Source organism: Staurois parvus, unplaced genomic scaffold (genome assembly GCF_062004578.1).
Source record: "Staurois parvus isolate SC_StPar_1 unplaced genomic scaffold, SC_StPar_1.0 ptg000727l, whole genome shotgun sequence".
NCBI classification, from domain to species: Eukaryota; Metazoa; Chordata; class Amphibia; order Anura; family Ranidae; genus Staurois; species Staurois parvus.
The window spans coordinates 72,888-361,245 of NW_028318523.1; the positions used below are offsets into that span (position 1 = coordinate 72,888).

General features: G+C 44.2%; 2 protein-coding genes and 1 long non-coding RNA gene across 4 annotated transcripts; all 3 read left to right on the top strand.

The window, feature by feature from the left end:
• The first annotated feature begins 18,077 nt into the window (after positions 1-18,077).
• On the top strand, positions 18,078-135,379 carry LOC149445314 (uncharacterized). The gene is made up of 26 exons (XM_089653900.1): positions 18,078-18,156; positions 20,166-20,287; positions 21,266-21,366; positions 30,741-30,796; positions 31,210-33,282; positions 36,105-36,227; positions 53,924-54,057; positions 60,444-60,611; positions 62,166-62,345; positions 64,597-65,203; positions 84,076-84,186; positions 84,353-84,561; positions 84,649-84,724; positions 87,903-88,190; positions 93,340-93,585; positions 93,734-93,886; positions 98,882-99,057; positions 99,941-100,133; positions 101,429-101,548; positions 104,832-104,948; positions 114,376-114,396; positions 117,196-117,308; positions 119,808-119,991; positions 123,249-123,374; positions 125,860-126,019; positions 134,966-135,379. Exons 1-26 carry the CDS (start codon positions 18,078-18,080, stop codon positions 135,069-135,071), a joined length of 6,042 nt encoding a protein of 2,013 aa, XP_089510026.1. The 3' UTR covers positions 135,072-135,379.
• Positions 50,132-51,686, top strand: LOC149445315 (uncharacterized). The gene has a single exon (XM_089653937.1). The coding sequence runs from the start codon at positions 50,355-50,357 to the stop codon at positions 51,684-51,686; it is 1,332 nt and encodes a 443-aa protein (XP_089510063.1). The 5' UTR covers positions 50,132-50,354.
• A 104,906-nt stretch (positions 135,380-240,285) lies between the features above and the next one.
• Positions 240,286-257,114, top strand: LOC149445316 (uncharacterized). 2 transcript variants are annotated; one of them, XR_016306414.1, is made up of 5 exons: positions 240,286-240,532; positions 245,590-245,731; positions 250,960-251,072; positions 253,559-253,825; positions 256,867-257,114. It is a non-coding gene; the product is annotated as an uncharacterized LOC149445316 (long non-coding RNA). The 2 variants fall into 2 exon arrangements; XR_016306413.1 differs by lacking the exon at positions 253,559-253,825.
• The last annotated feature ends 31,244 nt before the right edge of the window (positions 257,115-288,358 follow it).

The following is a 288,358-nucleotide window of genomic DNA, read 5'->3' on the forward strand; positions in this document are numbered from 1 at the left end:
CGTCCTCCTCTCACCATCTACTTCCTCCCTGTAAAGTTTCTGGGCTTCTCAATATATAACGCTGCCACCCCGATGCCAGCTCTTCTGGGAAATGTAGTCTGGTCACTCCTTGTCTGAGTGCAGAAGTCCAGCTGCCAGCATACAAGTCCAACAAGGCTTAACTTCAATGGAGTCTGGATGACTGAACTGCAGAACACTGCCATCTTGTGTTTAATTAACATCCTGCAATCGGTATTAGTGGCAGTGTGTTACATTAATATAGAAAGAGATCGGAGAATTGGCAAATAGGAGGGAGAATGATGTTTGCAGTGGCTAACAAAAGCAATCAGGAAAGGTCTTTGTAGGTCACTAGATTGGCTGATCCTGTGTATTGTTATATATAAGGGTGTGTTGCTGAAAAAACTAGTACATGTTGGTGAAAGATACTTCTGTTTACCTGACATCATTGCTGTTGTACTGATACTATTATTAAACTGGAAAATCTTTATTTATAAATTCTTTAATCCCTTGATTTATTTATGGATACACTTTTGCTATACACCCTGAATGGCGGCCCAGGTCACTGAATTGCAATCCATTTTCTGTCCTCTTAGGACCTCTAGTGGCTGAGTTTGATTATTACAATACAGTGCACATGTAAACTCAAACATACAGTAGATTTATTCACTGACATAATACTCCACAAGCAATGTCATGCTATCATTTTCCTTAATCGCTAGCCCTCCGGAGGATTTACGCCCCTTCCTGACCAGGATATTTTTTGTGATACGGCACTGCGTTACTTTAACTGACAATTAAACGGTCATGCAATGCTGCACTTACAAATAAATTATATTTATGTCCTTTTTTTCCCTCAAATAGAGCTTTCTTCTGGTGGGATTTGTTCACCTCTGCGTTTTTAATTTTTTGTGCTATAAACAAAAAAAGACTGACAATTTTGAAAAAAATAAAAACAACATTTTTGACTTTTTGCTTTGAAACATATCCAGTAAAAATTTAAAAAAAAATCTAATTTCTTCATAAATTTATGCCAAACTGTGTTCTGCGACATTTGCGACAACTGTGTTCTGCGTCTTTGCCAGAAAAAAATCACAATACATTGTAAATTAATTGGTTTACATGAAAGTTATAGCATCTAGAAATGGCGGTGTAGATACTGGAATTTTTTTTTTAATACTAGTAATGGCGGCGATCAGCGACTTATAGTGGGACTGCGGCGGGCATTCTGACACTGGGTGGGAACAGACTAACTGCCACTGACATCACCAGTGACACTAATACAGTGATCAGTGCTAATGAAAAGCACAGATGCTGTACTAATGGCACTGGGCAGGAAGGGGTTAACATCTGGAGCGATCAAAGGGTTAACTGTGTGCTGTGCTGTGTTTTACAACATGCGCTGTGTGTGTTTTACTAGGGAAACATGCCGGAAATGCAAATCACGTATATACACGTGATTTTGCGCAACACTGCCGCCATGTAGCAATATTTCTGCTATAGGGCAGCTGGCAACTGGTTAATTAAGGTGCAATTGTTCGTTTTTGTTGACAAACGCAGACAACATACGGAGGTTTATCATACATGATTACATGTGCGTGAAAGTTATATACAGCTACAACATATTACAAGAGAGAAATGGGTGGGTGGTAGTGCGCAGCCCTACTTCCCATCTCCAATAGAGAGGCAGGAGCCCCTTGGATATAAATTGTTGGTCTATAAAATAACTGGTGGAGGAACAGTTGTGGCTGTTCTGGTTCAATACCATTTGGTTTGGCTGAAACATTTAGCTATGCTTTAATATAACCAATTTATTCTCACGAACAGCAAAAAAGATAAAAATATTACAACACACTATATTGACTATTTCAGTGAGTGTAACTAAATAGCTACAAAGCAGAAAGCAGCTCTCGCTTACAGATACTCATAACATGTGCATAATCAAAATACATAACCATACAGTGCCGTGCTTCCTTTAAATGCCCCCAAAATACATGTGGATACAAACAAATACAGGCGTACCTCGGTTTATGAATTTAATGTGTTCTCCGGGATGTTTCATATTGCAAAAAATTTGTAAACCAAAACGCATTTTCCCATAGGAACGCATTGAAAACCAATGAATCTGTTCTAGAGGTCAGAAAAAAGTTATAAAATTCGCTATCACTATAGGTCAGTGCCGTTTTTTAAATGTAATTATCGGCTTTTTTTTTCCTTCACTATAGCTCAGAGAATCAGCTGTCACTTCCCCCCAGCTAAAAGAAACAAAGTTTCCTTTTAGTTTTTTTCCCGAGTTAAAAGAAACAATGTTTCCTTTTAGTTAGTTTCTTGAGGTAAAATAAACAAAGTTTCCTTTAGCTTTGGGGAAAATGACAGCTAATTCTGTGAGCTATAGTGAAGAAAAAAAAGCAGGCAATTGCATTTAAAAATTGGCACCGACATACACTTCGCATTGTGAAAAAAATTCATAAAAATTCGTAAACCGAGGCATTAGAAAATCCTTGAAAATCCTTTTGGGAATTGGGAATAAGGACTTATGTTTGAAATATTATATATATATATACACATATATATATACAGTATATATTTTTGCACAGACATTTATTTATTTGTGATTATTTTTTATTTATTTAATTTTTGCGCTGTTTTTTGTGTTATTCATTAGTTTCAATGGATTTTCATTCACAAACCGAAAATGATGTTAACTGAGGCGTTTGATCCTAATTGCAAAGTCTCTTAAAAGTGCAGCTTCAAAAAAACTGCATAGAACTATGTCTTCTTCAACTTAATCCACCACCACAAACACCAGACGTGCCCTCACATAAAGGTACTATAAGTAAAAAAACACGTGTCCCTTGAAGTGGACATATAATGGCGGGTATATCTTGTACAGTATATAGAATCTTCCCCCAGTGGTAACCGGTCCCTTTAATCCTTCCTCCTCCACTCAGCATACATACTGTATGTCAGAAAAAAACTAGTAAAACACAATAGTGCTTTATCCTTTAAACACGTTGCTTTATTAAAAACATAAAAATGGCCACTCACATTGTGTAGGTACTCAATCGTACCTGATACCATGCGCATATGGATCCAAAATTACACTTCGTAAGCATATACAACCACATAAAAGAAAAATATATTTGAAATTTATTTTAAAAATATTCTTCAAAGATATATTGACATATGTTTTAAATACTACAATTTTGGCCATGTATATATTGCATGTTGAAATGTGTTATTTATATATTACAAAATATAAAAAAAATATTTTAAAAAATATATATTTTTAAAATATATTCTTCAGATTTTGTTTAACATATAAAACAATAATTTTTAGATATATTTGTAAATGCATTTCAAAAATGTAGATTAAATGCACTTTTAAAGACATACAGTATATTTGAAAATGTACTTTTAAAAATATTTTTCATATATTTTCTAATACAAACACATTTCAACATACAGTATATATATATATATATATATATATATATATATATATATATATGTGTGTGTATTTATTGAAATATATTTTGAAATATATTGAATACAGCCAAAATTGTAGTATTTCAAATATATGTCAATATATTTGGGAAGAATATTTTTAAAATAGATTTAAAATAGATTTTTCTTACATGTGGGCAGGTAGCCTCCACTTCCCTGACGTGTGGTATCGGTGTATCGGCTGACCGCGAGTGTGGTGACGTCCTCAAGCCCCTCCGTCATCAAGGGGGAAGTGTCTAGTTTGTTTGTTTCTGCTTCAGATTAATTTGGAAGGTTCTTTTTCTTGTCTCTGTGAGGACGGCACTGGATTTACACTTTCCATGGTGGACTTTTTATGGGACTTTTTGTTTATCTTATATTATTTTGTATATGAGATTGCACGGTTTTATATTATTCATCACTTGTTTACTCTAAGTGCTGCACTTATATTTATATATAATACACATACCACCTACCTGCTTGCAGCGTTCTGCGGCATATTAACTGACTCCAGTTGTGATCTACAGAGGGTGTCAATGTGAAACTTAACAACTGCAGTGGATCGCACGGTAAAGTAGAAACTTGCATTCCAGTTGCTGTCCATTTTTTAAAGTTGTGTGTGCACTACTTTTGGTGCGGTCTATTGGTGTGGTCTTATGATTTCAATGAATGGGTCAGAATCTCACTTCATCCGGATCGCATGTGAATCGCACAGGAACACACAGAGTGTTCCTTTTTGATTCATCATGAACTAGCCCTTAAAGTGGAACTAAACCTAACTTAAAACTACAAACAGGCAGCTCTTTATTGCAGGAAAGGCATGCTATGCTATGCTATGTCCAGGGGCAGACTGACAACTCATGGGGCCTCCAGGCAATAGGGTATCATGGGGCCCCTGTGTCCTTGCCCAAAAAAGCCTATGAAAAAGGTACCAGGGGCATCTCATGGGGCCCCCTACTGACCCTGGGCCCTCGGGCAGTGCCGGAGTTTCCAAATGGTCAGTCTGCCCCTGGCTATGTCTCTTTTGCAATAACACACTTACCTGCCTGCTCACAGTCTTCTATTGAATGTACACTGAGCTGTGCATGAAGCACACCTGCATTGGGATGCAATGGTGTGCCATTCAAATGGCGCCATCAGTTATGCATGCGATTTAAAAATCAAGACACTACACTAATGCTCCGTACACACGATAAGAAAATCATATGAAAAATTTCTCGGAACCACTGATCGAACGATTTTCTCTTCGTTAATAAGCAGGATGTTTTAACCGATAACGATATTGTGAACGAAACAATCTGGCTGAACAACGGTGAAAAATTATGTAGTTTTGCATACGAACTACCGATTTTCTATGCAGTGGTATGACAGTCATACGAAAAAAATCTATCAAGCGCTATCACACATGAGCGGATACAGAAGATGACCCGGATGTTTATGTCCAAGGAATCTTCGTAAACACGATTGAAAAATCCAAATGTTACAAGTAGATTGTCCTAATGAGATCATGAAACCAGAATTCTGCAGATTATATTTTATGTATCACTATTTATGTATATAGGTCATGTAATAAACGATATTATACTCATTGCTGGTAATCGTTGTGTATATCGCTCGTTCTGGCCGGAAGGGCGTGGCTACAAGGTCACACGCACACCGCATCACTTCCACTTGTACGGAAGACGTCAACACTACGTATTGCCCAACGAACGATTTTTTTTTGTGGGCCATGATTTCGACCAATGAACGAACGCCTCTCGGTCGATTTTGTAATCGTGTATTCCCACCTTAAGCCTCCCTATGCCATGGGCGCCTACACACTGGGCATTTAGCAGCAACCTGTGTGTATGCGGTCAAAGACGGTGACCTTGGATGCAAATCATCTGTGTCCAGGTTTGGTCAGACGCATTGATCACATGTAAGCACTTGTGTGAGCGGTGCTATTTGATCAGAACCCACATGGGTCATTGATATGTGCCCAATAAACACCTGTGTCCCTCATCCTCCAAACCTCACTCAGACCTTTAGGCTAGGTTCACACCTATGCAGTTTGCATTTGATCTGTTTCTGCAGTGCTTTTTGCGGTACCTTTTGCGTTTTTGCACTTGCGTTTTTGATACATTTTTTATTCCTTTTTTTTTCCCTGTTGCTAGGAAGATTAAGACGCAAAACGCATCAAAAACACATAAAAAATGCAGCAAAAACACACTACATGCTTTTCAGCTGCATTTTCATTGAAGTCTATACAACCAAAAACTCAACTTTTTATGTTTAAAAAGACCCTGACCCTTTCCAAAAAACACACTGAGTGAAAACGCAGAGATATGAACGTGTCCCATAGGAATTCATGTTAAATGAACTGTAGTGCGTTTCTGCAAAACGCTGCGGAAAATGCTTAGGTGTGAACCGAGGGTTAGACTGCATACTCTTACATGATTTTACTAGGTTTTATACATACAATTTATTACCCCAGAGGGAAGGCGCTGTGCTGTCATATGTAGATCTGCTTTGAGCTCCAGCCACAAATGACAGGCATGGTCACAACCCATGAGATGGTAATGCGGTGAAGAATGCTTCCCAGATTGAATCCACAATATGTGCAGTGAGTGCATAGTGGGTCCCCTCCCCCCGCGAGGCCCGTGTGTACTGCATACACTGCACACATTAGGGAGATGTCAGTAGTCCCTCAAGCCTAATGTTCCTCCAGATGTTGCTAGGGGTTCCTTAACCACTTCCATACTGGACACTTTTACCCCCTTCTTGTCCAGGGCAATTTTCAGCTTTCAGCGCTATCACACTTTGAATGACAATTGCGCGGTCATGCAACACTGTACCCATATGAATTTTTTACCATTTTTTTGAGACAGATAAAGCTTTATTTTGGTGGTATTTATTCACTGCTGGGATTTTTATTTTTTTGGCATGTACAGTCATGGCCGAAATTGTTGGCACCCTTGATATTTCTCCAGGAAATCATGTATTTCTCACGAAACGTATTGCATTAACACATGTTTTGCTATACACATGTTTATTCCCTTTGTGTGTATTGGGACAAAACAAAAAAAGGGAGGAAAGAAAGCAAATTCGACATAATGTCACACAAACCTCCAAAAATGGGCTGGACAAAAGTATTGGCACCCTTTCACAACTGCGGATAAATAAGAATGTTACAAGCATGTGATGCTCCTGTAAACTCACCTGGGGCAAGTAACAGGTGTGGGCAATATAGAAATCACACCTGAAAGCAGATAAAAAGGAGAGACGTTCACTTAACCTTTGCATTGTGTGTCTGTCTGTGCCACACTAAGCATGGACAACAGAAAGAGGAGACGAGAACTGTCTGAGGACCTGAGAACCAAAATTGTGGCAAAATATCAACAATCTCAAGGTTACAAGTCCATCTCCAGAGAACTAGATTTGCCTTTGTCCACAGTGCGCAACATTATCAAGAAGTTTGCAACCCATGGCACTGTAGCTAATCTCCCTGGTCGTGGACGGATGAGGAAAATTGATGAAAGATTGCAACGCAGAATAGTCCGGATGGTGGATAAGCAGCCCCAAACATGTTCCAAAGACATTCAAGCTGTCCTGCAGGCTCAGGGAGCATCAGTGTCAGCGCGAACTATCCGTCGACATTTAAATGAAATGAAACGCTATGGCAGGAGACCCAGGAGGACCCCACTGCTGACACAGAGACATAAAAAAGCAAGACTACAGTTTGCCAAAATGTACTTGAGTAAGCCAAAAGCCTTCTGGGAAAACGTCTTGTGGACAGATGAGACCAAGATAGAGCTTTTCGGTAAAGCACATCATTCTACTGTTTACCGAAAACGGAATGAGGCCTACAAAGAACAAAACACAGTACCTACGGTAAAATATGGTGGAGGTTCAATGATGTTTTGGGGTTGTTTTGCTGCCTCTGGCACTGGGTGCCTTGACTGTGTGCAAGGCATCATGAAATCTGAGGATTACCAAAGGATTTTGGGTCGCACTGTAGGGCCCAGTGTCAGAAAGCTGGGTTTGCGTCCAAGATCCTGGGTCTTCCAGCAGGACAATGACCCCAAACATACGTCAAAAAGCACTCAGAAATGGATGGCAAAGAAGCGCTGGAGAGTTCTGAAGTGGCCAGCAATGAGCCCAGATCTAAATCCCATTGAACACCTGTGGAGAGATCTTAAAATTGCTGTTGGGAAAAGGTGTCCTTCCAATAAGAGAGACCTGGAGCTGTTTGCAAAGGAAGAGTGGTCCAAAATTCCGGGTGAGAGGTGTCAGAAGCTTATTGATGGTTATAGGAAGCGACTGATTTCAGTTATGTTTTCCAAAGGGTGTGCAACCAAATATTAAGTTAAGGGTGCCAATACTTTTGTCCAGCCCATTTTTGGGGTTTTGTGTGACATTATGTCATATTTGCTTTTCTGCCTCTGTTTTATATTTGTTCCAATACATACAAAGGGAATAAACATGTGTATAGCAAAACATGTGTTAATGCAATACCTTTTTTGTGTGAAATACTTGATTTTCAGGAAAAATATCAAGGGTGCCAACAATTTCGGCCATGACTGTAAATGAAAAATTCCAAAAATTTTGAAAAAAAAGTGTTTTTCTTATAAAATTTTGCAAATAAATAATCTTTCTTCATAAATCTTGACCAAAATGTATTCCGTTATATTTTTAGTAAAAAAAAAATAAGCCAAATTAGTTTATAAGCAAAAATTATAATTTTTAAGCATTTTTTTTACATTTTTATTTTATTTTTTTATATTATTATTGGTTTTTTTTTACATACTGTCACCCTAGTAGTACAGTGTCACCATGGTGTCAGTGTCACTGTACTACTTGTGGGGGGTGATGAAGATTTTTTTTTTTTTTACTTTTTACAGTGATTGCTTTTACACCCATATAGGATGTAAAAGCAATAATTTCTCTTTCTCTCTGTCTGCATTCTTGCAGCCATTGAGAAATACTGAGTGAGCTGTGATTGGTCACACCTTGTCACATGGTACAAGGCTGTTGTGAATAGCCTTGTACCATATGACCTCTGTGATCATTCACAGATTTCACACGTAGTAAGCAATGATGTCACAAGTGACATCTTGCTTACTACTTTGCATGTGATCACTGATTGGCCAATCAGTGATTACATGATCGGGACCTCGTACAGAGGTCCCGTCCGACGATTGGTGTTTGACTGTGTCCGGAGGACACAGCGGGCACTGGATCGCGGTGCTGCGCGCTCCCTTGGAGAAAAGGCAGGTGCCGTTTATGAACGGCAACCCGCCCCTGGAGTGCCACCGCTCTGCCGTTTATAAACAGCAGGCGGACGGCAAGTGGTTAAGCAGTGAGCAGTGGCAAACTGATCTCCTGCTTCCACTGACCACCAGGGCTAAGGGGGGATTTTCCACTGACTACCGATGTGCAGGGACCCTTCTACATTGATCACTAATGTTAGGGGACTCTACAATTTTCACTATCTGCATTGTTTTCTGTTCATTTAATTTCAAAATTATTACTGAAAATATTTCTGTCCTATACAGAAAGTGGGTGTTAAACATAATTTACCATGGGTGTAAAATACTCCAGGTATGTTACATTCTTTATTTTTTTATTTAAACCTTTCTACCGCATACTGATCATGCAACTGTTCCATGGACTGTAGAGATAATCATTTTAAAGCTATCTCCATAGTAAAAAGGCTGATCTATTCAGACCCATTGTGGTCTATTGATAAAAATTTTGCTTTGCGAATGTCTTAACATGCGTGCAAGAGTGTAGGCGGGTGTAGTTTGGCCTCCCTTCATAGGTGTCACTGTCTGGGCAGCCACCATGCAGAGAGAGACGAGGGCAAGGGAACCCCATGTTCCTCTGAGGCCTACATAGGTGTCATCAGGAGAGCCGATTGGATGTTGCTACCCTGGCTGACCTCTGCAGGCCTCATGGATAGCATGGTACCCCTTTGGTTAGCACACAAAATTGGGATGTGGTTAGGACAGGGGCAGAGGCCCTGCTAGCTTGGGACAGGTTGTCTGGTGTAGGAAGAGGTTCCAGTGGAGGAGGAACAGAGTAGGGACAGTCGCTTGTGTTTCAGGCAGTAGCCCTTCCTCATCCAGGTGCCTCATTGCCTGTCTGCCTTCCAGCGGCCTCCTCTGTTAGATGCTTTTGGGTATCAACAGTGTGCATGGATATCCTCTGCACAGTTCCTTGTAAGTGCTGACGGGCCCGTGCGGGCATGTATGCAGATCCTGTACCACTTTCTCAGTATCCTCACGTTAATATACTCTTCTGTATTGACTGGCCTCCATGTGAGTTCTCTTCTCTTCGGGTATCAAGTGGTGCACCCCACGAGACTAACAAATACCACCTGTAATGTTTGGATTATACGTGTGATAGTTTCTTTCCCCCTTGATTCTGGTAAGGATTTTAAGAGCAAACCCCCCACAAAAAAACAAGACAAAAAAGTGTCAGTTCCCTCTGCATACTAGACCCATTTCCAAGCATGCAGAGCCCTAAAGGCCGCATGCCCTCAACATGGGGTGCGGTGTATTGAAAAGGGAAGATACCCTGGCAAAGCAATTTGTCCCCAAGTTGATGAGGAAAATGGTCTCTTCCCCTCAACCCTGGTGGTTGTGGTTGTCTGCGGGCAGGGGCTTATCGGAATATGGAATCCCCCTTTTAAGATAAGAGGACCCCCAGACACCAACCCCCCAAATGTACATAGTACTCCTATTCAATCTACAAAAAGAAGCAATAGTAAATAAATACACACAATTTTTGACAAGTCTTGCAATTAAAAATCATATTGTCCAGTGATGCAAATCCATGTAAATTACGATCTTGTTTGGTGAGTCAACTGGTGTAATTGACATGGATCTGCATTGCTGGACAATGCCCCCTGATGATGTCATGACACTTCTGGTATCTCACACATGCTCAATTGCATTCAGTAGCAATGGCGGCCATGTTTACTGTTCTCTGTAATGGGAGCATAGAGGATTTGACAGAGGAAGGACGTGGCCAGGCATTTAAATGGAGCCAGGGTTATTCTCAGCTCAAGGGAGAGGCTGCTAGTTTCTCTCTGCTATCTCTTCTACACTTCGGTTTCACCATTCTGAGAAATAGCAGTTGGATTTTGTGGATGTTCCAGTCTGGTGGGTGTTACTATGAAATACACTAGTTATTCCTTCATATTATGTTTCTGAGCCTGCTTACATTCTCTTATTCACCCATATAGCCTTTTGTTTTCTGTGGATCAAACAGCCCAGACCAAAGTTTTGAAACACACCACTAAGTAAGGGATTGCAACTTTGGTAAGTATAAATGAAAAAGCATTCTAACAGCTCGTTATATTTTTTTTATATAGCCCTGTCCATGAAGAGTCATGCACTAAGCCACACAAGAACATCATTCCACACCAGGGACATCATAATTCTTCATCAACATTACATAGGTCTCGAAATGGAGGATGAAGATCTTCTAGAGGCTCACCTTTGCTGTATTCAACATACTTATGGTCAGCCAAAGGGTCTAGTTTGGCCTAGGTAACCAAGATTGTGCCTGACTAAATGATCTGTGAACCCTGTTTTTAGAGGTATCTGAAGATAAGCAACATAAAAAAGGTAGTAATAAGCCTGGTGCAACAAATGATTTAAGACAAGGATTTGACCAAAATTTATACCGTGTCAATGACTCTCAAATGATATGTAAACTCACTTGTCTAAAATTAAAATTTACTTACATTCCGCTTAACTTCCATCTATACCAAATGCCACTCTTCAAGCCCTTGAAATAGATATTACTCCAGACAATGTGGCCAAGGTGATTAACACCACAACAACCACCACAATCAAAAGTCCAGGACCTGAAGGTTTTATGCTTCTCCATTATCCCATAATTTTGTAAATACGTAAACTTCTTAAGCTTAGGCTGCCAAATGCACCCCAAATCCTGACTAGTGCATATAGCTGTACGACACAAAGAGGGCAAGGACCTTGCCAACTGTAAAAGCTATTGGCCAATATTGCTTCTGAACATAGACGCTATATTATGTACAAATATTTTGCCCTCAAGGATCCATCCTATGCCTCCCTCATATACATCTACGACATAGACACTAAACTAAATGCAATCATTTTGCTCTCAAAGATCTGTCCTATACTTCCCACATATACGTCTACAGACCAAGAAGTTTTATGAAGGGGGGGGGGGGGGCAGGTGAATCAGCCTTAGGAATCTAGAAGAAAAGAATTAGGGGGCTGGATGGCAAAATTGTGCTAACAGTTGGAGGGGCTTAATACTCAAGCCTATTATAGTGTCCATGGTAACATGTGTCACATTCTTTGTACCAGATCTCTCCAGCACCAGTACAGCTCCCCCACTACAGATTCCCCCCTAACAGTACAGCTCCTCACAGTAGATATCTCCCCCCTACCAGTACAGCTTCCCCCCATACAGCTCTCCGCCCCATACAGATTTCCTTCCCTGCCCATTACTACAGCTCCCCCAGTACAGATTCCCCCACTCATCTCTTACCTATTGAGCAATTTTATAAGCAACAACGGTCTCTCCATCATCACCTGTTGTAATATTCAAGAACTCCAGTATGCATTCCACCAACTCCTCTGATTCTGAGTTTTTTTCAACACCTGTTGTTGGAGCTTCTAATGATCCTGGTGATGATACCTTCTAACTCAGGGGCAGCCTCAGCACCTCAAAACCTGAATTCTGGAATTGGGGGTATGGAGGTTGAGAACCACAGGCTGGAAAGTGTAGGGTGTTCTTCTTAAGTTGTGGAAATGCTGAATGAGGTCAGTAAGAAATCCACAAACCAGCCAAATTACAGAGTTTGCGAAAAATTGGTGCAGTTTGTGTTGCAGAAATCGATAGATCCAGAATATCCTGGATTATCTACAATCTAGTCTAGCTTTAGGCGTGAGCCGTAATACATTTAAAGTCCAAGTTTCAGCACTTCAGCCCTCATGAGCGTCAGATGGGATTTACATCCTTTAAAAGAGAGATTTTGCAAATTTGTAATTATGATTTGGTCTCCTATTAAAATCTTAAAGCCACAGTGGTATCTCTCTAGTTTAAAACATTCTGGCTTTTACTCCCATGGAGCAGTGCTTCCTGGAAGATATCACCCATAGGAAGGCCTTCTTGATAGCCACCATGTAATCTCGCAAAATGCCAGAAGTTCAAGACTTTGGGTGCATGGCGGCAAATTTAAGGGTTCTACCCAGACAAGGTGGTATTGCAACCGATCCATGGGCTTGTAGCCAAGGTGCTCTCTGCATTTCATTTCAATCAAGAATATATTCTCCCCCCTTTTCAGCAATTCTTCTTGAGCTGGTTGTCGCTAAATCTCTGAGGCATTATATTTCTTTGACTTCATCTTTTAGAAAGGGTGACAGACTTTTTGTTATTCTTCAAGCAGTGACAGCCCATGGTACCAGAAGTGTTTCAACATTCTGGGCAGCTGCACCATAGTTGTTGAGATGGTATGCAAGGTGAGCAGCTCATTTTTCTTTTTGACATTCATGGTTCACTACGGTGTAGATTCAGGCCCCATTCACACCATACATGCAGAAAAACCGATGTAAATTGACGTACAGATTTAACTTGCAGAGACATCAGTTTACATCAGTTTTAATGCATGCTTCAGTGAGTTTTATACACGTTGCAGGTTCCTGCACATGATACCAGTGTTGTGATGTGAACAGGGTGCATAGAGAACAATTGATTTTGTTGTACCCTTGCAGGATGCGTGCAGAAAAACTGACGTCTCTGCATCATGGTCAGATTACCATGTAAAGATTTTGGGAAGCAAACTCTGGAATCCTCTGTACACTGATTTCATAAACGTATTTGTCTTGGAAGCATTACTCTCCCATGTAGTGAGTTATTAACCATTTGTTAGCTCCGTGGAGCAGAGCCCTCCTAACCCTCTTGTATTGAACTGTATTGTTGCTGCATTGTCTCCCTTTATATTGTAAAGTGCTGAGCAAACTGTTGGCGCTATATAAATCCTATATAATAATAATAATTTGTATGCTGCCATGAAGGCATCAGGAAACTGGAAAATTGTATACTTACAATTTAATGATGAGTTATAATTGATCCTGTGGTTTGGATGGGCGTGTTTCACCAATCATTTTTATGCTGCATAGATAGGCATCAGGAAAGGAAGTTTACAGAAAGGTGTGTATACAGTTTTGTGGCATACCACATTAACCTCCCTGGCGGTATTTCCGAGTGTAGCTCGGGGTAAAATGTCAGTGCCAAAAGCGGTAACCCCGAGCTACACTCGGGCTTACCATGCGGCGCTGCATAGGGAGTCCCTGCAGCACTTACCTTGTCCTTCGGTCCCGCGATGTGTCCCCTGCAGCGTCCCCGGCCATCTCCTCTGGCTGATGCCGGCATCCGGCTTCTGTGTTCCGGTCCCTGTGACGTCGGGACGTACGGGCGCCGCCGGCAGCGGGAAATTTGAAAATTTAAAAAAAATGTCATTTTTTTCAAAACGATTTTACATAGTAAAACATTGCTGTTTCAACCCATTTCACATACATTTTGTCCCGAGTGCTTTGTCCTGTCCCCTGTCTGTTCTTGACTGTTCTTTCTGCCTGGAAACTTAGAAAAGTCCATGGCGTCCAAAAAGCGTCCCTTTAGGTCAAAAGCGGTTTTAGATCAGCTAGAGAACAGCGATAGTAAATCAGAACCACTTGCAGAATTGAGTGACAATGATTCGTGGAGAAATTTGTCATCAGACATTGAAAACAATTTTGCGACTTTGCTCAGCGATGTGCGAACTTGGCGCTATATTTCAAACTTCAGTGTTTTTGGTTTGATTATATTATTGAATTAAATGTATTATTATTTTTATGATTATTTATTAAATTATAATTTATGATTTTGTGTTTCAAATTTTATCCTACCCGGGATGTTTACTAGACTCTTGTTCGGACAGATTTCAGTGAGTTATTCCTAAATATTACAGCCTACAATAAAAAAACTACATATTTCCATGCAAAATAATGGTACCGCTTTCAGCACCAAAAATCTGAAATAATCATACCGCTAGGGAGGTTAAAAAGGAGCTTCAGCTAGGCTTCCAGAAAAAAAATTAAAAAATTAAAAATATATATATACTTTGTAAATACTTTATATTATGCACTTGGTTGGTTGCTCATTGTTGCCACTGATATGGTAAAAATATACTGAAAACATCCTTTAGGCAAGTTATCTAGGTAATACTATCCAAAGAATTTCATACATGCAATGCACAGTGTACGTACTATATATATTCTATTACATTTCAAGTTCTCTGTTTGGAATACATATGTTGGGGGTGTAGATACCTACACAAATGTAGTAATGTAATTGTGATAATATGGTGTGATAATTTAATTCATCACTATGAACTATAAATAGAAATGCCTAATAAAAATATTCAGGAGTTTACTAAATTATAACGCTTAAACCTCAGCTGGAATATCTGTGTTAGATTGTATTAACGTTTGTTAATGAGAGCGCTGAACTAATTTGATAACTAATTTATTAAGTACAAGTGCTGTGATATGGTATATATATATTTAGCACTATCTGGTGAGGAGTGAATTGTCTTTGCTTTGGTTCACAAGCGATCGGCATATCCAGAGGCGTAGCTTGAAGCTTGTGGGCCTAGATGCAAAAGTTGACTTTGTACCCCCCCACCTACCACCTGCAGCTTCCACTGCGCACCAAGATACTCCAAGTGGCTAAAGAGTTATTTCAGATCTTTATTTACATAATGAGAGGGGGATTAAAAAGATTTTGGAGAAACTATTGACATTTTGCCATACATCTCCAATTCTTTGAAATACCGTGGACCAGGAGCATGCAACCTTAGACAGGTGGAGATCTACCTGAACAACATAAGAGATCGAAAATCACCGGGGTTCAGTGCTCTTTTATTTTTTTTAAGACATTAACTAGCAAGACCTAACTAAATAGTAAGGAAAACGTAGAAAAATATAATGTCACTGTAAAAATATAAACTTAGCCTACCTAAGGTGTCCGTTTATGAACCAGCAGTAATAGATCGCTGCTCAGTTCTCCGGCATTCTCGGAGAACACAGTTCTCCTGTGAATGCCGTTTATGAAGCATATGTAGATCAGTTCTCCAAACGAAGGGAGAACGGTCTACAAATGCTGGAAAACGGCTGATTTTACTATAATCTCGCGAGATTACAGTAAAAGATCAGTTTACTAAACAGAGGTAAATTATCTCTGCTTAGTTTGCGGTCCCTCCGATTCTCCAGCTCTGGGCTGGAGAATCTGGAGGGAGAACACAGATCTCCAGTGAAGGGCTGACATGATCTCCTGAGTGTTATAAACTGTGAATAACCAGAGAATAGCCGCGATCCTCTGAATCTCAGCTATTCTCTGTGTCATAAACGGACACCTTAGTCAGTAGAGCAATGGACAATCTCAGTCAGAAGATCAGCGGATGACGTTATTATGGTTGTGGACTTTGATAGTAGAGAAGTGGATGGTGTCAGTAGAGAAGTGGATGGTGTCAGTAGGGCAGTGGATGGTGTCAGTAGGGTAGTGGATGGTGTCAGTAGAGCAGTAAATGCTGTCAGTAGGGCAGTGGTTGGTGTCAGTAGCGCAGTGGATGGTGTCAGTAGCTTTTTATTTTTATTTAATTTTTAATTTTTTTTTACCATTTTATTTTTTTACATTTGTATTTTTTATTTTTATTTATTTTATTTTTTTTACAGTTTTTTTAGCACCCTGTTTAGGGGCTTTGGTGAGATATCAAGGGTCTAAACAGATCTCTGAGGTCTCACTTTTGAGACAGAGAAAGGAGATTGAGGACACAGTCCTCAGCTGCACAGATGAATAAGTAGGAAGCACTCTGAGGCTTCCTGTTCATTCACAAACTGAAGCATAGTTAACAGTTTACTATGATCAGTTGTGAATGGACATAGGAGTGATCAATATTGATCACTCACTGTATTCATTCAGGAAAAGAAGAGGCTGGTATATATGACATATTTACCAGCCCCTTCCCCCACTCTCCATCCTGAAATAATTCTCCGCAGGAGCTGGCTGAGGTGGGGAGGCAGCAGAATTAAGTGTAACCTGGACAGGAGGGGCGGTGGCATATACAGGAACAGATCCAATAGCCGCTGAATGCCAGGGAGAGAGAGAGAGGAGGAGAAGCTGGCTTTCAGCTGTTGCTGGAGGAAGATAAAGGGCTTTGGTTGTTCTATATGCTGCCCCTTCTTTCTGGGTGTAAAACCAAATGTGTAAAAAAGGCTTCCTGCAGCATGGGTGAGGTCACCATTGCAACCCCTGACAATACACTAGTGTTGGGGTCCCTTCATGTCAAACTGGGGTCCCCCTGCTGCCAGCACACTACAAGTCCCAGCATGTCCAGGACTCACTCCCCCCCATGCTGGCTCCTGTCACTCCCCCACACATGGGACATCCCTGGTACAGAGGAGGTCCCATCCCCCCTTAATGTATGGAAGTCACCCTGCCCTGTGTCCTGGACTGTAGATTGCTCTCAGTCCCTTCACTTCCCTTTCTCATAGTCTCACTTCATCCATCTCCGGCTGGAGAGCATGTACCCCCAGCTGGACTCCTGCCATGACTGATTGTAGAGGGAAGTGGGGGGGGGGCAACAAAAGCAAAGGGAGTTAAGGACAAATCAGCAGGGATCAGCAGGGACAGTGACATGGGGCTGGGAGACAACGGGAATGAGATAGTCCACTTGCTACTGTGCACTGTGTGGTTATCATTCCCCTCAGCATGTAATCCGCCTCCTCCGCTCAGCTGCCTTGTCCCACCTGGCACCTGCGTGTAGGGAAGAGGCATGATCTGTCCCGTTACATACCAGCTTGTCAGGTGACCTCACCATCCACACACAGACACGCTGTGCTCTATGGTGACAAAGAGACCTGTGAAAGGAAGGCTGCACGGGGCCCCGTGGAGCATGGGCAGGGTCGCATTTGTGACCCCCTCGACCCCTGATGCTACCCCTAGGAGCTTACCAATAATTCTTACCAACAACTGCATTCATTTTCTTTTTAGACTCATGTTGCTTTTAGTTTCACCTGGTGGTCCAGAAAGTAAGCTGGTTGTTTTTCGATTTCCTTTAACAGATCAAGGTTTCCTGCAGCAGTAGCAGTTAGAGAGTTGAGAAAAACTATATACCACTGACAGGGGTGCTTACAATGATCAGCTTTTATTAATTTTTGAAAAAACCTTTGTACTGCAAGGAAAAAAACTGCTGTAACTGCTCATAAAATGTTAGCTGGAGTTCAGCTTTAATTTGCATACCTTCCAACTGTCCCTGCTTTCCGTACAGTGTCCCTGATTTAGAACAAAGTCCCTCTGTCCCTCTTTCCTCCTCATTTGTCCCTCATTTTGGTCTGATCTATATAGTTGTCTATAAAATGCACTATTTATCTTTCAAAAGTGCTAAACCTTTCATTCAATTTCTAAATTGCTGCATTTGTAAACTTCAAAAGCAAATATAAAGGCATAGTAGTAGTAGAAAAAACACTTGTAGGTTTTACTAATCTTTTCTAAGTATAATTCTCCTTTAAGGGGGCATGGCGGGGGGGGCAGTGTCCTATTCCTACAGACATTTGCTAATAGGTGTCCCTCGTTCCCATCTCAGAAAGTTGAGAGGTATGAATTTGTTAGTTACATCCAAAATCTGCTAGTATGTCTAACATTACCATCTCCCATGACCTACAATGTTGCTGTCCAAAAGTGTCTGTATTGCTACTCCTTCCAGAGTGGAGCCACCATAAGACAGGAAATGTGTAACTGGCTGGATCACCAGGTCAAGTAAAGGCAAAAAGTCTAAAAATTAAAAGGAATGCAGCCACCACAAGGGACTGGTAACCAGCAATATACAATCTTCCTATTTTGAAGTCTAATGATGCTTTAAGGTGACCAGTGGCTAAGTAAGATGCTCAGGGGCAGGAAAGGAGTCCAGGGCCAGATAATGTGCCCAGGGGCCAAGGTAAGGAGCCTGAGGGCTAGATAAAGTGCCCTATCAAAATAGGGCATAGTGAACAGGGCACTGCCATGAGGGGCATTTATTCATGGGTAGAACCCAAGGAAAGATGGCATTGCTATAGCAATGAATGGGATTTCTACACATGTACAAAAGACGTGAGGTACCAACTAGAGTTTGCAGTTGCAGCTATGTAGCTCCTTGTTGGCCGTACAGCATGGATTTGGCAGGAACATGGACAGGTGATTGTAAGATTTGGGGGTTACTTGAAAAGGTCAATTAATGTCAATTAAAGGATATCTTTACAAGGTAGAGCTCCAGTTAGGACAAAAATCTAGAGCATAGTTACAAAGTTAGCATCTGCGCATTTTCTTTAACTAGTTGCCGACCGCAGATAGCCGAATGACGGCTGCACTGCGGCCGGCCAGTTCTGGGTGGACGTCATATGCCGTCCTCCCAGAACGCGCACTCCAGCGCGCCCCCGCTGGCGCGCACCCGGCGATCTCTGTGATCGCTGTGTCCTACGGACACAGCTGATCACGTGATGTGGTAAAAGGCCAATCACAGCGGCCTTTTACCACGTGATCAGCCCTGTCCAATGACACACTGATCACCGGGAAATGCAAATACCGGTTCTCGGCTGCACTTTCCTCACGCTGTCAGATCGTGAGGAAAGTACTGCCGAAAACCGGCAGTTGTCAGAGCGGGGATCGGCACTGATCATCATGATGATCGGTGCCCAGTGGTGCGACACACAAATTCTGCCCACCTGTGCCCAGCAATGCACCCACCTGTGCCCAGCAGTGCACTCACCTGTGCCACCCAGCAGTGTCACCACCTCTGCCCAGAAGTGCCACCTACCTGTGCCCACCCACCTGTGCCTACCAGTGCCACCCACCTCTGCCCATCAGTGCAGCCCAGCAGTGCTGCCAGTCAGTGCCACCAGTCAGTGCCCAGCAGTTGTGCCAGTCAGTGCCCAGCAGTGATGTCAGTCAGTGCCACCTATCAGTGCTGTCTATCAGTACCCATTATCAGTGTCACCTATCAGTGCCACCTATCCGTGACACCTCATTAGTGCTGCCTATCAGTGCCGCCTATCAGCGCCACCTCATTAGTGCTGCCTATCAGTGCCCTTCAGTGCCGCCTATCAGTGCCCATCAGTGCTGTCTCATCAACGCACATCAGTGAAGGAGAAAAATTACCTGTTTAAAAAATGTTATAATAGAAACAAAGAAACTTTTTTTTTTTTTCAAATTTTTTTGCACTTTTTTTGCTTATAGCACAAAAAGTAAAGTGCCCAGCAGCGATTAAATAACATCAAAAGAAAGCGCTATTTGTGAGAAAACAATGATAAAAATTTCATATGGGTACAGTGTTGCATGACCGCGCAATTGTCAATCATAGTGCGACAGCGCTGAAAGCTGAAAATTGGCCTGGTAAATAAGGGGGTATAAGTGCCCGGTAAGCAAGTGGTTAAAGTGAATCTACAGGTACCGGTTTGTATGAATGTTTATACACATATTTAGCTTCACTTGGTGTTAAAGGTTTATCAATCCTGTAGTTTTCAATTGCAAATAGCAGAACACCAACAAACAACTTAAAATGTATATAGCTCCATTTCTGCTAAATGGCTAGAACATAAAAAAGGGGTTCATTTTCTCCTGTTTTGTTTCAGATATTACTAAGAAGGATGTTGGAGGATTAGAGAAAGACCAAAAGTACCCTGGTGATGAAAAGTCAGTGTCTGAATGCAAGGATGTCAGCGAAGAAGATAAGCAAGCAGAGGACAAAGACAAAGTTAGAAATTCCAATGCTGAAGGAGAATTCTGTAGCAGAGGACTTGGAGACAGAAGTGGAACCAGACATGGAAGCAGATGTTGTCACACATGTACAACATCCAAGCACACACAAATCTGAAAGTGCATTGGAGCATCCTCTGAACAGTAACCTGATAATACCTAATGAGAAGAGAATAGTGGATTATCCCAGATTTGATTGGGTTAGTTGAATCCTGTTTGAAATCTTCGGAAACCAATCTTGGCAAACAACCTAACTTTAAGTAGTTTGGCTGTTATACCTGATTTTTCATCAAGTGGTAATAGGCCTGAATTGATTGCAACAGATCTAAAAGCTACAGAAAAGTTCACTTTAAAAAAATAAAACGATAGCCCTCAACTTCCTACAGACTGGCCAATTGAAAACAGTGTAACTACTTCTCCTCTAGAGCAAATTTTGTATTTTTTTCATACATTTTAAAATCTATATTTTTGGCTTGTAAATTAGCTAAAATTCCCAAATATTACATACTTTATGAAAGCAGTGGCCCTGAAGAATAAAAAGATTGTAGTTGAAATTTTTTATGTTGTACAATATTTTGGCAACTGTTTATCAAATCTATATTTTTAGGAAAACATACACTAAAATGACTTTTAGAGCATACAGACACTGTAAAAAAATTAGATTGTGCCAAGTAAATAGATACAAAAAAACAACTTACTTCAATATTATCAAAAGGCTTAAAATGCCTTTACAGCTCCCCGGTTTAGAGGTAACTGTAATAATCTAAATTTTTCTCTGTAACTCGGCAATACCAAACATATCTTGTACAATTGTTGTTTACATGTGCATCTCTTACGTATGCAGTTGTTTTTGTTTTTTTTTTTTAACATTTAACTTTATTGCTATTGCAAGGGGCTAACAAGCCCCCTATGTGACAGCACTGGTCAGGTGACAAGTACTCTTTATGGAGATATCACACTTTGCTGTTTCATTTAGGTATTGTCAGCAGTGAATCAGAACTGGTCAGAGCTGAGTCTTGGGAAGGGGTTTGAATTGGTTTTGTATGTCAGCACCCATGATTCAAGTTATTTAGTTACGTAACTGAGATGAAACTCTCATGACTTAGATATTTCGAACTCCGGGTACACAAATAATGTTGATATTGATTGTGTTCTACAAGTCCATCTCTTTTTTCTCTCTCCCAGGTCTTTGTGGGAGTGTGATTACAGTCATTATGTTATGTGAATATATAAACACAATGGGATGTAGGAGACATACTGGCCGTGGGGTGTTGGATAGTATGACATAGACACAAAAGACGGAGTCTCAAATTTAGGGACAGTACATGCTGTATAAGGTAACAAAAAAACTAAAAGTTGACAAGGTAGATTGCTTTCCTTGGAAGAAGACATGAACCCTTTACCACCCTTCCATCCTGCAGCTGTGATCCAGGTCTCTTTACAGTACACAACAAATGACTATGGGAAGATGAGTGGGCTTATGTAGTGCTGGATGGTGTAAGTCCTGATTACTCGAAGGTACAAATCTGGAAATGTCATGAAAAAGTGATGCAACTTCTTTATCCTTCTGAATTATATGGGTAAGTTTATTAATTCTATGCATTATTTATTATACAATTATTATACAATGTGGAAATCCCCTTTCATTCTCTGCATGCACGTGGCTTTGATGAGGGCTCCCTAATGGAAAATTGGCTTTGATGAGGGATACTAAATGTGAAATTGGCTTCGATAAGGGCTCCCTAATGGGAAATCGGCTTGGATGAGGGCTCCCTCATGGGAAATCAGCTTCAATGAGAGCTCTCTCATGGGAAATCGACTTTGATGAGGGCTTCCTAATGGGAAATCGGCTTCGATTAAGGCTACCTCATGGGAAAGCTGCTTTGATGAGGGCTCCCTAATGGGAAATAGGCTTTGATGAGGGTTCCCTAATGGGAAATCGGTTCTGATGAGGGCGTCTTGGTGGGATATCGGTACTTGTGGCTTCTTCTGTCCAAATTTCAAACACTGAAGAGCTCTAAATAGGGGTTAGAAACCATTGGTATTGGACTGCATCTGGGCATTGGAGATAATTGATTCCCAATGGTGATACATATACTGTTTTTAACCAAACCATGATAAAATTAATCAAAATACTCGTCTGTAACATGTTATATTATCTCATTAATAAAGACCTACATGCCTACAATTTTAAAGTTGAAGTGGAAGGCAGGCAAATTGAAGCCGAAGCAATAAATAATTACCGATATATCGCTTGCTTGGGGCCTCTTAGGTTTTTGTGGTCTGTTGATGTGAGTTACTACAAGCGTGTTAATGTGCATTTTATTGCAGATTAATTTACACTGTCTTAAGGCAGGCCATTCATCTTGAATGTCAATGGATGATAAATCAAAGCTGCAGATTTTTTTGTGGTATTTGTGGAATTGTGGTACACATTAGCTTAGGTCTACTGGCAAATGTACTTGTATGTCTGGGATCCATTCTAAATTAATGGCAGTCCCATACACCTCAAAAAGTGCCATATGTTATGTTATCACAATGCATATGTCGGATGGGGCCCTAACACTTTGCTTTTAGTGTCTCATCAGCACACTGCAGTTGTGAATGTTTTAAGATTCATAATGCAGTTTTGGTCTGCTTTGATCTGTGAGGAATTTGAACTTTGACCAGGTAAATTAAATGAAAGCAGTTATTATATTCCATTTGATTACACACAGCTTAGCAATGAAAGTGTCCAATGAAAGATTTACCCAGGAATGTCTTTGCTATTCTCTTTATTTACAAAACACATTCTAAATCATTATTTGTTGATGCCCACCCTTTCAAAAAAGATCCACCACTTTCTGGATTGATACTTATTTTTATGTTTGAATAATAACCAGGTGGATTAAATAAAAACAATTATACTATTTTTTAAAAAATTGTTTAATTAGACAACTTGGCAATCAAAGGGTCTAGTGAAAGATGTACCCAAGATTCACCATGTGTTTATTCAAATTTTTATGCTTGAGTGATGACCAGGTGGATTAAATAAAATCAATTATTATATTTATTTGTTTTACTTATTCAGTTACATAATTTGGCAGTAAAAAGGTCCAAAGAAAGATTTACCAAAGATTCACCCTGTGTTTTCCATTCTCCTTATTTACAAACCATCCTTCTATTCCTTTTGATTGAACTGTATTGTAATTGTACTATCCCCCTTATATTGTAAAGCGCTGCGCAAACTTTTGGCACTATATAAATCCTGTACAATAATAATATAATTTACAAATCATAACCCTACATCATTATCTGTTGACACGGCCACCCTTTCGAAAAAGATTCATCACTTTCCGGATTAATTCTTATTTTTATGTTTGAATGATGACCAGATAGATTAAATAACGGCAATTATTATATTTATTCTGTTTAATTCTTGAATTACACCATTTATCAATGAAAGGGTCCAGTAAAAGATTTACCCAGGATTCACTATGTGTTTTCCATTCTCCTTATTTCCAAAATGTAATCTACAGCTTAATTTGTTGTCACATTCACCTTTTTAAAAAAGATTCACCACTTTCTAGATTTATTCTTATTTTTATGTTTGAATAATGACCAGGTGGATAAAAAAAAAAGAAAGATTTACCCAAGATTCACCATGTGTGTGCCATTCTTATTTACAAAACACATTGTACACCAGCCCTTCGCAATCAGGGTTCTGTGGAACCTTGAGGTTCCTCCAAAATTTGCTAGGAGTCTCATGTGCAATGAGCAATTTCTGCCTCTCAGATATGTAACTGCTCACACCAGTGATCTTTTTAGCTATTTCTACGGGGGGACATTCTCCCAACTGATAATCAATGTAATTCCTCTGACCATCACAAGAATGTACCATGAGCTGCTGATATAGTCATTTTTGGCAGGGGTTCCCAGAGACCTGAAGGTTGTTTTTCAGGGTTCCTCCAAGTGAAAATGGCCGAGAAAGGCTGCTCTACATTATTTCAATCGAAAACCACCTCCAAAAATATAACTAAAACTCCCCCACAACACAAACAACACCCTCCCCTGACAGTGTACTAAATAATACAGTCAGGTCCATAAATATTGGGACATGGACACAATTCTAACATTTTTGGCTCTATACACCACCACAATAGATTTGAAATGAAACGAACAAGATGTGCTTTAACTGCAGACTGTCAGCTTTAATTTGAGGGTATTTACATCCAAATCAGGTGAACAGTGTAGGAAATACAACAGTTTGCATATGTGCCTCCCACTTGCTAAGGGATCAAAAGTAATGGGACAGAAAAATAATCATAAATCAAACTTTCACTTTTTAATACTTGGTTGCAAATCCTTTGCAGTCAATTACAGCCTGAAGTCTGGAACGCATAGACATCACCAGACGCTGGGTTTCATCCCTGGTGATGCTCTGACAGGCCTCTACTGCAACTGTCTTCAGTTCCTGCTTGTTCTTGGTGCATTTTCCCTTCAGTTTTGTCTTCAGCAAGTGAAATGCATGCTCAATCGGATTCAGGTCAGGTGATTGACTTGGCCATTGCATAACATTCCACTTCTTTCCCTTAAAAAACTCTTTGGTTGCTTTTGCAGTCTGCTTTGGGTCATTGTCCATCTGCACTGTGAAGCGGCGTCCAATGAGTTGTGAAGCATTTGGCTGAATATGAGCAGATAATATTGCCCGAAACACTTCAGAATTCATCCTGCTGCTTTTGTCAGCAGTCACATCATCAATAAATACAAGAGAACCAGTTCCATTGGCAGCCATACATGCCCACGCCATGACACTACCACCACCATGCTTCACTGATGAGGTGGTATGCTTAGGATCATGAGCAGTTCCTTTCCTTCTCCATACTCTTCTCTTCCCATCACTCTGGTACAAGTTGATCTTGGTCTCATCTGTCCATAGGATGTTGTTCCAGAACTGTGAAGGCTTTTTTAGATGTCGTTTGGCAAACTCTAATCTGGCCTTCCTGTTTTTGAGGCTCACCAATGGTTTACATCTTGTGGTGAACCCTCTGTATTCACTCTGGTGAAGTCTTCTCTTGATTGTTGACTTTGACACACATACACCTACCTCCTGGAGAGTGTTCTTGATCTGGCCAACTGTTGTGAAGGGTGTTTTCTTCACCAAGGAAAGAATTCTTCGGTCATCCACCACAGTTGTTTTCCATGGTCTTCCGGGTCTTTTGGTGTTGCTGAGCTCACCGGTGCGTTCCTTCTTTTTAAAAATGTTCCAAACAGTTGTTTTGGCCACACCTAATGTTTTTGCTATCTCTCTGATGGGTTTGTTTTGTTTTGTTTTTTCAGCCTAATGATGGCTTGCTTCACTGATAGTGACAGCTCTTTGGATCTTATCTTGAGAGTTGACAGCAACAGATTCCAAATGCAAATAGCACACTTGAAATGAACTCTGGACCTTTTATCTGCTCATTGTAATTGGGATAATGAGGGAATAACACACACCTGGCCATGGAACAGCTGAGAAGCCAATTGTCCCATTACTTTTGGTCCCTTAACAAGTGGGAGGCACATATGCAAACTGTTGTAATTCCTACACCGTTCACCTGATTTGGATGTAAATACCCTCAAATTAAAGCTGATGGTCTGCAGTTAAAGCACATCTTGTTTGTTTCATTTCAAATCCATTGTGGTGGTGTATAGAGCCAAAAATGTTAGAATTGTGTTGATATCCCAATATTTATGGACCTGACTGTATATGTGAAAGTGTTATCAAAACAAAATTAAACAACAACAGTGAAGTCCATCAATTAGTCCATCAACTATTACCCCTAACTTCCCTAATTCCTCACAGTGAGAGATAATTCAAGCTGTAGAATATAATCAAATCAATTCTTCCGACACATCAGCCCTTTCATAAAAATTCACCACTTTCCAGATTTATTCTTGTTGCTAATATATGTTAAATTTCAATACTTCAATTACATTTGCTATAAAGATTTGCCTATTATAAGTCATCCATAACAATTTCCTTTTCTATGGAGCCCTGTACTGCTCTTTTTTCTAAATCCACTTTTGCTGCAGACTTTTTTATTTCCCATATGGAAGGAAAATATATTTGAAATATATTTTAAAAATATTCTTCCCAAATATATTGCCATATATTTGAAATGCTACAATTTTGGGCATATTCAATATATTTCAGTATATATACTGCATGTTGAAATGCATTTTTATTACAAAATATATGAAAAATATTTTTAAAAATACATTTCAAATATATTGTATGTCTTTAAAAATACAAATCTACATTTTTGTAATGTATTTACAAATATATGTAAAAATATACAGTCATGGCCGAAATTGTTGGCACCCTTGATATTTCTCCAGGAAATCATGTATTTCTCACGAAACGTATTGCATTAACACATGTTTTGCTATACACATGTTTATTCCCTTTGTGTGTATTGGGACAAAACAAAAAAAGGGAGGAAAGAAAGCAAATTCGACATAATGTCACACAAACCTCCAAAAATGGGCTGGACAAAAGTATTGGCACCCTTTCACAACTGCGGATAAATAAGAATGTTACAAGCATGTGATGCTCCTGTAAACTCACCTGGGGCAAGTAACAGGTGTGGGCAATATAGAAATCACACCTGAAAGCAGATAAAAAGGAGAGACGTTCACTTAACCTTTGCATTGTGTGTCTGTCTGTGCCACACTAAGCATGGACAACAGAAAGAGGAGACGAGAACTGTCTGAGGACCTGAGAACCAAAATTGTGGCAAAATATCAACAATCTCAAGGTTACAAGTCCATCTCCAGAGAACTAGATTTGCCTTTGTCCACAGTGCGCAACATTATCAAGAAGTTTGCAACCCATGGCACTGTAGCTAATCTCCCTGGTCGTGGACGGATGAGGAAAATTGATGAAAGATTGCAACGCAGAATAGTCCGGATGGTGGATAAGCAGCCCCAAACATGTTCCAAAGACATTCAAGCTGTCCTGCAGGCTCAGGGAGCATCAGTGTCAGCGCGAACTATCCGTCGACATTTAAATGAAATGAAACGCTATGGCAGGAGACCCAGGAGGACCCCACTGCTGACACAGAGACATAAAAAAGCAAGACTACAGTTTGCCAAAATGTACTTGAGTAAGCCAAAAGCCTTCTGGGAAAACGTCTTGTGGACAGATGAGACCAAGATAGAGCTTTTCGGTAAAGCACATCATTCTACTGTTTACCGAAAACGGAATGAGGCCTACAAAGAACAAAACACAGTACCTACGGTAAAATATGGTGGAGGTTCAATGATGTTTTGGGGTTGTTTTGCTGCCTCTGGCACTGGGTGCCTTGACTGTGTGCAAGGCATCATGAAATCTGAGGATTACCAAAGGATTTTGGGTCGCACTGTAGGGCCCAGTGTCAGAAAGCTGGGTTTGCGTCCAAGATCCTGGGTCTTCCAGCAGGACAATGACCCCAAACATACGTCAAAAAGCACTCAGAAATGGATGGCAAAGAAGCGCTGGAGAGTTCTGAAGTGGCCAGCAATGAGCCCAGATCTAAATCCCATTGAACACCTGTGGAGAGATCTTAAAATTGCTGTTGGGAAAAGGTGTCCTTCCAATAAGAGAGACCTGGAGCTGTTTGCAAAGGAAGAGTGGTCCAAAATTCCGGGTGAGAGGTGTCAGAAGCTTATTGATGGTTATAGGAAGCGACTGATTTCAGTTATGTTTTCCAAAGGGTGTGCAACCAAATATTAAGTTAAGGGTGCCAATACTTTTGTCCAGCCCATTTTTGGGGTTTTGTGTGACATTATGTCATATTTGCTTTTCTGCCTCTGTTTTATATTTGTTCCAATACATACAAAGGGAATAAACATGTGTATAGCAAAACATGTGTTAATGCAATACCTTTTTTGTGTGAAATACTTGATTTTCAGGAAAAATATCAAGGGTGCCAACAATTTCGGCCATGACTGTATGTTAAAATTACTATTTTATATGTTAAAAAGAAATAAGAAAAAAAATATATATTTAAAAGCCATTTTTTTAAAGTGTGATGAAGGGTTATTTGTTCTAGTGCTCATTCTCAGGGTGATAAGGTGAGCGAAATTCCAAAAATCTGAGTTGTCACAGGGGAAAGGGTAGAGGGGAAATCTTCCAATGGCAACACTTGTTAAGAAGGCAGCACATAGATGATTCGACTTTCTTTCCTTCCAATTGCTTGATTCCCTATAAACACAGTAAATGTTGATGGGGGAATGCCTCTCGCAGCGCTATTGTGTTCTGCCATCAGGGGGGTGCATTGAAGCATTCCCCACCAGCAGAACACAATGATCCCTGCTAGCAACTATAGCTAACGGCAGTAAACTGAATGGCTGGTTGTACCCAAGTTGATCGATGGATCTACTTGAGTACAATCAGCCTGCATATGCATGGCTCAACTCTTGGTTGGTCCCTGCTGAAGTGGCTGAATTTTGATCCAACACATCTCACTTCCTGTTGGGTCTTCAAGATGTGAAGTACAGGAAAACCTCCCCAATTGGGTGAAGACAAAAGAAAAAACTTTACAGGGGTTTAAACAGTGCTCTATTCTATCAAAAAGCTAAAAAGGACAAGATTTTGCTTTAGATGTACTTTAAATATTGTGAGATAAACAATGGGGTTGATTTACTAAAGATAAATACACTGAGCGCTTTGCAAGTGCAGTTGTACTCTTTTTTCTTAGTAAATGTGGTAAAGCTTCACTTTGTAAAGACTACCCAATCAGGTGCAAGGAAAATGAAAAAAAAAGCATTTTTGTGCTTGCACACGATTGGATGACGAAAATCAGCAGAGCTTTAGAACATTTACTAAGCTGTAGGGAAAATAAGTGAAACTGCACTTGCAAAGTACACGAGCGATTTGCCTTTAATAAATAAACCCCACAGTGTTAATCCTTACCATCATTCAAAATAACTACATTTTTTTTTAACATTTTTCTACTTGGATGCAGACATATTGGATTTGGGCTAGACACTGATTCAGGAAGATATTGATGCCATCTAAGCCTGGCGATACTTTCCATCAAGATATCTCTAATCTGAGAGATCTTAATATACAATTCCAAATTTCACATGATATCATGTCAAGAATGATGTGTCAGTAAGTATACCTAAGATTACTGTTTCCTAAATGACATTTACATTGTTTACCGGAATCTTGAAGCTGAGCTCTGGACATATCAATAGCCACAAAGGATATGTAGTCATTTATGTGCACCAAAGCTTTGAAAACCCAGATAATGTGCTTAAAGTAGTAATAACATCATCACTCTGCTGTACATAGCCTGTGCTGAGAGAAGAGTGGTGGGAGCAGGGGCGGACTGACAACTCATGGGGCCCCTGGGCAATAGGGGATCATGGGGCCCCTGTGTCCTTGCGCAAACTTGAAAAAGCCTATGAAAAAGGTACCAGGGGCATCTCATGGGGCCTACTGACCCCGGGCCCTCGGGCAGTGCCCGAGTTTCCAAATGATCAGTCCGCCCCTGGGTAGGAGGGGCCAAAAATGCTCCACCCACTAAAGGCTGTGGCAGAAAACTACAGGAGGGGGTGGAGACAAGACCAGTCACCCTGCAAAAAGAGAGAGAGCAGCAGTGAGCGGTCTTTATTAAAGGAAACTAGAAATAATTAAAATATAATACAAAAATGAATATGATTTTACATTTTAACCACAGAAAAGCTTTATTATTTATTTATTTCAGGTACTTCTATAGCGCCGTCAATTTGCGCAGCGCTTTACATATATACTGTACATTCACATCAGTCCCTAACCCTCAAGGGGCGTACAATCTAAGGTCCCTAACTCACATTCATATATACACATACTAGGGCCAATTTAGACAGGATCCAATTAACTTACCAGCATGTCTTTGGAGTGTGGAAGGAAACTGGAGTACCCGGTGGAAACCCACGCAGGCACAGGGAGAACATGCAAACTCCAGGCAGGTGGTGCCGTGGTAGGGATTCGAACCAATGACCCTAGTACTGGCAGGTGGAAAATGCTAACCATTTAGCCACTGTGCTGCCCCTTTGAACATTTAGTTAATTCATAGCTGCGAATGAGGGGAGTGAGGAGTGCAACATGCTGTATACAAGCCATTGACCACAGGCCACCCCATGCATGATGCATCAGTTTGTACTAATGTCAGATCCCTGAGAATTGAAAGTATTTTATATTATGAATAAAACATCAAATACTTGCTTGTTCACCCTGGCAATGAATACATTTTCATAATGAATGCTTTGTATTAAAAATGTCCCAGTTTTGTTTTGTTCCTGAGCAGGCGATTGAAGGCTTACTTCCGGAGCTTCCTTTTATTTGTCCTAAGAATAAGAAATTGATACACTTGTCACTAAGTATTAAAGTAAAGGGATTCCTTTCATCTGTGCCGGGTATAACTGCAAAATCATATAAACCTTTCTCTTTTTTCTTTCAGGTATTCATTATTTCTGCTGACATGGCTGTGGGTGACCGCCAATTACGTCTCTGCACGTAAGGACAAAATCATTTTGTGATTTATACCCCTGTATTTGCTGTCAGCTGGGGACATAGGAATTGCAGGCTCATTTCAATTCTATTATGTTCACCATTTCAGTGAAAATTCATTCATTTTCAAACTATTACCAAATTAGACCAATCCAGTTCAAAGCGTTGGCGGTATGTCATGAGTTAACATGCATTGTGTTATGGCAGCTTATTCATTTGAATGGGCTGAGAATACACCACAATGGACCTAAAATCAGACCTACTCATCTTTTCTCATGCCCTAATTTATCTAAAGCAAAAAAAAAAGGTTTAGGCTTTCCATACACTTTGAAAAGACAACTGAGTTTCTTTTCATCGAATAAAAGAGAATGCAATATTCCAATGTTTTACTTGACTGGTTGATGTCTTCTCTGTTCCAGAGAGCAACATGTGCACATCAAGAGGTCTCATATGCCATAAAGATGCTGAATGCATGGGCACAGCCTCTGGAGAATACTTCTGTGTCTGCAAAACGGGATATTCCGGGAATGGAGAAACATGTGTGGACGTTAACGAATGCACCACCTCACTGCATCAGTGCCACCAGCAAGCCACGTGTGTGAACACCATCGGTGGCTACAGCTGCCTCTGCAAATATGGATACACTGGAAACGGTTTTAATTGTACTGACATCAATGAGTGTGCCACCACCAATGGTGGGTGCCATGCTGATGCAACTTGCACCAACACCCCCGGAGATAGGACCTGCCAATGTAAAACTGGTTTCACGGGAAATGGAGTCAATTGCGCTGATGTTGATGAGTGTAAGAAAGTTAATTTATGCCATTGGAATGCCACTTGTACAAACAGTCCTGGATCCTATGTGTGCACTTGCAATGCTGGTTACAAAGGGAACGGCAACTACTTGTGCTTGGACATAGATGAATGTGCAGAGTCCCCTGGGCTTTGCTCCAGGGCCTTTGGATTCAGCGGGTGTAAAAATTTTGCTGGCTCTTACCAATGCACTTGTTCTTCTGGCTACCAGAATACAGACAACAAATGTGTGGACATTGACGAATGTACCGATAAGATCTGCAGCCCATTTTCCACATGCACCAATTCCCCAGGGTCCTACAGCTGCACCTGCAAAGAAGGATTTAATGGCAATGGCTTGACCTGTGTCGATATAAATGAATGCCTTACAGAAAATAAATGCCATGCCCATGCCAATTGTGCCAATTTTCTCGGTAGTTTTAACTGCATGTGCCAAACTGGTTTTACAGGCAATGGATTTGTCTGCTCTGACATCGATGAATGCTTTCAAGATGGTATCTGTCCTGCAGAGTCCACATGCCGCAATACAGAAGGCTCCTATTGGTGTGAATGTGCTTCAGGGTTCACGCTGAACCAAACTAAATGTGTTGACATTGATGAATGCAAAATTGGGCGTTGCAGTCCTTATGCAACTTGTCAGAATTACCAAGGAGGCTTTACCTGTTCATGCAAAAATGGGTTTGCAGGAGATGGGTTGACTTGTACAGATATCAATGAATGTGCGCAAAGTAATGGAGGATGTCATGCCAATGCAGAATGCAGTAACTTACTGGGCGCCTTCAGCTGCTCCTGTGCTAGCGGGTACTCGGGCGATGGGGTGAAACAGTGCCAAGACATAGACGAGTGTGCAGTTAATAATGGGAACTGCTTGTATGGGGCCAGTTGCCTAAATTCACCTGGTTCTTATCGATGCCAATGTGCCACTGGATTCCAGTCTATCAACAATACCTCGTGCCAAGATATTGATGAATGCAAGACTGTAAGTGGAATCTGCCCACTTAACGCACAGTGCTTTAATACATTTGGTTCCTTCTATTGCCAATGTAAATCTGGCTTCACAAATAACAATGGACTTAGCTGTAATGACATTGACGAGTGCCAAAGCAACCCTTGCCACTTGAAAGCTGCCTGCGCTAATACTTTTGGTTCATATGAATGCACTTGTAACAAAGGATTTGAAGGCAATGGTTTCAACTGTACTGATATAAATGAATGCAAGAACGCACTTACCTGTCATCAAAATGCAATTTGCTCTAATTTCCCAGGGACTTACCATTGTCAGTGTTTGGAAGGCTTCGTCGGAGATGGCTTCCAATGTGAAGACCTAAATGAATGTTCATTAGACAATATCTGCATCAATGACACAGTCTGTATAAACTCTGTTGGCGCTTATGTTTGCTCATGTCTGAATGGAACACTTGTGATCAACGGAAGTTGTGTTCCTCCAAGCTCTGCCTGCATGCCATCTTGCCACCCTAAGGGCCTTTGTCATAGCACGGGCTATGGATACAAATGTGTATGTGATCTTGGCTACCAGGGCAGTGGAGTGACATGTGTGGACACTGATGAATGCCAAAATGATGTATGCAAAGATGACAAAACCCTTTGTGTTAACACTCCTGGGTCTTACATGTGCATCTGCAAACCAGGATTCAAGTTCAATGACTCAATCTGTTTAGGTAAGTAATCATCCGAAAGTGGAACTTTACCCATAACACCTTGATAAAAAAAAATGTTATTTGGCAAGAAACATAAATTCCACATTAATAATTATGCTACCAAAATAAATGTGTGCTGTAAATTGCCTACATTGTTCCTGTTTCTTCTTGCTGGAGGTGGCCATTTTGCTGAATCCCATAGCCCCTGAGCAGCAGTGAATCTTTAAGTTGTCAGCAGATCAGCCTCTACAATTTCAGCACAGTGCCTAAAAATAGAGAGCAACTGAGCCTGTGCAGAGCAGGGTGAGACAATGTATTACTGGATTTTAGGCAGTATAGACCAGTGATGGCGAATCTTTTAGAGACTGATTGCCCAAACTGCATCCCAAAACCCACTTATTTATTGCAAAGTGCCAAGACTGCATTTAAACCTGAATAATGAGGTTTTAGTTTAGAAAAAAACAACCCCATACATTAACATATTTTGTCTTAAAAGAAAAGCACAATAACAGAGATTACTGACCACCAGCATAAGGGGCAAAGTTCCACTGACCACCAGCATAAGGGGGCAACGTTCCACTGACCACCAGCACAAGGGGGCAAAGTTCCACTGACCACCAGCACAAGGGAGCAAAGTCCCACTGATCACCAGCACAAGGGGGCAAAGTTCCATTGACCATCAGCACAAGGGGGCAAAGTTCCACTGACCATCAGCACAACGGGGCAAAGTTCCACTGACCATCAGCACAAGGGGGCAAAGTTCCACTGACCATCAGCACAAGGGGGCAAAGTTCTACTGACCACCAGCACAAGGGGGCAAAGTTCCACTGACCACCAGCACAAGGGGGCAAAGTTCCACTGACCACCAGCACAAGGGGGCAAAGTTCCACTGACCACCAGCACAAGGGGGCAAAGTTCCACTGACCACCAGCACAAGGGGGTAAAGTTCCAATAACCACCAGCATAAGGGGGCAAAGTTCCACTGACCATCAGCACAAGGGGGCAAAGTTCCACTGACCACCAGCATAAGGGGCAAAGTTCCACTGACCACCAGCACAAGGGGCAAAGTTCCACTGACCACCAGCACAAGGGGGCAAAGTTCCACTGACCACCAGCACAAGGGGCAAAGTTTCACAGATCACCAGCACAAGGGGCAAAGTTCCACTGACCACCAGCACAAGGGGGCAAAGTTCCACTGATCACCAGCACAAGGGGGCAAAGTTCCACTAGGGGGATTATCCCCCAGTGCAGGGATTCACTTGTATGTGACACTTGTTTTGTTTGCTTTTTAGGCTGTGTCCAGCCACTGATCCCAATTAGGGATTTAGGTATTGGATAGCACTTTGTGTGTGTCTACCACATTGGGTCCAATTAGGACCACGTTTTTCATTTTCACAAGCTTTCAGGTCACTAGAAGATCCCAGAGGGGATCAGGTCACTATATATTTATGTATCACTATTTATATTTTTCTATGAATCACCATTCATGATTTTTATTATTATTTATAATATTTGATTATTATTCATTTATTTATATTTATATGGTATATATGAGCCCTACACCACTTTTTATATGTTTTCGCACCATTCACTTATAGGTATTAAGTTGCGGGTGTTAACAGCCACCTTTGATTTATTTTCCACTTCATAGCGCAGGAGGTTTATATTAATATTAGTATTTAAGAACTGTTATTCCGGTGCAGCTGTCAGACAGCAGGAGCCAGTGTTGAGGACAAAGCGTTTTTTTTTTTCGGGTCGGCGGAGGGCATTGTGATTAACGTTGGATCTACTTTGGGGGACATTTTTTTACATTTTTGTTTTTAATAATGGACTTGTCAGACTGTCTCCTGTCATTTTTTTAAACTGCACTTTTTTTTTGTGAATGAGTAGTGGTAGCATGTACCCCATATGCATTCACTGGGGGAGGGGAATCTGGAAGCCCCCTTGTTAAATTTAAATTCCAGATTCCAAAAAGCCCCCTGCCCACAGACCCCCACAACCACCAGCTACGGTTGTCCCCACAAGGTGCTTTGGGGGAGCCCCCTTGCCCCAAAACACCCCCCCATATTCAGGGCATGTAGCCTCAAATAGGTCAGGGGGGCACTTGCTCGGCCCCCCCCCTTCCCTGACCTGCCAGGCTGCATGCTCAGATAAGGGTTTGGTATGGATTTTTGGTTGGATCCCCAGATCATTTTTTTTCCTAAATTTTGGAGTGGGGGTTCCCCTCAAAATCTATACTATACCTGAAGGGCTTGGTAGGATAGGGGGGGGATGATCCCACGTGGTTTTCTTTTTAATTTTTAATTGCGGAGCAATTCCAGCAATTCTTTTTGCGTTCATCTATCAGCAGGGAACCCCACTGACAGCTGAAACATTTTTTTAGTAGCTGTGCGTTATCTTACCCTATACTCAGCTGTGGTAAGATACCGCTTAGTTAATTGTCCGCTCTGTTCAAAGTTCATGATTAAACTTTCAGTAGGTTCGAATGTTCGACCGCAAACTGAACAGGGGGGTGTTCGACCCATCATTATTCCCCATGATTGATAGAATAGAATTGGCAGATCAAGTATGCCAATTCTATTTTATCAATCTTGAGGAATTTCACTTTTAATGTGTAAATGCAGGTCTAGCTGTTACCAAGATGCTATCTGTCTGTATATATAAAAAACATATATATATTGATATATACTGTATATATCCTACACATAGTTCTGTCCTTTACCTGAAATCTGGGCAAAACAAAAACTGTCCGAAATATGAGCCAAAGGATTGACAAACATTTTGTTCGAATTCTATGTATGTTTGATGTAATTATGTCATAGCCAAATATTTATTTCTTACAGATATTGACGAATGTTCGACTGGCAGCCACAATTGTCACCCCCTTGCAGATTGCCTCAATACAATTGGCAGTTATCAATGCAATTGTAAGAGTGGATTTCAAGGGAATGGAACCAGCTGCACAGGTAAATACATTGATGTCCTCTGTGTTCTAATGGTTACCCATCATAACCAAATGGATTATATATCTTATTTTTTCCAGTTCAATCCAGTGAAAGCTTAAATCTGATTTTTTGCTATGGCCACATGGGTATCTTTCTTTTGCCCCAATTTTAACCAGATAGATGCTGTACATGCTATACACGAACCAGGGGTGGACTGAGAACTCATGGGGCCCCTGGGCAAAAGGGGATCATGGGGCTCCTGTGTCCTCGCCAACACCCAAAAAAGCCTATGAAAAAGCCAATGAAAGGTAACAGGGGCATCTCATGGGGCCCCCTACTGACCCCGGGCCCTCGGGCAGTGCCCAAGTATTCGAATGGTCAGTCTGCCCCTGACATGAACCATAGTGCCCACCTTAGGACTATGTTTATGAACTGTTATCATAGAGAAACTGAGTATACAGCTACATACTGTAGAGTTACATACGTAGAACTGAAAGTCTGAGGATGCCAGTTTATTGTGCTAAACACATTACTCAAAAACTTACATCAAGCAATCAACCATTCAACCTTTCTTATTATTTCTTCCATAGGAAAATATATATATGTATATACGTATGTGGCAGGGGCTGCAGATATTAACTAGTTCTTTGCCAAACAGTACAGAGGCCGCCAGTCTCCCATTCACAGTTCATGCATTCTGGCTTCAATAAACAGTCTAGAGGTTGTCTTTTTGTAGTTTATTGCTGGCAGAATGTGGAATATAAGAGGGATTAGGGCATCAGATAATTGAAAATGACAAGCAAACAAGAGTCAGAGGACAATCTTCTCCTGAAGTGAATGTGAATAATGAACAGTCTATTCCCTCAAAGCTGAAGTCCAAGGGCAAGTGTCTTTCAAATCTGGTTACCATGTGCCAGTACACAACTGATGGTACCCAGTGCATTCTCCCGGACTCTGTACAGTCACAGGATCAGTTTAGGGTCTTTACTCACAAGCTTCCTTCAGACACAATCCAGTGAGTGAGACAGTCCTTCTCTAGACCAGATCCCTTCGAAGACATCCTGCACTCAGTTGCAAGTCACTTTGAGGTCAATGTACCACTGTGACCTCACAGAACAGCAGCCCAGTTCATAGGCTACCTCAGGGGGAAACAGCCCTCCTGAGGCTGGGAACTCTCCTTAATGGGGAAACACCCTCTCTCCAGGGCTCCAGACTATTAATTAGCTTCCCAACCACCATTTGGGTGCACCTCCGCAGGGATTGGCTAGGCCCTCATCAATATGCAGGCTGGCTATTTGACTTTTCCCACCTGAGCTCTGGAAGTTTCTTCTAGTGGCAGAGCAAAGCTCCCAGCCTGTGGAACCCTAAACAAAGCAGACCAAACAATCTCTGCTCCCTCGATTACAAAACAAGTCAAAACTGAATTTACCTATCAGCCTGACTAGGAGGGTACTACATCTATATTATAACATATACCACAACTGTCCTCACAATTTCTACATTGGATTTTTGTGTACTTCCCCTATTTGAATTTGAAATCCAATCCAATAGATAAATACAACCAATATGTGAACTGTTTTATTTACTAGAGAATTTGTAATTCTGTGCAGCCAGTGTTGTGAGCAAGACACGTCTTCATTCCCTAAGAACCTTCTGCAGACTATACTGCAGCTGAGCAATACAGCCTAGCCTTGGACTTGCCTATTTGGACAATGAAGGGAAGGAAGCAACCAGATGAGATCAGCACTCTGCTCTGGTTCTGTCATGAAGCTTCCAGTGTGATAGATATAAAGCACTTTGAAATGCAGCAGAGTCTGACCTATAGTGGTCACCCCTCCCCCCCCCCCTTATTCTTAGTGTTCCTGTTCAAGGGATTACAAAAGACTGATATCTAAACAGATTTGGGTATTTATGCTAATTGTGCATGAACATACATTGATCATTTTTCAGTGAATATAGAAATGGATTCAATGGCATGTTTATATGTACCTGGTGAAGATCCTAAATATTATGTATGATTTGACCTGCAGTTCCTCAATAAATAGCTGAGTTCTTTAAGAGTTAGCCCCGGTATTTCAGTTTTTGGTACATGCTTGTGTCGTGGTGTTGCTGCTCCGTGATTAAAAAAACGATGATGCAAGTTTTATTTTTGTATTCAAAATTGCCCTCCCTATCCATTCAAAGATGCTGGCTTTGCTGATGCTACTGATGTACCGTAAAGAAGGGACTGGTGCCTTTTACATGGCTATTTGTATGGTGGGCCTGGGAAGTTATTATTATTATACATTATTTCTATAGCGCCAAAAGGTTTGCTCAGCGCTGTACATTATAGTGGGGGACAGTACATGAGACAATACAGTAACAAGACAAAACACGAGGGGTTCGAGGGCCCTACTCTTTCAAGCTTACAATAGTTCCCCAAAATGCAAGAATCCTTGCCTAGCTACAACTAGTGGTAGGAGGCTCAGATGATGGAGCAGTAGAGCGAATGTGTCAGGGAATGGAAAGATTGCTGCGGCGATCGAATCCGCACATGCGTAGAGTCCTGACAAAATGTACAGGCAGGCGGGCACTAGGACCCAGGCGCGCCTGTCACCAATGACGGCGCCGAGCAAGCACTAGGACCCAGGAGCGCCTGTCAGGATTCGGACGGGCTATTTAAACCTAGCTCTTGCAATGCTCAAGTGCCGTATGGTCTTTCCTGTGTTCCTGTGAGTTTACTTTGCTGCTGACCCTGCCTGATCCTGATCTGCAGACTTCTCCTGCTCTGACCCCTGGCTTGCCTGACCATTCTCTTGCCTGCTCCTGCACTTTTGATCTCCTGTTGCCAAACCCGGACCGTGACCCGTTTATTCTTCTGCCTGCTGTTTTGTACCGACCTTCTCCGCTGTTACCGACCCGGCCTGTCTGACCTCGCTTACTCTACCTCCTCACATCAGACTCTCACCTGCTACGTACCACCGACAGGTGCCTCTACCACAGCTGGTTGCACCCAGGGGTCGCGACCTGGTCTCGGCTTGCTCCAAGTCCATCTCCACCATCAGGGGCTCTGGTGAACAAGCAGGTCGGAACTTAGATTCCGCGCCCTGGGGAATTCTGGTCTGTGGAACGCTAGAGGCTACCACCGGCTGGTCCCTAACAGAATGGGTGCAAGATGGTGTCACTAGATCCCACAGGGCAGACATCTAGTGATGGTGATTTTTCTGGCGCCGAAGGCAGACAATTGAAAAACTGTTATTAACTAGCAAGATTCTAGTACTTTGTCAGTGTTCAGTGGAACTAATTGTTGGGCAGGAAATGCCCAAAAGGGGTTAGGTGAACCAATGTAAAATAGACGTCTGTGTTTCAACACCACTCTGGAGTTCCAGCATTCAGCATCATAGAGAACAATTATGGAGGATTACTCAATGAGTGTGGGGAGGCTCATTCAAAGTACTCAGTGGGGTTGATTTAATAAAGAAAAGTAGGCTGTTCCCTTTGCAGGGGAAGTAGAATTTTTCAAGGGAAATTTTCATGAAGATTCTTCCTCTGCAAGGGAAGGAAAACCTTGCAAGGGAAATTTTCATACAAGAAAATTCCAATTTTGGCTTCTATTTCTTCTTTATTGTTGGTCTCTTTGCCTAGCTGAATCCTTAATCTGTGCTGAAAAAAACCTCTTCTTCCTTTTAATTCTGCCTCCTTCTTTTTTCCTCCTCTTTCTTCTTCCTCTTTCTTCTTCCTCCTTCTACTTCTTCCTCCTCCTTCTTCTTCTTCCTCCTCCTCCTTCTTTGTCCACCTACTCCTTATTTTCCCTCCTCCTTCTTCTTCTTCCTCCTCCCCCTTCTTCCTCCTTTTTCTTTGTCCTCCTTCTTCTTCCTCCTTCTTTTTCCTCCTTCTTCGTCTTTCTCCTCATTCGTATTTTTCCTCCTCCTGCTTCTTCCTCCTTTTTTTCTTCCTTCTTCTTTCTCCACCTTTTATTTCCTTCTTATTTCTTCTTCTTTGAATGTGATGCTTCTGTAGTGAGAATGTGTTGATACTGTTGTAGTGCTGAAAAAATCCTACAAGAAAATTCCAATTTTTACTTCTTCATGGTTGTCCTCCTTGCTTAGTTGTGTCATGAATCTGACACTGCTGACATTGAAATGCTATGATATTTTGGTAATGCAAGAAAAATCTAATTTTGGCTTCTTCTACATTGTTGGCCTCTTTGCCTAAATGTATCATGACTCTGATACTTCTTACATTAAAATGCTATGATACTGTTGTACTGCCACACCCTGGGAACAAAATCTGTGATATCCTGCACCTTTATTTTTGTGTATACTGTCCTCTATTACTGTGTATTGTTGTTTATCCCTAACCATCAATCATCCATCCCAATCCAAGAATATAAGGGTGCCATGGAGATGCTTCAACCCAGAGAAATATTGGATAGAAAGATTCTATTTTAGTCTTTCTTGCTGTCAGCCTCCCTGTCTGATCTAAACTGCTGATGGCACTGATGGTGCTGCAGTAGTGCCAACCCCTAAAACAATTGTTCATAAAATATATTTATGTCTTATTTCTCTTCATTATCCATTGCCATAAATAGCAGCATCCCTGTTACGTTGGTTTTCCATATCATATTTAAATCTGAAAATGTTTATAGATTAGTGTTCAGCATAAATACTGGTGAAGTGAAATGTTGGAATGCTAGAAAAAAACACGTTTCCTTTGTTTTTCCACAAAATAACACAAAATGAAGCATAGTAAACACAGTTTACCATGCCTCAGTTATGAATGGACACAGGAGCGTTCAGTAGCAATCACTGACTCTCTCCATTCAGAAAATGAAGGATCCGGTACATTACATATTTACTGGCCCCTTCCCTGCTCTCCATCCTGACAATTCCCCTGCAGCAGATGGTGGGGGAGGGGGGAAGTGCCAGGAGAGCAGGGGCGGTCTGACCATTTGGAAACTCGGCACTGCCCGAGGGGCTGGGGTCAGTAGGGGGCCCCATGAGATGCCCCTGGTACCTTTTTCATAGGCTTTTTTGAGTTTGGGCAAGGACACAGGGGCCCCATGATCCCCTATTGCCCGGGGGCCCCATGAGTTGTCAGTCCACCCCTGCATAGAGTAAAACCTTACTGCAGGAATTTGGATAGCAGAGATGATAAGGGACAAATCAGTTGTTTTTTTCGCAAAGGCACAGTAGCTCTTGTCAAAGGGACTGGCACCACTGCTTCCAGCCCTGGATGAAGTGGTTATGCTGCAGAAGGGTTATTAACCATTCATGATTAGTTTAGGACAGGGGTGTCCAACTCCATTTCATCACGGGCCACATCAGCATTATGGTTGCCCTCAAAGGGCTGGTTGTATCTGTAAGATTAGATGTCCAGAGTACTCCTCCCACCTTACATCAGATGTCAAAAGCTCCCCCGGCTACTGCCGGGAAGAAGCTGGGGGTGGAACTGGGAAGCAGGAAGTGCAGAGTCTGGTAGAGGACCAAAGGAGGGCTGGAGTCAGCTGCTGGAGTTTGCTGAATTCTGAGATCAGGAGAGGCAAAGATGAGGGGGTGCTGCTTTTGCACAGAGAGGCACAGGATCTGTAGGAGGAGTTCTGTCCTCATCTCTGCTGCTGACTACTGAGACAAGGTTGGGCAGAGACAAGGAGGGTGCCACAGCTGCAGGAGAGGTGGTAGGAAGATATGAAATAGCCTGGTGGGTCAGATTCAGCCGATGGGCCTTGTGTTTTACACATGTAGTTTAGGGGGTTGATTTAGTGTTATGATCAGGGGTTAAGGGTTTAGTTCAGCGTTATGGTTTGGGTTAAAGGGTTTAGGTTTAAAAATATGTACATTTTAATGGAAATGACATTTATTTACCAATACACAGTGTTCCATAAAGTATTGCCTCTTTGCCTAATTCTATCATGAATCGCATACTTCTTTCATGGGAATGCTATGATACTGTTGTTGTGCTGCCACACCCCGGGAACAAAATCTGTGATATACTGCATGTCAGGGATGCGGGTGTGACCAGAAGTGTGTGGACTGACACAGGGAAACGTAGGCTTCAGATATAGTAAATAATATAATTTATTGAGACTAACAATACAAATATAAACGCAGTGCACCAAACCCCAAGCTAACACAAATACATACAACAAGGTGAAACAAACCCAAACCTAAACTGATATAGATACACAGGTACATACACATATAGAGCACAACGTAGTCAGACAGGCCGGGTCGATAACTATCGGGCAGGTAGGTACAGGAGGAGCAGGCGGAGAGAATGGTCAGGGTCACAAGCCAGGGATCAAACAGGAGAAGTCAGCAGAGGTCAGGATCAGGCAGGGTCGGCAACAAGTCAGGCAGAAACAGGAACAGGAATGCAGGTTACAAGATACAGGGGCCCATGGAAAAACACACACCAAGGCCCTGACTGTGAGTCTGGCCATTCTTAAATACAACCCCTGCAATCAGCTTCAGGTGTTTTGGCTGACTGCAGGGGTGAGTCTCTGATTGCTGAGAGCACCCGCTGGCCAGCCCTGGTACTGCAGCCCACAAGGCAGGTGAGTCCCACCGTTATTGGCAAGTCCATTCCTGACACTGCACCTCTAATTTTGTGTATATTGTCCTCTATTGTTGTTTGTTTATCCCCTAACCATCAATCTCCCATCCAAATCCCAGAATCTGAGGGTGCCATGGAAATGCTTCAACCCAGAGAAAATTGAATAGAGGGATGCTATTTTAGTTTTCCTCTCTGTCAACCTCCCTGTATGTTCCAAACTTCTGATGGTACTGATGGTGCTGAAGCAGTGCTAAACCCCTATAACAGATATTCATAAAATATAGAGGTGTGAGGGCCACATGAAACAGACTGGCAGGCCAGATTGGGCCCACGGGTCTTGTGTTTGACACGTGGTTTAGGGGGTCGATTTACTGTTATGATCAGGGGTTAGAGGTTTAGTTTAGAGTTGGGTTTGGGTTAAACAGTTTAGGGTTCAGATTTAAATATACACTCACTGGCCACTTTATTAGGTACACCTGCTCAATCGCTTAGTAACACAAACTGCTAATCAGCCAATCACGTGGCAGCAACTCAATGCATTTAGGCATGTAGACGTAGTGAAGACGACTTGCTGAAGTTCAAACTGAGCGTCAAAATGGGGAAGAAAGGGGATTCATGTGACTTTGAACGTGGCATGTTTGTTGGTGCCAGACAGGCTGGCCTGAGTATTTCAAAAACTGCTGATCTACTGGGATTTTCACACTCAACCATCTCTAGGGTTTACAGAGAATGGTCCAAAAAAGAGAAAATATCCAGTTGTGTGGAAGAAAATGCCTTGTTGATGTCAGAGATCTGAGGAGAATGGGCAGACTGGTTATTGTGACATTCAGATGGTAGGGTCAGAATTTGGTGTAAACAACATGAAAGCATGGATCCATCCTTCCTTGTATCAATGGGTCAGGCTGGTGGTGGTGGTGTCATGGTGTGGGGGAGATTTTCTTGGCACTAGCAAGGTGTACCTAATAAAGGGGCCGGTGAGTATAAATCCTAATGGAAATTACATTTATTTGCTAATGCACAGTGTTCCATAAAATATTGCCACTATATTACAAAAAAAAAAAAAACAAGCAAAACAAGCAATTTTTCAGCAGCCTCAGAATGTGTTTCCTGATGGTGACAACAATGGGTGACAAAAAGGCCACTTAGCCTCTATCGGAAGCCTGCGACAGGGCGATAACACAAGAGCACAATTATGAGGCAAGGTCAAAGTGTGGTCACCTGAACAAGGAGCTTCGTGGCAGGATTACCAGGTATTATTTTATTAAAAACGGTTGATCTAAAAATATTAAATTACTTTTTATTTGTCATTAACAAGCAAAAGTTTACTGTGTTGAGATTTGAGTGATTGGATTTACATAAACTTTAAGGGTTAGTGGGAGGTTAAGAATTAATGGCTCATTTTAGAGGTTAGATAATAAGTCACGCTTGGTTTGTTTGTTAGAATCTGGTCCCCCACCATGCCTTGATGATAGGCTTGCTAAGGTACAAAACATGTAAAGGCTGTACTGCTAGAGCCATGCTGTTAACAGTTGTTTTTATTTCAGTAAGAACTGCAGTAACCTGGTAAAGAGTACATATAGACCTTTTCTTTTCTGGATGTGCAAATATTTGAAGGCAGCTTGGCTGCAGCAGTCCTGTATTGAGACCAGGGCAGGGGCGGACTGACCATTTGGAAACTTGGGCACTGCCCTGAGGGCCCGGGGTCAGTAGGGGACCCCATGAGATGCCCGTGGTACATTTTTCATAGGCTTTTTTGAGTTTGGGCAAGGACAGAGGGGCCCCATGATCCCCTATTGCCCGGGGGCCCCATGAGTTGTCAGTCCGCCCCTGGACCAGGGTATATGCTGGAAGCGCCAAGGTCATTTGTTCAGGGTTTAGGTAGAAGAATGGTTAAAAATCACAGTATTACAGCAGTTATACATTCCGTTAGTAGAAAAGAAACCTCCCATTGAGGTGGCTTTATTCTACACCTGTCAAATGTGTTCTTTTACTTGCCTAGGGGAGTACATCTCTTGCTGTACTTCCATCCATGCATGGATGCAAGCATTTCAGGTCTAAGACTCCATGTACACGGGACACTCTGAACGATGGAAACTGACTGCTGGAAAACGTAGGTTAAAAACATCTGTTTAGCCGCGTTTATGCGCATTTGCGTTTAGAAGCGCTTTTTAAAGATAAGCACAGGAGCACCTCCCAAATGCCCAGAATGCACTGAAAAGTGGTAAATTATTAACTATTTCAGACTGTTTCAGAGAAATACAGAGAGTAGAAGCAGAGACAGCAGTATGTGTTGAGATTAGCTAGGTGTGAGTTGCTCATTAACATTTCTTTTGTTTCCAAGGGTGGGAAAGGTGTCTGGTGCAGGGAGTCATTAAGGTCACCTGGCAGGGGGTCCTCATGAGGAATTTGAGGTGTCAATGTTCATTAACATATCTTTTGTTTCCAAGGGTGGGAGAGGTCTGAGGTGTGAATTGGTCATTACAATGTGTGAGAAGCTTGGTAGGAACATCCTGTGTTCAGTGTTTTGTCCATCTATATACCTTGAAAACGCTTTGCATGCATTTTTCACGATGAAAAAAGGCTCTGAACAGCATCGGGAACTAGAAGAGTTAAAAAAAAATTTCAAACGCAAACACTTATAAACATGATTTGCTGCGTTTTTTCTCATTTACAAGGGTTTTGCGTTTGAAACGCTGATAAAATTGACTGCTGAACGCAAGTTTTCTGCATTGTAAACTCAAATGCCTGTAAATAACTGTAAACGAAGATGTGTACATGGACACATAGGAAAACATTAGGGGGAGTTCAGGGGCTGCTGAAAAAAAAAACGCTGAACAGCTCCTAAACGTGAGTTTATCAGCCGCAGTGTACATGAGCCCTTATAGTCCCCATAGCTATGGTCACATCTCTGCTTCTTCTCCTCCAGGCTATTCAGGAAAACACATGGCCCCAAGCTCTGTTTTGTTAGTTACCAGGAGTGGTAACTCCTAATTCCACAAATAATGAATAGGAGAAATGAATTATCATGGGGACTGTAAAAGTGCCTTATTAGGAGCAGGGGCGGACTGACCATTTGGAAACTCGGGCACTGCCCGAGGGCCCGGGGTCAGTAGGGGGCCCCATGAGATGCCCCTGGTACCTTTTTCATAGGCTTATTTGAGTTTGGGCAAGGACACAGAGGCCCCATGATCCCCTATTGCCCGGGGGCCCCATGAGTTGTCAGTCCACCCCTGATTAGGAGTATACAAGACAATACCAATAAATTAAAAGAACTTTATTACAATAGTTAAAAAACCTTAAAATTGTGTAATCGAGTATACCCACTGTCATGTCATCATCGTTATATAAGTACATAAGCCAAACACAGAAATGGCATGATAGATCAACGCGTTTCACACAAGTTGCTTCCTCAGGATCCTTGCCTATATTTGGGAGTCGATATAAAAACAATAAAATTCTAAAATTATACTAACACACAATATTCATCCAAAGAAAAAACAACAAACTCAACATAATATACAAAAAATATATACAGCCACCCCACCAGAACAGAGGAGAATGGAAGAGAGAGATAGAGAGAGAGAAAAACACCCCTCTCTCTTCCATTCTCCTGTGTTCTAGTGGGGGTGGCTGTATATATTTTATGTATATTATGTTGGGGGTTTTTTTTTCTTTGGATAGTTATTGTTTGTTAGTATAACTTACAATGTTTTTGTTGTATTTCAATAGCTATACCAACTCCCAAAATAGAAGCCTGGATCCTGAGGAAACAACTTGTGCAAAACGCGTCAATCCATCTATTTCTATATTTGGATTATGTACTTACCTGATAACAATTACAATATGGCAGTTGTGTACTCGATTACATGATTTTAATGTTTTTTAACTATTGTAATCTTGTATTTAACAGTATTGAGTTGTATATTTCTGCCAAGGCACACTTAAAGTCTCATGGTAATTCATTTCTCCCATTCCTTATTTTTGGAATAGGAGGGGATTAGGATGGAAATGTTTTGTTTTGGGGATGGTGCCATAACGGGAGACTAGGTGACAGCTCCAGCCACATTGTTTTGCATAGAGGTGTAACCATAGAGCTCTGGACTATGAGACCTGCAGTGCTTACATCCAGGCCATACAGTGGAAGCTTCCCCCTGCACATGTTTTGTGGCTTTAAGAATTGGGGAAGCTTTAGTAGTAGAGACACTTTTCAGTTTAAGGAAGGATTGTGACTAAGTCTTCTCCCAAAACTTACCAGATGCAAACTCCCATCTCTGAAAACTAAAGCATGAAGCAATGGGAAGACTAAAAAAAGTTTGCTTGTTTCTGCTCTGTATGAATGCCTGAAAAGTATAAGAAGTCTATCATGTATCAAAAATGGAAATATTTCATCTGGACCAAGTAGCCCTTTGAATTCTGAATCTCTTTTATATAAATGTTTATTTTCTATTTTTTTGGGACTTCAGCAATTCTAGTTTACAAAACATTTGTTTTAAAGAGGTTAGTTTACCTACATTGTAGTTATTTCTCATATTCAATTGAGTACTGTCCGTGATACTTTTTTTATTTGCACTAACATACAATTTTGAGGACAAGCTTTTGGGGTATGTCCCCTTCTTCAAAGTCCAAACAGTACTATTACAAATCACAAAGTTTAAGCAGAATGTTAGAAGGGATTGAGAAAAAAAAAGGCTACAGATAAGATACATCAAAAGCGAGTGCAAATGCACTAATACGGCTACAATCACCTTCTCATATTCAAGAAGGTATCTGATTTGAGGATGTTAGGCAAGGATTAAAAGTATAATTTTATCAGAAATATAAGAAAATGGAGGATACAAAGAAAAGCAACTTCTCTAACCCGAAGTCAGACCTTTTCTGTGAAATGTAAAATGGAATCTGATTGGTTGTCATAGGCAACATTGCTCGCTGGAGTTCTTTTCTTTTCGAAGATGTGTCTACAAGTTTGACTTTAGCAATGACAAAGGGAGTACAGTCAAAGCCATATACCGGTTAGGATTTCTGCAAAAGAACACTTCAGTCATTTTGTTTGGCTATAGAAGCAAGTAAAATAAGCAGAATGATCCTTCTGTCTTAAACGACTTTTTTTTACAAAATACGGGAGCTACTATTACTGATCTTCTTAGAAAAATGCTAATTGCCTGTATGTTGTGTCAAAATTAAGAAGGTGCTCTTGAATTACTTTGAAAAGTAACTGCAAACTTAAACTTCAAAAGTTCTGTTCCATTTTCATCCCTGGATAGGTCTGTGAACCTTATCACCTCCTACACTTCTAGGTTCTTATCTGGTCATAATTCAATAGTCCTTCCACCTTACCCCAGGAAGATAATTCTGGGAGGTCCCTCTACCAATTTCCCCTGCCCACACCCACTCTTCCCTTTGTCCATATTAGAAATACTTACCACACCTTTACTGATTCTATTATCCACTCTCAAAATACTTCATTGTTTCTTTCGTACACTATTGCCATACTTTTGGATATGTTATACCATATAAATGCCAAATACATATGTCTAAGGCTGAAGTTTTATACTGAAACCCTGCTTTCTGATATAAAATAGAATTTATTAAAAATTGTTTGTGAATGTCTAAAACCATTTTCAGGTTCCATTATAATGAACTGAAAGTAACCTTTAAATCTAGTAGACTTATATCCTTTGACCATACATCTTGCCAGCACATCAATGTTTTTGAAAGAACGGTGCAAAATTTTAAAGAGTTCAAATTTAAAATGTAGGTATACCAAGGAGTTATCTTTTTGGAGTTTTGGATAGAACACTGAAAATTAGAACCCTGTCAATTTTTTTTTAGTGCTGCTATGCCCTGATAAGTAGATTCACCCTCACTGTTTGGTCTGGTGACCATTTTCTCTGAAACAGAAAGCAATGGCAAACCAAAATCCTTTCTTTATATTCTCCATTTTTTAAGTTTCTGATAAAATAGTCATTTTCATCCTTGCTTAAGTTCATCAAATCAGATACGGGGTAATTAAACAGTTGTCATCATAACAGGAGATAAGGGGAAATCTTTCAATAAACCTTTTCCAGTGACAACTGACTAATGCTGGCCATAGATGGATTGAAATTTGTCCGGTTCAGCCGGGACCAGATTTTTAATCCATGTGTACCCACCTCCACTCAACAGAAGTTAATTTTTAGATTGACTTCTGTAAAATGGGAATGTTGGGAACAGAAAGCGATGGCGAACCAAAATCCTTTCTTTATATTCGCCATTTTTTACGTTTCTGATAAAATAGTAATTTTCATCATTGCTTAAGTTCCGCAAATCAGAAATGGGGTAATTAAACAGTTGTCATCATAATAATAGATAAAGGGAAATCTTTCAATAAACCTTTTCCAGTGACAACTGACTAATGCTGGCCATAGATAGATGGAAATTGGTCCAGTTCAGCCGGGACCAGATTTTTAATCCATGTGTGCCCACCTGCACTCAACAGAAGTTGATTGTTAGATTGACTTCTGTAAAATGGGAATGTTGGGAACAGGGGCGGACTGACCATTGGGGAACTCGGGCAATGAGGGCCCGGGGTCAGTAGGGAGCCCCATGAGATGTCCCTGGTACCTTTCATAGGCTTTTTTGGGTGTGGTTTGAGTGTGGGCGAGGACACAGGGGCCCCATGGTTCCCTATTGCCTGGGGGCCCCAGGAGTTGTCAGTCCGCCCCTGGTTGGGAAGCTTTTGTTGATCAGCAGCTGCACCCCTGATCAGTGTATTCTGACAGTGGAGAGTCCCTGTTCTCATACACTTTAATTTCTCTGGGTTCATAGAATGGTGTTTCTAATTGAATCCTTATGAATCTCTGCATATTCCTGTAGTGCTGGAATTCTGGAACGGCAATTAGATTGGTGTCTCCTGTTGAAGATTCTTTTCTATTTTGTGTAATAATGAATTAACATTACCCAATACGTTTTACATAAGTCACAATTTTTACCTGCATCTGAGCTTTACAATTTTAAATGACTTACTATTATAGTGTCAATTGCAAATATCTCATTTATTTACAGTATTGTTGCTAAGAAATGTACACATATAGTATCCTGTATATCCTATGAATATATATAAGTCTGCGCTACAACTATAACAGCAGGGAGTCGTTTGCAACTATATAAACCCCCTTCATGATGTTATCATACATTGTTTGTATTTATAAAAATCATGGCACCATTTCCTGACACTTATTTTGGTAACAAATTATAGACTTTGATGAATGCCAGACACAAAATGGAGGATGCCACAAATCAGCGACCTGCACAAACACGCCTGGAAGTCACAACTGCACGTGTGTGAATGGATTCACAGGAAATGGCTTTGACTGCTGGGACATTGATGAGTGCCAAGACAGTGGGAACCACTGCAGTGTTTATTCAAAGTGCACCAACACTGCAGGTTCTTACCAGTGTGCTTGTCTTATTGGTTTCCAAGGCAATGGAATCAACTGCATCGATGTGAACGAATGCTCAGACGGTCATATTTGTGGTAACAACTCTCACTGTGAAAACACTATTGGCTCTTATTTATGCTTTTGCCACTTTGGATATACATTTGCTAATGGCACCTGTAGAGACTTAGATGAGTGCATGAATGAGACCATATGCCACGATAATGCCAGCTGCATCAACACAGATGGGTCTTTTCAATGTATTTGTAATAGTGGATATTCTGGGAATGGCAGCCATTGTGAAGATATTGATGAGTGCAACCTTGAACCTTCAGTGTGTCCAGAGAATTCCACCTGCATCAATAGCCTTGGAACTTATATATGCCAGTGCTGGGGTGGTTATAAAAAAAATGGAACAACATGCATAGACATTGACGAATGCTTGAACCCCATCAATTGTCATCATTACAGCTCATGTTTTAATAGCCCTGGGTCATATTCTTGTATCTGTGGTAATGGTTATATGGGGAATGGCTCCTACTGTGAAGACATAGATGAATGCATGCAGGACCACCAACCAAGCATCTGCTATAATAACTCTTACTGTGTCAACACAGTTGGCTCTTATTTTTGTCATTGTGACTTTGGTTTTCATTATATCAAAGGTGTCTGCATAGATATTGATGAATGTGACTTAGGCATATCGACCTGTGGTATGCACTACAAATGTATCAATACCATTGGGTCTTACAGTTGTGAGTGTGATGTAGGATTCACCAACAGCAGTGAAAGTTGCATCGATATTGATGAGTGTTTATATAATTACACAGCCTGCCATGAAAAGGCTTCATGTTACAACACACTTGGGACTTATGTCTGTATATGTCTATATGGCTTTAGAGGAGATGGTAAGATCTGTCAAGATGTTGATGAATGCCTTGATGTTTCCGTTTGTCCTGATCACATGGTCTGTACTAACTCACCAGGCTCCTACTATTGTTCTTGTGACAAAGGATATAAAACCCAAGGCAACACCTGTGTAGATATCAATGAATGCCTAAACAAAACTCTCTTTTGTGACAACACTGCCATCTGTGTCAATGTACCTGGCTCCTATTATTGTACATGTCCTCCGGGATATAATCAGAAAGACAACTCATGCATTGACGTAGATGAATGTTCAATGGCTGGAAGCTATTGTGCCAAGCAAGCTGTGTGTGTGAACAAACCAGGATCATACTTCTGCAGTTGTGTTGGAGGATTTTTGTCAAGTGGAGATATCTGTACAGACATTAACGAATGTATGGTAGGAAATGAAGGTTGTCACCCTCATGCCATCTGTAGAAATACAATAGGAAGTTTCTTCTGCGAATGCAAGCCTGGATTTCATGGTGATGGACATCAATGTGATGATACTGACGAATGCGCCACTGCTAACACCTGCCAGGAAAAGTCATACTGTGTCAACCTACTGGGGTCCTATGAATGCAGAAGTTCTCTCCTTAATTCAGGCTATGGTGTGTGCTTTTAAACTTATATACATAAGTCACGTTTGATCACAAACCAGATTCCTAGGTACTTATATGTTAAGAATATATTGGTCAGCGTACGTCTATATCTGATTTATACATGCAGAGACCAGAAATGACATGCGGTGAGAGAGCCATCTATTATTGGCAAATATAGTCCGTGCTGGGACCTGCACATTATTTCTTTCCAATTTACTAATGTGACAGTGTGGTAGTGTGTGGTAGCACTTTTGATCCTAAAACAGTGCAAAAACATTGGGGTTGATTTACTAAACCTGGAGAGTGCAAAATCTGCTGCAGCTCTGCTCAGAATCTGACCAGCTTCCACGTCTTATTGTCAAAACTTAACTGAGAACAAGCTGAAGTTAGAAGCTGATTGGCTGCCATGCACAGCTGCACCAGATTGTGAGTGCTCAAGTTTTGGTAAATCTCCCCCCTTGCTTAAATATTGCCATGGATATATACTATTACCTATAGGTTTCTCTTCAAGGATGGAGTGCACTTTTTCTCTAGTAAAGTTGCTTTGTTAATTTTAGGTGGTGACACATAAAAAATACATGAAGAATATATAGTAGCCTCACTAACATTGAAATTATGAAGCCTTGATATCTGCTAAGAAAGCTTCTTAATTTTAATAAGGTATTTAATCCTTTATAAAACGTTATTGTTTACTGGTCCATCTGGTTGGACCACCTTACTGTAAAGTGTACCCGTAGCAGGGGCGTACTGACCATTCGGAAACCCGGGCACTGCCCGAGGGCCCGGGGTCAGTAAGGGGCTTCATGAGATACCCCTGGTATCTTTCATAGGCTTTTTTGGGTGTGGTTTGAGTGTGGGTGAGGACACAGGGGCCCCATGATCCCCTATTGCCCTGGGGCCCCATGAGTTGTATCCCCTGACGCATAGTATGGAAAAATTATTCAATGTCTACCTGAAACTGTACAGAAGTTACCATAAGGTGTCGGCTGCTGCTTTAATGCTGGGCCCCACCCAAACATTGGACAGTGGTCATATCTCTAACGAGATGAGAAAAAACATTAAGGGTGTCATCCAGAACCTGGCAGTAGCAATGTCTATACCTTGTGTCATGGCTGGTGGCGACCTAGTCTCTCCTAGCCCTCCAGACAAAGACGCAAAAGCCAGCATAGCCCTGGAGCAGACAAGAAAAATACCTCACATCTACCACTCATCTGTCTAGCCACTCAGCAAGGAACCAATGCATAGGAAATAAAAGGCATGAGAAGTGCTCCTAAGTAATTTTATAGACTTGCTTAACTTTCCCAAACTTTCCCACACTCCCGCCATAGCAAGAGACTGCAGAACCAATTTCACCAACAGGACTTTGAAAACTCCTAAAATAGCATTCCAACCCAGGTGGACTTCAAACCCCATCAAGCAGGTCTGTACATCCCACCCAGCAGGTCTTCAGATTACATCCAGCAGGTCTTCCATCAGGAGATCACTCCAGTTGCCCTTAGAGTACTTGTCTCCCTATCACTGGCAAGGTTGTATATGAACAGGAAGGAAGGTTTTCGTTAAAAAATAAGGTGTGTTGGTGACAAAATAGCCCTCACCTAACTACAACAGACACAGATTTTCCTAGAAAGGTGGCCAGACCTGTGGTGCTTTTAAATTGTGTTTGTATAATTATGTTTACATTTATTTCAGGCTCTTTAGCGCCATGCACACTAGTACTTTTTTAAGCTCCTACAAGTGTTATCCTACAGTATGTGTCCATATACACTACTTAAGGCTAGTAGCATTTTTCAAGCTTTCAGCATTTAGGAGCAGAAACAAATGATTTTGTAGCGTCTTTGGGAGCATCTTTCCAGCACAAAAAATACTGAATGCTCCTAAACACTCCTAAAATGCGCCTAACAGCTCTTTTCTAGCTTTTTTTTTATACATGTACTGTAAAATGCTAACACTTCTAATGGCGTCTAAACGCTACTAAAACGCTACTACAAGCTGGCACAAAAATGCTATTATCAGCGTTTTTCATCTAACTATTTTGAGCTTATAAAAATGCTAATGTATATGGAGCCTAAAATTACGCAGGTAAGTAAATATTAATATTTTCAAAACAATTTTTACACTTTTCGATTTCTGCTAGAGAGAGTAATTTAACCCAACATGCTTTTATTTATATATATATATATATATATATATATATATATATATATATATATATATATATAATATATATATATAAAAAATAGTAACTTTTTTTTTTTTACAGAGAGTTTGCTGTACCCATATGGTAATAATGTTGGAGACAAAAAGATTAATGCTACTGGGAGAGATGTCAATTCACAGTTTATCATACCACCGATGGGATTCCCTTTCCTTGGACAGACATATCATAAAATTTATGTAAGTTTTATCCACTTAACAATTACCTATCAATTCATGGAAATCTAACAGGAACTGTGTATGTATTATGTACATCTTTGCGATGAATTCAAAATATGGTTTTTCAGTTGTTGACTTTATATATTAAATATCTGTTCATGAATTCAGTTGAATCAACCTAAATAGGCACTGCTACGGTATACTGTATACTATCTGCTTAAGTTGAAAACCAAACTTGTAAGATATCAGATGTGGTCTCTGTGATTCAGACAGCAAAACACTAAATAATATAGTCACAATATTTTATTAGACATTTAGCACACGACAAAGCCACTGGACAGAGTTAAAATAATTAAAAAAATTGCACATACACTATATTGCCAAAAGTATTGGGCCAGAACTCCAAATCATGTGATTCAGGTGTTCCAATCACCTCCATGGCCACAGGTGTATACAATCAAGCCCCTAGGCATGCAGACTGCTTCAAAAAGGATGGACCGCTCTCAGGAGCTCAGTGAATTCAAGCATGGTCCCGTGATAGGTTGCCACCTGTGCAATAAGTCCATCCATGACATTTCCTAGCTACTAAATATTCCACGATCAACTGTTAGTGGGATTATAACAAAGTGGAAGCAAATGGGAACAACAGCAACTCAGCCACAAAATGGTAGGTCACGTATAATGACAGAGCGGGGTCAACGCATGCTGAAGCGCACAGAAGTCGCCATCTGTCTGCAGAGTCAATAGCTAAAGACCTCCAAACTTCATTTGGCCTTTAGATTAGCACAACAACAGTGCATAGAGAGCTTCATGGAATGGGTTTCCATGGCCGAGCAGCTGCATCCAAGCCTTACATCACCAAGTGCAATGCAAAGCATCGGATGCAGTGGTGTAAAGCACACCGCCACTGGACTTTAGAGCAGTGGACACGTGTTCTCTGGAGTGATGAATCACACTTCACTGTCTGGAAATCTGATGGACATATCTGAGTTTGGCAGTTGCCAGGAGAACGGTACTTGCCTGACTGCATTGTGCCAAGTGTAAAGTTTGGTGGAGGGGGATTATGGTGTGGGGTTGTTTTTCAGGGGTTGGGCTTGGCCCGTTAGTTCCAGTGAAGGGAACTGTTAAGGTGTCAGCATATCAAGACATTTTGGACAATTTCATGCTCCCAACTTTGTGGGAACAGTTTGGGGATGGCCCCTTCCTGTTCCAACATGACTGCACACCAGTGCACAAAGCAAGGTCCATAAAGACATGGAGGAGTGAGTTTGGGGTATAGGAACTTGACTGGCCTGCACAGAGTCCTGACCTCAACCCGACAGAACACCTTTGGGATGAATTAGAGTGGAGACGCAGGCGTTCTAATACTTTTGGCAGTATAATGTATGTCAAGAACAGTTTTCACATACCAGAAAGAGAAGTTTACAGCTTTTATACAAGTATATTTTTGTGTATCTTGTTGCATGGAAATTAAGTTTCTCCAAACTGTTTCTGACTTTTTAGTAATATAAAAGCACATTGAATAGACCAGCACCCCCTAATTTTGAAAGGAGCCAGTAGAGGTGGTCCAGAGACTGTCAGTTGGGAGCTTCTATTGTGAAGTTCCATTTACAAGCCTCCAGTGCCAATCTGGAACAGGTAGCAGTAGTACTACTTTGAGTAGTAATAACAGAGTAGTTGGTCACTTAAGGTTAGTAAATACCCATCTGTACCACTAAGCTCCCTGCCCCTCGTGTGTCACTTCCAGTCTTACCTATAAGGAAGCAAGGAAAATAGTGCCGAGTTCAATAACCCTCCAGTATATTTGAAAGAGCTGAGTAATCCTCCCTACCTTAAGTGTCCGTTCACATTAATGAGGTTTAAACCGCATCCAATCCGCATGACATGTGAAAACATATTGCTTCCTATGGTGCCTGTTCACATACAGTTGCAAGAAAAATTATGTGAACCCCTTGGGATTACGTGGAGTTTTGCATGAATTGGGCATAAAGTGTGCTCTGAACATCATCTAAATCACAACAATAGAAGAACACAGTCTACTGAACATAATACTACACAAACATTAGATGTTGCCATGGTTTAATTGCACATAACATGTAAATATTCACAGTGCAGGGAGGAAAAAGTATGTGAACCTTTGGACTTAATAACTGGTTGACCCTCCTTTGGCAGCAATAACCTCAACCAAACGTTTCCTGTAGTTGCGATCAGACCTGCACAACAATCTGGAGTAATTTTGGACCACTCCTCTTCTCAAAACTGTTTCAGTGTAGCAATATTCTTGGGATGTCTGGTGTTAATCGCTCTCTTAAGGTCATGCCACAGCATTTCAATCGGGTTGAGGTCAGGACTCTGACTGGGCCACTCCAGAAGGCGTATTCTGTGCTGTTGCAGCCATTGTTTTGTTGAATTACTTGTATGCTTTGGGTCATTGTCCTGTTGCATCACCCATCCTCTGCGGAGCTTCAGTTGGCGGACAGATGGTCGTACGTTTTCCTGCAAAATGTCTTGATAAACTCTGGAATTCATTTTCCCATCAATGACAACAATCCGTCCAGGCACTGAGGCAGCAAAGCAGCCCCAAACCATGATGCTCCCTCCGCCATTTTTTACAGTGGAGATGAGGTTTTGATGTTGGTGTGCTGTGCCTTTTTTTCTCTACACATAGTGTTGTGTGTTCTTCCCAAACATCTCAATCTTGGTTTCATCTGTCCACAGTATATTTTGCCAGAAGTGCTGTGGAACATCCAGGTGCTCTTTTGCAAACTTCAAATGTGCTGCAATATTCTTTTTGGACAGCAATGGCTTCCTCCGTGGTGTCCTCCCATGTACTCCATTCTTCTTTAATGTTTTCCTTATTGTAGATGTGTCAACAAAAATGTTAGCATGTGCCAGAGATTTCTGTAGGTCTTTAGCTGACACTCTGGGATTCTTCTTTACCTCATGCAGCATTCTGCGCTGTGCTCTTGCAGTCATTTTTACAGGACGACCGCACCTAGGGAGAGTAGCAACAGTGCTAAACTTTCTCCATTTGTAGAAAGTCTGTCTTACCGTGGACACATGAACATCAAGGCTTTTGGAGATACTTTTGTAACCCTTTCCAGCTTCATGCAAGTCAATAATTCTTGATCGTAGGTCTTCTGAGAGCTCTTTTCTGCGAGACATGGTTCACATTAGACAGTGCTTCTTGAAACCAGTAAACCCAAAACAGGTGTGTGTTTTTTAAGGGCAGGACAGCTGTCAGCAACACATCCAATATCATCACACTGATTGGAGTCAAGGTTGGCTCACTCCTGGCTCCAATTAGCTCTGGGAGAAGTCATTAAGCTAGGGCCTCACATACTTTTTCCTCCCTGCACTGTGAAGGTTTACATGTTATGTGCAATTAAACCATGGCAACACCTAATGTTTGTGTAGTATTATGTTCAGCAGACTGTGTTCTTCTATTGTTGTGACTTAGATGACGTTCAGAGCACATTTTATGCCCAATTCATGCAAAACTCCACATAATCCCAAGGGGTTCACATACTTTTTCTTGCAACTGTATGTCCAGTGCACTGGCGGTGCAGTTTCAGTGTGGATTCAGTGTGGTTTTAAAAACAGTCATGTCCGTTTTCTGAGCAGTGCGGTCAGGTTCAGATGCAGATTACAGGCTATTGACTTCTATGGGAACCATTTCAAAACCACATATGTCTGAACAAGATACAATCCTGAGCTAATCCTGTCCTGAACCTGATGTAAACCTGACGTGAACCTGTGAACAACTACTGTATTAATTAGCCTGACACCTGAGCTTCAATCCACACCACACACGTGTGAATCAGCTCTATGGGAAAGGATAATGTTGCCTTGTGTCAGCTCACCATGAGCTCCCCTGATGAGATGTTGGACTGTGAGTATTCCTAAACTTGTGGAATGCCAGGACATTGTCAGCACACATTGTCAGAGCACTGCCAACTTCTTTCTAATAAAGATTTCTTCAACGTGTTCACTAATCTTGTATCGTCATCATTTGGTATGACTGTTATCCTAATACCATTCTATAATAAAGTTGGGACCCCTATTATGGAGGAACCTAGTGTTGACACTGTTTATTCCACACCAATGAGGGATAACTCTCAGGCATACTTCTGTATGGGGACAGAGAAAGATGTCATTTTCAGGTTAAAGCAGATATATGAATAGTGGCCCTGATTTCTGGTCAGGCCAGACTGGACCTCTCCCAGGACATCCTGGGGGTGAAGTGTGTTTTCACTCCGTTATATCTAGACCAGGGGCGGACTGACAACTCATGGGGCCCCCGGGCAATAGGGGATCACGGGGCCCCTGTGTCCTTGCCCAAACTCAAAAAAGCCTATGAAAAAGGTACCAGGGGCATCTCATGGGACCCCTTACTGACCCCGGGCCCTCGGGCAGTGCCCGAGTTTCTAAATGGTCAGTCCGCCCATGATCTAGACTTCCTTAGACAGCCTTTGCTATGGAACTATAGGGTGCCACAAGGAAGACTGAAACAGCACAAAAAGAGTTATTATGTCTGTGTGTGTTATACAGCAATGCTACTTTTACTATTATTGGTACTATTAGAACTGTGATTACTGCAGCTACTTCAAGTATATCTAAATATATCTAAATAGTTTCTGTTTTGAAAGACTCTGCTGTACTTCACAGTCATTTATTGGAAGACAATCTGGTTCCTTCTTGATATGCTTTGTCTTTTAAGGTTACTTTGTGGTAAAGCAAAGATGCATAAAAACATCTGGGGTTTATTAATATGCTGTACATACAAACTACTTGCAAGTCTAGGAAAATGCATGCCATACAGATAGGGCTGTGGATAAGAGGGTACCAATAGTCCATCTGTGTGGGGCCCAAGCCAGCAGGGGGCCCCAGGCAGTTGGGTGAATCAAATGTGGGCAGGGAGGGTGATCGACATGGCGCGGGGGGAAATTACTGGAACCGATCCCCTTTATGGCTCTCTCTGCAGCATATGCAAGATAGATTCGTCTCCTCTCCCTCCTGCTGGTTTTCAGCTGCAGCAGAGAGAGCCATACAGGGGATCGGTTCCAGAAATTGCCCCACTCCCTGCCTTCTATGCCAATCATCCTCCCTGTGCACATCTGATTCACTCAGCTGCCTGGGCCCCAACAGTGCCGACTTCTCTCCTCTACTTCCCACCGGCAGCTGCAAGCACACAATAGGATCCTTCAGGATGGATAGTGGGGGGAAGGGTCCGATAATTATGTCACATTAACCAACCCCTTCTTTTCCTGAATGAACGCAATGAGTGATCGGTACCGATCACTCACTGTGTTCATTCATAACTGAAGCATAGTAAACTGTTTTTTTTTTTTTGAAGGGTGCCCTTTCAGGTTGGCTGTATGGGGCCCCGTGGTTTCTAACGGCAGCCCTGCATACAGAGTATTACAAAATATGCATTACAAAATATGCATACAAGTCATCTGTCCTGCCTAACACAGGAGCTTGGACAATGTATGCAATAGGAATTGAGATACACTAAACAGTTACTTGTTGTAGGTTGCAGATTTAGTGTCATCCTCAGGTAAAGATCCTATTTTCAATCTTTCTTTATAATAGAATCATCTTCCCTTTATGCAGGATCACTTCCAGACAGCACCTTACTTCTCTGAGTCCTCCAACACTACTATTCTTTGTTTTCAGCACAAATAAAGGAGTTCAAATCCTTTATTCCCTCCCCCTACTTCCTGCAAACATCACTTCTTGTTCCATGAGCTCCATGAACCAGTCAAACAAGTTCATTAGCATATGAAGCAGGGGAAGCCTAGCTGCTAAAATCAATACATGGTAACCAAAATGCTGCATTCCATATATTTATGCTAATAAAAAAAAATACTAAAATAGCCTTAGCAACATACAGGCAGTCCCTGGGTTATGAATAATATAGGTTCTGTAGGTTTGTTGTTAAGTTGAATTTGTATGTAAGTTGGAACAGGTACATTTTTTAAGTGTAACTCCAGCCAAAAATGTTTAAGTTTTGGAAAGTATAGGGAAGGGTTTACTGCCATGCAGTGATGTTGGATTGCTGACAGGTCAGCCAGACAGTAGGTGCAGTAGGCAGCATGCGGTGAGCAGCAAAAAGGCTGCCCGGTGGTTTCTGGGACCTGCATGCTGTCAATTTGCCTCTGTTCTTAAGTATGAGTCCTTTGTAAGTTGGATGTTTATAACTCGGGGACTGCCTTACTGTATTTCTGCCCTTACAGTTACTAATTTTACTGGTTATACTGTTACTATACAACATTCAGTTTATTGATACTGCTGCTACTACTGCTAGAAATATTACTACAAATATTATTACTATATTACATGTTTTACAGCGCAAATCATGTAGTTATAAAATTCCAGGATTCATTGTGGTGTTTCTGTGTTAGTTTTCAGATAATGGACTGATCCAGTTTCAACTTTGGAATATCAATGAAAAATATTTGTTCCCCAATCCCTTTGATAAAAAATTTTGGGGAGATGAGAAGGTGGCCATGCTCGCTGTCTTCTGGGATGATGCAGATCTCACATTAGGAGATGGGGCACTTTGGTACCAGGTATGTGTTTTGATCTAGGTGATTGCAATTAATATGGTCACCATAGTCTCACCCACATTCAGTTTTCAAAAGAGTTTCCAAAAATGAATGAGAAAGAGTCTCCAACCCTGATTACAGAGACTTTGACCGTGAAAAGGTACCCCCCCCCCCGCACGGGAGGCCTGAAGAGCAGGAAGGAGTCAGCAACTGTCAGTGAGATGGAGTGGAGTACACTCCAGCGGCTGCGATAGTACATTGCGCATTCTGACTAACTGACACTGGGTGGGAACTAACTGCCATTGACATCTTCAGTGACACTAATACAGTGATAGGTGCTAATAAAAAGCACTGACACTGTACTAATGACACTGGGCAGAAAAAGGTTAACATATGAGGCAATCAAAGGGTTAAGTGAGTGTTAGGGAGTGTTATTAGTGTGTACTTTGTGGAGTTTTACTAGGAGACGTGCTGGTTTTTATCTCCCTGCTTTCTGGAGAATTAAAAACCAGCACATACCCGTTGATAGGAGAGAGATCTGTGTTGTTTACACTCACAGATCTATTGACTGTCAGTTGCTCCACTGATCGCTGGGTCCTGGCCATGAATTGCTGGCCGGGACCCAGTGATTTACATGTACAGGAACCAATGACAGCATGGGTAGGATGGTGCACGTGCCCTCAACTCGGAAATGCAGACTCATGTATATATAAGTGATTCTGCACAGAGCAATCACCCTGTAGCAGTAAAACTGCTATAGGGTGATCGGCAAGTAGTTAAGTATACCAGAATTATGGACTGCTTGCCTTTACTTTGATGAAGAAAGCTGTTTTGTTTACTTGTTTTTTAAGAAACCAATAAAAACTGTTTACTTTTACAAGGGCCTGGCTGGTGATCCTACTCTCCCCATATTACACCTTGCTCATCAGGAAACTTAGGGGATGGAGGGAAGGAAAGGAAGGGTTTGTTGAGTAAAGCTGCCCACATTGTAATTTCTTTACAGTAGAGGGGAGGAGGAGAGTCTTAGGTTAGGTTCACACTTGCCCACACTCTGCGGGCTGGTTGCGGGTCTAGGAATCCCACCTGTTCTCGCACCCCCAGCCACCCGCAGCCCTAAGAGACATCCGAGGCTGCCATTCATTCTGGGTCAAAAAGACCATCTGGTTTCCCTGTGGCTGCATTTTTAAAAAGGTGCATGCTCCTTTTTCCTTGCGGGAAATGTAAGCACAGCATCCCATTCAAATGAATGGGCTGCCATGCTTGAGCAAACGTGGGCCGCACGACCACCAATATTGTGAACCTAGGCTCAAATTATACAGCAGTGGCACTTCAGACTGTCCACTTATTGGAAATAATGAGGGTAATGCAATCTTTATGTACCTCTTCTTCAGCTGCTTATTATAATTTTCTCCAAAAGAATAGGAACGCAACCCAAAGGACTCTACCTACTTGGTGGTTTAAATCTTTTTGGCTTCATCCTCATCCAGAATTGGCAGAATTACCAAATCTGTGTATCATCACACATCATATTTTGTGCAGTGAAAAGTCTTTTAAATGTGATAAAACATTACATTTCAGATATATTCGGAGAAAGATCAGAAAGACATTTACACACAGATAATATTCAACAGAACCAATGAGGAAGTGAACAGGTACTTCTGTAAGAATATCTCCTCCAAGTTTACTTCAAAATGGATCCTGAAAATAACATGGGACCAAGTGCTGCCAGTTTCTTTTCAGAAAGTAACACTCAACGAGGTAAAGGACCACTGTCTATAAAATTGTAACAAATATGTTCTCATGTTTGAACATTAGTGAAGCCATTAAGATTATGGAGAAGAAGACATAGTAGCACTTACCCTACAACTCAGAAGCACTTCCATTAAGACAATGCACAAAGCAATGACCATGGGTGAAATTATTATTAATATTATTATTATACAGGATTTATATAGCGCCAACAGTTTGCTCAGCGCTTTACAGTATAATGGGAGACAATACAGCAACAATACAGTTCAATACAAGAGGGATAGGAGGGACCTGATCCTTGGAGCTTACAATCTAGGAGGGAGGGGCTAGTGGTCCAAAAGGTAGTAACTGTTGGGGATGGACTGGCTGGAAGAGTAGAGAAGGAGAGGGAGGGTTAGGGAGGACTTGAAAGGTGCTGAGTGGGGATAAAACCAAACCAACCCCACCACCTTTCCGACCACTGGGTCTGGGTAAGTGGGTCCAGATGAAATGGTTCCTTTTATTGGTTAACAGTAGACAGAATGGTAAGGTGATTGCCAGCTTGGTGCCATAGGTTCAGCATGGAGGGTAATCATGCATTGGGCTTTAATTTTTATTTTCCTATTTTTGCTTTAATAAATATTTATGTCCAAAAGATAGTTGACAGATTTGTTAATTAATTCTTCCAAGTCTACAGTATATATGGTTATATAGTATATATTTTCTATTACTTTTTCATTTTGAGATAAAGGTTTTACATGAATAAATAAAAGCTGATCATTGAAAGCACACCTGCCAGTTGTAAATGGTTTGTCTTTAGAAGTTTGGGGTAATACTATCTAAGCTTAAACCTGCTCCTACCCCTATTCTAAGCCCTATACTAACTATCCTGTAAAGGAAAGCTATCTATACTTATCTAATCCAAGGGTGTTCTGGTCCGGTTACATGATCTCCCCAGCAGCCGGCTTCAGGGAGACGAAAGAGCGGTGACAATGGCTACAGTGCCTGGGTGGTGCTGTTACCGAAAGACATTCTAAGGGGCATCCACTGTCCTCCTCTCTCCTGAAGAGGGGGCTAGGAGCCGATCATGTGACGGGACCGGAGCGCCCTGAGAATAGGTAAAAGAATCTTGCATTTACAAGATATAGTAGGTATAGTGCTTAGAATGGGGGTGGGAGCAGGTTTTAGGTTAGATAGTATTAGCTCGAACTTCTACTTTAACCCTCTAACTGCCACTTTTGTTGGACATCTTGGTCTGTTAAAGGAACTTTAAACATAACACACTTATTGGCTGGGTCAGCATGTGAAAATAAAGGAAAACCCCCTAAAAAAGAAAACTAATGCAGTCACCACAATAAAGGATCTGTAAGCTGCAATTTATTACATTTTTCTTTTGAGTTTAGATAAGCTTTAAAGGGAACCTGTCACCTATGTTAACATTTAAAAGTAAAGCCCTGCTTAAGAGCCTCCACCATAAAGTAAATGCTGTTACTTCTCTGTAGCCAAAAAAGAGACTTAAAGTAGAACTTTGCCCTTAACAACCCAATAAAAAATAATGTTGCCTCCAGCATTGTTTCTGTTTCTTCTTGCCGGAGGCTGTTACTTTGCTGAAGCCCAAAGCCCCTGAGCAGCAGTAAATCTTTAGGCTGTCATCAGATCAACCTCCGCGTTTCCATCAGTGCAGAGCAGGATAAGACATTGTATTACTCGATTTCAAACAATATAGGCACTGATTTTTCATGTTTTACATAGATAAGTAGACCAGCTGCGATTTCTCCTGCGCTCTAGGGCCCAGACCGGTGGCAAATAGATGGAACCAACACCAGAGCAAGAGACCACCAGTATATTTCAAGGTTGTGCAGCTCCAAAACAGGGCTGGGGAAGCCCGATCGATACTGCAAAGTGAAACAAAAAACAAGAAGCGCACCAACCTTGCGCATTACCTCAGTAACAGAATTTATTAATAAGAGATAGGTACTCACAAACAGCGAATAAAATCAGGCATGTAGTCCTCAAAGGGACTTCAAAGATAAGAAGCCAGCGCGAATCCCATCATGGGGTAGACACTCAGTATAGCTGACGCGTTTCGAAGGCTATGCCTTCTTCCTCAGAGCTTTTTTTACAAGCTGTAATATGCACTCTTAGATAGGACTTTTAGTTTTTATTTTCTTTTAATTGCTAACTTTTTTTTTTTTAAGAATGTGTTAAAAATATGAATTCTTTAAAAGAAATGAAATATTGTTTCTAACTTTGTTTCCATGATTTCCCTCAATAAATACAGACTAACACCTTCCAGTGTATACTGACGACAGACGGGACACAGTCTTTTGCATTAATGAAATATTACAATATGTCATGGAGTCCTGGTCAGCGAGTATATCATAGAGCCCTGGTTGGGTACACAAATGGGGAAGGTATCTACTACAATGATCCACAAGCAATGAAGAACAATACGTACGGGCTTGCGGGACGATACCGGCTTCACAAGGTTTTAGGAAACACTAACAGGACTGGACTGTGGGCCTATCAGCTGGACTCCCCCATTAATATAAATAAGACGAACTACCACAGAAAGTGCTGGAGGTGGTATTACTCAGAGCCTGATAGTTCTGTATGGGATGTTGGGCTGCCATCTTGTCCATGCCTGAAATCCCAGGCTGCTAAAGACTTTAATTTGATTCCTGAGATCCTTCCATCCTCCAGCGCTGATCTGGTTAAGACATTGAGACGGGTACAAGGCAATGGGACAACTTTCCAGTTGACTCTCCCCAATCCCTATATGGCTGGACATAGATGTGTCTATGACTCCGAAGGATATTTGATAAGTGGATTCAAAGATCGATACTTTATATATGACTCCGATCAAGATGGTGTTCAAAATCACATAGGTAAGTCTGTGATATATGATATGAATTATACACGTGCAAAATGGAAAATGCTGGGACTCACATATTACCCAGAAAAAGGTGGATCATCACCTGTCAGTTAAATTCACAATTTTTTTTGTTTACAAACTTTTTATTGAGGCAACAAAAACAGCACAACTTCATGAGGTATAATATACATTTAAAAAAAGGCACAATAGTAGTGAGCAGTATTATAAAATACAATCATAGAAAAATAAAGTTCAAGTACATGAGGGAGGTAGGCAGTAAGATATGCAGAACAACCAAAATTTAAATTCACATTTTTAAAAACAACTTGGCAAAAAAATGTGTAAAAACAACAGTTCACATTAAAAGAGATGTTCCGACCTAACAAGGTCTTGTTCATACTACTCATATTTTATATATACATTACTGTACCGAAAGTAATGCAAAAGTGGGCATAACCCTTCTATTAACTACATGCCGCCCAGCCACTGTACATATACGGCGGCAGGGCGGCACTTGCAGGCAAAACCACGTTTTAAAACATGTGTTTTGTAAACAAATAGGGGGTGCGCACGAGGCGTGCTGCCGCCCTATCTGTCCCGCGGATCACCGCCGCAGATGTCAGTCGCCGGGTCACAGCCGCTCCTTAGCAGCTATGTCCCGGCGATTGGCGGCAAACAGTGACAGACAGCACAGCTGCAGTAGCTGTGCTGTCTGTCACTTCCCTGTCAGCTCGAGGATGAGCTGATCGAGAAAGAACAGTTTCTCTTTCTCGATCAGCCTTGTCCCGCTCAGTACACCCCCCCCGCCCCCTAGTAAAACACTCCCCTCACTCCTATAACCCTTCCCTGCAAAATAAAGTTAACCCCTTCCTCCCCATTGCCATTAGTACAGTGTCAGTGTTTTTTTTTTTGCACTGATAACTGTATTAGTGTTTTTGGGGATGTCAGTGACCCCAAGTCAGTACCCCCCAATGTCAGAATGTCCGCCGCAGTCCCGCCATAAGTCGCTGGTCGCTGCCATAATTCGCTGATCGCCGCCATTATTAGTATAAAAAAAACCCTAAAAATCCCAGTATCTTTCCCGCCATTTGTAAATGCTATAACTAGAGATGAGCGAATCGAAGTATCCGAAGTGGAATTCGAGTCGAATTTCGGAAAAATTTCGATTCGTGCCGAATCCGAAAAACAGCCTAATTCGGACGCGCGAATCGAAATTTTTCCGAAAATGGCGGCTGACATGTGCGGCGACGGAGCGGGGATGTCGGGGAAGGCGCGCAGACAAGGCGCGCTGCCCCATAATGCATTCCTCAACGACATGTGATCGCATCAGCCAATCAGCAGCCAGCCAGCCAGCACTGTGTAATGGTCGAGGTATATATAGCGGCCATTTTGGAAATCTTCATTTGCCTGCAGTCATTGAACAGAGGCAGACCGCTCTGTACTAGGGACAGGGACAGAGTTAGGGCCACAGAAACGAGAATTGGGGACAGAGAGAAGTTACTTAGGGACAGAGAACCATTACTCAGGGACACAGACTTGTTAATGAGGGCCACAGAATCGTTATTTAGGGACAAAGAAACGCTAGTTAGGGCCACAGAATTCATACTCAGGGACAGACAGAATTGTTACTCAGTGCCAGAGAATTGTTACTTAGGGCCACAGAAACGTTATTAGGGCCACAGAATTTTTACTCAGGGACAGACAGAATTGTTACTGAGTGCCAGAGAATTGTTACTCAGGGACAGACAGAATTGTTACTGAGTGCCAGAGAATTCTTACTCAGGGCCACAGAATTCATTCTCAGGGACAGACAGAATTGTTACTCAGGGACAGACAGAATTGTTACTGAGTGCCAGAGAATTGTTACTCAGGGACAGACAGAATTGTTACTGAGTGCCAGAGAATTGTTACTCAGGGACAGACAGAATTGTTACTGAGTGCCAGAGAATTGTTACTCTCACAGACACAAAATTGTTACTTGCACAGACACAGAATTGTTACTTGCACAGACACACAATTGTTACTCAGGGCCACAGAATTCATACTCAGGGACAGACAGAATTGTTACTGAGTGCCAGAGAATTCTTACTCAGGGCCACAGAATTCATACTCAGGGACAGACAGAATTGTTACTCAGGGACAGACAGAATTGTTACTGAGTGCCAGAGAATTGTTACTCAGGGACAGACAGAATTGTTACTGAGTGCCAGAGAATTCTTACTCAGGGACAGACAGAATTGTTACTGAGTGCCAGAGAATTGTTACTCTCACAGACACAAAATTGTTACTTGCACAGACACAGAATTGTTACTCGCACAGAGACAGAATTGTTACTCAGGGCCACAGAATTCATACTCAGGGACAGACAGAATTGTTACTGAGTGCCAGAGAATTGTTACTCAGGGACAGACAGAATTGTTACTGAGTGCCAGAGAATTGTTACTCTCACAGACACAAAATTGTTACTTGCACAGACACAGAATTGTTACTTGCACAGACACACAATTGTTACTCAGGGCCACAGAATTCATACTCAGGGACAGACAGAATTGTTACTGAGTGCCAGAGAATTCTTACTCAGGGCCACAGAATTCATACTCAGGGACAGACAGAATTGTTACTCAGGGACAGACAGAATTGTTACTGAGTGCCAGAGAATTGTTACTCAGGGACAGACAGAATTGTTACTGAGTGCCAGAGAATTGTTACTCTCACAGACACAAAATTGTTACTTGCACAGACACAGAATTGTTACTTGCACAGACACACAATTGTTACTCAGGGCCACAGAATTCATACTCAGGGACAGACAGAATTGTTACTGAGTGCCAGAGAATTGTTACTCAGGGACAGACAGAATTGTTACTGAGTGCCAGAGAATTGTTACTCTCACAGACACAAAATTGTTACTTGCACAGACACAGAATTGTTACTTGCACAGACACACAATTGTTACTGAGTGCCAGAGAATTGTTACTCAGGGACAGACAGAATTGTTACTGAGTGCCAGAGAATTGTTACTCAGGGACAGACAGAATTGTTACTGAGTGCCAGAGAATTGTTACTCAGGGACAGACAGAATTGTTACTGAGTGCCAGAGAATTGTTACTCTCACAGACACAAAATTGTTACTTGCACAGACACAGAATTGTTACTCGCACAGAGACAGAATTGTTACTCAGGGCCACAGAATTCATACTCAGGGACAGACAGAATTGTTACTGAGTGCCAGAGAATTGTTACTCAGGGACAGACAGAATTGTTACTGAGTGCCAGAGAATTGTTACTCTCACAGACACAAAATTGTTACTTGCACAGACACAGAATTGTTACTTGCACAGACACACAATTGTTACTCAGGGCCACAGAATTCATACTCAGGGACAGACAGAATTGTTACTGAGTGCCAGAGAATTGTTACTCAGGGACAGACAGAATTGTTACTGAGTGCCAGAGAATTGTTACTCAGGGACAGACAGAATTGTTACTGAGTGCCAGAGAATTGTTACTCTCACAGACACAAAATTGTTACTTGCACAGACACAGAATTGTTACTCGCACAGAGACAGAATTGTTACTCAGGGCCACAGAATTCATACTCAGGGACAGACAGAATTGTTACTGAGTGCCAGAGAATTGTTACTCAGGGACAGACAGAATTGTTACTGAGTGCCAGAGAATTGTTACTCTCACAGACACAAAATTGTTACTTGCACAGACACAGAATTGTTACTTGCACAGACACACAATTGTTACTCAGGGCCACAGAATTCATACTCAGGGACAGACAGAATTGTTACTGAGTGCCAGAGAATTGTTACTCAGGGACAGACAGAATTGTTACTGAGTGCCAGAGAATTGTTACTCTCACAGACACAAAATTGTTACTTGCACAGACACAGAATTGTTACTCGCACAGAGACAGAATTGTTACTCAGGGCCACAGAATTCATACTCAGGGACAGACAGAATTGTTACTGAGTGCCAGAGAATTGTTACTCAGGGAAGACAGAATTGTTACTGAGTGCCATAGAATTGTTACTCAGGGACAGACAGAATTGTTACTGAGTGCCAGAGAATTGTTACTCTCACAGACACAAAATTGTTACTTGCACAGACACAGAATTGTTACTCGCACAGAGACAGAATTGTTACTCAGGGCCACAGAATTCATACTCAGGGACAGACAGAATTGTTACTGAGTGCCAGAGAATTGTTACTCAGGGACAGACAGAATTGTTACTGAGTGCCAGAGAATTGTTACTCTCACAGACACAAAATTGTTACTTGCACAGACACAGAATTGTTACTTGCACAGACACACAATTGTTACTGAGTGCCAGAGAATTGTTACTCAGGGACAGACAGAATTGTTACTGAGTGCCAGAGAATTGTTACTCAGGGACAGACAGAATTGTTACTGAGTGCCAGAGAATTGTTACTCAGGGACAGACAGAATTGTTACTGAGTGCCAGAGAATTGTTACTCTCACAGACACAAAATTGTTACTTGCACAGACACAGAATTGTTACTCGCACAGAGACAGAATTGTTACTCAGGGCCACAGAATTCATACTCAGGGACAGACAGAATTGTTACTGAGTGCCAGAGAATTGTTACTCAGGGACAGACAGAATTGTTACTGAGTGCCAGAGAATTGTTACTCTCACAGACACAAAATTGTTACTTGCACAGACACAGAATTGTTACTTGCACAGACACACAATTGTTACTCAGGGCCACAGAATTCATACTCAGGGACAGACAGAATTGTTACTGAGTGCCAGAGAATTCTTACTCAGGGCCACAGAATTCATACTCAGGGACAGACAGAATTGTTACTCAGGGACAGACAGAATTGTTACTGAGTGCCAGAGAATTGTTACTCAGGGACAGACAGAATTGTTACTGAGTGCCAGAGAATTGTTACTCTCACAGACACAAAATTGTTACTTGCACAGACACAGAATTGTTACTTGCACAGACACACAATTGTTACTCAGGGCCACAGAATTCATACTCAGGGACAGACAGAATTGTTACTGAGTGCCAGAGAATTGTTACTCAGGGACACCTAATCGTTGAATTAAATAGTATGTCAGACAACATGCAGAGGAGTGGCAGAGGAGGCAATGTTTTAGGAGCGAGCAGACGTGGCAGCAGAGGAAGGGGTCGAGGCAGCAGTATTCGCAGCCAGAGGCCAGTGCTCCCGGTGTCATCCAGCGGTCGTGTCTCCACCGACAACCCTGCCGTCATTGATTGGTTGGCTCGGTCGTCTTCCTCTTCCCAGGTCACCTCTGACACCTACAGCCAACGGTCGGTGGGTACGTCAGACACAACCGTTAGTTGGCATGGCCCGGGACCAAGCCCACTGAAATCACGTGTCCTCTACCTGCCCCTGTCCTTTGCTGTTCCCTCACCAAGCGAAGTATCGCATGCTGTGGGCTCAGCCCCACTGTACAGTGAGGAAGAGCTAACAGAGGGCGGTCAGGAACGGGGGGAGACATCGGCCTTTTCAGCAGCCAAGCGAACAAGTACTGGCGAGGAGAGTGGCTCGGTAGCCGGTCTAGAGACAGGTCTGTCTCCTGACCCAGACGCAGCCGAGGGGGCTAGTAGTGAGGCGGAGACCCTACTTGATGATGAGGAGGTTGATCGCACTTGGCAGCCTCGTCGTCATCAGGCAATTTCTTCCGCATCATCAGGAGAAGAGGGTGGCAGCTTGGCAGCGAGCAAAACAGTCGGTGGGTTGCCCAGGAGACAGCAGCAGGGTCGCATCAGTGTCAGTGGAGCCAAACGTCCACGGAGTAGAGCACCAGCTCCACTGCAGCCTACCACCACGGCCAGTAGTGGTGCCGGTGCGCACGGAGGAAGTAGCAGTCAGCCAGTGAAGAGTAGCGGGGGCAAAGTTTCCTACTCGGTGGTGTGGCAATTTTTCCTCAAGCCGCCCGAGGAAGTAAACGTAGCCGTATGTCGACTATGTGGCCAGAAATGCAAGCGTGGCCAGGGGGCCCATGTTGGGACTACAGCGTTGCGTCAGCATATGCAGCGTCACCATTCGGTGGCCTGGGAAAACCGTGATAAACATACGGCGGTTCTGCCTGCCCCAGCCCCCGCTCCATCACCCGCTCCGTTACTTGCTCCGTCACCCGACGTCGTCAATCGCCCTCTATCAGCCAGTCAAGGCTCCAACACCTCTGCTGAGGGGAGTTGTCGCTCATTGGCATCTTCCGCTCGTTCAGATGCTCCTTCTCCTGCTACTCCTCTTCTCGGATTCCGTCAACAGTCTTTCTTGGAATCCGTATCCAAGAGACAACAGTTTGCGAGCACGCACCCGACGGTGCAAAAGCTGAACGTCCTCCTGTCCAAGTTGCTGGTGCTGCAGTCCCTCCCTTTCCAACTGGTGGACTCAGCACCTTTCCGAGAAATGATGGCTTGTGCCGCGCCGCGGTGGAGAGTGCCAAGCCGTCATTTCTTTGCCCAAAAGGCAGTGCCAGCCCTGCATTCACATGTAGAAGAGATGGTGGGCCAGTCTTTGAGCATGTCGGTCTCTGCCAAAGTGCACGGCAGCGCCGACGTGTGGAGCTGTAACTACGGTCAGGGACAGTACATGTCATTTACGGCCCACTGGGTGAACGTGGTGCCGGCACAGCCGCACCAGCAACTTGGACAGGTCACGACGCTTTTGCCTCCACGTTTGCACGTCCTTGGTCCAGCAAGCATGTCCGCCTCTACCACCTCTTTTTCCGCCGTGTCCTCAGCCGCCACCCCCGTGCCAAGTCCCATTACCCGACCGGCATATCACATGTGCAGGGCGCAACGGTGTCACGCTGTGCTGCACCTGGTATGCCTTGGCGAACGTAGTCACACAGGGGAGGAACTGCTGAGTGTAATGAACAGAGAAATCGACAGATGGCTGTCTCCGCGCAAACTAAAAATCGGAACCATGTTGACTGACAACGGAAAGAACATGGTGTCTGCTCTGCGTCAAGGAAGGTTGTGCCATGCGCCATGCATGGCTCACGTGTTCAATCTGGTTGTCAAGCGGTTCCTAAAATCCACCATCCCACTGCAAGACATCCTTAAAATGTCACGTAAACTGTGCATGCATTTCAGCCATTCCTACACCGCAAAGAACACCCTCATTGAGCTGCAGCGGCAGAACGGAATTCCACAGCATCGCCTGATCTGCGACGTTGCAACAAGGTGGAATTCAACCCTACACATGTTAGACCGCCTTTACGAGCAGCGAAAGGCCATCACCGATTTCCTGATGTTACAAGCGGATAAAGGTACTCCCCTGTGTAACTTAGATGTCAGCCATTGGCAGCTCATGCGTGACACCTGCCGCTTGCTCAGGCCCTTTGAGGAGGCCACGCTATTCGTGAGTCGGCAGGACTATGGGATGAACGACGTCATTCCTCTGTTGCACGTCCTGGAACAAATGCTGTTAACAATGGCTGGTCAGGGTGCGGTAGACGTGGCGCACAGATCTCAACGCCACATGACCCCTGTGGGGGCAGGACAGGAAGAAGAGGAGGAGGTAGAGGAGGACATTTGTGCTCAGGAATTATTGAGTGAAATGGGTGGTTTTTCCACTCAGCGGACAGGAGTGGAGGAGCAGGAGCATCTGGTAGAGGAGGAGGAGGAGGAGACAGAGGACCCAGACGCACCGTGGCAGTATGCTGTGGAGATGGAGGCAGGGAGTCCCTCGCATTCCTTGGCACAAATGGCCCATAGCATGCTCGGTTGCTTGCGTAGCGACAGCCGAATAATAACCATCAGACAGAGGGATGACTTTTGGCTGTCCACCTTGTTGGACCCTCGCTACCGGTCCAAAATGGTGGCCTTTTTCACACCTGCTGAGAGGGAGGCCAAAATTACGTACTATAAAAACCACCTATGTAGTCAGTTGGTCTCTGCCTTTGTGCGCCAACGTCCATCCTCAGACACTGTGGGCCCTGTGCGCTCGCGTTCCGCTGGCATGGCAGCAGGGGAGGGGTGGGGTGGTAGGAGCAGTGGCAGCTCCACCAGCAGCGGCTGCCTCAGTCTGCAGTCGATGATGAGTAGCTTTCTTCACCAGCGCAGTGAGGAAACTACTAACCAGCCGCAGCAGCAGCAGCAGCATCAGGTGGACCTGGAGCAGGAGCTCAAACAACAGGCTTGGGCCTACTTGGACAGCACCCTGCCAACCGAGGTAGACAATCCCCTTGACTACTGGGCAACGAAACTTGACCTTTGGCCCCAACTAGCTGAATTTGCCCTTGAAAGGCTGTCATGCCCGGCCAGTAGCGTGGCATCGGAGCGCGTGTTTAGTGCGGCAGGAGGTATTGTAACTCCGCGGAGGACACGACTGTCCACCCAAAGTGTGGAGAGACTCACGTTTGTGAAAATGAATCAGGCGTGGATTAGTCTGGATTTCAAACCACCAGTTCCTGACACAACTGACTAAATCCGCCATGAATCATGCCTCAAACATGTGCCACTTTCAGGTCTCCTCACACTGCTGGTGTGTTGAATTTTTTGACATAGGGTGCTGGCAGATTACGGGCCTCCTATAGCTGCTGCCAGGCCCCTAATCTGCCATAGGCCCCTATATACCGCCTCCTCCTGCTGCTGCCAGGTCCAGAGTCTCTCATGGGTCCCTGTACGGCCTCCCATTGCTGCTGTCTCCATCGCCACACTCTGCTGCCATGTGCCACTTTCAGGTCTCTTCACACTGCTGGTGTGTTAAATTTTTTGACATAGGGTGCAGGCAGATTACGGGCCTCACATAGCTGCTGCCAGGCCCCTAATCTGCCATGGGCCCCTATATACCGCCTCCTCATGCTGCTGCCAAGTCTAGAGTCTCTCATGGGTCCCTGTACGGCCTCCCATTGCTGCTGTCTCCATCGCCACACTCTGCTGCCATGTGCCACTTTCAGGTCTCTTCACACTGCTGGTGTGTTAAATTTTTTGACATAGGGTGCAGGCAGATTACGGGCCTCACATAGCTGCTGCCAGGCCCCTAATCTGCCATGGGCCCCTATATACCGCCTCCTCATGCTGCTGCCAAGTCCAGAGTCTGTCATGGTCCCTGTACGGCCTCCCATTGCTGCTGTCTCCATCGCCACACTCTGCTGCCATGTGCCACTTTCAGGTCTCTTCACACTGCTGGTGTGTTAAATTTTTTGACATAGGGTGCAGGCAGATTACGGGCCTCACATAGCTGCTGCCAGGCCCCTAATCTGCCATGGGCCCCTATATACCGCCTCCTCATGCTGCTGCCAAGTCTAGAGTCTCTCATGGGTCCCTGTACGGCCTCCCATTGCTGCTGTCTCCATCGCCACACTCTGCTGCCATGTGCCACTTTCAGGTCTCTTCACACTGCTGGTGTGTTAAATTTTTTGACATAGGGTGCAGGCAGATTACGGGCCTCACATAGCTGCTGCCAGGCCCCTAATCTGCCATGGGCCCCTATATACCGCCTCCTCATGCTGCTGCCAAGTCCAGAGTCTGTCATGGTCCCTGTACGGCCTCCCATTGCTGCTGTCTCCATCGCCACACTCTGCTGCCATGTGCCACTTTCAGGTCTCTTCACACTGCTGGTGTGTTAAATTTTTTGACATAGGGTGCAGGCAGATTACGGGCCTCACATAGCTGCTGCCAGGCCCCTAATCTGCCATGGGCCCCTATATACCGCCTCCTCATGCTGCTGCCAAGTCCAGAGTCTGTCATGGTCCCTGTACGGCCTCCCATTGCTGCTGTCTCCATCGCCACACTCTGCTGCCATGTGCCACTTTCAGGTCTCTTCACACTGCTGGTGTGTTAAATTTTTTGACATAGGGTGCTGCAAGATAACGGGCCTCACATAGCTGCTGCCAGGCCCCTAATCTGCCATGGGCCCCTATATACCGCCTCCTCATGCTGCTGCCAAGTCCAGAGTCTGTCATGGTCCCTGTACGGCCTCCCATTGCTGCTGTCTCCATCGCCACACTCTGCTGCCATGTGCCACTTTCAGGTCTCTTCACACTGCTGGTGTGTTAAATTTTTTGACATAGGGTGCAGGCAGATTACGGGCCTCACATAGCTGCTGCCAGGCCCCTAATCTGCCATGGGCCCCTATATACCGCCTCCTCATGCTGCTGCCAAGTCTAGAGTCTCTCATGGGTCCCTGTACGGCCTCCCATTGCTGCTGTCTCCATCGCCACACTCTGCTGCCATGTGCCACTTTCAGGTCTCTTCACACTGCTGGTGTGTTAAATTTTTTGACATAGGGTGCAGGCAGATTACGGGCCTCACATAGCTGCTGCCAGGCCCCTAATCTGCCATGGGCCCCTATATACCGCCTCCTCATGCTGCTGCCAAGTCCAGAGTCTGTCATGGTCCCTGTACGGCCTCCCATTGCTGCTGTCTCCATCGCCACACTCTGCTGCCATGTGCCACTTTCAGGTCTCTTCACACTGCTGGTGTGTTAAATTTTTTGACATAGGGTGCAGGCAGATTACGGGCCTCACATAGCTGCTGCCAGGCCCCTAATCTGCCATGGGCCCCTATATACCGCCTCCTCATGCTGCTGCCAAGTCCAGAGTCTGTCATGGTCCCTGTACGGCCTCCCATTGCTGCTGTCTCCATCGCCACACTCTGCTGCCATGTGCCACTTTCAGGTCTCTTCACACTGCTGGTGTGTTAAATTTTTTGACATAGGGTGCTGCAAGATAACGGGCCTCACATAGCTGCTGCCAGGCCCCTAATCTGCCATGGGCCCCTATATACCGCCTCCTCATGCTGCTGCCAAGTCCAGAGTCTGTCATGGTCCCTGTACGGCCTCCCATTGCTGCTGTCTCCATCGCCACACTCTGCTGCCATGTGCCACTTTCAGGTCTCTTCACACTGCTGGTGTGTTAAATTTTTTGACATAGGGTGCTGCAAGATAACGGGCCTCACATAGCTGCTGCCAGGCCCCTAATCTGCCATGGGCCCCTATATACCGCCTCCTCATGCTGCTGCCAAGTCCAGAGTCTGTCATGGTCCCTGTACGGCCTCCCATTGCTGCTGTCTCCATCGCCACACTCTGCTGCCATGTGCCACTTTCAGGTCTCTTCACACTGCTGGTGTGTTAAATTTTTTGACATAGGGTGCAGGCAGATTACGGGCCTCACATAGCTGCTGCCAGGCCCCTAATCTGCCATGGGCCCCTATATACCGCCTCCTCATGCTGCTGCCAAGTCCAGAGTCTGTCATGGTCCCTGTACGGCCTCCCATTGCTGCTGTCTCCATCGCCACACTCTGCTGCCATGTGCCACTTTCAGGTCTCTTCACACTGCTGGTGTGTTAAATTTTTTGACATAGGGTGCAGGCAGATTACGGGCCTCACATAGCTGCTGCCAGGCCCCTAATCTGCCATGGGCCCCTATATACCACCTCCTCCTGCTGCTGCCAGGTCCAGAGTCTCTCATGGGTCCCTGTACGGCCTCCCATTGCTGCTGTCTCCATCGCCACACTCTGCTGCCATGTGCCACTTTCAGGTCTCTTCACACTGCTGGTGTGTTAAATTTTTTGACATAGGGTGCTGCAAGATAACGGGCCTCACATAGCTGCTGCCAGGCCCCTAATCTGCCATGGGCCCCTATATACCGCCTCCTCATGCTGCTGCCAAGTCCAGAGTCTCTCATGGGTCCCTGTACGGCCTCCCATTGCTGCTGTCTCCATCGCCACACTCTGCTGCCATGTGCCACTTTCAGGTCTCTTCACACTGCTGGTGTGTTAAATTTTTTGACATAGGGTGCTGCAAGATAACGGGCCTCACATAGCTGCTGCCAGGCCCCTAATCAGCCATGGGCCCCTATACCGCCTCCTCCTGCTGCTGCCAGGTCCAGAGTCTCTCATGCCATGTGCCACTTTCAGGTCTCTTCACACTGCTGGTGTGTTTAATTTTTTGACATAGGGTGCAGGCAGATTACGGGCCTCACATAGCTGCTGCCAGGCCCCTAATCTGCCATGGGCCCCTATATACCGCCTCCTCATGCTGCTGCCAAGTCTAGAGTCTCTCATGGGTCCCTGTACGGCCTCCCATTGCTGCTGTCTCCATCGCCACACTCTGCTGCCATGTGCCACTTTCAGGTCTCTTCACACTGCTGGTGTGTTAAATTTTTTGACATAGGGTGCTGGCAGATTACGGGCCTCCTATAGCTGCTGCCAGGCCCCTAATCTGCCATGGGCCCCTATATACCGCCTCCTCATGCTGCTGCCAAGTTCAGAGTCTGTCATGGGTCCCTGTACGGCCTCCCATTGCTGCTGTCTCCATCGCCACACTCTGCCATGTGCCACTTTCAGGTCTCCTCACACTGCTGGTGTGTTGAATTTTTTGACATAGGGTGCTGGCAGATTACGGGCCTCCTATAGCTGCTGCCAGGCCCCTAATCTGCCATAAGCCCCTATATACCGCCTCCTCATGCTGCTGCCAAGTCCAGAGTCTGTCATGGGTCCCTGTACGGCCTCCCATTGCTGCTGTCTCCATCGCCACACTCTGCCATGTGCCACTTTCAGGTCTCCTCACACACTGCTGGTGTGTTGAATTTTTTGACATAGGGTGCTGGCAGATTACGGGCCTCCTATAGCTGCTGCCAGGCCCCTAATCTGCCGTAGGCCCCTATATACCGCCTCCTCATGCTGCTGCCAGGTCCAGAGTCTCTCATGGGTCCCTGTACGGCCTCCCATTGCTGCTGTCTCCATCGCCACACTCTGCCATGTGCCACTTTCAGGTCTCCTCACACTGCTGGTGTGTTCCATTTTTTGTCATAGGGTGCTGGCAGATTATGGGCCTCCCATAACTGCTGCCAGGCCCCTAATCTGCCATGGGCCCCTATACCGACTCCTCATGCTGTGACGTTGCAACAAGGTGGAATTCAACCCTACATATGTTAGACCGCCTTTACGAACAGCAAAAGGCCATCACAGATTTCCTGATGTTAAAAGCAGATAAAGGTACTCCCTGTGTAACTTAGATGTCAGCCATTGGCAGCTCATGCGTGACACCTGCGCTTGCTCAGGCCCTTTGAGGAGGCCACGCTATTCGTGAGTCGGCAGGACTATGGGATGAACGACGTCATTCCTCTGTTGCACGTCCTGGAACAAATGCTGTTAACAATGGCTGGTCAGGGTGCGGTAGACGTGGCGCACAGATCTCAACGCCACATGGCCCCTGTGGGGGCAGGACTGGAAGAAGAGGAGGAGGTAGAGGAGGACATTGGTGCTCAGGAATTATTGAGTGAAATGGGTGGTTTTTCCACTCAGCGGACAGGAGTGGAGGAGCAGGAGCATCTGGTAGAGGAGGAGGAAGAGGAGACAGAGGACCTAGACGCACCGTGGCAGTATGCTGTGGAGATGGAGGCAGGGAGTCCCTCGCATTCCTTGGCACAAATGGCCCATAGCATGCTCGGTTGCTTGCGTAGCGACAGCCGAATAATAACCATCAGACAGAGGGATGACTTTTGGCTGTCCACCTTGTTGGACCCTCGCTACCGTTCAAAAATGGTGGCCTTTTTCACACCTGCTGAGAGGGAGGCCAAAATAACGTACTATAAAAAACACCTATGTAGTCAGCTGGTCTCTGCCTGTCTGCGCCAACGTCCATCCTCAGACACTGTGGGCCCTGTGCGCTCGTGTTCCGCTGCCATGGCAGCAGGGGAGGGGTGGGGTGGTAGGAGCAGTGGCAGCTCCACCAGCAGCGGCTGCCTCAGTCTGCAGTCGATGATGAGTAGCTTTCTTCACCAGCGCAGTGAGGAAACTACTAACCAGCCGCAGCAGCAGCAGCAGCATCAGGTGGACCTGGAGCAGGACCTCAAACAACAGGCTTAGGCCTACTTGGACAGCACCCTGCCAACCGAGGTAGACAATCCCCTTGACTACTGGGCAACGAAACTTGACCTTTGGCCCCAACTAGCTGAATTTGCCCTTGAAAGGCTGTCATGCCCGGCCAGTAGCGTGGCATCGGAGCGCGTGTTTAGTGCGGCAGGAGGTATTGCAACTCCGCGGAGGACACGACTGTCCACCCAAAGTGTGGAGAGACTCACGTTTGTGAAAATGAATCAGGCGTGGATTAGTCTGGATTTCAAACCACCAGTTCCTGACACAACTGACTAAATCCGCCATGAATCATGCCCCAAACATGTGCCACTTTCAGGTCTCCTCACACTGCTGGTGTGTTCCATTTTTTGTCATAGGGTGCTGGCAGATTACGGGCCTCCCATAGCTGCTGCCAGGCCCCTAATCTGCCATGGGCCCCTATACCGCCTCCTCATGCTGCTGCCAAGTCCAGAGTCTCTCATGGGTCCCTGTACGGCCTCCCATTGCTGCTGCCTCCATCGCCACACTCTGCCATGTGCCACTTTCAGGTCTCCTCACACTGCTGGTGTGTTCCATTTTTTGTCATAGGGTGCTGGCAGATTACGGGCCTCCCATAGCTGCTGCCAGGCCCCTAATCTGCCATGGGCCCCTATACCGCCTCCTCATGCTGCTGCCAGGTCCAGAGTCTCTCATGGGTCCCTGTACGGCCTCCCATTGCTGCTGTCTCCATCGCCACACTCTGCCATGTGCCACTTTCAGGTCTCCTCACACTGCTGGTGGGTTCCATTTTTTGTCATAGGGTGCTGGCAGATTACGGGCCTCCCATAGCTGCTGCCAGGCCCGTAATCTGCCATGGGCCCCCGTACCGACTCCTCATGCTGCTGCCAGGCCCGTAATCTGTCATGGGCCACTGTTGTCGCTTGTTGGCATATTCCGCTCGTTCAGATGCTCCTTCTCCTGCTACTCCTCTTCACGGATTCCGTCAGCAGTCTTTCTTGGAATCCGTTTCCAAGAGACAACAGTTTGCGAGCACGCACCCGACGGTGCAGAAGCTGAACGTCCTCCTGTCCAAGTTGCTGCTGCCAGGCTCGTAATCTGTCATGCGCCCCTGTACCGCCTCCTCATGCTGCTGCCAGGTCCAGAGTGTGTCATGGGCCCCCGTACCGACTCCTCATGCTGCTGCCAGGCCCGTAATCTGTCATGGGCCCCTGTACCGCCTCCCCATGCTGCTGCCAGGTCCAGAGTGTGTCATGGGTCCCTGTACGGCCTCCCATTGCTGCTGCCAGGCCCGTAATCTGCCATGGGCCCCTGTACCGACTCCTCATGCTGCTGCCAGGCCCGTAATCTGTCATGGGCCCCTGTACCGCCTCCTCATGCTGCTGCCAGGTCCAGAGTGTGTCATGGGTCCCTGTACGGCCTCCCATTGCTGCTGTCTCTATCGCCACACTCTGCCATGTGCCACTTTCAGGTCTCCTCACACTGCTGGTGGTTTCCATTTTTGTCATAGGGTGCTGTATGGCCTCCCATTGCTGCTGCCTCCACCGCCACACTGTGGCTCCACACTCTGGTTTTGGCCCCGTGACTGCCCAAATGAGTGAAGTGTGCGGTGATTCTAAGATCGACGGCACTCATCTGCATGTCATACTGACTGACAGTATTATTTCTCTTCCCCAGCAGACTCCAAGGGCATTTAAATTAAAGGTACAGTGTTCTGCACTAATATTAAGTCTCTCTGAAGCCTAGAAACACCCTTTTTTAAGTTAAATTCACAGCGAATTTATTCGACTCGAATCGAATATTGTCCACGAATTCGCCGAATCAGTCGAATCGAATTTTTCATTTCTTCGCTCATCTCTAGCTATAACTTTCACGTAAACCAATTAATTTACACGTATTGGTTTTTTTTTTAGCAAAGACATGTCGCAGAATGCATTTTGGCAGAAATTTATGACTAAATTTGATTTTTGCATTTTTTTTACTGGACATGTTTTATAGCAAAAAGTCCAAAATATTGTTTTTTTTTTCCTCAAAATTGTCAGTCTTTTTTTTTTTATAGCGCAAAAAATAAAAACTGCACAGGCGATCAAATACCACTGAAAGAGAGCTCAATTTGTGGGGAAAAAAAGGATGTAAATTTCATTTATGTACCGTATTGCATGACCGCGCAATTGTAGCGCAGCGCTGTATAGCAGAAAAATGGAGTAAATTGCAGTATTTTTTACCATAGTTTGTAGACGCTATAACTTCCACACAAAGCAATCAATATACACTTATTGGGATTTTTTTACCAAAAACATGTAGCAGAATATATTTTGGCCTAAATTTATAACCAACTTTGAGTTTACTATATATTTTTTATAGCTGAAAGTAAAAAATATTGTTTTTCTTCAAAATTTTTGGCATTTTTTTGTTTATAGCGTGAAAAATAAAAAGCGCACAGGTGATCAAATTACACCGAAAGAAAGCTCTATTTGTGTGAAAAAAAGGACGTAAATTTCGTTTGGGTGCAGCATTGCATGACCGCGTAATTATCAGTTGAATTAGTGCAGCGCCGAGTAGCAAAAAGAGGCCTGGTCATTAAGGGGGGTAAATCCTCTGGAGCTCAAGTGGTTAACTTACATAGGTTGTTGAAATTTCAGATGTTAGTAGTGTAACTCTTCCTCTATAGTACAAAAGAGTGGTCCAGCGAGCGCTTACGAGCAATCAAATAGGAGCAGCTGATGCACTAAAAAGGGAACCTAAAAAACTTTTAGAAATATTTAAAATATAAAAAGTGCAGTGCTAATAAACAATATACACGTGTATATACCTGAGGCTGACCAAACCTCATGGATATCAAATGAACCAATATTACTGTCCAGAATTAATCATATACAGTTCTCCGTTAATATAAGTTGGATTCAAAATAGGTGACTTCGTTAATCCGGTGAGGCATAAACATGGTGTCGTGCAGGAAATATTACAAATGCGCACTCACCAGATGCACGTTATATAAGCGCAATGATCTAAGCCAGAGGTCCCCTCTTGTCCTGGAAAAGGTGCAGCACACACTGGATAAATTCTCTCTCAGTAATGGGATGTCACCTTTAGAGGTCTTCTCTAGTAGTGGGGCTGCGGTGGGGGTCAGCAAAATGAATCACTCTCCTCTGGGTCTCAGGGGTAGTCACCATAGGATCCTGGGGGATTAAATTCCTCTATAGTAACTTTTCTTCTTTTTCATTGCAGAAAAATGGATTCCAAGCAGAATCAATGTGCCGTTACTGAGTTCTTGACAAAAAAGGTGTGCTGGCTGCCGGACATCCACAGAAGACTGCAAAATGTTGATGGAGATGACATTAATTATAACAGTCACCAATAACAAGACATTACCCTTGTCAATGGTCTCATCTCTGTAAACATTTGGTAGCCTTCTGTGGGTGTCGGACAGACCGCACCCCTCCTTCATCAAGAACTCAATGGCGGCACATTGCTTCTGCTTGGAATCCAACATTTAACTGCAATGAAAGAGAAGAAGAAGAGTTACTACAGAGGAATAATTACTTTACTAACATGAAATTTTAAGAACCTATGTAAGTTAATAGAAAAAATGTATGCCCGCTTTTGCATTACTTTTGGTACAGTTCTCGTATTTACTTGCAATCACACGGACTGCTTTGCAAACCACCTGACTATGCCTACTTCCATAGAGTCAGAAACTAGGCTCCTCCCTATATTTAGAAATAACCAATCATTAGGCCTCTGATGAGTTTCAAGCCTCCTTCCTATCCACTGACTGGACAGTAAAGGGAGAAGTACACCGATGAGCTTACCTCTCTGTCACTCCGCTCTCTCCTCTAATGAGTATGCTCCTTGCACTGCAGCACAACAGATTTTCTTCTTGTGGTGCCTCCCCTTCAGTCTAAGCTCTGCTGTACAAGCAACTGCAAGAAACTGATACCAACTCAAATTTAGGTACCTAAACTGCTTGCCATGAAAAAAGTAGCGGAAGATATGTTTCCTCTGTGATGAATGTCGCCCGTTGTGATGATGATTTTGTCACTTCCGTATTTAGAGCTATCATACCCTGGCTGTTACAGCCAGCAAAGCAGCTAATCAAGCACGATCAAGGGTCAGCTAATAGATCCCTGAAGTCTCCATAAAAAGTACCTGTCACTGCCCAAAGCTATCACATAGGGAGCCTGTTAGCCCCCTTGTGATAGCAAAGAAGTTATATTTTAAAAAAGTATTTATTTTAATAATGAAATTAAAAAAATGAATAAAAAATGAATAAAATAAATAAAAATCATACAAAAAAATTAAAACTACCCCTGCCCACTTGCACATGTAAATTCAAACGTACACATAAGTACCTCATTTATTGCTTGCAAAACCTAGCCTATGAAAAATTTTAGGCACCATAATTTGTAACTATTTCTCAGGTGCAGGGGCGGACTGACAACTCATGGGGCCCCCGGGCAATAGGGGATCATGGGGCCCCTGTGTCCTTGCCCAAACTCAAAAAAGCCTATGAAAAAGGTACCAGGGGCATCTCATGGGGCCCCCTACTGACCCCGGGCCCTCGAACAGTGCCCAAGTTTCCAAATGGTCAGTCCGCCCCTGCTCAGGTGCACGAAATAATGAATCTTAACATGTTTGGTATCTATTTACTCAATACAACACCATCTTTTATATCATAACAACAAATTCAGTATTACAGTGTGTAGATGTACGCTAAAATCCATTTTAGTGTTTTTTTTTCTTAACAATTTGTGTTTGATACTGTAAATGACTGTGCAAATATCATGTGATAATAATAAGAGATGCATAATAAAAAAAATTGCAACATCCACCAATTCATTCTCCAAGGACTCTGTTTTCAAAAATATATTTAATGTTTGGGGGTTCTAAGTATTTTTTTTTTAAGTAAAAAAGTAGATTTTAACGTGTGGGAAAAATTAAAAAATTCCACTGGGCAGCAAGTGGTTAAGGAGCACAGAGCTGGATTTGTATCTTTTATAACTCCCTGGAGTTTAGTAGAAAAGCACTATCATCCTGTAATAACTGTCATTCTTTTCCCAACAGATAAAGATCTGCTCCCTTTCCAGTGGTGTTGTATGAATACCCCTCTGTGCCATTTATTCTATGACAGAAGACCCCCCGTATCCTGTTCAGACTATACATCACCAGGCATGGGTACGTCACTTATGCCATGTGTCAGAGTCACACTTTGTTTTTCACTTTTTTAAGCATTTTAATAGGAAAAACATCTGTAGTTGGTACAGTATGTATAGCACGGGCATCCTTTAATCTTCCTGTAGTCTACTGATTTACCATTCTGGATGTTTTCTATTCTTCTCAGGGCAAGTATATGGGACTTTGCATTTCTCTATGTTTGATGGACAAGAATACACATTTAAAGGTCTCGGGGAGTTTGTCATTGTCAGGCTTTCATCTGCCAAGGGAGCAAATGTCTTCACTCTTCAGGGTCAGACAGAAAAACGGGAGAATGGATATGCAAATACCACCGCGCTTATACGATTGGCCGCATTCTACCAAGGCACGCTCAAGGTACGTGACTAGCGCACTCAAACATCTGAAGACATCTTTCAGCATTTTTCTTGTACGCTGACTTTTATCTCATTGTGTGGGTTGCAGGTAGAATGGCGAATTTCTGAAAACAGGAAAGATTTGCTTGCTTTAGTGGATGATAAACAGGTGGAATTCAAGAAAAGTAAGTATTTCTAAGTATTATGGGGGAGAATATATATCATTGGGCCATAAAATAGACCAAATTTTAAAAGGGAAACATTTTACAAATAATGACCAGTACATCAAATACTGGCACTTTATTTAATTAGAATTCCTACGTTCTGGTATGTTTATCCGATAGTTCTCAATATGTGTTTGTAGGCAGATGCAATCTGTATTCTTCCCTGCAGGTGGTGGTTGACCGTGGCGGCAATGCAGGTGAGAGAGAAAGTTAAAGCGGAGTTCCACTTGTTTGCCTCCCCGCCCCCCCACTGCCATATTTGGCACCTTTTGGGGGGAAGAGGATATCTGTTTTTGACAGGTACACGCTCCCACTTCTGGCTCAGGTCGCCATGGCGCAGTGAGCCAGAAGTTCGGCCCCCTCCTTCCTACCACAGTCTCCTGGGAACCTTCGCAGGTCCCAGAAGACTGCCAGACCAATCAGGATGCACAGCATGACACACACATGCGCAGTGGGCACCTGGCTGTGAAGCCGCAAGCTGTCATAGCCTGGTGCCCACAGTTGTGATGCCAGCGCTGGGGAGAGAAGAGGCAGAGAAGGGACGGCGTGGGTGAGCACATCACTGGACTCTGGGACAGGTGAGTGTGTGTTTATTAACCAATACACGCCAGGCCAATAGCCAAAAGGCGGCCGGCAAAATGTATTGGATTTCCGGGTTGGACGCCAAATGGCATCCTCCCGCACATGCGCACTTTTCGTGCTTGCAGAGCCGCGCAGTGGCGCGATCTGTCACCAGCCGTGTACCTCGGAGTATCGGCCCCGTTGCTGGTACCATGTGACCTGCTGTGACCAATCACAGCAGGTCACATGACAGTTGTATACAATGGATGGCTTCATTCATGCCATCCATTGTATACTACTGTCTAGCTGTGAATGGTCACAGCTAATCACATCATGTGGCCAAATCACAGCTAAGCACAACAAAAAAAACCCTGAATGAAACGTTGTCATTCAGGTAAATGCTTGCTTATAGCAACGTAATTCTTTGCTATAAGCAAATTGTGTAAAAAAAAAAAAAAATACTGATCACTTCCCCAAAGTAGTACAATATTACTATGGTAACATTGTACTACTTTGGATATAGTGAAATCTGAAAAAAAAATCTTAAAAAAAGAAATTAATAAAAAATTAAAAATAATAAAAAAATTAAAAAAAATATATATATATTTTTTTTTCATACTGTCACCAGTCAGTGTCCCTGATCACCGCCATGCCAGTTATATGAATATGCTGTACTGCACTGGTGACAGTATGTAAAAAAAAAAATAGTGAAAATAATTTTTTGCATTTTTTCATTTTCTGAAAAATTATGACAAAAAAAATACAACTTCAAAAAACTTGCCATGCCTTTTATGAAGTACGTCGGACTGTCTACTCTGCAAAAAGGGGTCATTTGGGGGATATCTGTACTGTTCTGACATTCTTGGACCTCAAGAAATTAGATTGGCTGTAAGTACTTCAGGATTGATCAATATTCAGATCTATACCATAGTTTGTGAACTCTATAACTTTCCTAAAAACTAAAAAATACATCCTAATTTGGGTTATTTTCACCAAAGACATGTAGCAGAATACATCTCGGCCTAAATTTATGAAGAACAATTATTTATTTGCAAACTTTTATAACAGAAACAAAGAAAAACTTGTTTTTTTCAAAATTTTCGGTCTTTTTTTGATAATTTAGCAAAAAATAAAAACCCCGGCGGTGATTAAAAACCACCAAAAGAAAGCTCTAGTTGTATGAAGAAAATGATAAAATTTTAGTTTGGGTACAATGTTGTATGACCGCGCAATTGTCATTCAAAGTGTGAGAGCGCTGAAACCTGAAAACTGGCCTGGGCAGGAAGGGGGAAAATTGCCCGGTATTCAAATGGTTAAAAGTCGGCAGCTACAGTTTTTGTAGCTGCTGGCTTTCAATAAACACAAAACTTACTGGAACTCCGCTTTAAGGGGAATTTGGTTCCTCTTTGATTTCCTCAGTCACACAAGGGCGGCTATGTGATTGGATGCTGGTGCCCCATATGATTTGGCGGTCATCTTTGGTCAGGCAGAGTCTATTCGTGACTCTGGCTCCCGGGCTCAGCACACTCATGTGAGTGGCTAGCATAGGGACTGGTTCTCCATCTGTTAGGGACAGTGCTTAGAGATAAGGAAAGGTTCCAGAAAAGTAGGGAGAGTGCAGGGACCATGTCTACCTCCACCGGGAAGCCTTCCCCTTGGGTGTGGACCAGCCAGGCCACAGTCTCATGGCAGACACTGATGGCATCTTCAGGTCTTCAGACCGCTATCACTGTAATAGTCTGTAAGTGGCTTTGGATGGGTGCTCCTCCCCACCAGGCCTGTTTGAAATCTTCTTCTTTTCACAAATTTGGATTCACGCTGCACCTAGCTCACATGTTAACACACTGTACGTAAAGACATACCCAAATCCACGGCACTACTCCAGACCCAAGCCTCTTGTCGTCCATGAATACCCAGGGTGTCAGCTCCTGTAGTCAGTCTCTGCTCATCATTAAGGACCAATTCATACCTGGATTGCACAAGAACTTGGGATTTTCAGTCCATTCCTTTAAATGTGCTGAAATTGCCCTGAATCACACCAAAAGTAGTACTTTTAAAAACACACTGCAACCAGATCACATGGTATTGTGATGTGGACAAATGTACTGCATTTGCAGTCTGCATTTGGGGTGTAGTTAGAAATACACTGACACTGGCAGCAGATTGCACATCTAGTGCATTTTGAACATGGTGTGAGAAACGCATACAAATCATCGGTTTCCCTTGCCAAGTTCTGATGTGAATCCTAAGGGATATAGAAAGATATAAGTCACACTCCAGTGTTAGCTCTTTCTGAAATTATTATTCAGTTGTCAGCAAAGTAACTGCATACATGGAATCTCAACCCAAAAACCACACATTCTCAACACGTTTCACCACCATTGACCTATGCTATTATCAAAAATGCCCATCAGTGCAGCACTTAGACATGAGTAGCATCTATCTATACATCGTCTTTGATGACATATGTGTTTCAGCATGTTCCAAGGTGCACCTTAAAACGCAAATGTGTAAACTGAGTGATTCATATTAAACAATATTTTAATCTTTGAATATGGTATTCCATCTTCTTTTGCAGATGTAATGTACTTCAGCCAAAACAGTTTTTCTCTCCTCAAGCTAGAGGAAAAAAGGATTGCCATTGTGTACAGTTGTGGTCTGCAGGTGTCTGTGGGAATGGGTGAAGGCGCCATTTTGCAGGCCATGGTTCTTCTACCGCAGACGTTCCTCCATAAAACACTTGGCCTACTAGGAATATGGAGCTCAAGTAAAGATGACGACATCACGCAGTCCAATGGACTTGTTTTGTCTTTCCCGGAGAACATTCTGCCGAATGAGGAAAACCTTTATAGTTTTGCCCTTTCGTGTAAGTTTTGTGAAGTACAACGAAAGCCTTAACATATGGATTTAAAAGAGGCAGCTGGGTAACCAAAGAACAAGTATTCTCTGCTAATGAGATGCAAAATCACTGAATCATTAATGAAGACAGGGTGTAATTACTTCACTTGGAAACAGTAGACAAGTGCACGGGTTTCCATAAATTACATGTTTGTATATGTCAATGGGCATTTTTCTCATATTTACAATCTTCAGTGTAAATCGAGGGAATGATACTGTGTATGACTCTATTATTATAGTATGCTACATGAAAATATTTATTGTTACCATTCACTGATTGGGTTTTACTTTTAGCCTGAACTTGCTCTTTTTAAAGTGAACCTGTGCCCAGATCATACAAATTAAAGCATTTCAATATTTTGACCAAGCAGTAAATTCACTTCAAAGGCTAAGTTCACCTTTTGCAGAAAAAATAAAATAAATGCACATTTTTTTGTAGGTAAAAAATGTCCATTTATTATTTTTTGTTATAGGAGCCTGTAAAGCATTGCACCAATGATCAGCAGATCACTGGTGCGATGCAGGTCTCCTGCAGACCTGTCAGTATATCTGCTGACCCGTACAGGATGTACGGGATGCAGGGCTGTTGTTAGAAACCACAGGGCCCCCTACAGCCAGCCTGACAGGTCCCACCCCCCCAAAAAAACCCCCAGTTTACTATGCTTCAGTTATGAATGAACACAGTGAGTGATTGGTACTGATCACTCATTGTGATCATTTAGGAAGGGAAGGGGCTGCTAAATGTGACATATTAACCAAACCCTTCCGCCACTCTCCATCCTGAAGGATCTTGTTGTGTGCTTGCAGCTGCCAGTGGTAAGGACAGGAGGAAAGTAGTTAGCACTGAGGGTCTGGGGACACACAGGGGAAATGTATGGTGCAAAGGGAGGGTGATGGATGTCGTGGGGGGCAATTACTGGAACCAGTGGAAAAGAGAGAAGAATCCAGTTTTCAGCTGTTGCAGAGGGAGCCATAGAGGGGAACAGTTCCAGTAATGCCCCACCCCCTTCCTGCTGTGCCAATCACTCTCCTTGCTCACATCCAATTTACTCAGCTGCCTGGGCCCCCCTGCTGGCCTGGGGCCCGTACAGAAGGACTCTTATCAATGGCCCTGATGGGATGTACGGGCAAGCAGATATACAGGAAGAATCAATGAACTACCAAGGACTGTGAATTAGTGATGTGGCCATGTGGGTGAGGCTTTTTTAAAATTTTGATAGCTAGGGGGGGAGAAGATAGCTGTCAAAGCGGGTGTGCGGGGAGGGGGCAGGGGCTGATCTATTCATAACATGTTACACCCTAAATATGGGTGTAACATGTAACATATTATGAAAGGCAAGCTTATCCTTTAAGGCCCCATTTATGCTTGTGAATGGGAATATTAGCAATTACATGTAGGGGACCCAGTGGGGCTTCCCAGCAATCAGCTTCAGGCAGAATACCCATTAAAATCAATGGGAGGCTGATGGCTCCCAGAGCTAACTGCAGAATCTCAAGCAGAGACTACCTGCAAGCGAACAGACCTGGATGCAGACTGTTTGTATCCAGGGCCGATCAAACCCAAGAAATCCCTCCTGAAGAATACCATGCCATATGCCCTCAATATGGGGGTGGTACCTTGCTAGGAGGGACTCTTCTGGCAAAGCAGCTTTTCTCTGTGTTCATGTGGACAAGGGCCTCCTCCCCACCACCCTGGCCCAGTGGTTTTTGGGGCTCTGCACGCAGGGGGCTTATGAGAATCTGGAAGCCCCTAGATACCAGCCCCTAAGAGAATGAGTAAAGGATACATAGTACTCCTACACAGGGGCGGACTGACAACTCATGGGGCCCCCGGGCAATAGGGGATCATTGGGCCCCTGTGTCCTTGCCCAAACTCAAAAAAGCCTATGAAAAAAGTACCAGGGGCATCTCATGGGGCCCCCTACTGACCCCAGGCACTAGGGCAGTGCCCGAGTTTCCAAATGGTCAGTCCGCCCCTGCTCCTACACATTCACAAACAAAATGTAAACGGTGAATAAAAACACACAGTTTTTAACAAGTCCATTAAAGTGATACTAAACACACAGTTTAATTGACATGATCCCTTCTCTTTCTGTATGTGGATGATGGCACTGTAATTATTTTAATAAAAAAAAAATCTAAGTACCTAGGTACCTTTTTCGTAAAAAAAAATATACAGCTATCACATGACCCAGATCTTTCCAAGCCTGTCTGCAGGGAAACATAAGCAGGAGGAGTTTCTAGTCCTTTACTGCTGGTCACATGTTAAAAAAAAAGCCTTTGGGATACAGAGTAAAAATAAATAATTAATGTCAATTAACTGCTTTAAATTGTCATACAAAAATATATTTGAAATCAATTATTTATTATTTTTTGGCAATAACGTGTGGGTGGATTTCTGCCAGTCATAGGCTGTTTTGTGCAGTGTTAATTTTGATAACAAATTTCAATTTAGTCTTTTGACTAAAATGTAATTTTAGTTTTAGTCATATTTTAGTCATTTGAAGTGTTTTTGTCTAAAATCTCAATTACATTTTAGTCGAGTAAAATAATTTTAGTAGACTAAAATCTAATGGGTTTAGTTAAATTATACTGCATTATTTAGGCATTTCTCTAGAATTTCCAAACTCATTATGTGCACCTAAGTAAAAATCTAATAACATGTTATTATTTATGGCATTAAGGTTTGAACATGCCCTACAGATACAGATATGTGATATATGACCAGTATTATTTTTTATGTCAAATTTCCATTTAATTTTAGTCAAAGTCTTTTAAATAAAATGGCATTTTAGTTTTAGTCATATTTTAGTAATCTGAATTGTTTTAGTTTTAGTCATATTTTAGTTGACTAAAATAGTATTAATTTTCTCAATGAAAATATTTTAATTGACAAAATTAACACTGGTGCCACACCCCTCCAGCCTGTGTTTTAGAATAACAGGGATGTGAAGCCTCCATCAATCAAGATGTAATATCCCACCTCCATTGTGTTTAGCTGGTTAGTAGGCATGGAGGAGGAGGAAGGGTGTGAGCTGTCATTTACCACTGTGGATATGCCCACATGTGTGACTCTATGGGACATGGGATGCTCAGATAGGGATAGGGATATGATAGGAAGGAAATTCGCAGGATAGAAACTCACTGAAAACTGAGCATGTGCAGTAGCTGCCTAAACTGCAGTGAGGACAGGAGGGGGAGATAGAGAACAAAAACGATCAACCAGGTTATTTGCAGAATACAGAAAACGAAACCCATAGTGACTGAGTGTGAGCGGCATGTAATACAGCATTCATCGATAGTTTTTTATGATGTGGGTTTAGTGACACTTTAATTTAGAAAAAAAAAACGTTGTACGATATAGCCACTTGTTTTGTCCCTATAAACAGTCCTTATAGTACAGTTAGGTCCATATACATTTGGGCACAGGCACAATTTGCATACTTTTGGCTCTGTATGCCACCAGAATAAATTAAAATGAAACAATCCAAATGAATGTGAAGTGCAGACTTTCAGCTTTAATTCAAGGGGTTGAACATAAATATCAAGTATAAATTTCAGGAATTGCAACCATTTTTATACACAGTCCCTCCATTTTCAGGGGTTCAAATGTAATTGGATAAATGATTATAATTATAAATAAAATGTTAATTTTTAATATTTCATTGAGAATCCTTTACTGACAATGACTGACCGAAGTCTGGAACCCATGGACATGACCAAAGACTGGGTTTCCTCCTTTCTGATGCTTTGCCAGGCTCTAACTACAGCTGTCTTCAGTGTTTTTGTTTGTGGGTCTTTCTGCCTTTAGGTTTGCCTTCAGCAAGTGAAATGCATGCTCAATGGGGTTGAGATCAGGTGATTGACTCGGCCATTACAGAATATTCCACATATTTTCCTTCAAAAGCTCCTGGGTTGCTTTTGCAGTGTGTTTTGGATCATTGTCCATCTGTACTGTGAAGCGCTGTCCAATCACCTTTGCTGCATTTGGCTGAATCTGGGCTGACAGTATATCTGTAAACACTGCAGAATTCATCCGGCTGCTTCTGTCTTCTGTCACATCATCAATAAACACCAATAACCCAGTGCCACTGGAAGCCATGCATGCCCATGCCATCACACTGCCTCCGCCATGGATCATGAGCTGTTCCAAGCCTTCTCCACACTTTTTTCTTCCCGTCATTCTGGTACAGATTATTCTTAGTTTTATCCGTCCAAAGAATGCTTTTCCAGAACTAGTCTGGCTTTTTTAGATGTTTTTTGGCAAAGTCTAACTGGCTTTTCTCTTCTTCAGGCCTATGAATGATTTGCACCTTGTGGTGAACCCCCTGTATTTGCTCTCGTGAAGTCTGGTCTTGATTGTAGACTTTGACAGTGATACACCCACCTCCTGGAGAGTGTCCTTCACTTGTCTGGATGTTGTGATTGGGTTTTTTTTTTACCATAGAGTGGATTCTGCAACCATCCACCACTGTTGTCTTCTGTGGACATCCATGCCTTTTTATGTTGCTGAGCTAACCAGTTCATTTTTCTTTCCTCAGAATGTATCAAACTGTTGATTTGGTCACTCCTAATGTTGCTGCTATCTCTCTGATGGATTTGTTTAGTTTTTGAAGCCTTACAATGGCCTGTTTCACTTGCATGGACAGCTCCTTTGAACGCATGATGTAGCTTCACAGCAATAGATTTCAAAAGCAAATACCACACTTAGAATCAACTCCAGACCTTTTACCTGCTTAATTGATGAAGAAATAATGAAGGAGTAGCCCACACCTGGCCATGAAACAGCTTTTGATTCAATTGTCCAATTACTTTTGGTCCCTTGAAAAAGAGAGGGGTGGCTAACTTTAAGAGTTGTAATTCCTAAATCCCTGCTCCAATTTGGATGTACATACCCTCAAATTAAACCTGAGAGTGTGCACTTTCAGCCCATATCCATTATATAATTATAGCTTGAATTATGTTTTGATAAATACCTGAAAAATCTAAAATTATGCCTGTGTCCAAATATATATGGACCTAACTGTATATGTTATTATAACTATATTTTATTATTTTTACCATAATATTATAGTATATATTATATTTTTGCTTAAAACATCTTTCTTTTCTCCCAGGGATTGTGCCAGTTCCTGAAAGCCTTTTGGTTTCTAAACAAAGTGTGGAGATTTGGAAAGCTTTTAAACCCACTTTCACTTCAGCTTTATTGAGCACAGCTGCACCAACAGCACTGCGAGATGCAAATGAGACATGCTCAGGATTAATCCAATGTGTACATGACTACTTGATGTCCAATAACAGCGCTGTGGGGCGTCAGACAGCAAAAGCCTTTAATGACTTTAAACAGATGGTTACATTGTATGGTAAGAACTCCACCCTTGCATCAGAGGATTTACTGCTTGGTGACAAGGGTTAGTCCACCAAGGTCATCTTGCTCCTATACAATGCCAAATTGACCAAACCATGTCCAACACTTTTATAGCCATGCTTTATCTTTTTATTTTATATTAGGTAATGGAGCTCCAAGACTTCTTGGCCCTTCCATACTTCAGCTGAAAGTAAATAATACATTCAAGGTGATATTTAACGCATATGATCCAAATAATGACACAGTATCGTTTTCACTTGTAAGGCCCATTCCACCAGGAGCTTCCATTACAACGAGTAAGTCATGCTACCACCATAAAATAATCAGATTATGGATTACTTGTTATTAGAACTGTTGCTGTTGACTTTACCTGCTTCCCAGTTGCAGGTTTTATAGTGTATCCAATACTTGTCAGGTTTTATTGCCATCGGTGTCCTTGCTGGGGAGACTTATGGTCTCTATTTATTCTGGTAACCATTGGAACAGGACAGAAAGTAATGGGTAATCAAAAAATGTACAGTCATCAAAAGAGAAATAGAGTTGAAACCTGTCAAAGGGGATACCTATCTAATGCAGGCCATAGATGGGGAGAAAAACTGCAGATTTTTCTTTTAAAAAATGAAAAATCGGTTGTTCAAGTGGCCGACGTTACCATCAATGGTAAAAAAAATCGGCCGATTTTCTACCCGTCTAGAGCCGGCAAAAAGTGTCCCTGCAGAGAGCTCTGCTATTTCTTTGACAGTTCTCTGACAGTTCCTTGACATTTATAGAAGTTGCAACAATGTATCTATTTGTTTCCATTTAGGATACAGATGTTTTTATTCGGAAACAAATAGATACAATGTTTCAACCGCTGTACATGTGAAGGAACTGTCAGAGAACTGTCAGAAATAGCGGAGCTCTCTGCAGAGACACTTTTTGCTGGACTGGAATTCTTCTTATTTTCATCCTACTTCTTTTTCTTCTTCTTTTTCTTCTTCTTCTTCTTCATCCTCATCCTCTTCTTCTTCTTCTTCATCATCCTCATCCTCATCCTCTTCTTCTTCTTCTTCTTCTTCTTCTTCTTCATCCTCATCCTCTTCTTCTTCTTCTTCATCCTCATCCTCTTCTTCATCCTCATCCTCTTCTTCTTCTTCTTCATCCTCATCCTCTTCTTCATCCTCTTCTTCTTCATCATCCTCATCCTCTTCTTCTTCTTCATCCTCATCCTCTTCTTCTTCATCATCCTCATCCTCTTCTTCTTCTTCATCATCATCATCATCCTCTTCTTCTTCATCCTCATCCTCCTCTTCTTCTTCTTCTTCTTCTTCTTCATCATCCTCATCCTCTTCTTCATCCTCATCCTCTTCTTCTTCATCATCCTCATCCTCTTCTTCTTCTTCTTCTTCTTCTTCTTCTTCTTCTTCTTCTTCATCCTCATCCTCTTCTTCATCTTCTTCTTCTTCATCCTCATCCTCTTCTTCTTCTTCCTCATCCTCTTCTTCCTCATCCTCATCCTCTTCTTCTTCATCATCCTCATCCTCTTCTTCATCCTCATCCTCATCCTCTTCTTCTTCTTCTTCATCCTCATCCTCTTCTTCTTCTTCATCCTCATCCTCTTCATCCTCATCCTCTTCTTCTTCATCCTCTTCTTCTTCCTCTTCTTCTTCTTCATCCTCTTCTTCATCGTCTTCCTCTTCTTCTTTTTCTTCTTTTTGTCTTCCTCTTGCAGGTCACTGCTCATGCGCAGATTTTTTATCGGTAAAAAATCGGCCGATTTGCCCACTAATTGCCACGAAAATCGGCCGATCGGCAAAATCGGCCGATTTTTTTTTCCAACTTTACCGGAAAAAAAAAAACGGCCAAAATACCGAAAAACGGCCGACCAAATCGCCCACTAACGATCCGAAAATCGGCCGATTTTATTTTCGGCCGAAAAATCGGCCGATTTTCGACCCATCTATGGCCTGCATTAGAGAGAGATTTCCCCTCTCTTCCTTTCATGTCTACAGGACCAGAAACAGCAGTAAATCACACCAAATGTTACCCAGACAGCAAAAGAAAAAGTCAGCCCAACTCAATAGCCACTGAGAGAATATAAATCCATTTTCTGTGCACCAAAGGTCTTTTTGCATGAAAAATGTAATTCTTCTCTTCAGTTAATGGCCTTTTAGTGTTGTATTTTTAATGTGAACATAACTTCCTTTTTTAAGCAAGCTAATTTTGTATAAGTAATGTTTCTCTTATTCTGACTATAATGCTCAGTAAAACACAAAGACAGAAAAGGTTGCCCTGAAATATTTGCCTTGTCATGCAGACCAAATCTCAGCAATAGGGACGGGTGTTCAGGAAGGGCTGGCCTAGTTGAGGCTCTGCTTGAACTCTGAACCTCATGTTCAGGAGAGATCAGGTGAACACCTGCATTTGGTCATTTGACAAGGACAGGAGGGAGCCCAGTGCATTCAAAATGGTAAGCAATTTGGGAAGTGCTTAAAAGTCAACAAGTATGTCTGGTCACCATAAATGATTTTTGAGGACATTCCTCAGTCTAACCATGCCTGACCTCACAACATACCTATTGCCTTCAGAATATTATATGTACTTCCCTTTTGAAATGTATCCAACATCCAAAGGATATTTTTTAATTCTGATCAGAGTGAGGAAGGGTTATAACTTTTATCCACTTTTTATTGCTATCTTTGTCGCTGCTGGGGAGATTCACCTTTTTTATTTCTCTTTATGACCATTGTCCTTAGGACAAAAACTGATAGGAAATTCAACATTTTAAAATTTCAGTTCAGGTGGCCATGGTCTAAGACTGTGGTGTTCAACTTTCTTGGTATAAGGGACCTCAAGTGCGCACCTTGACATCATGAAAGGGCCACATAACATATTTATTGAATATAATGCTACAGAAATCTGTTGTAAACTGAAGACATGGTAAAAAAGGTGGTCAAAGACTATGGGCATTCTATAGTTGTTGGAGACTGAGGACATGCTTCAAGAGACAAGACTTCAGACTTCAGACTGGAGCTACATTACATTAGACTGCTAGAGACCACAACTATTACAGCCCCTTTGTAAATCATTGCTTCCACATTTGGTACTCCCTACAGCCCCAATAAAAATGTATTTGTGACACATTTAACTGCTACAACCTAGTATAAAGAGTATCTTCCTTCCTAGGCCAAACTGGAGTATGCACCTAGGTAAAGGAAACAAAGACGATTGCTTGCAGTAGTCTGAGGGCCACACAATGATGTCTTAATGCTGGACAGTCACTCTTTTTACTGAGCTGGCCTTGGATGGCCTGAGCAGCTTCCCAGAACCTGTACTGTGCTGTGCCCTTCACCCTCTCCCCCCCTTCCCCGTACTGTGCCCTTTGTGCTGATTAGTCTTTGATTAATGGAATGCTTCCACATCAACATCAATTTTTTTGAAAGTACTAATAAATATACGTTAATATATTTAACTTTATCAACTATTTATACTTCTAATCTTGAGAGTATGTTCGTAAATTGGGGCAGGCTGATAGGGGCCCCAGTGCATTACTTTGCCCAGGGTCCCATGATGCTATTAAGACAGCCTTGAGGCCACACGATAATTTTCAAAGGTCTGCATGTTGGCCCTGGGCTGCAGATTGGGCACAAGGGGACTAAGAGGTGATTCACCTCACTTTGGGGATTTCTACTCTCACATCTTTTTTGGGTATTGGGACCCAAAAAGATGTGATAAGGGAAGGGAAATCACCCCAATGCAATACAGGCAGCAATGAAAACCGGACAAGGGGATTAAATGTTCCCTACACTATTCAAAACTAGAATAAAATTATAATAGTTGTTTTTTCACCTTGTGATCTGGCCAGTAACACGCTTCCTGTCTTAGGGTGTCTCCATTCTGGATGGAGGAGTAATGGAAACACTTTGGTCAGCAGCATTGTCAGTTTGGGGAGAGGGTAGTATTGAAGGCATTATCAGATTTAAATGGATTTAACTAAAAAAATTAAAGTAAAATTTCAGCTAACACTTTTTAAACAGTTACATCAACATTTTTCTTCAAATCCTTTCAGGATAAAAGGTTTTACATACTGTAAATTAATAAAAGATGACCATTATAAACATCTATGTTAAAGGGTACGTTCACCTTTTTACATGAAGTGAAAAGGTGAACTAACTCCAAATGTTCTGGTTGCCCTCTCCAAGCCAGTGATGCCCTGTGCTGCCAGTGTAATGGTCTGTACACTGCTCCACACAAAAAGCCCTGGAGTGAGTATCTATCATAAAGCTTGCAATGTCAAACACTCATTGGTCAGCATGACCACATGACTGCGCTAACCAATGAAAAACATTCTTCCTCCTGGGACATCTTCTGGATGAAGCTCCAGATGTGCTTCTCATTGGTTAGCATCGTCATGTGGCTTCACTGACCAATGACCACTTGTCACTGTGAGCATTATGGTGGATACCCACTCCAGGGCTGTGTATTGCAATGTATGGTATACAGACCAGTACACCAGCAGCATGGGCATTGCAGCCACTATGTTCAGTAGGGTTTGGAGCGATGGTCAGGATATTTGGAGTTACTTCACCTTATAATTTTTTGAGAAAGGGTGAAGTTACCCTTTAAATGGTTTGTCTCGGTCCTTTAGCTGCTATTTTTGCTGGACAACTTGGTCTTTCAAAGGCAGTTGATAGAGAACTGACTTACTGGCTGGATCACCAGGCATCATACAGAAAAAAGAGCATAAAAAAAGGAAACATTGCAGCCACCACATCTATGAATTGGTAAGCTGCAATATAATAATTTTTTGTTTTCAGCTTTTAATACCACTTTAAGATGTATAAGTGTTTAACGTGTTTGAACTTTGCTTATAACATAGTTACATAGTTAGTCTGGCTGAAAAAAAGACAAAAGTCCATCCAGTTCAACCACAGAAAAAAAAAGTTATAATCCTACACCCAGTTGATCCAGAGGAAGGCAAAGAAAACCCCAGCAAAGCACGATCCAATTTGCTCCTGCTGAGAAAAAAATTCCTTCCTGATCCCCCTGAGAGACAATCGGATATTCCCTGGATCAACTTTACCAATATATAACATAGCAATGTTTTTTTTCTTTGTGAAATTGGGAAGAATGTAACATGATTTATGATGATATGACGTTGCCAATATGCTTACCAGAAAAAATAAAAAATATCATCAAACCACAGTTCCAGAATATCACCTTCTCCTTTACATACCTATGTTCCTGGAAGGGTAAAATAATTTTTCTATTACAAAGTTTTATTTTATATAATAAGCTGTTTGTGTTACCAGGTGGTCAGTTTACATGGATTGTCCAGGATTTAGGACCTACACAACTAAGCATTCAGTTAAATGACCATCTTTCTGGTTCTATATTCATCCCAATGATTCAAATCTGCAGATGCCTCAATGGTGGAACGTGTGATTACAGCATCATTATTGAAAATTACTATGAAATGAAACATCAGGTAAGTAGACTGGCTTTATGGGTGATTTGGTTATAGCTATCATCATGAAAACCTAGTCTTAGGTTAGTTCTAACAATTGCCTAAGGGATCTAAACTCAGTACAATGAAAATTGTAATACATTTGGATTAAGCTTTTTCCAGCTGGATTTACCATTGTAGAGGAACGTATTTTCCTTATTGTTGGGTACAGTCCATGTTTTGCAAAAATGTCCCTGATTTTGGCCCTGAGAATGAAATCTTCTCCTTTGCCTTCATGACAGACCTCAAACTGCTCCATTGTTGATGCAGGCCAGTTAGGAGGAAATACAAATTAAGTCGGTGTATATTTTATTTAATAATTTTAAGGCAAAAAAAAACATAATTTAAAAAAAATGTATTTTCATCCTTTGTAGTCAGATCTGAAATATTGCACAGGATTATTTGATATCTACATTTACAGCCAACAGGTGAAGCTCTGCCTGTTCAGCTGAGTCTATATAACAGTCTGAAAGAAAACATCCTATGCCTTCCACATCTTTTTGGAGTATGTTTGTGGGAATTTGTGCCCATCCAGCCAAAATAGAATTTATAAGGTCAGATACTGATACTGGATGAGATAAGCTGGCCCAAATTGGCATTCTATTGTATAGCAAAGGTTTGGAAGTGTTGAGGTTAGGGCTATATAATATATACACTGTAGAAAAGTGTGCAAAAAATGTTGGCAGCAGTAATGGGGCTATTATGTGTTTTCTCTTTTAAATATCAGTTTTAGATGCTCCATAAACTCTGTACCAAAGCCATGTTTGATAATAACTGATCTTTGGATTCAGTATTCATATGTCTAAAGAAATAATCATGCAACCATACACATAAATGGGTAATGCGTGCACTTTTGTTTGTCCAGGTTGTTGGTTGTATCTGTCCAGATGGATTTTCTGGACTATTTTGTGCAAACCAGGCCACACCATGCCGTGGAGAACCGTGCTTTCCTGATGTACCCTGTCTGAATCAGAAATCCGGAACTCAATATATTTGTAGCAAATGCCCACCAGGAACTGTTGCCAATGGTAGAGATGGCGAGAAGTGCTTTTTGAATGGTAAGTTAATGCAGTAATTTTAATCCTGAAACAATTTATACATTTAGTCTTAGATTTTTTTGGGACGCTGTTGGTGAGATCTCTACACTTGAGTTTATGGAGTGGCACACCTATTGCAGCCACTATGAAAGGTTTGTTCTCGCACTGTTGTAGATTGAATTAGTATTTATATTATGTTGAATGAAATAGGAGGAACTGATGGTAGGTGGGATCACCCAAAAAACTTCCAGGTGGAAAGGAGGAGGAATTGGAAAGATTCTCAGGGAGATCCCACTGTTTTAGTCTTTAAGAAATAGAAAAGTCCAGGTTTTAATTCAGCCAAAATGTATCTCCAAATGACACTGTAGCGCTTAAGACTTCGTAAAGGACCAGAAAAGCTGTAGTATAGACCATTCAAATGTCACTTCTTACAGCACGCAGGTAAGCTGCACTGATGCTGCCCTCTTCACACTGGGATATCTTGAAAACAGACATACAGCAAGTTTTATCAAGAGATAAAACTTTATTAAAAAGGAAAAAGTAATGCTTGCATACACAATAACCAAAAGATAATATAGACCAGACCCAAGTGGCAGGGTATCCCTCGTATGGATGTATCAACACAACCCTGGTGTCATCAAGACTTTCCAGGTAACAAGTTTCAAGGGACAAACCCTCTTCATCAGAGCATAGCAGTCTATGTATCACATCTCTTTTTAAATGGAGGAGCCAATGGTGAATGGGATTGCCCAAAAATTCTCAGGAAAATCTCACTGTTGTAGTCTTCAAGATACATAAAAGGCCAGGATTTAATTCAGCCCACCAGACTCCACCACCTAAAACAAAAGTAACAGTTTTGGGTGGATTGATACTTTAGTAGATGGAGCCACACTTTGGCTAGGGTAGAATAGTAGACACGATGGCTGTCCCCCATCTTGCAATCCCCAAATAATGAACATCGGGAATACCGTACAGGCATCCTGTTATTTCATGCATGTTGCTTTCTTATTTTCTTTCCTTAAATAAAATAATTCTACAGCTGCAAAATTATTGTAAAGCAGGCCTTTATCAGTGATTTCAGTTGGCACGGAGAGCCCAGAAACTGCTTCAATGATGAGCAGCTCAGTAAGAAATACTGGCACAATGGGGCAGGTCTGTTCCCATTCTTGTTCTTTGCTGTAACAATCTCTGATCATACCTGTGTGACTCATTTAGATGCTTCAACACTTATCTTCAAGAATATGGATTATTCTGTTAAGTGTGGTTGGGATGTCTGGTTCTCTTACAGCTGTTAACCTCCATGTTTGTACCCGCAGATCTGTGTTTGCCTCCTTATCCATACCCTTGCCACGAAAATGCCGAATGTATCAATTCCAATAGCTCATATACTTGTCACTGCAAACTAGGATTCACTGGAGATGGCAAGAACTGTACAGGTACATTTGACCGTTCAAGGATAAACAGTAAATTATATAAGTATGTGCTGTGGGAATCATGGTGTAACTACAAATCATGGGGCCCTATAACAAAAATGTAACGGGCCCACACACCTCTTGGTGCTCCTACCCCTTTCAAGTGGAATTTCTACGGCACCTGCCATTGCCACCCTAATAACAAGTTCTTTCATCACTGGTGGCATGTAGTCTACATATTTATACCTACAACTTACTGCTGACCGGTGATGGCCTTCATCCCTTTTACATAAATGGCAGAGGTATGTTTGCTTTAACGCCTGCATGCTGCACATATGTGTCCATGGGTGGCAGAGCTATCTTTGTCGAACGAATGCTCGCAGCACAGGCTACTGCAACCAAAAATAATAAATTACCTTTTTTTTTACCTGCAAAAAGATGTGTATTTATTATTTTTCGTCAAAAGGTGAACTTATCCTTAGAATACACGGTAACAGTTTTATGACAATGTATTTACATCATAACAATCTTGTTAAAATGTATTTATGAATGAACCAATCACTGTTTTCAGAGGTCATTCATACAGGAGTGCTGACAGTCATTCCTGAGACACACAACAGGACCTGGCTGTCAAAATGACAGCGGAACCCTACAAATTGCAGTAGAGCAGCTTCCCCAGTGTAATATGCTGGGCTGGGCCTACACTGCTCTTTGTGTCAGGTGCCACTGTCAGCCAGGGCCATGGATAAGGGGGTACCACCCAGGGGCGGACTGACCATTTGTAAACTCGGGCACTGCCCGAGGGCCCGGGTCAGTAGGGGGCCCCATGAGATGCCCCTGGTACCTTTTTCATAGGCTTTTTTGAGTTTGGGCAAGGACACAGGGGCCCCATGATCCCCTATTGCCCGGGGGCCCCATGAGTTGTCAGTCCGCCCCTGGTACCACCAGTCCTCCTGTACGGGGCCCAGGCCAGCAGGGGGGCCCAGGCAGCTGGGTGAATCCAATGTGGGCAGGGAGAGTGAGCAGCGTGGGTTGGGGGATTACTGGAACCGATCACCTGTATGATTCTCTCTGCAGCAGCTGAAAGCCAGCTTCATCTCCTCTGCCTCCTGCTGACTTTAGAGAGAACCATACAGGGAATCGGTTCCAGTAATTGCCCCCTTCCGCCATCACCCTTCCCTGTGCACCATACGTTTCCCCCTGCTGCCCAGCCCCCCCCCCCCCCGCAGTGCTGCTGGCTTCCCTCCTCTCCTTCCCACTGGCAACTGCAAGCACACAATAGTATCATTGAGGATGGAGAGCGGGGGAAGGGTCTGGTAAATATGTCACATTTACCATCCCCTTGTTTACTTGAATGTACACGATGACTGATAGGTACCAATTACTCACTGTGTTCACTCATAACTGAAGCGTAGAAAACTGTTTTTTTTTTTAGGGGGGGGGGGCTGTCAAGTTGGCTGTATTGGGCCCCATGGTTTCTAACAGCAGCCCTGCTGTCAGCACTCCTGATTCAAAGAATGGAACCTGGCTGTCAAAGTGAAAGCTGAGCTCTGCAGGACTCCATGACCTAACATGACCTAGCTGTCAAATTTACTGCAAAGCCATGTTGATTACACAAGGAGAACCCATTGCAATCTACAGGAATGATGGTTCTGCATAGCCTTGTCCCAAGGGCCCTTACATGGTAGTTCCATCAATAGGTAAACTAAAGCCCAAAGCAGCCAATCTAGTTAATATTTAAAATAAAAGTAACCTAACTGGTCGATAGCATTAAGCCTCTGTTTTTCACAGCTTTAGTTGTTATAAATCAGTTCCAGTAAACCTATGAGTTTTAGAAAAACATGATTTCTCTCTGATGAAAAATGAAATATCTGATATCACTCAAATAGAGAAATTACCCATTTGTCTCTGGAAATGTTTTCCTAGGTAGAAAAAGAAAGAAATTGAAGTAAATGAGTATTTCCTGTCAATAAAAGCAGATTTTCATCTGAAATATTATGTTTTGTATGGATGAAAGTTGAACAAATGTAACAGATTTTTGTATTTTTCGATGGACACATTAAAGAATTTGGTTTATGATCACTAGTGATAACAAGCACAATAGGTAACTGATTATCTTGTGACAATGGCACCTGAAAATGATATATTAGGCAGCAAGTGAACATGTCCCTAAAGTGGATGTGTTGGAAGCAGAAACAAATGGGCAAGGATTTGATCAATGTTGGCAGGAGCCATATTGTGATGTCTAGATCTGCCTTTCTCAACCTTTTCAACAAAGAGGAACCCTTGAAATAACTTTCTGGTCTTAGGGAACCCCTGCTTAAATTTACTCATGATACATTAGCTTGAAGGTCAGTGGAAAGAATGCGCCTTACGCTTGTGACCATTGGGGAGAATTACCCCCTTACAGATAGGCAAAAATATCAACGGTGTCATGGGAACTTATCTGTGATACAGAAATTGCTCATTGTTCAAGGAACCCCGAGCAACCTCTGGAGGAAACCTGGTTGAGAAACCCTAGTCTAGATGACTAGATCAGAGCAACTCCTACAGCTCCTGTGGGATGTTCCCAGTCTGAAGTTGTCAGGAGTTAACAAAATTGGTCCAAGGAAAGAAAACCAGGGTGACAAGGTCATTGGCGACCAAGACTAATTGACGTATATGGGGAGCAAAGGCTGGCCTGTGCAGTCTGAACCAAAAGAAAAGCTACCGTAGCTCAAATTGCTGAAAAAGTTAATGTTGGTTCTGATAGTAAGGTGTCAGAACACACAGACCATTGCAGTTTGTTGTGTATGGGGTTGCGTAGCTGTAGACCAGTCAGGGTTCCTATGCTGACCAGTGACCTCAGCCAAAAAGACCTACAATGGGTACATGAGCATTAACACTAGATTATTGGGGTAATAGAAGAAGGTGGCCTGGGGTGATGAATCATGTTTTCTTTCGCATCATGTGGATGGCCGGGTGCATGTGCGTCATTTACTTGGGGAAGAGATGGTATCAGGATGCAGTATGGGAAGGCAAGCCGGTGAAGGCATTGTGATGTTTTGTCTAGTGGAGTCCATGCTCTGACAAGTCCTACTCAATACTCAAAGGGACCTACGTAATATTAGGTGGGTGGTCATAATGGTATGGCTAATTGGTGTGTATGTATATAAATATATGTATGTATAGGTTAGGTAATGCAGAATATCATTAACTCATTATTAGACTATTGTAATAATTTGTAGTTTGCTGTTGCTTAAAGCCAAGCTGTTTCTTTAAACCAGCGACATATATAAATGACAACTTATTTTATTCTGACTTCTAGATATCAATGAGTGCCAAAGTCTGACTGCATGTCCTAGTGCTAAATACGAATGTATCAATAGTCTTGGCTCATTCAAGTGCTCTTGCCGCTACAAAAGTGTTGATGACTTAGAGTGTGGTAAGTACTGGGGGTATGTCTAGGGGAAACTAGTACATGGTAGTATAGCTAATCATATACTGTATATTCAATGTAATACCCAGGGGCGTCCCTAGGGTTGGTGTCACCCGGAGCTATAACACTTGGTGACACCCCCTCCGACGATCCCCGCAGGATGGATCGGATCTGTGGATTGAGCATAATGGATCGGAGTCTGATCCATTATGCTCTCCAATCCGCAGATCCGATCCATCCTGCGGGGATCATCGGCATGCAACCTATACGGGGTGACACTGGACCTGCTCCATGAAAAGGTAAGTTGTAAAGCAATCCGACAATCCCCGCAGAATGGATCAGATCTGCGGATTGAGGATAATGGATCGGACTCTGATCTATTATGCTCTATCCGCAGATCCGATCCATCCTGTGTGGATCGTTGGCTTGCTTTACAACTTACCTTTTCATGGAGCAGGTCCGGTGCAGGGGCGGACTGACAATTGAGCAGTTGGGCACTGCCCGAGGGCCCGGGGTCAGTAGGGGGCCCCCTCAAATGCACCTAGTACCTATTTTATAGGCTTTTTTGGGTGTGCTTTAATTTGAGCAAGGACACAGGGGCCCCATGATCCTCTATTGCCCGGGGGCCCCATGAATTGTCAGTCCGCCCCTGGTCCAGTGTCACCCTGTGTGGTAGGTGAGCCCACTGGTAATACCACAGCTCTTTGATCTCTTCTGTGTGTGAAAACCTATGACAGCATGAAGCTTTCAGCTAAGATTACACAGTCTCCATTTCTGGACTGAGATAGAGAGGTATGATGCAGTCAAGCCGGGGCAAGGTCCACAAAGCCACCAGTTCTCAACCAGGGTCCATTGGCACCCTGGAGTGTTTCCTGAGTTGCCCTGGGGTGCTGCGAACACGGGATGCAGTTTGCCCTCAATCAGCATCATGTGCTGCCATGATACAGGCCAGTCGCCATCAGCATTAAAACCAATGAAGCTGTAGGGCCAAGACGCATGGTGTTCCCCCCACACCCTGGCAATCCATGATGCTGATCCAGGATAGGCAACATGCAGGGCCACCCCTAGCATTCTTAATAGCCCATCTCCAGTGAAAGGAAAAATGCTCCCTTGCAATAGGGATGCACCCATACTGAAAGGGTTAGGTCTAGGGTGCCCAAAAAAGCAGTTTTACTTTCCTGATCCTCCACTCCCCCAGCAGCCTGTGCTCTTCTCTACTCCCCTACACTCCAGCAGTGGACTGCCCCACAGCGAAGGGTTATCAGCTCCACATAGGACTTAATGATGTCAGAGGACCTGCAACAATTTGCAATAATTGGGAAAAGAAGCTGGGCATGGGACCCGTAAGCTAGTGGTGGTTACTGTAATAGCAGTGCCTACTATAGGGTTTCCTACTTTCACAAGGATTCCACAGGTACTGTATAACATGCACATATAACATTGGTGCCAGCTGGGTCAATGTAACTGCAAATATACTGTATGCATATCTGGAATTCATATTTAACCCTTAACTGCTTGCAGACCGCAGTATTACTGTGGCAGAGTGGCCCCGCTGCGCCAGATCACGTACATGTACGTGATCTGGCACTTTCTGGGTAGGGGGGGTGCACATGCCCAACACCCCTTCTGTGCTGTCATTCTCTACAGAATAAGCAGATCAGCAGGTCCTGGCCAATGATTTATGGCTTAGCGAATGACAGTACAGAGCTCTGTGTTGTTAGTAAACTTAGGGCTCTGTACTGTCATTGGCTAAGGAGAAGGGAGAGCAGAGATGAATTTGTTTTTTTTCTTCCTGCAAATAAGTGAGATAAAATAGCCACATCAAATAGAAAAAGCAGCACACATTACAAATTGTAAGACACACAGTTAACCCTTTGATTGATAGATGTTAACCCCTTCTCAGCCGGTGTCATTAGTACAGTGACAGTGTATAGTATTGGTACTGATCACCAGTGGTGTATTTAGAATCTGTGCTGCCCTAGGCAACACAAAAATCGGTGCTCCCCCAGCAGTGAGAGCCTGATATTGACCAACAACACCCCTGCCCTCCCCCCTACTGGAGAGCCTTCCACTACCACTGCTCCCCATACACAAGCCACCATCTGCCACGGCAAGACAGAGAAAGATACTTGCCTTCACAGCTCCGCACATCCCCAGGAAGGAGAGTCAGGCTGTGCATACACCGTCATGAAACCTGCAGCCTCTCTCGGAAACCCACCAGGTCCCCATGCCACATGTGTCCCTTCTTCCATCCCTTCTTCTGAGGGGCAGTGCTGCCCCCCCTGTGAAATGCCGCCCTAGGCAAATGCCTTGTTTGCCTTGTGGTAAAAACATCCCTGCTGATCACTGTATTAGTGTCACTGGAAATATCAGTATAATTTAGTCAGTTCCCACCCAGCGTCAGCTAGTGTCAGATTGCCCGCCACACTATCACAGTCCCACTATAAGTCCCTGATTACTGCCATTACTAGTATAAAAATAAATAAATACATACATACATAAATAAATAAAAATTCTAGTATACAGTTGCAAGAAAAAGTATGTGAACCCCTTGGGATTATGTGGAGTTTTCCATGAATTGGGCATAAAATGTGCTCTGAACGTCATCTAAGTCACAACAATAGAAGAACACAGTCTGCTGAACATAATACTACACAAACATTAGATGTTGTCATGGTTTAATTGCACATAACATGTAAACATTCACAGTGCAGGGAGGAAAAAGTATGTGAGGCCCTAGCTTAATGACTTCTCCCAGAGCTAATTGGAGCCAGGAGTGAGCCAACCTTGACTCCAATCAGTGTGATGATATTGGATGTGTTGCTGACAGCTGTCCTGCCCTTAAAAAACACACACCTGTTTTGGGTTTACTGGTTTCAAGAAGCACTGTCTGATGTGAACCATGCCTCGCTGAAAAGAGCTCTCAGAAGACCTATGATCAAGAATTGTTGACTTGCATGAAGCTGGAAAGGGTTACAAAAGTATCTCCAAAAGCCTTGATGTTCATGTGTCCACGGTAAGACAGACTGTCTACAAATGGAGAAAGTTTAGCACTGTTGCTACTCTCCCTAGGCGCGGTCGTCCTGTAAAAATGACTGCAAGAGCACAGCGCAGAATGCTGCATGAGGTAAAGAAGAATCCCAGAGTGTCAGCTAAAGACCTACAGAAATCTCTGGTACATGCTAACATTTTTGTTCACACATCTACAATAAGGAAAACATTAAACAAGAATGGAGTACATGGGAGGACACCACGGAGGAAGCCATTGCTGTCCAAAAAGAAGATTGCAGCACGTTTGAAGTTTGCAAAAGAGCACCTGGATGTGTCCACAGCACTACTGGCAGAATATACTGTGGACAGATGACACCAAGATTGAGTTGTTTGGGAAGAACACACAACACTATGTGTGGAGAAAAAAAGGCACAGCGCACCAACATCAAAACCTCATCCCCAATGTGAAACATGGCGGAGGGAGCATCATGGTTTGGGGCTGCTTTGCTGCCTCAGGGCCTGGACGGATTGTTGTCATTGATGGGAAAATGAATTCCAGAGTTTATCAAGACATTTTGCAGGAAAACGTACGACCATCTGTCCGCCAACTGAAGCTCCGCAGAGGATGGGTGATGCAACAGGACAATGACCCAAAGCATACAAGTAATTCAACAAAACAATGGCTGCAACAGCACAGAATACGCCTTCTGGAGTGGCCCAGTCAGAGTCCTGACCTCAACCCCATTGAAATGCTGTGGCATGACCTTAAGAGAGCGATTCACACCAGACATCCCAAGAATATTGCTACACTGAAACAGTTTTGTGAAGAGGAGTGGTCCAAAATGACTCCAGATCGTTGTGCAGGTCTGATCTGACACTACAGGAAACGTTTGGTTGAGGTTATTGCTGCCAAAGGAGGGTCAACCAGTTATTAAGTCCAAAGGTTCACATAATTTTTCCTCCCTGCACTGTGAATGTTTACATGTTATGTGCAATTAAACCATGGCAACATCTAATGTTTGTGTAGTATTATGTTCAGCAGACTGTGTTCTTCTATTGTTGTGACTTAGATGATGTTCAGAGCACATTTTATGCCCAATTCTTGCAAAACTCCACGTAATCCCAAGAGGTTCACATACTTTTTCTTGCAACTGTATATCCCATAGTTTGTAGACTTTTACACAGACCAATTAATATACACTTATTGGGACTTTGTTTTACCAAAGACATGTAGCAGATTACATTTTGGCCTAAATTTATGAAGAAATTTGATTTTTAAAATTTTATTTTTATCAGATATGTTTTGTAACAGAAAATAGAGAATATTGGGTTTTTTTTTTCAAAATGTTCCTTTTTTCATTTGTATAATAAAAAATAAAAAGTCCCAGTGATGATCAAATACCACCAAAAGAAAGCTCTATTTGTGTGAAAACAATTGTAAAAATTTCCAGGCAGGATGGATGACCGTGCAGTTGACAGTTAAAATAGTGCAGTTCCAATTAGCAAAAAATTCCCTGGTCAGGAGGGGGGGGATTTTTCCAGGGCTAAAGTGGTTAATCAGACTAATCAGCAGTGGATGCACTGGGCAGGCTAGATACTGAGCCATGGGGAGCAGAAAAGACCTGTAAAAAGGCTTGCATGGAGCTATATTATTTATAGAGCCCTGCTGCAATCCAGTCTCCTGTCCGCCAGACCCAGAGAGGGAAGCACCTGTAAACAGGCATCTATACCCACCTATCCCTTAAAGGGACCTCTGGCCAGCTAGATCTACCTACATCCATTGAGAGCTTATACCCATATCATCTTGAAGGAGAACCTACCCTGAGTTCCAGTCCAGACCTACAGTATATCGGTGAAGTGGATCCGTTTTGATTTACATACTGTGTAATTAAATTACGCTTCTGGTGAGTGCGTAATTCTCACCTTACCACTGGGAGCATTGCCACTGGATTGAAAGCTGTAGATCACAGAATATTCATCATAGAGACTATCACTGATTTATGTTCTTATCATTGGGGACATTTCTCACATATATTTTATTATAATTTATTGATTAGTGCTGCACATATTTTTATATGGTTAATCAGACTTGGCAGTGGACTGGGGTGCAGGGCAAGGTGAGGAAAGCGAGTCCCTGCTCTGAGGGGTCCCTACAGCAAATGACCCTGTTACTTTGCCTAGTATGGGTGGAGTACAGACGCATTTTAACTCCCTAACAAAGTGACACGGAGTGACCCTTTATTTGGTTAGTGTATTTTTAGTGTATTTCCCCCCCCTCCCGGAAGACAGTTCTTAGTGAACCTATATAATTGCAGAACTAATCATGTCCCAGATTGTCACTCATTTAACAAGTTTTACCAACATGTAATATGTCTCCGACTCTATTTAGAGCTCATTAAATATGGTTGAATTGTTTCAACATGTCATTCACCCGCTCCGTTTTCCCGCAGTAAGTGGCGTGTGCTAGCACGGCTTGTTTTTAATTTATTCCAGAGCGTTCTTATATAAAGTTCCATATCGAAAAGTGGGGCACAACACATTCTCCGCAGCGTGAAAAGGCAACACTGGAAGGGGTTCTGCTATTTAAAGCTCAGTAATTGAAAGCTTTAGCTGCATTAGTTTAACTTTCGGCTCAGCGAGTGGCTTTAGGTATATTAAGCGTACAGAAAAGCGTGTTATTTAAAGTGCCGCTATGCCCGGGCTACACGCTTCGCACAAAATGCCTTATGTAAAAGAGGGTTTAATAACATTCATGGATCTGTATGTAAAGGTATCAGGAGGTTATGGAAACAGAAAATGATTCAAATAAAAGTGGTGTAGCCAGGGGCTATAGGCTTCGATGTCGGGATGATCTCCTGTCCGGTGTGCCAGCTGTCATTTCAGTGCCTTTATTTGTCTCCAGTGGCAGCGTTTGCAGAGGTATAGGCTGCCCAGAAAACCTACAGGAATGCCAACTAACTCAATATTCTTCCAGAGAGACAAGATTGTTAAATTAAAGCGGGATTATACTGCGCTATATATATTTTTTGTAAATGGGCCTCCTGGAGGTTTAAGTGTTACTAAACCCACAACAGTAAAATCAGTCTGTAGATGCAGTAAAGCATGCTTGTTATACTCACTGTGCAACCTAAGGGGTTAATCCTCTGCATTGTGTAAAAAGCTGTTTGAACCTGTCTTCTGTGCCCCTCTGCTTGTTGAAATGACCAGCTGATACTGAATCTGTAGGCACATGCACATGCTCAGTTTGGTGTGTATTGCTAGAGAGGTTTTTTTTTTTTCCTTGGGAGAGTACATGTGATCAGCAAAGGGCCAATCAGCGCTGTCCACAAAGAGGGTCAAGGGTTTCACATTCTCCTAGAGCAGAAAGAGAACTCCTCCTACAAGCTTTGACCAGTGCTCCGCTCAATTCACAAGACTGCTCTAACTGCTGATGAGAAAAAGTATTTAGCAGTTTATATTTACTAAAATAATTGCATTTCCATGTTGTGTGTACTGTGGGAGATCAGATATAGTGAATGCAGGGTCCGGGGAGACCAGATATAGTGAATGCAGGGTCCGGAGAGACCAGATATAGTGAATGCAGGGTCCTGGGAGACCGGATATAGTAAATGCAGGGTCCGGGGAGACCAGATATAGTGAATGCAGGGTCCGGGGAGACCAGATATAGTGAATGCAGGGTCCGAGGAGACCAGATATAATGAATGCAGGGTCCGGAGACACCAGATATAGTGAATGCAGGGTCCGGAGACACCAGATATAGTGAATGCAGGGTCCGGAGACACCAGATATAGTGAATGCAGGGTCCGGAGACACCAGATATAGTGAATGCAGGGTCCGGGGAGACCAGATATAGTGAATGCAGGGTCCGGGGAGACCAGATATAGTGAATGCAGGGTCCGGGGAGACCAGATATAGTGAATGCAGGGTCCAGGGTTTAGTAACACTTTAATGGTGACACTTTTACATTATGTTGCAGACACAATGCACAACGTGAATAAACGCATTCAATCGTGTGTAAACATGCATAAACACATGCTTGTGTGAGTTTATTCCAATGGCTAGAAAAAATTATTATTCTAGCCAATAGATGAGTTAAGAAAAAAGTTTCAAAACATTTTACGCATGTAATACACATAAACAGCACAGCGCTTTGGGCAGTACTAGGGTCGTTGGTTCAAATCCCAACCACAGCACTGCCTGCCTGGAGTTTGCATGTTCTCCCTGTGCCTGTATGGATTTCCTCCAGGTACTCCGGTTTCCTCCCACACTCCAAAGACATGCTGGTAGGTTAATTGGATCCTGTCTAAATTGTCCCTAGTATGTGTATGTATGAATGTAAGTTAGGGACCTTAGATTGTACGCCCCCTGAGGGTTAGGGACTGATGTGAATGTACAATATATATGTAAAGCGTGGTGGAATAGACTCCCTCAAGAGTTGGTTCTGGCCAGCTCAGTGGATTGCTGGAGTCCTGGATTGTTTCTTGGATACACAGAATATAACAGGATACTAACATTTATAGGTAAAGTTGATCCAGGGAATATCCGATTGCCTCGCGGGGGATCAGGAAGGATTTTTTTTCCCCTGCAGGAGCAAATTGGATCATACTTTGCTGGGTTTTTTTTGCCTTCCTCTGGATCAACTGTGGGTGTAGGATTATAACTTTTTTTTTGTGGTTGAACTGGATGGACTTTTGTCTTTTTTCAGCCAGACTAACTATGTAACTATGTAAGTACCTGTAATAAATAAATAATAAATGCACCTAATCGCAAGTGAAAAACTGCGAGATTAGCAGCATTTTTTTCTAGCGGCAAAAATACTTATGCCTGTGTGCATTGAGGCCTTACCTGCCTAGGCAGTTTTCTGGGAAAGTTCAACATTGAATTTAACTTCTTGCCGCCCACCTGCAGTACATTTACTGTGGGCGGGCGGCACAGCCACACTGGATCATGTAGATGTATGTCATCCAGCTGGATGTTCCTGGTGCTCCCCCCTTGCTTACATGCACTGTCATGCCTACAGCACGACTTTGTCAGCAGGTCCTAGCCAATGATTTTTGGCTAACACCTGCTGATCGGCTGTAGCCAATCACAGCACAGAATCCTGTGTTTGCAAACACACAGGGTTCTGTAAACCGATCAGAGATCTGAATGTTTCTTCTCCCTGAAAAGCAGGGAGAAAAAAAACAGTCACATCTCTTAGACACCAGATATAGTGAATGCAGGGTCCGGGGAGACCAGATATAGTGAATGCAGGGTCTGGGGAGAGCAGATATAGTGAATGCAGGGTCCGGGAAGACCAGATATAGTGACTGTAGGGTCCGGGGAGACCAGATATAGTGAATGCAGGGTCCGGGGGAGACCAGATATAGTGAATGCAGGGTTCGGGGAGACCGGATATAGTGAATGCAGGGTCCAGGGAGACCAGATATAGTGAATTCAGGGTCTGGGGAGACCAGATATAGTGAATGCAGGGTCCTGGGAGACCGGATATAGTGAATGTAGGATCCGGGGGGGGTACCAGATATAGTGAATGCAGGGTCCGGGGAGACCAGATATAGTGAATGCAGGGTCCGGGGGAGACCAGATATAGTGAATGCAGGGTCCTGGGAGACCAGATATAGTGAATGCAGGGTTTGGGGAGACCAGATATAGTGAATGTGGGGTCCAGGGTTTAGTAATACTTTAAAGTAGAACTATAGGCAAAACCTTTTTTTTTCATGTCTGATAGAGTAACATAGGGTTATAACCCCTGTCACTTTATTTTTCTCCTACTGTGTTCCATTGGGGAGAATCCCCTTCACTTCCTGTCCCATAACCAAAATAGGAAGTGAGAGGAAATCCCTGCAAATTAATAGAATCCATTGGGGACCCCCAGGTCACCAGAACTAGTGTCCCCATTGGAAGATTTCTGGGGACAACCCAAAATTTGTTATTTTCTTTTCCTTTCAATTTTTCTGCCTCCTTGTAATATCCTGCATGAGCTCTCATAGTTCACAGTCCATCTGCAGAGATGGTGGCTACATTCCTACATACCATGGAGGACGAATATAGCCACCCTCTAACAGGAAATCAGATCACAAGCACAAAAATGGAATTTGGAGGAGAATGAGACCAATAGATGGAACCTTTTTGAGTTGGGACCACATACTTCAATAGAATTTTTCTTTTTACCGGAGTTTAATGTCAATGGTGGAATTGTGAAAGTTTAGTAAACACAAAGCGGAATTAATGAGCTGCCATGATACCTTGATATTGTCCCTGCACTGTTTTCTCTGCTGTCACTGCGTATAACATAATCTGACTTAAACAGATAACATAGAAAAGACTAAATATAACTCAGCTAGATACTGTAGATAACGCTTAACCTATTTTTATCATTGACTTCCTGTGGGATCGGCATGTTGTGGCTAATGTTTTTATGTTTTCATGTTTCTCGTTCCAGGTGACTCAACAAATCCACCAGGTATAAATGAATATCTTCTGTTGTTAAAGCAGATCTTAACCCTTAAAGCAATCATCCCTCCTCTCCACCTCTCCTCTGGTTCTCTACACAAATAATGCTCTTTTTTTTTTTTCCTATTTACATTTTTTTAATTAAAAGTTTTCAGGCTGCCCCCTTCCCCTGGGAAATGATGTATACTGTGCTCCCTATGCCTCCTGGGAAAATGCACATCACATATACCATGTGGCACAGTCTTTTATTCACAGCCTGCCAGGCCTTCTGGGTTCAGGTAGTGGGCCTTGTGATAATTGTGCGCACAGATATGGACAATGACAACCATAATTTGGATCATACTCTGCAAATGTCATTCTCACTCCAAGTCCTTCTCTCCCCCTCCTTTTCTTTGAATGGAATGTGGTCTGTGTGTGTGCTGAGTTCAGGAGTGCACAGGGCACAGCTGGATACGCTTCATGGTTATAAACCCAATTAGCTGGTTCCATTATGTCTGACAGACCCTTGCTTTGGCCTGGTTGTAAAGCTATAAACCAGTCAGTCACTGGATATTAAAGCATTCCAGAGTGGCAGTAAAACATACATCCCACTTGAAACTATTTTTCATACAATTTAATAAATCCCGGCAGGAACAAGATACATTAAAACAAAGCATATATTCAGAGAGGTCAGTTTAATACAAGTCACCTGACACTTTACACCCCTAGATAACGTCTACCAGAGAGCAGAAAGCGATATCTCTTTAACCGTCACAGCCAGATATGTCATATTTGATGTCTGGACGTTCAGAATATGGTTCTGCATATTAACCTGCCAGTGGCTAGGCTGCTGCATGCACCTATGGAAGGTTAAAGACCATGGTATAAACGTGGGAGGTATCTGGTCATAGCCAGGGTCCCCGCCCAAAACACCCCTCCCCAAATGAGGCGATTGGTTCTCTGCTTTAAGGAGACACCCTGCTGGGTTCCTAGAAAACAGGCTGTCATGCCTGGAGAGAGAGATAAAGAGATTCTCCCTTTTAACATCAGGAACCAACTTTGGGAGAAAAGGCACCCTTTTGTTCGGACACTTGAACGCAGTTTAAACCAGGATTTCTGCAAGTATTCTACCTTCTTAAACTTCTTTCTTTATCTCTCTGTTGTGTTATTGCTCTCTCTATTTATATATATATATTGGTTACATCTTTTCTGTAAATATTTTTATTGCACCATTTTGACCTTTTTAGTAATAAATCCTATTTTCTGAAGTGTTGAATTGTTTCTAAAGCTCTTTAATGCAAACTAAGAATCCCTGTCTCTGAAGAGAGCTACTGTGTGTTTTAAATCCTCTGGATACATCTGTCTGCGGTGACAGTGTGTATGCAGACGCTTATTCAAACATCATAGTGTTACTGCTAAGATTTGTGAGTTTCCTCCTTCTCTGTAAAAAGGTGGGGGTGGCAGTGTGAAGGGTTAATTGCGTAATTAACCTGACCCAGTAACAATCGCTCTCAGGCTGTTGGCACCTAGATTGGGGTCCAGTGAGCTGGAAAATCTTTGTGCAGGGAGCAGCTGAGAGTGGCATTGTTATGCAAGTGGCAACGCGGTTTTAGATTGGCTAGTCCTTCGATCACAAGTTGGTGAGAAGGACTGGGGTCTGACGCCGCGTCCGTCACAGGCTTCACGATGACGTCACACAAAATGTGGTGCTGCAACACTAGTTGCTTCCAAAAGAGAAGATACACAGATATGCCAGAGGAGAGGAGGATACACAAATATCTCCTCTTCAGACTGGCTCTGCTTAAAGACTCTGCCTAACAGCTTCAACATGCACTGACAATACTGTTGCTGTGAGCCCTCTCTTTTATGGAAAGGGGGCAGATTTACCCATTCCTTCAAAATATTGCTGTGACCTGGCTGGCCTATGTCAAAGGCTATACAATGAGATATACACACACCAGCCCCTTTATTAGGTACACCTTGCTAGTGCCAAGAAAATATCCCCCACACCATGACACCACCACCACCAGCCTGAACCGTTGATACAAGGCAGGATGGATCCATGTTTTCATGTTGTTTAAGCCAAATTTTCACCCTACCATCTGAATGTTGCAGCTGAACCAGTCTGCCCATTCTCCTCTGATCTGTGACATCAACAAGGCATTTTTGTCCACACAGCTGCTGTTCACTGAATATTTTTTCTTTTTCGGACCCTAGAGATGGTTGGGCATGAAAATCCCAGTAGATCAGCAGTTTTTGAAATACTCAGACCAGCCTGTCTGACACCAACAACCGTGCCATGTTCAAAGTCACTTAAATCCCCTTTCCGATGCTTGGTTTGAACTTCAGCAAGTCGACTTCACCACATCTAGATGCCTAAATTAACTGAGTTGCTGCCATGTGATTGGCTGATTAGCAATTTGTGTTACCAAGCAATTGAACAGGCATACCTAATAAAGTGGCCGGTGAGTGTAGGTTGTTCCTTATTTCTGGCAGCAAACCTTTTGAAGTTTTCAGATAAAAGTTTACAAAATTGCCCAATCCTGGGGTTTCTCCTCAAGTAGTAAGGTAGGTAGTGGCAAACCCAGACCTCATCCCTACCCAGCCTACCCTAACATAAAGAAATAAATAATTTATACCTACACATGCAAACATGTTAGATTTTCATGGACGATCTATAGCTCTGCCGCTGTCACATAAACTCTGGTCACTGCCAATATAAATTCCAGTATGTCTCCTATACAGCTGGAGGACTGCAAATGTCTAACACTTTGTGTCCTTACTCTGAATTTTCCATGATGGAGACTTCTCATAGATTTCCTATTTATAGGTTGGAACATATTTAACTGCACCTTGAACTGGACGACATGGAACTTTACGGGAAACATTTCCAAGATAAACACGGCCACTTTCCAAAAATATGCCAGACAGTATGAAAAAACTGTAAGTATGAGTTAATGACTTCATATCTACCTTTATTAAAAGGATTATGATAGCATGAGCTTGATTCATTAGAGAACGCAGCTTCTATAAAACCCAAATCTACTGCATTAGTTGGGAGCTTATGAGTGGAGGAGGTAAGGTGTGGTTGGTGTGGTCAGTATGAGTTTCCTTCAAGTTTCTTTGGCTCTGCTCTTCTACAGCCATGCATAGTATGCTTCTTATGGTGGCCATCCACGTTTCGATAAATGATCGATTTCTTTTCCGGTCTGTCTTTTTCAATAGGAACAATTAATTTATAGTCGACGACCCATTCACTCAGTATGTCATACACAGGGAAGTAGATTTCAATTGATAACTAAGATATGATCATATCCACCATGTAATATGATTGAATTCATGAACAAAATATCTCTACCCATTAATGGAAAATGATCAATAATTTTCTGCTTTGGCCGATCAACTCAGTTTGATTTTGATCAAAATGGAGTCTAAATCAATCAGAAGGGAAGTTTTGCCATTGAACTATTTACATCTTCAATCCTTTTGCTGAAATCACCCATCAATCGGATAATGAAATCAAAGTGGCCACCATTAAACCAGAAATCCATCACACGGGGAAGTGGATTTGGAAGTATAGATAATGTACAATTGTAATTTATTGATCACATCTCTAGTTCCACCATGTAATCTCATCATCCGATCAACCGAAATACGATTGTATTCAAGAACAAAGCATGACAGTACTGCCAATCAATTTTATTCTGCTCTGGGTGAATGACTTTGTTTGATCGAATCCAATCTAAATTAAATATAAATTGATCAGAAGGGAAGTTACAGATATTTGTTTGTTTGCAGATTTTGCACTTTTTTGCACTTTTACGCAGATATTTGTTTGTTTGCAGATTTTGCACTTTGACGCCGAGCGGCCTCACATTTGCGTGCAATTAAGAAAAACATATGTGCTGAGAGCACACGCCCTGCGCACTCCCAGTACACATGTCTGGTACTCATGGAAAGGTCCTGATGTCCTCTTTCGATCGGGACCTTTCCTGATCATGTGACCGCTGTGACGGCATGTCACGGCGGTCACATGACCCGAAATCCCGCCCCGCCTACCAGCTTCTGAAACCCTTAAAGGGCCAGGAGGCGCCGGCGCCAAGGGGCTAAAACTGAAGCGTATAAGGCCACCATTAGACCAGCAATACATTCGATTTCTTTGTCTATATGAAAGACATTTATTGCCTTTCTTAGTAAATTAGTGTAAATCAGGACAAACTTTTTTTTGTAAGGAAGGGTTAGAACTCTTGAAGTGTTCTGCTGCTTTTTCGGGCTCTGTTAGGGAGATTTACCCTTACTTCCAGTCCTGCTGAAAGCAGACAGACAAGAAGGGAGGGAAAATCTTGAAAGGGGCGCAGGCAGAAAAAACCTAATGGGCCTTTAGCCTTCCCCTATTCTGCTATAGAAAAAAGTTTTGGTTAGACATATGCTTTGAAGAGAATTTATGAGATCATTACAGAACTGTTCATTCTGCAAAACTACGTGTACAGTACATTTCCATGTAAATGCCAGGAAAATCAAATGTTACTAGTCTATATTCTCTCCAGGTCAAATGTTATTCTTTCATAATAATAGTGTGTATCAGGTAAATACTGCATTATGGCCACTAGATGGGATTACAATTAAAGCAAATAAGTATTTATCATTTGCTGGCTGTTCTTTTTTATATGATGCTTTATGCATTGACTGACCTTCTTAAACTCACCCTCTCCAGACAGTATGGCCTCCTGCTGACATGGCACCATCCACAAGCAGCTCAACTCTTCAATAAGACACAGAAGTAGAATCCAATGCAATTTTACTTCAGCTTATTGCAGTATAAGAGATTCTTTTCCAGTCTTTTGAAGTGTACAAAGACAATGGCTTTCTAAGTCTTGCGTCTGCAAAGTACTAACACTGACTAAGGGAACATGAAAGAAACAGAGAGGGTCTAGCTAGGACTGTATTAACTAGCACTAAAAAAGAGAGGAGGACAGTAGGATATACCAAATCACATAAGTAAACAGTTTGTAGTGGCTCTAAAACACCAATAGATATTAACATACTACAAAATATTCATACCCTGCTGCAGTACAATCAGGGGCGGACTGACCATTTGGGAACTCGGGCACTGCCCGAGGGCCCTGGGTCAGTAGGGGGCCCCTTGAGATGCCCCTGGTACCTTTTTCATAGGCTTTTTTGGGTGTGGGTGAGGACACAGGGGCCCCATGATCCCCTGTTGCCCGGGGGCCCCATGAGTTGTCAGTCCGCCCCTGAGTGCAATACAACACATAAAAGTACATGAATGAGAGGCAGAACACTGGCATTTGCACAGAATGAATGTTCATGCAGTTTTAAGAATGAATAGCTTAGAAAAAAAAAATACACCCTAAAATATTGGTACGTACATTTTGTTCTTTGTTGTGCTGCTGATCTGACGATGTCTTTGTGATATATCCACAGCTAGAAAATATTATGTCCTTGGGATTTCAGAACAAGTTCTACAAAGTTCAGTTCAAGGAATCTCTGATAGGAGGATCATTTGAATACAGGATCAATGTTTCCAGTGATACCCCACACTGGTTTGTAAAGGATTACTTAGCCCGGGTCCAGAGCTACTATCAGATTGACAAATCATCAGTGGAAGGTACCATGTAATCCTCATTCTTTATTATTATTATTTTTTTTAATATCTATCTATCTATCTATATATAATTTTTTTTATCCAATTTTCCTTGGGTAAATCTGCCAGTTTTATTAACCCTTCATGACAGAGGTAAAACAAATTTTACAAAACAAACGTTTTCCAACTTCGCCATGTGTTAAAAAAAATGTCCACATCATAGCAACCACTTTTTTTTTAGGGCAGATTGGGCATTCTCCTGATTTTTTATTATCAAAGGAAAACTGGCCCAAAATAGTAAATATGACTTTTTTAAAGTTTAGCATCATATTGCTATTATCATAACCTATTCCCAAAAAACAGCCACAAATAAATTTTCCTGTTCCCGATGATTGCAACAATACCACATGTGTGGACAGCACAATGGCTAAATGGTTAGCACTTCCGCCTGGCAGTACTAGGGTCATTGGTTCAAATTCCAACCATGGCACCACCTGCTTGGAGTTTGCATTTTCTCCCTGTGCCTGCCTGGGTTTCCTCCAGGTAATCTAGCTTCCTCCCACACTCCAAAGATATGCTGGTAGGTGAATTGACTCCTGTCTAAATTGGCCCTATTATGTGTATGTATAAATGTGAGTTAGGGACCTTAGATTGTACGCCCCTTGAGGGTTAGGGACTGATGTGGATGTGTTAGTTTATTAAAAACAGTGTCAGATATAGTTTTATGTTGCCCTTTTTTACTTTTATATTAAAAAATATTACAAAAAAAGAAGTGAATCATCTATATCAGTGATCGTTAACTTGTGATCTGCCCAGCCTTTTCTGCTCATCAGCTATCCTTATTGATAGTGTATTTTATACGTGGCCCAAGACAATTCCTGTTCTGCCAATGTGGCCCAAGACAATTCCTGTTCTGCCAATGTGGCCCAAGACAATTCCTCTTCCTCCAATGTGGCCCAAGACAATTCCTCTTCCTCTAATGTGGCCCAAGACAATTCCTCTTCCTCCAATGTGGCCCAAGACAATTCCTCTTCCTCCAATGTGGCCCAAGACAATTCCTCTTCCTCTAATGTGGCCCAAGACAATTCCTCTTCCTCTAATGTGGCCCAAGACAATTCCTCTTCCTCCAATGTGGCGCAGGAAAGTCAAAAGGTTGGACACCCTTGCTTTAAACCAGGCATTACTAAATGACAGACCATGGTCCGGACCTGGACCAAGTAACAGTCATGTCAGTCCATCATGGCCATGTCCTTTAGCTGCCTGTGTGTCCTCTGTTCCTCCCAGCAGGGCAGAGAGCGGGAGTTGCGATCAGTCCACTTTTCAAGTTAACAAGCAGCTAGTTGAGAAGGAGGAGGAGCAGGAGAAGTTGAGAAGCTCCCGCCATCCATCCAGACCAATAGCACCTCCCTATCTCTGCTAAGAAAGGTCAAACAAGAAAGTGAGAGGGAGGGACAAGTGCACTGATGCAAAGGAAGGGGAGCTGTGCTGTTAAGATGGGCAGTTATGTAAGCAGTGTAAAGGGGAGCACTGAGCTAGAACAGGGGTGCTGTGATGTCACAGGGGAGTGCTAAATATAAAAGGGGGGTGGGCTGTACTGTACAAGGGGGGACTTTGATGTGGCTGTGATGTAAATGGGGGCTGTGATATAAAAAGGGGGCTGCTATAAAGGGGGGGCTGTGAAGTGAAGGAGGTGCTATAATGCAAAGGGGTAGCTGTATTGTAAAATGGGGAATTTTTATGTGAATTGGGGCTGTAATCCAAAGGGGGGACTGTGATGTAAAGATGGGGGACAACGATGCAAAGTTGAGGAATGCAATGTAAAGATGGAGGACTGTGATGTAAAAGGGGGTACTGTGATGCAAAGGTTTCTTCACAGTAAGAGCTGTGAAAATGTGGAATAGACTCCCTCAAGAGTTGGTTCTGGCCAGCTCAGTGGATTGCTTTAAAAAAGGCCTGGATTCTTTCTTGAAAATGTATATTGTATAGGGCACGCTTGTTAGAGCCCAACCTCTGTAGCTGTAGGATAATGGTGCCAGATGGATATCAGGGATGGATGGGAGCAGAAACACTGAGGCAGCTCTTCTTAGAGTGAAAGCAAGGCTCTAATGCAGTAAACATGAAAAGAAGAGAAAGGAGCCTCTAAGTGCAGTATAGACAATTTATTAGTGAACAATAGATGAATTGCACTTACATAGTTACAAAGTTAGTCTGGCTGAAAAAAGACAAAAGTCCATCCAGTTCAACCATACAAAAAAAAAAAGTTATAATCACTTACAAGATAAATAGTTAAAAAGACTCATCGTGTGGTGTATTAAGATCCAGGTGAGACATCCAGCCGTCCAGCAGCAGCTCACTCTATAGGATCAGGAAGTAAGACCTAGGATGTGTCTATGTATCAAATATGGAAAGGTTTCTTCACAGTAAGAGCTGTGAAAATATGGAATAGACTCCCTCAAGAGTTGGTTCTGGCCAGCTCAGTGGATTGCTTTGAAAAAGTCCTGGATTCTTTCTTGGATATACAGAATATAACTGGATACTAACATTTATAGGTAAAGTTGATCCAGGGAATATCTGATTGCCTCTCGGGGGATCAGGAAGGAATTTTTCCACTGCAGGAGCAAATTGGATCATGCTTTGCTGGGTTGTTTGCCTTCCCCTGGATCAACTGTGGGTGTAGGATTTTATATAAATAAATATATATATATATATATATATATATATATATATATTTATTTATTTATTTTTGTTGAACTGGATGGCCTTTTGTCTTTTTTTCAGCCAGACTAACTGTGTAACTATGTGATATAAAGATGGGGGCCTGTAATGTAAACATGGGGGACAGTGATGTAAAAGATTGGAGTTACATAGTTAGTCCGGTTGAAAAAAAGACAAGTCCATCTAGTTCAGTGTGATGTAAATATTGTGATGTGATATAAATTGGGGGACTGTGATTTTAAGGGGGACTGTGATTTGAAGGGGATCTGTGATTCGAAAGGGGTCTGTAATTCGAAGGGGGTCTGTAATTCGAAGGGTTGCTAAGTAATAACACAAACATGAAATTCTGACCTATACTTGAAGAAAATTTGCTGACTGGACCTCCATGAATTTCAATTCAATACCCATGCTTTAAACCCTACCCAAGCTATTCAAAACAAAAACAAAGTTTGGTCTAGAGTTGAGTTGAGCTTCAATAACAAAAAGGTTTTGCTATTTTCTGTGTGGTGAACCTCTTACTGTATGATGCTAATGTATTACAATGTTCTCATTTCACTGTACATTAGATGTTGATGAATGCTTCACCGGCGAGAATAACTGCAGTAGCACCTCCCTGTGTGAGAATACCTATGGAGGATACCGATGTGTGTGTAACTCAAGCATGAAACTGGAAGGGGACAACTGTGTATCTGGTAATGTGATTATGTCTGATAGATTTTACAAAGGGCTTCTTTAGATACCAATACTAAATCAGCAGACTCAGTGTAAGATTACAGCAGCCTATGGAACATTCTTTGGTAATACAGAGGTCTTATCCAAAATTGAGGATGGTGGTACTGGTGCCCGAATAGTAAAGCTGGACCTACACCTGTAGATTTTCATTTGAAAACTCTAGTTTTCTGAACATTTGTTCAACTGATTTAAAGGGGCCAATTCCAACATCGCTTTCAATTAGAACAAATTGAAAAAATTCAAGGAAAAGGGTGGAAAATTTTTATTAGTTCTAACAAACGCATTTCTATGTGATAAATTGCCTCCTGGACGGGAAAAGTTGTAACTAGTGTTATCCACATAACTCGTTAAAGGTAATCCAAAACACCAATTGAAAATAAAGATGTTGACATGGTAGTCCATGAAAGCACCATGAAATGCCCAAACAAATTATTTTGATCCTTTCTTGTCCGAATTTGTTACCCAAAAATTACAGGTGTAAGGGCATATTAAAGTGCAATTCCAGAATAATCCTAACGAAGTCTTAAAATTTTCCCGCCCCATCCCCTCCTAACACCGTAAGCGTACTAACCTATGTAAGAAAGATGTGTATAGTTGCCTATTTTCAGCACACTCTGCTCCGGCCATGTGATCCCTGTCAGCCAGTAATAGCTGCAGGGGAGAGGAGAGTGCGCTCGACAATGGCTAATAAAGCCTAGAGTGGTGACGTCACCCATAGGTTTCAATGGCCTATCCATTGTCGACGCTCCTTCTTCTCCCCTGCAGTGGCGTCAGCTGACACAGGGAAGCCAGATCACATGACTGGCCTGCAAATAGGTACGCATGCAGATCTTTCTTACACAGGTTAGTAAGCATAGGTGTTGCGAGTGGGGAAGGGACAGTTTTAAGACTAGTTAGGGTTATCCCAGAATTCCACTTTAAGATGTAGCAAAACAGAATTCTCAGTAGGAGTCAAAAAAGTAGCTGTTGCATATGTAATAATAACATTTTTCCTTGCAGTGGCCTCAGTTGTAAGGTATGATGATGTTGTCACCTTTATAGAAAGCTTTGATCATACAATAACCTCAGTAGAAAGCTAAGCCAATAAAACAATTTGATTAGAAATCTATGGCGATCAGGTGACCTTTGTTAAAAATCTAATGTGATACAATGGCCCCCGGTAAAGTATTATATTGAAGTGTCTTCAATAGATAGCTTAGGTGATACAGTTGCCTCAGTGTAATGGTGTAATGGTACAGTAGTCTTTGTAGACAGCATTGGTGATACAAAAACCTCAGTAGACAGTTATCGTGGTACAGCGGCTTCAATCTATAGCTTTAGCAACAAAGTGGCCTTCACAGACAACAGTGGTGATACAAAAGTCTCCTTAGATAGCTATGTTGATATAATGGCTCCCAGTAAAAGTTATTTGAACCCATGATCTCAGTGGAAACTCAGGGTCACTAAGTGGCATCAGTAGTAAGCTATAGTAATACAGGGGCCACAGCAGGAAGCAATAATGATACAGTGACCACATTAGTAAGCGATAGCGATACAGCAGCCACTTTAGTAAGCCATAATTTAACCGTGGTTTCATTAAGAAACCATTTTTGATACAGTGGCCTCAGTATGAAGCCAAATAAATATAGTGGCTTCAGTAGTTGCCCATAGTACTACAAAGGCCCCAGTAGGAAGCAATATGGATACAGTGGCCTCATTGATAAGCCATAGTTATATGGTGGCCTCAGTAGGAAGCCATTAGTGATACAATGACCTCAGTTGTAGTTCATGGTGACAAAATGTCCCCAGTAGGAAGCAATAATGATATAGTGACCACAATAGTAAGCCATAGGAACACAATGGCCTCACCAGTAAGCCATAGTTGTAGAATGGCCTCATTAGGAAAATATTAGTGATACAGTGGCCTCAGTAGGAAGCAGTAGTAATACAGTGGCCTCAATAGTAGTCCATAGTGATACAATGGCCCCAATGGCAATAGGAATTCAGTGGCCTCATTGCAAGCCATACTTATATAGTGGTCTCAGTAGGAAGCCATAATAATACAGTGGGCTCAGTAGAAAGCCATAATAATACAGTGGTCTCAGTAGAAAGCCATAATAATACAGTGGGCTCAGTGGTAGCCAATAGTGATACAGTTTCCCCAATAGGTAGCCATAATGAAACAGTGAGCTGATTAAAAAGCTGTAGTTTTATAGTGGCCTTATTAGGATGATAGCATTGGTCCCAATAGGAAGCAACAATGATACAGTGATCACAATAGTAACCAATAATAAGTTATATTGATATTGTGGACTCAGTAGGAAGCCATAGTGATCCAGTGGCCTCATTAGGAAGCTGTAGTGGTATAGTGGTTACATGGAAAGGTCCCACAATGGTGACTCTAAATGTAATACTAAATGTAATTTTTTTTTCATGTGGAGTTAATATTTTCCTTTTGCTACTCAGCTAACAAGTTAGAACCCGAGCTGTGGACCCCCACTAGCAGTTCTGGAGACCGTCAAAACCTAATCCTTGCCTTAGTTTTGGGATTCGGCATTCCTCTTGTTCTGCTATCAGTCTTGCTAATTTATTGTCTCTGCTTCAAGAAGAAGACTGGAGGAGCGATGTAAGTTTAAATTTAATGTTGTCATCCCAATTAAAAAAAAAATAATACAAATGTGGTGTGACCCTCAAATTGTGCTATGGAGTGAAGATCGTTCTTTGGGCACAATCTCCCTTACATTGAAATGTTTTTAGTTACATTTTACTGACAGATCTGCTTTATCAAGGTAAAACTGTATTTACATTAATTTGAAGTGCATGGGTTGTCCGGCTTAAAATCAAAATATGAACGCAATTCAAAAAATAGCAAAACACACAATGTAAACATCATGATTATGGCTTCTTATGGTGATTTACTGACATAATGTAGTATTGTCTTGGGTTGTTGATGAAACTAAAATTCATTATTATGGAGATTCATTATTAGGGTTGTGTGGGTGGGCAAATGTAGTGTGCTTTCAGATACATTTTGATTCAGATCAGTTTGAAATGCTTCTACTGTTGACCTTCATTTGGCTTCCTTTTAAGCTGTTTCAAGTCGCTTTTTCATTCCTATTGGCTTGTATGCATAGAGAATGTCAATTTTCCAATCAAATACTTACCATAATTTTCCTTTCCTGATAGATTCCATGGCAGCATACGTTTGGGTATATTCTGCCCTCACTCTTACCTCATAGGATCCCACTGTTATACAGTACATTTTCAGGATGATCCAGACCACATGTTCTAAAACTAGCCTACTCATGACACTGGGAGAGCACCCTTGCTGCCAATGAAAATTATAATAAGCATTTGAAAGAAAATATTTAGTTTTCCTGCCTGACTCCATGGCAACAAACATTTGAGAAATAACTAGCCACAGACAAGGATGGGATATGAAAAAAAAGTAAACCAATGAAAGTAAGAGAACTCTACCTTGATAGACCCATGAGGCAGACATAAAATGAATATGTAGTCTGGATCAGACTACGGAACTGTGGAAGTTGGGTTTTATGGGGTAGGAGTGAAAGCAGAGTCTACCCAAATGTTTGTTGCCATGGAGTTAATTGGGAAAAGCAGTTATGACTCGAACAAAGCCCCTTGTGCACAAACCTTTACTTGGGTGGTTATAAAGCTGGCCCTGTTCACCTAGCTACCGAACAAAGCTCATAATTATGGTTTGTAGTCAGGAGACTTGCTGGATGTCAGATAATAACTACAAGGAAGGCCTTAACACAAGCATGTAAATTGTAACCAGCCTTGAAGGTGGCCACTAGAGTAGTGGAAGAGATGAATAGCAAAAAAAGAACACTAAACAGGTGCTCCAGCGTGAAAAAAACCCCAGGAAACTCTTTTATGTATAGAGAATACAATAGATGGACTCAAAGCATATTGTCTGGGCAGGAGCTGGGAAACGGACAGGCAGGCCTAATATCAATGTAACGCACAGGCTGACGACAACCACCACCCACAGACCGAAGTCCCTCAGGGCGCGGAGTCTAAGTCCCAGGCTGCCCTTCACCAGGGCCCCTGATGGTGGGGATGGACTTGACGCAGCCAGGAACCAGGTCGCGGCCCCCGAGGCACCCCAGCTGCGGTAATGGCCACCGCCAATGGCGTGTAGCTAGTGGTAAAGACAATAGAGTAGTCAGACAGGCCGGGTCAACAACGAGACAAAACGGTACAGGACAGCAGACGAGAATCACAGGTCATGAGCCGGGTTCAGCAACGGAGGGTCAGATCAAAGGAGAACACAAAGAATGGTCAGGTGACAAGCCGAGTCAGATTCCAGGAGAGTCACGAGAGTCAGAAAAGAGTAACAGCAACACAAAGACACAAGACACAAGTGCAAAGAGCATGTGCGGAACACAGGCTTATATGTCATCAGCCACACCCCTCTGGGGGATGGACCTCAGAGACCTGAAGGCATAAAAGATTCCCACCATGCTCTGAAGAAATCCAAGATGGATGCCAGCACATGGAGTAACATAACCTCTGGTAAAAAGGTATTACCTTGGTGGTGGTTGTGGTTGTCGTCAGCCAGTGCGTTACATTGTTAGGCCTGCCTGTCCGTTCCTCGGCTCCTGCCCTGACATTACACAAGTGCCATGAACCCTGACGGTGCAGGCACGCCTTCGCTCCCAACGCTAGTCACCAGACTTGATCAACAGGATCACCTGTTGGATCAGTTCGCTCAGGGGTTGCAAACTCTGCTTGCACACACTGCACACCTTGCTCCTGGTGCTATTGGGCCAGTAGTCACTCCGCTGGTCTCTCCCGCTGCTTCTCCGCCTATTGCGTCCACCACCTCGGCGGCTGCATCAGCGGCACCCAGAGGTATGACTGGTTCTGCCCCTCTTCCACAGCGCTTTGGGGGTGAGCCGAGTCAGTGTCGTGGGTTCCTCAACCAGGTGGGTATTTATTTTGAATTAATACCCCACGCCTTTCCGTCTGAGAGGTCAAAGGTTGGGTTCCTAATTTCACTACTCTCAGACAAGGCCTTGGCCTGGGCAAATCCCTTATGGGAGAGGAACGACCCGGTGATTCAAGATTTTTCCGGTTTTGTCGATGCCTTCCGTAGGGTATTCGACGTACCGGCTCGTTCCGCCTCGGCGGCCAAGCTGCTCATGACCATGCATCAGGGTTCACGGACCGTGGCCGAGTACGCCATAGAGTTTCGTACCCTGGCGGCAGAGGTCGGTTGGAACAATGAGGCTCTGGTGGCTGCGTTTTCCCATGGTCTTTCTGACACATTGAAGGACGAGATTGCAGCTAAGGAACTGCCTGTGGTGTTGGAGGAGCTCATCTCTTTCCTGATCCTGATTGACACCAGGCTCAGGGAGAGGCCTTCACTCAAGGAACGCCTGCGGAGGCCTTCCAATCGACTGGCACCTGCGTTTTCTGTCCCACCCGTTCCTCCCTCTCCTCCCACGCCTCCTGGGGATAGATTGTCTGGTGGTGATCCCATGCAGCTGGGGTTTGCTCGCCATTCCGAGGGAGAGCGGGCCGCTCGGCGTCTGGAGGGTCGCTGCCTGTACTGTGGTCTTGGTGGGCACTTTCGGCAGTCCTGTCCGGTCCGCCTGGGAAACGCTCGCACCTGAGATCCTGTCGGGGACAGATCTTGGGTGGAGTCTCCTCGTCCCCGGCGTTCCGCAGAGATAAGCCACTGATCACCGCTGTCCTCTCTTGGGCGGAGGGCTCGGTGGCGGCCCAGGCGTTGGTAGATTCTGGGGCTTGTTTATGGACAGCTCGTTTGCTGCCCAGCACTCCATTCCCCTGCATGCTCGAGTTACCCCATTGGTTCTCGAGGCGATAGATGGCAGGCCCCTGCAACCACCGCAGGTTACCCACGAGACTGTGCCAGTGGAAGTAGCTATTGGGGCTGTTCACAGGGAGTTGGCCTGTTTCCAGGTGATTTCTTCTCCGCACTATTCGGTGGTTTTGGGGTATCCCTGGCTCCAGATGCACAATCCAACCTTCAATTGGCAAACAGCCGAGATTCTCACGTGGTCTCCACAGAGTGGGGCCAGGTGCATCCGTGGGCCAGTTAAGGTGTTGTGTGCCTCCTCGGACTCTGCGTTGCCCACTGATTATGGGGAGTACCAGGACGTGTTTGATAAGGTACGCGCTGGTGCCTTACCTGCTCATCGTCCTTACGACTGCGCCATATCCTTGCAACCCGGTGCCACTCCTCCGCGTGGCAGGGTGTATCCTCTCTCGGTTGCGGAGAATAAGGCCATGGAGGAGTACGTTGCGGATGCGCTTTCCCGGGGGCACATTCATAAGCCTACTTCCCCAGCAGGAGCGGGCTTTTTCTTTGTAAAGAAGAAGGGTGGTGAATTGAGGCCTTGCATTGATTATAGGGGTCTTAATCGAATCACCACTAAGAATGCCTACCCGATTCCCTTGATTACTGAGCTGTACGACCGCCTTAAGGGGGTAACAGTCTTTACCAAACTTGACCTTAGGGCAGCGTACAACCTCGTACGGATCAAACAGGGGGATGAGTGGAAGACCGCGTTTAACACCAGAACCGGTCACTACGAATACCTGGTGATGCCCTTCGGGTTGTGTAACGCGCCCGCAGTTTTTCAGGAATTCATAAATGATGTCCTTCGTGACTTGTTGCAGCAGTGCGTGGTAGTTTACTTGGATGACATCCTGGTTTACTCTGCCTCCATGGAGTCCCATATCCAGGATGTCAAGCAGGTGCTGCAACGATTACGTGAGAACAAACTTTTTTGTAAACTTGAGAAGTGCGAATTCCATCGATCCCAAGTTGCCTTTTTAGGCTACATCATTTCTGCGGAGCGATTCTCCATGGACCCTCAGAAGGTTTCGGCGGTTCTGCAGTGGCCTCGTCCCAATGGTCTTCGGCCCATTCAGCGCTTTTTGGGTTTTGCCAACTACTATCGGAAGTTCATCAGGAACTTCTCCACGCTGGCAAAGCCTCTCTCAGACCTAACCAAGAAGGGCAGTAATCCTCACGAGTGGCCACCCGAGGCCATCGAAGCTTTCGAGGCTCTGAAATCCGCCTTCGCGTCGGCTCCGATACTGTCTCATCCCAATCCTGGATTGCCCTTTGTCCTTGAGGTTGATGCATCCGAGACGGGAGTAGGCGCTCTCCTGTCTCAACGTCGGTCGCCCGATGGACCCCTACTTCCCTGTGGGTTCTACTCCAGGAAGCTTTCCTCTGCAGAGTGCAACTACCAGATTGGAGATTGGAGATAGGGAGTTGTTGGCAATCATTCTGGCTCTCAAGGAATGGAGGCACCTGCTCGAGGGCTCCACGGTTCCGGTCCTCATTCTTACCGATCATAAGAACCTGACTTATCTTGCGGAGGCCAAAAGATTGACACCCCGCCAGGCCAGATGGGCTCTGTTCTTGTCACGCTTCAACTATGTGGTTTCATATTTGCCTGGTTCCAAGAATGTCAGGGCTGATGCGTTATCACGGCAATACTCTGAGTTGTCCAGGGAAGACTCTGAGCCAATCTCAGTTATTCCTCCAGATCAGATCCTGGCTGCCATTCGCACCAGTCTGACCTCTCCTCTTGGGGAGCAGATTTTGGCGGCTCAATCTGATGCTCCTCCCGGGAAGCCGGAGGGTAGATGTTTTGTACCCGAGGGATTGCGCACCCGCCTGCTGCGTACCTACCATAACGCCAAAACTGCCGGGCATCCGGGGAAGAACCAGCTGTGTTGGGTCTTCTCTCGCTTATTCTGGTGGCCAACCCTCCGTGCCGACATTGCCTCTTATGTAGCGGCATGTTCAATCTGTGCCCAGAATAAGTCTCCACGGCATCTCCCTTTGGGTCTTCTGCAACCCATTCCCAATGGGGAGCGTCCTTGGTCACACCTAGGTATGGACTTTATTGTAGACCTCCCGGTGTCTCGGGGTCATACGGTCATCCTCATGATCGTCGATCGGTTTTCCAAGATGTGCCATTGCATTCCACTCAGGAAATTACCAACAGCGCAAGAACTGGCCACGGTCTTTTCCAGGGAGATTTTTCGCCTGCATGGGTTGCCTAAGGTGATTGTCTCGGACCGCAGGAGTCAGTTCGTGTCCAGAATCTGGCGCGCCTTCTGCTCCCAGTTGGGTATTAGTCTCTCCTTTTCCTCAGCCTACCACCCGCAGTCCAATGGGGCTGTGGAGCGTTCCAATCAGGCCTTAGAACAATTCCTTCGGTGTTATATTTCAGACCATCAGGACGATTGGGCCGATCTCCTGCCTTGGGCAGAGTTTGCCAGGAACTCGGCGGTCAACTCCTCCTCCGGGATGTCTGCCTTCATGGCCAACTATGGGTATTACCTGAGAGGTTCTCACCACAGGACATTCCGGCTGTGGAGAACCATCTTGCTGCCCTGCGTTCTTCATGGGGGCAGATCCAGAGGGCCTTGAGGGACTCAGCTCAGCTCCAGAAGTTCCAGGCTGATCGCAGACGGTTGCCCACTCCTTCATACCAGGTCGGCGATCGGGTGTGGTTGTCTACTCGCAACCTCAATCTTCGGGTGCCCACACCCAAACTAGCTCCCCGTTTTGTCGGTCCTTTCCGCATTCTCCGCAAAGTGAATCCGGTCTATGCCCTTGCCCTTCTGTCTGGGATGCGGATCTCCAATATCTTTCATGTTTCCCTGTTGAAACCTCTGATCTGCAATCACTTCACTACCTCTCTGCTTCGGCCCCGTCCTGTCCGGGTTGACGGTCATGAGGAGTATGAGGTGAGCCGGATCCTGGACTCTCGATTGGTGCGCGGTCGATTACAGTTCCTGGTTCATTGGCGCGGTTATGGTCCTGAGGAGCGTTTCTGGGTTCCTTCCGCGGATGTCCATGCTCCTGCCCTCCTCCGTGCTTTTCATACCCGCTTTCCTCAGAAACCTTTTGTTGAGCCGCGGAGGGGGAGGGGCCCTCGAGGAGGAGGTACTGTCAAGGTCCTACCTTTTCCCTGAGGTTATGTTACTCCATGTGCTGGCGTCCATCTTGGATTCTGCTGTGCATGGTGGGAATCCTTTTATGCCTTCAGGTCTCTGAGGTCCATCCCCCAGAGGGGCGTGGCTGATGACATATAAGCCTGTGGCCCGCACATGCTCTTTGCACTTGTGTCTTGTGTCTTGGTGTTGCTATTACTCTGTTCTGACTCTCGTGACTCTCCTGGTATCTGATTCGGCTTGTGACTTGACTATTCTTTGTATTCTCCTTTGATCTGACCCTCTGTTGCTGAACCCGGCTCGTGACCTGTGATTCTCGTCTGCTGTCCTGTACTGTTTTGTCCTGTTGTTGTTGACCCTGGCCTGTCTGACTACTCTTTTGTCTCTTTCACCAGCTGCACGCCATTACCGCAGCTGAGGTGTCTCGGGGGCCGCGACCTGGTTCCTGGCTGCGTCAAGTCCATCCCCACCATCAGGGGCCCTGGTGAAGGGCAGCCTGGGACTTAGACTCCGCGCCCTGAGGGACTTCGGTCTGTGGGTGGTGGTTGTCGTCAGCCAGTGCGTTACATTGTTAGGCCTGCCTGTCCGTTCCTCGGCTCCTGCCCTGACAGACATGAGGCTAGAAGCTGAAATGCATTACTGGGAAAAGGGGTGGGCTATCTACAGCATGAACTAAACCAGAGGAAAGGGAGGAACAGAGACAAAATACAAAGAACACTTAAAGGCAAATGACAGTCATGTGAAACATGACACACAGTCTTGGGCTAAAGGAAGTTCCACATAAAACTATAATGTTCAAGAAAGATGCCAAGTTTATTGAGGTTATCAAACAAATGTGGCATTGTTCTTGGACATTATTGTTTTATGTGGAGCTTCCTTTAGCCCAAGACTGTGCATATGCTTTGAGTGTAGCTATTAAATTCCCTTTTTTTTTACACTGGACCACCTGTTTAGAGTTCTATTTTGTGACTTGCTGGATGTGACTTTCTACCATACAGATAACTGTTTTTTTTTATTGTGAACAAAGTAATTGGTATCATTTTGCTGTCCTGTAAATGCACCAAAAATTGTTTCTGTAGTAATTTGTAGCCAGCACGGGCGGACTGACAACTCATGGGGCCCCCGGGCAATAGGGGATCATGGGGCCCCTGTGTCCTTGCCCAAACTCAAAAAAGCCTATCAAAAAGGTACCAGGGGCATCTCATGGGGCCCCCTACTGACCCTGGGCCCTCGGGCAGTGCCCGAGTTTCCAAATGGTCAGTCCGCCCCTGGTAGCCAGTGTCCGAAACTTGAATATTGAATAAAGACACATGCTTACATTACACAGAGAGAACACTACCTTGTAAGAGAACATCTCAACAGTTGCCTCCATGAACCTAAGGTCTCATTCACACGGGCATGTGATTATAGACATTTATAGGACATTATAAACACATATAAATGTATGTAATAATTTCTCAAGCGTTTAACTCCAGAGGAACCCTTGAAATAATTCAGAGGGATCAAGGAACCCTACTAAAATTAGTCAATCAGAGGTCACTGGGATAATGAGCCAATCAGCCAGAGCTCTATGAACCCTTAGCAAAGGAATCCTGGTTGAGGAAAGGCTGCTCTAAATGATTGTAAATGCATGACTAGTGCACCCGAGATAGGTTCATCCAGACCCCACTGCACCACCATTACCCTTCCATACCAATCCCCTTTACTTACTATACTTACAGAAAACACAACACCAATTTTGGAGTAAAATGGCCAACACAGCCTTTTATTAACAAATCAAGTTTAAACACATCAACCATTCCTTATAACAGAAAACATAAAGAGTTGTCGTTGGTCTTTGAAGGCCCCCCCAAAACGATCCAAAATTCACCTGCGGACAACCATATTCCACTAGGCCTCCAGCCGCAACCAACCAGCTCGGAGACAACCATACCGTCCGCAGTGCAGCACCACCACCTTCCAGTTAAACCTCGGTTAACTGGGAATGTTCCCGGGCATCCCATACCAACGATGGGTCCCACACCATTTTGTACCTCTAAGATAAGAACCGCCTCCAAAGACCAACCACCGCCCTGGAACCAAAATAACCCCCCCCCCCCAGGAGGAACACAACACTCACCAAACAGGGAGGGCGGGAGGGAAGCTCTCTCTCCCATGTCCAGCTCCCAACTGACGCCCCTCCCCAGAACACCCCACCCTAAAGTGCAGGAGACCCCACCTACACTCTCCTCTACCAACCAGATCCCCCAGCTATCTTTTACCAACCCTAAACAATCATTAACCCCTTACACGTCTTCCTTCCCACTCTGGGCCTAGTCATGCCTGCCCTGCGCTAATTCTTTTCTTCTTTTATCGCTGCGGGCATTTCTTAAACGCCTAATCACATGAGAACTTGATCTGGGAAGTATAATGATTGTATACAAAGTTAAACCAATGCAGGAGGCCCATGTGAAAGAGGGCTAGCACTTGATTGTGTTGTGTTACTTGAGTTTTTTCCACATTTATTTGCACAATAATTGTATAGAATTTGCTCCAAAAACCCCGACCATTTCAGAACAAATAAGTGTTAATAGTTAAGTATGTTCTGTTCTATTTCCAGCATTGCCTCTGCACCACCTGAAAACCTTGTTGAGAATCTCAACGTATATGACTCCAACGTCTACTTCTCAGAGCCAACTCTCTTCTACAAAGTGCACTTCACCTAGTCCAGAGAATAAGCCCTACATCAATAATAGTAGAACCCAACAAAGACCTACTACCTCAATGGAGTGTCACAGAAAACATGATTGCAATATGAAGAAGATGGAGATCTAAGAAGGACATCAATCCACCCTATTAGACAAATCAGTAATTTCCTATATCCAGTAGTGGCATCCAATTATGTCATTACACTTTTTTTATTAAACACTTCATTCAGAACTGATATTTCAGGTTTGCGCTAGCAAGTTAAATCACTTGTTGGTTTTTCATATTTCTTAGGATCTCTATTCCCATTAAAAAATTTTACAATGGTGTCACTTTCATGGTGGATTCTCCATATAGTAGAATAAAACATGATTGATAAGTTAACCTCCCTGGCGGTATTCCCGAGTGTAGCTCGGGGTAAAGTTTCAGTACCAAAAGCGGTAACCCTGAGCTACACTCTTACCTTGTCCTTCGCTCCCGAGATGCGTCCCCTGCAGCGTCCCCGGCCATCTCCTCCGGCCGATGCCGACATCTGGCTTCCGTGTTCCGGTCCCTGTGACGTCGGGATGTACGGGCGCCGGAACTGGCGGCAAATTTGAAAATTTAAAAAAAATTACATTTTTTTTAAAACGATTATTTCATAGCAAAACATTCCTGTATCAAACCATTTCACATACATTTTGTCCCGAGTGCTTTGTCCTGTGCCCTGCCTACATTTTGACTGTTCTTTCTGCCTGGAAACTTAGAAAAGTCCACGGCGTCCAAAAAGTGTCCCTTTAGGTTAAAATCGGTTTTAGACCGGCTAGAGAACAGCGATAGTAAATCAGAACTACTTGCAGAATTGAGTGATAATGATTTGTGGGGAAATTCGTCATCAGACACTGAAAACGATTTTGCGACTTTGCTCAGTGATGTGCGAACTTGGCGCTATATTTCAAATTTCAGTGTTTTTGGTTTGATTATATTATTGAATTAAATTTATTATTATTATATTATTATTTTTTATGAGTATTTATTAAGTAAGTAATTACTAAGAATTGCAGGCCTACAATACATAACACCAAATTTCCATGCAAAAAAATGGTACCGCTTTTGGTACAAAATTCCTGACATAATCATACCGCCAGGGAGGTTAATGACCAAATTCCCAGGCAACTAGGCCAATACTGCATAGATTGTCTGCTACTAAGGTGAAGTATAATCATTTATATATTTTTTTCACTAATTAGTTCATTCATATCATGAAAAAGTTATATATATGCAACTAGCAGTAGGTGTTTTAGTCTTAGTTTGATGTGTTTACCTGTCTATTCTTAGCTGTTCTGGTGAAAAAGGTTCTATTACACAGTCTAATAGTTCAAGCTGAAATTTGCAAACAGCTGAATGAGATGTGAACAAACCCTTGTACCATCCTTGCCTGTACGGTTGAGACAGCAGTATGGGAGTCTGAAGGGAAAGGTAGGAGGTCTGTAATACTTTCTCTTTTCAGAAAGCCCATAGTGCTCTGTACGATCAAAGTTATAGATGAACTTTGTATATAAGGTTTATTTGAAAAAACAAGCTAAAAAATATCAAATGTAAAAAATGTAAAAAAACCTTTGGAACTTTCCTTTAAGGACCATTATCAGTATCCTTTTCTAAAGAAATGATTCACATACACTAGCTTTGACAGTACAGATACTTACAGCTTTAGATTTTCTGCTAACAGGAACCACAGCAATAATTGTGTAATGCACAGGTACTGTATATAACAGACACATAGCTTTAAGGAAATGTAAGGCCCATACTCTCTTTCCAACTGCAATCTATAAAATAACATACACCTGTGCTGAGGATACCCTAACTTCTTCGCACCCAAAGATATAGCTAAGGTTAATGCCTAAGCACAATTTTGTAACTTTGACATGTGTTAGTAGAACCGTACATATCATCACAAATACTTTGTGCAGCAAGGTGAATTATACCTTGTTTTTTTGGGGCTTTCATTTGGTGGTAAATGGTAATGGATATCTCCTGATTTTATTTAGTATCAAAGGAAAACTGGCCCAAAATAGCAAAAAAAAAATTTTTTTAAATGTAGCCGTATATTTTTTTATCCTACCTGAAACACACTGACACTAACTGACACTGATAATAAATTAAAAAACAAAGTATATTATGCCCCCCCCCCCAAAACACTGACCCTGACCTTTGACACCGACCTTGACCCAAACACTAACCCTGGCACTGACCTAGATCAAACCTTGATTTAGGTTTTTTTTAAATTGTATTGTTATTATTATTATTTAATTTTTTTTACACACTGCTGTTTTTTTTTACAATGCATCTCTCTCCTCTATTTAAAGAGAGAAAACATGGAGGCGGGCTTCACAGTGACTGATCACTGTGATAGCCAATCAGAGGCTATCATGGCGATCAGGTGACTCGGAGTCTGGAGTTTCGGGGCCCGATCTTTAGTACGGGACCTGGGGCTTTCAGTGAGGCCCCGGTCTGTGTGCTGGGAGCATGTTCCCAGCACAAATACAGATACATATATATGTGGCCCCCATGGAAAAAGGCCCAGTCCAGTGGGGCCTCATATTTGCATACACTCAGCGAGAAGGGGATAAAGAAGAATTACAGGTATGGATATATTTTTTACATATTTACATTGGTCCAGCATGCATCCTGCATTAGGGTAAAAAACCTTCAGTTTGCACCTCCCCAGCCCCCCCTAATACTCACCTGAGCCTGTTCTCAATCTAGCAATGTGCAAGAGAGCAGTGGCTCACTCTGCTCTCTCTCTCTCAGGGCCGCCATCAGGGGGGACAGCCCATACACATATAGGTGGCACATGCCCCTCTGAACCATCATCTCCCAGGGTCATCATTAACACGGGGCAGCTACTGTCAGAGCGGATCTGCCAGTATGCAGAGCAGGGTGCAGTGGTGGGCAGATCCCAGGTGTGTGCAGGGAGCAGTCGGGGCCCACTGTCAGGCAGGCTCTGGTCAGGAACAGCAGCGTGGGCCCAGCTGTGGGTTGTGGGTCAGGCCAGAGGGTGCCATTTGAGGGCCCCATGGAGGAGGAGGAGGAAGAAGAAGAGGAGGTCAGGGTAGAGGAGCCCCCCCATCTTTGTTGTAGCTGCCACCAAGGTTCTTGGTGGAGATGGGACACAGGCTCAGCTACCCCTCCTGGCACCAGATCCTCTTCACTGACACCATCTGGAGGAGCTGCTGCAGGATAGGTGAGAGCTGGGAGGACTGGTGCTTCCCAAGGTGTGTGATCAAAGTGACACTGCCCCCCTCCTATCCCACTGCCCCCCTCTTGTGAGCAGATGAGATGGGACTGGAGGAAGTGGACATGGGATGGAGGAGATGGGAGTAGAGAAGGAGGACATAGGATGAAGGAGATGGGACTGGAGAAGGAGGACATAAGATAGAGGAGATGGAAATGCAGGGGGACATGGGATGGGACTCGGTGGGATGACCAATGGGATGATTCAGTGGGACAGCCAGTGGGTGGGCCCTAGGGAATGTTGGTGGTCAAGCCAAGGGGGGGGGGCGGGCCTAAAGTTGTGCAGGGAGCACCAAAATTTCTGATGGCTGCCCTGCACCCACCTCATAGGCCCAGACACAGCATCGGGAGCCAGCCAGTGGGGAGGGAGCAAGCACTTATAGACATAAAGAGTGGGGATTGGAAGCGAGCACACATAAGTACCCCCTTAGCAAACAGCTTGCTATAGGGCACTCAGTGTGGGGGAGGAGCCAGGAGTGGTGGTGGAGGTCCCAAGAAGAGGAGGATCAAGGTTGCTTTGTACAAAAGCATTGCACAGAGCAGGCAAGTATAACATGTTTGTTATACTATTAACGTTTACAATCACTTGAAGACTTCATTCACAAAAAAATGATTTCAGTTTGCAGAGGCTACTGTAGACTGTAGGTGGCGGTGTAGCTCTGCTTAATAATCTAACTCTCAGCTACAATCGATGTATAAGAATTTCGGGCAAAATTATTATTTTCCCATGCAGTGGGGCTGTGCCCACACTGCATGGGTTACATGCTCATTTTTGTTTAGGGAAAGCAAAGATATACTTACCTAATCTGCCGCTCCTCCGAGTACAACACCAGTCTCTGGGCTCCCCCCTGCTGACGTAATCACGCCCATAGACCAGCTTCGGATGTGAGGACGGTAGGAACAGTCCATTGCTGGATGTGGGAGAGCACGGTTTTCCATAGGAAATGGGTAAGTACAGATTTGCACAGCCCCACTGCATGGGAGAATAAAAGTTTTCACCATAATTCTGCTATAAAGGAAATACTTTAATTTAAACATGAACATTCTATTAATTAGTTTGATGACACAAATATGAAGTGAAATCTCCCCAGCGTACATAAATAAATTCCAGACAGGTTTGTAGCCATTTTTCATTTTAAACAAAATTAAGAAACAAAATATTAATAACAGGCTTTGAGTGAAGTTTTACATCAAAGCTGATCTCCAGGAATGTTTTTCTGTATAGTTACATTAGTACAGCTTGGATCAATGTAATGTATATTATAATACAGTATTCCATTCCAGGCTCCACGTGGAAGTGGAGAATCATTGTAGTAGGCACAGCTACTACAGAAATCCTCACTGCCGTCTGGGTCCTGTGCCAAGTGGCTGTCCTGTTTCATACTGCACAGGTGCCATTTAGAGAATGGCTTGCATTTTTCTCAATGAATGCAAATCATTCTCTGACTGGATGAGGTGGAGAGGGGGGGTGGTAACACCATGATCTCCACCTCATCAAATCAGAGAACACCTGTGTTTATTAAGAAAAATACAAGGCATTGTCTGAATGGCACCCATGCAGAGCAAACAACCCCTGTGTTCAATATGTAGCAGGGCAACTGCTCAGCATGGCACCCAGAAGACAGTAAGGATCACTGTAGTAGTGGCGACTACAGACCTCCACCAGGATTGGCCAGGAATGGAATATATATACTTACTAAAGCTGGACAAATGTAACTATGAAAAAAAAACATATCTGGAGTTCAGCTCTAACCCTAACCAGAACTTAACCCCTTATACTATACTTAAAGTGATTCTAAAGGCTCAAACATGCATTCTATGCATGAAGGTAAAAAACCTGATGTGCTGCACACATCTCCCCCAGCTTCCCCCCCCCCAATACTTACCTAAGCCCCTGCTTGATCCAGCGATGTGCACTGGAGTCTTGGCTATCCTGGGACTCCCTCTTCTCATTGGCTGAGACAGAAGAGGGAGCCATTGGCTTCCACTGCTGTCAATCACAGCTAGTGAGCAAATGAGAAGAGAAAGGGGGTGGGACCGAGCCGTGGCTCCGTGTGTGTGAATGGACACACAGAGCAGCAGGTGCCCCCATAGGAAGCTGCTTGCTCTGGGGGCACCCAACATGAGGGAGGGGCCAGGAGAGCCTGTGGGGGGACCTGAGAAGAGGAGGATCGGGGTTGCCCTGTGCAAAACCACTGCACACAGCAGGTAAGTATAGACATGAAAAAAAATAAACCTTTAGAATCAGTTTAATCTCAGGACAAATATCTATGCTATCACATTGATAAATAATATATTGCCATTATCGTACATGCTGTCACAGCAATACAAGCAGCCACAACACTATCACATTGAAAATGAATAGAAATCATTCTCCAGCCATCTGGAACAGGTATAATATGACTTCATTCATTTAAAATATACATAGTGCTAGGCAATAGTACAGCCCATGTGCTCTCCTGTCTGGCATACCACTGGGGCTTAAAAAGCTGTGCACCAAACTCAACGTCCAGCATCTCAATGAGTGGTCCAGACCCCTCCTGCAGTTAGAGTTCCGAAACTTTACTGCTTCATAGGAGCCAGCTTTACATACCCCAATCGCTTTATAGACCTTGCCTGGTCCTAATATGTTCAACAAAATGTATTTATTACAGGTACTTATATAACGCCGTCAATTTACGCAGCACTTTTCATATATTGTGCATTCATATCAGTCCCTAACCCTCAAAGAGCTTACAATCTAAGGTCCCTAACTCATATTCATACATACACATACTAGGGACAATTTCAACAGGATCTGATTAACCTAACAGCATGTCTTTGGCGTGTGGGAGGAAACCGGAGTACCCGGAGGAAACCCATGCAGGTACAGGGAGGACATGAACACTCCAGGCAGGTGGTGCCATGGCTGGGATTCGAACCAACAACTCTAGTGCTGCTAACCACTGTGCCAGTAAAATGATGTTTCTCTTGCAGATATTTATTTCAGGTACTTATATAGCGCTGTCAATTTACGCAGTGCTTTACATATATATTGTACATTCACATCAGTCCCTAACCCTCAAGGGGCGTACAATCTAATGTCCCTAACTCACATTCATACATACACATACTAGGGCCAATTTACCTACCAGCATGTCTTTAGAGTGTGGGAGGAAACCCATGCAGGCACATGGAGAACATGCAAACTCCAGGCTTTAATTTGAGGGTATTTACATCTAAATCAGGTGAACAGTGTAGGAATTACAGCAGTTTGCATATGTGCCTCCCACTTGTTAAGGGACCAAAAGTAATGGGACAATTGGCTTCTCATCTGTTCCATGGCCAGGTGTGTGTTATTCCCTCATTATCCCAATTACAATGAGCAGATAAAAGGTCCAGAGTTCATTTCAAGTGTGCTATTTGCATTTGGAATCTGTTGCTGTCAACTCTCAAGATGAGATCCAAAGAGCTGTCACTATCAGTGAAGCAAGCCATCATTAGGCTGAAAAAACAAAACAAACCCATCAGAGAGATAGCAAAAACATTAGGCGTGGCCAAAACAATGGTTTGGAACATTCTTAAAAAGAAGGAACGCACTGGTGAGTTCAGCAACACCAAAAGACCCGGAAGACCACGGAAAACAACTGTGGTGGATGACCGAAGAATTCTTTCCCTGGTGAAGAAAACACCCTTCACAACAGTTGGTCAGATCAAGAACACTCTCCAGGAGGTAGGTGTATGTGTGTCAAAGTCAACAATCAAGAGAAGACTTCACCAGAGTGAATACAGAGGGTTCACCACAAGATGTAAACCATTGGTGAGCCTCAAAAACAGGAAGGCCAGATTAGAGTTTGCTAAACGACATGTAAAAAAGCCTTCACAGTTCTGGAACAACATCCTATGGACAGATGAGACCGAGATCAACTTGTACCAGAGTGATGGGAAGAGAAGAGTATGGAGAAGGAACTGCTCATGATCCTAAGCATACCACCTCATCAGTGAAGCATGGTGGTGGTAGTGTCATGGCGTGGGCATGTATGGCTGCCAATGGAACTGGTTCTCTTGTATTTATTGATGATGTGACTGCTGACAAAAGCAGCAGGATGAATTCTGAAGTGTTTCGGGCAATATTATCTGCTCATATTCAGCCAAATGATTCAGAACTCATTGGATGCCGCTTCACAGTGCAGATGGACAATGACCCAAAGCAGACTGCAAAAGCAACCAAAGAGTTTTTTAAGGGAAAGAAGTGGAATGTTATGCAATGGCCAAGTCAATCACCTGACCTGAATTCGATTGAGCATGCATTTCACTTGCTGAAGACAAAACTGAAGGGAAAATGCCCCAAGAACAAGCAGGAACTGAAGACAGTTGCAGTAGAGGCCTGTCAGAGCATCACCAGGGATGAAACCCAGCGTCTGGTGATGTCTATGCGTTCCAGACTTCAGGCTGTAATTGACTGCAAAGGATTTGCAACCAAGTATTAAAAAATGAAAGTTTGATTTATGATTATTATTCTGTCCCATTTCTTTTGGTCCCTTAACAAGTGGGAGGCACATATGCAAACTATTGTAATTCCTACACCGTTCACCTGATTTGGATGTAAATACCCTCAAATTAAAGCTGACAGTCTGCAGTTAAAGCACATCTTGTTCGTTTCATTTCAAATCCATTGTGGTGGTGTATAGCGCCAAAAATGTTAGAATTGTGTCGATGTCCCAATATTTATGGACCTGACTGTATGTCAATAGACGTCAACATGTATATCAATGGATGTCAAAAGGTGTGTCAGTGGATGTCAAATTGTATGTCAATGGATGTCAAAACGTATGTCTATGGATGTCAATGGACGTCAGCGAGCGTTAACATGCAACTAAAATGGATGGAAGTTTTTTTTTTGTGTACCATTAGGGAAATTTCCTTTCACTTCTTGTCCCAGAAAGGCGTTAATGGAAATCTCCCAAATTGAGGGAGTACATGTTATGTGTACTGTGGGAGACCAGATACAGGAGTACCTCGGTTTACGAACGCCTCGGTTAACGTAATTTTCGGTTTACGAATGAAAATCCATTGAAAATAATGCCTCGGTTTATGAATTTGTTTCGCAATAGGAACAAATTAATTGGTTTTCAGTGCATTTACAAATTAATTTTTAATCATGTCCCTGTACAGTATTTATGCCTTTAAAGTGCACTTTATAAAGAGTTTTGAACAGATAAGATTTTTTTTTTACTTTTTTCTGACCTCCGTAACGGATTAATTGGTTTTCAATGCATTTCTATGGGAAACCGTGTTTCGATTTACAAATTTTTCGCAATACGAAAAGTCCTGCAGAACACATTAAATACGTAAACAGAGGTACGCCTGTATAGTGAATGCAGGGTCCTGGTCTTAGTAACACTTTAAGGAGCTGCATTATATTCTATTTTTTGCATATGCCCAGATATGACTGTTTAAAAGGCCCAACATTTTGGAATACGTACGCCTTGTATACATGGTGACATGGGACTACTGCTATAATCAGATTCCTAATTCACCTGGGATCTGCAATTCTAATCGCACACACAATACTGTACAGCAAATATTAAATCTAGAAAAAAAAATCTTTTGTTTAAATCACATTGCTGCTGCAAACCAGAAAATAACGTGCCCTTCCATATTAACATAATAAAAGCCTTCTGTAGCTTTGATTGAAATAGAAGAATGCATCATCAGACGTGAATAGAGGATGTTAATGTACCAGAATAATGAAATATGACAGTCCAGTGAACCCCACTAACTATGCAATGGAATGAAAGGCTTTATACAAACTCCGCACTCTATGACTATTGACGAAAAACTGGAAATACTTCAGTAACTTCATTAACTTTCATATTCCCAGTCCTCATGTAAAGGTCAATGCCACTGAAAGAAAATAATAAGTAATAAGAAAAATATAACAGTCATTGGAGTACAGTAAATAGGTCCTATGGTGCCATTCATTCTGAATACATATATGTTCAGCTTAACTGTAATATGTCTATTCATTTTTATTACAGTGTCTACTGAACATAATATGCCAATGTGCGAATATTCATGTTAAAGTGGTATTAAATCCAAAAGCAAACTATTATATTGCAGCTTACCATTTCTAAGATGTGGTGGCTGCATTAGTTTTCTTTTTTAGGCTTTCTTTCTTCCATTTCCTTCTAGAGATCCAGCCAGTGAGTCTGTTATTTTTTAGAAGCACATGCTCTCCAGCAGAATGTATCCGTTTACATGGATGAGAGAGAACATTTAAAGAATATTATTATACAGGATTTATATAGCGCCAACAGTTTGCTCAGTGCTTTACAATATAACGGGAGACAATACAGCAACAATACAGTTCAATACAAGAGGGTTAGGAGGCCCTGATCCTTGGAAAATAAGTTCACTTTGCCTTTTTTTTTTTGCAGATAAAAAAATGTTTTTTTTTATTTTTTTTGAGCCTGGAGAGCATTGCACCAGAGATCAGCAGATTGCTGGTGCCATGCAGGACTCCTGTAAACCTGTCAGTGTATCTATGTACCCGTAAATCCCGTATGGGCAAGCAGATACACTCCGACAGGAAGACTCGATGAACTACCACAGTGCTCAACAGCTCTGTGCTAGTTCATTGAGAACTACAAGCTGACAGCCACAAAGGTTGTTGGGACTTGTAGTTCATTCAATCACAGAACTCTGCGTGCTCCGCCCACACAGCCAAAAAGTGACAGTTGGTATGGGGAACTTCTCTCAGTAATGCTGTCAGTGTTTGCTAATAGGCCGGGTGAACGAGGCCTCAACTTGTGTAAATGGTGAGCGGTGTCAGTATGGCTCTGAGGAGGAGGCAAGGCCTCAAAATTCGTCAGCTAGTTGGACCGTCTTATGTTCACCACCAGTTGACATGCCCCGTGAGTTGGAACATGCAGTTATATCTGACGAGCTGTGATTCATCTGTTGGTTTGTATGTTACTTACCACGTTTTTATCAATACAGTGAAGCCTCAAGGATAATGCACTAGGCTGGTGCGCCATCTTTTTCTTTTCTATTTGACTGTATAGAGAATGGCTGATACAAGACAATGTCAGTGACAACTTAACTGGCTGGAGATTGGGATTCTCTCACCTGATCTGTGGCATTATCTGTGCTTTCCCTGTAGATGGGGGCCCCCAGCCATTCTGCAGTTCAACCTGTAGAGTTCATTCCTGACTGCAACACTCCGGGTCAACAGGGTTGTTCTCCAGATTCTTTGGCAATGGCAGCTGTTGGCTGTTCCTCCCTCTTTTTCCGCTCTCTCTATTTCTGCGGCCTGGTCCAGTCCTCCGGCATTCTGCACACGTCTCTCCTCACACCTTCCTTCCCAGCTCACTTCCTACCTCTGTTCCCAGGCTTCTACATTTAAATGCCTCCGCCCACACGCCAGCTCTTCTGGGAAATGTAGTCCCCCAATTATCAACCTTCTAACAAAGGCCTGCAGTTCAGCCTACAAAATCCATAAAGCTTTTCTCCAGGATGTGTGCCATTGATTTGCAGGATACTGCCACCTAGTGTCTCTTTTAACATCCTGCAGTCTGAATAATAGCAGGGTGTTACACGGGTGGAACAGGTAACATCTTCCCAAAGGTGACCTTATCCTTTAACCCTGGCAGGAGTGATTAACCACTTACCCTCTTAAGGATTTACCCCCCTTCCTGATCAGGCCATTTTTTGAGTTACGGTGCTGCGTTACTGACAATTGCACGGTCAAGCAACGCTGCATCCAAATGAAATTTACGTCCTTTTTTCCCCACGACACAAGATGCTGTGCATTTTTTATTTTTTGCGCTATAAAAAAAATACCGACAATTTTGAGAAAAAAACAATATTTTGGACTTTTTGCTATTAAACAATTTATAATTTCATCATAAATTTAGGCCAAAATGTATTCTGCTCCATGTCTTTGCTAAAAAAAATCCCAATACGTTTAATTAATTGGTTTATGTGAAAGTGATAGCATTTACAAATGGCGGCATAGATACTCGGATTTTTTTTTCTACTAGTAATGGCAGCGATCAGCGGGACTGCGGCAGACATTCTGACACTGGGGGGAACTGACTTGGTGTCACTGACATCCCCAGTGACACCAATGCAGTGATCAGTGCTAAAAAAAAAGCACTGACACTGTACTAATGGCACTGGGCAGAAAGGGGTAAATATGAGGGGCGATCAAAGGGTTAACTATGTGTAGGGAGTGTTTTACTAGGGGGCGGGTGTGCTTCACTGTAAGCACACTGCTCTGGATGGCTCTGGATATGCCCAAGCTGACAGGGAGGAAGACTGTTAGTAAACAAAACAGTCTTCCTCCCCGTCAGAAATGCTCGGTAATTACTGGGCACCAGCAGGTAATTACCAGGTGGACCTGGTGATTGACAGCCATGACCGCGAATGGCAGAGTGGGTAGGGAGCGCGCGCCCCGTACCTGCATATGCTAAATCACGTAACATACGTGATTTTGCGCACTCGTGCCCCCCTGTAGCAGTATTGCTGCTATAGGGCGGTCAGGAAACGGTTAAAATGATCAGCTTTTATTTATTCACATAAAACCTTTATCCCAAAAGAAAAAAAAAGCATTTGCTGTAACTGATTATAAAGTGTAGCACTACCCCCTCAGGAGTCGCTGTGTTTTGGGTCCCCCTAAAGTTCTGCACAGCCAAGCAACACACATTTTCTTCTACACTTTGCACACAGGAGTCATTAGAAAGTTCTTGAGCTTGGTTTGGTGATTTTATTAAGGGGTTTAGATCTTGGATGGGGTTGAGGGGTGTATGGGTTGCCCAAGGAACTGTAGAAACCTGAGGACAAACTTGTTAGCAACAATGTACAAATGTGGACAAAAAAAAAACCAGTCTCCCCTTTAAGAGCATTTCAGCTTTCTGGTGTACCTCCTCGGTCCCCAGATGAATCCTCCTCTTCACACAGCTGGCTGAGGGTATTCCCTGGGTAAGGGGGCCCAGAAGCTGCCAACCTAATGCAGCAGTTCCAGATGAGGAGCTAGTTGGGTTCTCCACCTGACCACCCTCTCCCCTAAGAGTTCTCACACTGTCCTTTCTTGCAAGTTTAAAGGATTGGTGGCTGCCTTCGGTGTTGTTGGTCAATGTTAGGCTATCTCTGCAGGAGGGGGAAGGGGGTGTTGGTCGGTGTCCATGGGGGCAGACGATTTTACCCCACTGCTCCTTCCAGGAGATTGGCCAGGGTCCCTCAAACATGCAGATCTGGGCTTCCTCTCCTCCTCCACCAAGCTCTCAGTTTTCTGGAGAGGTGGGAAGGCTCCAGAAGCCCTGACCTGTTAGAGCCTCCCAGCCTGTCCTGAGGTGACCTCACTACCTCTCTCCTCAGGCTGACTCATCCCCAGGCCGACTCATCCCCAGGCTGCTACTCAGCTTCGATCTAACAAAAACCTACCTAAATAACCTGGAGGGTGTTACAAAAGTCTGGAGTTTGGCTTCAATGTGTTATTGTATTTAAATTTGAAGGTGTTTATTATTATTATTACTATTATTAATAATAATAATCCTGTATAATAATAATTATTATGCATGACATTGTTGTGGATTTTCCACACTAATCACAGACTTTTTCACAATTATAGAACTTTTATCACCATTTGTTCTTTGGCATAGCATTCTACTTTATCTGCATATATTTTATACCACACATCATTTTATATATATATTTTTTGGCGCAGCATCATATTATTAGGTTTTGCTAGTTACTGTAGATTCATCTTAAGTACTAAACCTATTTTTCACCTCTTTTAATGTCACACTATTATGTGCTAGTGACTATTATATACAGTTGTGACCAAAATTATTCAACCCCCAATGCTGTAAAGGGGTTTAGGGACTATAGTGTACATTTGGAATTGTATTCAGAATCAAATCCTACAAGGACGTTGTAACTACCCAAATGCAACTAAAATGACATCAATTGTTTATGTAATACAGTAGTAAATGGTTCTTATGTGGTTTCTTCATTGCCACAATTATTCAACCCCTTAAAGACTACCACTCTGAAGAACAGAGGTTCATACAGGTGCTTTCCATCAGGTATTGAAAACACCTGTGGATGTCACCGAGCAGCAATCAAGCATAATAAGCACCAATTAGGCAGCTTTAAAATGACTGTGATACTCAGCTCCTTCTAGACATTTACTGGTGTGGTTACAAACATGGTGAAGGCAAGAGAATGGTCCAGGAAGACAAGAGAAGAGGTGATTTCTCTTCACAGGAAGGGCAATGGCTATAAGAAGATTGCAAAGATGTTAAACATACCAAGAGACACCTTAGGAAGCATCATTCGCAAATTCAAGGCAAAGGGCACTGTTGAAACGCTACCTGGTCGTGGCAGAAAGAAGATGCTGACTTCGACTGCTGTGCGCTACCTGAAGCGTAGAGTGGAGAGAAGTCCCCGTGTGACTGCTGAGGAACTGAGAAAAGATTTGTCAGATGTGGGTACAGAAGTTTCAGCCCAGACAATAAGACGCACACTGCGTAATGAAGGCCTCCGTGCCAGAACTCCCAGGCGTACCCCCTTGCTGTCTCCAAAGAATAAGAAGAGTCGACTGCAGTATGCCAAAAGCCATGTGGACAAACCACAAAAGTTGTGGGATAGTGTTCTGTGGACTGATGAAACAAAATTAGAACTGTTTGGGCCCATGGATCAACGCTATGTTTGGAGGAGGAAGAACAAGGCCTATGATGAAAAGAACACCTTGCCTACTGTGAAGCATGGTGGAGGGTCAATCATGCTTTGGGGCTGTTTTGCTTCTGCAGGTACAGGGAAGCTTCAGCGTGTGCAAGGTACCATGAATTCTCTTCAGTACCAGGAGATATTGGATGGAAACGTGATGCAGTCCGTCACACACCTGAGGCTTGGGAGACGTTGGACCTTTCAACAGGACAATGATCCCAAGCATACCTCCAAGTCCACTAGAGCATGGTTGCAGAGGAAAGGCTGGAACATTTTGGAGTGGCCATCGCAGTCACCAGACTTAAATCCGATTGAGAACCTCTGGTGGGACTTAAAGAAAGCAGTTGCAGTGCGCAAGCCTAAGAATGTGACTGAACTGGAGGCCTTTGCCCATGAAGAATGGGCGAAGATACCCGTAGATCGCTGCAAGACACTTGTGTCAAGCTATGCTTCACGTTTAAAAGCTGTTATAACTGTAAAAGGATGCTGTACTAAGTACTAAGATTGAATGTCACTTGGGGGTTGAATAAAACTGATAATGCTGTGAGCACAGAAAAGACATTTGTGGTTATTTCATTATAACTGTTATGTTATATTTGTCTGACCTACAAGTGCCTCTTTAATGTAAATGTAAGCAAGATGACTGAATGATCAAAAGCAATGTCAAACTGGCCAAAACACTCAATTTCAGTGGGGGTTGAATAATTTTGGTCACAACTGTATCTGTTGCGCAGATTTTTAAACTTGTTTTATTTTCTATGATTGTCAGCTCTTGCGGCCCTAAGCCTTGATTGAAGCTAGGCTCACACCGCTGCAATGCGATTTTGATCTGAATTTCACTGCGATTATGTTGTGCTACTTGGATAAGGTCTTCATATTCTATGGGCCAAAATCACTCTGGAATCGCACCAAAGTAGTACAGGAATATATTCCAAAATCAGTCCATGCTGAGTCGCATTGATGTGAACGGACAATGTTAAAAACAATGTGATTTCCATTGTCATACGACCAGGGGCGTATTTACCACAAGGCAAACAAGGCATTTGTCTACGGCAGCATTTTTTTAGGGGGGCAGCGCTGCCCCCAGAAGAAGGGGCACGCGTGGCATGGGGACCAGGTGGGATCCAGGAGAGGCTGTGTAACAGTGTATACAGAATCAGACTCGCGTTCCCGGGGATCTCCGGAGCTGTGCAGATCAGTGTCTTTCTCTCTCTCCACGGGGGTGGGTTCAGTGGCCAGTGTACTGGGGGCAGTAGTGGAAGGCTCTCTCGGGTGTGGGGGGGCAGGGATGTTGTTGGTAAATGTCAGGCTCTCTCCACGGGAGGGGGGGAGAGAAGGGTGGTGTTTGTTGCTGTCAGGCTCTCTGGGGGGGGGGGTGGGTGCTGATTTTTGTGTTGCCTAGGGCAGCAGAAAACCTAAATACACCACTGCATATGACTCTGCGTGACTCACTTTCCATCTGAAATCCCACTAGTGAAAACCAGGCCTAAGGTATTTCAGGAAAGTATCACATTATGGCCACTAGATGACGCTGACAATCAAAGGAAATAAACATCATAGACAAAAAACAAGCATTAGTCATGACAGCTGTGCAGATGTTTGAGACATTCGGGTTATGCAAAAGAGAAGCACTGCAAGTAAGCATTTGAACTACTTGATTTTGCTGTGCTTTTACCTGCTATGTTTTAAGTTGGTGACAAAGTCCAAAACTGGCTACACATTATGCAATTTTTTTTTCTGTACAATTTCCTTTGGATTTACTAAAATCATATATTATGAGGTCAAACCTAAACACTTTCAAATTGTATGCAGCCAGGCAGGCCCTTGCACTACATGGTTGAAGGAAAAGGGTCGGTTCACACTATAGAAACGCAGTCCAGATGTATCCAGATGCGTTTTTGATGCGCGCCGGTGCATTTTTGGTGCGTTTCGGTGCGTTTTTTATGCATTCCAGTTCATTTTTCCCCTTTCTTTTTCTTCAATTTAAATAGGGACATGTGCGTTCCAGTGCATTTTTAGTGAGTTCTAGTGCGTTTTTGATGCGCTTTACCAGTATAGTTCTGTGCAGAAAAAATGCAGCCTACTTTTTTTTCCTGCATCCGGAATGCACTGAAACTGCAGGCACTGATGTGAACTATGACATGGGCAGCACCGTGGCTAAATGGTTAGCACTACTGCCTGGCAATACTGGGGTCGTTGGTTCAAATCCCAGCCACGGCACCTCCTGCCTGGAGTTTGCATGTTCTCCCTGTGCCTGTGTGGGTTTACTCCGGGTACCCCGGTTTCCTCCCACACTCCAAAGACATTCTGGTAGGTTAATTGGATCCTGTCTAAATTGGCCCTAGTATGTGTATGTATGAATGTGAGTTAGGGACCGTAGATTGTACACCCCTTGTGGGTTAGGGACTGATGTGAATGTACAATATAAATGTACAGTTGCAAGAAAAAGTATGTGAACCCCTTGGGATTACGTGGAGTTTTGCATTAATTGGGCATAAAATGTGCTCTGAACGTCATCTAAGTCACAACAATAGAAGAACACAGTCTGCTGAACATAATACTACACAAACATTAGATGTTGCCATGGTTTAATTGCACATAACATGTAAACATTCACAGTGCAGGGAGGAAAAAGTATGTGAACCTTTGGACTTAATAACTGGTTGACCCTCCTTTGGCACCAATAACCTCAACCAAACGTTTCCTGTAGTTGCAGATCAGACCTGCACAACGATCTGGAGTAATTTTGGACCACTCCTCTTCACTTCTGGGAGAAGTCATTAAGCTAGGGCCTCACATACTTTTTCCTCCCTGCACTGTGAATATTTACATGTTATGTGCAATTAAACCATGGCAACATCTAATGTTTGTGTAGTATTATGTTCAGCAGACTGTGTTCTTCTATTGTGACTTAGATGACGTTCAGAGCACATTTTATGCCCAATTCATGCAAAACTCCACGTAATCCCAAGGGGTTCACATACTTTTTCTTGCAACTGTAAAGCGCTGTGTGAATGGACGGCGCTAAATAAGTACCTGAAATAAATAAATGACATTGATAACCTACTTTCTGTGCATTTTGGATGCAGAAAAAAAGCAACTGAAATACATGGAGTGTGAACTGGCCCTGAAGGAAATTGAACAAGAATATTGTATAATGTGTAGCCAGATTTAAACACTAACCTCACTATATACTGTAGTTTGCATTCCCAATACAATTTCACATTGTTCAAAAAAACAAATTGGAAAACAATATTATGATTCCACGGCAGAGGGCGCCAGCTGGCTTTCCTAAAATATAACATTGGGGTCTATTTATATCCCCAGATACAAATCCTTCTCATTTTTCCATTCTTTCCCAATTATGCCACTAAAGTGAAGTGTATAAAATAATAAAGATGACGCTAAAAAAAACAATTAGTCCGCTGTCAGGAAGTTTCTGATCAAGTGTTCCTCCAATTTCAGTGGAAAAATCAATGTATGAAGGGGAAAATATATCTGCAAAATAGATTCTGCTGAATCCTCTTCCCATTTGTTGAAATACGGTGGAAGCAAGCGGGGGATTTGTCGACAGCAGCTTTATAATTAGGAGAAAATGATGAATTCAGCATTTCCCATATAGTAAAAACAAAACTAAATATTGATTTTTAGTCCCTTAAGTAGCCAATGGCAATTATAATGTTTAGGAAGCACTCTGATGTTAGGTCTGGTTCGCACCTATGCAGGTTATGGTTGATGTTTTTTTCCAGTGCATTTTTTCACGTTTTTGATGCGTGTTTAATGCGTTTCACATTTTTGGGAGGTGTCTGTTGTGGGAGAAAGCACCAAAAACGCATAAAAATGCAAGGGAGAAAAGGCACCATTTTATTTATTTCAGATACTTATATAGCACTGTCAATTTACACAGTGCTGTACATATATTGTACATTCACATCAGTCCCTAACCCTCAAGGGGCATACAATCTACGGTCCCTAACTTACATTATTATTATTATACAGGATTTATATGGGTCCAACAGTTTGCGCAGCACTTTACAATATAAGGGAGACAATACAATTACAATACATTTCAGTACAGAAGGAATATGAGGGCCTTGCTCATGGAGCTTACAATCTAAAGGAAGGGGGAGGTGATACAAATGGTGATAGCTGCGGAGTGGAGGTGAATCAAGTACAGTTCTTAGGTGGAGGTGGGGTAGACTTCCCTGAATAAGTGAGTTTTCAAAGATAGCCTAAAGGCAGACAGAGTGGGGGCTGAACAGACATACTGTGGTAGGGAGTTCCAGAGGATGGGAGAGGCTCTGGAGAAGTCCTGGATGCGATGATGAGGGAGCTAGAGAGGACGTTATCTTGGGAGGAGCGGAGTGGGTGATATCTGCAGATGAGGTTGGCAGAGTAGCTAGGGGCAGTGTTTATCAGCAAAATATTTAAATAATTACCGCGCTCTAATACCATCAAAAAGTGCAATCAAAAAGTGCAAAGTGCTTATGAAATAAATGTAAATAAAAATAATTAATATAAAGTGACTAATGTGAATAAATAAATAAAAAAGTATAAAAATAAAATAAATTAATACAATGATATCATACTAACAAATCACTATATGTGCAATCCTCATATAAATGGGTAAATATTCCATTTGTAAACCACAGGAAAATTAATGATATAATATAAAATAAAAAATCTACTGTGAAAGAAGCAGCAATACTGTCCCAAATGTGACTGTGCAAATGAGTATCCAGCCAAGACAGATATACTCTCCTTGGGTATGAAGATAAGGTCTTTGCAATAATGTTGTAAACCTGTGTGACTGCAGGGCTGTGAGGGATACTCCCTCCTCTGATCCACTCCTTAATCCTCTGCCTTTGTGTTCCTCGTATATCTCATGCAAAAGAGAAATAAAGAATATGGTGTCTTATCCCAGAGGTAAAAACAGCTTTAATGTGCTTCCATAATGCACTCACATGTCATATAATACATTGCGCTTTTAGATATATCAAAATCCACAGCTTGCAGCTAAAACAGAGCGGAGGGTGTGTGTCCACACACCTTCAGTACTCGCCGTATAGTAGATAGAGTGCGCGGTGACGTCACTGCCCCTCCCCAACGCGTTGCGCTACAGGGATTTCGTAGCTTCGTCTGGGGGATGATGTGTGATATGAGAGTGGGCATATTAACCAGCCACCTAATACTCATATTTTTCAAGTATACCTCAGTGGCTCACAAGTTAATCTGTTTTTAGGGGCAGTGTTGTGGATGGCTTTGTAAGCTGTGGTTATTATTTTGAATTTTATACATTGGGTTATTGGAAGCTAGTGAAGGGATTGGCAGAGAGAGGCAGCAGTCACTGATCGGTTGGTAAGGTGTATGAGTCTAGCATTCATACATACACATACAAGGGACAATTTAGACAGAAGCCAATTAACCTACCAGCATGTCTTTGGAGTGTGAGAGAAAACCAGAGAACCTGGAGAAAATCCACACAGGCACAGGGAGAACATGCAAACTCCAGGCAGGTGGTGCCATGGCTGGGATTTGAACCAACAACCCTGGTACTGCCAGGCAGAAATGCTAACCATTTAGGTCACTGTGCTAAGTGTAGACTATCCTAACACTTTATTACAAATTAGCTGGAAATGCACTCACATTTTGCACCAACACAATTCCATGTATAAAAAATGCAAGCACTGTGTTTTTGATGCTTTTCCCTTGCATTCCCATTGAGGTTTATGGAAGCAAAAACACAACCTGCTGCAGCAAAAAAAAAGTCCCTGAACCTTTCAAAAAGATTCACCAGTGGAAAACACACAGATGTGAACAGAACCCATCAAAAACCAGGTTAAATGGACTGTAGTGTGTTTCTGCAAAAGTGAAAATGCACTGAAAAATGCATAGGTGTGAACCAGGCCTAAAGAGGTTTTGCTGTAAGGTGGGAGTTGGTGGGAGCCATGCCATTTCTGTGTCACCAATGACAGACATGTTGGGTTGACACCATGACACCTTCAGCAACATTTTACAAACAGCCCCCTAGGCAATTCCAGATTCCATAAATATTATATACTAGAACCCGTCATTGTCAAACGCTGCAACTGCTTCCCATTACCTACGCAGCCATGGAGGTCTCCTCAGAAACAGCTGGCCCCTTGATCACCCTCCATTTGTTGTTTGCAGGGCAGGCTTCAGCCCAGGTTCACACTGATGCGGTCTGGAATTCATAGTGTTTTCTGTGCGAATTCTGCACCACAGAATTGCACCCCGTTCATGCGAACCACTGCGGTTGTAAATGTTAAGTCAACAACACCTCAAAAGCGGTCCACAAAATGCAGTGCGATGTGCAGAATCAGATCGCATAGGTGTGAATACCCATGCGATCCAATTCTAATGCGAACCAAAAAAGGGTCCTGCATGTTTTTGGTGAGGGTGCGCTGCGATTAGATCCATACAAAATGTATGGCTCCAATCGAACCGCACACAAATCGCATGTGACAGGAATGCGGTGCGGTTCCCATGCGAATGACATGCGATATACCGCACCGCATATATGTGAACCCAGGCTTAGGCTACAAATGTGCGCCCCCTAGCGGCCACTCCACTCAAACTGCGAGCATGCTAGGCGCTGCCTTTAGGGGGCGCACAATCGAAATGTCCAGCCTGTCCTGCAAACACCAGGTCAGTGGGGGATCGAGGGACCAGCAGGTGTATCATTTAAAAATGAGGAGTGCTGTATGTACTATCCAGGGGATCTGGTATTGTATTGGGGGCTTGGTGAACTTAGACTTTAAAACAGAACTAAACTGTACCTGAGCGCCACAAAACTGAAAACACTATTCCATTAATTTTCAATATTCCAATCAAACTCCCTAATCCACCCATGTCTCCATACTTTATTCTGTTAAGAAGTCACTTTGAAAATCAGCCCCCCCCCCCCCCCTAGCATTTCAAGCTGCGGCCATCTTGGGTAAGGGCAAATGAATCATGTAGCATTTACTTTCTGGTATCCATCGGCCCTTAGCTCAGGCTTGCAAAAAGGAGGGTGTGCTTAGCTGAGGAAGCCCCTTCTCCCATGATGACTTCTGGGATGTATGACATCATTTCGGCCGAAGCCAGAAAATAGGAAGTAACTGAAGAAATGTAAAATAAAAAGAAGAAAAAAAAATTTAAAAACAAGTAAATATAATCTACCTTTGTATCTATTTACTAATGCTAGTGGCGTAGTCAATGCTGAATGAGACAGTAAAGTTCTGCTTTAAATTCATCTATGAGAGCGACTACAAGAGGCACAGGGCCCCCTATAAACAAAGTGTTTTTCCATATAAAGGAAGATGATTTCTCTGACATGAATGGGTGGAATGTTATGTGTTCTGTCCAGATATAAATAGCTGATTTCTATTTAGGTTTCTCTACCACGCTATTAAAGTCACATATCTGTCAAGTTTGGGTTGTAGCAGTATATCTGTTATAGCTAAGATTATTATAATAATACAGGATTTATATAGAGAAAAGAGGACTCTGCCCCTGAGAGCTTTCAATCTAAAATGAAGGGGCAAGAGGTAATAAGTGTGAGGGATGAGCTGGTGGAGAAAGGAAAATTCCAGTTGTGGAGGCAGGATAGGCTGCCCTTAAGAGATACGATTTCAGGGTTTGCCTAACGAGGACAGAGTGGGAGATAGCTGGACAGATTGGGGTAGGGAGTTTCAGAGGATGGGAGAGGCTCTGGAGAAATCCTGGAGGTGAGCACTGGGGAGAGGAGATGAAGGCGCTAAAGAGATGGAGGTCCTGGGTGGAGCAGAGAGGAGGGTCTGGGTGATATTTTGGGATGAGGCTGGTGATGTTGTAGATGGCTTTATAGTTTGTCGTTAGTATTTATAATTTTTTTTTTGTTGGACAATGGAAGCCAATGGAGGACTGTCTTCTGGAACAGCGTGAGGAAAGTATTGCCGATAACCAGAAAGTGTATTTACATTGTGATCTGCTGTGATTGGACACAGATGATCACGTGGTAAAGGGCCACTGTGCTTGACCCTTTACCGTGATTTGTGATCAGAAGGACACAGCGATCACAGAGAGCTCCATGAGCGCACTGCAGCGGGGCGCAGTTCTGGGAGGACATCAATAGACATTCTCCCAGAACTGGATGACCACGCTGTAGCCATCATTCGGCTATAGCGTGGTAGGCAAGTGGTTAATAAACACACTCACCTGTCTCAGGATCCAGTGATATGCTCAGCTGAGCCATCCCTTCTCTCCCTATTCTCTCCATGGCACCCGGCTGAGACAGCTTGCGGCTTCACATCTGGGGAAGGCTTTTGGAGGCTTGTTTAGACATCACCTAAAACAGGGTTTGAAATTTCCACTTGCCTGCTCGCATTTGACTAATGAAATTAACATGGGGGCGAGTGTGTCCCATGCGCCACATCGGAGGGTGGGGGCGGGTGCTACCAGCAGCACCAACCTGCTCCGAGCACTGTGTTGAGGGGGGGGCACACTGCTGGTGCCGTTACTCAGTGACCGGAGTGATCGCAGTTTCACTCCTGTCACAGGGAGCAGCTGCTGACACTTGCTGAAGGGAGGACTAGGCTTTCTCCTCCCTCCTGCCTGCAGGGGGCAATAGACAGCCGGCACTAAGGTGTGAAGGCAGAGTGTCCTTCCTCTCTCCCCTTGTCATGTGACTTATCACATGACCAAAGGAGGAAAAGAAGGAGAAGCTGCATTCACAAGACGATCTGTGAGTACAAGTGGGAAGGGTGAGGTTACACTTCTGGGGACACCTGATGTAAAGGGGGGCTTTGATAGGAACATCTTATATAAAGGGGGACTCTGATGGGAACACCTTATATAAAGGGGGACTCTAATGGGGACACCTGATGTAAAGGGGGACTCTGATGGGAACATCTTATATAAAGGGGGACTCTGATGGGAACACCTTATATAAAGGGGGACTCTGATGGGGACACCTGATGTAAAGGGGGACTTTGATGGGGACACCTTATATAAAGGGGGACTCTGATGGGGACACCTGATGTAAAGGGGAACTCTGATGGGGACACCTGATGTAAAGGGGGACTCTGATGGGGACACCTGATGTAAAGGGGGACTCTGATGGGGACACCTTATATAAAGGGGGACTCTGATGGGGACACCTGATGTAAAGGGGGACTCTGATGGGGACACCTGATGTAAGGGGGGACTCTGATGGGGACACCTTATATAAAGGGGGACTCTGATGGGGATACCTGATGTAAAGGGGGACTCAGATGGGGACACCTGATGTAAAGCGGGACTCTGATGGGGGCACTTATTTTCATTTTATGTTTACATTGTTCTATGTTAAACACTTGCCCTCTAGACTCTATTAAGCTATTGCTGTTATGTTTAAATAGACATAATAAAGCTATTTTATAATTGCAGTTTATTATATTTTGGACTCTTTATTCTAAAGAAAAATGTAATTTCATAAGGCGGCGTGGTTGGGGGCAGGGCCAGGGGCGGGGTTGGAGGACAGTCCTGGGGTGGGGTTGGAGGCGGACCTGGGCAAGGTCTGGTGGGACAACTGGTGAAGAGTAAGGTTTTTGCCTGGCTAGTAGGTCTAGACTTGAAATTTTAAGCCCTGAAAAGTACCTGAAGAGAAGAACAGAATGTCTTAATATTCTATTCTACAAGTCATCTTACCTATAGCTGCCACTCATCCTTCTTAGTTTTACATCTAGAAAGTTATTCATTATATTAGAGAAAAACAAGAATTTCCTAAACTTTTTTCACAAATGAAAAAAAAAACCTTCTTATTGTTTTTCTCTACCTCCTTCTAATAACCTCCATGAGCAAACAAACCTCTCCTTTTCCCTCTCACTTTCATTTGTTTGAAATGAGCAGTGCACATTAGTAACGATCATCCAAAAAACAAAACCAGCGCTCAAATCTTCATGCTGACTAGGGGTACTGTGACTGTCATTCACTGAGGTGCAGCCCTTGGAAGTTCGGGAAAACTTGGTACTGGTGAAGAAAAGCAAAAAACAGGGCGCACTCTCTTCGTGCGTTACCGTGGTGAAACACGAGTTTATTAAAATGCATAAAAGTGCATACTCACAAACAGGGGCGGACTGACCATTTGGAAACTCGGGCACTGCCCGAGGGCCCAAGGTCAGCAGGGGGCCCCATGAGATGCCCCTGGTACCTTTTCCATAGGCTTTTTTGAGTTTGGGCAAGGACACAGGGGCCCCATGATCCCCTATTGCCCGGGGGCCCCATGAGTTGTCAGTCCGCCCCTGCTCACAAACCAAAGGAGATCAAAACAGAGACAAAGAGTCAGTGGTGACGGTCCCAAATGACGGGAGACCCTTGATGAAGAAGGCTGATGCGCTTCGGGAGACGTACTTCCTTCTTCAGAGCTTAGTAACGATCATGTACACTGCTCTATGTACACTGCAAATCCCATAGTCCATCCCAGGAGCGAGCAAGAGAGGGAGGCTACATTCCTATATACAGTGGGACCCCAAAGAATAAACATAGCCACCCTCTACTAGCTAGTCAGATCACAACAGCAAAAAAAAAAAGAATTTGGTTTCCACTTCCTCCTCCCCATGTTTCTCAGTATGTAAGGGAGGTAAGAGCGGGTGGTTGTTTGTGACGTCCTCCATGTTTTCCCTTCTTGTTGGGTGCAAAGGGTCACATGAAAGGCCTACCCCCAGGGTGGGTTCTTCTGGGTTGCACGAGGCACCTGAGACAAGATCACTCTCCTACACATGGGGTACCTTTGCTTTAGTAGCAATTTCACCAATGCCCTGGGACAAGCCTGAGGTTGCTGTCAGGGAATGTTCAACCCTACGGCCGACACCATGTACACTTGCACAACTGTTCTTCAGTTACTCTCGGGTCCCCGTGTAAATGTCCATCTTCCCACTGTAGCTTGCAATTAGGCGCTCCGTGTCAAACACTAACCACAGCGACCTGCCCAGCATTTCCCACGACCAGTTCCAGTAGTAGCATGGAACTCCACTGTGCACACAACATGGGCTCCAAGGTGTACTTGACTTTAACTCTTGAACTTCCATACCTCTGTACTAGATGGGGACCTCTGCAGTGCAGTTCTGCTCCAGTTGCTATTGGAGAAGGAATGCGGCAATATGGAGTGAGGACAACATCTCCCTCACGGCTAGAGATAATTCCACCTATAACAAGTAAATGTTTACAACAGGTTGCTTGCTGATTGTACCTTCATTGCTCATTGCAACCAGATGTACAACTTGCAATAGAATGACTCTTAATGTGCTGACTCTTCATACCCCATGTGCTAGTGACCCAAAATTTTAGACTAAGTGCAAAATTGTGCCGGTTACTTGCATTACACCCTTTATTAGTAATTTCCGACCAGGCAAAAGGCAAAAGGCAAAGTTTCAATGCTTTACTTGGGTTAAAGTACAACATTACACAATAGTCCAAAGCAGACATGACAGTCCAGTATAACTTCTTCCTAAGTCCTAACCAGGCTATGTGCTGCCCCAGCATACCTGCAGATCACAGCATCCATCAGACATTCTCCAGTAGCTGGTGTCTTCAGGACAAACCCCAAGTTCAGATGACTTTACATCTTGATGGCAGACTGTGTCATGTTTAGGCTCTTTTTCGGGTGTAGGCCTCCTCAGGGAACTTGGAAAATGGGCAAGACTGTGTAACACTGAACAAGCAAGGTCAGGTCATCACTTCCAGCAGCTCTCGGCCCACTGTCCTATTTTATATGCACAGGTGCAGGAGGTCAGACCCAAGGGGTTTAGACAGGGCTGCTGTTAGAAACCACGGGGCCCCATACAGGCAAACTAACAGGGCCCCCTTCAAAAACACAGTTTACTATGCTTCAGTTATGAATTAACACAGTGAGTGAAGGGAAGGGGGTTGGTTAATTTGACGTGTTTATCGTACCATTCCCCTACTCTCCATACTGAAGGATCTTATTGTGTGCTTGCAGCTGCAAGGAGAGGAGGGAAGCCGGCACTGTGGTACCCAAGCAGCTGGGTGAAGAAATGTGCACAGGGAGGGTGATCGGCATGGTAGATGGGGGGAGGCAATTACTGGAACCGATCCCCTGTATGGCTCTCTCTGCAGCAGCTGAAATCCAGCTTTTAGATGCTGCAGAGAGGGTCATGCAGAGGATCGATTCCAATAATTGCCCCCCCCCACCGTGCCGATCACCCTCACCCCACAACATCCAATTCACCCAGCGGCCTGAGTCCCTCTGCTGGCTTGGACCCCATACAGAATGACTGGTGGTATCCCCTTATCCATGGCACTGGGTTTAGATACACCTTAACCTCTTCATGTCTTTAGGCCATTTTCACGTCCTGGAATCTGAAGCCATGAGCTTGGTGTTTTATTTTTTTCAGCTGTAGACCTGTAAACATGATCCAACTTGCTCTACAACCACCTGATCACTTTTACAGTAGTAAGAAAGGACAATCACTCACTGTTAAGTAGAACATTTTCGATAGAATCATCTTTGGATCCAACTTGCGAAACTCAAAGTCGTGGGACATGTGAAATGCCATGCTTTTCCATGAAAACCATTCCAATTACTACTTCTGAAGTCACTGCAACTTCAGAATGGGTTCCTGCACTGCTTTGACACAACTTTCTTGCAACTTGAGTGCCACAGAGTGTAAAAGTTGGATGAAAGTCACACTCCAATGTTGCACTGAAAATCGTGCAACTTTGGAGTCACATAGTATGAACGAAGTCTAAAGGAGGATTATATAGGGTTATACATCAGTTCTTTTTTTACTGTCTGTGTCCCATTGAGGAGATTTTTCTTTACTTCCTGACCCAAAGCCAAAACAGGAAGTGAGAGGAAATCCCTCCAAAGTGAGGGAATTCCTTTTTGTCACCAGAGCTAATGTCCCTATTAGAACATTTTCACTCTTTTCCTGTTTTGGTGACAACCCAAAATTTGGGATTTTGTTTTACTTTGACTCTGGGTGATAACAGTACAAATAGAGAAGTGAATATTCCTAACAGGGACACATCAATAAAGTTCTAATCCATGCCCACCCTGTCCAAAACTAAACTAAAAAAAGGAGAAAGTTTTGCTTTTAGCTCCACTTTTACTTTAGAGTGAAGGTCTACGTAGAGCGTGGGGTTATCTGACAAAATCATTATTATAATAATAATATGGATAACGCCTCTATACATATTTCATCCCTATGTACTGCATTCATACAAAAGGAACCCTGTGGACAGTCAAGAACTCATTCTAATACATAAAATAAAATAATTCTTTTGACTTTGCTCCGTCAGCTCCAGTGATCGAGTCTTTCCAGTAGTCAAAGCCAAATCAATCATTACTGAACACCCTCCCATCCTGTTTTCTCATGGTCTTATGGAAATTGCCACAATGATAAGCATTCCTCCCACCATCGGTTTTCTGTGTCACAAAACACAGTAAGGGACGGCTAATGCCAGAACATGAGAGCAGTCATAATTTATGCATGCACAGTTGGAACTGGGCTCCTAGGACAGGGCAGGTCCACGCGTTGAAGAACACCCTTATTTTTAACCCCTATCCCTCCCCAGTCTTTAATAGATAAGTTAGACTTTGGATCAACCCTTAACCACTTCAATACAAGGCACGTTCACCCCCATCCTGCCTAGGCCAATTTTCAGCTTTTGGACTTTGAATGACAATTGCGCGGTCATTAAATTTTTATCATTTTTTTTAGACAGATAGAGCTTTCTTTTGGTGGTATTTAATCACCACTGGGTTATTCCTTTTTTGCTAAGCAAACGAAAAAAAAAAAAATGTTTTTGCTTAGTTTTTGTTTTAAAATTTTGCAAATAAATAGTATTTGCAAAATAATTTTTCTTAGTTTCTGCTACAAAATTTTGCAAATAAGGCCCCTTTCACACAAGGTGGACCCGTCAATGGACCTGCTTGCTCAGCGGGGGATTAGTCCGCTGATCCCCACTTAGCAAGTGGATGACAGGTCCGCTTATGCAGAGCGGACACGGACACAGTCTGCTGTCCTCCAGGGGCTGTCGGATGCAAACAGTTTCCACCCGACTGTTATCTGATCAGCCAGAGAGATGGGGAACAGATCCCCATCCATCTTTTTATAGCAGACAGGATCGGATGCAGGTGGATGTAAACGGACATAAAGAGCAATGGAGCGTTCGATCGGGTCCGCATGTGTGAAAGGGGACTAAGTAATTTTTCTTCTTCACTTATTTGCTCTGATGAGGCTGCACTGATGGACACTGATGAAGCTGCAAAGGTGGACATTGATGAGGCTGCACTGATAACCTGGACTGATGGACACTGATGAGGAGGCACTGATGAGGCTGCACAGATGGACACTGATAGGTGGCATTAATATAATGCACTGATGGGCACTGATTAGCACTGATGGGGCTGCACTGATATTCAGGGCACTGATGATCAGTGCCATCATTATCAGTGTAAATCATGTACTGACAGTCTTGCTGGTTATCGGCTTTCCTTTCTTCACACAGACACAGCATGGGAGGGAAGGAATGCCTACAACCGGCAAGTCTGTTTACATGTGATTAGCTGTGATTGAACACAGCTGATTACATGGTAAAGGGCCACTGTGGTTGGCCACAGGGATTTGAAAAATTTGAAAAGCCCTCTAGCCCGAACTGACATCCCTATAAGGAGAGGAGAGAATCTGGAGCATCTGCCTCCATCTGCCACCAAGGTATACAGTACATCCCCACATTTCCTTCTCTCCCACTCTCCGCTCAGCATGGGATTGGTGCGGGGAGGTTTCCCGCACCTCTCCTGTGTGAACTCATGCTATAACAAGCCTGGGTTCACACAGAAGCAGTGGAGAAACTACTTGGGATTTGGACAGGAATCGCATTCCTGTTCAAATTGCATGCTATTCTTTGTGGTGCAAATTGCATCCATACATTTTGTATAGACACAAATCGCACCGAAAAGTATCAGTTTATGGTACTCCTGAAAATACTCGGTATTGGTGCATTCCTAATGCACCCCTTTGCAGTAACTTCAGAACAGACAAAGAACAGTTAATAAACTGAACATCTTGATGGCACAGTCCAGCAGTGTAATGAACACATGGTAACAGTCCTTCCCTAACTGTCTAAATGCAGGCTGTTCAGTGCATACCTTCCCGAAGGTAAAAGTCTGTAGTTTGGCAGACTCCTGGCCCCAGATGAACTCCCCCTTGAGGATGCTCTGCATGTTGTTGAGGGTTACATCTTCCTCTTTGCCTCTGGTCTTCTTTCCATCATTGTCTTTGTGAAGAAACCTCTGTGAGGGTAACCTTCTGTGTGAGTTTTTGAAATTTGCATTTGAATAAAAGTGTGCGCAAAGCCCTGAAAAGAAATGCCTGTAGCAAAAAAGAAAGAAGAAATGGCGCAGGGCATACATGACTAGGCCCAGAGTGGGGAAGGAGGAACAGAAAGGGTTAAGGCAGATCCAAGGGGTTTGTTTTTGATAGTGGGGGTATTTGGTTGGTGGAAGGTTGAGAGTAGGTGGGGTTTCCTGCATCTTAGGGTGGGGGGTTTCAGTGAGGGGGCGTCAGTTTGAGCTGGACGTCAGGAGTGAGAGCTTCCTTCCTGCCCTACCTGTTTTTGGTGAGTATTGGGTCCCTCCAGGTAAAGGGGGGTTATGTTGGTTCCTGGGCGGTTGTTGGTCTTTGGAGGCGGTTCTTATCTTGGAATGTAAAAACAATGGTGTGGGACCCATCGGTGGTATGGGATGTCCGGGGACATTCCCAGTTAACCAAGGTTTAACTGGAAGGTGGTGGTGCTGCACTGCGGACGGTATGGTTGTCTCCGAGCTGGTTGGTTGCGGCTGGAGGCCTAGTGTATATGGTTGTCCGCAGGTGCATTTCGGATTGTTTGGGGGTGCCTTCGAAGACCAACAACAATTCTTTGGGTTTCTGTTAAAAGGAATGGTTGGTGTATTTAAATTTGTGTTGTTAATAAAAGGCCATGTTGGCCATTTACTCCAAAATTGGTGTCATGTTTTTTGTAAGTATAATTGGTTAAGGGGAAAGGGGGGTTTGTACGGAACGGTCATGGTGGTAATGGGGAGTGGACAAGCCTATCTCTGGTGCAATAGTCATGTACTTCACTGGCTCGACTGATGTCCATGAAAAATGCTACATTTGAGTGAACCACCACAGTAGTAAAGATCAACAGTCAAGCAGAGGTTTGTCAAGGTGCAGTGTGAAAGATGATTAGTTGGTCAAGTGGGGGAATCGCATACAGTGGCCAATGTGAAGATTTTGGGTGTAAGATTAGGAAGTAGGGATTGAGAAAGGCATGGTGGATAGTTAAGGTGGAAATAGGAGGAAGATAGTAAGGAAAAATAGGAATTAAAGGGAGTGAGCAGAAAAGAAAAAAAAGACAAGCAGTGGGGTGTTGACAGCCCCCAAGGGCTCAAAATGTTAAATAGAGCTAAATGTTCAAAGATAACTGAGAAAAGATCAATTCAGCAAGGGAAGTGCCTAGGGTTTCTAGACTTTGAGAATTGTTGGTTAAAAGTTGGTGAGGATTCACATTTACAAGCTGTGTATTTGACTTCCAGCAGGTTGACTTTGGGTTTCCTCCAGGCATTGGCAATAGCTTGTTTAACCACTATAAAAATTTGCAAGTTCTTGTGCAGGATTAGAGAGACATACATTTTGGAATAGTAATGTAAAACAAAGTTTTAATAAGACCAGACCACGATATTAGATTTGGACAGGACTACCAGATGTAAATTACGGAAGATAACATTTTAATTTGGGCAGCATTTAAGGCCTCATGTTCAGCCAGGATCTATGGAGCTCCACAAGAATCAACCTGAAGACCATTTTATCAATTGTTTATTCATTTTAGGGAAGGATAATTTAAAATGTATTTTTATTCAGAACAGATAAGATTGAGAAAAATCTACAGCAGGGGTGTCCAAACTTTTTTCAAAGAGGGCCAGATTGGATGAAGTGAACATGGTGGAGGGCCGAACATTTTTCCGAACATTCTTTGAACCATTACAATTAAATGCAAATAAATTATTTTATGCCAAGTTAATTGCAAACGACATACTTTTCATTTCATAACATTAAGATCAACTGACAGCTGAGTTTTCAGAATGTATTGAAAATAAATTTAAAAAAAACTTACCTGCACTAATGTGAAGGGTGAAAAAGGTAGCTGGAGCTGAAGTCTCTGCACTAATGTGAAGGGTGAAAAAGGTAGCTGGAGCTGAAGTCTCTGCTCGGCAGCCGGGAGGGGAAGAGAAACACACTTCACGCTGGAAGCCCGGCCCTGGCGTCACCTCCCTCTGTCGCTCCCAGCGCGGCGCAGTCACGCATGCGCACTGCTCTCAAGCAGAAGACTGTCTGCCACAGAAGGGAGGGCCGTGCGACAGCCGCATTTACACAGACCAGGGAGAACGCGCCGCAGTCAGGCGTGCGCACTGCCCTCTGCTCTCAAGCAGAAGACTGTCTGCCATAGAAGGGAGGGCCGTGGGAGGGCCACATTACACAGAGCAGGGAGGGCTGTTGGAGGGCCGTATTAAACCGACCCCCGGACCGTAAATGGCCCGCGGGCCGGACTTTGGACATGCCTGATCTACAGTATATATTACTCTCCAGAAATCTAAACTTCAACAAAAGTCTAAAGTGAACCAGAACTTCAGGCATTTTGTAGGTAATATAGTTTTCCATGTTGCTAGGAAAAAACTCCAAAATAAGAACATATGTTGCAAAATATCGAAAGCAATATGCTACATATATAGGGAAATGTGTAGAACTCATGAAGAGGAAATCATTTTCATAATTCAAACCAAAAGGAAAGCCTGACTTAGAAATTACTACCCATTCTAAAAATTTAGAGAGGGCCTTTTAAGAAGTATACAAGAGTGAGCGTTCAATGAAACAAAGACAAAGAAAATTAAAACCCAAGGAAATGTGGGGGGAATAGGAAGCTACTGAAAAGAAGTTCCATCCCAGTTTTATATACAACCAAAGCAAAGCTTGCTCTGTTAATAACAATGATAGATTATTGCATGGCGGAGTAATTGTCAGTCAAACTATCACAGCTCTGAAAACTAAAAAATGTCCTGATAATGAAGGGGTATTACAGGCTGGTATTGAAGTGGTTAAACTTAAAATTGGAGCTTCACACTTTATGATACATATAACAAATGAATTATAACTCCTCATATATTTGTCATCCAAGAAAAGCAAAGAACACAAAAGAAAGAGAGCTTTCTGGAGGTGCCAGGTGGCCGGGACAGGTTGAGGCGGAATCTTCAGGGGCCACTTTCAGTTTCTGGTGGCATAACACCTAGGACCGCTGCATTCGGTGGTCTCCAGCTCTGGTGGGAGCGAAGCAGCAGCGTTCCTTGGATATAATACCCAAGCTGTCAGTGTTGGTGCCTGTAGAGGAGCTGTCAGTGTTGGTGCCTGTAGAGGAGCTGTCAGTGTTGGTGCCTGTAGAGGAGCTGTCAGTGTTGGTGCCTGTAGAGGAGCTGTCAGTGTTGGTGCCTGTAGAGGCACTTTTACATGTGAATGGTGATATGACATTGGTTTATCAGTAAACAATACATTATAAAGCTTTATTTTTTTTACTCATGTGAAGTTGGTTTTGTGGAGTGGGGGAGAGCCAATTAGAAGTTCTTTGAATCAAAGAGGTCAGATTGGTTTGGTGAGTGAGCATGTTGGCCAGGGGGAGCCTTCTCTATGTGGTGATGCGTGCGGGCCATGGATAAGGGGGTACCACCAGTCCTCCTGTACGGGGCACTGGCCATCAGGAGGGCACGAGCAGCTGGGTGAATCGGATGTGGGCAGAGAGGGTGATTTGCATGGGGGGGGCAATTACTGGAGCTGATCCCTTGTATGGCTCTCTTTACAGCAACTGAATGCTTTCTTCTACTTCTCTCCCTCCCGCTGGCTTTCAGCTGCTTCAGAGAGAGCCACACAGGGGATCAGTTCCAGCAATCGCCTAACCCCTCCCCCCCCATCCACCATGCCGATCACCCTCCCTGTGCACATTTGATTCACCTAGCTTTGTCACATGCCTGATGAAGGGGTCCTACGAGACTCTGAAACGTTGCCTTGCTGTAACTATGTGATTATTCATTAAAACCTTTAGACCCATATTGGTGATGCTCGGTGTGCTGGTGACATTTTCCCTTGCAGTTCCAGTAATTGTCCCCTCCACTGCACTCATCACCCTCCCTGTGCACCATACGTTTCCCCCTGCTGCCCAGGACCTCTGTGTGCCCCCACCCCGTAGTGCTGCTGGCATCCCTTCTCTCCTTCATATCGGCAGCTGTATGCACACAATTGGATCCTTCAAGATGGAGAGTGGAATAAGGGTCCAGTAAATATGTCACATTTACCAGCCCCCTCCTTTCCTGAATGAACACAATGAGTGATCGGTACCAGTCATTCACTGTATTCAATCATAACTGAAGCATATTAAACTGTATTTTTTGGGGGGGTTGGGGGGGGGGGGCTGTCAGGTTGGCTGTTAGATAACACGATCTAACTGCATTCCTGTGTGAGGGATCGCAAACACGGCTGGAAATGATTATACTTCTACTAGGCTTCAGAATGCACAGCACATGTGGACTTTTTAGTGTTCTTTTGGTTTATTTAGCCATGTATTTCACTTGTTTCAGTAATTGTACAAATGGGGCACATGTGGATGGTTGATTTTATGTATTCACTGCACATATGGGTCACCACAGACTTTTTTTTATAATTTCTTTTATGTTCTTTGCTTTTTTGAATGACAAATTGATGAGGGGTTACAATTCATTTGTTATACATTACATAAAGTGTGAAGAGTGTGAAATATTACACTTTAAAGGGGTAGCTACAGATATATTTATTAGCCCTTTAATAGGGATTGCTGCACAATTTTTATTGAGTACGTAGGATAAAGACGAAGGCTTAATATTAATTTTTATGAAGTGGTTAAAGCAAAAGTTTTACCCATTCAGGATGAAGCAGCAGGTTTGGACTAATCTGTCCATCTCCTGCATATACTTTTAAGATTGAATCCAATGGTGGTCATACATGCTTTGACTTTATTATCTGACCGACGGGTGATTTGATCAGAAAGGCCCTTTCACATGCTCAGCGGGGATCAGCGGACAGATGACAAGTCCATGTTCACAGGGTGCACACAGAGTGCACAGGGATGCAGCCTGCTGTTCTCTATGGGATGGTCAGATGTAAAGGGACCGCCTGTCCATTTACTTCTGACTGTCATCTGATTCGATCTGCTAGGCGGATGGGAATTGGATCCCCCATTTGTCTGTTTTTAGCGAATCAGATAGGATGCAGGCGGGTGTAAGCGAACACGTGTCCATTTACATCCGCCTCCCCATAGAGAACAATCGGTGGTCCGATCGAGTTCACTTGAAAAATGGACAGAACCGAACGGTCTGCCCATGTGAAAGGGCACGAACAATTGAATCTGCAAACAATCGATAGCCATAACTTCCCTTATGATCAATTTAGACCTGTTTGAAATTGGATACGATCAAACTGAGTTCATCGGCCAGGGCGGAAAATTATTAATTCTTTTGCATCAATCGGATGCTTTGGTCATGAGTACAATCGCATGACTGCAGTATTGCAGATACTTAATGGCTGCCGTAACCTTTTGTTTTTATACCACCCCCTTTACTTGCGTCACCCCCCACCCCACCAATAATAGACAACACAATCTTATTACTTGGAATTCAAAAGGCCATAGCAGCCATTTTTATTGGAAGAACAATAAAATACAACTTTATTAAAAAACTTACATCTTTCTTTTATTAAACATGTGTACATAACTGACCACAATGTAATTACTGTAACTAACCTCCTTAACCCCTTGACGCTGATCGCGCGCAAATATGCAGCCTCTCGGCGTCTGGGCCTTGATGCCGAGCAGCCACACATTTGCATTCAATTAGAAAATACATATGCACTGAGAGCGCGTGCCCTGTGCGCTCCCAGCACATTTGTCCATGACTCCCAGAAAGGTCCCAATCTCCCCTTTCGATCGGGACCTTTTTCCGATCATGTGACCACCGTGACGGCGAATCATGGAGGTCACATGACCCTAAAATCCTGCCCCTCCTTCTGAAACTCTTAAAGGGCTGGGAGGTGCCGGTGCAAAGGTTAAAGTCCAAAGGTCTTCTAAGGCAACTGGTATTCAACTGACCGGCTATATCTACCACCACATTGACTTCAAGGCCCCCAGCCACAGGACAATTTAACATCCTTAATACAGCCAAATGACTCTTAATATATTACTCCTTCACTTAACTAGGGAAGGTACACCCATACCTGAGATGGGCCCAACCCGCTCATTCTCCAACAGTTTTACCAGTCACTGCCTTAAAAGACCCTGAGACCCCCAGCCAACTGCTATGACAGAGCCCAAAACAAAAATGAAGAACACCCCCAAAAGGAGAAAAACCTCAAGGCCATTAACACAAGGTGAAAAACACCCGTAGCCAAATAAGTATCACGGGCGGGAGGGAGGGAGAAGCTCATTCTCTGCTGTACCAGCTCCGACTGACCCTGAGGATAGCTGCTCCACCCCTATTCTCCTTCCAGGGTCCACCCTGCCTCGCCCTGTCCTCCCCATGTTCCTCCAATCAAACGGGACACTCAAACTTTAAACAAAGCTAACTAATTCTTTAACCCCTTGTTACTCCAGCATGTCCAGCAAACACAGTCATGTCTGGCTTTACACCTATGCTGCCCATCTAGCTCCAGGCCCTGTTCTTTTCAATTGATCAAACTATGAGATGATATGGTGGAAGCAGACATCCCATTGATAACTTATTGATTGTAGGTTATGATCGAATCATACCTATCAAATGAAATTCACTCCCCCATGTGTGCGTTATGCATTGAATGGGTTGTCAACTACAGATTGATCCTCTGAGTAGATCAGTCGGAAAATAAATTGATAGTTTATCGAAGTATTTACTGTATGGCCACCAATATGGTGGCCATAAAAATAATGGTCTGATCAAACGATTCTTTACAGATATGGATAATTTGTTAAAATCTATGAATTGTAATGAAATGAAAAACAAATACTGTGCCATCAAATTATTTTGAGCAAAAACAATATTTATTCTTTTTAAAAGAAATTATTCGGTTTAGTTTAGGCTGAAGAGATTATAGAAAAATAAATTATTCAATATGATTTTTAAGTATGTGGCACATTGATTGATCTTTCCAACCGGACAGTAATTTGGACAGTAATTGTGGCCACATGCCTTTGATTGTATAATACGATCAATGTGTGATTCAATTGAAATACTCAAATCGGCAAACAATCAGAAAACTTCCCTTCTGATCATTTTAGTCTCAGTTTAGATTGGATTTGATCAAAGTGAAAGTAAAGTAAATTGGTCCAGGCGTAAAATGATTGATCATTATGCATTGATCAGCCGCACTCAGATACTTTGTTCTTAAATACGACTGTATTTCAATCAATCCCATTATGAGATTACATGGTGAAAACAGAGATGCGATCAATAATTTGTGATCATAAGTTTCACCTGTATCTTTCCTTTCCCATGCATGGCATATTGATCAATTGGGTTGTAGACTATTGATTGATTATTCCTATCGAAGTAGATTGATCTGAAAAGAATGGATCGTTTATCAAAGTGAGTATATCCACTCTTTCATCGATTATTCCTGTCTATTAATACAAGCTGGCTGGTGTGCAAGTGCAATGTGGCGGGGCAATTACAGTGTCGATGCACCGATCAAGGCACACCACACTGTTTCATTTTTTAACAAACTTTATTGAAATGTCAAACAGTAACATTTTATAAAGTTATGTGGGCCGCCACGTGGTGCGAGGCAATGGATTGCCTTGTGCTATGTTTCATTGGAAAAAAGTATGACCTGCTGTACTTTTTTTTCAGCACGGGCAACGAGGTGGTATGTACCAGGCACATAGTGAAGAAGTCATTTCACCTTGTTTTACAGTCAGACCACGCTGGAAAAGCCGCCCAACGCAGTCCCAGCCTGAGCCTTGATTTGATCAAATCACACATCAATCGCATAATAAACTCAAAGCATGTATAACAATGGAAATCCACTTCCCTGTGTGTGGTATATGATCCGTTGGGTTGTCGGCTATCGGAAGAGATCGATCAGAAAATAACTCAATCATTTATTGAACTGTGTATGCCCCCCATTAGAATTCTGCTTAAAATGCAGAACGGATTGCCGGCGTCTATTGCTCTATATGTAGCACACACAATTGTCCTCATCATAAATGACCCCGTCATCCACAGTGCCCTCCGTGTTGCGATCTCACTGTTTATGTACTGTTTATAGTCTGTTTTCAAGCATTAATTAAAAGATCAGCTCAACTTCGGAGGTTCGGTTGCTAGGCAGCTGTTATCTGTGTATAATATGACTGCTCAGAGTAACTGCTGACCCACAGAGATACCGGCTTATTGTTTTCTGTACTAGCTAATTGTTCCATTGTCACATGGACTTGTGCACTTTTTTTCCCCTAATCACCAATTTCTGTATTATTGGAGAAGAAGATACACTAGCCAGGAAAAATAAAACAGACATGAAAGGGACAGTGTAGTGTATTTCTGTGATTGCATATTTGTTTTTTACAGCAGAATTTTCCTGAATAAAATGTTGATATGTTAGTTACAAGCTAGATCTTCCATATTTTATTTGCAATATTAAACAAAGAAAACTGAAGATCAGCCACCAGAGGGAGCTCTCAGTGCAATTTCAATGTCACACTCTAAGGCAGCGATTCTCAATCAGGGTTCTGTGGAAGTTTGCTATGGGGTTCCTTCAGCTGTGGCTGGCTGACCTCCCATCTGATAGTGCCTGCACAGTTCTGGAGTCAATGCCACTTGGTAGAGCCAGCTGCATGAAGTCAGTAATCTTTTCAGCTATCCATAGGGGTTGCGTTCTGAGTACCACTGTAAAAGTTGCATTATTACCACTGACCACCAATGTAAAGGGATTTTTTTTTCACTGACAACCAATTAAATGGTTTTAGCAAGGGTTCTTCAAGACCTGAAATTTTTGCAGGGGTTCCTCTGGGGTAAAAGGGTTGATAAAAACTAGTTCTCATTTACACTAAGGCAGTAAAGACATAAGGTTCAGCCGCATTTTTTCCAGCCCCTCAACCGTTCCCTTTTTAGCTGAAAAGGCAGTGGTTGGGGGTGTACAATTGCCATGGTCCCTGCAGGAACTACAGTCAGGTCCATAAATACTGGGACATCGACACAATTCTAACATTTTTGGCTCTATTCACCACCACAATGGATTTGAAATGGAACGAACACAATGTGCTTTAACTGCAGATTGTCAGCTTTAATTTGAGGGTATTTACATCTAAAGCAGGTGAACGGTGTAGGAATTACAACAGTTTGCATATGTGCCTCCCACTTGTTAAGGGACCAAAAGTAATGGGACAGAATAATAAATCATAAATCAAACTTTCACTTTTTAATACTTGGTTGCAAATCCTTTGCAGTCAATTACAGCCTGAAGTCTGGAACGCATAGACATCACCAGACGCTGGGTTGCATCCCTGGTGATGCTCTGCCAGGCCTCTACTGCAACTGTCTTCAGTTCCTGCTTGTTCTTGGGGCATTTTCCCTTCAGTTTTGTCTTCAGCAAGTGAAATGCATGCTCAATCGGATTCATGTCAGGTGATTGACTTGGCCATTGCATAACATTCCACTTCTTTCCCTTAAAAAACGCTTTGGTTGCTTTTGCAGTATGCTTTGGGTCATTGTCCATCTGCACTGTGAAGCGGCATCCAATGAGTTGTGAAGCATTTGGCTGAATATGAGCAGATAATATTCCCGAAACACTTCAGAATTCATCCTGCTGCTTTTGTCATCAGTCACATCATCAATAAATACAAGAGAACCAGTTCCATTGGCAGCCATACATGCCCACGCCATGACACTACCACCACCATGCTTCACTGATGAGGTGGTATGCTTAGGATCATGAGCAGTTCCTTTCCTTCTCCATACTCTTCTCTTCCCATCACTCTGGTACAAGTTGATCTTGGTCTCATCTGTCCATAGGATGTTGTTCCAGAACTGTGAAGGCTTTTTTAGATGTCGTTTGACAAATTCTAATCTGGCCTTCCTGTTTTTGAGGCTCACCAATGGTTTACATCTTGTGGTGAACCCTCTGTATTCACTCTGGTGAAGTCTTCTCTTGATTGTTGACTTTGACACACATCCTGGAGAGTGTTCTTGATCTGGCCAACTGTTGTGAAGGGTGTTTTCTTCACCAGGGAAAGAATTCTTCGGTCATCCACCACAGTTGTTTTCCATGGTCTTCCGGGTCTTTTAATGTTGCTGAGCTCACCGGTGCGTTCCTTATTTTATGAATGTTCCAAACAGTTGTTTTGGCCACGCCTAATGTTTTTGCTATCTCTCTGATGGGTTTGTTTTGTTTTTTTCAGCCTAATGATGGCTTGCTTCACTGATAGTGACAGCTCTTGGATTTCATCTTGAGAGTTGACAGCAACAGATTACAAATGCAAATAGCACACTTGAAATGAACTCCGGACCTTTTATCTGCTCATTGTAATTGGGATAATGAGGGAATAACACACACCTGGCCATGGAACAGCTGAGAAGCCAATTGTCCCATTACTTTTGGTCCCTTAACAAGTGGGAGGCACATATGCAAACTGTTGTAATTCCTACACCGTTCACCGATTTGGATGTAAATACCCTCAAATTAAAGCTGACAGTCTGCAGTTAAAACACATCTTGTTTGTTTCATTTCACATCCATTGTGGTGGTGTATAGAGCCAAAAAGGTTAGAATTGTGTCGATGTCCCAATATTTATGGACCTGACTGTATATCCCCTGAGAAATATAAAGTTGGAAATGAAGTGTAAGGTGATAGTGGTCACCCCAATAAAGTTCTCTCAGATCAAACCCAATCTCTGCACCTTCAAACCCTAAATCAGCCCTCATTCCTGCACCTTCACACCTCAGATCTCCCCAATTCCTGCACCTTTACCCCTCAGATCACCCGAATACCTGCACCTTTACACCTGAGCTCACTGCAACTTCACACCTCAGTCCCCAGCGACAATTCTTGTGCCTTCAGGCCTCAGATCAGCCAAAATTCCTGCACCTCCAGACCTCAGATCATCCCCAATTCTTGCACCTCCAAGACTCAGATCAGCCCCAATTTGTGCACATTCACACCTCAGATCACCCTAATCCCTACACCTTTACACCTCAGACAAGTCCCAATATCTGAACCTTCACACCTCAGGTTAGTTCCAATATTTGAGCCTTCACACCTCAGGTCAGTCCCAATATCTGCAGCTTCACACCTCAGGTCAGTCTCAATATCTGCACCTTCACACCTCAGGTCAGTCTCAATATCTGCACCTTCACACCTCAAGTCAGTCCCAATCTCTGCACCTTCACACCTCAAGTCAGTCCCAATCTCTGCACCTTCACACCTCTGGTTACCCCGATTTGTGCACCTCTGGACCTCAGTTTACCCCAATTCTTGCATTTTTACATCCCAGATCAGCCACAATTCCTGTTCCTTCAAACCCCAATTCCAGCATTTTCACACTTCAGATCAGGCAAATACCTGCATCTTTACACTTCTGATCATCTCCAGTTCTTGCACCCTTACAGCTCATATCACCCCAATTCCTGCATCTTCACCCTTCAACTCACCCCAATTCCTGCCCCTCCAGACCTCAGATCATCCCCAATTCCTGCACCTTCACACCTCAAATCACCCCAATTCCTGCATTTTTACAACCAAGATCAGCCAAAATTCCTGTTCGTTCAGGTCTCAGATTAATCCCAATTCCTGCATTTTCCCATCTCAGATCACCCAAATACCTGCATCTTTACACCTCTGATCATCTCCAAATTTTGCACCCTTACAGCTCATATCACCCCCATTACTGCACCTTCACACTTCAGCTCACCCCAAATCCTACACCTTTACACCTCTGATCACCTAATTAACATGCTTTCACACCTCAGCCCACCCCAATTCCTGCACTTGTTACTCATAAAAGATTGCTGTGAAAGGGGTTAATAGCCATTTTAAGATAAATCACTCTGGCTATATTCCCTCCAAGCTGAGCCAGGTGTATGGGTGGTGAGGGAGAGAAATGTTTGGAGGGAGGGCAGGTACAGTACATCGATAGTAAAAGCCTGGTCATGAGCCGGCTCAGGCTAAAAAAGAGTGCCGTACCACAGAGGAGGAAAAATACTGAATATAATTACCCTTTCAAAGTGAGAACAAGCAGCCTGGGGAATTCCACTCGACACAGCTTCAGTGTGGAAAAAACAACGTAGGAACCAAGGCAGCGGATGGGCACCAGCCGCGTTGCTTCTTCTGTATGCAGCCACTGGCCAGCTTTATTGTTTGGGAGGTGGGTCCCCTTGGGTGCCGTCCTTGATGCTGTCGCATGCCACCTCCAGCACTAGTGTCGGAGGTTGCCTACCTCTGTGCTAGAGGGATTTGCATTGGTTACATTTATTTGCTGATTCCCTCTAGTATTCTCTCAAGTTGTTACATTGTATCTCTTGTTACAATGACAATGCATTAACACAGTATAAAAATGTTCCCTTTTATACATACACACAACATTTTATATATATATATATATATATATATATATATATACACACACACACACACACACACACACATATATATACATTTGCAAGAAAAAGTATGTGAACCCCTTGGGATTACGTGGAGTTTTGCATGAATTGGGCATAAAATGTGCTCTGAACGTAATCTAAGTCACACCAATAGAAGAACACAGTCTGCTGAACATAATACTACACAAACATTAGATGTTGCCATGGTTTAATTGCACATAACATGTAAACATTCACAGTGCAGGGAGGAAAAAGTATGTGAACCTTTGGACTTAATAACTGGTTGACCCTCCTTTGGCAGCAATAACCTCAACCAAACGTTTCCTGTAGTTGCAGATCAGACCTGCACAACGATCTGGAGTCATTTTGGACCACTCCTCTTCACAAAAGAGTGTAGCAATATTCTTGGGATGTCTGGTGTGAATCGCTCTCTTAAGGCCATGCCACAGCATTTCAATCGGGTTGAGGTCAGGACTCTGACGACTCTGACTGGGCCACTCCAGAAGGTGTATTCTGTGCTGTTGCAGCCATTGTTTTGTTGAATTACTTGTATGCTTTGGGTCATTGTCCTGTTGCATCACCCATCCTCTGCGGAGCTTCAGTTGGCGGACAGATGGTCGTACGTTTTCCTGCAAAATGTCTTGATAAACTCTGGAATTCATTTTCCCATCAATGACAACAATCCGTCCAGGCCCTGAGGCAGCAAAGCAGCCCCAAACCATGATGCTCCCTCCGCCATGTCTTACAGTGGGGATGAGGTTTTGATGTTGGTGTGCTGTGCCTTTTTTTCTCCACGCATAGTGTTGTGTGTTCTTCCCAAACAACTCAAACTTGGTTTCATCTGTCCACAGTATATTTTGCCAGTAGTGCTGTGGAACATCCAGGTGCTCTTTTGCAAACTTCAAACGTGCTGCAATCTTCTTTTTGGACAGCAATGCCTTCCTCCGTGGTGTCCTCCCATGTACTCCATTCTTGTTTAATGTTTTCCTTATTGTAGATGTGTCAACAAAAATGTTAGCATGTGCCAGAGATTTCTGTAGGTCTTTAGCTGACACTCTGGGATTCTTCTTTACCTCATGCAGCATTCTGCGCTGTGCTCTTGCAGTCTTGCAGACCACGCCTAGGGAGAGTAGCAACAGTGCTAAAATTTCTCCATTTGTAGTCAGTCTGCACATTTTATGCCCAATTCATGCAAAACTCCACGTAATCCCAAGGGGTTCACATACTTTTTCTTGCAACTGTATACACACATATACTGTATATATATACGCAAGGGGCGTTCAAGTCAAACAAGAACTTTTGAGTTTATATAATAAAAGAACAAATTTCAAGAAGTGGAAACTGCATTTATTTATCGACATACTCCTCTGCTACATTTATACACTTATCCCAGTGTTTAAATAATGCCTGGAAAGCTTTGGCATAGAAAGATTTGTCAGTAAGCCTGAACCATCCTAGGACTGCTTTGTCATCAGTGCTGAAATGCTGACCACCGAGGAACTCTTTTAGGGGTCCAAACAGGTGGAAACCACTCAGAGCGAGGTCCAGGCTGTAAGGGGGAGTAGCAATACCTCCCAGCTGAGTTGATGTAATGTGCATGTAGTGCGGTGAGCAGTATGAGATCATGGAAAAACAGGATGCCCTTAGTGATCAAACAAGGCCGTTTTTTCCACAGACATGTATGTGACGGTAACCTTCACTGTTGGTAGTGGCACCAGGGGGTAGAAAATCCACATGAATAACACCACATTTGTCCCAGAAAACACTTGCCATCAATTTACCTGCAGACGCAATTGTTTGAAATGTTTTTTGTGGTAGTGAGTCTGCATGCTTGCACTGCTTTGATGCTCGTTTTGATCCTGAAGTGGAAATCTGCCTTGGTACCCAGCGTGCACTAACGTTTTGAAAATGCAAATGTTTGAGAATGATTGTGTTCACCGTTCCCACAGAAAGATTTGTGTTCATGATAGGTTATCTAGGATCAGGCGTTCCACATGCTGAATGTTCACAGGGATGACTGCTATGGGCTGGGAACCACCACAGCCGGGATCGTCACTGATGGACAGACGGCCATCTTTGAAACGTTTACACCATTCAAATGTCTTAGTGCGGCTGAGCGTCTCATCACCGTACTGTGCTTGAAGTCTTCTGTAGATATCCATGGGTTTTATGCCTTTGTTCACAAGAAATGTCATCACCACATGCTGTTCCATGCACGCACCAACACTGTTGTCTGCCATCTTGATTACTGGTCTCTGGACTGGCCCGGGACATGTGCGTTGCCTATCAGAAATAGGACACACTTGCCACTTAGTACCGCCATGCTAGTATCCCTTTTTAAACCTGTAAAAATAAAAGTCCTGGTTGGACTTGAACGTCCCTCGTGTAATGTATATAGTGTATATATATCTCAACTCCAAATGTGATAATCAGCGAAAAGAATATATATACCAATATATTAACAACTACTAAACGTGTCGTGGTCCCACTTACACTTGCTTATACAGTATATTAACCACTTAAGCTCTGCAAGGAAGGCAAGCAATAATCATTTATTAGTGTGTGTGTGCAGGGCAGGGGCGGGCTGACCATTTGGAAACTCGGGCATTGTCCGAGGGCCCGGGGTCAGTAGGGGGCCCCATGAGATGCCCCTGGTACCTTTTTCATAGGCTTTTTTGAGTTTGGGAAAGGACACAGGGGCCCCATGATCCCCTATTGCCCAGGGGCCCCATGAATTGTCAGTCCTCCCCTGGTGCAGGGGGTCCACTTGAATAAGTTTTGAAGTCCCAGTACCTTTTGGATGTATCCCTTTGAAGTTTATGCTGATGTCTTTTGATTATCCATGCACACAATGGCATTTAGAGGCAGCAAAAAACCTCACTGCCAGTGTGTCCAGGAGCAGCAGCAGTTTGACAAGAAAAACTCTTGATGAATGCAAATGCATTTAAATACACAGTAACACTAGCTTGAGCTTGAGCGTTAATTCATTTCAATGGCCAAAATAAAGTATTATTCTGGCCAATGAAATGCTTGATGCGGCTAAATACGCCTAAGCGTGTTTACAGACGTCAAGCTTTTTTTCTGCCAAAATGCCACTGCAGGAGGAAAGGCATCTAGGAGAGATAGAGAAACGTTCAGCATGCCTGAGACTCTATAGTGACTGTCAACATTGCAAAACCAACTCCATCAAAACCTTTTATATTCATTACAGATTCCATGTGATTTCTACAGGTGAAGCAGACTTTTGTATCACAAAATGTGCTCTGATTGGATGAGACCTTGATATTGTCCAATCAGAGAACGCTTTGCATTCATTCCAAAAATGCAAAGCATTCTTGGAATGGCACAGGTGCCATGTGGCCGACCAACAATGTTCAGAATACAGCAGGACAGCCGCTTGGCGTGGGACCCAGCGGTGTAGCTGCAGGGGTCACAATTGTAGCCTGGCCCCATGCTCTGAGGGGCCCGTGTGGCCCTTGTCCAATCAGAGAACGCTTTGCATTCATTCCAAAGATGCAAACATTCTCGGAATGGCACAGGTGCCATGCAGATGACCACCAATGTTCAGAATACAGCAGGACAGCCACTCGGTGTGGGACCCAAGGGTGTAGCTGCAGGGGTCACAATTATGACCTGGCCCCATGCTCCGGGGGGGCCCGTGCGGCTCCCCTGCACACCTGTGTAGTGTAGGTTTTTAATAGTTATTGATTTACAAGAAACTTAGTAATAGTTTAATTTAATCAATTATGTTAGTGTATAAGTAATCACTTTTATCTATATTTATATGTCTAATGTATACATATGGTCTCACTATTCTCTGACCTTTCTATTTTGTGGTGTGGCTCAAACCACTTTTGACTAGTTTTTCGGGCTGATACATATATATGGCTGAAAAACAAAAGGGAGTTGGAGTTGGATTCAGAAGGGACGTTCAAGGACTATTGCCTCCAAGAACTTCAAATGAAGAAGTTGAGGAACTCCCCCTGGATTGAATATGCCGTATTTATCCATTTTTATCATCTGTAATACCTCTTTAAACCAAGCTAAGTAAATTCCTTTTATTAAACTTTCGAGTTGTCTGAAATGATTGCATTACATCAGCATATCTGAAAGGTTAAACATAAAAACTTTTAAGTAATAAAGTCTAACCCTTTATTACAACCTGGACAGGAAGGGCAGTGGGGGCAGCAGTAGAGTAACTGTTCCCCTTTATTTTATTCTTGTAGCCACTGAAAGTCAGCTTCTCCTCCTCTACCTTCCACAGGCATTCCGCGGCTGCAGGAGGAAAATGGAGGGAATTAATTCCTTTATGCTGTTCCTGCTGCCCCCAGGCCCCTGTGTGCTCTCCTGCAGGGGCGGACTGACAACTCATGGAGCCCCCGGGCAATAGGGGATCATGGGGCCCCTGTGTCCTTGCCCAAACTCAAAAAAGCGTATGAAAAAGGTACCAGTGGCATCTCATGGGGCCCCCTACTGACCCCGGGCCCTCGGGCAGTGCCCGAATTTCCAAATGGTTAGTTCGCCCCTGCTCTCTTGGCACTTCCCCCCTCCCCCACCATCTGCTGCAGGGGAATTGTCAGGATGGAGAGCAGGGAAGGGGCCAGTAAATATGTAATGTACCGGATCCTTCATTTTCTGAATGGAGAGAGTCAGTGATTGCTACTGAACGCTCCTGTGTCCATTCATAACTGAAGCATGGTAAACTGGGTCATGGGTTCGATTCCTGACCATGGTGCCTCCTGCATGGAGTTTGCATGTTCTCCCTGTGCTTGCGTGGGTTTCCTCCGGGTATTCCGGTTTCCTCCCACACTCCAAAGACATGCTGGCAGGTTAATTGGCTGCTGTCTAAATTGTCCCTAGTATGTGTATGTATGAATGTGAGTTAGGAACCTTAGATTGTACGCCCCTTGAGAGTTAGGGACTGATGTCAATGTACAATATATATGTAAAGTGCTACATAAATTGACGGCGCTATATAAGTACCTGAAATAAATAAATAAATAAGCTGTGTTTACTATGCTTCATTTTGTGAATGAACGGGAAGCTCTGTACAGAGCTTTTCCTGTCTATTCATTCAGTACAGCTGAGACTGTGTCATCAGTCTCCTTTTTCTGTCCCCAACAGGGCTCCTATAAAATTGTAAATAAATAAAAAAAATTGTTTAAAAACACCCGAAAAAATAAAATAACAAAAATAAAAAACTACTGACACCAGTGTCGGAACTTCCAGGGTTGCAAAGGTTGCACTTGCAAACAGGCCCTGGCGTTCTGCTCACCGGTCTCAGAGGGAAGGGCCCTGCCCAGGGGGTCTCATGGTTTCTTGCACCGGGACCCTGAAGGTTCTAGTTATGTCTTTGGCTAGACGCAGAAGTTAGTGGAGATCACTGGAGCAGCAGTGTCTGATACAGTGGTTTCCAGCTTGCAAGGGGATTGGTATATGCATAGTTCCATTGGTCCAGTGTGGACCAATATGTATAAAATATCAATGCCTGAAATTCTTCTTTATAAAAATACAGAAAATAATCATTTTCATAATAACAGTCCTTTAATATTGGTCACATTTTTGGAAATTCTAACATTAAACATTTTTGTTTTTGAAGTGTGATGAAAGTGATCTAGGGCTTCTAATCACAGTGATTGACATCTCCTAACAGAACACGATCATTTTCCGTGCAGCCATTTGTAAATCATCTATTTCCATGTTCAGCAAGATTTACTTTAATCTAGCTACTAATTAATCCTTGCTGAGAGTGTAGATTCACAGTCAGGTATTTTAATGAGCCGGGCATTTACAAATTAGTGTTATGTTTTCCAAAATTACAAATGTGTGCATAATAGTTTAGTAAGAGCCGCTGTCCCTGGTGTCCATTCATGTCTTAAGAGACCTTATCTACTCTTAACATTGTTTAATCATTACCTGCGTGTATTATCAGCCATTATGTAAAGCAATGGAAAATTATTCCACCTATGGTTGAACTTATCCAGTGGCACTATGGTGTCAGTGGCTGCAAAATAACCCCCAGCATTGGTGACAGTAAATTGAATAATAACCCTCAGCACTGATATCAGTGGCACACTAATAATCCCCAGCATTGGTGTCAGTGATTGCACTATAAACCCCCAGCATAGGTGTCAGTGGCGCAATAATAACCCCCAGGATTGATATCAGTGATTGCACTATAAACCCCCAGCATTGGTGTCAGTGACTGCAATAATAATCCCCAGCATTGATATCAGTGGCCACAATAATAACTTCCAGCATCGGTGTCAGTAGCTGCAATAACATTTCCCATCTGTGGTGTCAGTGACTGCAAAATAACCCCCAACATTGGTGTCAATGACCGCAATAACAACCCCCTGCATTGGTGTCAATAATCACAACAATAACTGCCAGCATTGGTGTCAGCGGCCACAATAATAACCCCCAACAGTGATGTCAATGACCGCAAGAATCACCCCCAGCACTGGTGTCAGTAGTCGCAATAAAAAGCCCTCACACCAGTGCCAGCGACTGCAAAAATCAAAAATACCCCCCAGCATTGGTATCAGTGGCCACTTTATTAACCCCCAGCACTGGTGTCAGTGGCTGCAATAATAATCCCCAGCATAGGCATCAGCAATTGAAATAATAACCCCCAGCATTGGTGTCAGTGGCCACAATAACAACCCCTCAGCATTGGTGTCAGTGTCTGCAATAAAACCCCCCAGCACTGGTGTCACTGGCACAAAAATAATGCCCAGCATAGGTGTCAATGATTGCAGTAATAACCCCCAGCATTGTTGTCAGTGATTGCAATAATAATCTTTAGCCTTGGTGTTACGGGGTACATGGGTTCAGGGTACAATATTAATTTCCAGCAAAGATGTCTGTGGCCACAATAATAACTTCCAGTATTGGTGTCAGTGGCCACAACAATAATCCCCAGCATTGGTGTCAGTCATTGCAATGTAAACCCACATCATTGGTGTAAGTAGCCGCAATAATAATCCTCAGCAGTGGTGTCAGTGATTGCAATAATGACTCCCAGCATTGGTGTCAGTGGCTGCAATAATATCCCCCATTCCAAATAGGAGGCAGCTAGGGATGTCAATCACCTGATCCCGGCTGGCGATTCCCGGCCAGCACTCGGCGATCACTGTGTAAAGCTGACAGGGGAGAGACCTGTGTGTAAACAACACAGGTCTCTTCCCTGTCAGCATGGACATGCTGCTTTGTATCTCTCTGCACAGCATGTCTACCTAGTAAAACACATACAGCACTCAAACGTTAACTCCATCCTGGCCAGTGCCATTAGTACAGTGTCAGTGCTTTTTATTACATGCTCACCTCAGTCCCTCAGTTCAGCTATAAGTCGCTGATCGCCGGCATTAGTAGTATATAAAAAATTGCCAGTATACTGTATATACCGCCATTTGTAGACGCTATAACTTTCACATAAACCAATTAATTTACACGTATTGGGATTTTTTTCAGCAAAGACATGTAGCAGAATACATTTTGGCCTAAATTTATTTCGAAATTTGATTTTTTAAATTTTATTACTGGATATGTTTTATAGAAATTTTTTTTTCAAATTGTCGGGGTTTTTTTTGTTTATAGCACAAAAAATAAAAATGCAGAGGTGATCAAATACCACTGAAAGAAAGCTCTATTTGTGGGAAAAAAGGACATAAATTTCATTTGGGTGTAGCATTGCATGACCGCGCAATTGTCAGTTAAAGTAATGCAGCGCCGTATCGCATAAAATGGCCTGGTCAGGAAAGGGGGTAAATCCTCTGGAGAGCAAGTGGTCAAAAGACTGGTAAAACATCCTCTGTACTCTACTTATCTGAAGTAAAATTGCATTGGATTCAACTTGTAGCCAGATGTAGGCTGGAGTATATCCACCGACCTACAGGTGGCACTATGCCATTTCTTCAGGCTGGCAGAGGACCACCGTGTCCCCTTCTGTGGGCTCCAGGATGGAATATCTTATTGGATGTCGAAATCTTGTGAGATTTGGATTGCCATCTTGACACAGAATTCCTTAAATAGGAGATTCTACGCCATTCAGTGGGCAGAAAGTGTGGGAATAGGATAGGGACAGCGCCCCTTTTGGATAGAGAAAGAGTAGGTGTAGCATTAGGGAGAAGTACCTGTTAAGTAGGGAAAGAATAGGTGAACTATACTGTACTATTACAGGCTGTCTCCTCTGTCAATTTCTTGGAACAGTCTTGCACTGGCAGCTGGATATCTGCAGGGACATTCGGGAATCTCAGTGGCACTGCTGGAAAACTACCTTGTAATAAGCATTATTTTCTCTGCCTGAACCCATCAGCAGGACCGGTATCTGCTCCTTTGTGCAAGGAGGAACAGGATGAGCTCTGCCAGAGCCCTACAAAATGACCTCCAGCAGGCCACTGGTGTGAATGTCTCTGACCAAACAATCAGAAACAGACTTCTTGAGGGTGGCCCAGCATCCTCTAGTGGGCCCTGTGCTCACGGCCCGGCACCATAGAGCTCAACTGGCATTTGCCATTGAACACCAGAATTGGCTGGTCCATCACAGGCACCCTGTGCTTTTCACAGATCAGGGCAGGTTCACCCCGAGCACATGTGACAGACATGAAAGGGTCTGGTGAAGCCGTGGAGAACATTATGCTGCCTGTAACATCGTTCAGCATGACCGTTTTGGTGGTGGGTCAGTGATGGTCTGGGGAGGCATATCCATGGAGGGACGCACAGACCTCTACAGGATAGACAATGGCACCCTGACTGCCATTAGGTATCGGGATGAAATCCTTGGACCCATTGTCAGACCCTACGTTGGTGCAGTGGGTCCTGGGTTCCTCCTGGTGCACGACAATGCCCAGCCTCATGTGGAAAGAGTATGCAGGCAGTTCCTGGAGGATGAAGGAATTGATACCATTGAATGGCCCCCACGCTCGCCTGACCTAAATCCAATAGAACACCTCTGGGATATCATGTTTCCATCCATCCAACGCCGCCAGGTTGCACCTCAGACTGTCCAGGAGCTCAGTGATGCCCTGGTCCAGATCTGGGAGGAAATCCTCCAGGACACCATCCGTCGTCTCATACAGAGCATGCCCTGATGTTGTCAGGCATGCATACAAGCACGTGGGGGCCATACTGAGGACCATTCTGAGTTGCTGCAATGAAATTTCAGCAAAATGGACTAGCCTGCTGCATTCTTTTTTCACTTTGATTTTTTACTTTGTCTTTGATTTCAGTCCTCTGTAGTTTGATAATTTTAATTTCTCTCAAACAATGGGGCATCCTTACGTTCCTAACACATTACCCCATCCATGTCAGTATAGATATCCAGCAGGAGATTTTTCTCCGTTGAGATCTGATGTGTTTTCAAAATGTTCCTTTCATTTTTTTGATCAGTGTACTATAAATACTTGTACTAAAAAAAATAACAAGTGAAGTTATCTTTTTTTAACATGCTTTTTAAATGCTCTGCAATAAACTAATACCGAGACGGAGCAGCAGATGGCAGTATTGACAGCATTGGATGGTCTATGGAGCGTAAACCATTCTCTCGCTGTACTGGTTCTCCGGTGATCTCCTAATATTGATGCATTTTCTTGTAATGCTAATAACACACAAGTAATAATCAGGGTATAAATATATCCGGCTGTACTAGTTATACATTATACCCTTCATAATGCGCCTGTTGTGTTGTTCTCTGTGGGTGATATGGCTTATCTGCAGGACTGTACACAGTCAGATGCCACGGATGAGCTATAAACAGTCATTTCTCCCATAGATTGGGGTGTAATACATTTGCAGAGGAGGTGATTTCCACTTGCCGGTTGGTAATGGGATACCACTGTGCAGCCATCAGCCCTGCAGTAATCCTGGCAGACTTATCATACAAGGTGTTGTTGCCAAGGCAACCTGCATTTAAATGGCTGTGTAAAAGATGCCGGAATTAATTGTGACGATTAAAGAAGATACACAGAACATGGAGCTGAGTCACTGTGGCATTGGTTATAGGGAAAAACAAGGTTTACACAGCACACACGAGAAGTGATAAATAAACCTCACATTCCCCTTAACTGCTCTGTATGAGGGACGGATGACCGGCGGGCCAGAGGCCACATGGGGCACTCCCGGATCACGCATGCAGCAAACACTGGGGGGGGGGATTTATGAAGATTTGAGCAAACAGAATCTGGAGCAGCTTTTGCATGCCAACAATCAGCTTCTACCTGATTATGCTTTGATAACAAAAGATAGATGCCGACTGGTTGCCATGCACATCTGCTCCAGATTCTGTCTGCTAAAGTCTTGATAAATTCCCCTCATTACCTTCACCCTGCCATGACTGCTCGGGGATTGGCAATTTATGACCAGACTGATTCAAGGATTTCTCAAATTTTTCCTTCAGCTGAGGTGAACAAACAAGTCGGCCACACTGGAATGGCCGAATCATTATTGTTCCAGGACTGGATCCCAGACCCAGCCTTACTTTGAAATATTTCACCTTGGTCTTCAGACACTTGCTCTTCACACTGGAATGGCCAAATCATTACTGTTCCAGGACTGGATCCCAGACCCAACCTTACTTTGAAATATTTCACCTTGGTCTTCAGACACTTGCTCTTCACACTGGAATGGCCGAATCATTATTGTTCCAGGACTGGATCCCAGACCCAACCTTACTTTGAAATATTTCACCTTGGTCTTCAGACACTTGCTCTTCAGTCTCCTTTTCCTTTGACACTCAGTATTTAAAGGAGTTCAGCCATGTTGTCAAGGGTATGCCACCAACGAGGCAAAGTGAGACAGCTGCTTCAGGCAACACTTGATGAGGGGCAACACTAAGGTTGTCCATACTGAACACTCCATCCTCGCTGCTCCTCACTGCAGCTTAGTAAAGTTACCCTGTATACACAGAGTAGTGTTACTAAGTTGGTTGTTAGGATGCTGGCAGCAGGGCCATACTGTGCCATTGGTTGTTATGGTGCAGAAGGCTCACTGCAGCTCCATAACCGTGTCTTGTATACAGGGGCAGACTGACAACTCATGGGGCCTTTAGGCAATAGGGGATCATGGGGCCCCTGTGTCCTCGCACTCAAACCACACCCAAAAAAGCCTATGAAAGGTACCAGGGGCATCTCATGGGGCCCCCTACTGACCCAGGGCCCTCGGGCAGTACCCGAGTGCTCAAATGGTCAGTCCGCCCCTGCTTGTATACACGAAGCAGCATTAGTAAACTGGTTACTAGGATGCTAGTGGCTGGGCCGTGCAGCTTCATTGGTTTTTATGGTGCAGACAGTCACCTGAACCATAGCAATCATTGACACTGTGTGGCCCAGTCACCTGTTTCCTAGTAACCAATGAAGCTGTGTAGCCCAGCCAACAGCTCCCTTATAATTGAATACACATAGTTGCTCGTATTTTTGGTTGCTAGGACACTGGCTGCCAGGCCATACAGAGTCATTGGTTGTTATGGTGCAAATGGCTCACTACAGCTCAGTAATATTGCCAGGCAGCAGGCAGCAGGAAGTGTTACAGAGCTTTTTGCTAGGATGCTAGTGGCTGGGCCATGTAGCTTCATTGTTTGTTATGGTGTAGGCAGCCACCTGCACCAAACAAAAATGATGCTGTACAGCCCAGCTGCTGCTTCCTAGCAACCAATGATGCTGTGTGGCCTAGATGACAGCAATCAAATCTAGCAATCAAATACAAATAGTTGCTCAGTGTCTATGGTTGCTAATACACTGGCTGCCAGGCCATACACAGTCATTGGTTGTTATGGTGCAAACAGCTCACTTCAGCTTGGTAATGTTGCCCTGTATATATATAGTCTCGAACCATGGCAGCTTCCCACTGGAGGCGGGAGGCCTCAGTAATGTCCATAACATCCTGAGGGACATAGGAATATTCGTGTCCCCACTCTAATGCAGTTTTCATTTGAATCTCCTGCTGAAAGCTCCAGAATCTTGGCCTTGCCTAAGAAGAACACAGGATTGTGGGGACACGACAATCCAAAGCTTGTGGGCAGCATTTTGGGCCTTGATCCTGGCCTACATGTCCGATGGTCCCGATTGGACCCGCTTCTTGGCATAGGCTGGGTTCAGCTGGAGTCCCACAGCACAAAACAGTTGCTCCACTTCCTCTACTCTTGTAGCTGGTTCTGGTGTAGTGGATCTTTCTTTCCTGTTAGCGATCCTGGCTCATCTTGAGTGTCTCCTCAATCCTAGTCTTCTTCCGACTCACTTTCTGGGGACCACTCATCAAAGTCTGCCTCCAGGGGACCAAACTCTGCCTGCAATCTAGATGACCCCCAATCTACCTCCACATCACTGCCACTCCCCACTGGCTCACCTGAAGATGAGCTGTCTTCACACTCTGGCCAGCTTTTCCAGGACACTTGCTGGTTCTTGCTGGGCAGCACTGGTGGGCACTGACCCTTCAGCAGCATCTCCGAGTGAATTTTAAGTGGCGGCAGGCTCCCATCCTGGACCGTAGGTGTCCTCAATCTTTGCAGGGGAATCTCCGTCCCAGGACTTGAAACCACTGCAGTTGTCTGTAACCTTCACAGGAAAGTCTCTGTCCTGGGACTCCACCCTGCACTCAGCATCAGCTTCCCAACTCTTTCCAGCCTTCCAGGACTTTCTCAAGGGCTGCTCTGTGCACAAGCCTAACTGCAGATCCACACTGTAAGTAATGGGTGCCAGATAGCTGGGTGTTAGCCTCATGAGCTGTTCCCCACAGTGTCTCTTGCAGCCAGGGCATATCAGGCACATTCTCTCCACTCCTTTGATTAATCCGAGGCTGAACCCCCCCTGGTGTCCACCAGAGTCATCTCATGCGACAAGAACTTGGGATAAACACTTACACCATAATCCATATTGCTCCTCTCTCTCACTGTCTCTCCACACTGGGTGTACTGGGTGGACTGAAGGGTGGCCCTGCTCCCCACTCAGACATGTTGGTGCCAGCAGCACTGTTTTGCAGGACTGTTCACGGGCTTAGGTTAACCCTTCCTCAGCCGGACTTGAATTTGCGGGCTCAAACAGTGTTGTTTCTTTGCAGGAATACTTAAACAGTCCATGTTTGCTGGCATAAAAAGTACTTGTAGAAGAATAGCAATTAGCCCCAGCCACCTTTGGGCAACTGGGTAATGCTGGTGAAAATGATGGCCCGCTGTGGTTGCTACATGCAATGGAGTAGAATCAAAGAGCAGTCCTTGACCCCAGCCCCTGATAAATATTTGTAATCTACATAAAGGCCGATGGACGGCTCTGCTGGCTATGGGCGATGACATAGAGATCAGCATAGTACCCCACTGGTATTAGCAGGATTTGAAGCAGGACAATCATTAATCCCAGCTACTGTTGGGCGATTGGATGACTCTTGTAGTCCACTTGAACACAGCAGCCTACCATAGTTGCTACAGGCGACGGCATGCAGAGCAACGATACAGTTCGCACTGAAACAAGCAGGTTGGTAATTAGAACAGTATTTAGCTCCAGCCACTTGTTGAGCAGCAGGAAGACATACAAAATTCACATAGATGCAAGCACCCGGCATGGTTGCTATGGGCAACAGCACAAGTAACAGCATACTTTGGCAGAATACAGAGTTCCAGAAAGCAGGTAGCACAACACAGTCTCCTCTCTGGCTCGTTGGGCTAGGGTTAGCAGCTGTGACAGACCCAACTGGGACAGGGCTTTTGGAGGGGACTAAGGGCTAGCCTTCTAGCCACTAATTATGGCCCATGGAGGAGACTGGGGATTTTGTCTGCTTCTCCCAGTCATAGCATGGAAAAGAACTCAGTTCAGCCTCTAATCACATAGAGAGAGCGGATCCGTCTGTGATGACAGATAATAACATGATGAACACTGAGAACTAGGCTTGGATTAGCTCTCTGCGTAAAGACAATAAAGATTTCCTTCTGGAGTGGATGGAAAGATGTAATATTAATCATATACAGGTTAATGGTCAGAGGAAATATGGAACCCTCCTGCAGACTGGGGTGGAGAAGCTCCTCCACTTGGTACAGAAATACTTATCAACAATCTCCCTCAAGAAATCTATGAAGATAAATGAATTCCACTTTTTCAGACTGTTGGAATATTGTATAAGTTTGGCCTTACGACAGACAGGTTATACAAGTGAAAGCAAACACCTGAAAGATAGCATGTGTAATGTACTTTATGTATTCAGGGTTGGAGGTGCTGGACTGTCTGGGGTGGGCTCCCTGGCTTGTCTGGGTGCTCGGTTGTTGATGACTGTTATTTGGATCACTGTTAGTTGTTGGCTGTACTGTTTGCACTGTATAGGATAATGTGATCAAGTTCTTGCCTAATCAGTGTAATATTTGTTTTTGTTGTTCATGTGAGGACCCTATTTCTGAAATGTATAAAAACTTGTATTTCTGTTCAATAAAGTAGTTCCAGTTTGCACGTAAGCTAGTGTGGTCTAGTTCTTGGGTGCAATGCCCAGCTATAATACCTTGGTCTTGTATCCCAGCAGTGGGGAAGCAGTTCTCTGATGGGGGCACTCAAATAGGGTGCCAGGCAGTCCATCACAGCAACCTCCCATCAATTCCTTCCAGGAGGCTGCTATGGGAACTGCCGTGCAGGTTGTTATAAGTAAATTGAGAAACCCCACATGTAGCGCTACTCCCTTGAGAGCTGCTGGTTTTGGATCCCCTTATTTTCCTGCATGGCCAGGCAACACGCATTTTCCAACTTCCATTAAGAGCCAGTAACCAGTCCATGGGCTTGTTTCTGTTGTTTTATTTAGTGGTAAACAACTTAGATAAGGTCTAGGGGTATATGGGATGCCCAACTTGACTTGAAACCAATACTCTGAGGACAAACCTCCAAAATTCTATACAGAAATGTAGTATCCTGGACTTTCTACTCCCTCTGGAGTAGCAACAGTCTCTTGATGGATCCATAACACAATCTCAGTAAGGAACACTTGGTCTCCTCTAAGTGGACCTCTTCAGACCCCAGCTAGAAATTACCCATCCACCTGTCTTTAAAGAGTATCCAAGAGCAAGAAATTCTGGAACAGAATTGAAGCCCTGTCCAAGGGAGAACTGGTTGGGTATTGCAGCCAGCAGCCATCTCACCTGTAGGCCCCCAAAATTGTAGAGGTACAGACACTGTCCTTGTGTCCTGTAGCTTTGGATAAACTGCTTTCAGGCTTTTCACTGGGCTGGTTTCCTTCCAGGCTAACAGGTTATCCTTTCCCATTGGATTGCAGGGCAGTGGAGTTCAATCTGTCAACTTCCTTCTCCTATCCTTTCAACCTCCAGCCTGGAGGCAGAACCCCCTTCTCCAGGGTCCCATCCTAGGCTACACAGCAGCACACCTCAGCACTCCATCTTCCACCCAACTCATCTGTTGGCCAGGCTCTCCCATATTAATGGGCCCGTCTGCCACACTGCCAGGCCTCCTGTTTGGGATTGGTCAGAATCCCATGAATATGCAGATCAACACCTTCGGGCCTCTCCCCACTAGCTTCTAGAAACATCTCCAAGCTTTCAGAACCAGGGGGAGGTACCAGAAGCCTGACCTGTACAGTCCTCCAGTCTGGCCTCACACTGAACCCATTGACTCACACCTAGGCTTCTAACAAGCCTCTAACTATCAGCCTCTAAACTATATACACAAGAGGATGCTACATCAGCTTATCAATCTTTCTGACTATTTAACACACACTATATCTGGTCAAAAGTTCAGATAATACTTTCCTAGGGATTCCTTGGTTCAAATTTTACTGTTCCTTAGAATGACATATGCTTCTTAACCAAAGCCCCACACACTTTTGGAAGAAAAAGTTTAATCTAAAAATGAGCAAACAGAGGGCAGAATAAGTGTGTTGGGATCTGGCCAGAGACTTCACCAGTTCATATTAAAAAGTTTGTCCTCCCAAAATAGAATTTTAGTTCTAAAACACCCTGGGAAACCTCTTACATGCCTGAGACCCACTCTGTGTACCTTTATATAATACGCCCCTCTTCTCATCATATTACTACCCTCTGTTCCCAAATCTCATTTCTCTACCCCTCTGCTCCACCCCACAACCTGTACATCTCCCCCTCACTGCTATCATCTCCCTACTACTGCTCTCTTCACCTCCCCAAAATGTCTCTTCCACTCCTCCTTCTCATTCTCCTCTCCTCTGTTCCCAAATTCCATTCACTATATCCCTCTGCCCCTCCCAAACATTTGTATATCGTGTCCTCACTGCTTCCCTCACCCCTCTATAGCACCCACCACCTCCTCATATTACTCCGCTCTCCCACTGACCCCAACACCTCCACTAGGAGTTTCTCACGCTCCTGCACATCCCGCTCCCATGCCACCTTTCTCACCCTTCTCCTCCTCCTAGCCGCGGGGGACATCTCCCCAAATCCTGGCCCTCCACCTCCCTCACCCGCTCAACACCCTCCCACTTCCACGTCCTACTGCAACCCCCGCAACTTAGTATCTGTCTCCCTGCTCCCTAAAATCTCCCCCCCGTTTTCATGTGCACTCCTGAACGCCCGTTCGGTGTGCAACAAGCTTACCGCCATCCACGACCTCTTTGTTTCCCGCTCCCTCAACCTCCTGGCGATCACAGAAACCTGGATCCAGCCCACTGACTCTACCTCCCCTGCTGCACTCTCCTATGGAGGTCTCACCTGGACCCACTCACCCAGGCCTAACGGTCGTAAAGGTGGTGGGGTTGGTCTGCTCCTGTCACCGCAGAGCACCTTCCGAGTCCTCCCAAACCCCCCCTCCCTATCCTTCTCCTCCTTCGAGGCCCACTGCGTCCGACTATTCTCCCCGACCCCCCTGAAGATTGCTGTGATATACCGGCCTCCTGGATCCATACCCCGCTTCCTGGAAGACTTCTCCTCCTGGCTACCCTTCTTTCTCTCCTCTGAGCTACCCACCATAATTCTTGGGGATTTTAACATCCCTGTCAACCTCGACAACCCGGACACAGCCCGTCTCCTCCATCTAACCTCCTCCTTTGCACTTGCACAGTGCATACAATCCACCACCCACTCCGACGGAAATATCCTTGATCTTGTCTTCTCCAACCAATGCGCTCCCCACAACCTCACTAACACCCCCTTCCCTCTCTCTGACCACAACCTGATCACCTTCTCTATCTCCTCGTCCTCCAACGCCTACCCCTCCAAATGTCACACTACTACCAGCCGTAACCTCCGCAACCTTAACCCTGCCTCCCTCCACTCTGCAGCTGATCAACTCCACGACCGCATCCTCCCCCTGTCCTGCCCCGACTTGGCTTTGACCGCCTACAACAATGCGCTCTCAACAGCCCTTGACTCACTAGCGCCTTTAACCACACGCAACACCAGACCCCGACCGCTCCAGCCCTGGCAGACTGATCACACCAAAACCCTCAAACGACAAAGTCGTGCCCTAGAGCGACTATGGCGCAAAACCAAATCCAAACAAGCCTTCACCCGCTACAAATCTGCCTTCCGCACCTACACCTCCTCCCTCCATGCTGCCAAACAGGCCTACTTCTTGACCCTCATCAAGGCCCTCTCCTCCAATCCTCGCCGACTCTTCTCTGCCTTCAACTCTCTACTCTCTCCACCCCCACCTCCACCCAGCACCTCACTCACTGCCCTTGAGATTGCCAATCACTTCAAAAACAAAATTGACACAATTCGCAAGGACATTGCCGCAACTCACACGCCCTCTCAACCTGTCCCCTCTCACACAGCTACCCCCTTATCCCCCCTCCCCCTCGACATAACCCGCAGGGACTTCGTCGCTGCTCAAACTCTCTCCAACCCCCTTCACCCTCACTCAGCTACCCCCTCATCACCCCTCTCCCACGGCCCCACCACTGCTCTGACCTCCTCTTCCACCCCACCCTACATTCCTCATACTGAAGCTCCCCCAACACTCCACACCTTTGACCTTACTACCATCGAGGAAGTCTCCAAGACCCTCTCTGATGCCCGTCTCACCACCTGCCCCCTCGACCCTATCCCCTCACAACTCCTACGACCTTCCTCCTCCTCCATCCTACGCTCCCTCACCCACATCTTCAATCTCTCCCTCTCCTCAGGCACTTTCCCCTCCCCTCTGAAACATGCACACATCACCCCCATACTTAAAAAGCCCTCCCTGGACCCCAATGACCCGAACAACCTCAGACCCATCTCCCTGCTCCCATTTACATCCAAACTCCTCGAGCGCCTAGTCTACACCCGCCTATGCTCTCACCTCAACGACAACAACCTCCTCGATCCCCTACAGTCCGGCTTCCGTCCCCTACACTCCACCGAAACTGCCTTACTCAAACTCTCCAACGACCTGCTAACCGCCAAAGCTAATGGACACTATTCAGTGCTCCTACTCCTTGACCTCTCTGCGGCCTTTGACACAGTCGACCACCCCCTCCTCCTCAAAAAACTACACTCCCTCGGCCTCAGAGATTCTGCTCTCTCCTGGATCTCATCCTACCTGTCACAACGCTCTTTCAGCGTTACCTATAATGCTACCACCTCCCCCTCACTCCCCCTCTCTGTTGGGGTCCCTCAAGGCTCTGTCCTCGGGCCCCTTCTCTTCTCCATCTATACCTCCTCCCTTGGCCAACTCATACACTCTCACGGCTTCAACTACCACCTCTATGCCGACGACACACAAATCTATCTCTCAACCCCCCACCTCACCCCCTTGGTCTCAGCCCGAATCACACACCTACTGAGCGACATATCAGACTGGATGTCGCTCCACTTCCTTAAATTGAACCTCTCCAAAACCGAGTTTCTTGTCTTCCCCCCAGCCCGGACACCACCCCCCATTGATTTCTCCGTCACATCCAACAACGCTACCATCAAACCCGCCCTGCAGGCCAGAGTACTGGGTGTCATTCTGGACTCCAACCTATCCTTCCAGCCCCAAGTCCAATCTTTAACAAACTCGTGCAGACTCCACCTCCGCAACATCGCCAAAATCCGCACGTTCCTAACCCCAGAAACCACTAAACAGCTCATCCACTCCCTCATCATATCACGACTCGACTACTGCAACTCCCTCCTCACTGGCCTGCCTCGCCGCCGGCTATCCCCTCTTCAGTCCATCCCGAACACGGCTGCCAGACTCATTCACCTTTCCAACCGCTCTGTCTCCGCCACCCCCCTCTGCCAATCCCTCCACTGGCTTCCGATTGCGCAACGGATCAAATTCAAAATCCTAACGCTGACGTACAAAGCTGTCCACCATACTGCCCCGAACTACATCACTGACCTAATATCCAAGTACCGCCCAGCACGCACACTCCGCTCCTCACAAGACCTCCTTCTCTCTAGTTCCCTGGTCTCCTCCTCCCATGCCCGCCTCCAGGACTTCTCCAGGGTGTCACCCATCCTCTGGAACTCCCTGCCCCAACCCATCAGATTATCACCTACTCTCCTCTCCTTTAGGCGCACCCTGAAAACCCATCTCTTCAGGGAAGCCTACCCCACCCCCTGCTAACTTGCCTCCCTCCTCCACTCTTCCTACCACTCCATCCCCCACAGCTATCTCCTCCTGTGCCACCACCCCCTCCCTCCTAGATTGTAAGCTCGAAAGAGCAGGGCCCTTGATCCCCTCATGTTTTGCATTGTATTGGTATTGTTCTGTCACATGTTCTGTCTCCCTTTGTAATGTACAGCGCTGAGCGAACTATTGGCGCTTTATAAATACTGTATAATAATAATAATAATAAGTGGATCCTGTCAGGGTTGACCCAGTCCCTGGCTTCTTTTATGTTTTCTTGGGCCCTCCAATAGCAACAACTACCTGACATAAATTCCAGGCATGGCACGCAATCTGCCTGCTTTGGTTATTTACCTAGCCAATGCTGTAGTGCACCTGTCCACCTAACTCCCTTTTGTTTGTATTCTGATAATCTGGGAACCCCTCTTTGCTCACTTGTTTGTTGCACCTCAGTTATTCACAGAAACACCCACTGTAGGTTCCTCAAAGTTTTCCCACAAATTTGGGAACATGAAATTGTACAAAATGTCTTGGTATGCTGATGCCTTAACAGTTCCCTTCACTGGAACTAAGGGGGCCAAGCCCAACCCATGAAAAACAACCCCACACCATAATCCCCCCTCCACCAAACTTTACACTTGGCACAATGCAGTCAGGCAAGTACCATTCTCCTGGCAACCGCGAAACCCAGACACGTCCTTTGGATTGCCAGACAGAGAAGCGTGATTTGTCACTCCAGAGAACACGTCTCCACTGCCCTAGAGTCCAGTGGCAGCGTGCTTTACACCACTGCATCCACCGCTTTGCATTGCACTTGGTGATGTATGGCTTGGATGAAGCTGCTCGGTCATGGAAACCCATTCCATGAAGCTCTCTATGCACTGTTGTTGTGCTAATCTGAAGGCCACATGAAGTTTGCAGGTTTTTAACTATTAACTCTGCAGACATTTGGCGACTTCTGCGCACAGTGCGCTTCAGCATGCGCTGACTCAGCTCTGTCATGTTACGTGGCCTACCACTTGGTGGCTGAGTTGCTGTTGTTCCCAGTTGCTTCCACTTTGTTCTAATTCAACTAACGGTTGGCTGTGGAATATTTAGTAGCCAGGAATTGTCATGGATGGACTTATTGCACAGGTGACAACCTATCACGGGACCACGCTTGGAGTCACTGAGCTCCTGAGAGCGACCCATTCTTTCACAAATGTTTGTAGAAGCAGTCTGCATGCCTAGGTGATGATTTTATACACCTGTGGCCATGGAGGTGATTGGAAGACCTGAACCCAATGATTTGGAGGGGTATCCCAATACTTTTGGCAATATAGTGTGTATATAAATATTAAGCAGAAAAAGAGGACATTGTACAGCATAAAAATTAGGAAGCAAACCTATCCATCAAACATGGGAGAAGCTCTTTGGAATCTGGCTGTAGATTAAAGTATATGTGAACCCTCACCTTGTAAAACAACCCATTCAGTTTAACATAGAAATGAAAGGCAAAACATTTGTGCATACATATAGAAAACATTATAAATAAAATGTCACCCCTTCTTATAGGAGATTACATACCATCGGTTCTCAGCCACATATAGAGGCGAGGGAGGAGAAACAGCATTTCACTGATATTCCCAGCCAATGACTGTTGGGGGGGTGTCAGAACAAGTCAGATCATTGGTTGGAGGAGAACAGGCTGAGTTCCCAGCACAGCTAAAGAACTGACCACAGTGTGCTGTCATGCCTAGTGTGGTCAGTTATTTTTACTATTGGAAAGCAGAGGGACTGGCAGGAACACTAGGAATTTCTCTAAAAGAAAGCAATACAAAGAGAACGGGATACTTTTTTATACACGTACATATTCTTTAAAGAAGGTATATTTGTTTAGAACAGTTGCAGTATTTGCTGGCTTGCAGACAAAATCTTTAACAGTTTACTGAGGTCATCAAAATAGCTGCAGCCAAGAAAACTGTGTATAAGGGAGGGGGGAGGGGGGAGGGGTTTCTGGTCAAAGCAACGCTAAACAGGAAGAGTAGAAGATACATCATGGACACGGGATGGACAGTAGGATGTTAAACAATAGCCCTGCCAAAGATAAAGATGTTCGGATGCCAAAGTTGAAAGCATAAGCTTTACTTGACTTCCTGATGCCTAAAGAGGGATATTGACTTTCTTTGAGTATTTTTTTTTTTTTAAAGTAATAAAAGTACATTGAAAATTAGTAAACAAGATAACTGGAATAAAAGTTCTGCTCCATTTTTCTACACATCTTATTTCCAGTCCAATCATTTTCAGCAACATTTGGCAAGGTTTTTGGCTACCATAAAATACACCCTCAAAACTAAAGAAAGAGGTATGAAATGTTGATTCCCAGTGTGGCACCCTCTGCTACTAGAATAGTGTAGGAAAATGTATTGTGTATGACTCATGATAACTGTATGAATATTTGATTGAGGTCGAGTTACTGCAGGTCAAGCTAGATTAACAGGTTGGGACACTATCGCCTCCATCTGGCTCTGGATGACCATGGACCCTTCCAGAAGCCAGTGGGCAGAAGAGGTGGAGACCTGATCTGCATGTTTTTGGGATTCTAACCAATCCCAGGTTTGCAGGCCTTGGTAGAGTCATGAGACTAGCCCATAAATATGGGAGAGTCAGGCTGGAACAGGAGTTGAGTAGAAGATTGAGTGCTGAGGAAACTGTCAGTGGCCTGGGAGGGGCCCCCTAGGTCTAGGGGGGCTTGCCTCGTTCTGGCTCAGGAGGGTCTATTCAGCAGTACAGCATGAACAGAATCAAGGCAGTGGGAGCGTGGAGGACAGAGTGAGTACATCAGCACACCCAGGGATTCACAATGGGAGTCTGCCACATGTAGCAAGCTTTCAAAGGACAGTGCTGTATTTAATCCTTAATCCTTGTCCTAGGAGATCTTCAGAGCAGCCAGGAGGGCTGGTAGCATCTGTAGACTGTGGAGCTGGGAGCAGTTCAACAGGGGAGAAGAGACATCTATGCATATAGTTTACAAGAAGCTAATCTGACTTTCAGTGGGAGCTGCAAGTCCCTCACCCGTAAGGGGCTGTAGCTATTGATCCGCAAAGACTGACAGCTTTTCAAGGAGAAGAACAGTCCAGGATCTGTTTCTGTAAATAGGAAGGAAGTTGTCCCCATGCATTGATTCAGTAAAATTGAGCATCCCATAATCCCTATTACCCTATCCAAGTTACATCCCCTAATAAAATAACAAAAACCAAGCTCACTGACTGTTCATTGACTGTGGATGCAAGTGTGAAAAATGTGTATTGCCTGGCTGTGCAATGTTTAAAGGGATATGGAAACACAGCAGTCATCAAGAGGGTAGCACCACACCAGCGCTATTATTTTTAAGCATGGGCCTAAAGGGCCAGGAACACATAAAAACTCTGCAGCTACCCTAAGGGGAGGAGAACTGACTCCATGGAAGACCGCAAGATCCTCTAGTGCAGTGGTCGGCAAGCCGCGGCTCGCGAGCCACATGCGGCTCTTTACAAGCTTAAATGCGGCTCTTCTGTGTGCCGGGCGCCCGCTCCCCTCCCTCCCCTCCCTCCTCTCCCTCCTCTCCCTCCCCTCCCTCCTCTCGGACGGGCGCCCGCTCCCCTCCCTCCTCTCGGGCGGCCGCCCCAAAAGTCAGGACTCTGCAGCTGTCAGGATGTAGGCGGGGCAGCCAGGATGTAGGCGGGGCAGCGTGACGAACTCCTCTCCTCTCACAGTCCGCCCTGAAGACCAGAACGGCGCGGGAAGCACGACGAGAGGAACGCGCGGAGCAAAGGTAAGTGAATTGACACAATATGGGGAATAAATTACTATATGGGGGGGGACTTACTATATGGGGGATGAATTACTATATGGGGGACTTACTATATGGGGGGGACTTACTATATGGGGGGGGACTTACTATATGGGGGATGAATTACTATATGGGGGGGGACTTACTATATGGGGGGGGGACTTACTATATGGGGGACGTACTATATGGGGGACTTACTATATGGGGGACTTACTATATGGGGGATGAATTACTATATGGGAGATTAATTACTATATGGGAGATGAATTACTATATGGGGGATGAATTACTATGGGGGATGAATTACTATATGGGGGATGAATTACTATATGGGGGATGAATTAGTATGGGGGATGAATTACTATATGGGGGATGAATTACTATATGGGGGATGAATTACTATGGGGGATGAATTACTATATGGGGGATGAATTACTATGGGGGATGAATTACTATGGGGGGGATGAATTACTATGGGGGGATGAATTACTATATGGGGGATGAATTACTATGGGGGATGAATTACTATGGGGGGATGAATTACTATGGGGGGATGAATTACTATGGGGGATGAATTACTATGGGGGATGAATTACTATGGGGGATGAATTACTATGGGGGATGAATTACTATATGGGGGATGAATTGCTATGGGGGATGAATTGCTATATGGGGGATGAATTGCTATATGGGGGATGAATTACTATGGGGGATGAATTACTATATGGGGGATGAATTACTCTATGGGGGATGAATTACTCTATGGGGGATGAATTACTATATGGGGGATGAATTACTATGGGGGATGAATTACTATGGGGGGTGAATTACTATATGGGAGATGTATTTTCAGTTTTAAAAATGTGGCTCTCAAAATAAATTTCAATCGTGGTTTTGGCGAGATTTGGCTCAGTTGAAAAAAAAGGTTGCCCACCACTGCTCTAGTGGGCCCCCAATATGTGGTTGAAAAATGCAATAAAAAAAACAGTTGGGGTCTACCATTTAAGCAGCATTAAACCCAAAAGCAAACATTTATTATATTGCAGCTTACCAATTCTTAGAGGGTATGGCTCTAATAGTATTGTTTTTTAGGATTTCTATCTTCTATCTTCATCTGGTGATCTGACCAGCAAGTCTGCTGTTTTTGAGAAGTTCAAGCTCTCCAGCAGAATGTATCCGTTTACATGGATGAGACAAACCACTTAATACTGGCAGAGGTGATGAAAATTATCAGCTTTTATTAGTTCATGTAAAGCCTTTATCCCAAAAGGAAAAAAATGTTTTCTGTAACTGATTATAAAGTATGAGCTGGAGTTTGGCCTCAAATTGTTATTGTATTTAAATATGCTAATAAATTTAACGCTCCTATCACCCCAGACTGACAATGCTGCTGTCTGCTGTGTCCTGTGCTCATTACTCCAAAGTGGTGTCTCACTAATACAGGAGGTGTGTTACTGGCCAGATCACCAGGTGAAGACAGAGGGCCTTAAAAAAAAACTAATGCAGCCACCACATCTAATGATTGGTAAGCTGCAATATAATACATTTTTGGTTTAATACCGCTTAAAAGACTAATTTCTGTCCATGTCCAGTGCTTTCATGTCTGCCAATCATTCCACCCCAGAACCCCCATGCACATCATTCCCATCAATTGTTATTGTGCACAGCAACTTCAGCAAGCTACTAAATAAATGACGGCTGCTGTATGACTGGGACCCACCATCTAACTTCCACTGTCACATGCACTACTAGCAGTGACATACCTGGCATAAGAAGTATGCAGAACCTTCGGTTCTTCTTTGGGCAGAGTCAAACCCCTGCTGGTAAGAAAGAGCTGGAAAGCTGAATGGATCAAACCTTACAACCAATGGAGGACTGGGGTGTCCCAGAGGTGGTGAAAAGACAGAGACTGAGTGAGAGTCTTAGGGGTCCAGCCACTGAAGTGATTCATAGTCTGTGGATGGGGAAACCCGACTGTGTTGCTATGGATTACATTGAAGTCTTGTATGTGTTCGGTAGGGTAGAGAAGCTCCTAGATCTGAAGTACAAGTTTGAACACACCCAGGGGCGGACTGACAACTCATGGGGCCCCCGGGCAATAGTGGATCATGGGGTCCCTGTGTCCTTGACCTCAAAAAAAAAGCCTATAAAAAAGGTACCAGGGGCATTTCATGGGGCCCCCTACTGACCCTGGGCCCTCGGGCAGTGCCCGAGTGCTCGAATGGTCAGTCCGCCCCTGAACACAGCTATCAATGTAAGGGTGAGAAACTGACTATCTCACTAGAGTGGATCGATCCTACACCAAATTATTCTAAAGAAAGGGATTTGTTCCAAGATGCTGACAAGGTCCGCTTAGAATGAGTTCTGCAAGGTGCTAGGCCTAATCACCCGATCATACTGAAACTTACTTAGGGGGACACAAGTGGTCCCTACCTATCCTGGGCTGGTAAAGGAAGTAAGGGAAGAAGAAGCCTTGCTAGCCGAAAAGAACCAGGGATTTAAAGAGCCACCAAAACCTAATTCCAAGGAAGAAAGTGTCAGCCCAGAGGATTCAAGTGGAAGAGGGTATTCCTGCAGATGACAGTGATATGGAGACTGAAACAGAAGAATACCCAAACCCTCCCATTGTCAAGGCAGTCAGTGAAGAGGCCCCAGTTGAACTGCTGACTCAAGTCGTTCAGACCCAAGACAGGATGCAAAACGCTCTTCTACGGGCGATGGAGACTCAGTCTAATCTGCAAGCGACTAGGCCTAACCCGAGAAGATGCTTCCGCTGCACAGAACTGAGACATCCCCAAACTCAGTGTCCACAGGGAGGGGATGATCCAGACCCCGCTGCTAAGGTATTGAAAGCATTACAATAACTCTTGCTTGCCCAGAAAGCGGGAAACTGTGAAGGAGCCAGCTGAGAACCCCAACAAAATCTGGAGCTCCAAAAGAGGGAAGAAGAGGAAAATCCAGATCGAGGCATAAGAGGAAGATTTTGGCTCATACAGCTGCCCCTTCAAACCAGCTGAAGATCCAACCACCTAAGGGGGAACTGAGGGCACAGGGAGTCAATGCACCACCACCTTTCAGAGTCATTGCTAGGTCCTTTCAGCAGTTAGCAAAGAGAGGAAGGATCTTAGCCCACTCTAGAAAGAGAGCTAGCCTGTCAGAAAAGCTTATAGCCCTTCCCCCATAGCGTCAGTGCAAGTGGAAGAAAACTACACCAGTGTTCTTTTGGACACTGGCACACAAGTGCCACTGTTATATATGGATTTCTATGGCAGATATCTGAAACACATTCCCATGTGTAAGCTGGAAGAGCTAGAGATCTGAGGAATCTGATCCAAAAAGTTCCCCTACGATGGCTACATTCCAATTGAGATTTCAGGGAAGACAGAAACCTTCGACACACTGGCTTTTGTGTGCCCTCAACCCCCAGAGGAGGATCAAAACTTGATTCTGATAGGGACCAATACTGACCTGGAAAGGAGGCTCATAGTTCCATTGACTGGGAAGGAAGAGTCTGTGCTTAGAGGAATAAAACCTGAAGTAGAGAACTATTGTCACTCCTGTCTACCATGCATCCAAAGAAAGACTTTACCAACCAAAGCCGCATCCATGGAGCATTTACAGAGTCAAGGGCCTATGGAGTTGGTTTGCATTGAATTCCTGTGTCTGGAGCCTGATGCTGGTGGGAGAAGTAATGTTCTGGGGGTGACTGATCATTTCATCCGATATGCTCAAGCTTATCTGACCAAGGATCAACAAGCTATTGCAGTGGCAAAAGTCTGTGTGGAAAAGTTCTCTGTGCATTATGGCCTGCCTACGCGCATACATTCAGATCAGGGTAGAGACCTCGAGAGCAAGTTGATGGACAAACTATGTCAGCTGCTGGGCATAAAAAAATCCAGAACTTCCCCCTACCACCCAACTGCACCCTACTGAATACGTTAGGCACTCTGGCCTCGGAAAAGAAGCAGCACTGGGCCAACCATGCATATAACAGCACAATGAATGATGCTACTGGATACTCTCTCTATAGGCTGATGTTTGGAAGAGAAGCTCGATTACCAGTCAATCTGGCATTTGGCACCTCCTCAGATCACACATTCTTAACTTCTTATAAGGGGTATGTTGACAGATTATGAAAGAACCTAAAGCAGGCTTATGAGAAAGCAGTAAAAATAGCACAGTTAGAGAGCAGAGGAACAAAAAGAACTTTGATTTGAAAGCAAGGGTGCAAGACCTTCAGCCAGGAGATCGTGTCTTGTTGAGAAACCTAGGGGTGCCTGGGAAGCACAAGTCAGAAGACTACTGTCGATCTCAGCCCTACATCTGCAAGCAACTCTCTTGGCTACCTGTATAATAAGTCTGTCCTGAGGGAAATACCAGATGTTTGAAAATGTGGCATCAAAATCATCTATTTCAACCATTCCAGCGACGCCTGGGTGCCTCAGCCTATGACCCATTAGACTGATGAACAGACACCCCTCTGGACCCAATTGCAGTGAGGAGGCCAGAGCAATCAACCAACAGTGGTGGAAGATGAAAGCAATGAAGAAGAGATAGTACCCTACTGGCCGTGGAAAGGCCCTCAAGAAATGGTTACCAGTGTCTATAGGGCTGAAGAGGAAGGAGGGGGGTCCTCAAGTTCAGAAGTAGAGGTTCTACCTCCCCCTGAAAGGACTGGTGAGGTTAAAATTGAAATAGTTAGTCCACCAAATGAAGCAGGGATGGACCTTATCCAACCTACATTTGGTAGTTCTCCTGCAGTTGAAAACATGCTTGTAAATAAAGAGTTGGGTGAGAGGGTGAAACCTTTTGTGGATGGAGTCCATGCAACCACTGGTACTGAGAACACTGAACTTTCTCTTGGCCAGTTAAGTCCAGCCCTTTTGTCCTATTGATGTTGGGAGTCTGAACATAGGGGTCAATTCACTAAGAGTTAAATAACGACTGAAAAAATGCGGTATCGTAATGCATGCAATAAGTATTTTGCAAATGTGCAATTCACTAACAATTTTGCAGTAAATAACGTTTGCGGTAAAATATCATTATTGCGGGTTTCCCGCTGACAACTGCATGTAAACAAAACATGCCGGAAATTAAAAATTATGAAAAAAACAGTGTGGGGGCCCCCCATACATACCAGGCCCTTCGGGTCTGGTATGAATTTTAAGGAAAACACCATGCTAAAATTAACAAAAAAAAATGATCCTTAGGTCTGGTATTGATTTTGGGGGAATGCCAAGCCAAATAAAAAAAAAAAAAAAATCGGCATGGGGGTCTCCCAAAATCCATACCAGAGCTAACGGTCTCCATTTTTTTTTAAATTTTGGCATGGGGTTCCCCTTAAAATCTATACCAGACCAGAAGGGCATGATAAGGATTGGGGGGGGACCCTCATGCTGCATTTGAAAAAATACTACATGTGATACTGCCATCAAAACCCTGGTGATAAATATTGCATCTTTTTTTACTTTCTGTTCCATTTGTGAATTGGACTTAACAGCTTACCACATGTTTTATTGCGATATTTACCGGCACATATTTCATTCTGCGTTAAATACCACATAATCATTTTTTTGTGTGAATTGGACATTTTTTACCACATGCAATATTTTATGCAAATGAGTCACATGACCATGTTATTGCATGCGGTAACCTTCAGTGAATTGACCCCATAGACTCTACTTCTGCACCCAAAGACAGTCACCCATCTAACTGATGCAAAACATAAACCCAACCAAAAGACTAACCTATGATGTAATAGGAGAAAATTCTGATGAATTAATACGTACCATCAAAGGTATCAAAACCCTGTGCCAGACCCCTCTCCCATTCATTGGGTAGGAGGTGACCTTGACTGGCCACTTGACACTACTGGGTGGGCCACAGCTATAGCCCCGGCCTGTCAACAGCTTGACTGTGTCAATGGGAGCTCTATATAAATGGCTTCCATTTATCATACATCTTCTCATAAATTAGAAGGTTTCACCAGGAATCATTTACTTACAATATCCACTATTGCTGGTCGCCATTTCACAGCAATCTCTTTGGGCCCTTATTGAGCTAGCTGAAGATGCAAGACCCCTGTCCATCAAGACTCCTTTTGCTTCCTCTCAAGCCAATGTGTCTCACATTTTTGTATATATTTAAGGGGGATTCTAGAATTTGCCACTCTACCCCATAGCCTAGACATATCAAGAATACAGGAGATTGTTGTCACACAGCCAGTACTTGCCAGATATTCCTGCAGCTCCTTTAATGTTGCTCCTCTTGGCAGCCTCAAAGACCAGTTTTCTTCTCGTCTTTTCATCAATTTTGGAGGGACGTCCAGTTCTTGGTAATGTCTCTGTTACGCCATATTTTCTCCACTTGATGATGATGGTCTTCACTGTGTTCCATGGTATATCTAATGCCTTGGAAATTCTTTTGTACCCTTCTCCTGACTGATACCTTTTGACAAAGAGATCCCTCTGATGCTTTGGAAGCTCTCTGCGGACCATGGCTTTTGTTGTAGGATGCGACTAAGAAAATGTCAGGAAAGACCTACTAGAACAGCTGAACTTTATTTGGGGTTAATCAGAGACACTTTAAATGATGGCAGCTGTGTACTGATTCCAATGTAACATGATTTTTAAAGTGATTTCTTCATTCTGAACACAGCTGCATCCCCAGTTTAAAGAGGGTGTGCACACTTATGCAACATTATTTTAGTTTTGCATGTTTACTCCCCGCTCCCACCCCTAAAAGATTTCAGTTTGTTTTTCAATTGAGTTGTACAGTTTATAGGCCACATTAAAGGTGGAAAAAGTTCTGAAATTATTTATCTTTGTTTAATTTTTTTACATCACAGAAACTTGACATTTTAACAGGGGTGTGTATACTTTTTATATCCACTGTACTTAATTGCTTTACTGCATTCTGGTGTCTTTAAAATCGTGATTCCTTGTGCATTATGTCTGAACCCAGGGTGTCAGAGGTGTCGGGAGGCTTGCAAGGCCAGGGCAATGTTTGGGGACCGTCATCTTACAGCGGTCCTTGTACATTTTGTATTGGTATTTTAATTGATAGTATGCTACCAAGAGGCATTGCTCACATGTGTTCTAAATGTATGCCATCCACAAATGCAAAAAGTGAAGGGGTGCAGCCTAAGAAAAAATATAAAGTGGCCTCCCAAAAAGGAATGCTTAAAGCAGGATTAGTTTCTGGTCAGTACAAATTATGCCTGTAAAAATGTATTCTGCATTCTGTGCATACGTCGCTACATGTACAGGGCCAATGTATGTCACACTGTCTTTCAGCCAGTCATAGACTATTGCAGGCTGCAGGTACTGGATATGGACACTGCACTTGTGCCTCCCGGGCACCCGAAAATGCGAGGAACAGATGAACAGGGCCTAGACGCTTAGTGTGCATGTGACCTTATGGTAGACCTTCAGAATGCTGCTGTTCCTTAAAGTGGAAAACTACTTGGAGTAAGGAACTTATCAAAAACAAGGACTATGTAACCCATGCTCACCTCCAGGACTTTTCCAGAACCTCTCCCATCCTTTGGAACTCCCTACCCCACCTCCACCTAAAAACTGTACTTGAGTAACCTTTGTCAGATCATCCCCTGCAACTAGTACCGTTTGTACCACCTCCCCCTACCTTTAGATTGTAAGCTCCATGAGCAGGGTCCTCCTATTCTTCTGTATTGAAGCGTGTTGTAATTGTACTGTCCCGATATATTGTAAAGCGTTGAGCAAACTGTTGGCGCTATATAAATCCTGTATAATAATAGTATAAAAATAATAATTGTCCACTCTCCTGATGTTAACATATTTTGTGTTATATAATGAAGCTTGATGAAGATGATGAGTTTCTTAAAAGTGATTGTAAATGCAAATTAAAACAAACAAACAAACAAACAGGTTTATATTTACCTGCTCTTCTTGGGTCCCCTGCCAGCATTCCTAGCTCCTCCTCTCTGGCGTCTAGGCAGTTGCCTACAAGAAGTTTTGTCTTTGGTTCAGCCCAGGTTGGGAAGAGGTTAACTGTTAGGATCTCGGTTCCCAGGCTTTTTCTAGGGCCTGACCTCCACAATGTGATACACAAATAAGGGAAAGATTTGGTGGCAGAGGAGCCTGGAGGGGAGTTCAGAACTTCTGAGTTCAGAGAGCCATAAGGATAGCCAGCACAGGACACAGCACCATGTAGTCTCACAAGGTACTGGGAGTTCCAGAGGACATTGGAAGACATTCTAGAAGACAGTATTGGCCTGTCACCTTCTATGGCAGGGGTCTCAAGCTCAGTTTCATTGCATGGCACATCAGCATTATGGTTGCCCTCAAGGGGCTGGTTATATCTGTAAGACTAGATTTTCGGAGCACTCCCCCCCTTACATCAGATGTCAAGAGCCCCCCACCATCAGAAATCAAGAGTCCTCCACCCTCCCTTACATCCCAGTGCACCCCCCTTACCTTATGCTGCTGCTAAGAAGACATTGCAGGTGGAGCTGGGAAGTAGAAAGTGCATGGTCTGGAGGAGGACCACAGGAGGGCTGGAGTCAGCTGCCGGATAATGCTTTATGCTGAGACCAGGGGAGGCAGAGATGAAGGGGTGCAATGGCTGCATGAAGAAGCACAGGATTTGTAGGTGGAGTTTTGTCCTCCTCTCTGCTGCTGACTACTGAGACAGGCTGTGGGCAGAGATTGGGGGGTGCCGCAGCTGCAGGAGCGGTGCGAGGGCCACAAGCTATGGCCTGGTGGGCCAGATTTGGCCCATGGGTCTTGTGTTTCACACATGTTACACACATGCCTGGGCAGCCTCCTTTTAGTCAGTTTAGGGCCTGGACTACATTTGCATTTTTCTGATATGAAAGATGCCAGTAAAGTTAGCTGAACTGTTCAAAAGCCTGGTCTGAAGTTACTCTAAAGGGTTTCATGATGGTTTCCGTCATATAAAAGAACAGAGCCTGCAGTGGATCAATATTTCAGAGGAGGTTTAGAGCTTCCTGCATGTCTTGTTTTGGAGACACAGGGGATTTTTTTCTTTGCCAATGGGGATTTTACACTGAACTGCCACACTTCATCTGCCATAGGTGTGTAGGGCATGCAGTTGTGTTGTAGTTCCGTTGACTTCAAAAGGCAAATTCACTGCCTGTCAAACAGGGCGTCCCTAGGCAGGTGCAGGGGGTGCGCGACACATCGGGTGACACCTACTGCATGGGGTGACACCGGACCCGCTCCACGAAAAGGTAAGTTGTAAAGCAAACCGACGATCCCCACCGGATGAATCGGATCTGCGGATTGAGCATAATGGATCGGAGTCCGATCCATTATGCTCAATCTGCAGATCTGATCCATTCTGCGGGGATCGTCGGAGGGGGTGTCACCAAGTGTTATCGCACCGGGTGACACCAACCCTAGGGACGCCGCTGCCCAGCTCCAAAAAGTGATTCCCTGCTGATCCCTTTTCAGAGACAGTTTAGAGCCAGTTTATAGGTACAGGTGCGATACTGCCTCCTCCTGCATGTCTGTTTTGGATCCCCAGGGGAATTTTTTCCATCATTTTTCCATTGAACCACCATGCTGCAACTGCCATAGTCACCTTTGGCATGCAGTTGCGGCAGCAGGGGGCCCTGGTGGTAAAAACACAGATCAGCTGACTCTTTTTATTACCCCCTGGCAGCCCATCTAACACAGCATTTTAAGATAATTTTATATAGTTCTAAAATTTTTACTTTTCAGAGACAAACTCACACCAACAAACTCACAGACTCACAAGGGTGCTGGACGGAGCAGATTTTGGCTCATTTGAAAGATTTCATGTGTGCAGGGGCGGACTGACAACTCATGGGGCCCCCAAGCAATAGGGGATCATGGGGCCCCTGTGTCCTTGCCCAAACTCAAAAAAGCCTATGAAAAAGGTATCAGGGGCATCTGAAGGGGCCCCCTACTGATCCTGGGCCCTCGGGCAGTGCCTGAGTTTCCAAATGGTCAGTCCGCCCCTGCCTGTGTGCATTCTCATCTTCTCATCAATGCATAACACGGGATCTCCAATGCAGCAACAAAATGTATTTCTAGGAGACGAGGAAGGAGTTAAATACGCAGGAATCATTTTTTGTAAAGTAACAGCGTACAGAGCAGCTCCGTTTACTAATGCACAGAGGAAAGGAGGAGTGTTTGTGCTGCTGCAAGGCTTTTAGATGGAAACTACAGTACAGCATTAGACAAATTAAAACGTGTTTGAATGACAGTTCTAAATTTATAATGGCAATCAATTTAGTGCCTGGCCAACCAGCTCCTGGCCTGAATATTGTGCTGCATTCCATTACTGCTCTGCAGGTTTCCTGAGAAGCCCCCGGTAATTGCCGCTCTGCATACAGCATGTCATGTGCATACAACTGCAGGAGCCAATCAGAAGCCACGCAGCGCATTGTACACCGTGTTTTCAGACAATAACTGCAAGGTCAGTCTGGACAACAATAGTGCCAGATTTCCAATGACTCAATCCTACAAGGAACTTCATGTGGGAGGACTTTACGCTCAACCTCAACTAATGCGGGTCTGATTTTGCAAATAAGGTATTTTTAAATGTCTCTGCAAGAATGACTTCACACTGGAGAAAGTTCACAGGGACTTTCTGCTCGGTGGGATGCCATCTGAAGCTGAAGGAACAGAAAACGTGTCTACAGCTCACCTATTCCACTTAGCATCAACATTATATCATTTTATTCAACTGAGTAATATACAGTTGTGACCAAAATTATTCAACCCCCACTGAAATTGAGTGTTTTGGCCAGTTTGACATTGCTTTTGATCATTCAGTCATCTTGCTTACATTTACATTAAAGAGGCACTTGTAGGTCAGACAAATATAACATAACAGTTATAATGAAATAACCACAAATGTCTTTTCTGTGCTCACAGCATTATCAGTTTTATTCAACCCCCAAGTGACATTCAATCTTAGTACTTAGTACAGCATCCTTTTACAGTTATAACAGCTTTTAAACGTGAAGCATAGCTTGACACAAGTGTCTTGCAGCGATCTACGGGTATCTTCGCCCATTCTTCATGGGCAAAGGCCTCCAGTTCAGTCACATTCTTAGGCTTGCGCACTGCAACTGCTTTCTTTAAGTCCCACCAGAGGTTCTCAATCGGATTTAAGTCTGGTGACTGCGATGGCCACTCCAAAATGTTCCAGCCTTTCCTCTGCAACCATGCTCTAGTGGACTTGGAGGTATGCTTGGGATCATTGTCCTGTTGAAAGGTCCAACGTCTCCCAAGCCTCAGGTGTGTGACGGACTGCATCACGTTTCCATCCAATATCTCCTGGTACTGAAGAGAATTCATGGTACCTTGCACACGCTGAAGCTTCCCTGTACCTGCAGAAGCAAAACAGCCCCAAAGCATGATTGACCCTCCACCATGCTTCACAGTAGGCAAGGTGTTCTTTTCATCATAGGCCTTGTTCTTCCTCCTCCAAACATAGCGTTGATCCATGGGCCCAAACAGTTCTAATTTTGTTTCATCAGTCCACAGAACACTATCCCACAACTTTTGTGGTTTGTCCACATGGCTTTTGGCATACTGCAGTCGACTCTTCTTATTCTTTGGAGACAGCAAGGGGGTACGCCTGGGAGTTCTGGCACGGAGGCCTTCATTACGCAGTGTGCGTCTTATTGTCTGGGCTGAAACTTCTGTACCCACATCTGACAAATCTTTTCTCAGTTCCTCAGCAGTCACACGGGGACTTCTCTCCACTCTACGCTTCAGGTAGCGCACAGCAGTCGAAGTCAGCATCTTCTTTCTGCCACGACCAGGTAGCGTTTCAACAGTGCCCTTTGCCTTGAATTTGCGAATGATGCTTCCTAAGGTGTCTCTTGGTATGTTTAACATCTTTGCAATCTTCTTATAGCCATTGCCCTTCCTGTGAAGAGAAATCACCTCTTCTCTTGTCTTCCTGGACCATTCTCTTGCCTTCACCATGTTTGTAACCACACCAGTAAATGTCTAGAAGGAGCTGAGTATCACAGTCATTTTAAAGCTGCCTAATTGGTGCTTATTATGCTTGATTGCTGCTCGGTGACATCCACAGGTGTTTTCAATACCTGATGGAAAGCACCTGTATGAACCTCTGTTCTTCAGAGTGGTAGTCTTTAAGGGGTTGAATAATTGTGGCAATGAAGAAACCACATAAGAACCATTTACTACTGTATTACATAAACAATTGATGTCATTTTAGTTGCATTTGGGTAGTTACAACGTCCTTGTAGGATTTGATTCTGAATACAATTCCAAATGTACACTATAGTCCCTAAACCCCTTTACAGCATTGGGGGTTGAATAATTTTGGTCACAACTGTATATATAAAATATGAATTGTATTTTTGAATGAATAAATAAACATATAAAGGTTAGAGTAGAAAATATGATGGTGGCTGCAGTGTAATAAATGTCACTAAGCAACTTATTCCCTCCCTTGTTATATCTCGCCTTGACTATTGTAATTCCCTCCTCATTGGCCAACCTCATCGCAGGCTATCCCCTCTTCAATCTATCATGAATGCTGCTGCCAGACTCATCCACCATATCTGCCACCCCTCTCTGCCAATCCCTCCACCCCTCTCTGCCAATCCCTCCACTGGCTTCCCATTGCTCAACAGATAAAATTAAAAACATTAACAATAACATATAAAGCCATTTATAACTCTGCCCCAAATTACATCACCAATCTTGTCTCCAAATATCACCCAAACCGCACACTCTCTGCTCCTCACATGACCTCCTGCTCTTTAGCTCCGGTGTCTCCTCCCATGTTTGTCTCCAGGACCTCTCCAGAGCTTCCCCCATCCTCTGGAACGCTCTACCCCAATTTATTAGACTATCGCCTACTCTGCCCACTTTTAGGCGATCTCTGAAAACCTATCTCTTCAGGGAAGCCTATCCTGCCCTCAGCTAATAATGGAATATTCTACTCCTCCTACCAGTCCATCCCCAACAGTTACTACCTTTTGTACCACTAGCCCCTCCCTCTTAGATTGTATGCTCCAAGGAGCAGGGCCCTCCTAATCCTCTTGTATTGAACTGTATTGTTGCTGTATTGTCTCCCGTTATATTGTAAAGCGCTGAGCAAAATTGTTGGTGCTATAAAAATCCTGTATAATAATACTCTGAATACAGCAAAAGAAAGGTGAAAAGAAACCTTTAGGGCTCTTGGCTGCCCTCTGGTCCCTCCTGCCTGCGTCCTTTTTCTTTTTTCTCTTTTCTCTCTCACTCTCTATTCTTCTTATGTCTCTCTTTTCACTCTTTCCTTCTTCCCCCTTTTCTTCATTGCTTTCCCTTTATGTTTCTTTCCCCGGTATTGGATATTGTTAGTTAAAGACCATGAGCGGTCCCCCCCCCTTACTGCCTGCTGAACAGTGGAGGGAGGTCGGCCCTCCGCACAGGTCATGGTAGTCTCCGATGCCGGGCATGATGAAAAGTTTAACATTAGTTTTCATTTTCTCTCTTCCTTTACTGTTACTGGCCTTACATTTACCAGTCCCAATGGGACCCATTTGGCTGTCAAAGACTGATAATTGTCCTAGAATATTGCATATTGTGCATTTTGTACCAGCCCTGATGGGTTGCAGTTTGTAGAGAAATGAATGAATAATTTTCTGGATTGGCTTGTAACCCATTGTATTCTACGATAAAACGAAGAAACACCATTGAAAGGAAACCTTTAGGGCTTGTTCACACCAGGTGTAGTGTGTGAACACATGCAAAATTGTGTGTTTTCCCACACCACACAAAAACACATTGCATTTTACAGACGCAGGCAGGTGCCATTAATTTTTAATGGCACTTGCACACATCTAGGAAATTAGCGTATTTTTGCCCGGCAAAACGTATGGTACGTCAGTACCATTAATTTTAGTTCGACACGATTTGAAAAACCGTGCCTGCAACTTCTTTTGCATGTTTCATGCACATAGAGCAGCACTTTAAAATTAATATGCTGTCCTAAAATGTGACGTTTGGGAATGCCCAAAAAAGTCAGATACACCTCCTAAGGTGAGGAACCCTCAGGACCTATTCACATGTCCACTCTGCATTGCACTGGCCTTTAAGCTATACTTAAAGTGGAGCTCCACCCAATAGTGGACGTTCCACTTCCCATGAGGAATTGGCAACCTTTGTGGGGCGGGGGGGCCCTAGGCGATCGACAGCGGAAGTTGTCCTCCCCCCTCCCTCCACGTAGTCTTCTGGGACATGGGCAGGTCCCACAAGACTATGGGCCATTCAAATGGCTCAGCACTATTCGCGCATGCACAGTGGGCACCTGGCTGTGAAGCCACAAGCTGTCACACCTGGGTGCCCACACTCAAGATGCTGGGGAGCGAGGAGAGCCAATGAAACTGGCTGTGGTGAGTACACGCTTGAACCTGGGACAGGTGAGTAGCTGTTTTTTAAAATCAGCAGCTACAGTTTTTGTAGCTGCTGACTTTTATTTTATTTTATTTTTTTTTGTTTGACTGGAGCTCCGCTTTAAAGTAGTTGTAAACCTTTGACTTAAAATATGAACAAAGCATATCCTTTTATAGTGTGTACTTGTCTCAATCCGGAGCACTAAGTGTAATATCTGTCTGCTGCCTCCTTCCTCTGCTATCTGCATGAATCACTTTTGACAAGTTTTCCTGACACCAAGAGAAAAAAGGTTACAGGGGAGGGACGTCCAGCAGATTGACAGCTTCAGCTCTGTTTCTATGTGCTGTTTGGAGGAGGGTATGTTTCTTCACTCCAATCAGCTCTCAGAGCTCTGCCGAGTATAAATCCAGCTTCTGCACTTTGAACGGATGTAGAGAAGAAAGGGATGTAGAGAAGAGAAGGATGTAGATAAACAGGTACAACTTATTTAGGAGGATTTATTTCACTTCTGTGTATCACCAGAGGCCAATCACTTCACTTGGTAAGGTAAGAGTTTACAAGTCCTTTAATATTAATATGCAGTCTTTCATATTCACCTTGTTTAAAAATATAAAACAAATGAAGGCCTGTTTCACATAGGCAGCAGTTTCAGGATTTGTTTCGTCTCTGTGTATCACCTGAGGCCAGTCACTTCACTGAGTAGACTGGCAGAGTTTACAACCACTTTAACAAAATACTCACCTCCAGCTTCCAGCAATGCAACGGTTAAATCCCTTGTTGGCCACTGTCATCTTCTCCCCTGGCAACTTCCGGGTGCTGGATTTTCAGCCTTTTGATTGGCCAGCTGAGGATTATGTCAACCAGCGCATGCGCACAGGAGTCAGTTATTCTAGCACATCCAGAGTGCGAGGTTGAAATCTGAGATGAACTATAACTCTATTTAATTGGAAGAAGAAACACAATGTCTCTTGAAATGCACAAAAAAAGAAACTTCTGTACGCTAATTGGGGCTCAGTTGGTGCACTATGGAAGTTTGGACTTCTGGAGTTAATGATAATGGTATCTTGTGGCATTCTTAACAGATTCAGGCAACAAAGAAAGAATTTGAGTGTTGTCCTTTTAAATGGCATTATAATTTGTTTGGGTTCCTTTAGGTACTTTAAGCAGGGTGCAGCTCGAAAGGAAATAAAGTGTATCCCTGATTGGTAGGAGTAATTGTTAAACATAAGGGGACAACTTATTTCCAGGCTTGCAATGACCTTTAACAATGATGACCAGTGTTTCCTTCTGGTGGAACAAAAGTCAATGAGCTGATGCTATAAATTATCCAGCAGGGGACATGCACTGCACTCAGCTCTGAGGATTCCGTTAAGCTTGGAAGGATATGTATAGACATAGTCCGGGAGGTCGAGGCCGCAACATGCGCTCACTAGTGTTTGTGTCCTCCACTGTGTGCAGGAACTGGTGGATTAGCTAGAGATGTCAGTATTCCCTGCTCTGGATGTTGAAAGGAATTCTCTCAGCTGATCAGTGGCTCCCAGCAGATCTTTGCGCTCTCTCTCTACAGTGGATGAAGACTTTCAGTGGTTCTTCGCTCCCGACTCTGCAGCGCCTGGTCCAATCACAGTGCTCGGAATCACCAACTCTCTATAGGTTGGCAATGCTGGTGGTCAGAGATACCTCCTGGCTCCTCTCTGACAAACTGCGGCCTGGTCTGGTACTTTGGTGTCAAGCACAGCTATCTCTCTCTCCACTCCTTCTCCCCAACTTTCTCCCTTCTCACTTCCTGCCTCTGTTCCCGGGCTTCCACATTTATATCCCTCTGCCCTCACGCCAGCTCTTCTGGAAAATGTAGTCCCCCAATTAGCAGCCTTCTAACAAAGTCCTGCAGTTCAGCCTACAAAATCCATGAAGCTGTTCTCCTTGTTATAGTGTGCCACTGAGTTGCAGAACACTGCCATCTTGTGTCTGATTTACCATCCTGCAACTGACATTGCAGCAAGGTGTTACATTTATACCCCCCCTCCTCCCAGCATGCACTCCCACCAATAATCCTTCTAGTGGTTGGCCAGGGAAACATAAATATTCATAACTCAGATTATTGGATCTTCTTTTTAACCTTTTTGCCCAGCAACAGGCAGGCAGAAGCAAAAACCAATCCTGAGCTTAGGGGAAAGCTAATGAAAGCAGAACTATCAATTCATGCACAGTAGCACATCATTTATGCTAGGGACACTACTGCATAGAGCAGGGTCCCTATTCTTCACAATAGTCATAGTCAGGGGCAGACTGACAACTCATGGGGCCTCCCAGGCAATAGGGGATCATGGGGCCCCTGTGTCCTTGCCCAAACTGAAAAAAGCCTATGAAAAAGGTACCAGGGGCATCTCTGCCCTGGCCCTCGGGCAGAGCCCGAGTTTCCAAATAGTCAGTCCGCCCCTGGTCATAGTTACAGCCTATCTTCGGGCAAAATTTTTTCTTTTCCATGCAGTGGGGCTGTGCACGAGTCAACTGCTCATTTGTCTAGGGGTGAGCAGAAAACTCATACTTACCCGATCCTTCGGAAAATAACACTCCCCCATGGTCCAGTGGTGGACTGTTCCCGGTCTATGGAACCTGCTCTAGGCATAATGACATCAGGAAAAGTCCACTATTCAAGACCGCTGGAGCGCAGGGGTGCCTGGGAGGAATGGTGAAACAGGAAAGTATATCTCCGCTCTCCTCGAAAAAAAATAAGCAGCTAACCTATGCAGTGTAGGCACAGATCCACTGCATGGAAAAAAACATTTTGTTTGGAGTTGGGCTTTATTTCTTAGTTAGCATTTGGGGTTTATGTATGAAAAGTGTACTAACGAGCATTTCCTAACAAAATAGTCTTTTATCACCATACTGCAGAAATGACAGCTGAGAGCTGATTGGTGGCTAATGGCATAAGTGAATTTGTTGATCATACATGGAGTAACCTCAAGATTCAGTAATGACACCCAGAGTTATCCAAATCGTTGCAAACCTTATTCACATTAAATTACTGAAATAATTTCCAGGATTAAGCAGCTATGTGGCATGAGGGACATTGACAGACCCAAAGTCTGTTTGCCCAGTATTAACAAAAAAGACAGAATGATGGTAGCTGGCTGGAAAAATGTTTTTCCTTTTTTTTGATTGGAGTATATCTTTAATATGACAGCTTGTGCTGACACTTGGAGTTAGTACCAAAATGGCACCGAATGCCTAGCTTTTATTAAATCTGCAAGTCATGCCTGCACTATCAGGACAAGGGGAAAAAAACGCAGCAGTATTCTGTCAGTCAGGTGTCCTTGCTGTAAATTGCTCCCGTAGTACATTCCCTGCAATGGTTTTATAGGAGATGCTGCTGCACCTGTCTGCTGTGAGTGCTCATTCCACCCAGCTTGCTGCAATGCACCACTTATATAGTGAAAGCATTCATCCTCCTAAGGACGCACTGCTAACCCATCTCCAAGATCTGTCTGCATGTCTCCTCTGACAATTAGACCTAGAATGTACTGCAGCACTCTGCTCATTTACCAGATAGCAGTGAGCTAATGAAGCAAGTTTTTTTTTTTCCTTGCTGAAAAGTAATGTTCTAATCATGTTTGACAATTTAAAGGCTCTAAATCATTAATTCTCTGAAAAAAATAACTAGATGCATAACTGGCAGCTTCCTTTACAGATGTCCTCTTTATTTAGTTGCCAGAACAAAAAGGGACCCTGTTATAAAGGACAGTGACGGACATATTGTCTGTCCTGTGTTGCTGCATAGAAGTCCCAGAGGACAAGGGGCTAATTAGGGCTTCTATCAGGAGATAGAGATACCGTAGCTTCAGAAACAAAGTCCACTTCCAGCTTCCTAACCCATCGATGGCATTTCTGTAACCTTTTTTTCTGCTTACATCCTTCTTACCATGGTTCTTCTGTCCAGTGATGTGACGTCATGGGTCCTCTTCTTCTTCAACCAAGGGACAGGTCTTGAATGCAACATAAGTGCCATGCTCTGAAGCATTCTCCTGTGAGCCCAGGTTGGCATAATGGTACCCTTGTGGGTGGTGGGTTCTTCACACCCTGGGATCATGGGAAATAGGTTGAAAGACACCCTTTAGAGCATGCTGGTGCTTGATGGACCACTTAACAGTTAATCTGCAGAATACAGAGCTGGAAAGAAGGTATTATATACATAAAGAGCTGCTGGACGTTTACTGTGTCCTCCTTACCTGTTCTGAGACTGCCAGCCCTGTTTCTTGTCCCAGAAGCACACCGATAACCTCGGGCTCCAGTCTAGAGGTCTTTTTAAGGTTTATTGCAGGTCTCAGTCAAAACAGGGAGGAGGGTTTAGGGTGTAGGATACCCAAGGTACATGAAAAACTGAGGTGGCTTCCTGAAAAATCCCATTAGTAGTAGTAGTAGGCAATCTAGTAAAAAAAAGCTGTTCATAATACTGCCCCAAACTACATCACCAATCTGGTATCCAAATACCACCCAAAACGTACTCTCCGCTCCTCACAAGACCTCCTTCTCTCTAGTTCCCTGGTCTCCTCCTCCCATGTCCATCTCCAGGACTTCTCCAGGGCTTCCCCCATCCTCTGGAACTCCCTACCTCAATCCATCAGACTATCACCTACTCTCCTCACCTTTAGGCGCACCCTGAAAACCCATCTCTTCAGGGAAGCCTACCCCATCCTCAGCTAATTACTGCACTCCTCCACTCTTCCTACCACTCCATCCCCCACAGCTATTTCCTCCTGTACCACTATCCCCTCCCTCCTAGATTGTAAGCTCCAAGGAGCAGGGCCCTTGAACCCCTCGTGTATTGAATCGTATTGTTACTGTACTGTCTCGTGTATTGTCTCCCATTATAACGTACAGCGCTGAGCAAACTATTGGCGCTATATAAATCCTGTATAATAATAATCTAGTAGCAGCCTTAAAAAAAACTGATGGAGAGGGAGACAGCCAAGTAATCTGTGACTCTATGAGAGGCATCATAGTCTTTTAAGAGCTCCTCATGGTGTGACCATCAATGAGTATGTAGCACCCTCCTAGTCTGCTAGGGGGAGCTAGACTCCAATTGTTAGCCCAGAGGCTAGCCAGCAGCAACTACAGACATCCCTTTGCTGCTCAACGGGTGGCTCCTATGAGAAACTATGTATGCTGCATGCCTGCTTATGACAATAAAATATCTGCTATCATCCTACTTGTCATTGCCCGGAGCAACTGGAGGGGCTCATCAATGCCTACCTGCTAAACAGGTGGCTACAACAAAAGGCATTTTTTAAATTTATGTTTTTCAGATATTTGCATGTTACAGTAAAGTGTGCCCTACACCGCTCATCATTGCCTGTAGCAACCAGGGAGGGTTGTGGCACCCAAATGCACTACAGACACTTTGTCACATATCCGTGGCTGAGGCTTGTGCTCTATTGATAATGTTTATGCCCAGGGGAGGACTGACAACTCATGTGGCAATAGGGGATCATGGGGCCCCTGTGTCCTTGACCAAACTCAAAAAAGACTATGAAAGAGGTACCGGGGCATCCCATGAGGCCCCCTACTGACCCCGGGCCCTCGGGCAGTGCCAGAGTTTCTAAATGGTCAGTCTACCCCTGTTTATGCCTGCATTAGTCAGCGCTTGTCACCTGCTAGTGCTTGTCATTGCCCGGACTGACTGGAATGGCCTGCAACCCAGTGGATTACCAATGCTCAGCTGCTCTGCATCAGTTGAGCCCAGTGACTCTCTTTTTACTACAGTGTTCTGGGGGGGGTTGTATCCTGTGCCTCGCTGTTACCCTTAGAAAACACTGCAGATAATAGTCTCTACAACTGCTATTGACACCCTGTCATCCAACAATGGCTAGAGCCAAGTGTCCTGTCCTTGCCTGCAAGCTGCCCAAAGGCTTCTGCCCGAATTCAGCCATAGCAACACCTGCAATCCAGTCAGTGTACTCCCGCCCAAAGCGGCAGGGGTTAACACCAGCAAGGGAAAATTCCTGCACAGCAGTCTGGCTGGCGCCAAAGAGTCACAAAGAGGGGTGTGGCCACACCCATACATTTGCCCAGCGTGCTGTGAGAGAGCGTGAGAGGAGGAAGATGGCGGCTGCACATCCTGTGCATCTGCAAACTTTTGTACTGGAGGTTACCTTGATGGACACCAGGGTACGCCTAGAACTTAGCAGCTGCTTTGTTCTGGGACTCATGGAAGGGATGGAGAGACTGTGTCTGCTGTGTTCTGAGAGCAGGAGACCGACCACCCTGATCATGGATGATGTGAGGTGCCATTGACCAGGCTGCTGCCCAGAGATCTGGCACCATGCACATATACGGCCAACCTAGACACAGGACTGTGTACTGAAAAGCCGGAGTGATGGAAGGTTGGAAGATGTCTTGCTTTGAAGCTTCAGAAAGGGGTAGAGTCTCAGGAATGCAACTAACCCGCACCGTCAACAGACCCCATCATCAGAGGCTGGCCTGCAGTGAAGTATCTGCCACCCAGAGATGCCAATAGGAGGCTTGGCAAAGGGCCAGGACAGCCTTTAAGAGTCACTGAGTCAGCTCAGCAGCAGGAGAGTTGGAGGAGAGTTCGGTTGGACGAAGAGGATGTGAGACTGGAAGACAGAAGCCTGGGAGGGGGTCTAGATGGAGAGGGGCTCACCAACGGGCAGAGGACCTTGGAAGGAGGAAAGCTTGGGACTTCACAGGCCCCCTGAGAGAAGACCACCTGTGAGGCAGGGAAAGAGTGGCCCAGCTAAAAGGTCTGGTAGCAGCCACTGACCCACCAGAAGCACAGAAGGACTGAGAGAATAGACCTGCACCCCTTGGGCCAGATAGGGGAAGGAGTACTCTGGTGGGAAACCAGATTAGCAACTACCTGGGAATTTCTTCATTTAAACTGACAGGCACTGAATTCCCTGCTTAGGGATTCAGAGTATCTGGGGTCTGGGGTGGTACATTAGGAGACGCTGGCTAGCTCTCCAAGAAGAGGATTTTTGTGTAAAGACTTGCACATAATTACTGTTCCATTGGGTATCCTGTACACCCTTTACCCTATCCAAGTAACAATCCCCTAATAAAATCACTAAAACAAAGCTCAGGACTGGTTACTGACTCCTGGATGCAAGTCTATGTGAAAGTGTGTGTTGCCTGGCTGTGCAGGACTATAGAGGGATCCAAAACTTCAGTTACTGCTAAGGGGGTAGTACTACAAGTACTTAAATACCTGGACCTATAGGTGAAAGATCCTACTCACAATGTTCAGGGGCAGCTTTTGCCCAGCTCTCCTGGAACACTCTTCATTGGAGGTTTTTCCTCTCCAGTCCAGCTTTAACAGGTAAGTTTCTTCAAGCCTCGGCACATGGTACCTGCTGAAGCCTAGTAGTAGCTTTTCTGGAACACACTTGCCTTCTCCAGGGGGGAAGCCCCTGGGAAAAGAGAGCCTGATCAGCTTTGCCCAAATTTTTATCTTCTCTCCAGCCATACATTCTCGGTCAGGCTGCCAGGGATTGGCTAAAGTCCAATAAACATTCATAACCCCAGTGGTTGACCATAGTACGCTACTGCTGGAATATTCTTTCGAGAGCAGGCAGGAGCAATCATCTACCGGGTTTAGGGAGAACCTGATGAGACCCGATAGAATGATTGCAGCTCAGCTGGCTACAGCTCAGCCATAACACTAAATTTAGCAAGACCAGGGCAAGGACACTACATTTATGTTTAAAAGCCTGGGGGAATAAATAAAAAAAATCTGGAATAGACGTTTAAAGCACAGTAGTAAAACAAAATGCTCCAAATCTACTTGCCAGGACCCAGGATCTGAACCTGCAACCTCTGCTGTGTCTGGCAATGTCTCTTCTTGTTGAGCTACCTGGAATGCTGGACATTTTCCTAGAAAATTCCTTGAATGATCCTGCCTTGAACCTTGAACCCTTCACTCCTCCCATAAACTTCCTATTAAAGCCAGCCAATATTTCGCTCTTGTCACTTCTGCTGCCGTCCGTATCTTTGCTACCACTCATTGTTGACCTATGGCTTGTTCATCAACTATGCTTCTGCTTGATCCCACCCTTCAACTACTTGGTAATGACCTTTGGCTTGTTTACTGACATCTGTTTGATCCCTGCCTGCTAGATCTACTACTGGACCCCGGCCTGCTCACCTTCTGGTGGATCCTGAGGACCGCACAGCAGCTAAACTCATCTCCACCATCAGGAGCCCTGGTGCATACCGGTTAGTACTTAGACCCCGCATCTTGGGTGAGCTCTGTCACCTGCCAGGGTGACCTGCTTGTATACCTATCCTGCTGGTTGGTGAGAGTCTCTACTGCTATAGCTTCTGGTCTTTGAGCCTGACCTCTGGCCATGACACTATGGGGTAGATTTACCAAAACTGGCGAGAGCAAAATCTGGTGAAACTCTGTATAGAAGCTTCCGGGTTTTGTTTTGTCAAGCTTAATTGAACAAGCTGAAGTTAGAAGCTGATTGGCTAACATGCACAGCTGCACCAGATTTTGCACTCTCCAGTTTTAGTAAATCTCCACTTACTAGTCATCCTCTGGTGTACATAATGTCCCCACTGGTGTACATAATGTCCCCACTGGCAGTGACCTGATGAATGTCCTGGTATTTTTGAGGAAAAGATACACATGTTCGGTCCCCTGCCCTCACACAAAATGGCCCTTCACCAGGCAAGAGCACTGTCACATTGTGGGGGCACGCACAACAGACTGCAATATATCACCCATTAGTGAAAGCAGATTTTCACGGGCTTTGCAGAGGGGAATGGAGCAGCAAACAAAAGTATGGGCATTGGAGGTGCCTACTGCACACCAAGGGGGTCTTTGGAGTTTTTTTAAGAACTCCATATTAAGAGTTAAGTGGAATATGAATAAGACTGCCAACACAGGAAAGAAAACAAATGGGGTGACAATGAGGACACAGGGAATTACCATTATTTGTAAGTTGTAGGGAGTGTTGGTAACCCAGAGAGCCATCATGCAGAACCTGGCAATAGGGCATTTATGGGACAACAGTGATGGGGCCTGAACCTATTTTAGCCCAAGAAACCTGTGTTGACCATGGAGTTAGGGTCCATCTAAAGGCCAGAGAGCAGTATTTTCCTGAAATACCTCAGGAAAATACCACATTATGGCCCCTATGATGAGTTAATGAACATAGGAATGGGAGGTGGGTAGGGGGTGAAACCCAGGGATGGTGCTCAGAGGTAGTCGGGGGGTGAAGAAAAGGGGTACCTCAGAAGGGGGAGTACCCTGCAACCATTCCCAGAGAAAAAAAGTCCTGCACATACAGCTATGTGTATTTTCAGTTAGACACAGGCAGTCATAAAGCAAACAGGCAACGACAGTCCTGCATGCCCTGCAAGTGCAGTATTGTGGATGTAGTCTGAATGAAAAGTGATTCCATAAAATAAAAAGGCTATATGAGCAATGGAAATGATATAAAAATGTATAAACTTTTAAACATTACAGTTGTAATAAAGTTAACCGAAAACCATTCCCATTTCCTTTTACTGCTGGAGCATTCATTTTTTTACAGAGGCTTGATTGGACATGCCTTCCTGTGAAGACAGCGGTGATCAGAGCGCCTGCATGCAAAGTTTAAGTAATAAGCACTAAGTGCACATTTGCTTGGTGTGTAAAAGGCCTAAAAACCTCTATCTAAGCGCTATGTAACACATGCGTATCTGTTAATGCCTCATTGAGGAGGCTGAGGAAACCGAATCACTTGAGACTTCCTTTGAAAGCTATTTTTCCTCAACATCCCAGATAATTGCAATACTGTCTGACAGGAGAGGAAGAAAGAAAAACTACATATCATCTCTGCTTACTCAAGCCACACATACGGAACGCACACGTTGCCTAGCAACTGCACAGGGCGAAAGATTAGACATTTCTAAATGGATAAAACCAAAAATAAAGCTGGCAGATGAGGCCTTTGTCTGGTGGAAAGTTGTGTTTGGGGAGGATAGCCGCTTTAACTGGGTGATAAAACATATTATTAACTATCGAGGAGGTGTTTATTGGCCTATGCTTGGACTTTATTGCAATTCCAATATGCCTAGCTAAGCAGGAGCACTGCTGGATCATTAACATGATGTGTCATTTTTACTTCTTAACCAAGGACAGGGCGAGCAGATCCTAACTACTCCCAGACTTTGGGTTCGGAAACAGGGGCAGACTGACAACTCATGGGGCCCCCGGGCAATAGGGGATCATGGGACCCTGTGTCCTTGCCCAAACTCAAAAAAGCCTATGAAAAAGGTACCAGGGGAATTTTATGGGGCCCCCTACTAACCCCGGGCCCTCGGGAAGTGCCCGAGTTTCCAAATGGTCAGTCCGCCCCTGTTCGGAAATAAATACCGTCTCTCTGTAAGGGGCTGAAGGCTTGAACAGGAAGTTCAGTGCAGATTCTGCCCCGCTATTAAAGTCTTCCAATCTAATGGACAAGCCGGATATTGGTTTAGTACACTTCGGGCCTTGTGGCCTGTTGAGCTGTGTTTTCACATGCTCTGTATTTTGTTGCATTAAAGCTTTACGTTTTTTTGTTTTTTTTCCAGCATTTATAATACAGCTTCTATGAATGGGTTGGGAGACTTGACAAGTGCCTATAAAATGTCCACTGGCTCGTATTAACACCCGCAGCACCAGATGATTACTGCTGCGGTGGTATGGCAGGAGAGCAGAAGACGGAAGATTTAATCTACGACAGCAACCACCAGCACAAGGGATGGTAGTTATATGGAATGAGAAGTGTCCCTTGTGCTGGTGGTTGCTGTCGTAGATGAAATCTTCCATCTTCTGCTCTCCTGCCATACCTCCGCAGCAGTAATCATCTGGTGCTGCGGGGGTTAATATGAGCCAATGGACATTTTATAGACACTTGTGAAGTCTCCCAACCCATTCAGAGAAGCTGTATTATAGCTTCCATAAATGCAAAATGTTCTATGGATGGAGGAGGTGGGCCTTTCATTCATCTGCCCCCTCCTCCATTCATGGAAGCTGTACTATAGCTTTCAACAACAAAAGTGCTCTATAAATGGAGGAGGGGGCAGATGAATTAAAGGTCCACCTCCTCCATTCAAAGAACATTTTGTATTGATGGAGGCTATAGTACAGCTTCTATGAATGGGGTGGGAGAGGGGTGGAAAGGGTGGGCATAGCCAGCATTCCTGACAAGTGTCTATAAAAGGTTCAGTGGCTTATATTATCCCCCATAGCAGTAATCAACCCCAATGCTGCGGGGGTTAATATGAGTGACTGGACCTCTTATAGGCACTTGTCAAGAGTAAGACTATGCCTATCCTTAGGGCTGCTGTTAGAAACCACGGGGCCCCATACAGCCAACCTGACGGGGCTCCAGTGGAACCAATCCCCTATATGACTTTCTCTACTGCAGCTGAAAGCCAGCCGGAGAGGAGAAGAAGCCAGCTATCAGGTGGTTGTAATTGCCACCCGCTGTGCCGATCACCCTCCCTGCCCTCATCTGAGTCACCCAGCTGCCTGGGCCCCCCTTCCGGCCTAGGCCCCTTACAGGAGGACTGGTGGTACCCCCTTATCCACGGCCCTCCCTACCCTTTCCGCACCCCACCCCACTATAGCCTCCTTCAATGCAAAATGGTCAATGAATGGAGGAGGTGGACCTTTCAGTTATCTGCCCCCTCCTTTATTCATAGAGCAGTTTTCATTGCTGGAAGCTATAGTACAGCGTCTACAAATAATGGATCAGGTGGGCCAGAAAGGGTGGGCATAGTCTGCACTAACTCAGCTGCTCGCATTAACTCCCCGCAGCACTGGAAAATTACCACTGCAGGAGAACAGCCACTTACACAAGGGATAACTCAATGGAGGTACCAGTCCTTGTGCTGATTTTTTTTTTTTTTTAAACATAACTAAACCTATGTAGCGGTCACCCCCTAAAGGCTCCACTGAGTAGTCCCAAGGTTCTTTCCCAAGCTAGTGTATTAGAAGCCATGCACACATTCTCTGTCACTTGGCTTGTTCAATGATTAGTCTAGGGCTATCCCTTTTTTGAAGTTTTATTATAACTTGAACTTGGATGGGGTGCTGGGTAACTGTGGAAAACTGCAAAAACGTACAGTAGCAACTTGAGGACACTTGTCTCTTTCTCAAAGCTTCCTAATACAGTCCTTGTAGCAGCAAATGATGGACTGAACTACACAGGGATACCATAAGAAATGTCCACCTTTAAGCAAAGGAAGACACTGGTGCAAGAGTGATGGTAGAAGCACACAGTCACTGGGATCTCACACACCGGTCTGCACACACACATGTCCTTGGATATTTTGGATGCCTCCTTCCATAGCCAGCCAGACATGTCTCCTGTGAACTCTCCAGACCAGATCCCCAGATAATTCCCTCAGCCACTTCCAGCAAAGTTTTGTAGAAAAGGGCTCCCCAGCTAACACAGCTGGGATCTCAATGAGCAAATGAAGAAGCACAACTGGACTGCCCAGAAGTGCAGGAGCCCTTCAGGCTGGGAACTTGTCTCCTCCTGGACAAGAACTCCCCTGCTTTAGTTCTCAGGCTATTTATGCTTCCTCCCACTCACCTACTGGCCCCAGGGATTGACTTGGACCACATAAATATTTAGGCTGTAGATTTGACTCTCCTGGCCCACTGCATTCCAGAACCATCCAGAAGGCAGGGGGAAGGTGTTCATTTGCCAAGTGGCTTGTGTAGGGAGGGCATACCCATCTGTCAAGGACAGCACTAGTGCTAGGGACAGGTTCTAGAGAAGAAGGGACATCTTAGGGCCAACTTCTGCACCTCAGCAAGCTCCATTTTAGGTTTGACAGCCCAGGCAGCATTCTACCCCCATTGACAAGCACTGGCCTACTACCGCTGACTCTCTGCTGCATTGACTGTAGATCCCTGGTTGTGTGAGCTCCCTGGCCAGGTTGTTGTACTATTTGCAAGTTCTTCAATACATCAGTTACTGGACCCCAGTCCTCTGTGTGTTTACTGCCACTGCACCAGGCTGCACCTAACCCATCAAGTTGGTGAGAACAGGCATTGGAATACTTGCATAGATCACCCAGACTGGCCAAACACACAAAAACAGCAACATTTGTCGTTTTTCATTTTTGGGTTCACATACACTGTAGCCGTGTGTACGCCCTGACACCGTCCAATGCAGAGCTTCCATACACACTGACTCACTGGTAGACAAACAGATTGATGGAGGAAACAGTCAGTGTCAGTGGGTGGGATGTTGTTCTTTCACAAAAAAACTGTTGCTTTGCTCTGAATATAACCAATTAAAGTGTAAACCAGGTAAACAGCTCCGTACACAACATGCATTTACTGTATGCTTTAGCTCTGTATTTCTAGCACCAGCTCTGCCTTCAGCCTGAGTACCTGACAACAAACTGGCACCACTGAATTGCAGAGTTTATTGTCCAGGTGACACAGGAATCTGTAAAGCTGAATCAAAAAAAAAGTGGATTCCTCTTTCTGGCTGTGCAATATGGCAGAGGTATGTAAATCACAAGGATGGCTAAAGAGTTTTATAAATACTTTGGTAGATAAAGCATTGACCCTTCCAATCCTCTTGTATTGAATTGGATTGTAACTGTGTGAATCACTGCACAGGCTTGTAGACCGTATCAAGAGAAGATGGTAGCATGACTGTTCCTTTGAGGGAATTTTTATACAAATAAACCCCATTCACTTCCATACAGTAGGGGACAACCCACAGGGGTCCAATCCACTCTGGAGGCTGAAGAGGATGACCACAACCTTTCCCTACCAAATGGATTCCTGTCCCTGGGTCACTTCCCCAATCCAGGGTCTCTTTGAGCTGCAGATTGTGCTATGTATAGTACAAAATAGCTTGAAAGAACTGGACACAGGCTCTCCCAAGATGGCACCCAGAGCCTATGGCAGAGGACACATGCACTTCTTGAATCCAGGGTCTCTATGATGTATAACGTGCTATTTATAGTACAAAATAGCTTGAAAGAACTGGACACAGGCTCTCCCAAGATGGCACCCAGAGCCCATGGCAGAGGACACATACACTTCTTGAATCCAGAGTCTCTTCCTGATGTAGATTGTGCTTTTTACACCACAATCTAGAAACATTGGACAACAGAATATCAGTTGTGCTATTTATAGCATATCTGCCTCCAAAATGGCTTTAGAGAACTCGACACAGGCTCTCCCAAGATGGCACCCAAAGTCCATGGCAGAGGATTTATACACTTCCTGAATCCAGCGTCTCTTTATGATGAAGATTGTGCTATTTATAACACAATCTAGCAAACATGGGACAAAAGAATATAGATTTTGCTATTTATATCCAAAATGGCTTAAAGTGGTTGAAAAGGCATCTAGGTATTTTACCTTCATGCATTCTATGCATGAAGATGAAAAGCCTTCTGTGTGCAGCAACCCCCGAGCCTCCCCAATATTCACCTGAGCCCTATCACAATCAAGTGACGTGCACAAGATCCTAAGCTCTCCTGAGCCATAGGCTCCCACTGCTGTCAATCACAGCCAGTGAGCAAATGAGGAGAGAGAGAGGGTGGGGCCAAGCTGTGTCTCTGAATGGACATGCAGAGCAGCAGCTTGAGAGTGAGTTTGCTTGGGTGCCCCCAGAGAAAGCAGACACTCGACAGGAGGAAGGGGCCAGGAGTGTTGACAGGTGACCTGGGAAGAGGAGGATTGGGACTGCTCTGTGCAAATCATTGCACTGAACCAGGGGTGAACTGGCCATTCAGGCACTCGGCAACTGCCCGATGGCCCAGGGTCAGTAGGGGGCCACATGAGATGCCCCTGGTAGCTTTCATAGGCTTTTTTGGGAGTGGTTTGAGTGTGGGCGAGGACACAGGGGCCCCATGATCCCCTATCGCCCGGAGGCCCCATGAGTTGTCAGTCCGCCCCTGCACTGAACAGTTAACACGTTGTTTTTTTTTTTTTTACAGATTCCTTTAATATCACTTTAAGGCTAGGTTCAGACTCATGTGGTGCGGTATATCGCATGTGATTCGCACAGGAACAGCATCACATTCCTGTGCAAATCACATGCGATTTGTGTGCGGTGCGATCAGAGCCATACAATTTGTATGGCTCAAATCGCACTGCATCTGCACCAAAAAGTTGCAGGACCCTTTTCTGGGTCCGCACTAGAATTGGATAGCATGGGTATTCACACCTATGTGATCTGATTCTGCACATCGCACCGCATTTTGCGGACCGTTTGCGGGGTGTTGTTAACCACAGCGGTTCGCATGAATGGGGTGCAATTCTGATGCGGTGTGGAATTCGCACAGAAAATGCTGGACTGCATCAGTGTGAACCCAGGCTAAGGGAACTAGACACAGGCTCTCCCAAGATGCCACCCGGAGCCCATGGCAGAGGATACATTAGTCCTATGCTAGGTAGTAAGCTCTGGTTATGTGGCCACTTTGTTTACTACAAGAGTAGAGGTGGAGGTGATTTAGGGATCTCAGGAGTGCAGTATTGCTCCCTTAGGCTAGGTTCACATCTGTGCGGGTAGTGCCACTGCGGATCCGCATGAAAATCCATGCAGCTGCACCACCCGCACAGAGAAATGCGGACCCGCAGGTGGGTGCCATTAATTCTAATGGCATGCCGCCCGCACTGGAAAACGCAACCATACTGGGAACCGAGGTTCCTGTGCGGGCTGCGTTTTCAGAAGAAGTGCAGGGACTTCTTCCCTGCGTGCCATGGGACACGGGAGTCCATTCAAATAAATGGGCTCTCGTGCCTGCGCAAAATGCGGCCCGCACGGCTGCATATATGTGAACTGAGGGTAAGTCCCAATGGCATGAAAGAGCGGCATCATCGCCCCTCAGGCAAGCAGCTGTGTCCTCAGCCACCTACTACACCTGCCTACACCCTGTAGGATCTGTATAAATCCAGTATAATAATAATAAAACGTATATATATATATATTGTCTGTATATGGATATGCTTGCTTGGAGTTCCTCCTTCCAATCGTAGGAAAGCCGCTATTTGCATCCACATACCTGATAAATGCAATTCTGTTTGTGTGTCTCTCTCATTCACTTCTACGGCTGGAGGATGCAAAGTACAACTTACAGAGAGCAGTGAAAGCTATATGATGTATCGAGGGGGGGGGGGGGCTGAGTTTTTCCGACTTCAAAACCTATTCAGATGAGTTAAAAATAAATCTGTCACAAGCCTAGACAAATAAAGCAATATGAAAAGATGGTGAGCAGAGCAGAGGTTACCTTCAGTGACAACAACCTGTCAAAACAACAAACTGGTCCGGAATAATAGGCGGCTGAAGTCATATGCAGATCTCACTGTACATATAAAAGTCAAACGTCGTCTTCTCCTTCCTACATCCTCAGTCTTCCTATTCTCCCTAATGGGAAATGAGGGCATCCATCATAATAACTGAGTAACAGGAATGTTCAAGATCTTGTGGGGGGGGGGGGGGGGCAGTCAAGATCAACATATTATATCAGCTGCCCCCTTCCCCCCATCTGACAGTGTAGCTGCTTGATAACAGGTGCAGCACAGTGGCTCAATGGTTAGCACTTCCGCCTGGCAGTACCCGGGTCATTGGTTCGAATCCCAGCCACGGCACCTCCTGCCTGGAGTTTGCATGTTCTCCCTGTGCCTGCGTGGGTTTCCTCCGGGTACTCCAGTTTCCTTCCACACTCCAAAGACATGCTGGTAGGTTAATTGGCTCCTGTCTAATTTGTCCCTATTATGTGTATTTATGAATGTAAGTTAGGGACCTTAGATTGTACACCCCTTGAGGGTTAGGGACTGATGTGAATGTACAATATATATATATATATATAAAGTGCTGCGTAAATGGACAGAGCTATATAAGTACCTGAAATAAATAAATTAAATAAATAAAAGCAGCAACAAATGTGACATGAAAACAGCAGCAAATGCATGGAAAAATACAACAAATGTGACATGGAAAAATGTGATGTGGAAAATGCAACATGGAAAAGCAAAAAATGCGACAGGGAAATATGACATGGAAAATGAAAAAATTGGGACATAAAAAATGAAAAATGGAAAATGTGACAAATGAGACAAGAAAAATGCAATGTGGAAACATGTGACGTGAAATTAGAAAATGTGAGCAATGAGACACAGGAAAAAAGTTAAATGGAAAAATGTGACATGGGACATAAAAATGCAAAAAATGTCATGTGAAAAATGCAACATTGAAAAACGGGACAAATGGGATAAGAAAAATGTGAAAAATGTGCCATGGAAAAATGCAACAAATGGGACATGAAAAATGTGATGTGGAAAATGTTAAATGGAGAAATGTGACATGAAAAAATGTGGTGTGGTGATATGAAAAATGCAATGAACCTGGTTTTATGTTTTCATATCGCATTTGTGGCATTTTCATGCAACATGGGAAAATAAAACTCAGGAGCTAGAGTGAGCATGAGTGGGGGTCAAGTCCAAATCAGCCCAGGTTAGGCTAGATGACTCAGAAGGTTAGGCTTCTATCACCTCCACCTTGTTCTGGAGGTCCATGGAACCTTCCAGAAGCTAGTGGGCAGAGGGGTGGAGACCTAGATCTACATATTCAAGGGAGTCTGACTAATTCCAGGCTGGAGGCCCTGGTAATATGGCAGACTGCCCCTGGATATAAGGAGCCCTCTCAGAAGGGTTTGGGGGTCAGGTGGAAGATGTATTACTGAAGCTGCTGCTGTGTAGCCTGGAAGGGAATCCCAGCAAGGAGGAATCTGCCTCCAAGCTGCAGGAAAGGGAAGGAAGATGACAGAGGGAGCTCCAGTGCCTTACTGTCCAGCAGGGAAGGACAGCCTGTAAGCTGGCTTAGTGAGAGACCTGAACGCAGTTTACACAGAACTACAAGACAGTGTGAGTATCTCTACACCCCGGGGGCCTACAGGAGCGAGGGCTGCTGGGTGCAATACTTAACCACATCTCCCTGGCACAGTGCTGCATGCCTGTCTTGGAATTTCTTGCTCCAGGGTACTCTTCAAAGGACAGCCAGGTGGATGGGCATTTCCTAGCTGGGATCTGAGGGGAGATTAGGTGCTACAAACAGAGACTAGGCTATTGATTTATTAAGAGACTGTGCCACAGGAGTAGGAAGTTCTGGATCTACCTATTTTGTACATAATCGAGAAGCTTTGCAACTCAAGTTGGGCATCTCGTATATCCCTAACCCTCTCCAAATTATTTATCCCCGAAATAAAGCACCAAAAACAAGCTTGGACTGGTTATTGACTCTGAGTGGAAGCCTAAAAATGCATCTTGTCTGGCTGTGCAGAGTTCAGGGGGACCCAATACTCAGCAGCAGGGGCGTCCCTAGGGTTCGTGTCATCCGGTGCGACAACACTTGGTGACACCCCCTCCGACGATCCCCGCAGAATGGATCCGATCTGCGGATTGAGCATAACGGATCGGACTCCGATCCATTATGCTCCCCAATCCGCAGATCCGATCCATCCTGCGAGGATCGTCAGCATGCTCCACGAAAAGGTAAGTTGTAAAGACAGCCAACGATCCCCACAGGATGGATCGGATCTGCGGATTGGGGAGCATAATGGATCGAAGCCCAATCCATTATGCTCAATCCGCAGATCTGATCCATTCTGCGGGGATTGTTGGCTTGCTTTACAACGTACCTTTTCGTGGAGCGGGTCCGGTGTCACCCGGTGCGGCGCGCACCCCCCGCATCTGCTTTGGGACACCACTGCTCAGCAGCTCCTTCGGGGGTTAGTGCTACATTTTGTTTTTGGGTTTAGCTATAATTTTAAGTTTCTGCAATGGACAGGCGAGGGCTTCTTCAAATATAGATCATTTCCTATGGACAAAGACATAGTTTTTTTTATAGCTCTGCCTCTTGTCCTGAAATATTATTATGTTCATTGGGGTCATTATACCACAATCTTTTATCTCTTAGCTTATAAAAGCAAACTGCAGTTTTTCAGACCTAATTAATTTTAAAAGCCACAAAACATAAAATTAAAGTTCTCGTATAAAAGCTGTAAATTTCATTTATAGATCCTGTCTCATAATGATGCTAAAGACGGCACAATGTAAGTATTGTACACTTACGTTTCTGATATTTTTTGCTGTAACTTCAGATATAGATTACATATAACTGCCCTCCTTTGATCTCTTTGTTTTATATTTATTTATTTCAGGTACTTCTATAGTGCTGTCAATTTACACAGTGCTTTACATATATATATATATTGCATATTCACATCAGTCCCTAACCCTCAAGGGGCGTACAATCTAAGGTCCCTAACTTACATTCATACATACACATACTTGGGACAATTTAGACAGGAGCCAATTAACCTACCAGCATGTCTTTGGAGGAAACTGGAGTACCCGGAGGAAACCCACACAGGCACAGAGAGAACATGCAAACTCCAGGCAGGTGGTGCCGTGGTTGGGATTTGAACCAGCGACCCTAGTACTGCCAGGTGGAAGTGCTAACCATTTAGCCACTGTGCTGCCCATATGTCTTCAAAAGCAAATTCTTTTAAAATAAAGACATAAAAAAGTATAACTATGGACAAAATTTTAAAAAATGACTTATATGAGGCATCCTGTCATTAGCATGAACAAAGAAATTTTTGTTTCCCTAATTCCCCCATAACTTAGTTTTATTTATCTTACTGCTGCCGGTAGATCTGTTATTTTTCCTCTAAAGCGGTATTAAGGCCAAAACCAAAAATGTAATGTATTGCAGCTTATCAATCATTAGATGAGGTGGCTGCATTAGTTTTAATTTTATTTTTTAGGTTCCCCCCCCTCTGTTTTCACCTTGTGATCTGGCCAATAGCACACCTCCTGTATTAGAGCGCCCCCCACTCTGGATGCATAAGCACAGGGGTCCATTTGGATAGCAGCATTATCATACACTCATACACTCTCACGGCTTCAACTACCACCTCTATGCTGACGGCACACAAATCTATCTCTCTACCCCCCACCTCACCCCCTCAGTCTCCGCCCGAATCACACACCTACTGAGCGACATATCAGACTGGATGTCGCTCCACTTCCTTAAACTGAACCTCTCCAAAACCGAGCTCCTAGTCTTCCCCCCCAGCCTGCACACCACCCCCCCGACTTCTCCGTCACATCCAACAATGCCACCACCAGGCCCGCCCTGCAGGCCAGAGTACTTGGTGTCATTCTGGACTCCAACCTATCCTTCCAGCCCCAAGTCCAATCACTAACAAACTCATGCAGACTCCACCTCTGCAACATCGCCAAAATCCGCACGTTCCTAACCCCAGAAACCACTAAACAGCTCATCCACTCCCTCATCATATCACGACTCGACTACTGCAACTCCCTCCTCACTGGCCTGCCTCGCCACAGGCTATCCCCGCTTCAGTCCATCCTGAATACGGCTGCCAGACTCATTCATCTTTCCAACCGCTCCGTATCCGCCACCCCCCCTCTGCCAATCCCTCCACTGGCTTCCGATTGCGCAACGGATCAAATTCAAAATCCTAACACTGACGTACAAAGCTGTCCACCATACTGCCCCGAACTACATCACCGACCTAATATCCAAGTACCGCCCAGCATGCACACTCCGCTCCTCACAAGACCTCCTTCTCTCTAGTTCCCTGGTCTCCTCCTCCCATGCCTGCCTCCAGGACTTCTCCAGGGTGTCACCCATCCTCTGGAACTCCCTGCCCCAACCCATCAGATTATCACCTACTCTCCTCTCCTTTAGGCACACCCTGAAAACCCACCTCTTCAGGGAAGCCTACCCCACCCCCTGCTAATTGCCGACCTCCTCCACTCTTCCTACCACTCCATCCCCCACAGCTATCTCCTCCTGTACCACCATCCCCTCCCTCCTAGATTGTAAGCTCGAAAGTGCAGGGCCCTCGAACCCCTTGTGTATCACATTGTATTGTTTTCATACTGTCACGTGTTCTGTCCCCCTTTGTAATGTACAGTGCTGAGCGAACTGTTGGCGCTTTATAAATACTGTATAATAATAATAATCATTCTGGGGAGAGGAGAGTGTTCGATGTACTAGATTTAAATACACTAACAAATTGAAGCTGAACTGCAGCTAATACATTAGAATCAGTTACAGCAAACAGTTTTTACCTTTTGGGATAAAGGTCATACATGAATACATTAAAGCTGATCATTGTAAGCACCCCTGTCAGTGTTAACTGGGTTTGTTTCACCTTGTAAATGCAATAGAGCTTTTCTACTGAAAAACAACAGACTTAACGGCATCACTATGGCATTGCAATGGGATCACCAGGTGAAAATAGAAGAAAGAAAGCATAAAAAAGGAAATTAATGCAGACGTCACATCTAAATAAATGTAATGTTGCAATATAATAAATATTTGCTTTTGGGTTTAATACCACTTTAAATGAGTGACAAATTAGTTTTTCTTTATTCTGCAGTGAAATTGTGTATCAGTGTTGTTATAATGTGGACAAGGTAGTCTTAGATGGATGTATAGTTTTAAATGAACACACTATTATTTACATGTCAGCCCTGAAGGGCAGCCACAGCCAAAAGGTGGTTCAAGTAACAAAGGATGCATGTAGGCTTTGAATGAGCCATTCTTAGAAATCTGTGCATATGCAGAATAACTGGCCTTAGGTTTGTCTGTGATTATAGACTATTACTTACATGCCGGCCTTGACTTGCAGCCATGGCCAATAGTGCCACCTGCTTCCTAGCAACGAAGGACACTAGATGGCTCAAATCGCCTGCATCCTAGCAACGAAGGACACTAGATGGCTCAAACCACCTGCTTCCTAGCAACAAAGGACACTAGATGGCTCAAACCACCTGCACCATAGCAACAAAGGACACTAGATGGCTCAAAACACCTGCATTCTAGCAAGAAAGGACACTAAATGGCTCTAACCCCCTGCATCCTAGAAACTTAGACACTAGATGGCTCAAACCACCTGCTTCCTAGCAACAAAGGACACTAGATGGCTCAAACCGCCTGCATCCTAGCAACAAAGGACACTAGATGGCTCAAAACACCTGCATTCTAGCAAGAAAGGACACTAAATGGCTCTAACCCCCTGCATCCTAGAAACTTAGACACTAGATAGCTCAAACCGCCTGCATCCTAGCAACAAAGGACACTGGATGGCTCTAACCACCTGCATCCTAGCAGCAAAGGACACTAAATGGCTCAAAACACCTGCACCTTAGCAACAAAGGACACTAGATGGCTCAAACCACCTGCACCCTAGCAACAAAGGACACTAGATGGCTCAAACCACCTGCATTCCAACAACAAAGGAACCTAGATGGCTCAAACCACCTGCATCCTAGCAGCAAAGGACACTAGATGGCTCAAATCACTTGCATTCTAGCAAGAAAGAACACTAGATGGCTCTATCCGCCTGCATCCTAGCAGCAAAGGACACTATATGGCTCTATCCGCCTGCATCCTAGCAACAAAGGACACTAGATGGCGCTATCCGCCTGCATCCTAGCAGCAAAGGACACTAGATGGCTCTATCCGCCTGCATCCTAGCAGCAAAGGTTGCTAGGTGGCTCGAGCTGCCTGTATCCTAGCAACAAAGGACGCTAGGTGGCTCGAGCTGCCTGCATCCCAGCAACAAAGGACACATATTGGTCCAAATAATTTATTCATAGGCAGCTACGGATGTGTAAAATGACCATCCCTCAGTTATTCAGTGATTACACACTATTTACATGTCAGCACTGAATAGCAGTCGTGGCCAATAGTGCCGCCTGCCGTCTAGAAACAAAAGACACTAGATGGCTCTAACCGCCTGCATCCTAGCAATGAAGAAGGCTAGCTGGCTTGAGCTGTCGGCATCCTAGCAATGAAGGCTCTTAGTGATTCATTCATAAACAGCTGCATATGTGTAAAATGACTGGCTTTTGTTAATTTAGTGATTACATACTATTATTCACATGTCTGCACTGAACAGTGGCCTAGACCCATAGACCCTGATTTACTATTGTGCCTGGGCGCATGTCTAATTTTTATGAGCGACCGTCTACTTTTACCCCGCTAAGAGATTTACCATTGAGCAGCGTCAACACGTAGACGCCCAATCGAATTTACTAACGAGACACACACCAGGAATCAGACTCACAAAGCAGACTTGGTAAGAGGTATGTCTAACACCATGAAAAATCACTGCAGAGACATGTTCACTTTGAAATTTGCTTTGCCAAATATCAGGACTTCACTTTAAACAATATCTACCATTTCAAAAAAAAATTAAAATGTGTTAAAAAGTTTTTTTTTTAAGCAAAACGACACAGTGAAAAACTAGATGCTCGGGCAGTTTATTCGGCTGATACAAATGCGCATGTGCAGAACACATTTTAGATGTCCTCTGTGGGCGCTTGCTCTTTTAGCCACTGTTCAATAGTAAATCTCAGTGTGGATTCCTCTGACAGCCGACACTCGGTCGAGTCTACTGTGTTTAATAAACAGCACTAGGCATATTTTTATGTATTCTAATTTGATTTCCTTAGTTCTAGTGATTCTATTTTTTTTTCTTATCCTTTATAATTATTTCTGTAATGATTTTACTTATTTCGAAGGTCTAGATAATATTTATTTTGACAGCTGAATGTAAAAATAAAGGTCCGCAATAAAAAAAACAAAAAAAAAACAATTCTAATATCGGTGTACTATTTGTTACATTCTAAGTATTCTCTTATGCTAACACAAAAACGCCAATGCTACAAAGCCCGCGCTTGTGCGCCATCTAGCGAACATATCCGTTATTGCACCTAAAAATGTGCCAGACGCGATTCCACATTTACTAATAGCAAAGTAGACGTTCGTCAATGAGATTGCTAGACGCTGCTCAGAAGACTGACAGGTCTTGATTGATTTAACTGAGTCTGCCTGAATGTTCAGAGTCTGCTGGTAGACTCAAGTCTTAGTAAATCAGGGCCACAGTGTCACCTGTGGCCTAACAACAAAGGATGGTAGGTGGCATGAGCTGCCTGTCTCCTAGTTTCCACTGCCTATCATCTTTCATTGCTAGGAGGCATTTGCGCTGTACACTATACACATATTAATGCTAGCACCTACATTTGCATGCAAACAGCATAAAATACACGAAAAAAACTTGGTGCTAGATTTGCCTTTTTCTTATATGCTGCTGTAGAATTTGGATCTAAAATCTACCATATGCATTGACTCATTGGTTCTCATAAAGCTCCTTTTAGATCTGTAGAAAATGCCCCCCGGATTTAAATGCTGCATTTTTTTGCATCCGTGTCCGTGAGGTTATATGGTTTGCAAATATAGAGGAAAATATACAGAAAGGCATGTAAAATAATAAAAGGAATTGATATACTGAATACTGTCACCGCAGATATTAAGAAATAGGAGTTTATTTGAGAAAAGGTTTACCGCAGATATTGCCCCTATGCTGTTACCTGAATACAATATTTCCCGTTCTTTCTGGGCCTTGAACTTTCTCTTTAATGGCAGATAAAAGTAAGAGCAAATGCATTAGACAACAGTGAGAGCAGCTTTTAAGACCGAACGACAATTACATATTGACACTATCATTAATGTGACTGATCTGCTTTTTGGTAGACTGCAGATGGTGCAGCTATTCCCATGTTTAATTGAACAGGTGCAGAAGATGTAAAACAGAGAGAGATTCTGAATATGTTACCATTATGTGTACATGTGCAGCTTCTGATAATGCCACGCCAGATCGTCTCATCATTTGCACCCTTGGAGTATCTGTACAAGGGGTAAATGGTTATTGGATAAGTGCCAGATAAGTGGCGGTGTGACTTCTTTCTGGCTTTTCTTCGGAAATACTGAAGATCAACAGCTGGCTGTTTCTAATATATATAGTAACATATTGTAGCACCCTCCTAGATAGGTTGCTAGTTAGGTTAGGTACATTTAGTTCCTTTTGGCTCCCATGAAATCAGTGGATCAACTTGTGATTACTTTGGGGTGTTCTGGTTTCACTTTAGTGAAAATGAAATGTAGTGGGCTGGGAGAGTCAAAATCACAGTCTGAATATTTATGTAATCCCAGCCAGTCCCTCAGAGTAGACTGCCCAGTAGGTGGCTGGAGAGTGCATAAATAGGCAGCCTGAAGCACCCCTGTGCTTGTCCAGGTGGAAAGGTTCCCAGCCTAAAGGGCTGCTGCCCTTCTGGACAGCCCATGTTAAGGATCCCCCAGGTGGTGCCTCTGGCAGCCCATTGGACAGGAATACCCAGAGTGTGGAGTCTAAGTCCCGGTCTGCGTGTTCACCAGGGCCCCTGATGGTGGGGATGGACTTGAAGCAGACCAGGACCAGGTCACGACCTCCGAGCAATCCCACCCGTGGCAGAGGGAACCTCCGGGGATGGATACAGGAGGAGAGCCAGATGTGAGGAGGCCGGCAGGCCCAGGCAGGATGGATGGATGGATGGACGGATCGTAGTCAAACTAGCCAGTTGTAACCGTGGGGCAGCGAGGTACAGAATCGGCAGGCAAAGGATAGTCAGGTCACACGCAGGGTCAGTATAGGAATGGTCAGTCCGCAGAGAGGTCAAATAAGCCGGGGGTCAGGACAGGAGAAGGCAGCGTAGTCAGAGCAATCCGGGTCAAAAGCAGGAGAAGGCAGCGTAGTCAGGGCAATCCAGGTCAAAATAACACAATCACAGGGGTACAGGAACTCAGGTAACAGGATAAGACCTTGCGGTGATTTGTGACAGCACAGGGTATCTTTAAATACCGCGCCCTGCGCTGTCATTGGCCGCCCAGCGTGTACTCGCGGCGCCTACTGCACATGCGCGAGTCTCCCTCAGCCGCGGCCAGCCGGGACCTAGTGCCCGTATCCCAGCGCGAGCCGCCGAGACTGCGCATGCGCCGGATGAGACGCCGCGGCGGACCCTAACAGCCCAGCTGTACTTCCACACTTGTTCATCAAGGTCCCAGCTATGCTAAAGCTGGGGGGCCTGTTGTAGTGCCCATCGAGGTCCCAGCTGTTTTAGAGCTGGGGGCCTATTCTACTGGACCTTGCTGAAACTGATTGAGGGATTTCACTAAGAATCTGGTCTGGGGAGATCATGGGAGAAATGTCTGGCTGATATTGGAAGGAGGCATCCAAGTATTCAGGAACATTTGTGAGTACAGACCTATGTGTGTGTAGGATCCTGGTGACTGTGCACTTCTATTATCCCTTGTTCATCAGTGCCAGTTGATGCTCCAATTGGGGCATTTTCTTTGGTGTCCCTGTGGTGCTCCGTTCCTTAGTTACTGTTTCAAGAACTGTACTGAGAAGCTTTTGAGAAAGCGAGAAGTGTCCTCGTGCTTCTATATTGTGCTACTGAAGTATTCCACAGCTTCTCTGCACCCTGTCCAAGTTCAACTTAACATAAAGCATCAGAAAGGATACCCCTAGACTGTTGATTGACCCAGAAGAGAGGTTCCGAGCCTAAAGGGCTGCTGCCCTTCTGGACAGCCCAGCTGTACTTCCACACTTCTTCGAAGCTGGCTGGGGACCATGGCGCTCCGGATGTGACGTCACCGCGACCTAGGTGAGGGTGGAAGCTGGATTCTGGCCTTGGGACACAAGCAGAGCTGGTAACCTTGACAACATGTTTTGCGCACATGTGCTTTATCAAGACCAAGATCCTGCTTCCGCCCTACCTAGATCGTGGTGATGTCACATCCAGAACGCCATGATCCCCGGCAGGCTCAGCCGCATACTGCAACTGAGCTTTTTTCTCTGCTTGAGTCTAGTGAGGAGCAGACGGTCCACCGCACTATCCTGGTGGCTACATTTTATTGTCATCCCACTTATGGCTTAATCTGCCCCAATAAAGGTATACCTCCTTGGGAGGTGAACATTGTGTTCCCATACTCTCACAGCACTGTTTTTTTGGGCTCACATATTTCACTTCTCATATTGTTTATCAGCAACAGTGAGTAGTGACCCCTTGTGATTGAACATTTGTGCTTTGACTCTCTGGTCTACTTTTTGTCTTGCTGCTCTGCATCTCCAGTCCAACCAAAACCAATACAGATGGACGACACATCTGCATCTGGCATCATAGATCTTTCAGGCACTTGTGCCACTCCGGGCTTTATTGCCTCCTGTCTACGCTATCAGGGGTACTGAGCAGGAGACGTAAGAGAACGCCTTCCTCTCCCCATCAGCCTCCATCACCAGGTACTTGGCACAAAGATTCAGCACAAAAGAAAATAAACCATAAAGAGTAGAAATGAGGCAAAGCACTAAAATCTAAGGCTGTCCACAGATATGAGATAAGTTGCCCAAGTCTAGCTGTTTTCATCCAGGACAGGTGTCAATCTCTTTTGTTTTGTGGGATGACGTAGACACTCACAATGGTGGGTGGAATGGCGTTATGACAACCTTTCCAATAGGTACGTTACCCTCCTGGGTAAGCAGTTTCAGGGCCTGTCTCCCCTCAGAAACCTCTTTATGAAGTTTCTAGTCCAGGAGGAGTTCTGTTGTCCACTTACTCTGTCTCCATCACTATTCTCTACACATGAGCCTGACATAGATCACACCTCCTTATTCCTCTTGGTGACCCTGCCCATCCAAATTGGAAAGTATCAGGTGCACTGGAGGGTGCAAGCACTGACCCAAACAGGCCGAAAAATTCAAGTAACATTTCCTAAAATGAGGGTAGGGGTAGGTATGCATGCCCTCTTCCACCTTCCAATGTGACAGCATTCAGTGCATATGCACTCAGTGCGAGAACTATCACATGGGGGAATGCCAAAGCATATGCAAAGACTTTGAGAAGGTCAGTATTTGCATAGGAAATTCTGCTGACTGCTGCATTGCCAGGCAGAAGGAACCTGAAAAAGTTAAAGGTACCAATTGGCAATATATTGCTGCTGCTATGGGTATGCTACAATGCACATTGAAAATTAAACCTTGGAATACACAGAGGGAGCACAGTCTACCTCTTCAGCACTTTTTTTTTTTTTATCCAGATAGTGGCGCACAAGTCCACTGCATCATCTATCAATTATCCAGAAATCTGAGAACCCTTGTTCATGCTGCAGGAAAGTAATTCCCAGACATGCTCTTTGCTGTTTCAAATTTTAAAAAAAGCCTAATGTACAAAAGAACTAAAGTTTATGACAGCCTTTATCCAAACTTACCATGAATGCTTGAAATCTTCAGGCTGGTCACATGACTTGCAGGTTCCTCTTCCCCTTTGCCTCTGAATCATTTTATCTTAGTGCAGGGTGCCATGTTGAAGCTCCTTCAGGGGACAGGCCCATGAAGTCTCTTTAAAAACACACAATGCTGCCTTTCATTCTTAATGGCCCCACATCTAAAAACACAGCATGTTTGTGGGAACTGCAGGGAAATCTCATGGTACAAAAGCACCAGGCGATTTCCTGATCACTACATTTTTAAATGCTGCAGGAACATTTTTTCTGCGTGAAACGCAGACACAGCAGCACATTCAAATGAAAGGGCTGCAGTGACAGCACAAACACAGCCTGCCTGCCTGCAATAGTGTGAACCTAACCTAAAACCAAAACTGCATTATATTGCAGCTTACCAATCATTAGATGTGGTGGTTTCATTAGTTTTCTTTTCTTTGGCTTTTTTCCCCTCTGTTTTCTCCTGGTGATCTAGGTCAGTAACACATCTACTGTATGTTAATCCTGAACATAATCTTGTATTAGTGGGACACCAGTCAGGAGGAATGAGTATGGGACACAGCAGTCAGCAGCATTGTCATTCTGGGGGGGATGAGAGTGTTAAATATATTAGCAAATTTGCATACAATAACAAATTGAAGCTGAATTCCAGCTCATACTTTATAATCAGTTACAGCAAACGGTTTTATTTTCCTTCTGGGATAAAGGTTTTACATGAATAAATGCTGATCATTTTAATCACCTTTGTCAGTGGTAAATGGATTGTCCTATCTATGTAAACTGAAACATTCTGCTGGAGAGCTTGAGCTTCTGAAAAACAGCAGACTTACTGGCTGAATCACCGGGTGAAAACAAAAGAAGCCTAAAGTAGGAAACTAATGCAGCCATTACATCTAAACATTTGGTAAGCTGCAATATAATAAATGTTTGCTTTTGGGTTTAATACCGATTTACGTATAAGTTGTTCGGGAGGTTGGCATTATGCTTTGCCCTAAGCATAGTGTCTATCTGTGTAATATACATAAAACAATATACGCTATATTGCCAAAAGTATTGGGACATGAACTTTAAAGGCATCCCAGTTTTAGTCCATAGGCCTCAATATTGAGTTGGCCCCGCCCTTTGCAGCTATAACAGATTCAAATCTGGGAAAGCCGTCCACAAGGTTTAGGATGGTGTCTATGGGAAGGTTTGACCATTCTTACAGAAGCGAGGTGAGGTCAGGCACTGATTTCGGGGGAGAAGGCCTGGCTCACAGTCTCTGCTCTAATTCATCCCAAAGGTGTTCTATGGGGTTGAGGTCAGGACTCTGTGCAGCCAGTCAAGTCCCTCCACCCCAAACTCGCTCATCCATGTCTTTATGGACTTTGCTTTGTGCACTGGTGCGCAGTCATGTTGGAACAGGAAGGGGCCATCCCCAAAACTCTTTTTGTTGGGAGCATGAAATTGCCCAAAATGTCTTGGTATGCTGACGCCTTAAGAGTTCCCTTCACTGGAACGAAGGGGCCAAGCCCAACCCCTGAAAAACAGCCCCACACCATAATCCCCCTTCCACCAAACTTTACACTTGGCACAATGCAGTCAGGCAAGTACCATTCTCCTGGCAACCACCAAACCCAGACATGTCCATCAGATTGCCAGACAGAGAAGCGTGATTCGTCACTCCAGAGAACAAGTCTCCACTGCTCTATAGTCCAGTGGAGGCGTGCTTTACACCACTGCATCTGACACTTTGCATTGCACTTGGTGATGTAAGGCTTGGATGCAGATGCTCGTTCATTGAAATCCATTCCATGAAGCTCTCTACACACTGCTGTTGTGCTAATGTGAAGGCCACGTGAAGTTTGGAGGTCTTTATCTATTGACTCTGCAGACAGTTGGTGACTTCTGCGCACTGTGCGCTTCAGAATGTGCTGACCCCGCTCTGTCATTTTACGTGGCCTACCACTTCATGGCTGAGTTGCTGTTGTTCCCAGTTGCTTCCACTTTGTTATAATACCACTAACAGTTGACCGTGGAATATTTAGTAGCCAGGAAATGTCACGGATGGACTTATTGCACAGGTGACCACCTATCACGGGACCACGCTTGGAGTCACTGAGCTCCTGAGAGCGACCCATTCTTTCACAAATGTTTGTAGAAGTAGTCTGCATACCTAGGTGCTTGATTTTATACACCTGTGGCCATGGAGGTGATTGGAACATCTGAATCACATGATTTGGAGGGCTGGCCCAATACTTTTGGCAATATAATGTGTGTGTGTGTATATGTATATATATATTTACAGTATATACATATATTTTATATATGTGTATGTGTAAAGAAACCGGCAGTCTCCTCTGCTCATCCACCACAGTTAAATTTTAAAGTAATATTTGGATATTCGTCATCACAGTAAAATATTATATTTGGCATAGTAACAATAAGCCAAGCAGCAATGAGATAGTCCGTCAACTCTGGTAAACATGAAGTGAGCAGGGCACCTTTTCCTGATTGATTTTTTACTCCGTGGTCAGGCTGCTGATTCTTCTAAAATCCATTGCTGATAGCATCATACAAGAGCTGTTTGTCTTCTGCTTATTCCACCCGCATCCTGTAAACATTTGGCTGAACGCTTTGATACAAACTCAGACTCACTGCTAAGTTAAAGGGAAACTGTTATGTTTTTTCATTTTATGCCCATTTTGAATTATTATTTTTAGTTCACCTGAAATAAAATGTTGATGTGTTTTCTTCTACAGTCTTAACCAAAAATATTGGTACCCCTGCACTTCTGTCAGATAACGCACCACTTTACCCAGAAAATTGTTGCCATTACAAATGTTTAGGCATTCTCATGTTTATGTCTTTTGTTTGTATTGGTATGACACAAAAAAGTGGAGAAACAAAAAGCCAAATCTGACACATTCCACGCAAATCCCTAAAAATGGACTGAACAAAATTAAATTCTCAAAATTGTAAGAAAAAATTGCATTCTAAGTTTGTGATGCACCTGTAATTTGTATCTAAACTCACCTGTATCAATTAACAGATCTTAATGTTTCTGTGTCCACTGTGCACAACATTGTCAAGACGTTTGCAGCCCATGGCACTGTAGCTAATCGGATGAAAAGAGAAAAACTTGATAAAAGATTGCAACAAAAGATTGTTCGAATGGTGGCTAAAGAAAACAGGTACAACGTATGTAGGAGGATTTGTTTCATTTCTGTGCCTTACCTGAGGCCAGCCACTTCACTGGGTATATGCAAGGGTTTACAACCACTTTAAAGGTGCGCTGTACAATGAAGGCTATGGGGGCTTGGACTTCAATACCCATGTTTCCGTGCTTGGGAAAGGAGGAGAATCAGTCTTTTTCCGGGGCAATTTACCAGAGATTTGGCAGTCTAGTGAGGGGAGCCAGGGGGTACGGACCTGCTGCTGGAGTCTGTATGCCACACCAGGAAAAAAGAAGGACTGGCTGTGGAGAGCTGAGGCTGGGTCTCAGTCATGGTTAGTGCCTGTATTCGGTTACTAGAGCTAGGCAGACGTTGGATACCACCTGTGAGAGATTGAGCCCTTCTGAGCACCAAGGGAACTGAGAGACTTGGCCACAGAGAAGTGCTGTGTCTTGGGAACCGAGCTTAGGGAAACCTGTTGTTGTGTGTGCCACATCAGAGAGGACCTGATCATAAGGACTGAGCTTTCTGGGACAGCCGACCGCCAATAGTATGAGACGGGATCCATTGCATACCAGGAGTGGTGATTGGATATGCCAAGCTTAATCCCTTACTGCCCACAGTTAAAACCAGGCAGACTGCTCCTTACTTAAAGCAGAGTTCCACATAAAAGTGGAAGCTCCACTTATCTGTCTCCCCCCCCCCCTCCGCTGCCACACTTAGCTCCTTTTGTGGGGGGGGGGAGCGGCAAATTGAGCCAGAAGTTAGCTCCCCTCTCCTTCCCCTCGCAGCCCTTTGGGACATTTCAAAGGTCCAAGAGGACTGCGGCCTATTCATAAAGCAGAGCGTGATTTGCTAATGCGCAGTAGGAAACCGACTGTGAAGCAGCAAGGCTTCACTGCTGGTTTCCCTTAGTCAAGATGGCAGGGCCAGCACCCAATTGAAGAATTGGCTTGGGGTGAGGACACCACTGGATCCCTGGGCAGATAAGTGCCCTAATATTAAAAGTCAGCAGCTAAAGTATTTGTAGCTGCTGACTTTTAATTTTTGGGAGGGGGGCCCGGAACCCCTTTTTACCAGCCCACCAGCCTTCCATTAAGTACAGTCTTAAAAGGACAGCTTCACATGCACCACTGTACAGATGGGCCCCAACAATAGCCAGCTATGCACTGCTAAAATAGGCACCAGGTATTTTATAGCCACCTCCAGGGGTACCTCTTATCAGGAAAGCATGCACCCACCCTCTATTAGGACTGTATGCTTAGTGTGCACTAGAGGACTTTTCTCTGGGTTAGTGACTGTCCTTATATTGCCCACTGTTTATACCAGCTGAAATTCGGTTTAAATTTGTTGCAGATAATCGATTGCCCTATTATCCGCCAGTGTTCACCTTAACCAGTACAGCATTTTTAATTGTGTTCAATTGCCTAACCTACCTTGCCATAATACATCTAATTAATCTACTACCAAGCTGCTTGTGGCCTATTCTCTGTGTATTATTATAGAGTGGTAGCATACTAATGTTTAGTGGGGACTGAACAGCTTAAAGAGTCATGGCAGCACAGAGAACCCATCAGGGGTAAGTGCTGCATTATCATGATCACATTTCACATAAAGGTAGATGTTCTTTCTAATGGATATCTGTATTTCATTGGCTTGATTTTCTGTCGTTGTTCATGGTAGTGCCTTCTTCTCAGCATGACATGGCATTGATGAATAGGCCTTAACCATACCTCCCAGCTTTCTAAGATGGGAATGAGGGACACCTATAAGCAAAAGTATGTATTCATAGGACACACACCCTGCCACGCCCACTTACAAGGAAAATTAATACACAAAAAATGATTGGTTAAAGCCACAAGTGCTTTTATACCACTACTATTTCTTTACATTGGCTTTTGAAATATACAAATACAACAATTTAGAAATTGGATGAAAGGTTTAACACTGTAAAACATTATTGAAAGATAAATTGTGCAATTTATATACAACTATATAGATCAGACCAAAATGAGGAACAAATGAGGAGAAAAGAGGGACAGAGGGACTTTGCTCCAAATGAGGGACAGTCCCTCTAAATCAGGGACAGTTGGGAGCTATGCTTAACCAAGAAATAAAAGTTTGGCTTCTATGATGCAATTCAGATCACCTGCTTGTTTCCAGCTTCATGGTCCCTGTGACCATCTATTCTGAACCAAGGGTAGGACGTCATGGGTATAGAGTAAATCCTTACCAAGTAGGAGCTCCCAAGGTGCCAGGGATATGATGGTGAGGATTGTATCCCCTGATGATGATAGATTTCTCTGTATTGCAACATGGCTTAAGTTGTAATGGCCCTTCTTTCTTATGCAGGCCATAGATGGGGAGAAAAACGGCCGATTTTTCTTAAAAAAACGAAAAATTGGTCGTTCAAGCGGCCGACGTTACCAGCAATGGTAAAAAAAATCGGCCGATTTTCATCCCGTCTACAGCCGGCAAAAAGTGTCCCTGCAGAGAGCTCCGCTATTTCTTTGACAGTTCCTTGACATTTACAGTGGTTGCAACAATGTATCTATTTGTATCCATTTAGGATACAGATGTTTTTATTCGGAAACAAATAGATACAATGTTGCAACCGCTGTAAATGTCAAGGAACTGTCAAAGAAATAGCGGAGCTCTCTGCAGGGACACTTTTTGCCGGACTGGAATTCCTCTTATTTTTCATCCTCTTCTTCTTCTTCCTCTTCTTCTTCTTCATCCTCTTCTTCTTCTTCATCCTCTTCTTCTTCATCCTCTTCTTCTTCATCCTTTTCTTCATCCTCTTCTTCATCCTCTTCTTCAAACTCTTATTCTTCTTCTTCATCCTCTTCTTCATCCTCTTCTTCTTCCTCTTCTTCTTCATCATCATCCTCTTCTTCTTCTTCTTCATCCTCTTCTTCATCCTCTTCTTCTCCTTCTTCATCATCATCCTCTTCTTCTTCATCATCCTCTTCTTCATCCTCTTCTTCTTCCTCTTCTCCTTCTTCATCATCATCCTCTTCTTCTTCTTCATCCTCTTCTTCATCCTCTTCTTCTTCTTCTTCTTCTTCTTCCTCCTCTTCTTCATCCTCTTCTTCTTCATCATCATCCTCTTCTTCTTCTTCATCATTATCCTCTTCTTCTTCTTCTTCTTCTTCATCCTCTTCTTCTTCTTCTTCATCATCATCATCCTCTTCTTCTTCATCCTCTTCTTCTCCTTCCTCTTCTTCATCCTCTTCTTCTTCTTCATCCTCCTCTTCTTCATCCTCTTCCTCTTCTTCTTTTTCTTCTTTTTTTCTTCCTCTTGCAGGTCACTGCTCATGCGCAGATTTTTTTATCGGTAAAAAATCGGCCGATTTGCCTATCATTGCCGCAAAAATCGGCCGATCGGCAAAATCGGCCGATTTTTTTCCAACTTTACCGATAAAAAAAATCTGCTAAATTACCGAAAAACGGCCAAACAAATAGCCCACTAACGATCCGAAAATCGGCCGATTTTATTTTCGGCCGAAAAATCGGCCAATTTTCGACCCATCTATGGCCCCCATTACCCAGCAACATAATTTTGGAGCACCAGCACATGCACAAAAACTTTGGAAGCAAGGTTACGGCCTATTGCCTAGGTTGATAGCTCTCAAGGTGCATCAATTGCAGGAAGTGATGGGCGTTATGTGTGCTGTTCTTGTCCTGCTCTGTGTCCATGACTTTTCTGTCCAGCAAATGTGCTGCTCTACTCTGCAGCTGTTCCTGCCCTGTTCACCTGTTGCGTACCTTTTGGAAGTCTATAGTTTGGTATTCCCCGCTCTTTCTCAATGCTTCCGTGATTAAATGCCGTTGTTATTATTTTGTAAATGTCCTACAGCTATGATCCAACCGTCTGAGCCTGAGGTACTGAAGAATGTGGATTCCAAGTGGGAGTATATGCTGCCGGTGCTATTGTCTTACATGCCTGTTCTTTATGGCTTAGGGGGAGAATCATGGTTTCCAGACATTCTGACTTATCTACTAGTAGATCTGCTAGAAGATTGAGCAGCTAATTCAGACCAATCCTGCAGCTGAAAAGATTGAATCGCTGCATAAAAAGTCAAATACTTCAGAATGGAGTCTCTAGAGGCCAAATTATCCAGAGATGTGGGGACAGATTGGATATCCTCATTAGATTTCTCCTAGCCCTACTCCCATGTGCCAGTGGAAGTGTCTGTAAAGGTTACTGTGATTTGCAGTGGGGACCGACCATGACCAATTTACATCTTTCCTTCAGTCTGGAGACCTTACTGCAGACTTATCTGATGATTCTGCTAGCAGTCATATTACTTTGACTTCATCAGATAAGATTTTTTTCAATATCTGGATTTTGATTCAGGCAGTCACTTCAATCAAGCTTCAGAAACATATGTCAGAAGTCCTCTCCACTCTAGGTAACATTGGTTGGATAGTCAACAAGGTGAAAAGCCAGTTTTCCCCATTGCTGGAATACCTGGAAGCTACATAGTTACATAGTTAGTTTGACTGAAAAAAGACAAAAGTCTATCCAGTTCAACCATTAAAAAAAAAAAGTTATAATCCTACACCCACAGTTGATCCAGAGGAAGGCAAAAAAACCCAGCAAAGTATGAACCAATTTGCTCCTGCAGGGAAAAAATTCCTTCCTGATCCCCTGAGAGGCAATCGGATATTCCCTGGATCACACTATATACAAAGAATGCATCTATTTACATACACAGCTACCGTATATTTCTTACCACAATATTTCTATATGTACAAAATATATTGTGGTACAAAAAAAACATAAATATATATGTAAAGAGATGTATGCTTTGTATATAGATATATGTTTTGTACATATGGAAGTTTTTATAATTTTCCTTGTGATTTATTACAGATCTTACCTCCATTGACACTCCTAATGAAACAGTACTATTTGAATGCGAAATGCGTTAAGTTAAGCCATCCCTGTCTCACTGTGGAGCCAGCTTCAGGACAAGTTTTGATACATATATGTACTGGGTTTTATGGACATATGAAATGACAGTTGGACAGTGATAGATGAGAAGGTTTCAAAATGTTGGTGGTTTGTTGTAATATCCAACATAAACACAAAGATATCTATGGTTTTATAAGGGGATTTTCTTTAATTAGCAATTTTTATTGATGCTTAATTAAAATGACTTTTAAATACATCTTCGCTGGTTCTGTGGTGCCTTAAAAGTCTGAGCTTTTCTCATTTTATGATTTCTAATTATTGGCAGATGTGGCACTTTCCACGACTATATAAACTATATATAAGGAGCATCCAGGAATATCGACAACCGGCACACCATAAGGTTCATATTGGCACCCTGAGTATCAGCAAGCGTCAAGGGTAAGTTGGCTCTGATGAAGAGGTGCTGCTCGATACATGTTAGCTAGGATATTAGAGGCCAGTCTTCGAATGTAGCACTAATGGACGGATCAGATGTTCCTTACAGAAATTATGTTAGAAGCATGTCATTTTAACACTTTTCTGAGTACAATACGATTTTTTTCCTAATTAAAGCAAAACTTTAGTCAGAAAGTTCAGTCCTGATAAATTACTTCATGCTGGCCCCTTTTGCAGGTTTAGCTATTTAAAAAAAATTCAAACTAAGTACAGTACCTATACTATTTAACCCCTAGACGCCGGGTGCACGCAAATATGCGGCCTCTTGGCGTCTAGGCCTTGAGGCTGAGCGGCCGCATGTTTGCATGGCATTAGAAAATACATATGTGCTGAGAGCGCGTGCCCTGCGCGCTCCCAGCACATATGTCTATGACTCACGGAAAGGTCCTGATCTCCCCTTGCGATTGAGACCTTTTCCGATCATGTGACCGCCGTGACAGCGAATCACGGTGGTCACATGCCCCTAAAACCCCGCCCACCTCTTGGTTTCTGAAACTCTTAAAGGGCCAGGAGGCGCTGACACAAAGAGGTTAAACTCCACCGAGGTCTCACCCTGCTCTGCACAGCCTCAGTTGCTCTCTATTCTTCACAGCGGGCCAATAGTCAGCAAGTCACTAGAGGCTGATCTGCTGAGAGCCTCGAGATTTGCTACTGCAGATTCTGGAAGACAGATTAGGGAAAGAGAAAAGAAAAGCAGGAGAGCTGACAGGGCAAACTCTGCTGCCAGGGAGACATAAAATAATTAATCTTACAAGAATAATGTGACAGGAGTCACTTTAGGTGGAGGGCCCATGGAACCCAGCTCACTGTTGAGAGGTGGGGAGACCCCTGTCTCAGTGTCTCAGTTCCCCATATCCCTCTTATGTGTAAATCACCCTGTGCCTGTTAGGGGTACAGGGTGATCTGTCCTAATATTGTGTGGGCTGTGTCTCAGACTGTGTAGACATGTTTAGGAGATAGGTGGGGTGGGGGTTGTTGATTGTTTAATGTTATGTGGCTGCATCCCATTGTTCTATTGTTTGTCTGGCTTGGGAGCAAACTATTATGGGATGTATGTGTTTATGTGCATTAGCTTAGTGGGGGGGGGGGGTGTCTCCAGCAGCCCTCCCTCCTGATGGGACTGTCTGCTGGTGTAAAGTTTGAATACCTGTGTTTTTCTTGTTACAAAATGTAGATTCCCCTGCCCTGTGTCTTTATGCAAGGAGGAGGGATTGTCCCCTGAGTGTATATATCTTGTATCTGTGTCCAAATAAAGTAGTCTACCTCTGGTTTACTTCAAATCTGGTGTCGTTTGGATCTTGGGGTAACAATCATCAGATTCACTGGTCTCGTGTTCCAGAGCCTGAGAAGCAGCTTATTGACGGAGATACCCAGTCCTGGGTGTCTGGGGTCCGTTACAGATAATGTTTTATCTTATCACCCTGATATTTTCTCCTTTCTACCTCAGTGCAGAGCTATGAACTTCAGCACTGTACAGCCTTCCTTTCTAGCTGATCCAAGACATACAATCAAGGTTGGCAATGCATACATTTTCATTACAGAAAAGAGAGGGGGAGAGTTAACAAAAAGTGACTGCTCTGAGCTTCAACAAAATGGCTGCCTCCAGCAAGAAGAAACTGGAGCAATGCTGAAGGCAATTTATAGCACACACTAATTTTAGTAGCATAATTATTAATGTGGAATGTATGTTCTTTTACTTAAAGAACATTAATAGTTATCAAACTGTTATGGGTAAAGTTCTTCTTTAAAAATTGGGGGGGGGGGGGGGTCTTACACTATGCCAGTGCACTCTCTGTTTCATTTACAGTTTACCAGCAAGGGTCTGCCTTTGTCTACTGGGCAAGAGGTCATCTTCCATCCCGGTAGTACAATAGTCCCAGTGCCATCCCAAATGACTACACATGTGTTCTCTGCAACAGTGGGACAGGAGCTCAGTTATTTAGCTCATCTTTCTCCCATCCAGAATCTGACAAGTTCTCTGTTGGAAGACACCAGCAGAAAATCTGTCGGTTGGCAAACCTCAGATACTTACACTAATTTTCCTTCCCTGGTCTATCTTCATGTTAGCATACTGTACGTTCCTGTCCCTTTCTGACATGAGATGGCACACAGATCAGGACAAGTTTGTGTTTTTTTTAGACCACCTATGGGTTCAGGGTAGTAGGAGCTAAGCCTTAGTATGCCAACATGCAAATAGGCCAGGGAAGGAAAATTAAGGTACATATCTAAAAAAAATTTCAATAACCAACATGTAGAAGGTGTAGATGCAATGTTCTAGACTGCTCTGCCATTGCAAGAAAATGAGTAAGTGCATATATCTAAGCCCCAAAATGAATGATATTTAGTTTATTAAAGCACTGTGCATCATGAACCACTGACATGTTGTTTTTTAATAAAATACTCTTTTTCACTCTTTTTTTGTATCTCAGTGCTGCTGATTTCCATCATTCCTTTCCAGCCATTTCCTGTCTACATGGACACGCTTCAATGTTGGCTGAACATCATTGCTTAGGACCAGTTTCTGGATAATGACAATGGTGGACCATGTCCATGCAATTATTGGTGACACAGCACTTTATGTTATCATTTAGGGCTGCTTGTGATAGGGGGACAATATCTAAACACAACTTGGAGAAAGGGACATCAACCCATAACAAGAAGTGTCTAAACAAAGATCTTCATTGCAAGATCACTAGGTATTCTTTTAATGAAAGCTGTAGTTTTAACTAATTTAAAACTTTTCAAACTGAAGCTTGAGGTCTGGTTCACACCATCTGCTGCATTGGAACGCAGTGGTTGGTGTGCAGTGTGGTGGGGAGGAGATCAGCAAAGGGATGATGCACTGAGACATCTCATAAAGTTCAATTATCAGCCCACAGTGCGAGGTGGTGGATTGCCTCACTGTACTGTACTGTGCTGATAAAAAGTACTGCATACAATACATAGGAGCCAAGGCATTTTGCCTTGTCCATGCGGTGGGACTGTGCTGGAATTGCCACCCAACAGTGTGAACAGCCCTTAACTGAATGTTCCCCATACAATACTTTCTAGGGCATTTTCTTCAATAAAAAAAAAAATCCAAGGATTTTTTTACAGATCAAAGAGTACTTACCTCCATCATGCAGCCTCCCACCTGCTCCTGTGCAGTAGATCCACATAGACATCTTCAGAGATGATTTTCACATACAAGCATTGTGGGAAGCTGTGGGATGGAGAAAAGTATGAAACTGAGGGTGAGCTTCTATAGGTTAGAAGGAGGCAAAAAAGGATAAGCGTAATTCGTGTTAAAATTCCTTTATCCTTTAGGGCTCCTTTACTTTTTACAGTGAGTGGACCAGCAGTGTATTTGGTTTTGTGCTGCCATAGGCAAGACTACAATTGGGCACACCCATCCAAATTTGTCCCACCCCTTCCTATTCATGATCCACCCCTTCATCTGTAAGCTCCACCCCTTCTTTAGGCTTCACTCTTCAGAGGTGGGGTGAGAGAAAGAGGGGGGTGAGAGAGAGAGAGGGGTGGTGAGAGAAGGGGGGTGAGAGGGGGGGATGAGAGAGAGAGATAGGGTGAGAGAGAGAGGAAGAAAATGTCCAAGGAGACTAGACCATTAATGGATACAAACAAACATGCATACAGCGCACTGGGAACACTTGACCTAATAACCCTAAAGATCCTGTGGGGTCCCAATGGCATAGGAAAGTCACACTGATTTATTGGGCAGACCTATGTGTGAACAAGCCCATAGACTGTCAGATGAAATTGATCAGATATCATCTGTATGTAGCCCTACTCCTTAGGAGTTGCAATACATTTGGGTCTCCCTACAGTTCTGCACAATCAGGCAACACGCATTTCCTTCACTCAGACATGCATCAGGAGAAAGTAACCAGACCTTGAGCTTTGTTTTGAAGCTTATTGGGGTATTTAGAACTTGGATGGGGTAGGGGGTGCATGGGATGCCCAAGGATATGGCAACAGAGGACAATCTTCCTGAAGTATGTACAAGTCTTTACAGCAAAATTCTCCTCTGGAGAGTTGCAAACATCTCCTGTAGTATCACACCAGATCCCAGATGACTACTCTCCTCATCCAACTGTAATGGGTGAATCCCTGGGCAGGGAATCCAGTGCCTGCTACTGCAGTTTGAAACAGTCCCAGGTAAGATAGCAAATCTGGTTTCCCATTAGAGTGCTCCTTTCCCCTTACTGGCCCAGGGGGTGCAGGTTTACTCACTTGGTCCCTCTCCTGTGCTGCCATCTAGCTTGGCCGCTTCTTCCCTGCCACACAGGTGGTCATCTCTCAGGGGGCCGGTGAAGTTCCAAGTTTTCAGTCTTCCAAATTCCTCTGCCTGCAGGTGAGCCCCTCTCCAGCTGGGCCCCCTCACAGCCTCCTGCCTTCCAGCCTCACATCCTCCTCAATTTCCACCCAAACTCTCCTCCCCCTCCTCCTGCTGAGCAGGCTCAATCACTTTTAATGGTTGTCCTAGTCCCTTGCCAAGCCTCCTGTTGGTGATTAGCCAGGCTCCCTCAAAAGTGCAGATCTTACACTCCTCAGATTCACCCACTGCTTCTAGACCTTTCTCCAAAGTTCTAGAGCAGGGGAAAATTCCAGAGGGCTGGTCTGCAGAGCCTTTCAGCTCTGACTCAATGTTGACCCCCTGCTAGCTATTACTCCCAGGCTGCTACTCAGCCCTAGCTAACAATTGGAGTCTCGCTCCCCCTAGCTACCTAGGAGGGTGCTGCAAGTAGATGCTGAGCCCTTACTGTGGGACTCCGGACACAGCGGAACACCGATCATTGTACGGAACCTCTATGTGAAGTCCCGATTCATGTGATCACTGATTGGCCAATCAGTGATCACATGAATAGTAGTAAGCAAGATGTCACTTCCTGACATCATTGCTTACTATTAGTGAAATCTGTGAATGATCACAGAGGTCACATGGTACAAGGCTACTCACAACAGCCTTGTACCATGTAACAAGTTGTGACCAATCACAGCTCTCACAGTATTTCTTAATGGCTGAAAGAATGCAGTCAGAGAGAAAGAGAAATGATTGCCTTTACAGCCTTTATCTGTGTAACAGCAATCAGTGTAAAAGAAAAAAAAAACTTGATCACCCCCCACAACTAGTACAGTGTCACTATGGTGACACTGTACTGCTAGGGTGACAGTATGTCAAAAACAAAAACAAAAAGCATAAATAATAATATAAAAAAATAAAATAAAAATGTAAAAAATTTTTTTGAAAAATTATAATTTTTGGTTATAAACTAATTTTGGCTATTTTTTTTTACTAAAAAGATGACTGAATACATTTTGGCCAAGATTTATGAAGAAAGATTATTTATTTGCAAAAAGAAAAACAATTTTTTTTCAACATTTTTGGAATTTTTCATTTATATAGCAAAAAAATAAAAAATCCCAGTGATGAATAAATACCACCAAAATAAAGTTTTATCTGTTTAAAAAAAAATGCTAAAAAATGTATATGGGTACAGTGTTGCATGACCGCACAATTGTCATTCAAAGTGTGATAGCGCTGAAAGCTGAAAATTGGCCTGGGCAGGAAGGGGGTGAAAGTGTCCGGACATGAAGTGGTTAAAGGTCATATTACTTTGTATTAAAATGCTAAGAAGTGCAGCATTGCGTTTTGCAGATTCAAGCCATCCTGGAAGGTGAGCGCTCTACAGTTTCTATCTATTGTAATAGCTCATATTGATAATTTGATTTGTTACAGAACCACGAGTTGGTGCACCTGCGAACCCTCAATCACTGGAGCTTATCAGCATGTGTCAGGTTACAAATGCAGCTGAATGCAAAGCGGAGGCTGCCTGATGCCGGGTTTAACAAGACAGGATGGGAATGGTTAGCAAGCAATTTCCATAATTGTGGTTTTAACTGAGAAGACTGAGATTTCAATCTCAAGCAGATCGCACAAATCAATTTTTGAATCTACAAAAAAAAATAAAAAATCAGAATCTCAAAGACTAATGTCTCTTCATGCTGTTTTGGTGTTTTGTCATTATACTCTTTATATAATATAGAAGCAGCAGTACCCTTCTCCCCAGCAAGATGGCACTAGAGGTATCTACATATTATTTCTACTGTGGTTCCTTTTGCTGGATCATCCCTGCCTACTACTAAAAGGGTCAATAAAGGTACATGACAGCTTAGATTGCATAAACTTGCTTGCACAAAAGAATTATTCATTTTTAGGTTGAAATACACTTGTTTTCAATCAACCATCCCCCCCTGCCCCCCCAACCACCATGCTCTAGTCCAGTGTTTCTCAATCTTTTTTCAGTGAAGGCACCCTTTAAAATTATGGACAGTCCCAAGGCACCCTGTAAAATTATGGACAGTTCCGAGGCACCCTGTAAAATTATGGACAGTCCCAAGTCACCCTGTAAAATTTTGGACAGTTCCGAGGCACCCTGTAAAATTATGGACAGTCCCAAGGCACCCTGTAAAATTATGGACAGTCCCAAGGCACCCTGTAAAATTATGGACAGTTCCGAGGCACCCTGTAAAATTATGGACAGTTCCGAGGCACCCTTTAAAATTATGGGCAGTCCCAAAGCACCCTGTAAAATTTTGGACAGTTCCGAGGCACCCTGTAGAATTATGGACAGTCTCAAGGCACCCTGTAAAATTATGGACAGTCCCAAGGCACCCTGTAAAATTATGGACAGTTCTGAGGCACCCTGTAAAATGTTGGACAGTCCCAACGCACCCTGTAAAATTATGGACAGTCCCAAAGCACCCTGTAATATTTTGGACAGTTCCGAGGCACCCTGTAGAATTATGGACAGTCTCAAGGCACCCTGTAAAATTATGGACAGTCCCAAGGCACCCTGTAAAATTATGGACAGTTCCGAGGCACCCTGTAAAATTTTGGACAGTCCCAACGCACCCTGTAAAATTATGGACAGTCCCGAGGCACCCTGTAAAATTATGGACAGTCCCGAGGCACCCTGTAAAATTATGGACAGTCCCAAGGCACCCTGTAAAATTATGGACAGTCCCAAGGCACCCTGTAAAATTATGGACAGTCCTAAGGCACCCTGTAAAATTTTGGACAGTTCCGAGGCACCCTTTAAAATAATAGACAGTCCCAAAGCACCATGTAAAATTATGAACAGTTCCGAGGCACCCTTTAAAATAATGGACAGTCCCAAGGCACCCTGTAAAATTATGGACAGTCCCAATGCACCCTGTAAAATTATGGGCAGTTCCGAGGCACCCTTTAAAATTTTGTACAGTCTTAAGGTACCCCATTCTAAAATGTGAAAAATCTATTCCAATAGTTTTATATAACGCAGCAACATCCACACATGTAGGACACCCAACATTAGAGGTGATTTAATCTTGGTACTGGTACTGACTAGTATTCCTGTGTTTCTCTTCTCCCTCGGTTTTTCTCCATCACTGAGCTAATGTGACCCCAGCAGTGATGGAGAGGGGCGGGGGAGGGTCAAACTAGGATGCTGTGCAGGCAGCTGACATTGTCCTTATCAACTGATGATGTCATTGGTTGTCAGAACGCCGGTGGCTAGAAGGTTGTAATGTTGCACAAGGAAAACCTGTGGCTTTGTGTAACTAAACGTCAGGCTTGTTCCATCCGCTGGCTTGTATACATTTTTTGGGCAATTTTTAGACATTTTGTCAAGGCACCCCTGAAGAAACTTCAAGTCACCCCAGGGTGCCTAGGCACCCTGGTTGAGAAAGGCTGCTCTAGCCAGTCTCTGGTGCCTGCTGCCCTGTTCCCCACTGTCATCTCCATAGAGTTCCTGTGCAAAACACAACTTTTCATCAAAGGCAGTTGTTGCCTGCAGCTAGGCAAGCTGCTCTTATGATAATGCTTCGGCCTGGGGATTGGCTGCTGAGGCACCAAGCAGTGAATTGAAGAAGGGCAAAGGGTTTGTCCATTTTCCCCCATACCTAGTATTAGGATTCTGGCCAGCTGTGTTACTAGAAAGGTTAAAAAAGAAGAGCGTGTTGGGTACACAAATGTATTTAAAACGTTACACATATCAGACAGCAAAAGTCATGCAAAGCTAGCTGTGGTGTAATAATAGCCATAGCAGCCAATGTGGCTATTATGGGGCCTGGGGGTGGCAGGGGTCCCATTAGGAATCTAAACATAGAACATCTGTGTGCATGCGAAGATAAAATATATCCAGTACTCTACCAATAAAGTGGTTGTAAACCCTTACATATACCCAGTAAAGTGACCAGCTGTGATACACATAGAATAAACAAATTATCCTAAGTTGTTCCTGTTTATCTACTGCCATCTCTCCTCTACACCCTCCTTGTCAGGAATGGACTTGCTAATAGTGGTGGGACTCACCTGCCTTGTGGGCTGCAGTACCAGGGCTGGCCAGTGGGTGCTCTCAACAACCAGAGGTTCACTTCGGCAATTAGCCATCACCTGGGGCTGATTGCAGGTGGTGTATTTAAGTGATGGCCAGACCTGCAGTCTGTGCCTTGGTGTGTGTTTTTCCATGGGCCCCTGTACTTTGTAACCTGCATTCCTGTTCCTGCCTGACTTGTTGCCGACCCTGCCTGATCCTGACCTCTGCTGACTTCTGCTGTTTGATCCCTGGCTTGTGACCCTGACCATTCTCTCCGCCTGCTCCTCCTGTACCTACCTGCCCGATAGTTATCGACCCGGCATGCCTGACTACGTTGTGCTCTACATGTGTATGTACCTGTGTATCTATATCAGTTTAGGTTTGGGTTTGTTTTACCTTGTTGTATGTATTTGTGTTAGCTTGGGGTTTGGTGCTCTGCATTTATATTTGTATTGTTAGTCTTAATAAATTGTCTTATTTATACCATATCTGAAGCCTGCGTTTCCCTGTGTCAGTCCACACATCTCTGGTCACACCCGCATCCCTGACACTCCTAATACACGCATTTTACACAGCATCTCTGAGCTCTAGCAGGCAGGGAGTAGTGATCTGATATCACACACTGCACAACAGAGAGCAGGGAACTGAGTGTAATTTGAGACCTAAGTGGAAGGACAGGACACAACCCCTTCCACACAGTCTCATAAGGAAACATGCACAGCTGAGGTTGTCAATGATCTTCTCTGTGACTGTTTGTGCGTGTTTGTGGGTGGGGGGGGGGAGGTCAGGACCATTCTTCAGGATTCTGTGGTATCAGCATACAATGTAACAAGCGATTCATGCAGATAGCAGAACAAAGAGAGAGCAGGTAGGACCCACACTCAGTGCTTTGGATTTAGAGTTATATTGAAGCTTACCAATTCTTAGATGTGATTGCTACATTTGTTTTCTTTTTTAGGTTTTCTTTCCATTATTTTCACCTGGTGATCCAACCAGTAAGTCTGTTGTTTTTACAAATGAGCATGCTCTCTTGCAAATGTATCAAGTTACAGGGATGAAACAAACCATTTACCACTGACAAGGGTGCTTACAACAATCAGCTTTTATTTGTGTCAAACCTTTATCCCAAAAGAAACAAATTCTGCGACAGCTTAAATGTGTTAGCTGGAGTTTGGTTAGTGTATTTAAATCTGCTAGTACATCAAACATTCACTTCCCCCCAGGCCTGACAATGGTGCTGTCCAAAGGTAATCCCTGTGCTCCTTCATCCAGAGTGGGGGCTCTCCAATACAGGAGGTGTTACTGGCCAGATAACCATATGAAAACAGAGGGAAAACGCCTAAAAAAAGAATATAAATGCAGCCACCACATTGGATGATTGGCAAGCTGCAATATATTACATTTTGGTTTTTGATCTAATAGCGCTTTAATGCCTGCACTGATATTTAAAGCTTAACTCCGTTGCAATACCATACACAGCAATCCACGTATTAGCACAACACGAAAGTATGAATTTGTACTAAATATTAGGGTCGGCCTATACATGGCCTGAATATTGGTCTAAAACAGGGTTCTCCAAACTTTCTAAACAAGGGGCTAGTATACTGTCCTTCAGACTGCGGGGGGGCGAACTAAGGCAAGTGGGAGCAGAAATGTTCTTAGTGTCAGTGGGACAAAACAATGCCCCATTGTTGGTGTCAGTGGTAGGAATACTGCCCCATGATTGGTGTCATTAGGAGGTATTTTGTCCTTTAATTGGTGTCAATGGGAGGACATATGCCCAATTGTTGGTGCCATTGGGAAATATTGTGTCCCATTGTTGGCGTCATTGGGAAGAATTGTGCCCCATTGTTGGTGTCATTGGAAGGAATCGTGCCCCTAAATTGGTGTCAGTGGGAGGGCGTATGCCTAATTGTTGGTGTCAGTGGGAGGACACAAGTCCAATTGTTGGTGTCATTGAATGAAATAGTGCCCCAAGGACTGGATAAAAGCAAGCAAAGGGTTGCCCCGGGCATCAGTTTGGAGACTACTGGTCTAAACATTAATTTGGGGCCAATTATTATCTATTGTATGGGCACCATTTGGACTTGCCTGTTAAATGCAGCATACTTCATTTCAAAGCCTCCTTGGTTGCAGGATTACTGACATATCAATTTCCATTGGGTTGTCATAAATTTTTACATGAACTGATAAAGCTTATGGGCATATAAAGCAGCACACGACCTGTGGACCCTAATAACGGAGAGATTACCGGGTTTTACTGCCAAGGAGTACAGAATGGTAACAAAGGTTACATTTTCAGAGTGGCTGTAATCAGTCCAGACCTTACTACAAGTTCATTGCAATGCAGGAGCTAAGTTTTATATTAGATCCGAAGCTATGAGAATTTTATCTTATGTTTCACATTGTTTTATATGCCCAGTGCAGTGTTTTGTTTTATATACTGCCACAGCTGGAAAAGCAATTTAGATGTCTATAAAATTATACCTGGACTCTTTCTTTTATTAATGATTTCTTTCTGCAAACTTTTGCCCTTGGAAATACCTAGGCTTATCAGTCTCATACAATAAAAACTCTTTTCTGCATTTCAAATGTTATTTTACCAACGGTTAATGATAATCAGACATATTTAGGTTAATATTCATTGATGAGCATATTGCAAAAAAACATTTATAGTTCAACTATGCAAATATTCCTCAAAATGGAGAACAGACTGTCTTGATTTTCAGAGAAGGTCTATGTTTAAACCATGGTCAAGAGTCCACAGTGCCCCTTTAGAACTACTGTACTAAGGGGGCACTCTGGAGGATGTAACATTTCCTTGCTACTAAATATTCCACAGTCAACTGTTAGTGGGATTATAACAAAGTGGAAGCAACTGGGAACAACAGCAACTCAGCCACAAAGTGGTAGGCCACGTCACATGACAGAGCGGGGTCAGTGCATGCTGAAGCGCACAGTGTGCAGAAGTCACCAACTGTCTGCAGAGTCAATAGCTAAAGACCTACAAATTTCCTGTGGCCTTCAGATTAGCACAACAACAGTGCATAGAGAGCTTCATGGAATGGGTTTCCATGGCCGAGCAGCTGCATCCAAGCCTTCCATCACCACTGGACTCTGGAGCGGTGGAGACGTGTTCTCTGGAGTGACCAATCACACTTCTCCATCTGGCAATCTGATGGACGTGTCTGGGTTTGGCAGTTGCCAGGAGAACGGTACTTGCCTGACCCTATTGTGCCAAGTGTAAAGTTTGGTGGAGGGGGGATTATGGTGTGGGGTTGTTTTTCAGGGGTTGGGCTTTGCTCCTTAGTGCCAGTTAAGGGAACTCTTTAGGCGTCAGCCAAGACATTTTGGACAATTTCATGCTCCCAACTTTGTGGGAACAGTTTGGAGATGGCCTCTTCCTGTTCCAACATGACTGCGCACCAGTGCACAAAGCAAGGTCCATAAAGACATGGATGAGTGACTTTGGGGTGGAGGAACTTGACTGGCCTGCACAGAGTCCTGACCTCAACCCCATAGAACACCTTTAGGTTGAATTAGAGCGGAGACTGCGAGCCAGGCCTTCTTGTTCAACATCAGTGCCTGACCTCACAAATGTGCTTCTGGAAGAATGGTCCAACATTCCCATAGACACCCTCCTGAACGTTGTGGACAGCCTTCCCAGAAGAGTTGAAGCTGTTATAGCTGCAAAGGGTGGGCCAACTCAATATTGAGGCCTATGGACTAAGACTGGGATACCATTAAAGCAGTGTGTGTGTAAAGGCAGGCCGACCAATACTTTTTCCAATATAGTGTATGTACACTAGCTGAGTGTTAAGGTATGTTCACACCAGTATGGTTCAACTAGCATACAGTTCCATGTGTCACATGTAGGGCAGCTCATTCATTTCAATGGGTTGCCCTACTCACAACTGTGGAGAAAGAAGTCCCCAAGCCTTTTGCAAAATCATGCTGTACCACAATGCAGCTTGGCACATGAGTAAATACATGTACGCAGGTACAGCTGGTCACTTTGCCACTAAGTGGTTCTGTGTCACAATAGTTTCTGGCACAGCAGGTAGTGACACCAGGTATTAGGCCCTTTTTAAGTAGAGCCCTCCCACAAGTGCTATCAGGGGTGAGTTAGTACCCATATATAAGCTTGGGGGCAGGGGACACAGTAGACTGGAGTGGAGTGGACCTTATTGCAGGAGGAGCTAGCTAAAGATATTCTGTCCCTTAAGGAGGTGGGGGTGGGGGCTAGGGCAGATTGTAAAAAGGCCTTTTGGGCCATGCTGAAGATCCCTGTGTGAGGCTGCTTCCCTGGAAGGCTCCCAGGAGAGATGTACCCAGCTGGAGATGTCTACAGAGAGCACAGTCCTGTGAGTACTTATGACCCTGGGCAGAGGAGAGACTGTGAGGTGCTGCATATACTTTCACCTGAGACTACTGCGGATCGTCCACTTTATGTGATTAATTTTGTATATCAAATGAGTCTGGATTGTTTGTCCTTGTGACTGTCTTGCAATTTTCTGAACAACACCATTAAAAGTGCAGTGAAGTTATTTATTATTTGGACTTTCCTTCCTTTGGATATTAAGGTCTATGGCCGTGGTAGCCTATGGCATGGAAGAGGACATGGCGGAGCGTTTGGACAGTGTTCTAGCAGGGCTGGAGTGGGGGTAGAACCTTGTGTTTTAGTGCCAAAATTAGCCAGCACTAAGCCTCTTTTACACGCATGTGTTTGAGATGCAAAAAGAGAAGCATTTTTTTCTATGGCTGTCAGGAAAGCAGACAATTTTGCATCTGTTCCCAAAGCACATACAATTTAACCAAGCCTTAAGGCCCAGCCACCCTACTGCTGCGGTGGGAAGAGGTTAGGGCCCCATTGGTGCCAAGTGCATTGGGACTATGCAGGGCATCCCAGCCCACCGCAGTCCCAATACAAGATAAGGCAAATTCCTTGCTTACAATCGGCTCAGTTCATACTACTGCAATGCTGAAAAAACGTGTAGAATGCTGCCACCTCATCACAGTGCACTGTGGCCAGTAGAACTGAATGAAATATAATTTTTTGACATCTCATTAAAGTTCAAGGAAAATAAAAGTGCCTTGCAATGTGCGATTTCCAGCGCAATCAGCACTGCAGTCTTCTCACCGCACACCAGTGGTGGCATTCTAATGCAGATGCTGATGTGAATGGGTCCCTCGATCTTTGCTGACAGTGATGTGCGGGAGTTATGGTCTGACACACAGACGCCGCTCCCTTCACTCTGTTTATTAGTATCGATTGATGCCATTCAAAGTCAAGGGATCGATTCCAGCATCGCATAAATGTGCTGCATTTGATGACCCGATCTATCAAATTGCGTTTAAATGCAATCACGCTTTCTTCATGCCGCTATTTCCTTGTCCATCTGGCAAACATGAGCTGCAGTTAAAATGTAAAAGAAAACAGGAACACGATGCGGGGATATTATTCCGGGAGACTGGAAAGCAATCAGCGTTGTGGAAGAAAAGGGCCAAATGCTTGCAGATGTAAAGGTGCCTTCCACCTACTCAAGCAGTTAGTACGTATGGATAGAAGTGGGTGGTGAGAATTAACGGAGTCACTGGAGCTAAACATAGCCGAGTAGCAGCAAGGTCAGGAGAATTCATACTCGCTCGGCAGATTGGGAGTCGCTGATTAAAAGCAGCATTTGCCACAGTGTTGCAATAATGTCCCATCTTGAAACAAGGTAATAGATCTGTGATACAGTCACCTGTTATAGGCTGAGACCATCCTAAATCCACAAAGAAATAAATGAATTTCAAAACCTATGTTTTCCCAAAATTACAAATGTAGCTATGCTTGAAGTGGGGCTCCAGGCTCCCCTCCCAAAAATTAAAAGGCAGAAGTTACAAATCCTGTAGCTGCTGACTTTTAGTATGAGAACACTTACCTGTCCCAGAATCCAGCGATGTCCTCACCGGAGCTGATTCTTCAATTGTCTTCGGGTGCAGGTGCCGGCATCTTCGGTAAGCCTAAGTTCAGCTGCGTTTTGCAGAAACGCACTACAGTCCATTTAACATGATTTCCTATGGGACAGGTTCACGTCTCTGCATTTTCTCCCGGTGCGTTTTTTGGAAAGGGTCAGGGACTTTTTTAAATGCAAAACGTTGCGTTTTTGGTTCTATAGACTTGGAGATGCTGCAGAAAAGCATGTAGCAGGGGCGGACTGACAACTCATGGGGCCCCCGGGCAATAGGGGATCATGGGGCCCCTGTGTCCTTGCCCAAACTCAAAAAAGCCTATGAAAAAGGTGTTGGTTATGTGTTAGAGAAGACACTGGTAGCTTGTGATGAGGCAGAACACTGTTTTACTTGTGTGGCTTAAGTTGCAAACATACAGAACACATTTCAGTAATCTGTAATGGCAGACATCTTGAGAGAGGAAGAGAGGAAGGGAGAGAACCAACAAGTTTTACACATATGCACAACTGGTAACCTTAGTATACAGTGCCATCTACTGGTCAAGTGATATTAACACAGAATACTATATAGTACATGCTGTTGTATCTCCAACAAAAGGTACCAGGGGCATCTCATGGGGCCCCCTACTGACCCCGGGCTCTCGGGCAGTGCCCGAGTTTCCAAATGGTCAGTCCGCCTCTGGCATGTAGTGCATTTTTTATACGTTTTAACATGCTTTTGATGTGTTTTAATCTGCCTAGCAACAAGAAAAAAAGGCATGTGCAAAAAGGCAAAACGCACTGCAGAAACGGATCAAACACAAACTGTATAGGTGTGAACCTGGCCTAAGGAAAACCAGAACAGGGGCTTCCCTAGGGTTGGTGTCATCCGGTGCGGTAACACTTGGTGACACCCCCTCCAATGATCCCGGCAGAATGGATCGGATCTGCAGATTGAGCATAATGGATCAGACTCCGATCCATTATGCTCCCCAATCCGCAGATCCGATCCATCCTGCGGGGATCGTCAGCTTTCTTTACAACTTACCTTTTTGTGGAGCGGGTCCAGTGTCACCCAGTATAGGTTGCATGCCGACGATCCCCGTAGGATGGTTCGGATCTGCGGATTGAGCATAATGGATCAGATTCATCCTGCAGATATCATCGGCTTGCTTTACAACTTACCTTTTCATGGAGCGGGTCCGGTGTCACCCCGTGCGGTAGGTGTCACCCGGTGCAGCGCGCACCCCACACACCTGCCTGGGGACGCCACTGAACCAGAAGCAGGGGCAGACTGACCATTAGAGCACTCAGACACTGCCCGAGGGCCCGGGGTCAGTAGGGGGCCCCATGAGATGCCCCTGGTATGTTTCATTGGCTTTTTCATAGGCTTTTTTGGGTGTGGGCAAGGACACAGGGGCCCCATGATCCCCTATTGCCCAGGGGTCCCATGAGTTGTCAGTCTGCCCCTGACCAGAAGTGAAGCCTTGTGGCTTCACAGCCGGTTTCCTACTGTGCATGCACTTTTTGAACAGCTCCGCAGTCTTCTGGGACCTGTGAAATGTCCCAGAAGGCTGCGGGGGAAGGAGGAGGGGACAAACTTCTGGCTCCGATCACCACGGCACATCTGGCCAGAAGTGGGAGCAGGTATCTGTCAAAACCAGGTACCTGATTCCCCCCTCTGGTACCTGCAAAGCAAATCCAGCATTGTCCCATTGTGATCTGCTGTTCGGGTGCCACGTGTCACGTGCTGCAAACTTGGTCATCTTCAGCTGGCTACCTCTTCTGGGTGCAGGCTAGGATTGCCACCTCATCCCTTCCAAACTGGACACATATTAATGACACAGTTTCTGTGGCTGATTAAAGTGGTAATTAAACTCACTTAGTGCCTTATCTGCAATAAATTAGCCTCAGAACCGGTGCAATTAATATGTGTTCGGTTTTAAAGGGATGAGGTGGCAACCCTAGTGTAGGCAGCCAGCTCCGGACTTCCCCTCAGCCACTCTGTGTGCCGATCCTGCAGCCTCCTGGGAAATGTGATGTTAAGTGTCCCAGGAGACTGGTACTTGACAGTCTGGGCCCAGAAAAGTGGGTTGAATGATGCTGGTTGCCTTTCAGCCCAGAAGACTGAGGACATCTTGTGGCAGAAATTATGTACTGCATGAGAGCCGTGCCAGATGTAAGTTGAGTATTGCAGCAAATACTGTTTTTTATTTTTTTAAAACTTATTTTTTTAATCTTTTAAAAACCACTTTTTCAAGTGAATGGGGCAGCGCCGTAACATATGTAAAAATATACTAAAGATCAGCTTTAAAGTGATACTAAACACACATTGTCTTTTCTAATTCTGTATATGGATGATAGCAGGGGCGGACTGACCATTTGGAAACTCAGGCACTGCCCGAGGGCCTGGGGTCAGTAGGGGGCCCCATGAGATGCCCCTAGTACCATTTTCATAGGCTTTTTTGAGTTTGGGCAAGGACACAGGGGCCCCATGATCCTCTATTGCCCGGGGGGCCCATGAGTTGTCAGTCCGCCCCTGGATGATAGCACTGTAGTTATTTTAATTTAAAAAAAAAAACCTTTTTCCTAATCGATATACAGCTGTCACATGACCCAGCTCTCTCTCAGTCTGTCTGCAGGGAAGAATAAGCAGAAGGAGCTTCTAGTCCTCTATTGCTGATCACATGTTTGGATTTCTACCAGTCACAGGCTGTGTCACACCCCTCCAGTCTATGTCTTAGAATAAGAGGGAGGTGAAGCCTCCATCAATCTACATGTAATATCCCACCCCCATTGTGTTTAGCTGGTTAGTGGGCATGGAGGAGGAAGAGGGAGGGAGTGGGCTGCCATTTACCACTGTGTATATGCCCACATATGTCACTTTATAGTCGCCTGGGCTGCTCAGATGTGATTGGGAGGAAATGTTCAACATAGAAACTCACTGGAAACAGAGCATGTGCAGAGCTGCCGACACTTCTCTGCAAAATCCTCAACTGCACTGGGGACCTGGACAGAATGGGGAGACAGAGAACAGCAGGATCAACCAGTTTTTTTTTTGCAGAATACAGAAAATAAATCTCATAGTGACTGACTGAGTATGAAAAGCATTTATTGATAGTTTTTTCTGATGTGGGGGGGGGGGGGTGACATTACATTCTTTACCTCATCCAATTATTTATTGATAAAATGCAAAACATTCTCTAAATGGTGCCACTCCAAACGGCCGACCTCCTGTATTTAGAATGCAGCAGGCCAGCTGTTCATCACGGGTCCCTGAAGCAAGTGGAGATCACTAAAATTGAAACGTCCAGGTCCCATCACGTTCAAGGAAGAGCCCATGTAATCTTTGGTACATGCGTGTAGGCAGGTGCAGTTAGCTAGTCTGCCACTAAGTGGCTCAGTTCCAGAAAAGCATGTGGCCATTTCCTTGGAGGGTCCCAGGAGAGGTGTATCTGTGGAGGAGGTGACTGCAGAGAGCTCAGTCTTGTGAATACTAATGGTCCTGGGTGGAAGGAGAGACTGTTAGAGAAAGAAGGCTGCCTAAAGTGCTGTATATGCTTTCACATGTGACTGCTGCAGATCATCCACTAAATGTGATTGATTATGTGTTGTCAAGTGACTCCAAAATGTACCTTGATGTGATGTGACTGTTGTGCCATTTCCTGATTGCCATCAGTAAAGTGCAGCAACCCTATTCATGTGAGGATATTCCTTCCTTGGGATATAAAGGTCAATGGCCAGGAATGTCTTGTGGAGGCCTCTGGCATGGAGCGGGTACAATATGCAGAGGATTCGGCCTCAGCAGGAGGGACAGTGTCCTAGCAAAGACAGCGGCTCAGGGACTTGTGTTGTTGGCGCCATTGTTATCCAATTGCAAAGCCCGTCTTATATGCGTATGTGCACACATTCATTCTAGTTGCTAGAATAAATGAATATTCTAACCACCAGAGTGAATTTACACATGTATGTTACTAAATGGGCAGCACAGTGGCTAAGTGGTTAGCACTTCCGCCTGGCAGTACTAGGGTTGTTGGTTCGAATTCCAACCATGGCACCAACTGCCTGAAGTTTGCATGTTCTCCCTGTGCCTGCGGGTACTCCAGTTTCCTCCTACACTCCAAAGACATGCTGGTAGGTAAATTGGCTCCTGTCTAAATTGTCCCTAGTATGTGTATGTATGAATGTAAGTTAGGGTCCTTAGATTGTACGCCCCTTGAGGGTTAGGGACTGATGCGAATGTACAACATATATGTAAAGTGCTGTGTAAATTGACGGCGCTATATAAGTACCTGAAATAAATACATAAATACTGTATGTGTATGCACTGTACATGTTTTTTAAGTGCCATTCCATGTATTTTTTTTCTGCTGGATCCTTTTTGGTAGCTTCTGGCCGTATGATCCATTGTATGTATTAGCCCTTTAAAGCACTGTCCAGAGATTAAAAAAAAACCTCTTCCTGACCCCCAAAGGAATGCAGTTTTAAACACAATATAGAATTAAATGTTCACTCATAGCAACAAAAAGCTTTTTATTTGCCGTAATAAACATTTTCTGTGCAAGAGAGGAATGCAAAGTGGGTTGATTTCCGTGAAACTAAAAGAAGTAATAGCAAACCCACTTATCAGTGTAATGATGTGCCATTTACATGCGCAGGGCTAGGGAAGGCAAAGTCCATCACAGCATTTTGTTCTATCTGATTGCTAAAGATAATGTTGAAAATATAGTGACACATGTTTAGTAATGGCCCAACACCTTCTATCATGTAGACTAGTCACTTTTTAAAGTATATTTTTACCTCCCCCCATCCATTTTTTATAAACCCCTGCTTGCCTGGTGGTGAGTTCTGTACATTTCAGATACTCCCGCACCCAGCGGATCCAGCTCTGTCCAGTTGAGATCCTCTTCCCTTCTGGCAGTGCTAGGTCCTGTGCCGCCATGTTTTGGTGTGATGTCATCGAGAGGCTGCCATCTGTTCCAGGTTCAGCCAATGACACACTGCTAGGCCCACCCCCTCCTCCTTTACTGAATGCTTCCTGAAATATGTGACATGCATAGAGGGCCGATGCGAGATTATTTTGCACCCTAGGCAGGACCAGCTACGTGCCCTGTCCCCTCCCCAAAAAAAAATAACTGACTGGGGAGCTGGGAGGCAATGATGTTGCGCACAGTACAGCTTGCGCGGCACCTCACTGCCTGAATATTTCTTCTTCATGGATTGGCTGAATCTTGCAGGAGACCTCTTTGTCTCCAGCTAACATCATCCAATCTTGCAGCACAGCCTTCATAGTTGCCAACATTTCAAAAACGTTTTTAGGGACACCTTCTTTTCTGTGTTTCCAGAAAGCCACCGTAAAAAGTGGGTGTGGTTTGAATTATGCTAAATATTGGGTGTGGCTTGAATGGGGCGTGGTTAGAGTCTGAGAAGACTTGCATATTGCAGAATGTGGTGTGCAAAATGGATATGACAGGATGGAAATTACTTTGTGGATGCAGATGACTGTGTGCAGGATGGAGATGGCATGGAGATGACTGTGTGTGCAGGATGCAGATGACATGGAGATGACTGTGTGCAGGATGGAGATGGCATGGAGATGATTGTGTGTGCAGGATGCAGATGACATGGAGATGACTGTGTACAGGATGGAGAAGACATGGTAGATGACTGTGTGCAGGATGGAGAAGACATGGTAGATGACTATATGCAGGATGGAGAAGACATGGAGATGACTGTGTGCAGGATGGAGAAGACATGGTAGATGACTGTGTGCAGGATGGAGAAGACATGGTAGATGACTATATGCAGGATGGAGAAGACATGGAGATGACTGTGTGCAGGATGGAGACGACATGAGAGATGACTGTGTGTGCAGGATGGAGAAGACATGGAGATGACTGTGTGTGCAGGATGGAGAAGACATGGAGATGACTGTGTGCAGGATGGAGAAGACATGGAGATGACTGTGTGCAGGATGGAGAAAACATGGGAGATGACTGTGTGTGCAGGATGGAGAAGACTTGGAGATGACTGTGTGCAGGATGGAGACGACATGGGAGATGACTGTGTGCAGGATGGAGAAGACATGGTAGATGACTGTGTGCAGGATGGAGAAGACTTGGAGATGACTGTGTGCAGGATGGAGACGACATGGGAGATGACTGTGTGCAGGATGGAGAAGACATGGTAGATGACTGTGTGCAGGATGGAGAAGACCTGGAGATGACTGTGTGCAGGATGGAGAAGACATGGTAGATGACTGTGTGCAGGATGGAGAAGACATGGTAGATGACTGTGTGCAGGATGGAGAAGACATGGTAGATGACTGTGTGCAGGATGGAGAAGACATGGTAGATGACTGTGTGCAGGATGGAGAAGACATGGTAGATGACTGTGTGCAGGATGGAGAAGACATGGAGATGACTGTGTGCAGGATGGAGAAGACTTGGGAGATGACTGTGTGCAGGATGGAGAAGACATGGTAGATGACTGTGTGCAGGATGGAGAAGACATGGTAGATGACTGTGTGCAGGATGGAGAAGACATGGGAGATGACTGTGTGCAGGATGGAGAAGACATGGAGATGACTGTGTGCAGGATGGAGAAGAAATGGTACATGACTGTGTGCAGGATGGAGACGACATGGAAGATGACTGTGTGCAGGATGGAGAAGACATGGAGATGACTGTGTGCAGGATGGAGACGACATGGAAGATGACTGTGTGCAGGATGGAGACGACATGGAAGATGACTGTGTGCAAGATGGAGAAGACATGGAGATGACTGTGTGCAGGATGGAGACGACATGGAAGATGACTGTGTGCAGGATGGAGACGACATGGAAGGTGACTGTGTGCAGGATGAAGAAGACTTGGAGATGACTGTGTGCAGGATGGAGACGACATGGTACAGTAGATGACTGTCAGATCAGCAAATTAATTACCTTGTGTTAGGAATGGACTGGCCAGCAATGGTGGGACTCACCTGCCTTTTGATCTGCAGTACCAGGGCTGGCCAGCGGGTGCTCCCAGCAATCAGAGACTCAACCTTTCAGCCAGCTAACACCTGGAACTGATGATGCTGGGGTATTTAAGGGATGGCCAGACTTGCAGACTCTGCCTTGGTGTTGTGTTTGTCCTGGGCCCTGTATCTGTCCTGCATCCTGTTTCTGTTCCTTTGCTGACTTCTCCTGCTCTGATCCTGGCTTGTGACCCTGACCATTCCTCTGTCTGACCCTCTGTACTATGCTGCTTGCTACCTGCTGAACCTGGCCTGTGACCCCGACTATTCTCCGCTTGCTCCCCCTGTACCTACCTGCCCAATTGATATTGACCCGGCCTGCCTGACGACGCTTGCTTGTATATACTGTTATCTGTGGGTGGTTTGGTTTGGTTTGTTTGCACTGTATTATGTTTTAGTATTGCACTGCGTTTATGTTTGTACTGTTAGTGTTAATAAATTATATTGTTTATAACATATCTGAGGTCTGCGTTTCCCTGCTTCAGTCACACACCTCTGGTCATACCTGGGAGCCCTGACATTACACCAAGGCCAATCCTGACCAGAAGTGGCTGCACAGGGAAGCCATCTTGGCTTGTTGATGGGAAGGATGGATCTAGATGAGGTTGAGTATTTATCTCTGCTAGTGTTTGATGACAGAGAGTATGCTTATCAGACTCTGAAGGAGTATACCCGGGATGAACTGCTAGAATGTATACGGCTCGCTCATGTTCTAGTAGATCAGGGCACAGTTTTCTCTATGGTGCAGCCATTGATTCAGGTTTGTGTTGAGTTGGTTTCATCTGGTTTCCCCGAATGCAGGGATGAATTTTTGCCACCATTTAGTGCAGACCAGGTAGAGTCCCTGGTGTGGTTATTAGAGGATGATGTGGGTTACTTTCTGGAGCGTTATTCCACATGTTCACCACAGACACTGAGAGATTGTATAAACGCAGTGCAGTCATTGACCAGACAGACTTTGTGTAAGCGCAGCTTTGTTCAACCCATACTGCAGACATGGACAGATTTGTTGCACCCAGCCTCAGTCAGCTTACAAAGACCCAGTCCTGCTTCTAACTCTACTCCTGTATTCCCACCAGCTCCTCCAGTTACAGCCCAGTATACTTGGCTATCTACCGCATGTCAGTACCCTGTTCCCACTCGCTGCACCTATCCTGCCTTTAACCCTGTAAAAAAGCCCTCTGTAGCAACTGCTCCCTCTCCTGTTCCATCCTCCAGTTCTTCTCTGTCTCCAGCTGCTCCATTCGTTTGCAGACCTGCGTTTACTTGCAGTGCTCCAGTAGTTAAAACCAGAAAAAAGCGAAAATTCTTTCCAACCAATACCATCCTGCCAGTATCCAAACCGGTGAGCCTGCCTTCCGTGACTCAGCCTGAAGCCTCTACGCGGCCTGAAGCCTCTACGCGGCCTGAAGCCTCTCCTCGGCCTGAAGCCTCTCCTCGGCCTGAAGCCTCTACTCGGCCTGATGCCTGTACTCGGCCTGATGCCTGTACTCGGCCTGATGCCTGTACTCGGCCTGATGACTGTACTCGGCCTGATGCCTGTACTCGGCCTGATGCCTGTACTCGGCCTGATGCCTCTACGCGGCCTGAAGCCTCTACGCGGCCTGAAGCCTCTACGCGGCCTGAAGCCTCTACGCGGCCTGAAGCCTCTACGCGGCCTGATGCCTGTACTCGGCCTGATGCCTGTACTCGGCCTGATGCCTCTACTCGGCCTGATGCCTCTACTCGGCCTGATGCCTCTACTCGGCCTGATGCCTGCATTCAGCCTGATGCCGCTACTCAGCAGGATGAACTGATCCAGCCCGACGATCCTATTAGGCCAGTTGACTCGATGCCCGCTGTTGATCCAGATGATCCGGTACCTGATCCAGTGCCCGCTGTCGTGCCAATTGACTCAGAGCCCGCTGTCATACCTGGTGACCCGGTGCCCACTGCCTTGCCAGATGACGCGGTGCCCGCTGGCAAGCCAAATGACCTGATGCCTGGTGACCCAGTGCCCGCTGTCCAGTCAGACGATCCAATGTCTGACCCAGTGCCCGCGGTCATACCAGTTGACTCGGAGCCCACTGCCTTGCCAGATGACGCGGTGCCCGCTGACAAGCCAAATGACCTGATGCCTGGTGACCCAGTGCCCGCTGTCATACCTGGTGACCCGATGCCCGCTGTCGAGCCAGACGATCCAATGCCTGGTGACGCGGTGCCCACTGCCTTGCCAGATGACCTGATGCCTGGCGACCCAGTGCCCGCTGTCATACCTGGTGACCCGATGCCCGCTGTCGAGCCAGACAATCCGGTACCTGATGCCCCGGTGCTCACTGTCGTGCCTGTTGACTCGGAGCCCACTGCCTTGCCAGATGACGCGGTGCCCGCTGTCGAGCCAAATGACCTGATGCCTGGTGACCCAGTGCCCGCTGTCCAGTCAGACGATCCAATGTCTGACCCAGTGCCCGCGGTCATACCAGTTGACTCGGAGCCCACTGCCTTGCCAGATGACGCGGTGCCTGCTGACAAGCCAAATGACCTGATGCCTGGTGACCCAGTGCCCGCTGTCATACCTGGTGACCCGATGCCCGCTGTCGAGCCAGACAATCCGGTACCTGATGCCCCGGTGCTCACTGTCGTGCCTGTTGACTCGGAGCCCACTGCCTTGCCAGATGACGCGGTGCCCGCTGTCGAGCCAAATGACCTGATGCCTGGTGACCCAGTGCCCGCTGTCCAGTCAGACGATCCAATGTCTGACCCAGTGCCCGCGGTCATACCAGTTGACTCGGAGCCCACTGCCTTGCCAGATGACGCGGTGCCCGCTGTCGAGCCCAATGACCTGATGCCTGGTGACCCGATGCCCGCTGTCCAGCCAGACGATCCAATGTCTGACCCAGTGCCAGCGGTCATCCCAGTTGACTCGGAGCCCACTGTTGTGCCTGGTGACTCGGTGCCCGCCGCCCCGCCTGGGGGCCCGAGACCTGTCGTTCCGCCTAAGGGCCCGAGACCTGTCGCTCCGCCTGGGGGTCCGGCACCTGCCACTCCGCTTGAGGGCCCGAGACCTGTCGCTCCACCTGGGGGTCCGGCGCCTGCCGCTCCGCCTGAGGGCCCGAGACCTGTCGCTCCACCTGGGGGTCCGGCGCCCGCCGCTCCGCCTGAGGGCCCGAGACCTGTCGCTCCAGCTGGGGGTCCGGCGCCCGCCGCTCCGCCTGAGGGCCCGAGACCTATCGCTCCATCTGGGGGTCCGGCGCCCGCCGCTCCGCCTGAGGGCCCGAGACCTGTTGCTCCGCCTGGGGGTCCGGCGCCCGCCGCTCCGCCTGGGGGCCCGATGCCTGTCGCCCCGCCTGGGGGCCCGATGCCTGTCGCCCCGCCTGGGGGCCCGATGCCTGTCGCCCCGCCTGGGGGCCCGGTGCCTGTCGCCCCGCCTGGGGGCCCGGTGCCTGTCGCCCCGCCTGGGGGTCCGGTGCCTGTCGCCCCGCCTGGGGGTCCGGTGCCTGTCGCCCCGACTGGGGGCCCGGTGCCTGCTGCTCCGCCCGGGGGCCCGGTGCCTGCTGCTCCGCCCGGGGGCCCGGTGCCTGCTGCTCCGCCCGGGGGCCCGGTGCCTGCTGCCCCGCCCGGGGGCCCGGTGCCTGCTGCCCCGCCCGGGGGCCCGGTGCCTGCTGCCCCGCCCGGGGGCCCGGTGCCTCTGCCCGGAGCCCAGCCCGGTGTGCCGCTGCCCGGAGTCCTGCCCGGTGTGCCAGTCTTTGATATCCCGCCAGTTGCCAGACCCGGGCGGTGGAACATTTTGCCCAGCTAGGACTGTTTGGAGCGTCCTGAGGCCACTCCTTGAGGGGGGGGTACTGTTAGGAATGGACTGGCCAGCAATGGTGGGACTCACCTGCCTTTTGATCTGCAGTACCAGGGCTGGCCAGCGGGTGCTCCCAGCAATCAGAGACTCAACCTTTCAGCCAGCTAACACCTGGAACTGATGATGCTGGGGTATTTAAGGGATGGCCAGACTTGCAGACTCTGCCTTGGTGTTGTGTTTGTCCTGGGCCCTGTATCTGTCCTGCATCCTGTTTCTGTTCCTTTGCTGACTTCTCCTGCTCTGATCCTGGCTTGTGACCCTGACCATTCCTCTGTCTGACCCTCTGTACTATGCTGCTTGCTACCTGCTGAACCTGGCCTGTGACCCCGACTATTCTCCGCTTGCTCCCCCTGTACCTACCTGCCCAATTGATATTGACCCGGCCTGCCTGACGACGCTTGCTTGTATATACTGTTATCTGTGGGTGGTTTGGTTTGTTTGCACTGTATTATGTTTTAGTATTGCACTGCGTTTATGTTTGTACTGTTAGTGTTAATAAATTATATTGTTTATAACATATCTGAGGTCTGCGTTTCCCTGCTTCAGTCACACACCTCTGGTCATACCTGGGAGCCCTGACACCTTGCTTCGCTCAGGCTGGCTCTGCTGGCCTCCACAGACTGCTCCGGGTGACCGCTGGTTGGCTATGGCCTCCACCACACTCGCCCTGGATCTCTCTCCTTTTGGCTGGGCTCTTTCCGCTTGGCTCTGTGTCTTAGTCACAGTCTGTCTCTGCTACTCCTTGCTCCGGCTGGGTCCACAGCAGCTGCTCTTCACACTCCAGGTTGTGTGGTCCTTGTGATTGGTCCGCTGTTCAGACAGCAAAGCTGCACCCTCCTCTACCTCTCCTGCAAATGGTCGGCCCAAGGTGGGCTGGCATCCCTTGGGTATCTATGCCCCCTCACTCAGCACTGACCAATAGGCAAACAGGCAGGTAGCACCTGACTTCCTGGAGGTGGAGGAGGTAGGATCTCTCTGACTGTGTGTATCTCTGTTTTGATTCACCTGGGCCCCACACTCATTGTCATTTTATCCAACATGGCAGAGTTGTCTGTGAGTCATGGCCATGGCTGCAGCAGTGTGCCCTAGGCGGCTGCCTAGTTTGCCTTGCGGTATCCCTGGCCCTGCATAGGACATAATTTGTGCTGTGGAGCAAAGCATTGCACCTGTGGCATGTGTAACAACCACCCCCTGTGGTGGTAAGGTGGCCAATTAGGTGCTAGTAAATGGCTCAACCGCCTATTTTTACAGCCTCCCGACTGGCCATCTTACCACCAGGCAGAGTGGTACACATGGTGGGTGCAATGCTTTGCTTCATGGCACAAATTATTCCATGTTGCATTTGGTGGGCAGCACTGTTGCCAAACATATGGAGGCCACAGTGCAACCACGTATAATGGACATTGGTCTAGTGCAGGCTTTTTAGGGTTGTACCAGTGAGGAGACAATATATCACCTTCCAGCTGCCTGTCAACCTCCCTCCATTGCAGATCACTTGTCAGAGCCCTTAAACATGTATTAAGGGAAGTACACATTTTCTATGGACCAAACACAGAAGGAAGCTGTCAGTGCCAGGCACATTAGCTGCCAGCAGGGGGATTCCCAAAGCTACACGTACACAAAAGGGTGGGGATGCTTGTGACATCATTGACCTTGTGACCATATTAGGTCAATGATGTCATGAGCCTCTCTGCCAGGGGAATTCCCCTTCCATGGCTCACTGGCCTGGCAATGGCCATTGTCTTCTGGGTTCGGACTGAACCCCAGCTCATCACTATTTAAAACACAGTTAATTTTAAAAAAAATGATATAATGAATCCATCAAGAAAAAGAAGTAAGAATGTATTCAAAATAATGTCATCATAAAATTTTCATAATGCTAGAAAAATAAATACAGTATATGGAACCAGGGGTGAACTGACAACTCATGGGGCCCCCGGGCAATAAGGGAACATGGGGCCCCTGTGTCCTTGCCCAAACTCAAAAAAGCCTATGAAAAAGGTACCAGGGGCATCTCATGGGGCCCCCTACTGGCTCCAGGCCCTCGGGCAGTGCCCGAGTTTCCAAATGGTCAGTCCGCCCCTGTATGGAACTGTCTATACCCCTGGAATAAAAATTATTTGAAAACAAACCCAGTCGCACGGGTGGTCATCCAAGACTGACATCAAAATAGATATAAATGGCCAAAATAACCTCTTTGGAGTAATCTTATTTGTTATAAATAATCAATAAAGATGGCAAGGCACCGATCACAGGATCTCTACAGATATTGCTTATGGAGGCCTAAAATGTCTCATATCCATCCAAGCTCTTCGTAATAGTGCAATTACATAATTTTTATGTCATAGATTAGTTGGTGTCAGTGACCATTCTAGGTGCAAACCAAGGTCTTTGTTCTATCAGATTTGCTTTCCAGGAGACCATCTCGTTATTACAGGAGACAGTAGTGACATCCAGGATGATGGGAGGAACCAGGGGGGGCTGTGGGGGACCCAGGAGATCAACACTTCTGGAAGTGTCAGCTTCCCAGTAGACTTTGGGGACAATTTCTCATGAACAGATCCTCATTTATCAGGAGGAGAGGCACACACACCATTAACAACAACCGCAATGTATGAGATAAAAAAACAAGTCTATAATTGCTTCTGTGTATTCAATATGTGCTCCGTGCTCACACACAACCTTGCAGGTGTCTGAAAATACAACTTTCGAAATCACAAATCCAGTGCTTTCATACCAGTGAACCGGAACATTCCTAGTGTCACGAGTGGAAGTTTTCGTCCCTTCACCAATCTGCTGGACAGATACTCACATATATGGTTCATGGCAGCCTTTCTCAACCTTTTCAGCACAGAGGAACCCTTGACATAACTTTCCGGTCTCAGGAAACCCCTGCTAAAAATGACTATATCTACATCTCAGGATAAATCCGTGAGATGGTCAGTGGAAAGAATGCTCCTTACATTAGTGGTCATTGGGAAGAATTACCCCCTTACAGATTGCTAAAAAGATCAATGGTGTAAGTGGGAACTTACCTGAGAGGCAAAAATTGCTGATTGCTCAAGGAACCCCTAGCAACCTCTGGAGGATCCCTAGTTGAGAAACCCTGGTTTATGGTTTGTGTGTACAAATACTAATTCACATTTGTACCACTTTGTCACTATTCATTTTGTCTACAACCCTGCATGATGTACTCCCACAGGAGCTCTTGGATATGATAGGTTTTCTGTTCTGCCACAACATTTAAAGCTGCTTGGCTCCCTCTGATACATCTGGTTGTAGGCTGGAGGCTGCTGACCCCTGTGTAATTTAAGCGTTAGTATGCTAAGACTCTATAATGGTAGACAGAAAATAGGCCACAAACAATTGGTGGTAGATTAAATGGATGTAAGGCAGTGCAGTTAAACAATGCATATATCAATAAAAAGGCAATCAAACAGGTTTAAAGATGTTGTACTAGATAAATGAGCATTGACCCATAAGCTGGCAATCAATTGAATTTTAATGAAGCTAAACCAATTTACACTGGTACAAACAGGGTTGAACCAGGGGCGGACTGACCATTTGGAAACCGAGGGCCCGGGGTCAGTAGGGAGCCCCATGAGATGCCCCTGGTACATTTTTCATAGGCTTTTTTGAGTTTGGGCAAGGACACAGGGGCCCAATGATCCCCAATTGCCCGGGGGCCCCATGAGTTGTCAGTCCGCCCCTGGGTTGAACTTATCATCATCAATTAACCAAGAAATACAAGTCCTCATGTTCACAATGTGCCCCAGTGCTCTTGACAAAGGGGTACCGCTGGAGGTGACTGCAAAGTACCTGGTGCCTAATTGTCAGCATTGGCCATCTTTTGTTGGGGCCCTTCTGTAGGTGGTACATGTGTAGCTGTCCCTTTAAGAGTGGCTACTGGACTCCTAAACAAAGAGCAGTCTCTATTGCAGTAACTGTGGGCAGTAAGGAATTAAGCTTTGTAGTTCTGCTCACAACTCCTGGCACACAACAGGTCCGGTTCCAAATGCTTGGCTGTCAGTTGTTCAGAAGTCTCAGTCCTCACAAATAAGTTCTCACAATCAGGTCTCTCATAAGGCTCAGTCTCTCAGCTCAGCCTCCTCACAGACCCTGGCAGACCCAGAAGCTGGTCCACCCACTCTTGCTCCCCACACTAGACTGCCCCAAGCGCTCTTATTTTGCCTAGGAAAAGTTCTGGTCTCTCCTTTTCTGTGGTGCAGGGAATACTGGATATTAAAGTCTGCAGCTCCATTAGCCTCCATCGACTTGTATTGTGCAGCATCCCTTTAAGGACTACAGTTCCCAGTATCCTTATCATCCGCATAGTAAATCCTCCTTCTCCCTGACTGGTTCAGATCCTCTGTGGCCCGGAGGGAGGGGGAGCAGAAGCAAGGGGGGGGGGGAGAAATAGGTGGACTTCACACAGAGCCCTCCTGATGCTTGCACATCCGGAAAGCTCAGGGTAAAAGGCAGCTGAACACACAGAACATGCTGTATTTACACAACAGCCGGTCCCCCACTGGCGCTTCTGGCCCCAACCACTCACAAGGGGGGAGGAGCCAGAAGCGCCAGCGGAGGACCCAAGGAGAGGAGGATCTGGGCTTCTCTGTTCAAAATCATTACACAGCCTTTGGGCTTCATTCACACCATGGTGCAGAGATATGAGTTTCTCTGCACGCGTTATGCAAGGGCAATTGTTCTCTATGTGTCCTGTTCACACCACAACACTGGTATCACGTGAGGATTTGTTCTGAACAGGAGTCTGCAACATGTATAAACGCACTGAAACGAGCATGAAAACTGATGTCTCTGCAAGTGAAATCTGTTTTTTTCATCAGTTTTTCTGTGCATATGGTGTGACCGACGTTTTATTATCACTTTAATGAGCCATTGTAAACCACAAAATCCCATTAAAAGTACTGTTGCCTAATCATTTCCAAAAGTACATCATTTTGTTTTTTGTAGGGTTTCCGCATGTGTACATATAAGTATAGCTTTTATATATAGGTATAGCTAGGTATGAGTGCTAGGACTGGCTCCTTGTGCTATGTTTTTAATAATAGAGCAAAATCACATTGATATGTGGATACCTGGCTGGACTGACAGCTAGGCTCCCTGCATCCTCTATTCCTTCAATGTCCCGCAGAGCTGGCTCTATCTGCTTGTCAGCAGTGATATATCCCTACAGTCTGTCTCTTGATAGATGGCATGCTTAACTGCAGAACCCCAGAGAAATATTTCTGCATAAGCACCTGAAAGTTTTGACAGGGCCTGTTGACTTCCGTGATGCAATTAACTGTAACATGCAGTTTTAACCTCATTCATATGTCTCTCTGCAACGAAAGACAGTTTTAAAAAAAGAAGGTTGTTTAGTAACTGTAACGGTTCATTCCAGTTAAGCTGCACCGATCTGCATAGATCAATGTAGGCTCAATGCAAGGGCACATAGAAAACAATTGTTTTCTGTGTGCCACATGCACGCCATAGCACTGAATTATTTATTACAGATATTTATATAGCCCTGACAATTTTCAGCACTTTACATATATTGTATGTAGCGCCCTCCTAAGTAGCTAGGGGAGACTAGACTCCAATGGTTAGACAGAGGCTGAGTAGCAGCCTGGGTATAATAGCCAGAGAGGGGTCAAATTGTGGTCAGGGCTGTCAGGGCTCCAGGTATGACCAGAGGTGTGTGGACTGACACAGGGAAACGCAGGCTTCAGGTATAGTGTAAACAAGACAATTTATTAAAGACTAAACAACACAAACGCAGTGTAAGGTAAACATAACACAGTGCAAACAACCCAACCTCCAACAGATAACCATATATACAATCAAACGTAGTTGGGAAGGCCGGGTCAGTAGCAAACGGGCAAACAGGGTACCAGGAGCAAGCGGAAGACTGGTCAGGAATGGCCTTGGTGTAATGTCAGGGCTGCAGGTATGACCAGAGGTGTGTGGACTGACATAGGGAAACGCAGGCTTCAGGTGTAGTGTAAACAAGACAATTTATTAAAGACTAAACAACACAAACGCAGTGCAAGGTAAACATAACACAGTGCAAACAACCCCATTTCCAACAGATAACCATATATACAATCAAACGTAGTCGGGAAGGCCGGGTCGGTAGCAAACGGGCAAACAGGGTACCAGGAGCGAGCGGAAGAGTGGTCAGGAATAGCCGAGGTCAGGACAGGCGGAGTTCGTTCAGAGTCAGGATCAAAGCAGAGTCAGGATCAGGCAGGAAGCAGACAGGATGCAGGTACAGGGGCTCATGGGAAACATACACCAAGGCACTGACTGCAGGTCTGGCCATTCCTTAAATACACCTCCTGCAATCAGCCTCAGGTGATGGCTGATTGCAGGAGTGAGCTTCTGGTTGCTGAGAGCACCCGCTGGCCAGCCCTGGTACTGCAGCCCACACGGCAAATGAGTCCCGCCACTAATGGTGAGTCCATTCCTGACAAGGGCTGAGAGGCTCTGCAGGCCAGCCCCTCTGAAATTTCCCTCTGCTCTAGGGCTTTTGGAGGAAGGCCCTGGAGGCATTGGGTGGATCTGAGGAGTGGCTGGTTGCACTTTTGAGGGATCCTAGCCAATCCCCAATGAGAGGCTGGCAAAGGACTGGGACACTGCAATGCCTGAGTTTCCAAATGGTCAGTCCGCCCCTGCTTCAGAGACCAAAGCCAGTATGAATGAGCCCATATGGCCCCAAAGAGCTTACAGTGCCTGTGCATAGAGTTGAATATATCATTTTGTGACACTTTAAAGTAATATTAAACCCAAACGTAAACATTTGTTATATTGCAGCTTACCAATTCCTATATGTTTTTAGGCTTTCTTTCTTTTATTTTCACCAGGTGATCTAGGCAGCAAATCTGTTATTTTTCAGAAACTCAAGCTCTCCAGCAGAATGTATAATTTTACATGGATGAGACAGACCATTTAACACTGGCAGGGATGTTTACAATGATCAGCTTTTATTTATTCATGTAAAACCTTTATCCCAAAAGAAAAATAATTGTTTGCTGTAACTGAATATACAGTTTGAGTTGGAGTATGGCTTCAATTTATTAGTGTATTTAAATCTGCTAATAATTTTAACACTCCCCTCCCCCCAGACTGACAATGCTGCTGTCCAAACGTGCCCCCTGGAGGCACTCTAATACAGGAGGTGAGTTACTGGCCAGATCACCAGGTGAAAACGGAAGCAAAAAGCCTTAAAAAAAAAGGGAACTAATGCAGCCGCCACATCTAATCATTGGTAAGCTTCAATATATTACATTTTTGGTTTTGGGGTTTACCACTTTATTAACCATTTTCCGCCCGCCCTATGGCCAAATGGCGAGCGGCAAATGTCATCAGCATTCCGGGTGGATGCCATATGGTGTCCTCACGCACATGCGCAGATTACGCTACTGCCGATGACAGTTCTGAGTATCGGCCCCTGTTGCCGGTACCATGTGACCTGCTGTGACCAATCACAGCAGGTCACATGACAGTTGTATACAATGGATGGCTTCATTCCTGCCATCCATTGTATACTACTGCCTAGCTGTGAATGGTCAAAGCTAATCACATGCACATGTAATGTGATTAGCTGTGGCCAAATCACAGCTAAGCACAAAAAAAAAAACCCTGAATGAATCGATGTCATTCAGGTAAATGCTTGCTTATAGCAAAGTAATTCTTGCAAATTGTGTAAAAAAAAAAAAAATACTGATCACTTCCCCAAAGTAGTACAATGTTACTATGGTAACATTGTACTACTTTGGTCATAGTGAAATATGAAAAAAATCTTAAAAAAAAAGAAAACAAAATTTAATAAAAAATAAAAAATAATAAAACAAATAAAAAAAATATATATAATTTTTTTTTTTCATACTGTCACCAGTCAGTGTCCCTGATCACCGCCATGCCAGTTATATGATGACGCTGTACTGCACTGGTGATAATATGTAGGAAAAAAATGGTGAAACTAATTTTGTTAATTTTTTAATTTTCCGAAAAATTATGACAAAAAAATACAACTTCAAAAAACTTGCCATTCCTCTTATGAAGTACAACAGACTGTATACTTTGCAAAAAGGGGTCATTTGGGGGATATCTGTACTGTCCTGACATTTGGGGGGATATCTGTACTGTCCTGACATTCTTGGACCTCAAGAAATTAGATTGGCCGTCAGTACTTCAGGATTGATCAATATTCAGATCTATACCATAGTTTGTGAATTCTATAACTTTCCTACAGACTAAAAAATACATCCTAATTTGGGTTATTTTCACCAAAGACATGTAGCAGAATACATCTCGGCCTAAATTTATGAAGAACAATTATTTATTTGCAAACTTTTATAACAGAAACAAAGAAAAACTTTTTTTTTTTCAAAATTTTTGGTCTTTTTTTGTTAATTTAGCAAAAAATAAAAACCCCAGCGGTGATTAAATACCTCCAAAAGAAAGCTCTAGTTGTGTGAAGAAAATGAAAAAATTTTAGTTTTGGTACAATGTTGTATGACCGCGCAATTGTCATTCAAAGTGTGAGAGCGCTGGAAACCTGAAAACTGGCCTGGGCAGGAAGGTGTAAAATTGCACGGTATTGAATTGGTTAAAATTAAAAAAGAGGAAGTAAAAAAGTAAACAGTGCAATGCAATATAACAACTCATGGTTCCGCCCCTACACATCGTTCACCAGAGTGCATGCGTTATGAACGAGTCCTAAATGTTTATTGTTTGAAATGTATAAGGTTTGTTATTAGTGTGGAACTATTGGGCTGAATTCACATTGACCTGCAATAAAATGCAGGGAACATGGATGTACATTTCCATTCATTTTATGTGCGTTGGTGTTCACTTGTAAAATGCAGACCAATGCATGGAAACTATTGTTCTTTATGTGCCCTGTTCACACTACAGCCTTGCTTTGATCTGCATTGCGTTATTATGCATGCTTGTTACATTTTAACGCAACGCAGGTCAACACAGCATTGTAATGTGAACAGGACACGTAAAAAAACAACAGTTTTTTATGTGTCGATGCACTGACTTGCATTTTACAAGTGCGCTAAAAGACAGAAAAACACAAGTCAGCATGTGTTAAAATGCATATAAAATGGATGGAAATGTACATCCATTTTATATACATCCAAATGTAGGAATTCAGCCTTAACCACTTCTAGTCCGGACACTTTCACCCCCTTCCTGTCCAGGGCAATTTTCAGCTTTCTGCGCTATCACACTTTGAATGACAATTGCGCGGTCATGCAACACTGTACCCATATGAATTTTTTTACATTTTTTTGAGACAGATAGAGCTTTATTTTGGTGGTATGTATTCACCGCTGGGATTTTTATTTTTTTTGCTATGTAAATGAAAATGTCCAAAAATTTAGAAAAAAAGTGTTTTTCTTATAAAATTTTGCAAATAAATAATATTTCATCATAAATCTTGTTCAAAATTTATTCCGTTATCTTTTTAGTAAAAAAAAAAAAAAAATAAGCCAAATTAGTTTATAACCAAAAATTATAATTTTTAAACATTTTTTTTACATTTTTATATTATTATGTTTTTTTTTTACATACTGTCACCCTAGCAGTGCAGTGTCACCATGGTGACACTGTACTACTTGTGGGGGGTGATGAAGATTTTTTTTTTTTACACTGATTGCTTTTACACTCATATAGGATGTAAAAGCAATTATTTCTCCTTCTCTGGCTGCATTCTTGCAGCCATTGAGAACTACTGAGTGAGCTGTGATTGGTCACAGCTTGTCACATGGTACAAGGCTGTTGTGAATAGCCTTGTACCATGTGACCTCTGTGATCATTCACAGATTTCACATGTAGTAAGCAATGATGTCACAAGTGACAACTTGCTTACTACTTTGCATGTGATCACTAATTGGCCAATCAGTGATCACATGATCGGGACCTCATACAGAGGTCCCGTCCAACGATCAGAGGATACAGCGGGCACTGGATCGCGGTGCTGCGCGCTCCCAGGGAGCGCGCACAAGCAAGGTGCGGGGAGGCCGTTTATAAACGGCCACCCGACCCTACAATGCCACCATCTGGCCGTTTATATACAATGGCCAGATGGGAGGTGGTTAATAAAGGCTAATCCTGTTATATTTGTAACTCTGGTTGGGTACTGTATAGGATCGATTCATTAAATAAGAATTCCAGGTATGGAAATTTTTACAGTTACATTGGTACAGCTTGAATCACTGTAACGATGTACAGTGAGGAAAATAATTACTTAATCCCCTGCAGATTTTGTAAATTTGCCCACTTACAAAAAAATTAAAGGTCTATAATTTTTATCATAGGTGTATTTTAAATGATAGAGACAGAATATCAACCAAAACACCAGAGAAAACACAATACAAATGTTATAAATTGAGTTGCAGTTCAGTGAGTAAAATAAGTATTTGATCCCCTACCGACCAACAATAATTCTGGCTCCCACAGACTGGCTATGTGCTCATGTGGGACATAGATTAGTCCGGTCAATTTAAGAAGATGCTCCTAATGACAACTTGTTATGTATATAAAAGACACCTGTCCACAGAATCTCATTCTTCCTCACCATTTTGGTTAAAACCAAAGAGCTGTCAAAGGACATCAGGGACAAGCTTGTTGACCTGCAAAAGGCTGAAATGGGCTACAAAACCATCAGCCAGAAGCTTGGTAATAAAGAAAAAACTGTTGGAGCGATTATTCGCAAATGGAAGAAATGCAAAATAACTATCAATCGCCCTCGGTCTGGAGCTCCATGCAAGATTTCACCTCATAGGTTAAGGATGATCATACGAAAAGTGAGGGATCAGCCTAGAACTACACAGAAGGAGATTATGAATGATCTCAAGGCAGTTGGGACCAAAGTCACCAAACAAACCATTGGTAACACAATACACTGCCATGGATTTAAATCCTGCAGCATCCACAAGGTCCCCCTCCTCAAGAAGGTACATGTAGTGCCAATGAACATCTAAATAATTCAGAGAAGGATTGGGAGAAAGTGCTGTGGTCAGATGAAACCAAAATTGAGCTCTTTGGCATTAACCCGACTTACTGTGTTTGGAGGAAGAAATATGCTGACTATGACCCTAAGAACACTATCCCTACAGTCAAGCACGAAGGTGGAAACATTCTGCTTTGGGGCTGTTTCTCTGCTAAAGATACAGGCCGACTTTGCTCCATTGAGGGGCCAATGGACGGGGCCATGTATTGTAAAATCTTGGATGAGAACCTTTTTCCCTCAACCAGAACACTGAAGATGTGTCATGGATGAGTCTTCCAGTATGACAATGGCTGGAAACATACTGCCAAGGCAACAAAGGAGTGGCTCAAGGAGAAGCACATTAAGGTCATGGAGTGGTCTAGCCAGTCTCCAGACCTTCATCCTATAGAAACTTTATGGAGTGAGCTGAGTTGCCAAGCGACAGCCAAGAAACCTTAAAGATTTAAAGAAGATCTGTAAAGAAGAGTGGACCAAAATCCCTCCTGAGATGTGTGCAAACCTGGGAACCAACTACAAGAAACGCCTTACCTCTGTGATTGCCAACAAGGGTTTCTCCACCAAGTACTAAGTCATGTTTTGCTTGGGGATCAAATACTTATTTTACTCACTGAACTGCAACTCCATTTATAACATTTGTATTGTTTGTTATTTCTGTATTTTTGTTGATTTTCTGTCTCTATCAATTAAAATACACCAATGATATTTCTTTGTAAGCTCGAAAGAGCAGGGCCCTTGACCCCCTCGTGTATTGTATTGTTACTGTATTGTCTCATGTTCTGTCCCCCACTATAATGTACAGCGCTGAGCAAACCTTTTAGAGCTATATAAATGCTGTATAATAATAATAAGTGGGCAAACTTTCAAAATCTGAAGGGGATCAAATAATTATTTTCCCCACTGTACAACATTACGTTGATTCAAGCAAAGAGAAATGACACTTACCTCTGTTTCACACTGAATACAATTACAAAGTGGTGCGATTTTGTCCAATTTAAAGCGCAACTTCAAAGTAGCGCTGATATAGACACCGGTGCCATTTCAGCGCCATTTACCTTATAGTC

Bases quoted from the DNA above. Each gene is read 5' to 3' on its own strand.
- LOC149445314 (XM_089653900.1), top strand. From the start codon at position 18,078: ATGGCGGGGGGGGCAGTGTCCTATTCCTACAGACATTTGCTAATAGGT. The intron at 93,586-93,733 runs GTAAGAACTCCA...ATTTTATATTAG, and splicing joins ACAGATGGTTACATTGTATG to GTAATGGAGCTCCAAGACTT. The intron at 114,397-117,195 runs GTATAAATGAAT...TCCTATTTATAG, and splicing joins TGACTCAACAAATCCACCAG to GTTGGAACATATTTAACTGC.
- LOC149445315 (XM_089653937.1), top strand. From the start codon at position 50,355: ATGAATGAGACCATATGCCACGATAATGCCAGCTGCATCAACACAGAT.